This window comes from Vitis vinifera, chromosome 7 (genome assembly GCF_030704535.1).
Source record: "Vitis vinifera cultivar Pinot Noir 40024 chromosome 7, ASM3070453v1".
Classification (NCBI taxonomy): Eukaryota; Viridiplantae; Streptophyta; class Magnoliopsida; order Vitales; family Vitaceae; genus Vitis; species Vitis vinifera.
Window position 1 is genome coordinate 17,047,083 of NC_081811.1, and position 224,432 is coordinate 17,271,514.

The 224,432-nt window shown below is 34.1% G+C and overlaps 3 protein-coding genes and 1 pseudogene across 37 annotated transcripts; all 4 read left to right on the forward strand.

The window, feature by feature from the left end:
* The first annotated feature begins 2,334 nt into the window (after nt 1-2,334).
* Nucleotides 2,335-6,027, forward strand: LOC132254068 (disease resistance protein RPV1-like). 2 transcript variants are annotated; one of them, XM_059738104.1, is made up of 2 exons: nt 2,335-3,082; nt 5,266-6,027. In XM_059738104.1, the coding sequence occupies exons 1-2, from the start codon at nt 2,592-2,594 to the stop codon at nt 6,020-6,022; spliced, it is 1,248 nt and encodes a 415-aa protein (XP_059594087.1). In that variant the 5' UTR covers nt 2,335-2,591; the 3' UTR covers nt 6,023-6,027. The 2 variants fall into 2 exon arrangements, with proteins under 2 accessions (XP_059594087.1, XP_059594088.1); XM_059738105.1 differs by lacking the exon at nt 5,266-6,027 and having other exon boundaries at nt 2,353-3,198.
* Nucleotides 6,028-6,065: 38 nt separating this feature from the next.
* LOC104878102 (disease resistance protein RPV1) lies at nt 6,066-211,319 on the forward strand. 34 transcript variants are annotated; one of them, XR_009466069.1, is made up of 21 exons: nt 6,066-6,362; nt 6,496-6,804; nt 6,894-8,063; nt 8,142-8,768; nt 20,071-20,300; nt 20,389-20,505; nt 20,793-23,878; nt 23,997-24,040; nt 24,753-24,835; nt 25,818-25,889; nt 26,033-26,192; nt 26,877-26,926; nt 116,785-116,867; nt 118,007-118,078; nt 118,220-118,379; nt 119,066-119,115; nt 201,496-201,612; nt 201,958-202,040; nt 210,127-210,198; nt 210,346-210,505; nt 211,097-211,319. XR_009466069.1 is itself a non-coding variant. In XM_059738102.1 (5 exons), exons 1-4 carry the CDS (start codon nt 6,066-6,068, stop codon nt 8,745-8,747), a joined length of 2,382 nt encoding a protein of 793 aa, XP_059594085.1. In that variant the 3' UTR covers nt 8,748-8,768; nt 20,071-20,875. The 34 variants fall into 34 exon arrangements, 1 of the variants encoding a protein (XP_059594085.1); XR_009466070.1 differs by having other exon boundaries at nt 211,156-211,315; XR_009466073.1 differs by lacking the exons at nt 210,127-210,198; nt 210,346-210,505.
* LOC132254067 (pentatricopeptide repeat-containing protein At1g71420-like) lies at nt 61,017-63,323 on the forward strand. Its single transcript, XM_059738086.1, has 2 exons — nt 61,017-61,897; nt 61,992-63,323. Exons 1-2 carry the CDS (start codon nt 61,831-61,833, stop codon nt 62,954-62,956), a joined length of 1,032 nt encoding a protein of 343 aa, XP_059594069.1. The 5' UTR covers nt 61,017-61,830; the 3' UTR covers nt 62,957-63,323.
* On the forward strand, nt 63,700-139,464 carry LOC132254020 (pentatricopeptide repeat-containing protein At1g71420-like; annotated as a pseudogene).
* Nucleotides 211,320-224,432: the final 13,113 nt, after the last annotated feature.

Below are 224,432 nucleotides of genomic sequence, written 5' to 3' on the forward strand. Positions count from 1 at the left end.
ACAAAAAGAATTGAATGATCTTTAATGTGTTGACTTGTTGACTTTAAGATGCTAATCATTCTTTTCGTGAGTTTTAAATATTTATTCTATAGAATAAGTAATTTTATTTAACTTTTGTAAACACCTGTGTTATAAGAACTATGATATCAGTGTCTTCATCTTACCATATATGAAACTAATAAAATTGTAATTTTATTTCTATTTATTTTCAAAACAATTTATGATATAATGATATAATATCACATCACAAGAAAATTATAATACCATGAAAAACTTTCTAATTATTAAAGATAAAACTCATCTAAGATGTAACTCAAAATAAACAATAATCTCACATACCCCCATAAAACAATGTACAAGGGAAAAAGCCAAGAAAGAGGCCACCTATGTCAATCAACAAAATATTGTTCCTTCTTAGAATTTTCCAAGATGACAAAAAGTCAACCTAACTTTCACTTTTTCTTTTTACTAAAGAAAAGGCTCAAACATTGTCTTGTATCTTCCCCACAACAATGGTAGAATATTGATTGTTCATTGGATTTTGGAAAAAAAAAAATACCTGTTTTAAAATTATTTATTAAAATATGATAGTTTCAAAACTATTTCCAAATCTACAACATTTTTTAAGGCATCAATTGGAAGTCATCTTTTAGAAAGACAGCTTTGGGTTAAATATTGAAGTTTTCTTTTCAAAAAAATAACTTTAAAATTTATCTAAAATTATCTTTCTAAAATGTAATTTCTAATTAGATTATTGCAAACTATCATACATTTAAAAATATTTTTTTGAATTGTCATATTTAAAAAACATATTTTTAAAAATTACCATTTTTTTTAAATCCTGTTGTTCAGTGTTTTATTTGATGACATATGCACTCATTATAAGTTTAATTTATTGGACAATGGAGATGTGGAAACAACGGGTTAGACTATTCACTTTTTCAAATTTTATTTATTTATTTTAATCTTTCCTACGATGTATTAGCATCTTCAACTTCCCACCCATAAACTAAATAAGCTATGATCTTATTTATATTTATATTCAAAATAAATTTGTGATATGCTGATACCAATATGAGTAAACATTTGTACCATATTAATAAGAAAGTAATGATGTCCTAAAAACACTTTTATTAAAGATGAAACTCATATACAATATAATTTAAAATAAACAATAATTCTCGGCAAGCCCCATAAAACAATGCACATAGGAAAATGCCAAGAAAAGGACCAACAAAGGAACTTTTCCTTCTGAAGTGACAACCATCCCCATTCATTACTTTTTGACCCACAGGTGAATAAATAATTCAAATAAACAACTATTCTTTGCAAGCCCCGTCAAACAATGCACATGGGAAAATGCCAAAAAAATGGGCCACCCATGTTGGTCAACAAAGGAATCTTTCCTTGTTAAGTGACCACCCCTCATTCATTACTTTTTGGCCCACCGGTGAACAAATGATTCTCGTTACATCTTGTAAAAGGATTAACGACTAATTCTAAATAAATTTTTTTATACAAATAAATAATTAATATAATTTAGATTTTTTTTTTTTGGCCTCAGCCAATATATTTGGAGCTACTTAGATAACTAAAAAAAATTAGTGATATGATTTAATTTTTGTTAAGAAAAAAGAAACTTACTTTACCTTTTCAAACAAATACTCAATTAAAAAAATCATCAAATAATTAATACGTATTTTAAAATAATAAACATAACAATAATATTTTTAATATATGACTTTAATTTTTTTGCATAATGATTTTTTCAAAAAGAAATTTGAATTTATGTTACCATTTCCAAATAAATAAAATTTTGAAATCCACTTTGAGTATCAAATTAGATTTTAAATTTCAACTTGAAGTGTACGAGAATGATCTCCTATGGTATTACTACTTGGGATTTTGGCCAAGCTTTTTTGACTCAATGGGTGAATACCAAGTTGCTATAATATTAGAAAAACCCAAATTAAAGCTCAATTATCTATAACGTAATATATATTTGAGTCACTAAGATTTGACATATGTTTATTTTTTACACTTTAGTTGTTATACCAATTGGGAAAGAAAAAAAAATTAAAGACAAGACTAGTAAAAGGAAAAAAAAATGTACAAAATAACACTGAAAATTGCAAAAGCAAAAGTGCTGGTTGTTGAATACCAAATAAAAGAAAAATAAAAATAAAATGTAAAAGAATGAAGGAAAGCTTCAAGAATAGGCTTAATGATTGAGGTAGGGTCTTGGCTCATGTGAACCCCACCTTAAATCAAGGGTAAATGGATACAGCTAATGAGAAATAATTGAAAATGAAAAAAAGCATTCTCATGTGAATGAATGCCAAGGTAGAAGACAAGAGTGTGCATGAAAGCAAAAGGAAAAAGGTTGTTTTGTTAGACTTTAGAGTGCCCACTTTCTTTCCTAGAAATTTCTTGGTTCCTTCCTCAACTTCTAATTTTATGATTCCTTTTGATTAGAATTTGTCTTTTTCTCCAGTTTAAATACTTTACCTCTGTATGCAACACCTTTCACAGAGGCAAAATTCAGTTGAAGATTGTCTTATAGTTTTGACATACACACAGCTTGGTTGGCAATGGCTTCCACAAGCACTCAAATGGCGTCTGATTCTTCTCCTTCCAACCTTGGTTGGACTCATGAAGTGTTCTTGAGTTTTAGAGGGGAAGACACCCGTTACAATTTCACTGATCACTTATATAATGCTTTGGTTGAAAAACGCATTATAACTTTCAGAGATGACAAACTTAAGAGAGGAGAAAAAATTGCGCCAGAGCTTCTAAATGCTATTGAAAAATCAAGATCTTCCATTGTTGTTTTCTCAAAAACTTATGCTCATTCAACTTGGTGCCTAGACGAGCTTGCAAAGATCATGGAGTGCAGCCGGAAATATGGGCAAATAGTATTGCCAATTTTCTACCATGTGGATCCATCGGATGTACGTAAACAAACAGGGAGGTTTGGAGAAGCATTCACCAGGTATGAAGAAAATTGGAAGAACAAGGTACAAAGTTGGAAGGAGGCCTTGACTGAAGCAAGCAATATTTCTGGATGGCATGTAGATGATGGGTAATTTTAATATCTTCTTTTTAGCTTTTATTTATGAATTATGAGTAGCTTTCATTTATAAGTGCTTAAATTTGAGTCTCATAATTATAAATGGTTGCACTTGTTATGGGTTTGATTCAGCTACTACTTAAGGATGCTTTGTTTGCAAAACTTTTAAATTGCCCTAAATCTAAATTTAGGATGTTTTAAAGAATTATTGCTAATATTCAATTTGGAAAATAAAATATCAATAAATCTAAGGGTTATTTGATAAAAAGGGTCTTTAAAACCTCAATTTTTGGCCTCATATGGATGAAAATGCCCTCATTATTTTCTTGTAAAAATAATCATCTTTTTTAAAATCTATATGTAAATACTTGAAATGGTAACTAACATTTAAATTAAAAATGAGTTACTTTTCAAGAAAAAAACATGGGAAGAGCTAGATTCACAGTTTGAGAATTATTTCATTCATTTTAATCAAATATTTCTAAATTTAAATAGCTTACATACCAATTATATTTTTCTTAAATAGAATAATGCACGACTAATAATCTCGTGACACACATGCCTCATACTTGAATATTTCTCTAATTGTATAAAATAATAATAATAATAATTATCATTTATAACTTTATAATCGTAAAGAAGTCCATATGATTCCAAATATAAATATTTCATCAACAAATCGAAAAAGAAATTATCAAAAGTATATGGTTTAGGTTTAACCTTGAGTTCTTCTTCCTGTTCTATGTTTGTTTTTTCTTTTTCTTTTTCTTTTTTATGTTTCTTAGTATTTCATAATTTGATAAATAGGCATTCCTATACAAGATTTGAAATAAAATATAACACAACTTTTTAGAAATTAATTTAGAAGTAAAATCAATTTCTATAAAGTTAAACAAATTGTTGGATCTATATTAATTACGTAATTAATATCCACTATAGATTATTGAAAAACTTTGGGGTTTTCATAATTCTATCCAGAATAGTTCCATAAAAGATGTTAAATATCCAATTTAAAGAATTAAATGTAAAATCAAACATCTTTAATCAATTTATAATACAACATATTAATAACAAACAAATAAACAATTAAGGTCCAAAATAGTAAAGAGTTTGATAAATTTGGTAATGGAAACCTTGAATATTATTAAGGTAAAAAAAAGAATAATAAATATCCTAAAATTAAGGGAAACCAATATTATTTCCTAAAACTAAGATAATAAAATATTGTTAATATTTGATTGCTCTTAATTTATGAAAATATGGTCAGATTCCTATCTTGATTCTATATATCTATTTAATTATTTTCATTTTGTCATCCTTGATTCTATGCATTCTATCATTATTCCCATTTTGCCATTCTTGATTCTTAGCATATGCTTAATTATTTTCATCCTATCATTTTTAAGTCTATGCATCTAATAGTTGGATTTTTGTTTTGCAATAATTAAATCATAGAAGTTATGAAACTCAACCGTGTGGTCAATGGTGGAGTTAGAAGTTCATATTGAGGAGAGAGCGATATTTAAATTACAAAACTTTAAAATGAATAAATATTAACCTATTTTTGTATTTAAATTAAATCAATGTTAACATATTTTCATATTTTAAAAGGCTTGTATATATAACTTTTTAATGATAGGGTTAACTAAAATCATATAATATAACCAAATGTTATAACAAAATTTTAACAAAATCTAACTTACTAAATTATAGGCATGATTAGATAAAAATTCAAATAAACAAAATATTTTAAAATTCTAGTAAATTTTTAATTTTTTACAAAAGTAATTTTTATTAGAAAGTTAATTTGATAAATAAAAGTATAAGTTTCACTAATCTTTATAGTTGAAACAAAATATTAAAAAAGATTTTCAAACAAGTGTTTTATATAAAATTTTGGAAGCTCTTTCAAATAAAAATATTTTATAAAGATTTTATTTAAAATATAAGTGAATTAAAAGAAATTTAGGGTAATTTTAATAGACAGTTAACTAAGTCGAAGTATATATAGTTCATGTTTTGATTTTTCTTTTCATTGTCTTGCATACATGATTCTAAAAAAAAGTGCTTAAATATGTAAATGAAATTTCAGTTGTTATTAGGACACCAAAAATCATCAAATTACCTTGATGTTTCTTACCATTTATTGTTCATCTCACCATGTGTTCTTCTCTAACTTACTTCATAATTACTAGGTATGAATCAGAGTATATCAAGAATATTACTAGCACCATCGCCAATAGAATATCGAATTGTAAACCCTTGTTTGTTGGGGATAATTTAGTTGGAATGGATTCCCATTTTAAAAAAATAAGTTTGAAACTGAGTATGGAGTCAAATGATGTTCGCATGGTTGGGATATGTGGAATTAGTGGAATAGGTAAAACAACCATTGCTGGATATATATATAATCAAATTTCTTGGGGATTTGAATGTAGTAGCTTCCTTGAAAAAGTTGGAGAGACTTACAAAAATAAAGGTCCACTTCATTTGCAAAATATACTTCTTAATGATATCCTAGAGGGAGCAAATCAAAAGGTAAGCAATTCTCTCCAAGGAGCCAATGTGATAAAAAAAAGTCTTCCCCTTCGAAAGGCTCTTATTATTTTTGATGATGTTGATGATCTGGAACAAATAGAATCTTTAGTTGGAAATCGTGCTTGGTATGGTAAAGGAAGTAGAATCATCATCACAACTAGAGATAAACAATGCATAGCTAAGCTTAATGTGGATTACCTGTATGAGGTTGAAGAACTAAAGCACGATGAAGCACTTAAGCTCTTTAATCAAAATGCCTTTCAACCAGATCTTCCAAAAAAGGATTTTAAAATTCTCTCATATTGTGCGATAGATTATTGTCGAGGTCATCCATTAGCTTTGAAAGTTTTGGGTTCTTTTTTATATGGCAAGACAATAGGTCAATGGGAAAGTGAACTACACAAATTGGAATAAGAGCCTCAAGTGAAAATTCAAAATGTGCTTAAAATAAGCTTTGATGGATTATCCTTTACACAAAAGACGGTACTCCTTGACATCGCTTGTTTTTTTTCAAGGTGAAGATAGAGACTTTGCTTCAAAAATATGGGAAAGTTCTAAGTTGTATGGTGAAACAAATATAAGAGATCTATTGGATAAATGTCTTATAACTATTGCACACAATAGGATATATATTCATGGTTTGATCGAGAAAATGTGCAAGAAAATTGTTCAAGAACAACATCCTAAAGACCCTAGCAAATGGAGCAGACTATGGAATTCAGATGATATCTATTGTACATTTGAAAGTGAAGAGGTAAGAATCAACTATTTAAATTCAATAGCTTACTTAAGCTCTTTTGGGAGATAAAAGATTTAATAATATTTTTTCTTAATAAGTTAGGATTTTTACTATTTGTTTTCCCTGATTGTTCAATCTTGTTTTCCAGGGGATGGAAAATGTTGAAACCATTTCTCTAGACTTGTCTAGATCAAAAGAAAAATGGTTCACTACAAAAATATTTGCCCATCTGAAGAAAGTGTTTGCCAAGATGAAGAAACTTAGATTGCTCAAAGTCTATTATAGTCTTGGCGATGAGCATAAAATGTCTCTTCCTAAAGACTTTGAATTTCCTCCTAATTTAAACTATCTTCATTGGGAAGGTTTAGTGTCTTTGCCTTCAAATTTTCATGGAGAGAAGCTTGTTGCAATCAACTTGAAGTCTAGCAACATAAAAGAACTTTTGAAAGGGGAGAAGGTATAATCATTATTTAATTTCTTTTTTTTTTTATGCTAATTTTCAAGTTCATGGAAGGTTTTTATTTAAAAAAATTTCTTTTGCTATAGTGTCTTGCAGAATTGAAGTTCATTGATCTAAGTAACTCACAACAGCTCATCAAAATACCAAAATGGTCAAGGATGCCAAAATTGGAGATACTTAATCTTGGAGGTTGTGTAAACTTTTGCAAACTTCATTCATCTATTGGCAAATTTTTTGAGATGAAATTTTTGAGGGTGCTTAATTTTAGAGAGAATGGAATTAGAGAACTCCCAAGCAGCATTGGGTCCTTGACATCTCTTGAAGGTCTTGGGCTCTCAAAGTGTTCAAAGTTTGAGAAATTCCCTGATAATTTCTTTGTGAATATGAGACGTTTAAGCATACTTGTGTTATCTGATAGTGGTATTAAAGAACTCCCAACCAGTATTGAGTGCTTAGAGGCTCTTGAAGTGCTGTTGCTTGATAATTGCTCAAATTTTGAGAAGTTCCCTGATATCCAAAAGAATATGGAAAATCTAGGTAGGCTTGATCTAGATGGTAGTGGTATTAAAGAATTATCTTGCTTGATAGGTCATCTTCCCCGACTTCAATCCTTAAAATTGAGAAAATGCAAAAACTTGAGGAGTGTTCCAAGCGGCATTTTACAGTCGGAATCCCTGCGCATCTGCTATCTCGAAGATTGTTCAAATCTAGGGATCATGGAGGATATGGAACATTCAAAAGGCCTTTCTTTACTTGAATCAGCTATAACAGAGCTGCCATCATCAATTGAACGTCAAAAATGTGTGGCAAGGTTGATCTTGAGCAATTGTGAGAACCTTGAGACTCTTCCAAACAGCATTGGTATGGCGCGTGTTAGTGCACTTTTTGTTCATAACTGTCCAAAGCTCCACAAATTGCCCGACAATCTGAGAAGCATGCAGTTAAAAGAACTAAATGTAAGTGGTTGCAATCTGATGGCAGGAGCAATCCCCGATGATTTATGGTGCTTGTTCTCATTGGTAGATTTAAATGTGAGTGGAAACAACATTGATTGCATACCTGGTGGCATCATTCGTCTTTCTCGGTTGCGTTACCTTATCATGAATAACTGCTTGATGCTTAAAGAAATTCCAGAGCTTCCATCAAGTCTAAGACAGATAGAAGCATATGGTTGTCCACTCCTGGAAACTTTATCAAGTGATGCAAAGCATCCACTCTGGTCCTCTCTTCACAACTGCTTAAAATCACACATTCAGGTATGAATTTTACATATGCCACTTATTTTATTTTATTTTTTAATGAAGGCATGAAATTTAGATGCTATTTTTATACAGGATTTTGAATGCCCAACATACTGGAGGCAGTACTTCCATGTACAAGTTGTTATTCCAGGAAGTAGAGGAATACCAGAGTGGATAAGTCATAAGAGTATGGGAGATGAAATAACAATAGATCTCCCAAAGAATTGGTATGAAGATAACAACTTCTTGGGATTTGCTTTATTCTGTCATCATGTTCCAGTTGATGATGACGATGACGATGATGATGACGATGACGATGACGATGACGATCTCGATGGGGGTGGTATCCATCGATTGTTCATATCCAATGGTGATCAATTTGGACACGTGAGGACGACTGACCCTATTCTGGATTGTAGTCGAGACATGAATAGCACATTATTTGCAGATCCAGCATTGATGGTGGTCTATGTCCCTCAGATTGCCATTTCAAGTGAGTATCGATCCAATGGGTGGAACAAGTTTGAGGCTGGCTTTTCGTCCATTTTTATTGAGCCTAACGGCAAAGCAAGTGGCAAAGTGGAAAGTTGTGGGATCCATCTCATATATGACCATGGCCAAGATCACCCTCAACAGAGCCTTCAACTATTCAATGTCAAAAGAAGCCATGATGATACAGAGGATCACCCACATGTCTAGTTTCCAGCTCCCTCCGCCAAGGTACATCTTTTCTCTTTTTCATTTGCTTAAGGTTAAAATATTTATTAGAATTAGTGAAAAAGAAGTATCCAGACAACTTCTAATATTCATTTACTTAAGGTTAAATGACCTTTTCTTTTCTTTTTTTCCTTTTCAAACTTTGATTTTAACTATTTATTCATAACTACACCAAAATAAAAAACTTCCTTTTCAAAAAATATGTGAGTATTTATTCTGCCTTATCTTTAAAATAAATTATTGAATTTAGAACCACGAAACCATATTTAAATTTTAAAAGTTAAAAGTATCAAACTTAGGTAAGTATAGATACTAAATGGATTTTATAAAATATTTATTTATGTTATTTTTAATTTTATTTAATGCTTATAAATTAATTTTATTTAAACCCTAATATATATTATAAAAATAAATTCTTAAAAGTGATCTTTTTGTATTTTATAGTTGATATTTTAGTAAATATTTTTTGAGGTGGGATATCTTCCATTTGATTTTGAGATTTATTAAATGTTTAGATTTTAAAATTTCATTGAGTAGTTATTAATTTATAAATAGCTACATAATTATTTAAATTATATTCTATATAATTTCTGATAAAACAAAGGCTATGAATAATTAAGGAAAATACCCAAAAGGGGGGGTGAATTGGGTTTTTCAAAATCTTTTTCCACACAACAATATATGCACAAAATAAATAAAGGAAAGAGATAAAGGTAGAGAATTCAAACTCAGATTTATAGTGGTTCGGCACTCCCTTGCCTACGTCCACTCTCCTCAATCTCCTAACTGAGTGAGGGTTCCACTAACTTGAAGCTACAATCAAGCTTTCAATCGTCTTACACTTGGATTCCGGCTCCAATGGGCTCTTACACAATCTCTTCAAGATTTGAACCACTTGAAGGCTTTCACACTCAGTTTACACAAGGATGAAACTCTCAACCTAGCTTAAGGAAGGCTCAAGTACAAGAGAAAGCTAGGATGAATTGCAAGAGTGCACTAAGAATATGCAATTGATGGTTTAATGCACTAAGAAAGAGGATGTGAGCTTTTTTTTGATCAAGAACAGGTAGGTAGGCTTTTAATGCAATTGTTCTCTTGGTCATAAATGAATAGGAGCTTTCAATTTATAGGTTTCTAAGCTCGGGAGACAAAAACAGCAGAAAGTAGCCTCGACCGGACGAGCAAAGGGTCAACCGGATCACTAGCCGTTGGAGCATTTAATGCATAGCAGGTTACCGTTGCCTCGACCGGACCTCGACCGGACTTCGACCGGACCTCGACCGGACAAAGGGTGAGGCTCAACCGGGAAGAGGAAGCTACTGGGAGAGAGAGAAAGTTTTTGTGTCTCCCTCGACCGGACCTCGACCGGACAAGGAAAACCGGTCGACCGGTTCCCCAACCGGTTGAGCCGGTTGGCCATAGCCTCGACCGGATGAGCCTTTTGGCCCTGAAAACCTATCCTTTTTTATTTCTTTCTTTTCCAATACTTAGGCAAGGTCTTTAGTAGAGTTAATATGTCAATTTTGAGTTAATTTGCCTAAGGTATATTTGATAAAACTCGGGTTTTAAAGAAAATCAAGTTTTAAAGAATAAACCGAGTTTTCTAAGATGCATGAAAATGTATGAACATCCTAAGTGCACTCATGCTATCATCTTACATTCATTTCCTATGATCACAAGTCTTCCAAATGGTCTTTATCCCGTATTCGTTTGGTCCTTGAGATTATACCTGAGATTCTTAACAATTTAAAGCAATTAGTCACTTAACCACGGTTTGTTATCATCAAAACCTGATTAGGAGAACCCTTGGGCTAACAATCTCCCCCTTTTTGATGATGACAAACCTTGGTTATCTAGGAGACAGAGAAATCTCCCCCTCAAACCAACCATGGGATAATCAACACAAAATGTAGGAAATTTAAAGCGAGAAGACAGTGTAAGTCAATAACAGTGTCATATCATATCATATCATATATAAGCAAGAGCAAGAGTACATGAAAGCGTATGATATGCATGGAAATGAAAAAGTCTCCTAAGGTCCCTATCCTAACATATCTCCCCCTTTGGCAACATAAAAAAGAAACGAAGGGGGATCCCAAACAAAATCAAGGCTGAGGAGGTGGTGGTGGAAACACAGAACGGAGGTAAGCCATCATCTCCTCGTGCTGACTCTCCTGGCGGCTCTCAAGAAGCTCAATCCTCTGTGCAAGCTGCTCAAACTGAGAGGTGAAGCCGGCCTGATACTGATCGATGCGATCCTCCACGGAATAAAAGCGAGTATCATGAACAACAGCTAACTCCTCCATACGAGTCCCGAGAGAGCTAATCTGTGCCGACAAATCCATCCACGGTGGATGCTCAGGAGCATGAGGAGCCTGAGATGGTGGCTCGGTAAATGATGGCTCAGTCATCATAGGCTCTGAGAAGGTAGCCTCAACATGAATGCCCCCTGACTGATGTGGAGCCGGAATGTCAAGCTCTGGCCCGCTCTGCTCAAGGTCCCTCTGAGGATCCAACCCATCCTCCATCTCTCTAATCTCGTCCTCCTCCTCTACTCCGGGGTGTAGCTGATCATGTCCCCGGGCCTGTCGCTCGGCTTTCCTAACCCAGGAGCCGTCGGGGGCCTTCTCAAGCTTCATGCGCCCCAGAGAATGCTCATCATAAGTGTCATAGATGCTAGGTGCCTCAAACTCTGTCTCTCTACTCAAGTCTACCCCAGCATCCTTGAAGACACGAGTGAGGAAGCGGCCGTAGGGAAGCACTCGTGTGGTGCTCTCACAACAGGACATCATATGCCGCATCATCACATATCCTACATGTATCCGCCTCCCGGTGAGAAGTGAGTCGACAAGAAAAGCCTCATAGTAGGAGACCTCGTCCCGATGTCCACCCCGTGGTAATAGGATGGAGCAGATCATATGATGAAGGACTCTGCTAGGCACGGTCAGGCTATGTGCTGAAGGTTTGCCCATCCCATGGGCATCTGCAAGTCCGCACAGCCTCTGAATGGCCTCTCTAGGCTCGAACCCGGGGATAGTAGGCCATGCCTTGGCCTCATATACTCGAAGACCAACGGGAGGAACGTCAAGGATGCGACAAATGCTCTCCGGACTCAGCTCAATCTCAACTCCTCGGACAGTAGTCCTAATCGGCCCTCCAAGTCCATAGGTCATCCTGGAGTAGAATGCACGCACTAAGGTCGGAAAGATAGGCTCATAGACCGTCACAACTGGCAGCCATCCCATCCTGGTGAAGAGTCCCTCAAACCCGAGGCTCTGAAGTTGGAAGAAATTGATGTTTCTCCCTGGAACCACCTTTCTCTTGGCGAAATGCGTCTTGTACCTCTGATAATCCTCAACTGAGCCGAAGAGGGCGGTGTCATACCTCGCCTTTCGGCGAGCCTCGGTCTGCTCGGGCTGCTAAGAGGGCTCAGCAGGGCGCTTGCCCTGACCTCTGGAAGTACCCGTCTCCTTTCGAGGAGCCATCCAAAATCCAAAAATCGAGATATGTACTGAAGCGAGTAGGCAGAGAGAGAAGACTAACCCCAAGAAGCCCTCGGCGCGCGGGAAAGTAGAAGAAATCAGAAGATGGCGCGCAAACAGAGAGAACCCGTCAAGATCCGAAGTCCAAATCCGTCCAGAGATGAAACCCTAGCCTCAAATCTCGTCAAAGAACACTCCAAAACCTGAAATCGGTCCAAGGAATAGCCCAAACTGATCTCTGAAGGCGGGAAGATGAAGGGTCTTCGAGGAATGCCAGAGAATAGTGAAAAAAACTGACGCGCGGGGGCCTTTTAAACTCCCAGCCCCGACGAACCGGTCGACCGGTTGAGGAACCGATCGACCGCCTGGTCAACGGTCAACGGTTTCATTTTCCAATTTTTTTTGCGTATTCTTGTCTCGTGATCCTCCCCCTGCTCTTTTCAGTTGAAATCCCCAATTTTTGATGTCCAATGCCACGGGAATTTTGATTTTTGGTCAAAAATTGACCTATTTTCTAAGGGATTGCTATATGATGCGTATGAGATGAAATTTATGCAATCATAATGCATTTCCAACAAGAATTCATTATACAAACATCAGATCAAAGAGAAATAACCCCTAGTTGTCTTCTAATATCGGAAAATTGTTCTTCACTTAGAGGTTTTGTAAAAATATCGGCAAGTTGATCTTTTGTGCTTACAAATTCAAGTGTGATGTCACCCTTTTGTGCATGATCTCTAAGAAAATGATGTCTAATTTCTATATGCTTGGTCCTAGAGTGTTGCACGGGATTTTTTGAAATATTTATGGCACTAGTGTTATCACATTTGATAGGAACATGCTCAAAAGATAAGTTAAAATCACTAAGTGTTTGTTTCATCCAAAGGATTTGAGCACAACACAAACCGGCTGCTATGTATTCGGCTTCCGCCGTTGACAAGGCTACCGAATTTTGCTTTTTACTATGCCATGAGACAAGTGAGTGTCCTAAGAAATGACAAGTGCCACTAGTGCTCTTTCTTTCAACTCTACAACCGGCAAAATCGGCATCCGAGAACCCAATCAATTCAAAATTATCACCCTTAGGATACCACAAACCAATATTCATTGTCCCTTTCAAATATCTAAGAATTCTTTTAACGGCACTTAAGTGAGATTCTTTAGGACAAGATTGAAATCTAGCACACAAGCATACACTATACATGATATCGGGTCTACTAGCGGTCAAATAAAGCAAGGATCCTATCATGCCTCTATACATAGTTGAGTCAATAGATTTACCTTTTTCATCCATGTCAAGCTTGATGGATGAGCTCATTGGAGTTTTCATCACCTTGGCTTCTTCCATGTTGAACCTCTTGAGAAGATCCTTTATATACTTTGCTTGATTGATGAAGGTTCCTTCCTTTAGTTGCTTGATTTGAAGTCCAAGGAAGTAATTGAGTTCCCCCATCATGCTCATTTCAAACTCACTATGCATACACTTAGAGAAATCTTCACAAAGAGAGTCATTAGTAGCCCCAAAAATAATATCATCAACATATATTTGAACTAGAAGCATATCCTTTTCTTTGGTTTTAATGAAAAGAGTTGTGTCGATTTTTCCCATTTTAAAACCCTTTTTCAAGAGAAATTTACTTAGTCTTTCATACCAAGCTCTAGGTGCTTGTTTCAAACCATAAAGTGTCTTTTTAAGTTTAAAAACATGGTTTGGAAAGTTGAAGCTTTGAAAACCGGGTGGTTGTTCAACATATACTTCCTCATTTATGAAGCCATTTAGAAAAGCACTTTTCACATCCATTTGATATAGAATAAAGTCTTTGAAACATGCAAAAGCAAGCAACATTCTAATTGCTTCCAATCTAGCTACGGGGGCAAAAGTCTCTTCATAGTCTATTCCTTCTTCTTGATTATACCCTTGGGCCACCAATCTTGCCTTATTTCTTACTATGATGCCATTTTCATCCATTTTGTTTCTAAAGACCCATTTAGTTCCAATAACACTTTGATTTGAAGGTCTTGGTACTAGTTCCCATACTTCACTTCTTTCAAATTGATTTAATTCTTCTTGCATAGCAATCATCCAATTTTCATCAACTATAGCATCTTTTATGTTTTTAGGTTCAATTTGAGAGATGAATGCAAGATTATTACAAATATTTCTAAGGGATGATCTAGTTCTTACCCCACTTGATGGATTACCAATGATTTGATCTTGTGGATGGTTGATGACAAACTTCCAATCTTTTGGGAGGTCTTGGCTTGATTCTCCTTGCACTTGTTGAGGAGGAGGTAGTGCCAAAGGTGAATCTTCTTTCTTGGGATTCTCTCCACTTTCTTCTTGTTGTCTTTTGTCCTCAATTTGCAATTTTCCCATGGAGGTCTCCAATCCTAAATCATCATCAACACTTTCTCTTTCTTGAAGAGAATTGTTAGATTCATCAAAAATGACATGGATGGACTCTTCTACAACCATGGTTCTTTTGTTGAAAACTCTAAAAGCTTTACTTGAAGTTGAGTAGCCAAGAAAAATTCCAACATCGGATTTTGCATCAAATTTTCCAAGATTATCTTTGGTGTTTAATATAAAACATTTGCACCCAAAGACTTTGAAATAGCTAATGTTGGGTTTCTTGTTTTTCCAAAGCTCATAGGGAGTTTTCTTAAGAATAGGCCTCAACAATATTCTATTTAAAACATAGCAAGAAGTGTTTACCGCTTCGGCCCAAAAATACTTTGGCAAATTGTTTTCATTTAGCATGGTTCTAGCCATTTCTTGAAGAGTTCTATTTTTCCTTTCAACTACCCCATTTTGTTGAGGAGTTCTAGGAGCCGAAAAATTGTGATTGATACCATGCTTATTGCAATATTCCTCAAAGTCAAAATTCTCAAATTCTCTCCCATGATCACTTCTAATGCAAGTGATTGAAAAGCCTTTTTCATTTTGAACCTTGTTACAAAATTTTGAAAACTCATAAAAAGCTTCACTCTTTTGACTTAAAAACAAGACCCATGTGTATCTAGAGAAATCATCCACAATGACATAAGCATAAGATTTTCCTCCTAGACTAGGTGTCCTAGAAGGACCAAATAAATCCATGTGTAGCAATTCAAGAGGTCTAGATGTTGAGATGAAATTTTTGTTTTTAAAAGAGTTTTTGATTTGCTTTCCCATTTGACAAGCTTCACAAATTTTGTCTTTTTGAAAATTAATTTTGGGAAGGCCTCTAACGAGTTCATCTTTGTTGAGTTGGGAAATGAGGTCCATGTTAGCATGTCCCAACCTCCTATGCCACAACCAACTTTGATCATGCATGCTTGAAAAACATCTATCATGGCCATCATATTTTGAAATATTTATAGCATATACATTTTCACATCTATGGCCCATGAAGATGGTTCTGTCATTTTGAATATCCTTGATGATACAATGAGATGCTTCAAAAATTACTTTAAAACCTTTGTCACAAAGTTGACTAATGCTCAAAAGATTGTGTTTTAAACCATCTACTAATAAAACACTTTCAATAAGTGAGGATGTACCATTACCTATGTTACCTTGACCAATGATTCTTCCTTTTGCATTGTCTCCAAAGGTGACATATCCTCCTTTTCTCTTTGTAAGGAAGGCAAACTTGGATTCATCTCCGGTCATGTGTCTTGAGCACCCACTATCCAAGAACCACTTATCTTCCTTTGAGCCCTACAAAATAGAATTCAAGTTGATTTAGGTACCCATGTCTTCTTGGGTCCTTGAGGGTTAGTGACTTTGGATTTTTCAATCCAAACCTTTTTAACCTTAGCTTTTGAATTCTTTTGAGCACCATTTCTTAAGGGACATGTACTACTAATGTGCCCTCCTCTTCCACAAAAGTTACAAATAGTGGAAGGACATTCACTTGAGGATTCTTTTACAAAATAGTTTTTAAAATACTTTTGGTTCTTTGAAGATTTGAATCCTAGTCCTTGTTTGTCAAAAACACATTTTTGGCTTGCTAAGATCATTTCAAAGGACTTTTGTCCACAAGAGAAAATTGAAAGAGAGGAGGTCAACCATTCATTTTTCTTTTTCAAAATTTCATTTTCATTTCTTAAAATCTCATTCTCTTTTTCAAGATGAGTTTTTGAGATTTCATCAATTGAAAACTTTTATTTCACTTCCTCAAGTTCTTTTTCAAGTTCTTGAATTCTCTTTTTAAGAGAATTATTTTTCAAACTAAGTTTTTCAAAATCCTCATATAGTTCTTCAAAAATAACATGCATATCTTCATCACTAGAGTTAGAGTTTACCTCATCAAGATCATCTATTGCCATGAAGCACATGTTTGCCACTTCTTTTTCCTTTTCTTCCTCGGAAGATTCTTCACTCTCACTCCAAGTGGCCATCATTGCCTTCTTCATTCTTCTTTTGGCTTCAATTTTGTAGAGAGGACAATCATATTTAATGTGTCCCGGCTTTTTGCATTTGAAGCATATCAAATCTCCTTTCTCTTCCCATTTATCTTTGTCACCATGTGATGAGGATTCCCTTCTTGAATTTCTTCTAGAGGTAAACTTTTTCCCTCTAAACCTTTCACCTCTCATGTACTTGTTTAGCTTTCTTGTGATGAGAGCTAAATCATCATCTTCTTCACTTGGTTTTTCTTCTTCAACATCTTCTTCTTCCTTGGTTGTAGCCTTGAGAGCTATGCTTTTCTTCTTCTTGTCTTCACTCTCTTGTAGTTGCTTTGTCAAACTAATTTCATAGGTCATCAATGACCCTAAGAGTTCTTCCATAGGTAGCTTGGTCAAGTCTTTAGCTTCTTGAATAGCGGTGACCTTTGTATGCCACTTTGAGGGTAGAGACCTCAATATCTTCATCACCTTTTCGGATTCATTTATGACCCTTCCTAATGCTTCAAGGCCATTGACAATTTCAGTGAACCTAGTGATCATCTCAACAATAGTTTCAGTTTCTTTCATGGAAAACAATTCATAGTTATGGACAAGTATATTAATTTTTGACTCTTTCACTTGATTTGTTCCTTCATGAGTTATTTCAAGCAATCTCCAAATTTCCTTAGCAGATTTACATTGGCATATTCTATTGTATTCATTCCTATCCATAGCACATTGCAAAGTAAAGACGGCTTTTGCATTTAATTGAAAATTTCTTCTATCAAGCTCATTCCATTCTTTCTTGGGTTTTGGAACCAAAACTCCATCAACTAATTTAGTGGGAAAAGTTGGGCCATCTTCAATGACATCCCATACATCTAAATCAGTTGATTGTAAGAACCAAGTCATTCTAGCTTTCCAATAGGGATAGTCGGTTCCCGTAAAGAATGGAGCTCTATGTTTTGAAAAATTTTCAGTTTGAGATGAGCTTGATGGAATAGCCATTTTCCTCTTAGACGATTAAGTCTTAAGCAAGAGGTCTAGCTCTGATACCAATTGATAAAACAAAGGCTATGAATAATTAAGGAAAATACCCAAAAGGGGGGGGGGGGGTGAATTGGGTTTTTCAAAATCTTTTTCCACACAACAATATATGCACAAAATAAATAAAGGAAAGAGATAAAGGTAGAGAATTCAAACTCAGATTTATAGTGGTTCGGCACTCCCTTGCCTACGTCCACTCTCCTCAATCTCCTAACCGAGTGAGGGTTCCACTAGCTTGAAGCTACAATCAAGCTTTCAATCGTCTTACACTTGGATTCCGGCTCCAATGGGCTCTTACACAATCTCTTCAAGATTTGAACCACTTGAAGGCTTTCACACTCAGTTTACACAAGGATGAAACTCTCAACCTAGCTTAAGGAAGGCTCAAGTACAAGAGAAAGCTAGGATGAATTGCAAGAGTGCACTAAGAATATGCAATTGATGGTTTAATGCACTAAGAAAGAGGATGTGAGCTTTTTTTTGATCAAGAACAGGTAGGTAGGCTTTTAATGCAATTGTTCTCTTGGTCATAAATGAATAGGAGCTCTCAATTTATAGGTTTCTAAGCTCGGGAGACAAAAACAGCAGAAAGTAGCCTCGACCGGACGAGCAAAGGGTCGACCGGATCACTAGCCGTTGGAGCATTTAATGCATAGCAGGTTACCGTTGCCTCGACCGGACCTCGACCGGACAAAGGGTGAGGCTCGACCGGGAAGAGGAAGCTACTGGGAGAGAGAGAAAGTTTTTGTGTCTCCCTCGACCGGACCTCGACCGGACAAGGAAAACCGGTCGACCGGTTCCCCAACCGGTTGAGCCGGTTGGCCATAGCCTCGACCGGATGAGCCTTTTGGCCCTGAAAACCTATCCTTTTTGATTTCTTTCTTTTCCAATACTTAGGCAAGGTCTTTAGTAGAGTTAATATGTCAATTTTGAGTTAATTTGCCTAAGGTATATTTGATAAAACTCGGGTTTTAAAGAAAATCAAGTTTTAAAGAATAAACCGAGTTTTCTAAGATGCATGAAAATGTATGAACATCCTAAGTGCACTCATGCTATCATCTTACATTCATTTCCTATGATCACAAGTCTTCCAAATGGTCTTTATCCCGTATTCGTTTGGTCCTTGAGATTATACCTGAGATTCTTAACAATTTAAAGCAATTAGTCACTTAACCACGGTTTGTTATCATCAAAACCTGATTAGGAGAACCCTTGGGCTAACAATTTCTTTTATAAAATTTAATTTAATTTAAATATTTGATATTTTATTAAATAATTCTTTTAGGGGTGGTTGTTTTATAACTAAAGTTAAGCAACTAAGTTAATTAAAAATTTAAATATATATATATATATATATATAACTTGAAAGTTAAAGCAACACAAATAAGTATTTTAAAAATAATATTTTTATATATTTAAAATTTTAGATTCATGTTAACATAGTTTGATAAGAGATTAACAAGCTAAAACCATGTTAACGGGTTATTCTTCAACTTAACCCATTTATTAATGAGATTAAAGATTAAACGAATTGTATTGTGATAAAAAAAAAAAAAAAAGTTGTATTTATATCAAATCATTTTGATATGATTATTAAATGAGTTATATTTGAGTTGAATAAATTTTAATATTCTTAGGCTATATTTGGTTCCTAAAAAATTTGAAGGAAAACGTAGAGAAAAAAAACAAAGAAAAAAGTAAAAGGAAAAAAAAAGTGAAGAAAAAAAATAAATTAAAAGTTGATAAATTATTTATAACTAATTTAAAGATTAAATAATTTAAAAATACATATATTTCTAACTAGTTTTAATTATATTTTATTTTATTTTTATATTTTTGATAGTACAACCAAATATGTGGAAATCATTTTATTTTTTTAATATTTTTCGAGAACAAACATAACCTTAAAATAATTAAATGCTCCGAACACCCCTACAAATTTCTTGTTTTGCTACCATAAATTTTTATGGGAAAAAGAAGATTTTTGCAACAAATTTTATTTTTATTGTAAAAAAATACATTTTTTTAGAGATGAAATTTATATTTATGGCAAAATATTATATTTAACAATATCCAGGAAAAAAAAAATTATAAGATTTTGATATGAATTTTATCTTGAATTACATCATATTATAAGTTAAGCCTAATTTGAATTAATTTAATATTAATTTCACACTAAATAATTAAAGAAAAAAAAGGTGGTCACACCATATTATAATTTAAAAAAAAAAAAATTTTGAATTTTTTTTTTCCAAATTAGAGTCAACTTCCAAATATTGATGGGAAATTCTATATGAAATTTTGTTTAAGAACAATAAAATTAAAATAAATTTTAATTCTAAAATCATTCTGTTAATTTTGATTTTTTTTTTCACATTATTGAAATGATTTTTCTGCTTCAGGCTCTCAGCTAGGCGCTCCTCTCTCTCCCATCAACTTTGGTTTCGGTCTCTCCTCTCATCGTTGACGAATCACAAACCTCACCGGCGCAATGGGCAATGAAATATTCCTGTTGCCGAAAACGCTGATTGGTCGGAGATTAAAGCCCTAGATCAACCAGAATCTCACTGAAGAAACCTACAGAAAAAAGAGCATCCTTGAGACTGCGAAAACAAGTTCGAGAAGACATTTTGTTAGTTTTTTTTACCTTTATTTTGTTCAATTTCCTGTGATAATCTGCCTCTGTCACTGATTTTCAGTGTGAAATTTACGTTTTCTAGGTTTAGATGTTCTTCCTTAGCTTGATTGAGCACACGCTGCAATTGCGGCCTCATCTTCTGGACCTTCCAATCAATGAAGCCGTCAAAGGAGAGTTTGAAAGTCTCTTCTTAGACAAGGTCTGGAGATTGAGCATTATCTTTGCGTTTTTCATTTGTTATTGAGATTTCGAAGCATTTAAGTGACTGAGAAGAATGTCTTGTGACGATATGAGGTCTACTGATGGTGGTTTTGTCTGGTGCTTCTATACTTAATCTAAAATTTCGTCTTCACACATTATCTATCTTGTTCTTTGATGCAAGTGTATTTCTGAGAGAGTCTAATTATTATTTTTCCTTTTTATTGATGTTTGGTTTCACTCCTTAAACGGAAATGGAATGACTGTGGTTTCTTTCCTGGACTGCAGCCAAAATTGATGATTTTGAGCGGATTCGCCCACAAGAACTGAATGAACAAAATAGAGAAGCCTTAGTTGCTGAGAATAATCTGGTACTCAATCATCATGTTTCATCTTTTCTTTCTTTTTCTTAACTTTTATTCTCACTTCAGTTGGTAATTTTCATTCTGGTGGAACCCTGATAAACCATTGATAATACCAAAAAGTATAATTGAAATCCTGGGAAACTATGAATTAGTTTTTAATGATGGCAACAGAGGAGAGACAATGGGGAATTTTGTAGACTACATCTAGGTTTCAGGCATGAACTGCAGTTCTATGGGCTTGGTTCTACTTGTCCTGTACTAGAGTGAAGGTTCTATTTTTTTTTCCAATTACTGGATCAAATAGGACTTAAATAAGTGAAATTCGGGTGTGATAATGGAAGCAATATAGTTATTTGGTCTTTTCTTTCTTTCACTTCTGGGTCCCTGACAATGATATTCATTGATGCAAAAAATGAAGATCCTTCCAGTCAATGATATGGATCTTGCATTGCACAGTCTTGTCAACAAATATGACAAAATGTCTTTCTATTCTTGTGTTCAATATAATCTGGAAGAGACACATGTAAGTACTCCATATTATGTCTTCAAATTTCTGTGGCAATATCGCAGACAGTTTAGGTTGGTTTTTAGTTATACCACATCTATATGGTATTGAATTTGTTTTAATATAACAATTGTAAGTATATTTAGATGATTTTGAGTTGTTTGTGGATTTATCTGATGTATGTAGATACTATGCTTGTGTTCATGGTTGGTTTTTCTATTTGGACAGAGTAAAATTGCTCATGATTCAAGATTTAATTCTTAAAGTTGGAGAGTGCTTGGAGGCAAGAAGCTTATTCTTATTCTCTTCTTTCCTTTTTTAATTATTGTAAGGGTTCAATATTTCCTAGTGTTGTCTAATTGTCTCCTAGGTGACTTCTTTCCCTTTCTGTAGGCATTATTAAATATATATATAAGCAGTGATTTTAAATCTAAAACTTAATTATACTATTTGCCTTTTGAGTAGTTAGGATTAAGACTTCTTGAGTAAAAGAAGGAATCTCTCTACTGTACTCTTTCTTCCCCACTCTTCCTTCCCCTTTAGGACATTGCTTTGCAGAAGTAGCATTTGTTATCTCACTGACACTTGGTGTGAACCTGCTGCCTGCATAGCTTGCCTATATAGGCAATATATAGAGTGATTTATCACAACAGGTAGTTTCGTTTTATAGTGATTTCAAACACAATATATTTCTGAATTTTATTTTACCTGCTTCCTATTCCCATTTACTCTTCCTTATGAGGTATACACCATTTGTCTCAACTTAAAACATGGCCTTCCATTGATATACAATAGTTTGGTTCATTGCAGTTGGTCCATTGATATAAAGTGTACCACCTTGCTGTAAATCCAGGCAACCATCAAAATTTTTAGCCATGTAAATGAAAATTTTGTATATGATGGATAATTGCATCCTTACACCTTATTGTTTCAGTTCATTTATAACATAAAACTCGGGTATGGTCAATGAACTCACTTCATGAATTTTTGGTAATGCCCAAGCTCAAGCTTGAGTTTTAAGTCAATTATATAGAGACTGAAAAAGAACACTACTGCTTAAACCTTAAATTTGAGCTAGGAAAAGCATGAGCTTTAATTTTTGTTACATTGTAGACACTCCTAAAACTTGGTATTCTATTTCCAATGAAAAGAGACAAAAAGAGCACTACCATGCTGGAGCTTACTTTTTCTTAATAACTGGACTCACACACAAGCTGCTTTTTTCGCCCTAAATTCTGTATATTTAATTATCATGCAACAAGGCCAGAAATTACAAAGTAATTCCAACCATGGTTGTTTTTCCTTATTCATCTTCTCACATTTTCATTTTCGACCCAAAATAGCTAGAGATATTATTTTCTTTGATTGCTTTCTCTTATATCGGGTTCCAAATGGTATGAAAAAACTTCTAGGCTTGCAAATACTTCTCTAAAATCTAATTTATAGTACTATTGCTGACTTGCTTTTGAACTATTCTTTCCCCTTCATTTTCCAATATTATATATTCTCTCTCTCTCTCTCTCTTTTTTTTTTTTTCTTTTTGATAAGAACAAAACAACTCCTTCACAATATGAGCCAACTGATGTTCCATTTTCTTTCAAAAATGGTTCCCTTAACAGCCATGCAAATTTTCTGCATAAAATAGACGATTTTCTTCAATATTCATTAGAAAGGTGAACTCCGGTGAAGTTTACATATAAGGTGTGATCATATTATGAACTAATTCTCTTTTATCTTTATTTGCTATATTCTTATTGGCCTTCACTTTTAACTTCTGTTTATCTTTTTTTTCTTCTGGATTACAACCCCAAAAATCTGCCAACCTGCCTACAAAAGAAAAGAATTGTTTAGTGGAGCACATTGTGTGAAGTTCTATATTTGCTAATAAGTTTACTTCTTGTTCTTGTTCTGACTAGGTAAAAAGGGAAAAAGAAAAACAATTACTGAGGCAGTTTTTTGTGGAGATTCTGGACAAGTGCCTCACTCTAGAATGATTGATTTGCTTCCTAGCTTCTTGCAAAATTGCATTTCCTCTTTTGAAGTTGATGGTAGTTTATATCCTGCAACCTTTTATAGTTAAGGGCGAAGAACTATAATTGTTAGTAATAAAAAGATAACATGCAGAAACAGGAAAATCAGCTCAAACTAGCCCTACTAGCTCAAATCCCAGTCCTTAGCCCATTATTGACTCATATGATAGGCTTACATGATGTATCTACCTGCTACCTCAGACCTCAATGTTTGTTATACTAATGGGGTGCTTGTACTTAGACAAATGGAGTTGCTACTGTAGAAGCACGGTGGCTCAGACTGGTCTCAGAAACAACCCATCTCAGGATCAATTACCAAAGAGGAGGAAGAAGCAGTGGAGACCCTGTACACATTAGTAGGAATGTTCCCCAACAGTGATAAGACGGACAATAAGGGTGAATTGGTTGGCGAATCATCAGAATCAAAGCATTCAACTTTGCCAGAGGCGAGGGAGAGCCCTGCACCCACATTAGGTCTCTTCTTGATTTGCTATTGATTGCCTTGTTGAGTCTCTTCTTTTGTCTTTATTTGCTTTTTAAAATTTTTTGGGTTCTGGTTTGTTAAGATTTAATAGTTTGTCTGATTCTGCAGTTTCATACTACCAAAGACATACTGTCAAAGATAGTACAAAAATGGTATACATCTTTTCCTTGAACGGATTTTCCCATTTCATAATTTTTTTGGTCATTGCTTAGAATGCAGAACATAGCTCTTGCATCTACTTCTGCATATTAATATTCTCATCATGCCTTAATCTTTGATTTTTGGTTGGAAGATCTGGTATTATGGCCAGGCTTGTCATCAACAGGGTTGCTTGGGACAGCCATTCATGGCCCTTCCTTGCAGTAATTTGCTTCCCTTCTCTTTGCTTCTCTCTCTCTCTCTCTCTCTCTCTCACTCACTCACTCTCTCTCACTCTCTCATCCTTCATTCATATTGGTGTTTCAGTTCTTCAGCTAAAACTCAAGCTTGGCTAGATAATGCTACTGGCACTACAGGACCTAGATAATGCATTATCTTTGCGTTTTTCATTTGTTATTGAGATTTCAAAGCATTTAAGGGACTCAGAAAAATGTCTTGTGACGAAGGTTATTGTGAATTTGGGGCTATGCATCTCTGTGTATGATATGAGGTCTATTGATTGTGGTTTTGTCTTTCCTAGGGATGGTGCTTCTATACTTAATGTAAAATTTGGTTTTCATACATTATCTATCTTGTTCTTTGATACAAGTGTATTTCTGACAGAGTCTAATTATTTTTTTTCCTTTTATTTTTCCTTTTTATTGATGTTTGGTTTCACTCCTTAAATGGAAACGGAATGACTGTGATTTCTTTCCTGGACTGCAGCCAAAATTGATGATTTTGAGCGGCTTCGCCCAGAAGAACTGAATCAACAAAATATAGAAGCCTTAGTTGCTGAGAACAATCTGGTACTCAATCGTCATGTTTCATCTGTTCTTTCCTTTTCTTAACTTTTAAATGTCGCTTCAGTTGGTAATTTTCATTCTGGTGGAACCCTGATAAACCATTGATATTTTACCAAAAAATATAATTGAAATCGGGGGAAACCATGAATTAGTTTTTAATGGCAACAGAGGAGAGACAATGTGGAATTTTGTAGACTACATCTAGGTTTCAGGCATGGACTGCAGTTCTATGGGCTTGGTTCTACTTGTCCTGTACTAGAGTGAAGTTTCTATTTTTTAACAATTACTGGATCAAATAGGACTTGGATAAGTGAAATTTGGGTGTGATAATGGAAGCAGTATAGTTATTTAGTCTTTTCTTTCTTTCACTTCTGGGTCCCTGAGAATGATATTCATTGATGCAAAAAATGAAGATCCTTCCAGTTAATGATGTGGATCTTGCATTGCACAATTTTGTCAACAAAGATGACAAAATGTCTTTCTATTCTTGTGTTCAATATAATCTGGAAGAGACACATGTGAGTACTCCATATTATGTCTTCAAATTTCTGTGACAATATCACAGATAGTTTAGGTTGGTTTTTAGTTGTACCACATCTATATGGTATTGAATTTGTTTGAATATAACAATTGTAAGTATATTGTAGATGATTTTTAATTATTGTAAGGGTTCAATATTTCCTAGTGTTGTCTAATTGTCTCCTAGGTAGTTTCTTTCCCTTTCTGTGGGCATTACTAAGTATATAAGCAGTGATTTTAAATCTAAAAGTTAATTATATTACTTGCCTTTTTGAGTAGTTAGGATTAAGACTTCTTGAGAAAAAGAAGGAATCTCTCTACATGTACTCTTCCTTCCCCTTTAGGACATTGCTTTGCAGAAGTAGCATTTGGCATCTCACTGACACTTGGTGTGAACCCGTTGCCTGCATACCTTGCCTATATAGGAAATATATAATTTGATGGTAACTAAATATAACTATTGCAGGAGCGGGTCAAGGAAAGGTCAGTGCACTCCAAGGAAACCCCACAGTTCATGTCAGGTGCTCAGTCATTGGAGGTAATGCTTATTCTTCTAGTTTTCTTAGCAGAACAAGTGATCTCCATGTCTGGAATTTTTCCCCCTTTTTAACCAGTCATTCTTGTTCAATATTTATCCACTCTCTGCTTTCCAATCTTTTTTTTTTTTTCAATTTTTTGTAGAATATCACAAGTAAAGGTACTGCAGAAACTGGAAGTGCAGTTTCCTTTAGTGATGATGAAGACCTCAGCCAGTTATCTGGGTCAAAATCTACCACTAAGGGCAGAAGTAGTTCATCAGCAACTTTTAAGTACTCCCATGATGCTTCTGAACATGGTAAAGGTAAAACTTGTACATAACTTTTGGGGAAATCAAGCCTAACTTGAACTTGATTCCACCTTGCACCTATGCTTCTAGGAAAATTATTGATTTTGTGAATGGACTATGTTGAATTGTTCTACCGATGTTTGATGTTCTTCCTTTTTTATTTTGGAAAAAACTAAGCCATGATGTGTGTATTTGATGAATTAATTCAGCATATTTGGTTGACTGATTTGGTAAACCTTGCACTGGCCTAATTTATGTTCTCTATTTGAAAACTAAGAAAGTATCAAGAACTGGTATCAAACCCCTATTTCTTATCCCTTCTCAACTGAGACAAGTATCAATTTACTGGTGACCCTTTTCTTGAGACATTGGTGAAGGTACATCATGAAGCATTTCCCATAGTCACTCATTAGAATTGTAGTTCTGTTTCTGAATTGAGAAATGTGTTTGCGAAATACCCCAGTTTGCCTTATTTTTCTGGCTGTGTTGCCCAGAATATCACAAATGAATGGGCTAAAGGAGTGTTTAGTGATGCCGAAAAACAATAACACATCATATATATGTTATTGTTTCTTCTTTTTCTTCTTCTTCCTATTTTCTCTGGTTTTTATTTTTTCTTTAAGATTTTAGATTCTTACAGATGCATATTGCATAGAGAGGTGTTGGTGCAACCTTTGATTGAGATGCTTCATTATGCAGATGTACAGTTGAGGGAAATGCCATCCTTTGCATTGGGGAGATTGGCATAGGTTATACTCCTAGAATTCTTTTATTTCCTTTTCAAATTACAAGTGACAAATAATATTGATGGCATGAAATGCTTACTATATTATATCAATGAGTAGTCTGTTTCTTTCAAGTTATCTTTACAGGATTTATCACAACAAGTAGTTTTGTTTTAAAGTGATTTCAAACACAATATATTTCTGAATTTTATTTTACCTGCTTCCTATTCCTGTTTACTCTTCCTTTTGAGGTATACACCATTTGTCTCAACTTAAAACATGCCCTTCCATTGATATACAGTAGTTTGGTTCATTGCAGTTGGTCCATTGATATAAAGTGTACCACCTTGCTGTAAATCCAGGCAACCATCAAAATTTTTAGCCGTGAAAATGAAAATTTTGTATATGCTGTTCCATTTAAGATGGATAATTGCATCCTTACACCTTATAGTTTTGGTTCATTTATAACATAAAACTTGGGTATGGTCAATGAACTCACTTCATGAATTTTGGTAATGCCCAAGCTCAAGCTTGAGTTTCAAGTCAACTATATAGAGACTGAAAAAGAACACTACTGCTTAAACCTTAAATTTGAGCTATGAAAAGCGTGGGCTTTAATTTTTGTTGCATTGTAGACACTGATCAAATGACTGCCTAAAACTTGGTATTCTATTTCCAATGAAAAGAGACAAAAAGAGCACTACCATGCTGGAGCTTACTTTTTCTTTAAAACTGGACTCACACATAAGCTGCTTTTTTTCACCCAAAATTCTGCATATTTAATTATCTTGCAACAAGGCCAGAATTTATAAAGTAATTCCAACCTTGCTTGTTTTTCCTTGTTCATCTTCTCACATTTTCATTTTCGACCAAAATAGCTAGAGAGATGATTATTTTCTTTGATTGCTTTCTCTTATATCAGGTTCCAAACAGTATCAAAAACCTTCTAGGCTTGCAAATACTTCTCTAAAATCTAATTTATAGCACTATTGCTGACTTTGCTTTTGAACTATTCTTTCCCCTTCATTTTCCAATACTATATATTCTCTCTCTTTTTTTTTTCTTTTTTTTTTTCCCCTTTTTGATAAGAACAAAACAACTTCTTCACAATATGAGCCAACTGATGTACCATTTTCTTTCAAAAATGGTTCCCTTAACAGCCATGCAAATTTTCTGCGTAAAATAGACCATTTTCTTCAATATTGATTAGAAAGGTGAACTCCGGTGAAGTTTACATGTAAGGTGTGATCATATTATGAACTAATTTTCCTTTATCTTTATATGCTATCTTCTTATTGGCCTTCACTTTTAACTTCTGTTTATCTTTTTTTTCTTCTGGATTACCCCCAAAAATCTGCCAACCTGCCTACAAAAGAAAAGAATTGTTTAGTGGAGCAATTGTGTGAAGTTCTATATTTGCTAATAAGTTTACTTCTTGTTCTTGTTCTGACTAGGTAAAAAGGGAAAAAGAAAAACAATTACTGAGGCAGTTTTTTGTGGAGATTCTGGACAAGTGCCTCACTCTAGAATGATTGATTTGCTTCCTAGCTTCTTGCAAAATTGCATTTCCTCTGTTGAAGTTGATGGTAGTTTATATCCTGCAACCTTTTATAGTTAAGGGCGAAGAACTATAATTGTTAGTAATAAAAAGATAACATGCAGAAACAGGAAAATCAGCTCAAACTAGCCCTACTAGCTCAAACCCCAGTCCTTAGCTCATTGACTCATATGATAGGCTTACATAATGTATCTACCTGCTACCTCAGACCTCAATGTTTGTTATACTAATGGGATGCTTGTACTTAGACAAATGGAGTTGCTACTGTAGAAGCATGGTGACTCAGACTGGTCTCAGAAACAACCCATCTCAGGATCAATTACCAAAGAGGAGGAAGAAGCAGTGGAGACCCTGTACACATTGGTAGGAATGTTCCCCAACAGTGATAAGACGGACAATAAGGGTGAATTGGTTGGCGAATCATCAGAATCAAAGCATTCAACTTTGCCAGAGGCGAGGGAGAGCCCTGCACCCACATTAGGTCTCTTCTTGATTTGCTATTGATTGTCTTGTTGAGGCTCTTCTTTTGTCTTTATTTGCTTTTTTAAACTTTTTGGGTTCTGGTTTGTTAAGATTTAATAGTTTATCTGATTCTGCAGTTTCATACTACCAAAGACATACTGTCAAAGATAGTACAAAAATGGTATACATCTTTTCCTTGAACGGATTTTCCCATTTCATAATTTTTTTGGTCATTGCTTAGAATGCAGAACATAGCTCTTGCATCTACTTCTGCATATTAATATTCTCATCATGCCTTAATCTTTGATTTTTGGTTGGAAGATCTGGTATTATGGCCAGGCTTGTCATCAACAGGGTTGCTTGGGACAGCAATTCATGGCCCTTCCTTGCAGTAATTTGCTTCCCTTCTCTTTGCTTCTCTCTCTCTCTCTCTCTCTCTCTCTCTCATCCTTCATTCATATTCGTGTTTCAGTTCTTCTTCTAGAACTCAAGCTTGGCTAGATAATGCTACTGGCACTACATGACCTAGTTCATTTGGAAATGGTGTCTCAACCGAAAAGGTAACCACCACTTGCTACTCTAGCTGATGCTTAAAAGTTCTGCAATATGAGTATTCATTCCCTTGCAAGTTTTTATATATAATTTTTTTAAGCATTTGATTGAGTTTATGTTGTGTTATTGAGTATACAGGTTTCTAGAGTTACAGTGCATAAAAAGCAATCATGGAAAAGATGTGCAGCTCATATGTTCACATAAGTTGTCTTATTTGGGATTTAAAAAATTCAGAGAGAAAGGAAAGGATTTCAATGCAGCGTAACCAATTGAGAACAGATGAAGAATCAAAGGAAGTAGTTTCTCTGGCAGGCAACAATCCCAGTGGCCTGAGAAATGGATTGAATGGAGTTGTTTCTGCTAACAGCATAGGTGGTTCAGCCATGGAGAAGAATTCAATTGAAGCTAGAAAAGGTATTTTTCGACCGCAGGGGCTCCATCAAGATCAGCAGTGGGCTCCTGCATCTGGGACCTACACTTCTCTTTGTCTAAGTACAGTAGCAACTCCATTTGTCTAATGCTGGTGAGTAGTTCTATCTAAAATGTGTATATTTGGCTCCCAAATTTATAATTTTGTAGCAAATCCCATGAAAATTAACCATCAGAATCAACAAATCACTTGGTTGATTTTCTTATCAGCATGAACATGAATAGAGATTCTCTTATCAGTATGAACAGTTCTCTTTCACTTAGGTTCCAACAGTGAGCCATGGAAGATTGAGAAAAGAAGTCAAATTTACTGAGATGTTTTCTCTCAATTTGCAGGTTCTCCTGGAAATAATCTTACTCTAGTTGATCCCTGCCCTTATGAAAGGAACAATAGTCATGTGGATGCTCAATTGTATTTGATTTTGTTTGGTTGTGTTTTAAGATAGAATTTGATTGTATAAGGATAAGTGAATAAGGCATGTTCTAAGTTCAATGTTTAGGTTATGTTTTTTACAAATGAAAACTTGACCAATAATCTCTCAATATGTTTTTTTACAAAAGTTGTCTATCGTTTAGAAAGTTGGTGTTGAGTAAAAAAATGTTTCTATCAACCATTTCATTTGAAATGTTATTATTAAATTATTAGAAATGATATTTTATGGTTAAAAATAATTGTTCAAAGATTTGTAACAATAAACTCACCACAAATAATTTTTTGTGACAAAAAATCTTCTACAACAAAATATTCTTTTTTAATCACAAATTAATTGTTGTAGTGCATTAGATATAAAGTCCAATTTAGCCCTACTTTTGGTTAAAGTGTTTTTATTGAAATTTTCTTTTGTAGCATTTTGGTGAAAAATGTTTTTATGAAAATCTAGAAAATTGATTCTAATAGTGTTTTTAATGATACGTTGTATAAGTATAAAAACGATTTTAATAGTAATAAATTACTAAAAGGGACATTTATTATAAAAATGAAAATATTATAATAAACCAAAAAATTTTATTATAAAAATATATATAAATATTTATATCGTGAAAAAACTCAAAAAAAAAATATTTTTATGATTATAAGAAAATTTTTAAAAATATTTACAAAAGTTTGGATTAATAAATAAACATCAATCATCATATATCAATGTTTTTTTAAAAAATAAAACAAATTATGATTAAGGTGTTCGACAAATTCATTTTTGACTCAATAGTCGTTCGGCATAAAGCCATTAGGATCCGAATGGAGCTATTTAGATGATTTAATTTTTCATATCTTGTTATCCTTTTGTTCAACACTTGGGAATCAGAAGATAGTGGGAAAAAGCATTTTAAGAATATTTGAAAATTTTGAAGTGTTTTTTTAAAGAAAAATATTTCAAGTGTTTTTCTAAAACACACTTTCAAATGTTTTTAGGGTTATAAACACTTTTAAAAAACACTATCAATTGAGCTCATAGTCAAGTAATTTGAATAGGTGTTTTTTTTCTTTTTCTTTTTATGCTTTTATTTTAATATTGTTGTTTTTAATTATCTCAAAATTTTATGGAATTTGGAGATTCTGATCACTAGGCTATCTAAAATTAAAACTCTTTTTTTTTTTCTTTTATAAATATCTTAGTACCTATCCAAGGCTTTATATTTGGAATGGATTATTGAATTTAGAAAAAAATAGAACAAAAATGTATTTTCTAAGTTGTTAATGAGAAGGCATTATTCACTACCTTAAAAATATGAAAAGTTGTTAATGGTGATTACAATTCATAATTTTTCTATTTGAATCTTCCAAATTAAGTTTATGGCCACTTTTGCAAGAGAGAGACTCCTCTCTTACCTTTTATTTGTTAAGGGATATTATTCTGCTAAGGAAATTAATTATATTCCTTTATACCTTCCACCGTTATGTAAACTTTCCATGCAAATATCAGACTTGTAGATATTTATTTTCACACTGTTATGTATCTCCTTCCTGAAACATTGATACACACTCGATTAAACAAGAGTTTCATTCCCTGTACGGTCTATTCAAAAACCTTTCATGGTATCAGAGCATTCAGCTGCTCATTGTTTTTTTGGGGTTTTATATCAACATTTATTAGTGTATCCAATCTGTAAACCTAATACCATTAGTCAAACTATAGTTTTTGTGTTATCCAATATTAGCATAAATATGACTGAATGATTTTGCATTTCTAAAATTAATTCTCTTTATGATTGTTCCTTTGAAATGAAATTGTTTGATTTGATAAAAATCAAAATATGAGTAATACATATATTAAAAAATCAAAGTACAAACACAAGTATAGCCAGTTAAAATTGACAACTCTTATTCATTTTTTATGTTGATTTTTGATAACTTGGTGACCAAAAAGTTAAATAAGAGTGATCACAAAAGATGAATAAAAAATTAGAGAAATTTTTTATGAGTCATACACGGTTTTGAATCATTCGATGTATTTTCTTGTTTTTATATTAATAAAGATTCTTTTTGATACCTTTGTAGAAAGGTGTTATTTAACTCTCTTGTCCTCTTTGATTTATAAAACTCTACAATTATTTTATATTTTGTTTAGAGCTGATATTAAATAATATTAGTAGTTGAACTTTAATAAGCATAAATTTCTCCATCAAGATAAAGAAAAGTAATTAATATTTTACTATTAATATAGTGTTTTTTTTTACTTAATTCTAAATATAACTTTAATGTTTAATGGTTTTAAGTATTAGATTGTTTATTTTTTTAATATTTTATTTTTATTAAAAATTAAAAAATAAAACAAAAACCCACATGTTACTTTTTTCCATTTAAAAAAAGCCCAATATTTTAGTTTTTCTGTTTAGCAAAAAGTTTGCAATAAGTCATGAAAAAATAAAAAAAATAAACAACTTAAAAGTATAAAAACAAATTGCTTTAAGTAAAAAGTTGAAAAAACAAACGTCCTCTAAATTTCTTTTATGCTCTAATGACACCTTTAGAAAATGAACTTTTTAATTATGTTGATTGTATATGCCACAACAAAATTCAGCAACTTGTAAACTTTCAATGCATGAAAGGTAAAGAATAAATAAAAAATAATTGGGCATTAAGTTTTTAGACCTTTTTTTTTTCTTTTTTTTTTGTGATATCCTCTATATCATGGAAGAAAAACTAAGAAGCTACAAAGTACAAAAAAAAAAAAAAAAAAAATCTTAAATCTAAAAAATTTCATCACTTAAACCCTCCTTTTTCCACCATCTTTTTCACATTTTCTCAACAGCCCAATGGAGTTCTTCTTAGATTATGTTTGATTCTTGGAAAATACTAATGGAAGAAAAAAAATGCAAAGAAAAATGATTTTCTCATGATGAAAAATATAAGAGAAAATCAAATATAATTAAAAACTAGTTAGAAACTTATGTTATCAAATCACCCACGTTCCGCTGCCCTGAAGTGGTCCAACACTTGGCCACGTCCTTCATCATGTAGCTGCTGTTAAGGAGCACGTTTCTTTCAACTGCTCATCGTGTGGCAAATCAGAGAAACGTGACTTTGATGGGAAGCCACGTTTTCTTTGTATTTTAAATATCGGTCTTGGTCCCGAGCTCCTCTCTCATGCTGCTGAAAATCTTCAGAAACTACACCATCCATAAGGAGAGATAGAGTTTTGGAAACCAAAGACTTGCAACCCAACAATGGCTGGAGGTAAGTATGACATAAGTTACAAATTAAGATTGTTTATATGCATTATGAATTGCTTACATTTGGTATCAGAGCCTTGCAATCTTGCCTCTGCCTTGGTGTTAGTTGCTTAGATAATTGTTTCCTTTCTGGAAATAAAATCAAATAGAACAAGAAATTGGGTGAAATGGTTCAGCTTTTGTGGTTTACTTCCACCTACAGCCATGCCACCCATTCAACTACAACGTCTTTGATCTAGATTTTTTCTTCACCATAAAAACCCATTTCTTTCTCTATCTACATACATATATTATATATATATATTCACTGCATGCGCCATTTCGAGCCCCATTTAGAGCACCATTAAGCACCACTGCAGGTGCTATTCAAAGCGTCGCTGCAGGCACCATTTAAGGCGTTCCAAAAGAGCCATTTTCGGTGCTTTTGGGGCTGCAGTTTCAGCCACTACAGGCCCCACATTCAAGCGACATTAAAGCGCCGCTGCTGGTGCTGGTCAAAGGGGCTGCAAGTGCCATTTCCAAACGCCATTCAGGCGCCAATTCTGAGCATCATTCAGCCCCAATTCTGAGCGCCATTCAGGCACTCATTCCAGCATCATTCAGGCACTCATTTCAGTGCCATTCAAGCGCTGATCTTTGCCGCTGCAAGCCCCCGTTACGAGCGCCATTCAGGCGCTGTTCAAGCGCCGATGCAGGTGCCTGTTCCGAGTGCCATTCAGGCACCATTGCAAGCGCCATTCAGGAGCTGTTCAAGCGCCGATGCAGGTGCCTGTTCCGAGTGCCATTTAGGCACCACTGCAAGCGCCATTCAGGAGCTAGTCAAGCGCTGCTGCAGGCACCATTTTCGGGCGTTCTAGAAGCGCCATTTGAGGTGTTGTTTTGGTGCCGCGGATGATGCGGCTGCAGGAGACTAGGGTGGTTATGATGCCAACGTGCTGAATGTTGGAACACATAAATTAATAAATAAATAAAAACTAGAGAGATATTGGGTTTTTACTTTTGGACCCATTAGGCTTATTAGTGACCAATAAAATTATTAAAGGTCTTTGTGTATTGGGCCATGGGTTAAATCTGATAAATTATTTTATTGGTTTTGAATTAATTGTTTTTATATGGATTTAGGCACCCTTTCATAATATGAATTCCTTTTAAATTATTCTAAAATTATGTGTGATTTTTATACATGCAAATTAAATTATTTATTTTAATTTATATGTTTGTATGTGTAAAAATATAGCCTAATTGTTGACATTGTTGACTAAATTTAGTTAGATATATTAAGATTATATCATATAGTATGCATGCAATTGTTGACATTGTTGACTAAATTTAGTTAGATATATTAAGATTATATCATATAGTATGCATGCAATTGTTGCCTAAAATTTAGTTAGATATATTAAAATTATATCATATGATTTTAATGTCTAGTGAATCCATATGATTTTTTAAATAATTAAGGAATAGCCACAGCATCCTTAATTATATAAAAAATTATATATTAATAAGGATCGCATTATGGACATTAATTGTAATTAACTATATAAATATGATGTTTTACCCCACAGGGTTTTCATTATGTTTATATAATTAATTAGGATAAAATATTAAAATTAATTTTTTCTAATTTACCCACAGGAGTTAGGAAGAATTAATTTAATAAGTTTATCATAAAGATTATAGACAGAAAATATCAAACTATATTTAGAATAAATTTCATGATTTAATAAAATAGTTTGATAAAGTCTATCATAAAGATAATGAATCTTATTGAATTAAAGATTTAGCCCACAGGCAATTTTTAATAAAATTAGATTCAATTTTAAGCATGTTCTACATTGGTAAAGCATGAATTTATATTAAAGCCTCAAATTTTTAATAAGCTTCTAATCCTTTTGTGCAGTTTTACCTAGCATATCTGATATTCGTTGTGAGGTTCCCGAACTTAGAGGAGATAACTTTAAGATATGGAAGGAGAGAATTCTTCTTCAATTAGGGTGCATGGACATAGATTATGCTATAAGGAAAGATGAACCGCATAAGATCACAGATACCAGCACACCTGAACAAATTTTATTGTACGAACGCTGGGAGAAATCTAATCGCCTTAGCGTGATGTATATTAAGACAAAAATCAGTGCTGGTATACGTGGTTCAATCGAGCAACATGAGAATGTCTGTGAATTGCTAAAGGCTATTGACGAGCAATTCGTCACTTCAGATAAAGCCTTGGCAAGCACCCTAATTATGAAGTTCACATCCCTGAAGCTCACCGGTGTAAGAGGTGTGCGTGAACATATCATGGAGATGAGGGACATTGTGGCTCAATTGAAGAAACTCGAGGTAGAAATGTCTGAATCTTTCTTGGTGCACTTTATTCTTAACACTCTTCCACCTCAGTATGGACCTTTCAAAATCTCTTACAACACACATAAGGATAAGTGGTCTATCAATGAATTGATGACCATGTGTGTTCAAGAGGAAGGAAGGTTATTGATGGAACAAGGAGAAAGTGCCATGCTGGTGACGCAAAGGAAAGGAAAGAAAGGAAAATCTCAAGCTAGTCAGAAAGGGAAGAAACAAATTCCTCCCAAATCTGACATTAAGAAAGACGAAAAGTGTTTTTTCTGTAAAAAGAAAGGACACATGAAGAAGAAATGTCTGAAATTTCAGAATTGGCTTGAGAAGAAAGGTAACCCTACCTCATTTGTTTGCTATGAATCTAATATGGTTAATGTAAACACCAACACATGGTGGATTGATTCTGGATCTACAATCCACATTTCAAATTCCTTGCAGGGTATGCAAAACCTAAGGAAGCCAGTGACAAGTGAGCAATTCATCTTATCCGGAAACAAGATGGGCTCGCATGTGGAAGCAATAGGGATATGTTATTTAACTTTAAATAGTGGTTTTGTTTTAGAATTGCAAAAGACTTTTTATGTACCAAGTTTCTCACGAAACTTGATTTCAGTTTCTAGACTTGTACCGTTTGGATATTCCTTTCATTTTTCAGAAACATCTTTCAATTTGATTTATAAATCTGAATGTGTTGGGAATGGTATCTTGTCTGATGGTCTTTATTGTATATTCTTAAAAAATGATACCGCTCATAATTCATTGCATGTCCAAACTGGCATTAAGAGATGTGTTGTAAAAGAGGATTCCTCTACATTGTGGCACCGGAGATTAGGTCATATCTCCATAGATAGAATCAAAAGATTGGTGAATGATGGGGTACTTAGTACTCTAGATTTTATTGACTTTGAGACTTGTGTGGACTGCATTAAGGGTAAGCAGACCAATAAGTCAAAGAGAGGTGCTACTAGGAGTTCCACCATACTAGAGATCATACATACTGATATATGTAGTCTTGACATGGACTCTCATGGTCAGAAATACTTCATCTCTTTCATAGATGATTTCTCACGATACATGTATCTCTACATACTTCATAATAAAAATGAAGCTTTAGATGCCTTTAAAGTCTTCAAGGCAGAAGTAGAGAAACAATATGGTAAACAAATTAAGATTGTGAGATCAGATAGAGGTAGAGAATATTATGGTAGATACTTGGAAGATGGACAATCACCTGGGCCATTTGCGAAGTTTCTTCAAGAGCATGGGATTGTTGCCCAATACACCATGCCTGGTTCTCCAGACCAAAATGGTGTAGCAGAAAGAAGAAACCGAACTTTATTGGACATGGTGAGGAGTATGCTTAGCAGCTTAAAACTTCCTAAATTCTTGTGGACTGAAGCACTTAAGACAGCTGTGTATATATTAAACCGAGTTCCAACCAAGGCTGTCCCAAAGACGCCATTTGAGTTATTGAAAGGTTGGAAACCGAGTTTGCGACATATGCGCGTTTGGGGATGCTCGTCTGAAGTGAGAATTTATAATCCACAGGAGAAGAAACTGGACCCAAGGACTATTAGTGGGTATTTCATTGGATATGCTGAAAAGTCTAAGGGATACAGATTTTACTGTCCATCTCACAGCATTAGGATTGTGGAATCAAGAAATGCTAAATTTCTTGAATATGACTTGGTCAGTGGGAGCGATCAATTTAGGAACATAGTTTCTGATATTGATCATACAGAGTCTCAACCTTCCACTTCAAGCGATAGATTGTTTATTGTTCATAACACCCCTCAAGTACAAACGGGTGTTGAACGAACAATCGATGAAGTTCAACCAGTCATTGAAGTTCCACAAGTTGTTGACAACATTCCAGTAGACCAAGTTGATCAGGAGTTGCCTAACACTTCTGAACAACAAGTTGAACCTCATACTTCCTCGGAAGATATTGGTACAACCTTAAGAAGGTCTGCTCGAACTAAGAGGTCAGCAATTCCTAGTGATTATGTAGTGTATCTACAAGAATCTGACTATAATATAGGAGCCGAAAATGATCCCGAATCATTTTCACAAGCCATGAGTTGCAAAGAATCTGAATTGTGGTACAATGCCATGAAGGATGAGATGAGTTCCATGAAGTGCAACGATGTTTGGGACCTTGTTGAGTTGCCTAATGGTGTGAAAACCATTGGTTGTAAATGGGTTTTTAAGACAAAGAAAGACTCATTAGGCAACATTGAGAGATACAAGGCCAGACTTGTTGCAAAGGGGTTCACTCAGAAAGAAGGAATCGATTACACGGAAACCTTTTCTCCTGTATCTAAGAAAGATTCCTTGCGCATTATATTGGCATTAGTAGCCCACTTTGATTTAGAATTGCAACAAATGGATGTGAAAACTGCATTTCTTAATGGAGAGCTAGAGGAGGAGGTTTATATGAAACAACCTGAAGGATTCCCCTCTAGTGATGGTGAGCAATTGGTTTGTAAGCTTAAGAAATCCATATACGGTTTAAAACAAGCATCCCGCCAATGGTATTTAAAATTCCATAACATAATTTCTTCATTTGGTTTTGTTGAAAATGTTATGGATCAATGCATATACCTTAAGGTCAGTGGGAGTAAAGTTTGTTTTCTTGTTTTATACGTGGATGACATCTTACTTGCAACCAATGATAAGGGTTTACTTCATGAGGTGAAACAATTCCTCTCTAGAAATTTCGACATGAAGGATATGGGTGAGGCATCTTATGTCATTGGCATTAAGATCCATAGAGACAGATTTAAAGGTATCTTAGGTTTGTCTCAAGAAACCTATATCAATAAAGTTTTAGAGAGATTTCGGATGAAGAATTGTTCACCTAGTGTTTCTCCTATAGTGAAGGGTGATAGGTTCAATCTGAACCAATGCCCGAAAAACGATCTTGAGAGGGAACAAATGAAGAACATTCCATATGCTTCTGCAGTCGGAAGTTTGATGTATGCTCAGGTCTGCACAAGGCCTGACATTGCATTTGCTGTTGGAATGTTAAGACGATATCAGAGTAACCCAGGTATAGACCACTGGAAAGCTGCAAAGAAAGTGATGAGATATCTTCAAGGAACCAAAGATTACAAGCTTATGTACAGACGAACAAGCAATTTAGAGGTAGTTGGCTACTCAGATTCAGACTTTGTTGGCTGTGTTGATTCACGTAAATCAACATCTGGATACATTTTTATATTGGCCGGTGGAGCTATATCTTGGAGGAGCGTTAAGCAGACCATGACTGCTACTTCTACTATGGAAGCTGAGTTCATTTCTTGTTTTGAGGCTACTTCACATGGTGTATGGCTTAAGAGTTTCATTTCCGGGCTTAGAGTTATGGATTCAATATCTAGGCCATTGAGTATATATTGCGACAATTCAGCTGCAGTCTTTATGGCAAAGAACAATAAAAGTGGAAGTCGAAGCAAACACATCGACATTAAGTATCTAGCCATAAGAGAACGTGTTAAAGAAAAGAAAGTGGTTATTGAGCACATTAGCACTGAATTGATGATTGCTGATCCTTTGACTAAGGGCATGCCACCGTTGAAATTCAAGGATCATGTAATGAACATGGGACTTAGTTCCCTTATGTAGTTTTATTGTACAAACTCTTATTATGATGTTTTCTCATATTGATGTGCACCTTTATTTAATTTTGAGAAAATTCAACTTCATTGGACCAAGAATGAACATAGGGTTTATTCATTAAGCAATATTGCCACATAAAGTAAAATGTTAAGAAATGAATACATTGTAATACATGGAAGATAACACTCGTTATATAGAGGACTTATCGCCATGATTCATATATTTGTTACTTAATGCGGAAAAATGATGATCTAAGATAGGACATGAGGTTAAAAGTGTGGACCAAGTGGGAGAATGTTATCAAATCACCCACGTTCCGCTGCCCTGAAGTGGTCCAACATTTGGCCACGTCCTTCATCATGTAGCTGCTGTTAAGGAGCACGTTTCTTTCAACTGCTCATCGTGTGGCAAATCAGAGAAACGTGGCTTTGATGGGAAGCCACGTTTTCTTTGTATTTTAAATATCGGTCTTGGTCCCAAGCTCCTCTCTCATGCTGCTGAAAATCTTCAGAAACTACACCATCCATAAGGAGAGATAGAGTTTTGGAAACCAAAGACTTGCAACCCAACAATGGCTGGAGGTAAGTATGGCATAAGTTACAAATTAAGATTGTTTATATGCATTATGAATTGCTTACAACTTATGCATTTTAAAATTATTTAATCTTTATATTGATTAGTCAAAATAAGTAAAATGAGTTTGAATTAGCAAATAAAATAATTTATCAACTCTTAATCTATTTTTTATTTTTCTTTATTTTTTCTTTTGCTTTTTCTCTTCCTTGCATTTTCCCTAGTTTCGGGAACATCACATGTAGACCATTCATTTTTGGGTCTCATCTTGATTGCCACAACCACTACTTGTCTCCTTCTTCTTTTTATTCTTTCCTTATCTAACGCTTAATCATTCAATAAAGCCTATCAAGGACCAATGGAAGACAATGCAAATACCTTCACTAAAGGGTCTTTAATTTCTTTCCCATCATCATGTTATCCAAACAAACAAATGGAGTTGTCTTCGAACCTTTCTCTCAACTCTCATGGCAATTCTTTAGACTACATTTAGTTGATAGGAATATCATAAGATATCATATGGTATTGGATAGAAAATACATATTTTAAGGTATAATTTTTAATGAAATATGATATCTTTCGATATTAAATCCAATGTACAAGATATCTTAAAGTAGTATATCTAATGAGTTATGTTATATTATATTTATATTTAATTTATAAAATAAATAATAAAATAAAATAAACTAAATATATTTTTTGATGTTTAAAATAAAAATTATATTACATTCTAATATTTTTTTATTTGAAAAAAATATGAAAATTTTCTTACCTTTAGTAATATTCATGATTAAAAATTTAAACTTTATAAATAATTTTTTATATTATATTATTTAATATATATATATATATATATATATATATATATATTAAAAATACATATATTAATATTATTTTACAATATATTTTATAAATGATTTTTTAGTTTTTTTTAACCATAAAATTAATTTTATAATAAAAAAGTTTGATTTTGCAAAATAAGTAACATAAAAAAAAATAAAAATGATAAAAATAAATTTATGATATATATTACATTATATTTTAATTTAAGATTAAAATATTCTATATGGAAGGGATATAAAACGATGGTGGATAATATGTCTCATTACTCATTTTATTTCATATTGGATTGAATATAAAATAAAATAAGTAATAAAATCATTTATCCTATTCTATAACCAACCAAACATAACCTTAGTTAATCTTCCGCTAAAGAAGAAAGATTTCAACTTGATATATATGTCATGTTATCAACTGTTCCAAATGAAAGAAACTCCTTATCAATTGTCATTTGCATCACCAATTGATATGCAAAATCAACATTTAGGGCACATAAGTAAATACTTAATTTAGACTATGTTTGTTCCCCAAGGAAAGAAAAAAAAATGATAAAGAAAATGGTTTTCTCTTGTTTGGTTTCACTAATGGAAAATACAAAAGAAAAAAATAATAATCTAATATAATTAAAGTTAGTTAGAAATTTATGAATTTTAAAATTATTTGATATTTATATGATAAAGGAAAATAAATAAAATGAATTTAAAGAAAATAATAAAAATAATTTATTGATTTTAAATCTTTTTTTTTTTTTTTTAAATTTTCCTTCTACTCTTTTCTCTCTATTTTTTTTCCTCACATTTTCTCTCAAACTTTCCGGAACCAAACATAACCTCAAAATTCTGATTTTTTGAGTTTTATTCTAATTCAATTACTCAAAGTACATATATCTTAACACCTATTGTAATTTGTAATCGCAACATGCATATTCTTGCCTTTTCCCACATGAGACCCTTTGTTTTAAAGGGCCTGACTAGGATGAAAATATGTGGTTACAAATCTGTATATGTTGCTAAATCTTACTCTGCTACAGCTTGTGAAGATCTTATCAGAGCAAGCCACCTTATATATATATACTTTAAATTAACACTATTGATGGCCATGCATTGCTATCTTGATTTTCATGAGTTATTGGGGAATAGTTGAATTTCATAATGGTTAATTTCACAATAATTCCTATGTATAAAAAAACACGAAATAAAAGAATTTCTACCTAAAAAAACAAACACTCTCTAACATATATTATGTTAATTTATTTAATTTAATAAATTTGCCTTTTAAAATATTATGAATCGTAATTGGCAATTGAAAAGCCACCATAAAATAAAACAAATAAGGTAAAAATAGGTCTAATCTACATCTATTTCCTATTTAATTTATTATTATTTTAATCAATAAATACAAATATAAACTCAAATATATAATAATGGAATAATATTAAAATTATTTTTAAGTCTCTCAAATAGATGACTAATCATTATTAAAAATATTAATTTATTCCTATAGCTAATAAAGCATTTTTACGTATAAATATTAAATACGAAATCCAATTATGTATAAATCTTGCATAGAAAATACAACTATGCTTTATTGACAAATATTAATTTTTTTGGAGCCTTGTAGGACTTTAGTATCAATTTAATAATTCTATATAAATTAAAGTTCTATATTTATTTAAATGATCAAATTAATAAATATAATTAAACTATACATACAAAATTTTAAAAATTCAGTACATGCAAATTATTAAGTCGTTTTACCCATTCAAATTTATTTAGCTTTATGATGTAGACTTTTGTATGCATTTTTATTTTGTACTAAATTAAATAAATTTGAGAAATAGTTAATTAATTAAGTTCTTTTAAAATAAATAGGACAACATATTAAAAATTACTTAATTTAATTTGAGAAATTTGCTTTTAAAATGATGCAAATCTTAATTAGAAATTAAAAAGCCACCATAAATTAAAATAAATAAGGCAAATATATATATAAAATAAAATCATCCCACCCCATTAACCTCCTAAGACAAACATGTTATCCAAGGAATCCTAAAAAATCAACACTAAATATATATTTTTTTAAAATACAAATAGATCTTATTTGGAGAACATGTCAGAAAAGGAAGAAAGCATAAAGGACAATTCTAGTTCGAAGAAAACTCATAAGAAAGAATTATAGGGTCTATTTGGTAATTATTTTTCAAAATAGTTTTTGATTTTTTTTTTATATTTTATAGAACAAAAATTTGTTTGAAAGCTTGAAATATTTTTAACATATTTTTAATATTTTAAAATATGTTTTATTGTTTTAGAAATAATTTTTATATCTAGTGTTTTATTGATCATTCTATATGTTTGTAACAACCCTTATAAAATAAATGAAAACAATTGAAAACAACTAAAAGATGTTCCCTGAAAACATTCTATTTTTTATTCTTAAAACCACAAAAATAGAAAACGGTTTTTGATTATCAAATATATTTTCCTTTTTTTTTTAGAAAACACAAAATTGTTTTAAAAAATAGTTGTCAAACAAACCCATAAGCTTTTAGCTTGAGTAGCCTTTGAAAGGCTTAAATTTTGAATTTTAAATTTTCAATGTTCAAGTCTTGGGGTATTATTTAATATAGAAAGTAGTGTTTCATGAATTTTTACCTCTTTAATGCTATATATCTATATATATATATATATATATATATATATATATATATATATATATATATATAACATAACCATATGGAATATTAATCTTAGTTGCATACACAACATTGATATTTACTAAATATTGAAAATATTTTCTCTTTCCCTATCTTCATTTAGATGAATGTCTATGTAAAATACCATGTTTTTTTAGCACACAATCATGACCAATTCTCCAATTACCTGGAACAATATAGTACTATTTTTTTGTTGTTGTTGTTGTTTTTTTTTTTTTTTTTTTTTTTTTAACTTTTTTGCATCTTCATCATTTCTTGCAATGCATTTCTCAAAATTAATTTTGAAATAATTAAAATAAAATTTATTATTTTCCTTACAAGTAATTATTTTTCTTTCTAGGCTACTCAATTACCTTTCACTAAGAGCACACTTTTTTGTGGATTAGATGAAAAAATAGAATCTAGAAAGGGGCCTATCTTATTGTGTCCATACATCTTAGCCATATCACATTTTGTTTGATTAGTGAAAAATGCTAAGAAAAGAAAAAAGGAAAAAAAAAAGAAAAAAGATATAAACTTTTTCACCTAATTTGATTGTCCATGAAAAAGTTCAGGAAAAAAATTGAAAAATTAGGTGATTTGACTCACCCATATGTCTTTCTAGTTTTAGTGTTAGCAATACAAGTTGCAAAAGAATGTAGGAAGAGAGTTGTTTCATTCTTGTGGGAAGAGGTTTATACATCAAAATAATTTATTTCAATTTTGTTGTGTTGAATAAGAATAAGAAAACAGAAAGCAAGAACGTTCTCATGTTTTTATTCCCCTATTTTCATATTTAACATTTTCCATGTTTTCACATTTTTCATAATTTGTAATTAATTATACAAGATACAAGCAATAAGATTTGTGATAAATTAGAAACAAAGAATAATTATCGGTCATCACAAAAAAATAAAAAAATAAAAAAATGAAGATCAAAGACAAGCAAACTTACAAAGAAACACTCCAAAGGGTCAAAACAACTTATAAACTAGACATAAAAAAAGTTTAAATTTAATCAACATTCAAAGCTTGCATCAATTAATTATGCAAGCAGGTAAAACTCATGTTGTACTTGTTGGTACATGACTAATAATGTCTTATCCAGCTAGCCTCCTTTGAGTGAACGACGAGCGCACCTATAATAAGGAATGTCCAGATGGTTTTTTTGGGCACGTCTTTCTAAAGTTTAAGTTGTTAACCAAACTTTCATAAACTTTATGCGAAAATAATTATTTTTGAAAACAATTTTGGATACATAAAACAAATAAGTGGAAGTACTAAAATAATGATCATATTCTTACCTTGATCCATGAAGTGAGATTGAGTCACCTTGTGAATTGTATTGTCAAGGTCTTCAACTCACTACTCTCATATAGTGGATGGGTCACTTGTGTGGTGTATGTTGTTAAAAATTAAACAACAAGAAAAAAAAAGACATAAGAATGAGAGTGTGGCTTGGGACCTCAATTTATAATAAGTTGTACATCTCTTAGTCTTCCCATCAAAGACTATATGGGAGTTATACTCATTATTTACACCTATTATATACAAATTAATGCGTAATGGTGGGTTATGAACTTGAATGCATCCATATAATTGCATAGGTTATATCTTTCCATTTTCCTCCATTACTCATAAACATAATGTACAAATAAATTTCATAAAGATGGGGTTACAAAAATTGTAACACCACATTCATATGAGTTAAATTTTCTAACTCCCCATTTGTAATTTGAGTCTTCCATACATAAGACTCTTGGATGCCCAATCAATTGATTCGCCTACCTATCAATTGATACCCTTAAATAATATTCATATAAATATAATTATATATGGCCACACATTGTAGGAAAAAAAGCTAACAATCTCCCACTTGGCCTACATAATTATATTTGTAATAGATTAAAACATAATATGGTCATAACAATTTCTCAAAATAGGCATTCTTTACTTTAAGATTATGTTTCATGGAACCACTAACACCAAATCATTGAAATGATTGGATCACACAACGACCCAATATTCTTCAAGGATTATAGTACTAGCACCTCCATTAACATGAATCAATGACTTTTATGACATTAGCAACATTAAGGTGATAATGCTAATTCATTCACATAATCGTCCCATTAACTTTTAAACATCTAGATTGTGCACAAAAATGATGTATAAAAGTAACATAATAATCATCAATATATCATAATCAAGAACTTTATTCTCATTATAATGTGATCACATACATTACACTCTCAATCAATCTAAAATTGACAAACTTGCCACCAAGCCCATGCGCGCAACATAATCCATAAAAAGCTTAGGTGGAAGACCTTTTGTCAATGGATCTGCCAACATGAGTGTATTTTTAATATGTTCAATAGAGACAACTCCATTTTGAACTTTCTCCTTTACAACCAAGTACTTAATATCAATGTGCTTTGATCCTCCTGTAGTCTTATTATTTTTAAAGAATCGCACAGCAACACTACTATCACAATATATTCTCAATGGTCTCATTATCAAATCAATAACATGAAGCCCTGAGACAAAGTTTCTCAACCATATTGCATGACATGTGGCTTCATAACATGCTACATATTCTGCCTCCATTGTAGAAGAAGCTATCAATGATTGCTTATGACTCTTCCATGAAATAGGTCCATTTGATAACATAAAAATATACCCAAATGTAGACTTTCTGGTATCCTTACAACTAGCATAATCGGAATCAGAATAACCAATAATCTCTAGATTATCTGTTCTTTTGTATGTAAGCATGTAGTCCTTAGTCCCTTGCAAATAACGCAATACTTTCTTAACTGCTTTCCAATGATCAATACCTGGATTACTTTGGTATCGACCAAGCATGCCTACCACATAAGCTATGTCTGGTCGAGTGCAGACTTGAGCATACATGATACTCCCTACTGTAGAAGCATAAGGAATTTTGTCCATTTGTTTCTTTTCAAGATCATTTTTGGGACATTGAAGTTCACAAAATATGTCCCCTTTCACAATAGGAGCAACACTGCTAGAACAATTTTGCATGTTGAATCTTTTAAGAACTTTTTCAATATAGTTCTTTTGGGATAATGCTAATAATCCACGTGATCTATTTTGATGAATTTCAATTCCTATCACATAGGATGCTTCACCAAGATCTTTCATATCAAAATTCTTGGATAAAAATTGTTTGGTCTCCAAAATCATTCCCATATTGTTGCTAGCAAGCAACATATCATCAACATACAATACAATAATACAAATTTTGCTCCCACTGATCTTAAGGTATATACATTGATCCACTAGATTCTCTTTGAAACCAAAAGTGATGAGAATTTCATGGAACTTAAGATACCATTGTCTAGAAGCCTGCTTTAGACCATATATGGACTTTTTAAGTTTACATACCATATATGCCTTGTCTTTATCCTGAAAACCCTTAGGTTGATCCATATAAACCTCTTCATGCAAGTCACCATTCAAAAAGGCAGTTTTAACATCCATTTGATGTAACTCTAAGTCATAATGAGCTACTAAAGCCATGACTATTCTTAAGGAATCTTTCTTGGAAACAGGAGAAAATGTTTCCTTATAGTCGATTCCCTCTTTTTGAGTGTATCTTTTTGCAACTAACCTGGCCTTGTATCTTTCGACATTGCCCTTAGAATCATGTTTGGTTTTAAAAATCCATTTGCAACCAATAGTTTTAATTCCTTTAGGCAATTCTACAAGATCCCAAACTTCATTATCTTTCATTGATTTCAACTCTTCTTCCATAGCATAAAGCCATAGAGTTGAATTTTCACTATTGATGGCTTGATCTAAGAAGTAGGATCACTTTCCAAGCCAACATCATAATCACACTCATTAAGATAAACTTCATAGTCATTTGATATAATAGGTCTTTTCTCTCTTTGTGATCTATGTAAAGATACTTCTGTAGTAGGGACATTCTCATTTTCATTACAAGAAACCTCTTGAGTCACACCATATTCCATCATTGGTGTTGATACTTCATTAGAGGTTAACTTTTTAAGCTCAGTTCTCCCACTAAAATATTCATTTTCCAAAAACACAGCATGTCTAGTTTAAAAAATTTTAGGGCCCTGACCATGACAATAAAATCTAAAACCTTTTGATCTTTCAGGATAGCCAATGAAATTACAACTTATGGTTTTAGAATCTAATTTCTTTATTTGTGGGTTAAAAATTTTAGCTTCAGCTGGACATCCCCATACATGTAAATAATTCAAAGTCGGTTTCCTACCCACCCATAACTCATAAGGAGTTTTGGGTACAGCCTTACTAGGAACACAATTGAGAATGTGAACAACAGTTTTCAATGCTTCACGCCACAAAAATTCAGGCAAGGTTGAGTTACTCATCATACTTCTCACCATGTCAATTAGAGTACGATTTCGTCGCTCTGCTACACCATTTTGCTCTGGTGTTCCAGGCATTGTGTAGTTTGCAATGATACCATGCTCTCTTAAAAATAAGGCAAAAGCACTAAGATGTTGACCTGATTCGGTGAACCTACCATAATATTCACCATCTCTATCAGATCTTACACTTTTAATTCACTGATTGAGTTGATTTTCAACCTCAGCTTTATAAATCTCAAAAACATCTAATGCTTCAGATTTTTCACGAATAAGATACACATAAGAATACCTTGAAAAGTCATCAATAAAACTAATAAAGTACTTATGTCCATTGATAGTTGGAATTGAATAAGGTCCCCAAATGTCAGAATGAATACATTCTAACAATTTAGTAGCCCTTGAGGCACCCTTTTTCTTAACCTTAGTGTATTTTCCCTTTATGCATTCAACACAACTAGTAAAATCAGAAAAATCAAGTGAAGTCAAAATTTCATCTTTAATAAGACGTTCCATCCATTCTCTTGAAATGTGACCCAATCGCTTATGCCACAATATGGATGAATTTTCATTCACTCGATTTTGTTTTTTTAGAAAATTCATACACATGATAAGATAAAAGAGACTGTGAATATTTGCAATCTAAATTCAATGAATAAAGATTACCACGTAAAGTTCTAGAGCCAACCAAATAAGAATTATAGAACAAGGAAACTCCTTTATTTCCAAACTTTAATTCATAACCATAAGAATCAAGTCTTGGAACTGAAATTAGGTTTCTAGTAAAAACAGGAACATAAACTGTATCTACTAAATCCATAATGAAACCAGTATCCAAAATTAAACGAAGAGTGCCAATAGCCTCAATTTCCACTTATGTTCCATTTCCCAAAGTAATGGTTCGGTCCCTTTTACTTAGTCTCTTGCTTGTAAGGTATCCCTGCAATGAATTCGTTATATGAATGCTTGCACCAGTGTCAATCCACCAAGAGTTTGGTGGTATATCAACTCAATAAGATTCATAAGACACTAAGCATTGAGTTTTACCTTTCTTTTCCAACCAAGCCTTAAAGTCAGAACAATATCTTCTTTTATGACCTTTCTTGTGGCAAAAATGACATTGTATCTTATTTTCATCATTTTGCCCATTATGAGATACATCATTACCTTGCTTATTTTTCTTACCTTTACCTTTCTTGAAGGATTTTTTATTTGGACCAATGGTGAAGTGAGCCATATCGGGCTTTTACACTTTAAGCCTCTTTTCTTCTTGAACACACATGGCAGTTAGTTCACTCATTTTCCACTTATCCTTCTGAGTATTACAATTAATTTTGAAAGGACCAAATTATGAAGGAAGGGAAGTCATTATGAAGTGAACAAGAAAACCTTCAGAAATTGCCATGTCTATTCCTTTCAATTGAGAAGCCATGTCACTCATCTTCATGATGTGCTCATGTACACCACTATGACCATCATATTTCATTGTTATCATTTTGATCATAAGAGTACTTGCTAAGGACTTGGAAGTTCCTAAGAATTGTTCTTCAATTGATTTAATATAGGTCATTGCATTATCTGAATCCGGGATTGCTCCACGAATTGCAGAAGTGATTGAACCTTTCATAATCATTAGACTCATGCGATTAGAGCGCTCCCACTTTTCATATAAAGCCTTTTGTTCATTAGTACTTTCAGAAGTAGGCTTTGTGGGTGTAGGCTCTCTTAAGGCATAGTCCAAATCCATGCAACCAAGAACAATTCCAATTTGTTCCTTCCATTTTTTAAAATTTGCCCCACTTAATTGTTCAATACCAGACAAATACCTGTAATAGCAGTAGGATTCATTGTTGCAAAATAAAATTTAATTCAAAAGGAAAATTATTTTATATCATGACAATATTTAACACCACACTTTACAATAATCTAACTACAACAAAAATTAAGTTAGATATCACATTAATCATAAACATAAGAGATCATATCATAGTTCTTTCGTTGGACCGAACTACAATCACATAATCCAAAAGTATATTATTATAATCCCTCCGTTGGGTTGGATTATAATAATTTATAAATCATATAGATATGACATAATTATTAAAATAAAAGTATTGAAACGTAAAGAAGTTTAATACCATTGGGTAAAAACTTCATCAACCATTTATTATTAAACTCTTGTCATATAATCAAACATGGTGATGATCCTCCGTTGGGTTGATCAACACTTGTTTCATAAGTTGAACAACACACACATAACTAATTGTTTATGATCCAAAATTGGTTGGCTTTGATACCAATTGTTAACCAAACTTTCATAAACTTTATGCGGAAATAATTATTTTTGAAAACAATTTTGGATATATAAAACAAATAAATGGAAATACTAAAATAATGATCATATTCTTACCTGGATCCATGAAGTGAGATTGAGTCACCTTGTGAATTGTATTGTCAAGGTCTTCAACTTACTACTCTCATATAGTGGATGGGTCACTTGTGTGATGTATGTTGTTAAAAATTAAACAACAAGAAAGAAAAAGACAAAAGAATGAGAGTGCGGCTTGGGACCTCAATTTATAATAAGTTGTACATCTCTTAGTCTTCCCATCAAAGACTATATGGGAGTTATACTCATTATTTACACCCATTATGTACAAATTAATGGGTAATGGTGGGTTATGAACTTGAATGCATCCATATAATTGCATAGGTTATACCTTTCCATTTTTCTCCATTACTCATAAACATAATGTACAAATAAATTTCATAAAGATGGGGTTACAAAAATTGTAACACCACATTCATATGAGTTAAATTTTCTAACTCCCCATTTGTAATTTGAGTCTTCCATACATAAGACTCTTGGATGCCCAATCAATTGATTCACCTACCTATCAATTGATACCCTTAAATAATATTCATATAAATATAATTATATATGACCACACATTGTAGGAAAAAAAGCTAACATAAGTTAGTTTAGGGAAAAGACGGGAAAGAATTTTTTAGGAACTTGTTTCATGCTTTGATGTTTGATGGCTATTTATCTTAGCCAAGTTGTAATGTTTCCCTCATGTTTTAATTGCTTTTAAGGCTAGGATTTGGCCTATTGAATAACAACTTTTGGATTTTAAAGTCAGACATTTATGCTCTTGAATGGCCTCGATGTAATGGTACAACATTCAGTGTTTTAGCAATTAATGCCTACCAAATAGCTATGAATGGTGCCTAGATAGTATTTATCTGTCCAATTATTAAGATGGGAAAGGATCCATGCTGCACGGATAGGAATCATGCTAGATGGATGTGAGGATCCTACAATGCCTCTCAATTCTTTCAACAGGATTTGGCTAGGTTCCAGACAGTCAAATGGAAGAATTTTATTGTTGTCTCGAGGATATTTTAATTTTTTGGCTCCAAGAGGACATGTGTCCATCGCATAGGGTTCAAGGGGTCACATCATCATGACGGTTGACAAGTGGTGTGGCTTTTCAAATGCCTCGATGCAAGTATCCCTCTTTTCAACCTATTTAAGGGCACCTTTGGGATTTTAAACCTTCACATTTTTTGTTTAATTTTTTTAATATTGGTTTATTTATTTATTTTTTTCTTTTAACTACTCTTTGAACTTGTGCTCCTTTGAACATATAAAAATTATTTTTCATTAAGTATATGGCTTGTTCATAAAAGTTTATCACATGACATGATATTTAAAATAGCTTAAGTCAAATACATGAAGAAAGAAAGAAAAAAAAAGATTATATAATTTGATCATTTCATTATTGATCATTTCATTAGTCCTTTCGAAAGTGATTACAATTAAAACTTTTTTAATGTGTAATACAAGAAATTAATACTTTTAAGAAAAATCATAAAAAAAAAATTGTGATGGAAAATAAACTTAAAAAAGTATTTTGATAATATATTATAAAACAAAAAAATGACTTTTATTTAAATAATAATAATTTGAAACAAGCACTTGATGTTATTATATATATATATATATATATATATATATATAGCTTTTCTCACCATTCTCAAAATCATTTCCAAAGAGGATTTGTTTGGATTGCAAATACTTCTACTTTTATAATATTCTACAATTAAATTACAATAGGAAATCAATAATTATCAAAACAAACTTTTTAAAAATAATTTTGCTTTATAAAAATATTCATTTATTTAACTATTATTTAATTTAATTAAAAAACATATAAATAAGTGGAAAATAAAATATGGCAAATTTACGTGTAGTCATGTTTATTGTTTTTTAGTAAAATTTATTTTTATATGGTAATAATATGAATTTAATGATATATGTTTGTGTGGTATAGAAAAATGACACTTATATTTCAATCAATTTTATTTCATTACATCATATAGATGTTTTATTTTACAATATTCTAAAATTAAATTACATTAGGAAATCGTTAATTATTAAAACAAACATCTTTGTTTAATTAAATTAAAAAAAAAACATATAAGTGAGTGGAAAATTGAATATTTTAATTCTTATATAAATGTGTTTATATATATTTAATTTGAAAAGTTAGTTGTTTTATTTTTATATATGGTCAAATTAAAATTTCAAAATGGCTCTAAAATATGATATTGGTTGCGAACATGCAGAACCTATTGGTAGTAGTAGAAGAACCACCAAGTGTAAATATTGTAACAAAGTTATGTATAAAGGTATAACAAGATTAAAGCAACACAATGCACATATATCTAAACAAGTGGAATTATGTCCACATGTACCAATAGAAATGTCACAAATTGTTAGACAACATATGTCTAATGCTTCAAAAGAAAAAACACAATTAAAGAAAAAAAAAATGACTTTTGAGATCCTTAAATGAAGAAAATTTCTATGAAATTAATGAGGTTGATTTTGATGATAAAATTAAGAAAGTTGGTATGACTTATTTCGAAAGAAGATAGATGAAACAAGAAATGAAAGAAAGTCATCGAATTTTTTGAAGAAAGTAGACAAGAGTATTAAAAGTGCTAGTTCTTCATAGCCTTCAAGAGTTGGGATTAAGCATGGGCTGGTACATAGTTTCAGTGTAAGAGAGGGAGCTAGCATACCTCCAAAAGGAATTAATCCCTGCATGTTCCCATCAAAGCAAAAATCAATAAAAAGTTTGTTTTCTATTGAAGACGTGAAGAAAGTGGGTAAAGTCATTTCTAAATTCCTTCTCTTTAATGCAATACCTTTTAATGTAGTTGATAGCGAGCCTTACTATCAATCAATGATTGATATCATAGTAGAAGCAGGTCCAAGCATCAAGGGTCCCACAAGATACCAAATTGAAAATACATATTTTGAGGAGGTACTAAGGCTTGAGGTATATATAACCACAATGAAAGCTAAATGACCTACACATGGGTGCACAATCATGTATGATGTTGGAGTTTTAGGACTAGAAATCCTATTATCAACTTCATGATTTATTATGATAAAAGCATGATATATTATTCTTTAGTTGACACTACCAATATACCTAAGACAACAGACCACATCTTTTCCTTTATGGATAAATTTGTAGAAAAGGTTGGGAAGGAAAATGTTGTTCAAGTAGTCACTGATAATGAGGTAAGTTTTAAAGCAGTTAGTATGTTGTTGATGGAGAAGTGGAAACATTTGTTTTGATCTCCTTGTGCAACCCATTGTATTGATTTAAAGCTTGAAGAAATTGGAAGCATGAAGCATATTAAGGAGACATTAGATTAAGCAAAGATGATCATTGGATTTATTTATAATAACTTGAAATGAGTGAATTTGATGAAAATGTTCACCAAGGATAGAGATTTGTTAAGGCCAAGAATAACCTGATTTTCCACTAAATTCATTTCACTTGAGAGTCTTATACGTTATGAGGCTAATTTGAAGAGAATGTGCACAACAAATGAGTGGCGTGAATTCAATAAAGATAGGAATAGAAGAATTATAAGAGATAAGGTATCCAACCTTATCTTAACTAATCGATCTTGGAAGAAGGCAAGGGAAGTTCAAACCATTGTGAAACCTCTCATCAAAGTATTGAAGTTGGTTGATCAAGATAAAAAGCCCAAATTGTCAAGTATTTATGAAGCAATGGATAAAGCTAAATTATCTATCAAGGCATTGGTCAAACAATGGGAAAATTATTGGGAAGTTATTGATAGAAGGTAAGAAGGTCAATTGCACAAACATTTGCATGTTGCAAGTAATAAAAAAATTCTTTATATATTTTTTATTATTTTTTCAAGTACAAATTATTATAAACTGATCATTATTTAACTTATGTCAACATATTTTTTAAATTTAATATTCCAATATTCGAAATATTTCTCCAACCATCCATAAATTAAAGTTGGATTAAAGAAGGTTATCAAGAGATTAGAGCTAGATTTGGATAGACAAGTAAAAGTTATTAACGAAGTATAATTATAATTTGTAACCTTACATAATACATTTTGTATATGTAATGTTCATTTAAAAAAAAAATGTTAATGATGTAGGTGAAACTATTTGTTGAAAGCCAAGGAGAATTTGGAAGTGCATTTATAAAAAAAACAATAAACCAATCTCTTTGAGGTACTCAATACATTTACTTCTATTACAAATAAGAAATCATCATCATTTTTTGTTAAATATATCATGGTGATTAATAAGTATGCATTTCTTTATTATAGTTGAATGATGGAACAACTATGGTGACGAAGGTCCACATTTACAAAAAATTGCTATTAAAATTTTAAGCCAAACTTATTCTCCATTAGGTTGTGAAGGAAATTGGAGCACATAGTCATTGATTCACACATAGCTATGTAACTATTTGGCAATGACATAGTTGTATAAGTTAGTTTATGTGCACTATAATATGCGACTTTAGGCTAAGAATTTCATGCAAAAGCGAAACAATGAAGATTTATACAATCTAATTGATCTGAATCATATCTTTAATGATGATAATATATTATATGAGTGAATATAAGAAGGAGAGGAGTCTATTTTATCATCTGGTAATTTGGATTGGTTGGATAAAGCTCTCCCTCCTAATGAAGAAGGTGGAGAAACAATTCATGAAGATGATAGTGCCGCAAGTTGTAAAGTTAGTAGGCATATAAACAATACTACACAAGAACGAGATATTGATTCTCGTCATAAAGGTAAGGCTCCTAGAATAGTTTCTTCAAGTTCTAGTAGTGATGATGGTGACAAGGGAGACAATAAGGGTTGGTGGCACTAGTGGGGGCAATGGAGGAGGTGATGGCGTTGGTGGCGATTATGTTAGTCAATTAGATCCTAACATGTCATAGGCACAAGGAGATGAAAATTACTATGTCACATAAGATATAGATCATGAATATAGACCAAGGATATGGAACAACGAAAGCATTTGGAAAGATTAACTACATTTTCCCAACGATGATGTTATTTGAGTGGGCATGATCATCATAGGTCTGATTATCATCGTGTTGATGAGCACTTGCAGACTTTGGCTATAAGATTAAGGTCGTATTTTAGAGGAGTAGATGATAGATCTTGTCACAACTTTAGAGATTGTGATAACTCTTCCAGTACTTTTAGTAGAAATAATTTTGATGATTTCCAAGGATGCATTTGGAGGGATATTCAAATACTAGAACACGAGCTAATGATTCCTATGGATATGATCAATCTTCTAGTAGCAACACTATTGCTTATCAAGGTTTTGGATACAATCAATATGGTATTAATTCCGAACAGCCTCCAAAGCCATATTTTCCTGATTGATCATCAAGCCAATCATCTCACCTAACATATTCGAGTTATGAAAAATTCTTTCAATCATATCCTCACTACGAAAATTACCATCCTAATTTGTATACTCGTCAGAGGACTGATGATGATTTTTATCTCCCTCATCGTTCAATATGGAATTGATTATTATATTGTATATCTGTTAGTAAAAATGTTATTATAATTGAAATAAAATAATTTTCTATTATTAGCATTATCATAAATAACTTTCAACAGATATTTTTATAACTATTTAAATAATGTTAAATATGAGACAATTTTGTTTTATTTAATTGTACCATTTTAAGATAATTTACATAATATTTTTATAAATTTTAAAAAAATTTAATTAGTTTATTTACGTATCATCCAATACCAAGTCGATACATTGAGACTGATACGCCTCAAAACCCTTTGAGTCAGTGATCGATACTACGAGTTTGAACCATGGGGTTTCCTACTATCCAAATAGACTTAATTCTCCTTTTCTAGTACTTTCTGTGATTCAAATGGAACCTCTTGATGAATCTCTAAAAGGAAAAGGGACATTCATTTTTTCAAGTGGGGAAGACTTGCAAAAGTACAAGGGCTCTCATGGTGACCCTATGAGTCAAAAGAAAAAAAATTGTTTAAGTAGAAAAATTTTAAGTAGAATCTCATACTATCAAAATCATAAGCATTGTAAAATTTGCGAAGAACTACATATGATAAATAGAAAGAAGGTGCATATGATAAATAAAGATAAGGTATTATTTGAATTGTCTGTCTTTTTGTTTTAAAATGTGTGTTTGTTTTTCCTTTGGCCAAAACACTCTCATTATTTTTTACCTAAATCCTATGTACTAAGTCTTATTTTCTTTGCACCTTAATTTTATTTCTTTTGTATTCAACACATATTCCTTTGTCCTTTTATTTAATAATTCATATTTAAAAGATTTTGTTAAAATTTAATATTTTTTACTTAATAACTTAGATTGATTTAAGTTAAATTATTCTTAAATCATTAATTTAAAATTTATTATTTAATTTTGACTTTTTAAAAGCTAACTTAAAATTTTTCTAAATCATTAATGAACACATTTACCCACATAATTTTAATTAATATTTATCTTATTCTTAAGTTATTGCCTTAACATTTATTACTTACTTTTTACTTTAATTCCAAGTTTTTCTATAAAGTTAATTTAAATTTTTTCTAAATCATTAAATTAACATATTTACTCTCATTAATTTTAATTAATATTTATCTTTGCTAAATTTAACCAATATTTATGTTCATTAATTTTAAACAATAAACATTCATGTTAAAAACATTGTAGATGCATAAATGTCATAGAATTATAAATGTGAAAAAAAAAACCTTCACTAAAAATAGACAAATAGGAAAAAAGAGTAAAATTAAGAATAAATTATTTTTTTAAGTTATCATCTTAACTTATTTTAAACTTTAAATTATAAGATTGAGTTAATTTATCAAATATCTTTAATATACTTAATAACTTAAATTAAATCATTAAGTTATATTAAATCATCAAATCAGTTTCCCAAACACCATCATAGTCATACATTTGAAGGACTCAAATTTTGAGTGCGATATTGTACCTATTTGATAACAAAATATTTCCTTGGTTTTTTTTTTCCTTGGGTTTTTCTTTTCTTTTCTTTCCTTTCTTTTGTTTTTTATTTTTCGTGTTGGAAGTTAAAGGATCATTTTATGCTAATGATTTTTCATTTTCAGTACCTACACTGACATAAATGATGTTACATTGGGATCGTTGAATATAATTAAAAAAATGAATTGATGGTTTATTAATTTAGAGTGCATTTGATAGTGATTTTATGAAGTGTTTTTAACTTTTATAACACTTGGAAGATAAAAGTTTTCATGTGTTAAAAAAAACTAAAAACACTTTTCAAAATCAGTGTCAAATGCACTCTTAATATTTGATATTGGAGTATCGCAAGACATGTGGTAACCTTATTCAATCTACGTACCAAATATGGAATCAAATGAGATAATTCAGTATCATAGAATGGTACAAGCTTGAAAACTCAAGAAAGAGGCCTAGGACAGTAAGAAGTGCACCAAAAACCTTTTAAAAAAAATACTCATACCAAGATAATTCAACTAATATTTGATTTTCCAAATTTTCCCAAATCAAGACCCTAAATTGAGCCTTCTATAGTCCCTTAAAATGTTATCATTTTGCAGTATCTCTATGATTCTTTTCATGCAATGTAGAGCATTAATTCCACTACCATTCATCACAGTTCATCTATTTAGTATAACATAGTTTACATAACATAATATTATTCATACTTATACTCGACATCAAGTTGAGATAGTAGTTCAACCATTGGGATGGTTAGTAAACTGAAGTGATTAGGACAACATTTGTGCCATGTTTTATTTGGGAAATTATTTTTATTGTTCAAATTTCATATCAACCAATAATAATATGATTCAATCCCAAATGGAAAAAATAATTTTGAATTTGATCTCTCTCTCTTTCTCACACACACAAAAAGACAATTAATTTGGTCAATTCAAAAAATAAATATTTGAATGCCTTTACATCCATCAATCAATAGAATCACCTATTTTTTGAGAATATTACAAATGCAACCACACCAAAAAGGTGTATGAAACATTCTTATGAACACCTTCAAAGAGGGTAGAGAAGGTGCAAAAGGTTTGATTACAAACTTTGAAAAGACAATTCGAACTTCTTCAGATGAAGAGAAACTAAAAAAATTGCAAAAAAATTGATAAGACCATTGTTTTTTTTTTTTTTTTTTTTGTTTAGAAGATTGCAAATGTAAGCATAGTAAAAAGTGTGTGAGACATTCTTATGAACATCTATAAAGGGATAGAGACAGTACAAAAGGTTCAATTACAAACTTTGAGAAGCCAATTCAAGCTTATTTAGATGGGGAAAACAAAAAGAATCTCAAACTATTTTTTGCAAACATTAGCTCTTGTCAATCAAATAAAATCTTATGATGAAAACATTTCAAATCTCCAAGTTATGGAGAAAATTCTTTGAACCTTAACCATGCAATTTGAGTACAAGGTAACAACAATTGAAGAATTGAAAGACTTTAGTATCACAATGTTGAATGAATTAATAGGTTTCTTGCAAGCCTATAAATAACATTTAGATTAAAGGTCTCAAATTGAGGTGGAAGAAGTACTATGAAGCAAAATAACCCTTAGAAAAGAAAAAGAAGTCTCAAAATAATTTTAAATCAAGTAAAAAAAATGTTAGAATTGACAGAACAAAGGACAAGGAAATTCTAAATCAGGCCAAAAAGGTTAAAGAGGTAATACTTTAATTCAAACAAATAAAAAAATATCATATCCAATGTTATAATTGCAAAAAACTAGTAATTATAAATTAGAATATAGGGCTAAGAGACCAAATAAGAGGAGTTTTCAGGGTAATGCTATAAAAGGTAAAGGTGAAAAATCAGATATCTTGTCATCAACTTGTAACACTAGAAAGGATGAAAATAGAAGTACATGGTTTGTGGATACATATATACTATGATAATCATTCATGTGTTAGGAAAGAGTTGTATTCAAAGTAGGATGAGACTTTCAATTAAGAGGTAAAATTTGGGAATGACACAATAATACCAATTAAAAATAGAGGGAAGAATTCCATTAAATTGAATGATGGATCTCAAAATTTTCATCTATGATGTGTTATATGTTCTAAATTTTCATCAAAATCTATCAAGTATAGGGCAACTTTCAAAAAAAGGCATAATATGTGGATTTACAAAGGCATCTATACTATTAATGATGATAAAAAAAAATACTAATAGCAAAGGTACAAATGACTTAAAATCGTTTATTTCCGTTAAATATTAATTGTGAAAATTTACCATGCTTTGGTCTTATAATTAATGATAAAAATTGGTCATGACCCTCATGTTTTGGATAGTTAAATTTTAGAAGTTTAAAATTACTTGTTGTAAAGAAGATGGTTTTTGGGCTACCTTTTATTAATTCTCTAGATGAGGTTCGTCAAACGCATGTTTTGAGAAGGAAACATAGAGATCCTTTTTGTATAGGAAATCATGGAGAGCTAAAAAGTTTCTCTAGTTGATTCGTTCAAAATTATTTTTAGTGAGGGTTCTCTCAAATGGAGATCACATGTATTTTATAACTTTTATTGATGATTTTAGTAAGAATTCTTGGACTTATTTTCTAAAGCAAAAGACAGATGCATGTGAAAATTTCAAAATTTTTAAAGTTTATGTCAAAAAAACAAAATGGGCATATAATCAAAATCTTGAGAATAGATAGGGATATTGAATATGACAAATTTCTAAAAAAAATGTAATATTGAGAATCAATTAATTACAAGGTATTCTTTGTAACAAAATAGAATTGTAGAAAGAAAAAAATAGAACAATTATGAATATGGTGAGGTGCATGTTAAACATAAAACAATTGCTTAGAATATTTTGGGTCGAAACAATTTCTTGTGTATTTTATTTCTTGAATATATGCCCTAGTAAAAATGTCTATGTAAAAATCCTAGAAGAAACTTGGAGTCATAGAAAACTCAACATGGGTCATATAAAGGTATTTGATTGTATAACATATGCTAATATGTTTGATGCAATGCAAAAAAACTCGATGATGATTAAAAATGAGAAGTGTATTTTTATTGGTCATAGTCATGTAACAAACAATTATAAATTATACGATCTACAAGCCTAGAAGATTATTGTTAGTTGTGATGTGATTTGTGATAAAGATTTAGATCCAAATTTTCTTAAAAATAAAAGAAAAAAGTTTTAAAAAAAACTTATTTTACTCATATTTGTTTTTTTAATAATAACTCTATGAATTTACACTACATTTCTCACTTAATTCGATTTTCATTCAACAAAAAGCTATCCAAAATTTTTAAAAAATAAATTTAATTTATTTTGTGTGGTAAATTGGATTGAAAAAATTGTAGCAAATTAAAGATTGAAAAGAGAAAAAGGTAGAAAAAGGTGAATTTTCTACTGACATGAAATAAACAAAAATTATACTTTAATTAAAATAAAATTATCTTACTAAAAATTGATTTAAGTTTTAAAGGACTTGAATTAAAAAAGAAAAAGAAAAAAAAAGTATGAAGACATTTTTACAATACTTCTTATTTAAAAGCCTGTGGAGGTCTTGCAACAAATATTTCTTCCCTTCATTTCAAATAAAGATGTATTTATTTGGCTTGTTCAAATTCCCAACTCAATGGCTCTGTATGTACTGTGAATTTGTGATTCATTAGGTGCTGTTTGGGTTATTCGGGGATGTTTTTTCTGGTTTCTTCCTAGGCTTCAGCATGGCCGGCGTTTCCCTGAATTCTAAAGCCATCAATCTTCTCCACCACATTCGCCTTCTCTGCTCTCGAGGCCACCTCCAAGAAGCTCTCAAGCTCTGTACTTCATCACTCCCCCACCTCCACTCGTCCATTCCCATCACACATACGCCGCATTCTTCCACGCGTGCGCCCGCCGCAGTTATCTCCCCCAAGGCCAAGCTCTCCACCGCCACATGCTTTTACACAACCCTAAATCTGATTTCAACCTCTTCGTGACTAATCATGTTGTTAACGTGTATGTTAAATGTGGGTCATTGGACTTTGCCCACCAATTGTTTGATGAAATGCTGGAGAGGAATATTGTTTCCTGGACTGCTCTCGTTTATGGGTATGCCCAGCATGGTCGACCTGATGGGTGTTTTAGGGTCTTTAGGACATGTTAATTTGGCACCGGCCAATGGAGTTTGCGTTTGGCAGAGTGATTAGCGCTTGTGGTGGGGACGACGATTATAGACGGCAGTTAACGCGCTTGCGTTGAAGACTTCTTTTGATTTTTGTGTTTATGTGGGGAATGCTCTTATTATGATGTATTGCAGGAGTGTGTATAAGGCTTGGAGTGTGTATGAGGCAATGGGGTTTCGCAATTTGGTTTCTTGGAATTTTATGATTGCAGGGTTTCAAGTCTATGGATGTGAAAATCGAGCACTTGAGTTATTCTCACAGATGCACTTTGGTGGAATTATGCCACACTGGTCAGCATTTTTTCTTGCTTGTGTGGAATGGGTGATGGCTTTGAATGTTGATTTTAATTGCAGTGTCTTACTATAAAAATTGGGTTTATCTCAGAAATTGAAGTGGCCACTGCCTTGGTCAAGGCTTATTCTAGGCTAGGAGGAGAGGTCAGTGATTGTTATAGGATCTTCTTGGAATTGGATGGCCATCAAGATGTTGTTTCTTGGACTGCTATTATAGCAGTGTTTGCAGAACGGGACCCAGAAGAAGCCCTCCTCCTCTTTCGACAGTTCCTTCGACAGTGTTTGGCTCCAGATCATCATATGTTCTCCATTGTCTTAAAAACTTATGCTGGTCTTGCAACTGAGCGGCATGCATTGACTGTCCAGTCACATGTTCTAAAAGTTGGATTTGAGGAGGACACTGTGCTTGCAAATGCCTCGATTCATGCCTGTGCTAGGTGCGGCTCCATTGCATTGTCAAAGCAAGCTTTTGACAAAATGGGATCCCATGATATAGTTTATTGGAATTCAATGTTGAAGGCATATGCTATGCATGGGCAAGGTAAGGAGGTATTGCAGCTCTTTTCACGAATGGATGCCCAACCTGATGGCACCACCTTTGTTGTCCTCCTCTTAGCTTGTAGTTATGCTGGAATGGTGGAACAAGGAACTAAAATATTTGAGACAATGTCTAACAATCATGGTATTGCTCCTCAACCTGATCATTACACATGCATGGTTGATATTCTAGGTCGAGCTGGTCGAATTTCTGAGGTAAAGGAGCTTATAGTTAAAATGCTAATGGAGCCTGATCCAGTGGTCTGGAGTGCTTTGCTTGGTGGTTGTAGGAAACATGGTGAAACCAAGTTGGCCAAGTTAGCTGCAGTGAAAGTAAAGGAGTTGGATCCCAATAATTCATTAGGATACATATTGATGTCAAACATATTTTGTACAGATGGTCATTTTAATGAAGCAAGATTAATAAGCAGGGAGTCTGATCAAAAAAAAAAAAAGATTAATAAGCAGGGAGATGGAAGGGAAGACAGTAAGAAAGGAACCAGGTTTGAGTTGGATTGAGGTTGTAAATCTGTTACATGAGTTTGTCTCTAGAGGCCAACAACATCCCAGAAAGAGAGGCCATATGCGCCAGGCATGAATAGCTAGTTAGGGGATTGAAGGATTTGGGTTACGTGCCTCAAATAAGTTTGGCCTTGCATGAAATAGAAGATGAGCAGAAAGAGGAGCAACTGTATTACCTTAGTGAGAAGCTGGCTTTGGTTTTCGCTTTGATGAATGTAGATAGCATGTGTTGTAGTGGGAACATTATAAAGATTATGAAGAATATCTGAATTTGTGTAGATTGTCATAACTTTATGAAGTTGGCATCAGAACTTGTTGACATGGAGATTGTTGTGAGATATTCAAACCGTTTTCACCATTTTAAAGCGAAGGTGTGCTCTTGCAATGATTATTGGTGACAAACCACTATTACATAACATAGTGGAGATCATCAAGATTAATCCGTCCATTGCTTTGAAATGATTGGCAGTTAATATTAACTTCTAAGAATTTTCTTTATGGTAGCAACCCATTGGGTCCACCTGAGAGCATCAAGATGAAGCTATACACATATAGGAAAAATGAGAATGGCCTCTAGGTTAGGCCTCTCACTACCTTATCCACCAAGCCACTCTTTCTAGTGAATCTGTCCACTGGGTTGCAAAAATTACTTCCACATGGGTTGTCTATCTTAATGCAGTTCTAACTGAGCAACAGATTTCCTGCTTGATGCATTGGGCTTTCTCCCTTAGCCTCCTGGAATGGCTTCTCGTGCATGGCTTTCCCTATACTCTTCACCATTCCTAAACTTCTGGTCCCTGCTCTCTGTGTCCTTTGAAATAGAGGATTTTGCTCACTCAAGCATGACAAAGCCCAACAATAGTGCTATCAGTGTAGCCCCTCTGAATGCTGTTGGTAATTGGATCTCAGTTATAGGTACAGGGATTGAACTACTGGAAGAAATAATTAACACATCGGAAGGTGACAATGGAGGACCAAAAACTCAGTTGGCTGCAAATATCCGATCATCATCTCTCTAAGAGATTCTGTATCGGCTTTGGAAAAAGATACCCTTTCACTCACTAAGTTTTAGAAAGCAGACACTGGAAGAAAAGGATGATAAATCGGTGAGTCAACTGTGTGCTGAAAGGGTTGAGATTTGAGTGAAGACCAAATTGTCATGGTGTCAGATGGATATTCAGACTTGCAGGTATTGCAAACTAGAATTAAAGTTATTGAGAAGGCAATGGTTGAAATGGAAATCAGGAAAACTTAGACATCAACACCAAACTAGAGGCTGCAATGAGACAGATTGAAGAGTTGAAATCTAAAAGAAGTTATTGATGAGAAAAAAGTTCATATGAGACTCTATGCTTGATCAGATATTTGAATGTTCATCCTGTGGGATAAGCTAGCAAGAGAAAGACTGCTGAAGATGGTAATCAAATGCTTGAATTGCGGGAAACAACTGATGCAAATGGCATCATTGCTCTGAGAGTTGCTAAGGCACACATGTTCCTGTTGGATACCATCAAGTGTGGGATCCATCAACAAAACTACCCACTGGTTTTGTAAAGGAGCTGCCATCATCAAATGAACATTTGAAGGAGCTTGAATTTTTGAGTCTTGAGTCATTGTAAAAACCTGCCATCACTGCAAATATAATAATGGCTTAGGGGAAACCCATTTAGTAACATACCGTTTGGGATTAATCAATTTCATAAGCTGAGAATCCTTGACTAGTGTCACTGCAAGACCATTCTCTCAATTTCATAGCTTCCATTGAGTATACTAGGTTTGTTAAGTCCATCATATCTACTCGGCTTTTCTCCGTTCAAATGCTTCAAGTCAGAAATTCAGGTACGATATTTATGGGCCATGGACATTTTTATACAGACATGAGACCTACATGGTACTCAAATATCTGTAGGATCTGGAATGCTGGGTTAGCAATTTAAAAGAAATACTTGAACTTTTCTCTTTCGGACCAAGAATTAATATTTGAATACAGATATTGTTATTCAAATATCTGAGAATCATGTGTTGCTTGTGTGTGATTCTCATGTTAGTTATATACTTCTATTAGGAACTTTGTAACATGGCCATTGTGCTATCCTTATTGAAACCTTCTTTTTTTATGGTCTACCTAGGTGGAAGTCTTTAGAGATGATTGAGATGAAGTCAATATTATAATGCATCTCTAAAGAGAAATAAAGGCTACATATATACAAGTATGAGTTTTCAAAGACATATAGTGTTGTCTCAACTCATTAAGAGAAGCATGAACTTTTATACAAGGATATTAATTTTCTCCATATGGTGATGTGCACAAGGATATTTTCTCCTTAGTTGTTATGATTCTACCTTTTAAGATAGAAATTTTTGTATAATATCATTTCAAAATATGGGAATTGAATTTTGTTTTATATGACTATTTTCTCTACAAAAATTATTTTCTTCTAATGCTCCTTCATGTTTCTATTATTAAAAGATGAATAATTAAAACAAAACTTAGTGTCGTTCAGATATGTTTCTTATTTTTTGTTTTTATAAAGGAAGATAGTAATAACTTCTATAGAAAATAGTGAAGCTTTTAGACTCTTAGCTTAAAAATAAGTATTTTAAAGTATTAAAAAAATTTTACATCAATTTTTTAGAATTTTATTCATTATGTTAATAAATTAATAATAAAATATTTTAACTTAAAGAAGTGTTTTATTTTAAAAGAAGTAAAATTTTATAATAAAAAGGATTGTAATAATAAAAATCATTATTTTATAAAAAAAAAAGGATAAGAATCAAATACAAAAGTTATAAAAATTTATAAATTACTAATTGTATTTTGTTATAAGTGATTGGCTAAATCTATCTTCCTAAATGACATAAGTGATTTTTAAGTAGTTTATTTATCATTAAAGATCTCGTAAGTCAAATGACACTAAATATAACGTTAAAAAACTCTCTTGAATGAGGTAAAAAACCACGGAGAAAATTTCTTCCCTTTCAATCAAAAAGGGAATACATATCTTTGCTAGTTTCTTCACCCTGATAACTAGTGGAAACATATATCAATACTTAAGGTATAATCCATCAACACAAAAACAAGTAGAGAATGGAAGATGATACCATGGTAGTTTTCCTAAAAGGTTGATGGAAGGACCTTCATATTCACCTTAAAAAACTCCAATTTTCTCTATTCTTTCTCTCTTCTAGGATCTTTTACTTTCAAAATTTTAACATACATAAAAGAAACCCTAGATGCTCCTTATATTTGGGCTTAGAAAACACCCAAAAAGAATACCCTAATATATGGGCTTAGAGAACACCCAAAAAGCATAATATATGGGCTAAGAGAACACCCAAAAAGAATAGCCCAATCTATGGCCTATAAAAAAATTTGGGATCAACCTAAGCCAAGAGATACACAAAAATCAAGAATAAATGTAAATATCAAAAGAAAGAAAGATACCAATATCAAAGAAAAAGACTAAAAAAAACATATTATGTATAAGCTTTTGGTTTCTTAACATATTTTGAATTAAATCTTCGAAATAAAAAGTGACGAAAATTCATGGCTACTTATGGTGTTTGGTAAAGGAAAAACCAAAAAGGTCTTTGGTCTTACAAAACCGTATGGGACATACCACTTCATTTAATGAAAGAAACCAACTTGCAATAAAAAAAGAAAAAAAAAAAGTGTTTAAGACAAGGGAAAAGTAAGATTTATTTTCTTTTTTTTCTAAAAAAAAAAAGGAAAAATTCAGTTACTTTAAATACATGTTGTCTAAAGCACATGACTACTTATAGTGTTTGGTAAAAAAAAAAAAAAAAACTAGAAAGGCCTTTGGTCTTACAAAACAGTGTGGGACACACCACTTCATCTAATGAAAGAAAACAACTTGCAATGAAAAAGAAAAAAGAAAAAAAAATGTTTAATCAAATTGATTAGAAAAAAAGACAAGGAAAGACTATGACTTATCTTTTTTCTTTTTCCTTTTTTTAAAAAAAAAAATTATTCACTTTAAATACGTGTTATTTAAATCACATGACTATTTATGATGTTTGGTAAAAGAAAACCAAAAAAGTCATTGGTTTTACAAAATTGTGTGGACACACCACTTCATCTAATGAAATTAAGAAACCAACTTGCATTGAAAAAAGAAAAAAGAAAAAAAATGTTTAATAAAATTGATTAAAAAAAAGAGGAGAAGAGTGAGACTTAAATTTTTTTTTTTTTTAAAATAACAAAAAAAAATTATTTACTTTAAATACATGTTGTCTAAAACACATGACTACTCATGGTGTTTGGTAAGGGAAAAAACAAAAAGGTCTCTGGCCTTGCAAAACCATGTGGGACACCACTTTATCTAATGAAATCAAACAATTTACGATGGAAAAAGAAAAAGGAAAAAAGAAAGTGTTTAATCAAATTGATTAGAAAAAAGATAAGGAAAGGGTAAGACTTATCTTTTTTTCTTTTCTAAAAAAAAAAATTATTCACTTTAAATATATGTTATCTAAAACATATGACTACTTGTAGTTTTTGGTGGAGGAAAACCACAAAGGTCTTTGGTCTTACAAGATCATATGAGACATACCACTTTATCTAATGAAAGAAAACAACTTGCAATTAAAAAAAAAAAAAAGAAGTTTAATCATATTGACTAGATAAAAAGATAAGGGGAGAGTAAGACTTATCTTTTTCTTTAAAAATATATATATTCACTTTAAATACATGTTATCTAAAGTGATGAACCACATATATTAACCATTTCATAGGATTAGAAGAAATTGAAATAAAAATGCTTTCCTTATTTTATTTCAATAAAAAATAAAAAAATAAAAAACGTTTTCATTTAATAATTTGTGGCACTACTTTAATTATCTAAGATACAATTTTGAAGATGATAGGATGACTAGTTTATTCCTCATCCACTAATATCAATCTTTATAAAGTAGCTTGCAATAAATAGTAATATAGTTTCTTTTAAAAAATTTTTAAAAAAATAACTAATTGTCATTCTTGACTATTTGTGCATATAACTCTACATGATTAAAAGTAATAAAAAAATGTAAAACTATATTGTAGTTTTGTAGGATATCCTTGATTTTTTTGTAAGAGATAAAAAAAAAATATTACTACTAAGTAAAGCTTGATTTCTCTCTCCATATTATATAAATATAAAAAGAGTATGATTTCTCTCTCTATAAAACTCTTTTGAATCTTCCACTTTCGTCAATTATTGTATGCATTGTTGCTTAGACCCTATAGGTGACCTGAGAAGACTAAAAAAGTCTTTATCTTCTTTCAACAAACTTTGTGAGATCCTCTACCTAGTCACATAGAATTGATGAAAATATAAAAGTAAAAAAGAAATAATTAAGAAGAAGGATAATATTGTCCACCAATACGAGTCCTTCAATGTAAAGGTACATTTGAGGATTTAAACTTTGTTAATTTCTTAGCATTACCATTTTTTGAATGAAATTTCATGAAAATTTTATAGAAATTCCATGTTTCCTTATCCCTTTGACCTAAATTTCTTGAAAATTTTGTGGAAATTTCATGTTTCTTCTTGTGTCAAGATTAAAGTTTTCTATACCTTTTATTGGGTATAATATAATATATAAGTTTATTAGTTACATTCTACCTATTACCTTGAATTTAAGTTGTGGTACTCATTTTTTCCACTCCTTGAATTACTAATCATATAAATCCTTCACCAAGTAGTTAGCTAAATGTTCTTGCACAATTTTTCTAGAGGCCTCAATATATCAAGTAGAGAGATTTTGAATTTCCTAATATTAGTAAAGGAGGCATGTCTAGATGCTCTTTTAGTTTTGATCTTGGTATTAAAAAATAAGTATTTAAAAAAAGGAAAAGAATTTTTTTCATTAATAATTGTTTTATATAATTTTTTAAGAACCTATTTATATAAATTTTCTCTTGTGACCTTAGTTTTTGAATAATTTGACAATAAAAAGAGGGACTATGTAAATGGTAAACATCAATAAGAAATTACTTCCTATATTTTGTTTTGAATTTTAAGAATATATATATGAGAAGATTTCTTAGAAACCCAATCAACTTTTCATCAAAGACATCGTTATTGAGTGGGAAAATGAGAAAATGAAAAGCAAAAAGTAGAGAACAATCATGGAAAGACCTTGACTCCTAAAAAAAATAGAAGTAAAAGAAAAATGAGTGTCGATTTGTTGGTACTAAAGCCAACCACAAATGAAAAGGAATTGATATCAAAGGACAATATGCCAATTGTGAAAACACAAAAAAGTTTGAATGATCTTTAATGTGTTGACTTGTTGACTTTAAGATGCTAATGGTCCTTCTCATGAGTTTTAAACATTTATTCTATAGAATAAGTAATAATTTTATTTAACTCTTGGAAACACTTGTGTTATAAGAATTATGGTATTAGTGTCTTTATTTTACCATATAAGAAACTAAGAAAATTGTAATTTTATTTCTATTTATTTTCAAAACAATTTATGATATAATACGAGTAAAAATTTGTATAACATTTACAAGAAAATTATAATACCATGAAAAAATTTCTAATTATTAAAGATAAAAATCATCTAAGACATAACTCAAAATAAATAATAATCTCACATAGCCCCATAAAACAATGTACAAGGAAAAAATGCAAGAAAGAGGTCACTTATGTCAATCAACAAAGTATCGTTCCTTCTTAGAATTTTTCAAGATGACAAAAAGTCAACCTAACTCTCACTTTTTTTTTTTTTAATAAAGAAAAGACTCAAACATTTTCATGCATCTTCCTCACAACAATGGTAGAATACTGATTGTCCATTGGATTTTGGAAAAAAAAAAATACTTTTTTTAAAAATATGTATTAAAATCTGATAGATTCGAAACTATTTCCAAATCTACAACATTTTTTAAGACATCAATTGGAAGTCGTCTTTTAAAAAGACAACTTTAGGTTTGCTTTTCAAAAAATAACTTTAAAATTCATCTAAACTTATCTTTTTAAAATGCAATTTTTAATTAGATTATTCCAAACTATCCTATATTTAAAAATATTTTTTTTGAATTGTCATATTTAAAAAACATATTTTTTTTAAATTACTATTTTTTTAAATTTCGCTTCAGTGTTTTATTTGATGACATATGCACTTATTTATTTTTTCAATCTTTCCTACGAGGTATTAGTATCTTCAACTTTCCACCCAATAAACTAAATAATGTATCATCTTACTTATATTTATATTGAAAATAAATTTATGATATGTTGATGTGAATATGATAAGAAAATAATGATGTCATAAAAACTCTTTTATTAAAAATGAAACTCATATAAAATATAACTTAAAATAAACAATAATTCTCGGCAAGCCCCATAAAAACAATGTACACGGGAAAATGTCAAGAAAAGGGTCCCCTATGTTGGTCAATAAGCAATTTTTCCTTGTGAAGTGACCACCCCCATTCATTACTTTTTGACTTGGTGAATAAATGGTTCAAATAAACAATAATTCTCTGGAAGCCCCAAAATACAAGGGAGAATTGTATTTAGAGGTTGTTATATGGGCAGTATATGGTTTTGGAAACCCATATAACTGAAATATGAAATTTGTCTGGTAATGAGAAAAATATTATGTATTTCATGCACTATATACTATTTATATTTGTATTTTCGAAATTACCCCTCCATACCTCCCTATTAACAACCATCATCAGTCAAACCCATGGTCACACGCATCATGTTTCGCATTGCCCCTTGTTTCTTTCCTTCTTTAACCCACCCCACCTCATTTGTTTTTATTTTTTCTATTTTTATGTTTTATACTTTTAAGTTAAAAATAAAATAAAAAAAATTGGGGGAAAAAAAAGAACTGTCTTAAAATAAAATAATTAGAAGAAAAAATGAAAAGAGAAAAAAATAAAATTCTAAGAAATAAACTAAAAAGATAAAAAAAAAAATTCTAAGAAAGAGTCTAACACTAGGATTTATATATTATTATTTTTATAATTTTATTTTAATAAATATAGATATAAATATCTATGGAAAAAATAAATTATTTTTAATTAATTTATTTTTAAATTTCATTTAATTGGTTATTAAAAATAAATAAAAAAATTATAAATCGAGATGCAATAAGTATATCATCATTTATTTTATATCATTGAATATATTTGAATTAAATATATTATAATTTTAATATTAAATATATCTTCAAGTTGGAAATATTATTGCCATATGTTATAATATTATTGTCGAATAATATTTAATGTAGTTTAATAATTAATGTATACTTAGAAAATTCATATTTTTTACTCATATACGTGATATTATTGTTGAATATATCAATAAAACAATTTAAAAATGTTGATTACTACTTTTTATATCATTTTTAAAAAAATTTCTCCAAAATTTTGTCTCAACTATATTTTGTGTCAAAATATTTCTCGATATATCTATAAAATGGAGTTATCGATATATTCGTCAAAATTGATATTTTCATTATTGGTTAAATTTTATAATGATTTTATTTTCAATCATGCTACCTAGTTAAGATTATTTATTTATTTTCAATGGTAAATGATTTATTTTATTTATTATCATCTATATTATGAATATAATGAATTTAAATCGGTATAATATTAAGATCTATTATTAGATAAGATTTTATAATTTTATTTTTATTTAAAAAAAATCTAAAACGTTATCTAAGGGATTTCCTTTATTGTCAATTAAATTTGTCTTATCTATTAGATATATATATATATATATATATATATATATATATATATATATATATATATATTTGAAACTTATATGACTTATTATACAATTTTTTGAAATTCTTATGACCAAAATTTATGTGAAAAAATATGTTATAGTTTGAAGTTAGGCAATTTTTATTTTTACATTTTGTTGCAATAAAATCATGTAAAATAATTTATGGAGCGAAAGCTATGAAAATGAATAATAGATATCATTTACATATTTTTATAATAAAAAACATTAATATTTTGTATATCTAAGGTTGAAAGTTGTACATAACAATTTTTTACAATTATACAACTAAAAGCAATATAAAAAAATATTTCAAAATCTAAAGTTATGCAAATATTCCATTTGATTGTAATAAAAAATTTTATAATTAGAAGTTATGAGAAAATTATTACTTTTATATATATATATATATATATATATATATACCATAGACACCCAGGACAAGGTCATATGCAAATGAACAAATGAATTACGCCAGGGATTCAAAACAAAGAAGAGGGTTAGAAAATACAAAAGATATCCAACAAAGAAATTTAAAGAGAAGGAACCAAAAAACTTGTTAGTTCATCATAAGCTTAAAACCGACCATGTAGGCGGTACAAAATAAAAAACATAAACTTAAAAATAAAGCTTAATTAAAACCGACCATATAGGCGGTATCAGAACATAAAATAAAAAATAAAATGAAAAATAAAACTTAATTAAAAACCATCCATATAGGAGGTAATCAAAACATACTTGTATTATACATAAGGAGAAAATATCTTACAATGGATAAGGGAAGAAAGCTTGAAGAAAGCTTGAAGGCTTGAAGAGGTTACATGATGAGAGAGAGAGAGAAGAGAGAAGGAAGAGAGAGAAAGAAGAGAGAAGGGAGAGCTTCAGCTTAGGAGAGAAAAATGAAACGTAAAAATGAACCTGCTTACAAATGAGGCCCGAGCCTCCTTAAATAGGCAAAAAAGGAATCTTGAACAGTAACCATGAACAGTAGACCCGTGCTTGAATAGTGAATAGTGAACAGTAAAGGGAACTGTTGTAATATTGACTTTTGACCCGGAAGCTTGCTTTCGGCTGAGAAGACAGAAGACAGGCAGCTTGGAAGCTGAACCGTAGATACTTATGCTGAAAAGGCTTGCTGTAGACTTGTAGACTGAGAAGAGCATGCTGATCATGGGGGAATATAATCTGAACGATAATCCATTAAGAGCTGAGTATTTTGAATAGTAGATTTGAATGATATAGTATCAATCTTTTTGCTGCAGAATATCTGATGACGGGAATCCGCAGCAATGAGATGCCTCATGTTTTTAGGGTAGGCTTCAAAGTCTCTACTGATAACTCTAGCTCTCCAATGCTTAATTTGTTTAATAATAGGTTCGGCGCAAATCTCATTTTGCAATAAGGGAGTGGACAAAAGTGTAGGTCTTCTATTTTTAAAATGAAGATTAATATAATGCTGGGCTGGAAGAACATTGCCATTAGAAGTCCATTCAGGAGCTTTGCTGAAGAAAATGGCTTCTGCAAATTTCTTTTTTAACTTAAAGCCTTGGGTTAAGCTTAAGTTAATCTTTCTGCCAAAATTGCTCACTTGACTAGGATCTGAACAAATAAGCTGGTATACTAACCCGTACTCAAGAAGAGTTTCAGGAGTTAGGGTTATAACTTCTCCTTTGAAATCGAGGTTAATAGGCTGATAATGCTGAAGATCTATGCAGACTCTGCTGATGGTGAAATTTCTATTGCAGTTGCACAATTGCTTGTTATCATGCTGATGCAGAAGCGGCTCGCTAGTATTCCTGCAAATCTTTGAATCATCAAGTTCCATTTCCTTAATTAAATTTAGTCCTGGGACACTGAGACCAGGAATAGCTGAGAGATGGACATGCAGATCCTGAAGATATGCTGAAATGAAAACTTGTTTTTCTTCAGCACTGGACCTGGCTTTTTCACAAATTAGATGATAAACATCTGGCTTAAGAGTGGACAGGATCTCATTCCTTTGGTGAAACATTCTAAAGATAATGCACTCCTGCTCATCCTTACTTAATTTTTCATTCACCAGTGGGGTGAATGGGTTTTTCTCACCATTTTCCAGTGGGGAAAATGAGGCTTGAGCGTTTAACCTGAGCTTATGAAAGTCAACTGACTCAAGTTTTCTTTCAAGAGTCTCATACTTTCCCTGCCATTCAAAGATGCAATTGACATAATCAGACAAAGTGTTAGCATTATCAAAAGATGAATTTGTGGGTAAGGAATCTTCCACAAAAGGTAGAGATTCCGAGCTTGAGTCTATATCCATACTGGTGGATGGTGAAGTAATGTGATGATTGAAGTGGCTGGAAGAATCTGTTATTTCAAAATGGTCATAAAAAGGCGTGAAATTCTCAGAGAGAGCTGAATGGGAATCCTTAGAATTAATGGACCTAAGAGTTTGTTTGTCTTTCTTGGGGGCCATGTTTTTGTGAATCCTGCAAGTTCCATGAATTGAGTGATTAGGAATGAAACTTTCTCCTTTAATAAACTTAATTTGAAAACTAGGTTTTAAAATAATCCAATTAGTTAAATTATACTTGAAAGCTATATACTTAATAGTTTTCTCAGATGTGAAAACAACTTTTAAAATTCCTTGATTCAAAATATTAGTTTGAAATGTTGAAATGCATAAAGGAATGCTTAAAATGAGATTATGAATGAATTGGGTACCTAAGATCTTAGGTGGATCATTAATCCTTACAAGATTAATTTTTTGATCACAAGGAGTGATGCCTACAGTTGGATTAGCAAATTCAAAAAGAATTTCCTTATCAAAAAGCTTAGTTCTTATACCTTGGTTATCTACCCACAAGGGATAAATAGAGCTTAAGAAGGGTATTCCTAGAAGGGCTTTTTCCTTAAGGTTTTTAACAAGGATAAAGGTTTGCTTAATACAGATGTCATGGTTACGGATATGAACATCTGTTAACTTATACTTAATGGCAAGTCTTTCGCCATTTGCACCAGATAGAGACACACTAGTCTCTTCGCATAAAGGAATAGGTACCAGACTTTCTTGAAGACAATTTTGAGCTGCTCCTGAATCAATCAAAGCAATAATATCAAAGACAAATTTATCTTTGACTACTATAGTAAGGGAGATTTCCCACCTCTGGAAGATAACCCTACTTACAGTATTCAAAAAAGTATTTGTCTCATTATCATTAACATGAGAAGATTCTGGAATATCCGTATGGATTTCTTGGTTGCCAATTCTATTGATTTGATCTTGGAGATCAGAGAGACCTAGACTTATGAATTGTCTTAATTCCTTAATTTCCTTTTTATGCTGCTTAACTTCTTCATGAAGTTCCTTAATGCTGACATCCTTGGGAGACTGCTGGTCGAACCTGTTTAAAATATCGTTAAGGTTATAAGGATTAACAGTTTTCTTGGCTTCTACCTTAACAACAGATTTCTTAAAGACTTCATAAAGATTTTGCTTAGTTTTTTCATCTTCAACTTTTCTTAAAGTATCTAAGATGAATTCCTGATCTTGGCTTATGACATTTATGGTTTTAGGATGACAATTACAATTACCCTTAATACAAACATCTTGGTCACTAGAAGATTGGCTAGAAACATCGCCACTGCTATCTAGTCGGTTAATATCATCTTCATTATCTGAATCAGTCCTTGATTCAGAGTCTGAGTTTAACATAACTTTACAAAGCATATTTTTTAGGTCATCTGAGACACTTAAGTTATTAATCTTTTGCTTAACTCTACAATCTTTCTTAAAATGGCCAACTTTGCCACATTTAAAACACTTAATTGGCTTGACGTCTAAAGGAGTTTCTACCTTTTTCTGGGTATCTTTGTTAACCCTTCTTTGGACGTGCCTTGAATGCTTAGTATCATTCATCCTATAGTTATCATGGGTACCTCTCTTACTGTGGTAAAACTTATCTTTGCTAGGCTTCCTGCTAGGCTTTTGCTTAGAGGGAGGCATAGTTTCTTTTTGGTTGAAACCAAACTGGCTACAGAATGATCCAAATTCATTCTTGTAGATTTTTTGTTCATTCTTCATTTGTTGCTTAAGCTTAAAGTCATTGCACAACTTAATTCCTTCAGCTGTGACAATGCTTATAATCTCACCATAGGTTAGCTTATCATAAGGGATTTGACCGTTATACTGTTCCCTTATCTTGATCCTAATTCTCTCAGAGAAAAGCTTGGGTAATCCTGAGATGAATTTTTCTTTCCAAAAAGACTGGTTACAATCTGACCTTAGCATGACTTTGGTTAGGAAGACTTCCCTATACCACCTAAAATCATGAAGCTTGGGACACTTAAGGTTGGTTAAGAGATCTGCAGTTTTATCCTTAATTTTTGCAGGATCTCCAATGAAGTGCTTGGATATTGAGTAGATTAGAGTAGCCACTGCATCCTCAATATCTTGGCCATCTTCGTCCTTAACAACTTCATTACTCTCATTGATCCTATAGGCTTTAAGGATACTATTTCTATCATCAAAAGTGAGATAATTATCCCACCATCCCTTAAGCTGACCTGTAAACCCAGCAACAATGGTCTGAGCTACAGCATGATCTGGCAGTCTATTGTTTAATTTATAGGCTGTACTAACCATGGTCATCTCTTGAAGCTTAGTGAGTATGTTATACTCGGTCATACCGTCTATGTTCCATTCATAGATAGTACCACTGGTGTATGAGGCTTGAGTATACTGATTTCTTTCCTCAAACTGCATGTCAGGAAAAGTAGGCCTAGGATAGTAATTCCTAGTCTTAAAGGTTTCCAAGTTGTTAATAATTTGATTATGGGGTTCCTCAAACATCTTAATTAGTTCATCAGCTTCTTCTTCTGAACTAATATCACCTTTAACCATGTTGATTCTCTTATCAGGCTGATCAGTCAAAGGAGTAACAAGATTATCTTTAATCTTTTGATTAATCCTATCGACAAAAGCTTGGTTGACTTGGGGATTTTCTTGGAAATCCTTAGAGAATTCATATGGCTTATTTTCATTATTACTACTGGTAACCTTTATACGCTTAAAGGAATAATTTGGATATTCCTCTTGTTTGAAGAGTTCAAACCAGATCCAAAACTTAATATTTTTCTTTTCTTGTCTTAAGTAGGCATAAAATTCTTCTTGGTAAATGGTTCTAATGACCTTAGGGACAGTGCTAAAGAACCAATCATTTCTTTGCTTATTGACTTCAGAATAGAAGTCCTTTCTTAAGAGATCCTTGTTGATCTCAAAGTCCTCATCACTTAGGCTTATTGTGTTAATCATCTGAGAATAGGTAGGAGACATAACAGGGGACTCATCCTGTTGGGATTCCTGAGTAGACTCATTTTCTTCACTGTAAAATGGTCTAGCCACATTGGTGTAACTTCTGACACCTGTTAGCTTAACGTTCTTAGGATTTCCTGAGCTGGATCCTTCTTCTTCCCTAGTGGTTCTAACTGGGATGGAAGAGCTTGAAGCTCTAGAGGGTTCATAAACAGAAACTCTAGGGCTGCTGGAATGTCTGAAAGATTTGGAGAAGACCAGTTCTCCTCCTCCATCTGGATATTGAACTATTTGTTCAATACTTTCAGAACTGGGTCCTTGTTTTGGGTGTTCTTGGACTATCCTAGGATAGGTAGCAGTGTGCCTGGGAGCGCGAGCCCTGCCGGTTGAGCCGTTGTTAGCCGTGGATAGGTGTTTGTTAAGCTGTAAGAGGGTTGGGGTGACGTCTCATAAGGTTTGTCAATCTGCTATTAGGCTCTAGATCAAAAACCCTAAAATGAGTTCAATTTTCCGAACCATGTCTAGGAGATCCAGTGATTCTCAAGATACTGTTGTAAACAGTGAAGAGATCAATTATCCTAAGATCCAAAATGATTTAGATGATTGGAAATTACCCAAGGTGTCTAATCAAGAAATTTATAAGAAAGGAACCTTTAAGTTCTTCACAGATTATACCATTAAGACCTCTGAAATGACAGTCAGTTTAGAACAAGACGACCAAGTCATAAGACTTCTAGATAACAGATCCGTTGAAAAGCATAAGAAAGATGGCTATAATTTCATACACTTTGGTATGATTCAAGTAGCAGCTAAGCCTTTGACAAGATTAGGTTTAAACACCGCTATTGTCATGTGTTTAAGGGATAATAGGCATCTCGAATATCGAGATTCTATTATAGGCGCAGTCCAAGCTAGACTGAATGATGGCCCAGTTTATTTCCAGTGTTATCCTAACTTCACAGTTAGATTAAGAGATGCAGACATCTTAGATTCAGTTGTCCTGCATATTAAGACTCATGGCTTTAAGATCAAACCAGGAAACAGTCCTGTTTCTATCATAACCAGGTTTGCCTATAAGAGCATGAACACAAGCGTTGGATCTGGGGCTCTTTGCACCAGTCCTAAAGGTGAGACCACCTATTTTCACTCTGATATGCTAGATAAGTCGGATTTCATCATCCCCAAGAAGATCTTGTGGAAAGATGTTGATTTCCCTGAAAATTGGCATTTTGCTAATGCTGTTCCAGCTATAGCACAGCGTTCTGAAAGTATTGAACAAATAGTTCAATATCCAGATGGAGGAGGAGAACTGGTCTTCTCCAAATCTTTCAGACATTCCAGCAGCCCTAGAGTTTCTGTTTATGAACCCTCTAGAGCTTCAAGCTCTTCCATCCCAGTTAGAACCACTAGGGAAGAAGAAGGATCCAGCTCAGGAAATCCTAAGAACGTTAAGCTAACAGGTGTCAGAAGTTACACCAATGTGGCTAGACCATTTTACAGTGAAGAAAATGAGTCTACTCAGGAATCCCAACAGGATGAGTCCCCTGTTATGTCTCCTACCTATTCTCAGATGATTAACACAATAAGCCTAAGTGATGAGGACTTTGAGATCAACAAGGATCTCTTAAGAAAGGACTTCTATTCTGAAGTCAATAAGCAAAGAAATGATTGGTTCTTTAGCACTGTCCCTAAGGTCATTAGAACCATTTACCAAGAAGAATTCTATGCCTACTTAAGACAAGAAAAGAAAAATATTAAGTTTTGGATCTGGTTTGAACTCTTCAAACAAGAGGAATATCCAGATTATCCCTTTAAGCGTATAAAGGTTACCAGTAGTAATAATGAAAATAAGCCATATGAATTCTCTAAGGATTTCCAAGAAAATCCCCAAGTCAACCAAGCTTTTGTCGATAGGATTAATCAGAAGATTAAAGATAATCTTGTTACTCCTTTGACTGATCAGCCTGATAAGAGAATCAACATGGTTAAAGGTGATATTAGTTCAGAAGAAGAAGCTGATGAACTAATTAAGATGTTTGAGGAACCCCATAATCAAATTATTAACAACTTGGAAACCTTTAAGACTAGGAATTACTATCCTAGGCCTACTTTTCCTGACATGCAGTTTGAGGAAAGAAATCAGTATACTCAAGCTTCATACACCAGTGGTACTATCTATGAATGGAACATAGACGGTATGACCGAGTATAACATACTCACTAAGCTTCAAGAAATGACCATGGTTAGTACAGCCTATAAATTAAACAATAGACTGCCAGATCATGCTGTAGCTCAGACCATTGTTGCTGGGTTTACAGGTCAGCTTAAGGGATGGTGGGATAATTATCTCACTTTTGATGATAGAAATAGTATCCTTAAAGCCTATAGGATTAATGAGAGTAATGAAGTGGTTAAGGACGAAGATGGCCAAGATATTGAGGATGCAGTGGCTACTCTAATCTACTCAATATCCAAGCACTTCATTGGAGATCCTGCAAAAATTAAGGATAAAACTGCAGATCTCTTAACCAACCTTAAGTGTCCCAAGCTTCATGATTTTAGGTGGTATAAGGAAGTCTTCCTAACCAAAGTCATGCTAAGGTCTGATTGTAACCAGTCTTTTTGGAAAGAAAAATTCGTCTCAGGTTTACCCAAGCTTTTCACTGAGAGAATTAGGATCAAGATAAGGGAACAGTATAACGGTCAAATCCCTTATGATAAGCTAACCTATGGTGAGATTATAAGCATTGTCACAGGTGAAGGGATTAAGTTGTGCAATGACTTCAAGCTTAAGCAACAAATGAAGAATGAACAAAAAATCTACAAGAATGAATTTGGATCATTCTGTAGCCAGTTTGGTTTCAGCCAAAAAGAAACTATGCCTCCCTCTAAGCAAAAGCCAAGTAGGAAGCCTAGCAAAGATAAGTTTTACCACAGTAAGAGAGGTACCCATGATAACTATAGGATGAATGATACTAAGCATTCAAGACACGTCCAAAGAAGGGTCAACAAAGATACCCAGAAAAAGGTAGAAACTCCTTTAGACGTCAAGCCAATTATCTGTTTTAAATGTGGCAAAGTTGGCCATTATAAAAAAGATTGTAGAGTTAAGCAAAAGATTAACAACTTAAGTGTCTCAGATGACCTAAAAAATATGCTTTGTAAAGTAATGTTGAACTCAGACTCTGAATCAAGGACTGATTCAGATAATGAAGATGATATTAATCAACTAGATAGTAGTGGCGATGTTTCTAGCCAATCTTCTAGTAACCAAGATGTTTGTATTAAGGGTAATTGTAATTGTCGTCCTAAAACCATAAATGTCATAAGCCAAGATCAGGAATTCATCCTAGATACTTTAAGAAAAGTTGAAGATGAAAAAACTAAGCAAAACCTTTATGAAGTTTTTAAGAAATCTGTTGTTAAGGTAGAAGCCAAGAAGACTGTTAATCCTTATAACCTTAACGATATTTTAAACAGGTTCGACCAGCAGTCTCCCAAGGATGTCAGCATTAAGGAACTTCATGAAGAAGTTAAGCAGCATAAAAAGGAAATTAAGGAATTAAGACAATTCATAAGTCTAGGTCTTTCTGATCTCCAAGATCAAATCAATAGAATTGGCAACCAAGAAATCCATACAGATATTCCAGAATCTTCTCATGTTAATGATAATGAGACAAATACTTTTTTGAATACTGTAAGTAGGGTTATCTTCCAGAGGTGGGAAATCTCCCTTACTATAGTAGTCAAAGATAAATTTGTCTTTGATATTATTGCTTTGATTGATTCAGGAGCAGCTCAAAATTGTCTTCAAGAAAGTCTGGTACCTATTCCTTTATGCGAAGAGACTAGTGAGTCTCTATTTGGAGCCAATGGCCAAAGACTTGCCATTAAGTATAAGTTAACAGATGTTCATATCCGCAACCATGACATCTGTATTAAGCAAACCTTTATCCTTGTTAAGAACCTTAAAGAAAAAGCCCTTCTAGGAATACCCTTCTTAAGCTCTATTTATCCCTTGTGGGTAGATAACCAAGGTATAAGAACTAAGCTTTTTGATAAGGAAATTCTTTTTGAATTTGCTAATCCAATTGGATGCATCACCCCTCTTAACCAAGAAATTAACCTTGTTGGGTTAGATGTCCCAAGTAAGATAATAGGCAACCAGTTCATGCATAATGACATTTTAAGCATTCCTTTATGCATTTCAAAATTTCAAATTGGGATTTTGAATCAAGAATTTTTTAATCTTTTCAAAGATTTTGGAAAAATTAAATATAATTTAATTAAATGGTATATTATTTTAAAATCTAAGTTTCAAAGTTACTTTATTAAAGGAGATTATTTCAACCCTAATCAGCTATCTCGTGAATTTTGCAGGGTTCATGAGATCATGGCCCCTAAAAAGAATACCCAAGCTTCTAGCTCTCAAAAACCCCAATCCAGTCAAGCTAACCAATCTCCTTCTACCCATAAAATGCTTTGGAGTCAACAAGTTGAAGAGGAAGAAGCACAACTTTTGGCAAAGCTTCATTCTTTTAAACCTATGCATGAATCCAGCCATATGCCTAACAAAATGTTAACCTTATACTATGATCCTTCTGATCATTCTAAACCTATTAAGGCAACACAATATCCAGCTACCTCAGGGTCTCAGACCTTTAAGCAGGTTACTATGGCTAATCCCTCTCAAAAGGAATTAGCAACAAGCTCTTCTTTTTCAAGCAAACAAATTGTGGTGGCTGCCAACCCCACACCTCTTTCAACAAAATCAAGATATTGGCAAAATGATTTAAATCAATCTCTTTTAGTTATTGAAAGAGAATTTTTCTCTGAAAACCCCAGAGAGATTGCTGCAAAAGCATTTCAAGAAAATTTTCATTATCCCTCTGGTGATATTTTAAAAACAAGAGATTTTTATGAAGCAGTCCTTATAGAAACTGGTTCTGTTAAGATTAAGCATAACGCTGATAAATTCAGCAATATGGGCTTGGCATTCTCCACCTGCCATATCTATAAGATCCTTACAGTCAAGCAATGGGGCGGAAATCCTAATCTTTCAAGGGAATTTTCTGAACCATCTAAGCCAAGATTTTTTAATTATTGGGATTATCAGAGAGCATGGTTTAATGCTTTTCTGATCCAAAATAGGGACTTCCATCATTCATGGATGTTCTATTTTCCATCTAAGAATCAGCTTTCCTCTTTCCCATTTTGGTTCCACAGTTGGTGGACTTATTATGGTCCAACTATTAAGATTCTTCCTAAGCCCATTCTGGACGGCTTTGAGCTATTCAGAAGATCTTTTAATATTCCCAGAGAACTTTCAGCTTTTCCCCCTTTACTATTCTTTTTCAGCAACTTTGGCCTGGCTTGGATAGTCTAGTGGGACTATATTATTATTACAGACGAATCAGCAGCCTTTCCATCTCTGGGAAGGACTTTTAAAACTAAATGGTGGGATGCATTGAAAAATGATGCATCTACTGATGCAGTCAAGCAGTATTTCCTTAAGAACCCCTCACAAGTCTCAGCCAGTGATGATATGTCTCAGTTTCTCCTCAAAAAGCAGCAGTTACAAGCCATGCTCGCAGCAGCTAAGACCCCTCAAGAGTTTCAGAAAATCCTTGATGAAGGAAGCTCAAGCTTTTCCCAAGAAAATTCTTATGCAGAATCTGACGATTCGACAAGCTACCTTCCAGACAATGGTGACGACTGTGAAGGTATACTTCCACCAATAAGAAATTACAAAGCTTCATGATTCTCAGCCTGCAAGTTTATTCTCTTCAACAAGCCTTTCCAGCATCAAGCATGTGTCTACACAGTATAAAGCAGCTTGCCAGAAGTCTTCTCAGCAGAAAGAGGGTTTTCCGAGGGATTTCGGTATAAAAGTGATTCTTACTATTCACTATTCACTATTCACTATTCAAGCACGGGTCTACTGTTCATGGATACTATTCAAGATTCCTTTTTTGCCTATTTAAGGAGGCTCGGGCCTCATTTGTAAGCAGGTTCATTTTTACGTTTCATTTTTCTCTCCTAAGCTGAAGCTCTCCCTTCTCTCTTCTTTCTCTCTCTTCCTTCTCTCTTCTCTCTCTCTCATCATGTAACCTCTTCAAGCCTTCAAGCTTTCTTCAAGCTTTCTTCCCTTATCCATTGTAAGATATTTTCTCCTTATGTATAATACAAGTATGTTTTGATTACCTCCTATATGGATGGTTTTTAATTAAGTTTTATTTTTCATTTTATTTTTTATTTTATGTTCTGATACCGCCTATATGGTCGGTTTTAATTAAGCTTTATTTTTAAGTTTATGTTTTTTATTTTGTACCGCCTACATGGTCGGTTTTAAGCTTATGATGAACTAACAAGTTTTTTGGTTCCTTCTCTTTAAATTTCTTTGTTGGATATCTTTTGTATTTTCTAACCCTCTTCTTTGTTTTGAATCCCTGGCGTAATTCATTTGTTCATTTGCATATGACCTTGTCCTGGGTGTCTTTGGTATCAGAGCCATGTGGGAGGGAAGTTGGGTCCTTGTTTTGGGTGTTCTTGGACTATCCTAGGATAGGTAGCAGTGTGCCTGGGAGCGCGAGCCCTGCCGGTTGAGCCGTTGTTAGCCGTGGATAGGCGTTTGTTAGGCTGTAAGAGGGTTGGGGTGACGTCTCATAAGGTTTGTCAATCTGCTATTAGGCTCTAGATCAAAAACCCTAAAATGAGTTCAATTTTCCGAACCATGTCTAGGAGATCCAGTGATTCTCAAGATACTGTTGTAAACAGTGAAGAGATCAATTATCCTAAGATTCAAAATGATTTAGATGATTGGAAGTTACCCAAGGTGTCTAATCAAGAAATTTATAAGAAAGGAACCTTTAAGTTCTTCACAGATTATACCATTAAGACCTCTGAAATGACTGTCAGTTTAGAACAAGACGACCAAGTCATAAGACTTCTAGATAACAGATCCGTTGAAAAGCATAAGAAAGATGGCTATAATTTCATACACTTTGGTATGATTCAAGTAGCAGCTAAGCCTTTGACAAGATTAGGTTTAAACACCGCTATTGTCATGTGTTTAAGGGATAATAGGCATCTCGAATATCGAGATTCTATTATAGGCGCAGTCCAAGCTGGACTGAATGATGGCCCAGTTTATTTCCAGTGTTATCCTAACTTCACAGTTAGATTAAGAGATGCAGACATCTTAGATTCAGTTGTCCTGCATATTAAGACTCATGGCTTTAAGATTAAACCAGGAAACAGTCCTGTTTCTATCATAACCAGGTTTGCCTATAAGAGCATGAACACAAGCGTTGGATCTGGGGCTCTTTGCACCAGTCCTAAAGGTGAGACCACCTATTTTCACTCTGATATGCTAGATAAGTCGGATTTCATCATCCCCAAGAAGATCTTGTGGAAAGATGTTGATTTCCCTGAAAATTGGCATTTTGCTAATGCTGTTCCAGCTATAGCACAGCGTTCTGAAAGTATTGAACAAATAGTTCAATATCCAGATGGAGGAGGAGAACTGGTCTTCTCCAAATCTTTCAGACATTCCAGCAGCCCTAGAGTTTCTGTTTATGAACCCTCTAGAGCTTCAAGCTCTTCCATCCCAGTTAGAACCACTAGGGAAGAAGAAGGATCCAGCTCAGGAAATCCTAAGAACGTTAAGCTAACAGGTGTCAGAAGTTACACCAATGTGGCTAGACCATTTTACAGTGAAGAAAATGAGTCTACTCAGGAATCCCAACAGGATGAGTCCCCTGTTATGTCTCCTACCTATTCTCAGATGATTAACACAATAAGCCTAAGTGATGAGGACTTTGAGATCAACAAGGATCTCTTAAGAAAGGACTTCTATTCTGAAGTCAATAAGCAAAGAAATGATTGGTTCTTTAGCACTATCCCTAAGGTCATTAGAACCATTTACAAAGAAGAATTCTATGCCTACTTAAGACAAGAAAAGAAAAATATTAAGTTTTGGATCTGGTTTGAACTCTTCAAACAAGAGGAATATCTAGATTATCCCTTTAAGCGTATAAAGGTTACCAGTATTAATAATGAAAATAAGCCATATGAATTCTCTAAGGATTTCCAAGAAAATCCCCAAGTCAACCAAGCTTTTGTCGATAGGATTAATCAGAAGATTAAAGATAATCTTGTTACTCCTTTGACTGATCAGCCTGATAAGAGAATCAACATGGTTAAAGGTGATATTAGTTCAGAAGAAGAAGCTGATGAACTAATTAAGATGTTTGAGGAACCCCATAATCAAATTATTAACAACTTGGAAACCTTTAAGACTAGGAATTACTATCCTAGGCCTACTTTTCCTGACATGCAGTTTGAGGAAAGAAATCAGTATACTCAAGCCTCATACACCAGTGGTACTATCTATGAATGGAACATAGACGGTATGACCGAGTATAACATACTCACTAAGCTTCAAGAGATGACCATGGTTAGTACAGCCTATAAATTAAACAATAGACTGCCAGATCATGCTGTAGCTCAGACCATTGTTGTTGGGTTTACAGGTCAGCTTAAGGGATGGTGGGATAATTATCTCACTTTTGATGATAGAAATAGTATCCTTAAAGCCTATAGGATCAATGAGAGTAATGAAGTTGTTAAGGACGAAGATGGCCAAGATATTGAGGATGCAGTGGCTACTCTAATCTACTCAATATCCAAGCACTTCATTGGAGATCCTGCAAAAATTAAGGATAAAACTGCAGATCTCTTAACCAACCTTAAGTGTCCCAAGCTTCATGATTTTAGGTGGTATAGGGAAGTCTTCCTAACCAAAGTCATGCTAAGGTCAGATTGTAACCAGTCTTTTTGGAAAGAAAAATTCATCTCAGGATTACCCAAGCTTTTCTCTGAGAGAATTAGGATCAAGATAAGGGAACAGTATAACGGTCAAATCCCTTATGATAAGCTAACCTATGGTGAGATTATAAGCATTGTCACAGCTGAAGGAATTAAGTTGTGCAATGACTTTAAGCTTAAGCAACAAATGAAGAATGAACAAAAAATCTACAAGAATGAATTTGGATCATTCTGTAGCCAGTTTGGTTTCAACCAAAAAGAAACTATGCCTCCCTCTAAGCAAAAGCCAAGCAGGAAGCCTAGCAAAGATAAGTTTTACCACAGTAAGAGAGGTACCCATGATAACTATAGGATGAATGATACTAAGCATTCAAGGCACGTCCAAAGAAGGGTTAACAAAGATACCCAGAAAAAGGTAGAAACTCCTTTAGACGTCAAGCCAATTATTTGTTTTAAATGTGGCAAAGTTGGCCATTTTAAGAAAGATTGTAGAGTTAAGCAAAAGATTAATAACTTAAGTGTCTCAGATGACCTAAAAAATATGCTTTGTAAAGTTATGTTAAACTCAGACTCTGAATCAAGGACTGATTCAGATAATGAAGATGATATTAACCAACTAGATAGCAGTGGCGATGTTTCTAGCCAATCTTCTAGTGACCAAGATGTTTGTATTAAGGGTAATTGTAATTGTCATCCTAAAACCATAAATGTCATAAGCCAAGATCAGGAATTCATCTTAGATACTTTAAGAAAAGTTGAAGATGAAAAAACTAAGCAAAATCTTTATGAAGTCTTTAAGAAATCTGTTGTTAAGGTAGAAGCCAAGAAAACTGTTAATCCTTATAACCTTAACGATATCTTAAACAGGTTTGACCAGCAGTCTCCCAAGGATGTCAGCATTAAGGAACTTCATGAAGAAGTTAAGCAGCATAAAAAAGAGATTAAGGAATTAAGACAATTCATAAGTCTAGGTCTCTCTGATCTCCAAGATCAAATCAATAGAATTGGCAACCAAGAAATCCATACGGATATTCCAGAATCATCTCATATTAATGATAATAAGACAAATACTTTTTTGAATACTGTTAGTAGAGTTATCTTCCAGAGGTGGGAAATCTCCCTTACTATAGTAGTCAAAGATAAATTTGTCTTTGATATTATAGCCTTGATTGATTCAGGAGCAGCTGAAAATTGCCTTCAAGAAAGTCTGGTTCCTATTCCTTTATGCGAAGAGACTAGTGAGTCTCTATTTGGAGCCAATGGCCAAAGACTTGCCATTAAGTATAAGTTAACAGATGTTCATATCCGTAACCATGACATCTGTATTAAGCAAACCTTTATCCTTGTTAAGAACCTTAAGGAAAAAGCCCTTCTAGGAATACCCTTCTTAAGCTCTATTTATCCCTTATGGGTAGATAACCAAGGTATAAGAACTAAGCTTTTTGATAAGGAAATTCTTTTTGAATTTACTAATCCAATTGGATGCATCACCCCTCTTAACCAAGAAATTAACCTTGTTGGGTTAGATGTCCCTAGTAAGCTAATAGGCAGCCAATTCATGCATAATGACATTTTAAGCATTTCTTTATGGATTTCAAAATTTCAAATTGGGATTTTGAATCAAGAAATTTTATTAAAAATTATTTTCAAAGATTTTGAAAAAATTAAAAATATAACTTTTAAGTATGATTTAATTCACTGGTATATTATTTTAAAATCTAAGTTTCAAAGTTACTTTATTAAAGGAGATTATTTCAACCCTAATCAGCTATTTCATGAATTTTGCAGGGTTCATGAGATCATGGCCCCTAAAAAGAATACCCAAGCTTCTAGCTCTCAAAAATCCCAATCCAGTCAAGCTAACCAATCTCCTTCTACCCATAAAATGCTTTGGAGTCAACAAGTTGAAGAGGAAGAAGCACAACTTTTGGCAAAGCTTCATTCTTCTAAACCTATGCATGAATCCAGCCATATGCCTAACAAAATGTTAACCTTATACTATGATCATTCTGATCATTCTAAACCTATTAAGGCAACACAATATCCAGCTACCTCAGGGTCTCAGACCTTTAAGCAGGTTACTATGGCTAATCCCTCTCAAAAGGAATTAGCAACAAGCTCTTCTTTTTCAAGCAAACAAATTGTGGTGGCTGCCAACCCCACACCTCTTTCAACAAAATCAAGATATTGGCAAAATGATTTAAATCAATCTCTTTTAGTTATTGAAAGAGAATTTTTCTCTGAAAACCCCAGAGAGATTGCTGCAAAAGCATTTCAAGAAAATTTTCATTATCCCTCTGGTGATATTTTAAAAACAAGAGATTTTTATGAAGCAGTCCTTATAGAAACTGGTTCTGTTAAGATTAAGCATCACGCTGATAAATTCAGCAATATAGGCTTGGCATTCTCCACCTGCCATATCTATAAGATCCTTACAGTCAAGCAATGGGGAGGAAATCCTAATCTTTCAAGGGAATTTTCTGAACCATCTAAGCCAAGGTTTTTTAATTATTGGGATTATCAGAGAGCATGGTTTAATGCTTTTCTGATCCAGAATAGGGACTTCCATCATTCATGGATGTTCTATTTTCCATCTAAGAATCAGATTTCCTCTTTCCCATTTTGGTTCTATAGTTGGTGGACTTATTATGGTCCAAATATTAAGATTCTTCCTAAGCCCATTCTGGATGGCTTTGAGCTATTCAGAAGCTCTTTTAATATTCCCAGAGAACTTTCAGCTTTTCCCCCTTTACTATTCTTTTTCAGCAATTTTGGTCTGGCTTGGATAGTCCAGTGGGACTATATTATTATTACAGACGAATCAGCAGCCTTTCCGTCTCTGGGAAGGACTTTTAAAACTAAATGGTGGGATGCATTGAAAAATGATGCATCTACTGATGCAGTCAAGCAGTATTTCCTCAAGAACCCCTCACAAGTCTCAGCCAGTGATGATATGTCTCAGTTTCTCCTCAAAAAGCAGCAGTTACAAGCCATGTTCGCAGCAGCTAAGACCCCTCAAGAGTTTCAGAAAATCCTTGATGAAGGAAGCTCAAGCTTTTCCCAAGAAAATTCTTATGCAGAGTCTGACGATTCAACAAGCTACCTTCCAGACAATGGGGATGACTGTGAAGGAATCCTTCCTCCCATAAGAAGATCTAAGTGATCATCAGCCTTTTTGTCTTCCATCAAGAGTATTTTACAAGCTTTGCAGTTTCTGGTCCAAAAGCAGCAAGCATGTGTCTTTACAGTATAAAGCAGCTTGCCAGATGTCTTCTCAGCCGAAAAAGGGTGTTTCGGGGTTTTTTGGTATAAAAGTGAATCTTACTATTCACTATTCACTATTCAAGCACAGGTCTACTGTTCATGGTTACTGTTCAAGATTCCTTTTTTGCCTATTTAAGGAGGCTCGGGCCTCATTTGTAAGCAGGTTCATTTTTACGTTTCATTTTTCTCTCCTAAGCTGAAGCTCTCCCTTCTCTCTTCTTTCTCTCTCTTCCTTCTCTCTTCTCTCTCTCTCATCATGTAACCTCTTCAAGCCTTCAAGCTTTCTTCAAGCTTTCTTCCCTTATCCATTGTAAGATATTTTCTCCTTATGTATAATACAAGTATGTTTTGATTACCTCCTATATGGATGGTTTTTAATTAAGTTTTATTTTTCATTTTATTTTTCATTTTATGTTCTGATACCGCCTATATGGTCGGTTTTAATTAAGCTTTGTTTTTAAGTTTATGTTTTCATTTTATACCGCCTATATGGACGGTTTTAAGCTTATGATGAACTAACAAGTTTTTTGGTTCCTTCTCTTTAAATTTCTTTGTTGGATATCTTTTGTGATTTCTAACCCTCTTCTTTGTTTTGAATCACTGGGCGTAATTCATTTGTTCATTTGCATATGACCTTGTCCTGGGTGTCTATGGTAAAACCTTGGGTTAGGCCAAGAGCAATTTTTCTTCCAAACTGGGAAACTTGGTTGGGATCAGAACAGATGATTTGATGAACCAAACCATAGTCTAGAAGCTTTTCTGGAGTTAATAATAAATCTTCATCCTTGAATTTGATGCTGATTGGTGAATAGTATTGTAAGTCCAAGCAAACACGACTGATTGTGGACTATCCTAGGATAGGTAGCAGTGTGCCTGGGAGCGCGAGCCCTGCCGGTTGAGCCGTTGTTAGCCGTGGATAGGCGTTTGTTAGGCTGTAAGAGGGTTGGGGTGACGTCTCATAAGGTTTGTCAATCTGCTATTAGGCTCTAGATCAAAAACCCTAAAATGAGTTCAATTTTCCGAACCATGTCTAGGAGATCCAGTGATTCTCAAGATACTGTTGTAAACAGTGAAGAGATCAATTATCCTAAGATCCAAAATGATTTAGATGATTGGAAGTTACCCAAGGTGTCTAATCAAGAAATTTATAAGAAAGGAACCTTTAAGTTCTTCACAGATTATACCATTAAGACCTCTGAAATGACAGTCAGTTTAGAACAAGACGACCAAGTCATAAGACTTCTAGATAACAGATCCGTTGAAAAGCATAAGAAAGATGGCTATAATTTCATACACTTTGGTATGATTCAAGTAGCAGCTAAGCCTTTGACAAGATTAGGTTTAAACACCGCTATTGTCATGTGTTTAAGGGATAATAGGCATCTCGAATATCGAGATTCTATTATAGGCGCAGTCCAAGCTGGACTGAATGATGGCCCAGTTTATTTCCAGTGTTATCCTAACTTCACAGTTAGATTAAGAGATGCAGACATCTTAGATTCAGTTGTCCTGCATATTAAGACTCATGGCTTTAAGATCAAACCAGGAAACAGTCCTGTTTCTATCATAACCAGGTTTGCCTATAAGAGCATGAACACAAGCATTGGATCTGGGGCTCTTTGCACCAGTCCTAAAGGTGAGACCACCTATTTTCACTCTGATATGCTAGATAAGTCGGATTTCATCATCCCCAAGAAGATCTTGTGGAAAGATGTTGATTTCCCTGAAAATTGGCATTTTGCTAATGCTGTTCCAGCTATAGCACAGCGTTCTGAAAGTATTGAACAAATAGTTCAATATCCAGATGGAGGAAGAGAACTGGTCTTCTCCAAATCTTTCAGACATTCCAGCAGCCCTAGAGTTTCTGTTTATGAACCCTCTAGAGCTTCAAGCTCTTCCATCCCAGTTAGAACCACTAGGGAAGAAGAAGGATCAGAGTAAAATGGTCTAGCCACATTGGTGTAACTTCTGACACCAGTTAGCTTAACGTTCTTAGGATTTCCTGAGCTGAATCCTTCTTCTTCCCTAGTGGTTCTAGGTGTTCCTCTTTCAAGTTCTGCTTGTTTCTGAACATAAAAAGCTGAACAACTCCAAGGGGATTTAGACTTCCTTATCAACTTCTTATCCATGAGATCCTGGATTTCTTTTTCACAATAGCTTAACAAATCCTTGTTCATTTGGATTGGTCTTGCTTTAGTGGGAATATTTTTCTCACTAAAATCAGGCTCATAGGGTAATTCTACCTCATGCTGCTTCCTGTGCCAAAAAGCATTAGGAATGTTAGAACAGACTTCCTTAATAATCTTATTCTTAAGGCTTTCTATAGCATCTTGGGTTTTCTTAATCTTCAGTTGATCTTCTATTCTAACCAGAGCAATCTCTTGTTTTAAGAGATTAATATGATTTTTCTTAGCCTTAATCACCTGATCTTTTATGGTGTTTATACTTCTTTCTCCAGGAGGATTGGCAAATTCAAACAGAATTTCCTTATCTAAAAGTTTAGTCTTTATACCTTGATCATCTACCCACATAGGAAAGATGGAGCTTAAGAAAGGGACACCAAGGAGGACTTTCTCCTTGAGATCTTTAACAAGAATGAAGGTTTGCTTAATGCAAATGCCTTGGTTACAAATATGGGCATTAGAAAGCTTGTACTTGATAATAAGCTTTTTACCATTAGCACCAAAGAGGACTTGCCTGGTTTTCTCATAAAATTGGGTAGGTACAAGACCTTCTTGTAGGCAATTCAAAGCTGCACCTGAATCAATTAAAGCAATAATATCAAGGATAAATTTATTCTTAATTACTATAGTAAGGGAGACTTCCCACCTTTGGAAGATAACTTTACTAATAGTATTTAAGTATGTATTTATCTTATCACTATTGTCTTGTGAAGATTCAAGAACTTCTTCAAAGTCTTCCTTTCTAGTACTACTGTGGTAAAAACCTACCCTGTTGATATAATCCTGAGGGATAGGGATTTCTGAGCTTGTAGGTTGTCTTAGATTCTCAATATCCTTCTTATACTGCCCTATTTCTTCTTGAAGATCTTTAATAGTCAGGGCATTAAGGATAATCCTTTTTTCTTGTTTATCCTCATGATCCTTAAAAGGGTTTTGGATAGAAGGTTCTCTGGTTAGCCTAATTAGTCCATTATCCTTTGCTTTTGGACTAATATTCCTTTTAACCAGAAGGATTCTCCTATGGGAAGGTTGAGGTGTTTCAGGGATAACAAGATTATCTTTAACCTTTTGGCTTATTTTATCTATGAAAGCTTGATCAATTTGAGGATTTTCCTGGAATTTCTTAGATAATTCAAAAGGCTTAAACAAAGGCTTATTATCATTCTTAACAAAAGGCTTCTTAAGGTGATCCTGAATTTCAATAATCTCCTCAACTCTATTGACTTGATTTCCAAGGGTTATGAGAAACATATTAGTATAATTGATTTGTTCCATAATCCTTCTAATATCGGATGCACTAGCAGTTCCTTTATCCTCTGGCTTAGTCTTAAAAGGTGAAGCTGTGACTATGGTTCCATTAATATTCTTTTCTATCTTAGCTTCAGGAGGATGAATGGATTCTATAATAATGTTGTCACTGGTTTTCCATATCTTAGTTTTTGTAGAGGTGTTGTTGATATGCTTACATGGATAATCTGGATATTCCACTTGTTTGAAGAGTTCAAACCAAATCCAAAACTTAATATTCTTCTTTTCTTGTCTTAAGTAGGCATAGAATTCTTCTTGGTAAATGGTTCTAATGACCTTAGGGACAGTGCTAAAGAACCAATCATTTCTTTGCTTATTGACTTCAGAATAGAAGTCCTTTCTTAAGAGATCCTTGTTGATCTCAAAGTCCTCATCACTTAGGCTTATTGTGTTAATCATCTGAGAATAGGTAGGAGACATAACAGGGGACTCATCCTGTTGGGATTCCTGAGTAGACTCATTTTCTTCACTGTAAAATGGTCTAGCCACATTGGTGTAACTTCTGACACCTGTTAGCTTAACGTTCTTAGGATTTCCTGAGCTGGATCCTTCTTCTTCCCTAGTGGTTCTAACTGGGATGGAAGAGCTTGAAGCTCTAGAGGGTTCATAAACAGAAACTCTAGGGCTGCTGGAATGTCTGAAAGATTTGGAGAAGACCAGTTCTCCTCCTCCATCTGGATATTGAACTATTTGTTCAATACTTTCAGAACGCTGTGCTATAGCTGGAACAGCATTAGCAAAATGCCAATTTTCAGGGAAATCAACATCTTTCCACAAGATCTTCTTGGGGATGATGAAATCCGACTTATCTAGCATATCAGAGTGAAAATAGGTGGTCTCACCTTTAGGACTGGTGCAAAGAGCCCCAGATCCAACGCTTGTGTTCATGCTCTTATAGGCAAACCTGGTTATGATAGAAACAGGACTGTTTCCTGGTTTGATCTTAAAGCCATGAGTCTTAATATGCAGGACAACTGAATCTAAGATGTCTGCATCTCTTAATCTAACTGTGAAGTTAGGATAACACTGGAAATAAACTGGGCCATCATTCAGTCCAGCTTGGACTGCGCCTATAATAGAATCTCGATATTCGAGATGCCTATTATCCCTTAAACACATGACAATAGCGGTGTTTAAACCTAATCTTGTCAAAGGCTTAGCTGCTACTTGAATCATACCAAAGTGTATGAAATTATAGCCATCTTTCTTATGCTTTTCAACGGATCTGTTATCTAGAAGTCTTATGACTTGGTCGTCTTGTTCTAAACTGACTGTCATTTCAGAGGTCTTAATGGTATAATCTGTGAAGAACTTAAAGGTTCCTTTCTTATAAATTTCTTGATTAGACACCTTGGGTAACTTCCAATCATCTAAATCATTTTGATTGTGAAATTTCTGTTGCAGTTACAAATCATTTTCTTGATGCCTTGTTGGTACTGGAAAGGTTCTTCAATAATTTTGCAAAATTTTGAATCATCAACTTCCTTCAAAGACACCCAGGACAAGGTCATATGCAAATGAACAAATGAATTACGCCAGTGACTCAAAACAAAGAAGAGGGTTAGAAATCACAAAAGATATCCAACAAAGAAATTTAAAGAGAAGGAACCAAAAAACTTGTTAGTTCATCATAAGCTTAAAACCGTCCATGTAGGCGGTACAAAATAAAAACATAAACTTAAAAATAAAGCTTAATTAAAACCGACCATATAGGCGGTATCAGAACATAAAATAAAATGAAAAATAAAATGAAAAATAAAACTTAATTAAAAACCATCCATATAGGAGGTAATCAAAACATACTTGTATTATACATAAGGAGAAAATATCTTACAATGGATAAGGGAAGAAAGCTTGAAGAAAGCTTGAAGGCTTGAAGAGGTTACATGATGAGAGAGAGAGAAGAGAGAAGGAAGAGAGAGAAAGAAGAGAGAAGGGAGAGCTTCAGCTTAGGAGAGAAAAATGAAACGTAAAAATGAACCTAAAAATGAACCTGCTTACAAATGAGGCCCGAGCCTCCTTAAATAGGCAAAAAAGGAATCTTGAACAGTAGACCCGTGCTTGAATAGTGAATAGTGAACAGTAAAGGGAACTGTTGTAATATTGACTTTTGACCCGGAAGCTTGTTTTCGGCTGAGAAGACAGAAGACAGGCAGCTTGGAAGCTGAACCGTAGATACTTATGCTGAAAAGGCTTGCTGTAGACTTGTAGACTGAGAAGAGCATGCTGATCATGGGGGAATATAATCTGAACGATAATCCATTAAGAGCTGAGTATTTTGAATAGTAGATTTGAATGATATAGTATCAATCTTTTTGCTGCAGAATATCTGATGACGGGAATCCGCAGCAATGAGATGCCTCATGTTTTTAGGGTAGGCTTCAAAGTCTCTACTGATAACTCTAGCTCTCCAATGCTTAATTTGTTTAATAATAGGTTCGGCGCAAATCTCATTTTGCAATAAGGGAGTGGACAAAAGTGTAGGTCTTCTATTTTTAAAATGAAGATTAATATAATGCTGGGCTGGAAGAACATTGCCATTAGAAGTCCATTCAGGAGCTTTGCTGAAGAAAATGGCTTCTGCAAATTTCTTTTTTAACTTAAAGCCTTGGGTTAAGCTTAAGTTAATCTTTCTGCCAAAATTGCTCACTTGAGTAGGATCTGAACAAATAAGCTGGTATACTAACCCGTACTCAAGAAGAGTTTCAGGAGTTAGGGTTATAACTTCTCCTTTGAAATCGAGGTTAATAGGCTGATAATGCTGAAGATCTATGCAGACTCTGCTGATGGTGAAATTTCTATTGCAGTTGCACAATTGCTTGTTATCATGCTGATGCAGAAGCGGCTCGCTAGTATTCCTGCAAATCTTTGAATCATCAAGTTCCATTTCCTTAATTAAATTTAGTCCTGGGACACTGAGACCAGGAATAGCTGAGAGATGGACATGCAGATCCTGAAGATATGCTGAAATGAAAACTTGTTTTTCTTCAGCACTGGACCTGGCTTTTTCACAAATTAGATGATAAACATCTGGCTTAAGAGTGGACAGGATCTCATTCCTTTGGTGAAACATTCTAAAGATAATGCACTCCTGCTCATCCTTACTTAATTTTTCATTCACCAGTGGGGTGAATGGGTTTTTCTCACCATTTTCCAGTGGGGAAAATGAGGCTTGAGCGTTTAACCTGAGCTTATGAAAGTCAACTGACTCAAGTTTTCTTTCAAGAGTCTCATACTTTCCCTGCCATTCAAAGATGCAATTGACATAATCAGACAAAGTGTTAGCATTATCAAAAGATGAATTTGTGGGTAAGGAATCTTCCACAAAAGGTAGAGATTCCGAGCTTGAGTCTATATCCATACTGGTGGATGGTGAAGTAATGTGATGATTGAAGTGGCTGGAAGAATCTGTTATTTCAAAATGGTCATAAAAAGGCGTGAAATTCTCAGAGAGAGCTGAATGGGAATCCTTAGAATTAATGGACCTAAGAGTTTGTTTGTCTTTCTTGGGGGCCATGTTTTTGTGAATCCTGCAAGTTCCATGAATTGAGTGATTAGGAATGAAACTTTCTCCTTTAATAAACTTAATTTGAAAACTAGGTTTTAAAATAATCCAATTAGTTAAATTATACTTGAAAGCTATATACTTAATAGTTTTCTCAGATGTGAAAACAACTTTTAAAATTCCTTGATTCAAAATATTAGTTTGAAATGTTGAAATGCATAAAGGAATGCTTAAAATGAGATTATGAATGAATTGGGTACCTAAGATCTTAGGTGGATCATTAATCCTTACAAGATTAATTTTTTGATCACAAGGAGTGATGCCTACAGTTGGATTAGCAAATTCAAAAAGAATTTCCTTATCAAAAAGCTTAGTTCTTATACCTTGGTTATCTACCCACAAGGGATAAATAGAGCTTAAGAAGGGTATTCCTAGAAGGGCTTTTTCCTTAAGGTTTTTAACAAGGATAAAGGTTTGCTTAATACAGATGTCATGGTTACGGATATGAACATCTGTTAACTTATACTTAATGGCAAGTCTTTCGCCATTTGCACCAGATAGAGACACACTAGTCTCTTCGCATAAAGGAATAGGAATCAGACTTTCTTAAAGGCAATTTTCAGCTGCTCCTGAATCAATCAAGGCAATAATATCAAAGACAAATTTATCTTTGACTACTATAGTAAGGGAGATTTCCCACCTCTGGAAGATAACCCTACTTACAGTATTCAAAAAAGTATTTGTCTCATTATCATTAACATGAGACGATTCTGGAATATCCGTATGGATTTCTTGGTTTCCTATTCTATTGATTTGATCTTGGAGATCAGAGAGACCTAGACTTATGAATTGTCTTAATTCCTTAATCTCCTTCTTATGCTGCTTAACTTCTTCATGAAGTTCCTTAATGCTGACATCCTTGGGAGACTGCTGGTCAAACCTGTTTAAGATATCGTTAAGGTTATAAGGATTGACGGTTTTCTTGGCTTCTACCTTAACAACAGATTTCTTAAAAACTTCATAAAGATTTTGCTTAGTTTTTTCATCTTCAACTTTTCTTAAAGTATCTAGGATGAATTCTTGATCTTGGCTTATGACATTTATGGTTTTAGGACGACAATTACAATTACCCTTAATACAAACATCTTGGTCACTAGAAGATTGGCTAGAAACATCGCCACTGCTATCTAGTTGATTAATATCATCTTCATTATCTGAATCAGTCCTTGATTCAGAGTCTGAATTTAACATTACTTTACAAAGCATATTTTTTAGGTCATCTGAGACACTTAAGTTGTTAATCTTTTGCTTAACTCTACAATCTTTTTTATAATGGCCAACTTTGCCACATTTAAAACAGATAATTGGCTTGACATCTAAAGGAGTTTCTACCTTTTTCTGGGTATCTTTGTTGACCCTTCTTTGGACGTGCCTTGAATGCTTAGTATCATTCATCCTATAGTTGTCATGGGTACCTCTCTTACTGTGGTAAAACTTATCTTTGCTAGGCTTCCTGCTTGACTTTTGCTTAGAGGGAGGCACAGTTTCTTTTTGGCTGAAACCAAACTGGCTACAGAATGATCCAAATTCATTCTTGTAGATTTTTTGTTCATTCTTCATTTGTTGCTTAAGCTTGAAGTCATTGCACAACTTAATCCCTTCACCTGTGACAATGCTTATAATCTCACCATAGGTTAGCTTATCATAAGGGATTTGACCGTTATACTGTTCCCTTATCTTGATCCTAATTCTCTCAGAGAAAAGCTTGGGTAAACCTGAGATGAATTTTTCTTTCCAAAAAGACTGGTTACAATCTGATCTTAGCATGACTTTGGTTAGGAAGACTTCCCTATACCACCTAAAATCATGAAGCTTGGGACACTTAAGGTTGGTTAAGAGATCTGCAGTTTTATCCTTAATTTTTGCAGGATCTCCAATGAAGTGCTTGGATATTGAGTAGATCAGAGTAGCTACTGCATCCTCAATATCTTGGCCATCTTCGTCCTTAACCACTTCATTACTCTCATTAATCCTATAGGCTTTAAGGATACTATTTTTATCATCAAAAGTGAGATAATTATCCCACCAACCCTTAAGTTGACCTGTAAACCCAGCAACAATGGTCTGAGCTACAGCATGATCTGGCAGTCTATTGTTTAATTTATAGGCTGTACTTACCATGGTCATTTCTTGAAGCTTAGTGAGTATGTTATACTCGGTCATACCGTCTATGTTCCATTCATAGATAGTACCACTGGTGTATGAGGCTTGAGTATACTGATTTCTTTCCTCAAATTGCATGTCAGGAAAAGTAGGCCTAGGATAGTAATTCCTAGTCTTAAAGGTTTCCAAGTTGTTAATAATTTGATTATGGGGTTCCTCAAACATCTTAATTAGTTCATCAGCTTCTTCTTCTGAACTAATATCACCTTTAACCATGTTGATTCTCTTATCAGGCTGAACAGTCAAAGGAGTAACAAGATTATCCTTAATCTTCTGATTAATCCTATCGACAAAAGCTTGGTTGACTTGGGGATTTTCTTGGAAATCCTTAGAGAATACATATGGCTTATTTTCATTATTACTACTGGTAATCTTTATACGCTTAAAGGGATAATCTGGATATTCCTCTTGTTTAAAGAGTTCAAACCAGATCCAAAACTTAATGTTTTTCTTTTCTTGTCTTAAATAGGAATAAAATTCCTCTTGGTGAATGGTTCTAATGACTTTAGGAACAGTGCTAAAGAACCAATCATTCTTTTCCTTATTGACTTCAGAATAGAAGTCCTTTCTTAAGAGATCCTTGTTGATCTCAAAGTCTTCATCACTTAGGCTTATAGTGTTAATCATCTGGGAATAGGTAGGAGACATAACAGGGGACTCATCCTGTTGGGATTCCTGAGTAGACTCATTTTCTTCACTGTAAAATGGTCTAGCCACATTGGTGTAACTTCTGACACCTGTTAGCTTAACGTTCTTAGGTTTTCCTGAGCTGGATCCTTCTTCTTCCCTAGTGGTTCTAACTGGGATGGAAGAGCTTGAAGCTCTAGAGGGTTCATAAACAGAAACTCTAGGGCTGCTGGAATGTCTGAAAGATTTGGAGAAGACCAGTTCTCCTCCTCCATCTGGATATTGAACTATTTGTTCAATACTTTCAGAACGCTGTGCTATGGCTGGAACAGCATTAGCAAAATGCCAATTTTCAGGGAAATCAACATCTTTCCACAAGATCTTCTTGGGGATGATGAAATCCGACTTATCTAGCATATCAGAGTGAAAATAGGTGGTCTCACCTTTAGGACTGGTGCAAAGAGCCCCAGATCCAACGCTTGTGTTCATGCTCTTATAGGCAAACCTGGTTATGATAGAAACAGGACTGTTTCCTGGTTTGATCTTAAAGCCATGAGTCTTAATATGCAGGACAACTGAATCTAAGATGTCTGCATCTCTTAATCTAACTGTGAAGTTAGGATAACACTAGAAATAAACTGGGCCATCATTCAGTCCAGCTTGGACTGCGCCTATAATAGAATCTCTATATTCGAGATGCCTATTATCCCTTAAACACATGACAATAGCGGTGTTTAAACCTAATCTTGTCAAAGGCTTAGCTGCTACTTGAATCATACCAAAGTGTATGAAATTATAGCCATCTTTCTTATGCTTTTCAACGGATCTGTTATCTAGAAGTCTTATGACTTGGTCGTCTTGTTCTAAACTGACTGTCATTTCAGAGGTCTTAATGGTATAATCTGTGAAGAACTTAAAGGTTCCTTTCTTATAAATTTCTTGATTAGACACCTTGGGTAACTTCCAATCATCTAAATCATTTTGAATCTTAGGATAATTGATCTCTTCACTGTTTACAACAGTATCTTGAGAATCACTGGATCTCCTAGACATGGTTCGGAAAATTGAACTCATTTTAGGGTTTTTGATCTAGAGCCTAATAGCAGATTGACAAACCTTATGAGACGTCACCCCAACCCTCTTACAGCCTAACAAACGCCTATCCACGGCTAACAACGGCTCAACCGGCAGGGCTCGCGCTCCCAGGCACACTGCTACCTATCCTAGGATAGTCCAAGAACACCCAAAACAAGGACCCAACTTCCCTCACACATGGCTCTGATACCAAAGACACCCAGGACAAGGTCATTATATATATATGCATATCTAGTAATTATTAGTTTTGTGCTTATAATACAAAGTAGATTTATTTTAAAATATTTTGTCTCATATATTGTATGATATATACATAACGGACGATGGTAATATAGCTCAAGTAAATTTGATTGCAAACTCTTAAAGAAATAAAATTTGATTGGATATGTTGTGCAAGATACTAACGTTGAGTAAGAGAATAGTTGATGATGACCAGATATTTATGTCAAGCATTTGGTAAGTCACTTTTTTTCTCTTCTTTGTTTCTATGGCTAAGTGATTTAATGAAATCCTAATCCTTGAGCTAAAACTTAAAACTTCTTGTCTTAATTGTTCTATGTCCCTATGGACCCCGCATTTTCTCGATGTGTTCCCACTCGATGGCGAAACTCGCTTTTTATTTTGTTTGGTGAAAATTCAATTTTTAGAAAAAGACTTGGAGTCGCCACTTATTTTTGTTTTATTTTTAAAGGGAAAAATAAAATAAGAAAGAAAAACCATAAGTGTGACTCCTGAAGGAAAAAACGAGTCTGTGAAAAACTGAGTCTGAGTCCGGAGGTCAGGTTACTCATTGGGAAGGTACGGTGGTGAGCCGTAGCGCCCCTCTAAGCCCGTATATGTACGACCTCTACTAAACGAATTGAGGAAATTGTGGCAATTAATTAATTAATTATGGATACCCAGAAAAATAATCAATATACAAGTCATGGTGAAAATTAGTATACACAAAAACGATGATGAAATCTAATTACAAAAATACATAAAATAAATAATAAGAGGATTATGCAAAATGATTTATTGAATTAAATAAATAAAAGATATTTAAAAAAAGTTTTAAAGAAATTTCAAAGGATTCTATTAAAAATGATTTTGAATTAGTGATTTCCATTTATTTACTTATAAAAAAGAATCAATTTATTTTCTCAATTTCAGTTGTGTTCAATTTTCTAAAAAGCTATTTACACTTATTGTATCAAAAGAATTTATTACAAAATTTCAATTTGGGCACAAAAATTATTTTTACTTGCTTTTATTAGAAAATAATGAATTTTTACAATTTTATTTACAAAAAGTATTTAGATTCATTTTCATTTAAAAGAGAGATTTTTATAAATGATTTAAAATGACACAACTTTATTTGCAAAAGAAATTTTAATTAAAAGGAAAAACAAAGATTTAAATTCTCTATTTCTGAAAAACACTTTTAATCTCGTTTTAATTAAGGAAAAAAAGAATTCGTTTAAAAAAATATTTTTAGACAATTTTACTAAAAATTAATTTTTGGGACAACTTTATTTACAAAACAATTTTTGGGCAATTTTTATTAAACAATGAAATTTTTTAACAATGTCATTAAAAACAATTTTTCGAATTCTATTAAAAACAATTTTTTTTGGATTTTTCTAAATGCATTTTTCTGAATTTTCATAAATAGATAAAAAAATAATAATAATAAAATAAAAAAACTTTCTTTTATTAAAAAGGATATTTTGAAATTAGTATGTTATTAGAACATATTTACTGAATTCTTCCTCTCATTTAAACAAAATTTCTAATTTGTTCGATGTTCAATTCTGTACACACTCAATAAATATAAACGAACAAATATTTACAAGAGTTAATTAAAATAAAACCAAATAAAAGTGGTAAATAAAATATGTACCCAAATAAACTTACAACAAGCTCCACGTGTCATCAATTCGTACTTAGCCAACAAGATTGCAGAATCGGTCCATGCAAAAATAAAAAACAACGCAAATGTAAATATCCAAAGATGTATAAAATCTCAAACAAATATTCAAACCCAAATCCCAATTTCAAATTAGTCCCATAAATTTTGTCAATTTAAAATGAGCCCAAATTACTATAGGTCTTAACCCATAACATCCAAATTAATAACCAAAAATACAAACACAATCAACCAAACCTAAAATTAGATAAATTAAAATAAATTCTACTAGGCCTAAACTTAATATTTTATAATCTAAGCCTAGTTTAATATACACCACAATTGTCCTATGTCCAAATTAAACAATTTAAATTGGTCAAGCCCATATCAAATATTCAAATAATCCAACAAATCTCACCCACATTATGGGCCCCAAAATCCACATCAATTAACAAACCCACATAAAAAAAAAACACATGGTCAAGAGAAATAATATTTCAAGCCCAATCCAATAAGCCCAAACAAATAACAATTTAACAATATGCCCAAGTCCAAATAAACAAAATGCAATTGATACAATCTAAATATCCTCAAATTAATCACCAAATACAATATGCCCACAAACCCAAATTAACAAATTTCAAATTAATTCACTAACAATAAATAAAATCAAATTATGTATTAATCTACCAACAACAAATTAACCCCAAATTTCATATTAATTCAACAATCCAAATTTCATAAACAACAATTACTACTAAAATAAATTAAAATAACAACAATAACAATAACAATAATAATAATAACAATAACAATAATAATAACAATAATAATAATAACAATAATAATAATAATAATAATAATAATAATAATAATAATAATAACAATAACGGGAACGGATGAGATGGGAAGGGGATCGCCGGCCGGCGAGGCTTGCTAGCGGCGACCATCGGTGATCTTGCCGACCAACAGTGGATGACTTTTTGGGAAACACAAATGAAATAAAATAAACTAAAATAAAAATAAATAAATAAATAAAATGGAAAAGAAATAGGAAGCCGGCTGTTGGACGTTTTCTTTTGTTTTTTTTTTTTTTTGGTGGAGAAAAGGCTAAGAAATGGGGGTTTCGGCTGAGTGTGGTGTTTAGGGGAAGAGAGAAAAAAAAAAAAAAAAAAGGAGTTGTCGGTGTAGCTGTGTGGAGGTAGCCCAGCAAAGAGAAGGCGGGGGAAATTGAGGGATGGAAAAAAAATGAAAATGGGGGAAGGGAAGAAGGATGGGGGAGTCGGCCAGTAAGGAGAAGAAATCAAGAAAAAAAATGGGAAGAAAAGGAATCCGAGCGCCGGCCGTCTTGGGAGTTGGGTTGAAGAGTTGCCTAGAGTGGGGTGAGTCGAGCGGGAAGGGAAAAGAAAAATTGGGGAGAAAAATCCGGGGCTGCTCCTTGCGTGTCCTCTCATGAGAAAATCAGAAAAAGAAAAAAAGAAAGAGGGGCGGAAGAATGGGGGGGGGGGGGGGGGTCGGCCAATCTTGGGAAATGGAGGGAGAGAAGAAATCAATAAAAAAAAAAAAAAAAAAAGCCATGATGAAGAGTGGAAATGGAGGCCTTTTGGACATGGGAGAGTATGGGGGTGGGTGAGGGTAGGTGGAGGAAGGGAAAAGAGAGGAGAGAGGAGAGAGAAGAAAGAAAGAAAATAATAATAAATAATAAATATACATATATATGTATATATTTATATATAATATAATATAATATAATAATAGCAAATAAAATAAATAAATAAAAATAAAAATAAAATAATTTACAAAATAAAAACGAAAAATTGAAGGGTGAGTGGGCCGAAAATAATACATGTAATCGGGATTTAAAATTGGGCTCAAAATTAATGTTAAAAATAAAATTGGAACAAATTTTAGGGTCTATAGTCCCATTCTTTTGCGAATCATCTTATAAGTGGTAGAATTCACGTAAAGAACGAACAATCAAAATTAGTCTTAGATAGAGATAATAAAAGTCACAGAAGAATGAATGAGCAATCAAAATTAATTATCAAATTGTGGCTATTCATTTTGCTAAACCAAAACTTTTGTTAAATTAACCCTTTCATTTCACAAGTAAAAAATCATGATATATATATATATCTTAAAGTCCTTAATCATGTCATGCTTTGAGTATGCTGAGGAGCATGGTTTAAGTTTCATTGATATGAATCATGTGTTGCTTGTTTGTGATTTTCATGTTAGTTATATACTTCTATTAGGAACTTTGTAACATGGCGATTGTGCTATCCTTATTGAAACCTTCTTTTTTATGGTCTATCTCTAGGTGAAAGTCTTTAGAGACGATTGAGATGAAGTCAATATTATAATGCATATCTAAAGAGAAATAGAGGCTACACATCTACAAGTATGAGTTTTCAAAGACATATAGTGTGGTCTCAACTCATTAAGAGAAGCATGAACTTTTATACAAGGATATTAATATTCTCTACATGGTGATGTGCACAAGGATATTTTCTCCTTAGTTGTTATGATTCTACCTTTTAAGATAGAAATTTTTGTATAATATCATTTCAAAATATGGGAATTGAATTTTGTTTTATATGACTATTTTCTCTACAAAAATTATTTTCTTCTAATGCTCCTTCATGTTTCTATTATTAAAAGATGAATAATTAAAACAAAACTTAGTGTCGTTCAGATATATTTCTTATTTTTTTTTTTATAAAGGAAGATAGTAATGACTTCTATATAAAATAGTGAAGCTTTTAGACTCTTAGCTTAAAAATGAGTATTTTAAAATATTAAAAAAATTTACGTAAATTTTTTAGAATTTTATTCATTATGTTAATAAATTAATAATAAAATATTTTAACTTAAAGAAGTGTTTTATTTTAAAAGAAGTAAAATTTTATAATAAAAAGGAATGTAATAAAAAAATCATTATTTTATAAAAAAGGATAAGAATCAAATACAAAAGTTATAAAAATTTATAATTTACTAATTGTATTTTGTTATAAGTGATTGGCTAAATCTCTCTTCCTAAATGACATAAGTGGTTTTTAAGTAGTTTATTTATCATTAAAGATCTCGTAAGTCAAATGAGACCAAATATAACGTTAAAAAACTCTCTTGAATGAGGTAAAAAACCACGGAGAAAATTTCTTCCCTTTCAATCAAAGTGGGAATACATATCTTTGATAGTTTCTTCACCTTGATAACTAGTAGAAACATATATCAATACTTGAGGTAGAATCCATCAACACAAAAACAAGTAGAGAATGGAATATGATACCATGGTAGTTTTCCTAGAAGGTTGATGGAAGAACCTTCATATTCACCTTTAAAAAAACTCTTATTTTCTCTCTTCTTTCTCTCTTCTAGGATCTTCCACTTTCAAATTTTTAACATACATAAAAGAAACCCTAGATGCTCCTTATATTTGGGCTTAGAAAACACCCAAAAAGAATACCCTAATATATGGGCTTAGAGAACACCCCAAAAGCCTAATATATGGGCTAAGAGAACACCCAAAAAGAATAGCCCAATCTATGGCCTATAAAAAAAATTTGGGATCAACCTAAGCCAAGAGATACACAAAAATCAAGAATAAATGTAAATATCAAAAGAAAGAAAGATGCCAATATCAAAGAAAAAGACTAAAAAAACATATTATGTATAAGCTTTTGGTTTCTTAACATATTTTGAATTAAATCTTCGAAATAAAGAGTGACAAAAATTCATGGCTACTTATGGTGTTTGGTAAAGGAAAAACCAAAAAGGTCTTTGGTCTTACACAACCATATGGGATATACCACTTCATTTAATGAAAGAAACCAACTTGCAATAAAAAAAGAAAAAAAAAAGGTGTTTAAGACAAGGGAAAAGTAAGATTTATTTATTTTTTTTTCTAAAAAAAAAAGGAAAAATTCAGTTACTTTAAATACATGTTATCTAAAGCACATGACTACTTATAGTGTTTGGTAAAAAAAAAAAAAAGCTAGAAAAGCCTTTGGTCTTACAAAACTGTGTGGGACACACCACTTCATCTAATGAAAGAAAACAACTTCCAATGAAAAAGAAAAAAAAAATGTTTAATCAAATTGATTAGAAAAAAAGACAAGGAAAGACTATGACTTATCTTTTTTCTTTTTCCTTTTTTTTTTTTAAAAAAATTATTCCCTTTAAATACGTGTTATTTAAAGTACATGACTATTTATGATGTTTGGTAAAGGAAAACCAAAAAGGTCATTGGTTTTACAAAATTGTGTGGACACACCAATTCATCTAATGAAATTAAAAAACCAACTTGCATTGAAAAAAGAAAAAAGAAAAAAAAAATGTTTAATCAAATTGATTAGAAAAAAGACGAGAAGAGTGAGACTTAAAATTTTTTTATTATTTTTAAAATAACAGAAAAAAAAAATCATTTACTTTAAATACATGTTGTCTAAAACACATGGCTACTCATGGTGTTTGGTAAGGGAAAAAATAAAAATGTCTTTGGCCTTGCAAAACCGTGTGGGACACCACTTTATCTAATGAAATCAAACAATTTACGATGGAAAAAGAAAAAGGAAAAAAGAAAGTGTTTAATCAAATTGATTAGAAAAAAAGATAAGGAAAGGGTAAGACTTATCTTTTTTTCTTTTCTAAAAAAAAAATGTATTCACTTTAAATACATGTTATCTAAAGCATATGACTACTTGTAGTTTTTGGTGGAGGAAAACCACAAAGGTCTTTGGTCTTACAAGATCATATGAGACATACCACTTTATCTAATGAAAGAAAACAACTTGCAATTAAAAAAAAAATGAAGTTTAACCATATTGACTAGATAAAAAGATAAGGGGAGAGTAAGACTTATCTTTTTCTTTAAAAATATATATATTCACTTTAAATACATGTTATCTAAAGTGATGAACCACATATACTAACCATTTCATAGGATTAGAAGAAATTGAAATAAAAATGCTTTCCTTATTTTATTTCACAAAAAAATAAAAAAATAAAAAACGTTTTCATTTAATAATTTGTGGCACTACTTTAATTATCTAAGATACAATTTTGAAGATGATAGGATGACTAGTTTATTCCTCATCCACTAATATCAATCTTTATAAAGTAGCTTGCAATAAATAGTAATATAATTTCTTTTAAATTTTTTTAAAAAATATAACTAATTGTCATTCTTGACTATTTGTGCATATAACTCTACATGATTAAAAGTAATAAAAAATGTAAAACTATATTGTAGTTTTGTAGGATATCCTTGATTTTTTTGTAAGAGATAAAAAAAAAATATTACTACTAAGTAAAGCTTGATTTCTCTCTCTATATTATATAAATATAAAAAGAGTATGATTTCTCTCTCTATAAAACTCTTTTGAATCTTCCACTTTCATCAACTATTGTATGCATTGTTGCTTGGACCCTATGGGTAACCTGAGAAGACTAAAAAAGTCTTTATCTTCTTTCAACAAACTTTGTGAGATCCTCTACCTAGTCACATAGAATTGATGAAAATATAAAAGTAAAAAAGAAATAATTAAGAAGAAGGATAATATTGTCCACCCATATGAGTCCTTCAATGTAAAGGTACATTTGAGGATTTAAACTTTGTTAATTTTTTAGCATTACCATTTTTTGAATGAAATTTCATGAAAATTTTATAGAAATTCCATGTTTCCTTATCCCTTTTACCTAAATTTCTTGAAAATTTTGTGGAAATTTCATGTTTCTTCTTGTGTCAAGATTAAAGTTTTCTATACCTTTTATTGGGTATAATATAATATATAAATTTATTAATTACATTCTACCTATTACCTTGAATTTAAGTTGTAGTACTCATTTTTTCACTCCTTGAATTACTAATCATATAAATCCTTCACCAAGTAGTTAGCTAAATGTTCTTTCATAATTTTCTAGAGGCCTCAATATATCAAGTAGAGAGATTTTGAATTTCCTAATATTAGTAAAGGAGGCATGTCTAGATGCTCTTTTAGTTTTGATCTTGGTATTAAAATATAAGTATTTTAAAAAAGGAAAAGAATTTTTTTCATTAATAATTGTTTTATATAATTTTTTAAGAACCTATTTATATAAATTTTCTCTTGTGACCTTAGTTTTTTAATAATTTGACAATAAAAAGAGGGACTATGTAAATGGTAAACATCAATAAGAAATTACTTCCTATATTTTGTTTTGAATTTTAAGAATATATATATATATAAGAAGGTTTCTTAGTAACCCAATCAACTTTTCATCAAAGACACTGTTATTGAGTGGGAAAATGAGAAAATGAAAATCAAAAAGTAGAGAACAATCATGGAAAGACCTTGACTCCTAAAAAAAAAGAAGTAAAAGAAATATGAGTGTCGGTTTGTTGGTACTAAAGCCAACCACAAATGAAAAGGAATTGATATCAAAGGACAATATGCCAAATGTGAAAACACAAAAAAAATTGAATGATCTTTAATGTGTTGACTTGTTGACTTTAAGATGCTAATGGTCCTTTTGAGTTTTAAATATTTATTCTATAGAATAAGTAACAATTTTATTTAACTCTTGGAAACACTTGTGTTATAAGAATTATGATATTAGTGTCTTCATTTTACCATATAAGAAACTAAGAAAATTGTAATTTTATTTCTATTTATTTTCAAAACAATTTATGATATAATATGAGTAAAAATTTGTATAACATCCACAAGAAAATTATAATACCATGAAAAAAATCTAATTATTAAAGATAAAACTCATCTAAGACATAACTCAAAATAAACAATAATCTCACATAGCCCCGTAAAACAATGTACAAGGGAAAAAGGCAAGAAATATGCCACCTATGTCAATCAACAAAGTATCGTTCCTTCTTAGAATTTTCCAAGATAACAAAAAGTCAACCTAACTCTCACTTTTTTTTTTAATAAAGAAAAGACTCAAACATTGTCATGCATCTTCCTCACAACAATGGTAGAATTCTAATTGTCCATTGGATTTTGGAAAAAAAAAACCATTTTTTAAAATATGTATTAAAATCTAATAGTTTCGAAACTATTTCCAAATCTACAACATTTTTTAAGACATCAATTGGAAGTCATCTTTTAAAAAGACAACTTTAGGTTAAATATTGAAGTTTGATTTTCAAAAAATAACTTTAAAATTCATCTAAACTTATCTTTTTAAAATACAATTTTTAATTAGATTATTCCAAACTATCCTACATTTAAAAATATTTTTTTTTGAATTGTCATATTTAAAAAACATATTTTTTAAAATTACTATTTTTTTTTTAATCTCGCTTCAGTGTTTTATTTGATGACATATACACTTATTTATTTTTTCAATCTTTCCTATTAGGTATTAGTATCTTCAACTTCCCACCCAAGAAACTAAATAAGGTATAATCTTATTTATATTTATATTCAAAATAAATTTATGATATGCTGATGTGAATATGATAAGAAAATAATGATGTCATAAAAAACTCTTTTATTAAAAATGAAACTCATATAAAATATAACTTAAAATAAATAATAATTCTCGACAAGCCCCATAAAACAATGCACACGGGAAAAGGCCAAGAAAAGGGTCACCTATGTGGGTCAATAAAGCAATTTTTCCTTGCGAAGTGACCACCCTCATTCATTACTTTTTGACTTGGTGAATAAATGATTCAAATAAACAATAATTCTCTGCAAGCCCCAAAATACAATGCACAATGGAAAATGCCAAGAAAAGGGCCTCCTATGTTGGTCAACAAGGGAATCTTTCCTTGTGAAGTGACCACCCATTTATTACTTTTTGACCCATTGGTAAACAAATGATTCTTGTTACATCTCATAAAAGGATTAACAACTAATTTTAAATAATTTTTTTATACAAATAAATAATTAATATTAGTTAGTTTAATTTTTTCTTTTTATCATGGCCAATATATTTTGAGCTACTTAAATAACTAACAAAATTTAGTGATATGATTTAATTTTTGTTAAGAAAAAAAGAAGCTTACTTTAACTTTTCAAACAAATACTCGATTAAAAAAATCATCAAATAATTAATATGTATTTTAAAATAACAAACATAACAATAATATTTTTAATATATGGCTTTAATTTTTATGCATAATGATTTTTTTAAATAGAAATTTAAATTTATGTTACCATTTCCAAATAAATAAAATTTTGAAATTCACTCCGAGTATCAAATTAGATTTTAAATTTCAACTTGAAGTGTATGAGAAAAAATATACAAAATAACACGAAAAATTGCAAAAGCAAAAGTATTCTGTCATCATGTTCCAGTTGATGATATATGCAAGAAATTATATGTTCGTATTTTTGCATTTGATACTCTTCGATTGTTGATATCCGATGGTGATCAATTTGGACACGTGGAGACGATGCAGTTTATTCTGAATTGTAGTCTAGACATGAAGAATAACACATTAATTATTTGCAGATGCAGCATTGATGGTGGTCTATTTCCCTCAGATTGCCATTTCAAGTGAGTATCGATCCAATAGGTGGAACATGTTTAAGGCTGGCTTTTCGTCCCGTTTTGGGCCTGACGTCAAAGCAAGTTGCAAAGTGAAAAGTTATGGGATCAATCTCATCTATGTGCAAGATCATCCTCAACAGAGCCTTCAACTATTCAATGTTAAAAAAAGCCATGATGATACAGAGGATCACCCACATGTCTAGTTTCCAGCTCCTTCCGCCAAGGTACATCTTCTCTCTTTTTCATTTACTCAAGGTTAAAATATTTATTAGAATTCATGAAAAAGAAGTATCCCGACAACTAATATTGTTCATTGTTTGGGAAGTTGAATGTGGTATTAGATATGTGTTGAGATATTAGGAATGCTTTCCTTATATCATTCTTTCCTTATATCATTTAGTGTTGAGATATTAGGAATGTTTAGATATTAGAAAAGTTGAGATATTATGAATATTGAGATATTAGGAAAGTTGAGATATTAGGATATTAGTTGTTATTTCCTTAGATCATTTTTTCCTTGTATCATTCTTTCCCATTCTTAGAATGACGATTACCCTCTATATATACTCTGTACATGAAAGAATGAATGAAAAAACTACCATTTATCAATTTGAAGATGGTATCAGAGCCATGGAACTGGAATCCTGGATATTTTGTCGCTATGGTAGTTCGACAGCGATCAACCATCCTAAGACAAGCCCTAATATTGATAAGTTCACTGCAATAAGACTGGTCCCACCAGTCTGGATATCCCACAATTTCAAAGCAACGACTCTTGGTATGACCAGGAAAACAATGAGGAACCGAGGGTTTGAACCACGGACCTTTAGATCCTGTTTAGGCTATCAACACTTTGTTATTAATGATAATAATCGTGATCAACGGAAGAAGGATTCCAAGAAAACCTCGACTGCAACTGTTGCCGAAATAAAAATAGAGGCTAATGTTGCTGAGAAAGCCTCTGCATTGGTAGCCGCTACTGATTATGGTGGTAAGTTTTTAAATACTTTTACACCTGTTATTAATAGTGCATAGATAATTGATTCTGGTGCTACAGATCATATGACTTTTGATTCTAGATAGGTTTCACCCCTTAGACCTTCCTCACAAAAAATTGTTTCCATAGCCAATGGTAACATAACCCCAGTCATTAGGGAAGGATCCTTAACTCTTACTGATACTTTGAATTTGGATTCTGTTTTAGTTGTTCCATCTTTAGATTACAATCTTTTGTCAGTTTCTCAAATCACTACAGCCTTATCTTGTATGGTCATTTTTTGGCCTAAATTTTGTGTGATTAAGAACATCCAACAAGACAAACGATTGGTTGTGGTATTAAGCGGGGAAAACTCTATTACTTGGACTTGCAGTCAAATGATTCAAACAAGTTGCAACAAGCCTTGATGGTAGATGGATCTGAGGGGGAGAAGAAAAAGTCAGAAATTTGGTTGTGGCATCGACGTCTGGGACATGCTTCCTTTGGTTATTTAAAAAAATTGTTTCCTAGTTTGTTTGCAAAGAGTGATATTTCTGGTTTCCGTTGTGATATTTGTGAATTGGCTAAAAGCCATCGTGCTTCGTTTCCGTTAATTTTGAATAAAAGTCCGTTTCCTTTTATGGTTATACATTCTGATGTTTGGGGCCCATCCAAAGTCCCAACTTTGAGTGGCTCACGTTGGTTTGTTACTTTTATTTATGATTGTACCAGAATGACATGGTTATGCTTGATGAAGACCAAAGATGAAGTGAACTTGTTGTTTCAAAAATTTCATAAAATGATTGAAACTCAGTACAATGCAAAAGTTCGGGTTTTGCGTAGTGATAATGGTGGAGAATATCAAAGTTCTGATCTTCAAAAGTATTTGAAAGGACATTGCATCATTCATCAGACTACTTGTTCCAATACACCCCAGTAAAATGGAGTCTCTGAAGGAAAAAATCGGCACTTGTTAGAGGTTGTTCGTGCTTCCTTGATAGCAGCAAAAACACCGATATATTATTGGGGAGAAGCAATCACATCTACCGCATACTTGATCAATCGGGTACCTTCTAGCTCAATTAACTTTCAAACATCTCTCCAAGCTCTTACTAATGTCGTAGTTGCCCCAACCGTCCCAAATCTACCTCCTCGTGTTTTTGGTTGCGTGGCATTTGTACATCTACACAAGCACCAACGCACCAAGTTAACTTCTCATGCATTGCAATGTGTGTTTGTTGGATATGCATTGCACAAAAAGGGATATCGATGTTACCATCCTCCAACTCGACAAATGTATATTACAATGGATGTGGTGTTTCATGAAGATTCGATGTATTTTTCATCTGAGTCTGAACTTCAGGGGGAGTACCATAAGGAAATTCAGACTCTCCATTATGATTATCATATCTCTGAGGAAGATGAATCTGGACAATCTGAACTAGTGAACCAGGAAGTGGGTGAGTTGGATATGAGTGGTCAACAATTTGGGTCCGAAGATGTCTTCACTGAAATACCAAACCAATCGTCGTCTGTTAAGGGTGTTCTTAATTTGGAACCTGATCCATTCATGAAACGGTTACCACACCGTCATAATAGAGGTATTCCTAAACCCACATATGAACCTGAATTGTCTACCAAAGTCAAATATCCCATGAGCAACTATGTGTCTAATCATCGTTTGTCTGAATCAAATAAGTCATTTGTAAATCAATTATCTACTGTAGTTATTCCTAATAGTGTGCAGGAAGCCTTAGCTGATCCAAGGTGGAAAGCAGCCATGAATGAAGAGATGAAATCATTGTAGAAGAATGAAACATGGGAACTCGTAGAATGTCCACCAGGAAAGAAGCCAGTTGGGTGTCGTTGGATCTATACTGTGAAGTACAAGGCAGATGGTAGTACTAAATGATTTAAAGCAAGACTGGTAGCAAAAGGGTACACTCAAACTTATGGAATTGACTACACAGAGACATTTACACCTGTAGCTAAGATTAACACAGTTCGAGTATTACTGTCTTTAGCTGCAAACCTAGATTGACCATTACAACAATTTGATGTGAAAAATGCCTTTCTACATGGCAAGTTATCTGAAGAAGTATATATGGATCTTCCACTAGGATGCATGGTGTCAGAAAAGCAATGTCAAAAGGTGTGCAAATTGAAAAATTCATTGTATGGGTTGAAGCAATCCTCGAGAGCATGGTTTGGAAGGTTCACAAAGTCAATGAGAGCTTTTGACTATCATCAAAGTAATTCAAATCACACTTTGTTCCTGAAAAAGCAACATGGTAAGATTATGACACTCATCGTATATATGAATGACATGGTAGTTACAGGAAATGATCCTAAAGAAAGAAAAGCTCTGCAAAATTATCTATCTAGAGAATTTGAAATGAAAGATCTAGGTCATCTGAAATACTTTCTTGGGATTGAAGTTTCTCGATCAAATGAAGGAATTTTTCTGTCTAAAAGAAAGTATGCCTTAGATCTTTTACAAGAGACTGGAATGTCGGGATGTCAACCTGTTAATACACCAATAGAAGAAGGTCTGAAATTGTGTGTTGAGCCTAATCAAGTATCAACCGATAAGGGAAGATACCAGAGACTTGTGGAAAGATTAATGTACTTAGCTCATACAAGACCAGATCTTGCTTATGCATTGAGTGTAGTGAGTCAATACATGCATAATCCTGGAGAGCAACATATGAATACAGTCATGCGTATTTTGAGGTATTTGAAGAATGTTCCTAGGAAGGGAGTTTTTTTCACTAAAAATGTTGATCATCAGAGTATAGAAGTATATACTGATGCTGATTGGGCCGATGCAGTGGATGATAGGCGATCTACATCTGGTTACTTTACCTTCGTAGGTGGTAATCTTGTGACATGGAAAAGTAAGAAGCAGAATGTCGTCGCTCGTTCAAGTGCAGAAGCGGAATTTAGAGGTATGGCTCTAGGACTTTGTGAGACATTATGGCTAAGACTCCTCTTACAGGATTTAGGTTACCTATCTAGGCAACCAATCCGATTGTTTTGTGACAATAAAGCTACATGTGACATTGCTCATAATCCAGTACAACATGATCGTACAAAGCATGTCGAGGTGGATAGATTCTTCATTAAGGAAAAGTTGGATGATAAGATTGTGGAATTGCCTAAGATTCGATCAGAAGATCAAATGATCGATATCCTTGCCAAAGTTGTCTCAAGTCAAGTGTTCTCAAAATTTTTAGACAAGTTGGGCATGTGTGACATCTATGCACCAACTTGAGGGGGAGTGTTGAGATATTAGGAATGCTTTCCTTATATCATTCTTTCCTTATATCATTTAGTGTCGAGATATTAGGAATGTTTAGATATTAGGAAAGTTGAGATATTATGAATATTGAGATATTAGGAATATTGAGATATTAGGAAAGTTGAGATATTAGGATATTAGTTGTTATTTCCTTATATCATTCTTTCCTTGTATCATTCTTTCCCATTCTTAGAATGACGATTACCCTCTATATATACTCTATACCTGAACGACTGAAAGAATGAATAAAAAAACTACCATTTATCAATTTGAAGAATATGTTCAAGCTTTGATTTTAACTGTTAATTCTTAACTATACCAAAACAAAAAAAAAATTCATTTTTAAAAGAGATATGAGTATTTATTTTGACTTATCTTTGAAATAAATTATTGAATTTAGAACCCCGAAACCATATTCAAATTTTAAAAGTTAAAAGAATCCAACTTAGATAAGTATAGATACTAAATGGATTTTATAAAATATTTTTTTTATTTTTAATTTTATTTAATGCTTATAAATTAATTTTACTTAAACCCTAATATATATTATAAAAATAAATTCTTAAAAGTGGTCTTTCTGTATTTTGTAGTTGATATTTTGGTATATATTTTTTGAGGTGAGATATCTTCCATTTGATTTTGAGATTTATTAAATGTTTAGATTTTAAAATTTCATTGAGTAGTTACTAATTTATAAATAGCTACATAATTATTTAAATTATATTCTATATAAATTTTTTAAAACATTTTATATTTTATTAAATAATTCTTTTAGGGGTAGTTGTTTTATAACTAAAATTAAGCAACTAAGTTAATTAAAAATTAATATATCTATATATATATATATATATATGTTAAAAAAAGTATTTTAAAAATAATATTTTTATATATTTAAAATTTTAGATATGTTATAATCATGTTATCGTAGTTTGATAGGAGATTAACAAGTTGGAATCATGTTAACGGGTTTTTCTTCGACTTTAATTTTGATATGATTATTAAATGAATTACATTTGAGTGGAAAAAATTTTAATATCTTATGTTATGTTTGGTTCCGAAAAATTTGAGGGAAAATGTAGGAAAAAATAACAAAGAAAAAAGTATAAAGAAAGAAAAAGTGAAGAAAAATAAAAAATAAATTAAAAGTTGATAAATTATTTTTATCTGTTATTTCCAACTCATTTTACTTATTATAATTCATTGATATAAAGATTAAATAATTTAAAAATATATAAATTTCTAATTAGTTTTAATCAAATTTAATTTTCTTGGATATTTTTTATACGACAATCAAACACGAGAAAATCATTTTTTTTTCTTTTCCTAATATTTTTGCGAACCAAACATAACCTTAAAATTATTAAATATTTGGAACAACACAGTAACAAATTTCATGTTTTGCTACCATAAATTTTTATGGGAAAAAAGAAGATTTTTGAATTAATTCAAATTAATTTCACACTAAATAATTAAAAGAAAAAAAAAGTCTTAAGCATGCCAGGAGACAAATATTTAAATATATATATATATTGAATTTTTTTTCCAGATTAGAGTCAAATTTTGTTAATTTTGTTTAAGAACAATAAAATTAAAATAAATTTTAATTCTAAAATCATTCTGTTAATTTTGATTTTATTTTTATTTTTATTTCACGTTATTGAAATGATTTTTCTGTTTCAGGCTTTCAGCTAAGCTCTCCTCTCTCCCATCAACTTTGGTTTCGGTCTCTCCTCTCACCGTTGGCGAATCACAAACCTCACCGGCGCAACGGGCAATGAAATATTCCTATTGCCGAAAACGCTGATCGGTCGGAGATTAAAGCCCTAGATCAACCAGAATCTCACTGAAGAACCCTACCGAAAAAAGAGCATCCTTGAGACTGCGAAAACAAGTTCGAGAAGACATTTTGTTAGTTTTTTTTACTTTATTTTGTTTAATTTCCTGTGAAATGCATATACAAGTGCATTTCAGACAGAGTCTATTTTTTTTTTCCTTTTATTTTTCCTTTTTATTGATGTTTGGTTTCACTCCTTAAATGGAAATGGAATGACTGTGGTTTCTTTCCTGGACTGCAGCCAAAATTGATTATTTTGAGCGGCTTCGCCCAGAAGAACTGTATCAACAAAATATAGAAGCCTTAGTTGCTGAGAACAATCTGGTACTCAATCGTCATGTTTCATCTTTTCTTTCCTTTTCTTAACTTTTAAATGTCACTTCAGTTGGTAATTTTCATTCTGGTGGAACCCTGATAAACCATTGATATTTTACCAAAAAATATAATTGAAATCGGGGGAAACCATGAATTAGTTTTTAATGGCAACAGAGGAGAGACAATGTGGAATTTTGTAGACTACATCTAGGTTTCAGGCATGGACTGCAGTTCTATGGGCTTGGTTCTACTTGTCCTCTACTAGAGTGAAGTTTGTATTTTTTAACAATTACTGGATCAAATAGGACTTGGATAAGTGAAATTTGGGTGTGATAATGGAAGCAGTATAGTTGTTTAGTCTTTTCTTTCTTTCACTTCTGGGGCCATACTTAGCGTGTAGATCTGGAAGGACGGATTCGAGTTCTGAGAATGATTTCCGAAGCCATAGAAAGTTTCCAATGAATGGAACTGTAATGGGTCCCGGAGGGAGCCTGTTTTTTGGGAAGACAAGATCATAGAGAGCCTTGAGAAGAGCCGCAACACAGAGGGAGACGATGATGAAGAACCACTTCTCCATATCCTAAAATCAGAATGGTCTTCTGCAGAGGTGCGGAAAATCATATATAGCTATATATATAAACATATATGGCATATATACCATCTAGATAAACATCTGATTAGGGTTTTCCCGATCATATTGACATAAAAATCTTATTAGAATAAATAAAATTTTTATTTATGGTATGTTTCCATCTTTATAAATTTATATTTGCCCATATATTCCAAATAATTTCCTATCTTATCTTTATAAAGTCTTTTCTTTCTTTCTTTCTTTCCAATATTTCCTAGTGTTGTCTAATTGTCTCCTAGGTGGTTTCTTTCCCTTTCTGTGGGCATTACTAAGTATATAAGCAGTGATTTTAAATCTAAAAGTTAATTATATTATTTGCCTTTTGAGTAGTTAGGATTAAGACTTCTTGAGTAAAAGAAGGAATCTCTCTACATGTACTCTTCCTTCCCCTTTAGGACATTGCTTTGCAGAAGTAGCATTTGGCATCTCACTGACACTTGGTGTGAACCCGCTGCCTGCATACCTTGCCTATATAGGAAATATATAATTTGATGGTAACTAAATATAACTATTGCAGGAGCGGATCAAGGAAAGGTCAGTGCACTCCAAGGAAACCCCACAGTTCATGTCAGGTGCTCAGTCATTGGAGGTAATGCTTATTCTTCTAGTTTTCTTAGCAGAACAAGTGATCTCCATGTCTGGATTTTTCCCCCTTTTTAACCTGTCATTCTTGTTCAATATTTATCCACTCTCTGCTTTCCAATCTTTTTTTTTTTTCAATTTTTTGTAGAATATCACAAGTAAAGGTACTGCAGAAACTGGAAGTGCAGTTTCCTTTAGTGATGATGAAGACCTCAGCCAGTTATCTGGGTCAAAATCTACCACTAAGGGCAGAAGTAGTTCATCAGCAACTTTTAAGTACTCCCATGATGCTTCTGAACATGGTAAAGGTAAAACTTGTACATAACTTTTGGGGAAATCAAGCCTAACTTGAACTTGATTCCACCTTGCACCTATGCTTCTAGGAAAATTATTGATTTTGTGAATGGACTATGTTGAATTGTTCTACCGATGTTTGATGTTCTTCCTTTTTTATTTTGGAAAAAACTAAGCCATGATGTGTGTATTTGATGAATTAATTCAGCATATTTGGTTGACTGATTTGGTAAACCTTGCACTGGCCTAATTTATGTTCTCTATTTGAAAACTAAGAAAGTATCAAGAACTGGTATCAAACCCCTATTTCTTATCCCTTCTGAATTGAGACAAGTATCAATTTTTACTGGTGACCCTTTTCTTGAGACATTGGTGAAGGTACATCATGAAGCATTTCCCATAGTCACTCATTAGAATTGTAGTTCTGTTTCTGAATTGAGAAATGTGTTTGCGAAATACCCCAGTTTGCCTTATTTTTCTGGCTGTGTTGCCCAGAATATCACAAATGAATGGGCTAAAGGAGTGTTTAGTGATGCCGAAAAACAATAACACATCATATATATGTTATTGTTTCTTCTTTTTCTTCTTCTTCCTATTTTCTCTGGTTTTTATTTTTTCTTTAAGATTTTAGATTCTTACAGATGCATATTGCATAGAGAGGTGTTGGTGCAACCTTTGATTGAGATGCTTCATTATGCAGATGTACAGTTGAGGGAAATGTCATCCTTTGCATTGGGGAGATTGGCATAGGTTATACTCCTAGCATTCTTTTATTTCCTTTTCAAATTACATTTGACAAATAATATTGATGGCATGAAATGCTTACTATATTATATCAATGAGTAGTCTGTTTCTTTCAAGTTATCTTTACAGGATTTATCACAACAAGTAGTTTTGTTTTAAAGTGATTTCAAACACAATATATTCCTGAATTTTATCAAATCAAACAATTTCATTTCAAACACAATATATTAGCATAAATATGACTGAATGATTTTGCATTTCTAAAATTAATTCTCTTTATGATTGTTCCTTTGAAATGAAATTGTTTGATTTGATAAAAATCAAAATATGAGTAATACATATATTAAAAAATCAAAGTACGAACACAAGTATAGTCAGCTAAAATTGACAACTCTTATTCATTTTTTATGTTGATTTTTGAATGAAGTATTTATAACTTGGTGACCAAAAAGTTAAATAAGAGTGATCACAAAAGATGAATAAAAAATTAGAGAAATTTTTTATGAGTCATACACGGTTTTGAATCATTCGATGTATTTTCTTGTTTTTATATTAATAAAGATTCTTTTTGATACCTTTGTAGAAAGGTGTTATTTAACTCTCTTGTCCTCTTTGATTTATAAAACTACAATTATTTTATATTTTGTTTAGAGCTTATATTAAATAATATTAGTAGTTGAACTTTAATAAGCATAAATTTCTCCATCAAGATAAAGAAAAGTAATTAATATTTTACTATTAATGTAGTGTTTTTTTTTTACTTAATTCTAAATAGAATTTTAATGTTTAATGGTTTTAAGTATTAGATTGTTTATTTTTTTAATATTTTATTTTTATTAAACATTAAAAAATAAAACAAAAACCCACATGTTACTTTTTTCCATTTAAAAAAAGCCCAATATTTTAGTTTTTCTGTTTAGCAAAAAGTTTGCAATAAGTCGTGAAAAAGTAGAAAAATAAATAACTTAAAAGTGTAAAAGCAAATTGCTTTAAGTAAAAAGTTGAAAAAACAAACGTCCTCTAAATTTCTTTTATGCTCTAATGACACCTTTAGAAAATGAACTTTTTTAATTATGTTGATTGTATATGCCACAACAAAATTCAGCAACTTGTAAACTTTCAATGCATGAAAGCTCAAGAATAAATAAAAAATAATTGGGCATTAAGTTTTTAGACCTTTTTTTTTTTTTTTTTGTGATATCCTCTATATCATGGAAGAAAAACTAAGAAGCTACAAAGTACAAAAAAAAAAAAAAAAAATCTTAAATCTAAAAAATTTCATCACTTAAACCCTCCTTTTTCCACCATCTTTTTCACATTTTCTCAACAGCCCAATGGAGTTCTTCTTAGATTATGTTTGATTCTTGGAAAATACTAATGGAAGAAAAAAATGTAAAGAAAAATGATTTTCTCATGATGAAAAATATAAGAGAAAATCATATATAATTAAAACTAGTTAGAAACTTATGCATTTTAAAATTATTTAATCTTTATATTGATTAGTCAAAATAAGTAAAATGAGTTTGAATTAGCAAATAAAATAATTTATTAATTTTTAATCTATTTTTTATTTTTCTTTATTTTTCCTTTTGCTTTTTCTCTTCCTTGCATTTTCCCTAGGGAACATCACATGTAGACCATTCATTTTTGGGTCTCATCTTGATTGCCACAACCACTACTTGTCTCCTTCTTCTTTTTCTTCTTTCCTTATCTAACGCTTGATCATTCAATAAAGCCTATCAAGGACCAATGGAAGACAATGCAAATACCTTCACTAAAGGGTCTTTAATTTCTTTCCCATCATCATGTTATCCAAAGTCCAAACAAACAAATGGAGTTGTCTTCGAACCTTCCTCTCAACTCTCATGGCAATTCTTTAGACTACATTTAGTTGATAGGAATACCATAAGATATCATATGGTATTAGATAGAAAATACATATTTAAGGTATAATTTTTAATGAAATATGATATCTTTTGATATTAAATCCAATGTACAAGATATCTTAAAGTAGTATATCTAATGAGTTATGTTATATTATATTTATATTTAATTTATAAAATAAATAATAAAATAAAATAAACTAAATATATTTTTCAATGTTTAAAATAAAAATTATATTACATTCTAATATTTTTTATTTAAAAAAAATATGAAAATTTTCTTACCTTTAGTAATATTCATGATTAAAAATTTAAACTTTATAAATAATTTTTTATATTATATTATTTAATATATATATATTAAATAATACATATATTAATATTATTTTACAATATATTTTATAAATGATTTTTTAGTTTTTTTTAACCATAAAATTAATTTTATAATAAAAAAGTTTGATTTTGCAAAATAAGTAACATAAAAAAAAAATAAAAATGATAAAAATAAATTTATGATATATATTACATTATATTTTAATTTAGGATTAAAATATTCTATATGGAAGGGATATAAAACGATGGTGGATAATATGTCTCATTACTCATTTTATTTCATATTTGATTGAATATAAAATAAAATAAGTAATAAAATCATTTATCCTATTCCATAACCAACCAAACATAACCTTAGTTAATCTTCCGCTAAAGAAGAAAGATTTCAACTTGATATATATGTCATGTTATCAACTGTTCCCAAATGAAAGAAACTCCTTATCAATTGTCCTTTGCATCACCAATTGATATGCAAAATCAACATTTAGGGCACATAAGTAAATACTTAATTTAGACTATATTTGTTCCCTGAGGAAAGAAAAAAAAATGATAAAGAAAATAGTTTTCTCATGTTTGGTTTCACTAATGGAAAATACAAAAGAAAAAAATAATAATATAATATAATTAAAGTTGTTAGAAATTTATGGATTTTAAAATTATTTTATATTTATATAATAGAAGAAAATAAATAAAATGAATTTAAAGAAAAAAACAAAAATAATTTATTGATTTTAAATCTCTTTTTTTATTTTCCTTCCACTTTTCTTCTTTATTTTCTGTTCCTCACATTTTCTCTCAAACTCTCTATGAACCAAACATAACCTCAAAATTACGATTTTTTGAGTTTTATTTTAATTCAATTACTCAAAGTACATATATCTTAACACCTATTGTAATTTGTAATCGCAACATGCATATTCTTGCCTTTTCCCACATGAGACCCTTTGTTTTAAAGGGCCTGACTAGGATGAAAATATGTGGTTACAAATCTATATATGTTGCTAAATCTTACTCTGCTACAGCTTGTGAAGATCTTATCATAGCAAGCCACCTTATATATATACTTTAAATTAACACTATCGATGGCCATGCATTGCTATCTTGATTTTCATGAGTTATTGGGGAATAGTTGAATTTCATAATGGTTAATTTCACAACAATTCCTATGTATAAAAAAACACGAAATAAAAGAATTTCTACCTAAAAAAACAAACACTCTCTAACATGAATCATAATTTAAACTATGTATAAAAAGATTAGTTAATTTAATAAAATTGCCTTTTAAAATATTATGAATGTAATTGGCAATTGAAAAGCCACCATAAAATAAAACAAATAAGGTAAAAATAGGTCTAATTTACATCTATTTCCTATTTAATTTGCTATTATTTTAATCAATAAATACAAATATAAACTCAAATATATAATAATCGAGCAATATTAAAATTATTTTTATGTCTCTCAAATAGATGACTAATCATTATTAAAAATATTAATTTATTGCTATAGCTAATAAAGCATTTTTACATATAAATATTAAATACGAAATCCAATTATGTATAAATCTTGAATAGAAAATACAACTATGCATTATTGACAAATATTAATTTTTTTGGAGCCTTGTAGGACTTTAATATTAATTTAAAAATTCTATATAAATTAAAGTTCTATATCTATTTAAATTATCGAATTAATAAATATAATTAAACTATACATACAAAATTTCAAAAATTCAGTACATGCAAATTATTTAGTTGTTTTACCCATTCAAATTTATTTAGCTTTATGATGTAGAATTTTGTATGCATTTTTATTTTGTACTAAATTAAATAAATTTGAGAAATAGTTAATTAATTAATTTCTTTTAAAATAAATATGACAACATATTAAAAATTACTTAATTTAATTTGAGAAATTTGCTTTTAAAACGATGTGAATCTTAATTAGAAATTAAAAAGCCACCATAAATTAAAATAAATAAGGCAAATATATATATAAAATAAAATCATCCCACCCCAATTCTTATCATTAACCTCCTAAGACAAACATGTTATCCAAGGAATCCTAAAAAATCAACACTAAATATATATTTTTTTTAAATACAAATAGGTCTTCTTTGGAGAACATATCAGAAAAGGAAGAAAGCATAAAGGACAATTCTAGTTCGAAGAAAACTCATAAGAAAGAATTATAGGGCCTATTTGGTAATTATTTTTCAAAATAGTTTTTGAATTTTTTTTTTATATTTTATAGAACAAAAATTTGTTTGAAAGCTTGAAATATTTTTAACATATTTTTAATATTTTTAAATATGTTTTAAAAATAATTTTTATATCTAGTGTTTTATTGATCATTCTATATGTTCCCTGAAAACATTCTATTTTTTATTCTTAAAACCACAAAAATAGAAAACGGTTTTTGATTATCAAATATATTTTCCTTTCTTTTTTTAGAAAACACAAAATTGTTTTAAAAAATAGTTGTCAAACAAACCCATAAGCTTTTAGCTTGAGTAGCCTTTGAAAGGCTTAAATTTTGAATTTTAAATTTTCAATGTTCAAGTCTTGGGGTATTATTTAATATAGAAAGTAGTGTTTCATGAATTTTTACCTCTTTAATGCAATATATATATATATATATATATATATATATATATATATATATATATAACATAACCATATGGAATATTAATCTTAGTTGCATACACAACATTGATATTTACTAAATATTGAAAATATTTTCTCTTTCCCTATCTTCATTTAGATGAATGTCTATGTAAAATACCATGTTTTTTGAGCACACAATCATGACTAGTTCTCCAATTACCTGGAACAATACAGTACTATTTTTGTTGTTGTTGTTGTTTTTTTTTTTTTTTTTAACTTTTTTGCATCTTCATCATTTCTTGCAATGCATTTCTCAAAATTAATTTTGAAATAATTAAAATAAAATTTATTATTTTCCTTACAAGTAATTATTTTTCTTTCTAGGCTACTCAATTACCTTTCACTGGGAGCACACTTTTTTGTGGATTAGATGAAAAGATAGAATCTAGAAAGGGGCCTATCTTATTGTGTTCATACATCTTAACCATATCACATTTTGTTTGATTACTGAAAAATGCTAAGAAAAGAAAAAAAAAAGGAAAAAAAAAAAAGAAAAAAGATATAAACTTTTTCATCTAATTTGATTGTCCATGAAAAAGTTCAGGAAAAAAATTGAAAAATTAGGTGATTTGACTCACCCATATGTCTTTCTAGTTTTAGTGTTGGCAATACAAGTTGCAAAGGAATGTAGGAAGAGAGTTGTTTCATTCTTGTGGGAAGACGTTTATACATCAAAATATTTTATTTCAATTTTGTTGTGTTGAATAAGAATAAGAAGAAAGAAAGCAAGAACGTTCTCATGTTTTTATTCCCCTATTTTCATATTTAACATTTTCCATGTTTTCACATTTTCCCATAATTTGTAATTAATTATACAAGATACAAGCAATAAGATTTGTGATAAATTAGAAACAAAGAATAATTATCGGTCATCACAAAAAAAAAAAAAATGAAGATCAAAGACAAGCAAACTTACAAAGAAATGCTCCAAAGGGTCAAAACAACTTATAAACTAGACATAAAAAAGTTTAAATTTAATCAACATTCAAAGCTTGCATCAATTAATTATGCAAGCAAGGAAAACTCATGTTGTACTTGTTGGTACATGACTAATAATGTCTTATCCAGCTAGCCTCCTTTGAGTGAACGACGAGCGCACCTATAATAAGGAATGTCCAGATGGTTTTTTTGGGCACGTCTTTCTAAAGTTTAAGTTATTAACCAAACTTTCATAAACTTTATGCGAAAATAATTATTTTTGAAAACAATTTTGGATACATAAAACAGATAAATGGAAGTACTAAAATAATGATCATATTCTTACCTTGATCCATGAAGTGAGATTGAGTCACCTTGTGAATTGTATTGTCAAGGCCTTCAATTCACTACTCTCATATAGTGGATGGGTCACTTGTGTGGTGTATGTTGTTAAAAATTAAGCAACAAGAAAGAAAAAGATATAAGAATGAGAGTGTGACTTGGGACCTCAATTTATAATAAGTTGTACATCTCTTAGTCTTCCCATCAAAGACTATATGGGAGTTATACTCATTATTTGCACCCATTATGTACAAATTAATGGGTAATGGTGGGTTATGAACTTGAATGCATCCATATAATTGCATAGGTTATACATTTCCATTTTCCTCCATTACTCATAAACATAATGTACAAATAAATTTCATAAAGATGGGGTTACAAAAATTATAACACCACATTCATATGAGTTAAATTTTCTAACTCCCCATTTGTAATTTGAGTCTTCCATACATAAGACTCTTGGATGCCCAATCAATTGATTCACCTACCTATCAATTGATACCCTTAAATAATATTCATATAAATATAATTATATATGACCACACATTATAGGAAAAAAAGCTAACATAAGTTAGTTTAGGGAAGAGACGGGAAAGAATTTTTTAGGAACTTGTTTCATGCTTTGATGTTTGATGGCTATTTATCTTAGCCAAGTTGTAACGTTTCCCTCATGTTTTAATTGCTTTTAATGTTAAGATTTGGCCTATTGAATAACAACTTCTGGATTTTAAAGTCAGACATTTATGCTCTTGAATGGCCTCGATGTAATGGTACAACATTCAGTGTTTTAGTAATTAATGCCTACCAAATAGCTATGAATGGTGCCTAGATAGTATTTATCTGTCCAATTATTAAGATGGGAAAGGATCCATACTACACGGATAGGAATCATGCTAGATGGATGTGAGGATCCTACAATGCCTCTCAATTCTTTCAACACGATTTGGCTAGGTTCCAGACGGTCAAGGGGAAGAATTTTATTGTCGTCTTGAGGAGATTTTAATTTTTTGGCGCCAAGAGGACATGTGTCCATCGCATAGGGTTCAAGGGGTCACATCATCATGACGGTTGACAGGTGGTGTGGCTTTTCAAATGCCTCGATGCAAGTATCCCTCTTTTCAACCTATTTAAGGGCACCTTTGGGATTTTAAACCTTCACATTTTTTGTTTAATTTTTTTAATATTGGTTTATTTATTTTTTGTTTTTCTTTTAACTACTCTTTGAACTTGTGCTCCTTTGAACATATAAAAATTATTTTTCATTAAGTATATGGCTTGTTTATAAAAGTTTATCACATGACATGATATTTAAAATAGCTTAAGTCAAATACATGAAGAAAGAAAGAAAAAAAAAGATTATATAATTTGATCATTTCATTATTGATCATTTCATTAGTCCTTTCGAAAGTGATTACAATTAAAACTTTTTTAATGTGTAATACAAGAAGTTAATACTTTTAAGAAAAATCATAAAAAAAAAAAAATTGTGATGGAAGATAAACTTAAAAAAAGTCTTTTGATAATATATTATAAAACAAAAAAATGACTTTTATTTAAATAATAATAATTTGAAACAAGCACTTGATGTTATTATATATATATATATATATATATATATATATATATATATGTATATAGCTTTTCTCACCATTCTCAAAATCATTTCCAAAGAGGATTTGTTTGGATTGCAAATACTTCTACTTTTATAATATTCTACAATTAAATTACAATAGGAAATCAATAATTATCAAAACAAACTTTTTAAAAAGAATTTTGTTTTATAAAAATATTCATTTATTTAACTTTTATTTAATTTAATTAAAAAACATATAAATAAGTGGAAAATAAAATATGGCAAATTTACGTGTGGTCATGTTTATTGTTTTTTAGTAAAATTTATTTTTATATGATAATAATATGAATTTAATGATATATGTTTGTGTGGTATAGAAAAATGACACTTATATTTCAATCAATTTTATTTCATTACAACATATAGATGTTTTATTTTACAATATTCTAAAATTAAATTACATTAGGAAATCGTTAATTATTAAAACAAACATCTTTGTTTAATTAAATTATAAAAAAAACATATAAGTGAGTGGAAAATTGAATATTTTAATTCTTATATAAATGTGTTTATATATATTTAATTTGAAAAGTTAGTTGTTTTATTTTTATATATGGTCAAATTAAAATTTCAAAATGGCTCTAAAATATGATATTGGTTGCGAACATGCAGAACCTATTGGTAGTAGTAGAAGAACCACCAAGTGTAAATATTGTAACAAAGTTATGTATAAAGGTATAACAAGATTAAAGCAACACATTGCACATATATCTAAACAAGTGGAATTATGTCCACATGTACCGATAGAAATGTCACAAATTGTTAGACAACATATGTCTAATGCTTCAAAAGAAAAAACATAATTAAAGAAAAAAAAATGACTTTTGAGATCCTTAAATGAAGAAAATTTCTATGAAATTAATGAGGTTGATTTTGATGATAAAATTAAGAAAGTTGGTATGACTTATTTCAAAAGAAGACAGATGAAACAAGAAATGAAAGAAAGTCATCGAATTTTTTGAAGAAGGTAGACAAGAGTATTAAAAGTGCTAGTTCTTCATAGCCTTCAAGAGTTGGGATTAAGCATGGGCTGGTCACATAGTTTCAGTGTAAGAGAAGAAGCTAGCGTACCTCCAAAAGGAATTAATCCCTGCATGTTCCCATCAAAGCAAAAATCAATAAAAAGCTTATTTTCTATTGAAGACGTGAAGAAAGTGGGTAAAGTCATTTCTAAATTCCTTCTCTTTAATGCAATACCTTTTAATGTAGTTGATAGCGGGCCTTACTATCAATCAATGATTGATATCATAGTAGAAGCAGGTCCAAGCATCAAGGGTCCCACAAGATACCAAATTGGAAATACATATTTTGAGGAGAAGGTACTAAGGCTTGAGGTATATATAACAACAATGAAAGCTAAATGACCTACACATGGGTGCACAATCATGTATGATGGTTGGAGTTTTAGGACTAGAAATCCTATTATCAATTTCATGATTTATTATGATAAAAGCATGATATATTATTCTTTAGTTGACACTACCAATATATCTAAGACAACATACCACATCTTTTCCTTTATGGATAAATTTGTAGAAAAGGTTGGGGAGGAAAATGTTGTTCAAGTAGTCACTGATAATGAGGTAAGTTTTAAAGCAGTTAGTATGTTGTTGATGGAGAAGTGGAAACATTTGTTTTGATCTCCTTGTGCAACCCATTGTATTGATTTAAAGCTTGAAGAAATTGGAAGCATGAAGCATATTAAGGAGACATTAGATTAAGCAAAGATGATCATTGGATTTATTTATAATAACTTGAAATGAGTGAATTTGATGAAAATGTTCACCAAGGATAGAGATTTGTTAAGGCCAAGAATAACCTAATTTTCCACTAAATTCATTTCACTTGAGAGTCTTATACGTTATGAGGCTAATTTGAAGAGAATGTGCACAACAAATGAGTGGCGTGAATTCAATAAAGATAGGAATAGAAGAAGTATAAGAGATAAGGTATCCAACCTTATCTTAACTAATCAATTTTGGAAGAAGGCAAGGGAAGTTCAAACCATTGTGAAACCTCTCATCAAAGTATTGAAGTTGGTTGATCAAGATAAAAAGCCCAAATTGTTAAGTATTTATGAAGCAATGGATAAAGCTAAATTATCTATCAAGGCATTGGTCAAACAATGGGAAAATTATTGGGAAGTTATTGATAAAAGGTAAGAAGGTCAATTACACAAACATTTGCATGTTGCAAGTAATAAAAAAATTCCTTATATATTTTTTATTATTTTTTCAAGTACAAATTATTATAAACTGATCATTATTTAACTTATGGAAACAAATTTTTTAAATTTGATATTCCAATATTTGAAATATTTCTCCAACCATCCATAAATTAAAGTTGGATTAAAGAAGGTTATCAAGAGATTAGAGCTAGATTTGGATAGACAAGTAAAAGTTATTAACGAAGTATAATTATAATTTGTGACCTTACATAATACATTTTGTATATGTAATGTTCATATAAAAAAAAATGTTAATGATGTAGGTGAAACTATTTGTTGAAAGCCAAGGAGAATTTGGAAGTGCATTTATAAAAAAAAACAATAAACCAATCTCTTTGAGGTACTCAATACATTTACTTCTATTACAAATAAGAAATCATCATCATTTTTTGTTAAATATATCATGGTGATTAATAAGTATGCATTTCTTTATTATAGTTGAATGATGGAACAACTATGGTGACGAAGGTCCACATTTACAAAAAATTGCTATTAAAATTTTAAGTCAAACTTATTCTCCATTAGGTTGTGAAAGAAATTGGAGCACATAGTCATTGATTCACACATAGCTATGCAACTATTTGACAATGACATAGTTGCATAAGTTAGTTTATGTGCACTATAATATGTGACTTTAGGCTAAGAATTTCATGTAAAAGCGAAACAATGAAGATTTATACAATCTAATTGATCTGAATCATATCTTTAATGATGATAATATATTATATGAGTGAATATAAGAAGGAGAGGAGTCTATTTTATCATCTGGTAATTTGGATTGGTTGGATAAAGCTCTCCCTCCTAATGAAGAAGGTGGAGAAACAATTCATGAAGATGATAGTGCCACAAGTTGTAAAGTTAGTAGGCATATAAACAATACTACACAAGAACGAGATATTGATTCTCGTCGTAAAGGTAAGGCTCCTAGAATAGTTTCTTCAAGTTCTAGTAGTGATGATGGTGACAATGGAGGTAGTAAGGGGTAGTGGCACTAGTGGGGGTAATGGAGGAGGTGATGGCGTTGGTGGCGATTATGTTAGTCAATTAGATCCTAACATGTCATGGGCACAAGGAGATGAAAATTACTATGTCACATAAGATATAGACCATGAATATAGACCAAGGATATGGAACAACGAAAGCATTTGGAAAGACTAACTACATTTTCCCAACGATGATGTTATTTGAGTGGCCATGATCATCATAGGTCTGATTATCATCGTGTTGATGAGCACTTGCAGACTTTGGCTATAAGATTAAGGTCGTATTTTAGAGGAGTAGATGATAGATATTGTCACAACTTTAGAGATTGTGATAACTCTTCCAGTACTTTTAGTAGAAATAATTTTGATCGATTTCCAAGGATGCATTTGGAGGGATATTCAAATACTAGAACACAAGCTAGTGATTCCTATGGATATAATCAATCTTCTAGTAGCAACACTATTGCTTATCAAGGTTTTGGATACTATCAATATGGTATTAATTCTGAACAGTCTCCAAAGCCATATTTTCCTGATTATAGATCATCAAGCCAATCATCTCACCTAACATATTCGAGTTATGAAAAATTCTTTCAACCATATCCTCACTACGAAAATTACCATCCTAATTTGTATACTCGTCGAAGGACTGATGATGATTTTTATCTCCCTCATCGTTCAATATGGAATTGATTATTATATTGTATATCTGTTAGTAAAAATGTTATTATATTTGAAATAAAATAATTTTCTATTATTAACATTATCATAAATAACTTTCAACAGATACTTTTATAACTATTTAAATAATGTTAAATGTGAGACAATTTTTTTTATTTAATTGTACCATTTTAAGATAATTTACATAATATTTTTATAAATTTTTAAAAAATTTAATTAGTTTATTTACGTATCATCCAATACCAAGTCGATACATTGAGACTGATACGCCTCAAAACCCTTTTGAGTCAGTGATCGATACTATGACTTTGAACCATGGGGTTTCCTACTATCCAAATAGACTTAATTCTCCTTTTCTAGTACTTTCTGTGATTCAAATGGAACCTCTTGATGAATCTCTAAAAGAAAAAGGGACATTCATTTTTCAAGTGGGGAAGACTTGCAAAAGTACAAGGGCTCTCATGGTGACCCTATGAGCCAAAAGGAAAAAAATTGTTTAAGTAGAATCTCATACTATCAAAATCATAAGCATTGTAAAATTTGCGAAGAACTAGATATGATAAATAGAAAGAAGGTGCATATGATAAATAAAGATAAGGTATTATTTGAATTGTCTGCCTTTTTGTTTTAAAATGTGTGTTTGTTTTTCCTCTAGCCAAAACACTCTCATTATTTTGTAACTAAATCCTATGTACTAAGTCTTATTTTCTTTGCACCTTAATTTTATTTCTTTTGTATTCAACACATATTCCTTTGTCCTTTATTTAATAATTCATATTTAAAAGATTTTGTTAAAATTTAATATTTTTTACTGAATAACTTAGATTGATTTAAGTTAAATTATTCTTAAATCATTAATTTAAAATTTATTATTTAATTTTGACTTTTTAAAAGCTAACTTAAAATTTTTCTAAATCATTAATGAACACATTTACCCACATAATTTTAATTAATATTTATCTTATTCTTAAGTTATTGCCTTAACATTTATTACTTACTTTTTACTTTAATTCCAAGTTTTTCTATAAAGTTAATTTAAATTTTTTCTAAATCATTAAATTAACATATTTACTCTCATTAATTTTAATTAATATTTATCTTTGCTAAATTTAACCAATATTTATGTTCATTAATTTTAAACAATAAACATTCATGTTAAAAACATTGTAGATGCATAAATGTCATAGAATTATAAATGTGAAAAAAAAAACCTTCACTAAAAATAGACAAATAGGAAAAAAGAGTAAAATTAAGAATAAATTATTTTTTTAAGTTATCATCTTAACTTATTTTAAACTTTAAATTATAAGATTGAGTTAATTTATCAAATATCTTTAATATACTTAATAACTTAAATTAAATCATTAAGTTATATTAAATCATCAAATCAGTTTCCCAAACACCATCATAGTCATACATTTGAAGGACTCAAATTTTGAGTGCGATATTGTACCTATTTGATAACAAAATATTTCCTTGGTTTTTTTTTTCCTTGGGTTTTTCTTTTCTTTTCTTTCCTTTCTTTTGTTTTTTATTTTTCATGTTGGAAGTTGAAGGATCATTTTATGCTAATGATTTTTCATTTTCAGTACCTACACTGACATAAATGATGTTACATTGGGATCGTTGAATATAATTAAAAAATGAATTGATGGTTTATTAATGTAGAGTGCATTTGATAGTGATTTTATGAAATGTTTTTAACTTTTATAACACTTGAAAGATAAAAGTTTTCATGTGTTAAAAAAAACTAAAAACACTTTTCAAAATCAGTGTCAAATGCACTCTTAATATTTGATATTGGAGTATCGCAAGACATGTGGTAACCTTATTCAATCTACGTACCAAATATGGAATCAAATGAGATAATTCAGTATCATAGAATGGTACAAGCTTGAAAACTCAAGAAAGAGGCCTAGGACAGTAAGAAGTGCACCAAAAACCTTTTAAAAAAAATACTCATACCAAGATAATTCAACTAATATTTGATTTTCCAAATTTTCCCAAATCAAGACCCTAAATTGAGCCTTCTATAGTCCCTTAAAATGTTATCATTTTGCAGTATCTCTATGATTCTTTTCATGCAATGTAGAGCATTAATTCCACTACCATTCATCACAGTTCATCTATTTAGTATAACATAGTTTACATAACATAATATTATTCATACTTATACTCGACATCAAGTTGAGATAGTAGTTCAACCATTGGGATGGTTAGTAAACTGAAGTGATTAGGACAACATTTGTGCCATGTTTTATTTGGGAAATTATTTTTATTGTTCAAATTTCATATCAACCAATAATAATATGATTCAATCCCAAATGGAAAAAATAATTTTGAATTTGATCTCTCTCTCTTTCTCACACACACAAAAAGACAATTAATTTGGTGAATTCAAAAAATAAATATTTGAATGCCTTTACATCCATCCATCAATCAATAGAATCACCTATTTTTTGAGAATATTACAAATGCAACCACACCAAAAAGGTGTATGAAACATTCTTATGAACACCTTCAAAGAGGGTAGAGAAGGTGCAAAAGGTTTGATTACAAACTTTGAAAAGACAATTCGAACTTCTTCAGATGAAGAGAAACTAAAAAAATTGCAAAAAAATTGATAAGACCATTGTTTTTTTTTTTTTTTTTTTTGTTTAGAAGATTGCAAATGTAAGCATAGTAAAAGGTGTGTGAGACATTCTTATGAACATCTATAAAGGGATAGAGACAGTACAAAAGGTTCAATTACAAACTTTGAGAAGCCAATTCAAGCTTATTTAGATGGGGAAAACAAAAAGAATCTCAAACTATTTTTTGCAAACATTAGCTCTTGTCAATCAAATAAAATCTTATGATGAAAACATTTCAAATCTCCAAGTTATGGAGAAAATTCTTTGAACCTTAACCATGCAATTTGAGTACAAGGTAACAACAATTGAAGAATTGAAAGACTTTAGTATCACAATGTTGAATGAATTAATAGGTTTCTTGCAAGCCTATAAATAACATTTAGATTAAAGGTCTCAAATTGAGGTGGAAGAAGTACTATGAAGCAAAATAACCCTTAGAAAAGAAAAAGAAGTCTCAAAATAATTTTAAATCAAGTAAAAAAAATGTTAGAATTGACAGAACAAAGGACAAGCAAATTCTAAATCAGGCCAAAAAGGTTAAAGAGGTAATACTTTAATTCAAACAAATAAAAAAATATCATATCCAATGTTATAATTGCAAAAAACTAGTAATTATAAATTAGAATATAGGGCTAAGAGACCAAATAAGAGGAGTTTTCAGGGTAATGCTATAAAAAGTAAAGGTGAAAAATCAGATATCTTGTCATCAACTTGTAACACTGGAAAGGATGAAAATAGAAGTACATGGTTTGTGGATACATACTATGATAATCATTCATGTGTTAGGAAAGAGTTGTATTCAAAGTAGGATGAGACTTTCAATTAAGAGGTAAAATTTGGGAATGACACAATAATACCAATTAAAAATAGAGGGAAGAATTCCATTAAATTGAATGATGGATCTCAAAATTTTCATCTATGATGTGTTATATGTTCTAAATTTTCATCAAAATCTATCAAGTATAGGGCAACTTTCAAAAAAAGGCATAATATGTGGATTTACAAAGGCATCTATACTATTAATGATGATAAAAAAAAATACTAATAGCAAAGGTACAAATGACTTAAAATCGTTTATTTCCGTTAAATATTAATTGTGAAAATTTACCATGCTTTGGTCTTATAATTAATGATAAAAATTGGTCATGACCCTCATGTTTTGGATAGTTAAATTTTAGAAGTTTAAAATTACTTGTTGTAAAGAAGATGGTTTTTGGGCTACCTTTTATTAATTCTCCAGATGAGGTTCGTCAAACGCATGTTTTGAGAAGGAAACGTAGAGATCCTTTTTGTATAGGAAATCATGGAGAGCTAAAAAGTTTCTCTAGTTGATTCATTCAAATTTATTTTTAGTGAAGGTTCTCTCAAATGGAGATCACATGTATTTTATAACTTTTATTGATGATTTTAGTAAGAATTCTTGGACTTATTTTCTAAAGCAAAAGATAGATGCATGTGAAAATTTCAAAATTTTTAAAGTTTATGTCAAAAAAACAAAATGGGCATATAATCAAAATCTTGAGAATAGATAGGGATATTGAATATGACAAATTTCTAAAAAAATGTAATATTGAGAATCAATTAATTACAAGATATTCTCTGTAACAAATAGAATTGTAGAAAGAAAAAAATAGAACAATTATGAATATGGTGAGGTGCATGTTAAATATAAAACAATTGCTTAAGAATATTTTGGGTCGAAACAATTTCTTGTGCATTTTATTTCTTGAATATATGCCCTAGTAAAAATGTCTATGTAAAAATCCCAGTAGAAACTTGGAGTCATAGAAAACTCAACATAGGTCATATAAAGGTATTTGATTGTATAACATATGCTAATATGTTTGATGCAATGCAAAAAAACTCGATGATAATTAAAAATGAGAAGTGTATTTTTATTGGTCATAGTCATGTAACAAACAACTATAAATTATACAATCTACAAGCCTAGAAGATTATTGTTAGTTGTGATGTGATTTGTGATAAAGATTTAGGTCCAAATTTTCTTAAAAATAAAAGAAAAAAGTAAAAAAAAAAAAAAAAAACTTATTTTACTCATATTTGTTTTTTTAATAATAACTCTATGAATTCACACTCCATTTCTCACTTAATTCGATTTTCATTCAACAAAAAGCTATCCAAAATTTTAAAAAAATAAATTTAATTTATTTTGTGTGGTAAATTGGATTGAAAAAATTGTAGCAAATTAAAGATTGAAAAGAGAAAAAAGTAGAAAAACTTGAATTTTCTACTGACATTAAATAAACAAAAATTATATTTTAATTAAAATAAAATTATCTTACTAAAAATTGATTTAAGTTTTAAAGGACTTAAATTATAAAAGAAAAAAAGAAAAAAAAAGTATTAAGGCATTTTTACAGTACTTCTTATTTAAAAGCCTGTGGAGGTCTTGCAACAAATATTTCTTCCCTTTATTTCAAATAAAGTTGTATTTATTTGGCTTGTTCAAATTCCCAACTCATTGGCTCTGTATGTACTGTGAATTTGTAATTCATTAGGTGCTGTTTGGGTTATTCGGGGATGTTTTTTCTGGTTTCTTCCTAGGCTTCAGCATGGCCGGCGTTTCCCTGAATTCTAAAGCCATCAATCTTCTCCACCACATTCGCCTTCTCTGCTCTCGAGGCCACCTCCAAGAAGCTCTCAAGCTCTTTACTCCATCACTCCCTCACCTCCACTCGTCCATTCCCATCACACATACGCCGCATTCTTCCACGCGTGCGCCCGCCGCAGTTATCTCCCCCAAGGCCAAGCTCTCCACCGCCACATGCTTTTACACAACCCTAAATCTGATTTCAACCTCTTCATGACTAATCATGTTGTTAACCTGTATGTTAATGTGGGTCATTGGACTTTGCCCACCAATTGTTTGATGAAATGCTGGAGAGGAATATTGTTTCCTGGACTGCTCTCGTTTATGGGTATGCCCAGCATGGTCGACCTGATGGGTGTTCTAGGGTCTTTAGGACATGTTAATTTGGCATCGGCCAATGGAGTTTGCGTTTGGCAGAGTGATTAGCGCTTGTTGTGGGGACGACGATTATAGACGGCAGTTAACGCGCTTGCGTTGAAGACTACTTTTGATTCTTGTGTTTATGTGGGGAATGCTCTTATTATGATGTATTGCAGGAGTGTGTATAAGGCTTGGAGTGTGTACGAGGCAATGGGGTTTCGCAATTTGGTTTCTTGGAATTTTATGATTGCAGGGTTTCAAGTCTATGGATGTGAAAATCGAGCACTTGAGTTATTCTCACAGATGCACTTTGGTGGAATTATGCCACACTGGTCAGCATTTTTTCTTGCTCGTGTGGAATGGGTGATGGTTTTGAATGTTGATTTTAATTGCAGTGTCTTACTATAAAAATTGGGTTTATCTCAGAAATTGAAGTGGCCACTGCCTTGGTCAAGGCTTATTCTAGGCTAGGAGGAGAGGTCAGTGATTGTTATAGGATCTTCTTGGAATTGGATGGCCATCAAGATGTTGTTTCTTGGACTGCTATTATAGCAGTGTTTGCAGAACGGGACCCAGAAGAAGCCCTCCTCCTCTTTCGACAGTTCCTTCGACAGTGTTTGGCTCCAGATCATCATATGTTCTCCATTGTCTTAAAAACTTATGCTGGTCTTGCAACTGAGCGGCATGCATTGACTGTCCAGTCACATGTTCTAAAAGTTGGATTTGAGGAGGACACTGTGCTTGCAAATGCCTTGATTCATGCCTGTGCTAGGTGCGGCTCCATTGCATTGTCAAAGCAAGCTTTTGACAAAATGGGATCCCATGATATAGTTTATTGGAATTCAATGTTGAAGGCATATGCTATGCATGGGCAAGGTAAGGAGGTATTGCAGCTCTTTTCATGAATGGATGCCCAACCTGATGGCACCACCTTTGTTGTCCTCCTCTTAGCTTGTAGTTATGCTGGAATGGTGGAAGAAGGAACTAAAATATTTGAGACAATGTCTAACAATCATGGTATTGCTCCTCAACCTGATCATTACACATGCATGGTTGATATTCTAGGTCGAGCTGGTCGAATTTCTGAGGTAAAGGAGCTTATAGTTAAAATGCTAATGGAGCCTGATCCAGTGGTCTGGAGTGCTTTGCTTGGTGGTTGTAGGAAACATGGTGAAACCAAGTTGGCCAAGTTAGCTGCAGTGAAAGTAAAGGAGTTGGATCCCAATAATTCATTAGGATACATATTGATGTCAAACATATTTTGTACAGATGGTCATTTTAATGAAGCAAGATTAATAAGCAGGGAGATGGAAGGGAAGACAGTAAGAAAGGAACCAGGTTTGAGTTGGATTGAGGTTGTAAATCTGTTACATGAGTTTGTCTCTAGAGGCCAACAACATCCAGAAAGAGAGGCCATATGCGCCAGGCATGAATAGCTAGTTAGGGGATTGAAGGATTTGGGTTACGTGCCTCAAATAAGTTTGGCCCTGCATGAAATAGTAGATGAGCAGAAAGAGGAGCAACTGTATTACCTTAGTGAGAAGCTGGCTTTGGTTTTCGCTTTGATGAATGTAGATAGCATGTGTTGTAGTGGGAACATTATAAAGATTATGAAGAATATCTGAATTTGTGTAGATTGTCATAACTTTATGAAGTTGGCATCAGAACTTGTTGATATGGAGATTGTTGTGAGATATTCAAACCGTTTTCACCATTTTAAAGCGAAGGTGTGCTCTTGCAATGATTATTGGTGACAAACCACTATTACATAACATAGTGGAGATCATCAAGATTAATCCATCCATTGCTTTGAAATGATTGGCAGTTAATATTAACTTTCTAAGAATTTTCTTTATGGTAGCAACCCATTGGGTCCACCTGAGAGCATCAAGATGAAGCTACACACATATAGGAAAAATGAGAATGGCCTCTAGGTTAGGCCTCTCACTACCTTATCCACCAAGCCACTCTTTCTAGTGAATCTGTCCACTGGGTTGCAAAAATTACTTCCACATGGGTTGTCTATCTTAATGCAGTTCTAACTGAGCAACAGATGTCCTGCTTGATGCATTGGGCTTTCTCCCTTAGCCTCCTGGAATGGCTTCTCGTGCATGGCTTTCCCTATACTCTTCACCATTCCTAAACTTCTGGTCCCTGCTCTCTGTGTCCTTTGAAATAGAGGATTTTGCTCACTCAAGCATGACAAAGCCCAACAATAGTGCTATCAGTGTAGCCCCTCTGAATGCTGTTGGTAATTGGATCTCAGTTATAGGTACAGGGATTGAACTACTGGAAGAAATGATTAACACATCGGAAGGTGACAATGGAGGACCAAAAACTCAGTTGGCTGCAAATATCCGATCATCATCTCTCTAAGAGATTCTGTATCGGCTTTGGAAAAAGATACCCTTTCACTCACTAAGTTTTAGAAAGCAGACACTGGAAGAAAAGGACGATAAATCGGTGAGTCAACTGTGTGCTGAAAGGGGTAGAGATTTGAGTGAAGATCAAATTGTCATGGTGTCAGATGGATATTCAGACTTGCAGGTATTGCAAACTAGAATTAAAGTTATTGAGAAGGCAATGGTTGAAATGGAAATCAGGAAAACTTAGACATCAACACCAAACTAGAGGCTGCAATGAGACAGATTGAAGAGTTGAAATCTAAAAGAAGTTATTGATGAGAAAAAAGTTCATATGAGACTCTATGCTTGATCAGATATTTGAATGTTCATCCTGTGGGATAAGCTAGCAGGAGAAAGACTGCTGAAGATGGTAATCAAATGCTTGAATTGCGGGAAACAACTGATGCAAATGGCATCATTGCTCTGAGAGTTGCTAAGGCACACATGTTCCTGTTGGATACCATCAAGTGTGGGATCCATCAACAAAACTACCCACTGGTTTTGTAAAGGAGCTGCCATCATCAAATGAACATTTGAAGGAGCTTGAATTTTTGAGTCTTGAGTCATTGTAAAAACCTGCCATCACTGCAAATATAATAATGGCTTAGGGGAAACCCATTTAGTAACATACCGTTTGGGATTAATCAATTTCATAAGCTGAGAATCCTTGACTAGTGTCACTGCAAGACCATTCTCTCAATTTCATAGCTTCCATTGAGTATACTAGGTTTGTTAAGTCCATCATATCTACTCGGCTTTTCTCCGTTCAAATGCTTCAAGTCAGAAATTCAGGTACGATATTTATGGGCCATGGACATTTTTATACAGACATGAGACCTACATGGTACTCAAATATCTGTAGGATCTGGAATGCTGGGTTAGCAATTTAAAAGAAATACTTGAACTTTTCTCTTTCGGACCAAGAATTAATATTGTTATTCCTGGAAGTACTGGAATTCCAAAGTGGATAAGGCACCAGAAAAAGGGAATAAGGGTGACCATAGATCAGCTGTTGGAATTACCAATATTCATGTTGACATAATCTGTGACCACACAGAAGGTATCAAGCTCAACCCTCCTCCAATGGTATGGATATTAATGATAATGGTCTCAAGAAGCATATGCCCATGTAATTGGATCTTCTTTGGAATTTTGTTGACTGGATATGTTGTGCAAGATACTAACGTCAAGTAAGAGAATAGTTGATGATGACCAGATATTGGCGTCAAGCATTTGGTAAGTCACCTTTTTTCTCTTCTTTGTTTCTATGGCTAAGTGATTTAATGAAATCCTAATCCTTGAGCTAAAACTTAAAACTTCTCTTCTTAATTGTTCTATTTCCCATTCTTTTTTGAATCATCTTATAAGTGGTAGAATTCATGTAAAGAACGAACAATCAAAATTAATCTTAGATAGAGATAATAAGAGTCACGGAAGAATGAATGAGCAATCAAAATTAATTATCAAATTGTGGCTATTCATTTTGCTAAACCAAAACTTTTGTTAAATTAACCCTTTCATTTCACAAGTAAAAAAATCATGATATATGTATATCTTAAAGTCCTTAATCATATCATGCTTTGAGTATGCTGAGGAGCATGGTTTGAGTTTCATTGATATGAATCATGTGTTGCTTGTGTGTGATTCTCATGTTAGTTATATACTTCTATTAGGAACTTTGTAACATAGCCATTGTGCTATCCTTATTGAAACCTTCCTTTTTTATGGTCTACCTAGGTGGAAGTCTTTAGAGATGATTGAGATGAAGTCAATATTATAATGCATCTCTAAAGAGAAATAAAGGCTACATATATACAAGTATGAGTTTTCAAAGACATATAGTGTTGTCTCAACTCATTAAGAGAAGCATGAACTTTTATACAAGGATATTAATTTTCTCCATATGGTGATGTGCACAAGGATATTTTCTCCTTAGTTGTTATGATTCTACCTTTTAAGATAGAAATTTTTGTATAATATCATTTCAAAATATGGGAATTGAATTTTGTTTTATATGACTATTTTCTCTACAAAAATTATTTTCTTCTAATGCTCCTTCATGTTTCTATTATTAAAAGATGAATAATTAAAACAAAACTTAGTGTCGTTCAGATATATTTCTTATTTTTTGTTTTTATAAAGGAAGATAGTAATAACTTCTATACAAAATAGTGAAGCTTTTAGACTCTTAGCTTAAAAATGAGTATTTTAAAGTATTAAAAAAATTTTACATCAATTTTTTAGAATTTTATTCATTATGTTAATAAATTAATAATAAAATATTTTAACTTAAAGAAGTGTTTTATTTTAAAAGAAGTAAAATTTTATAATAAAAAGGATTGTAATAATAAAAATCATTATTTTATTAAAAAAAAAAAGGATAAGAATTAAATACAAAAGTTATAAAAATTTATAATTTACTAATTGTATTTTGTTATAAGTGATTGGCTAAATCTATCTTCCTAAATGACATAAGTGATTTTTAAGTAGTTTATTTATCATTAAAGATCTCATAAGTCAAATGACACTAAATATAACGTTAAAAAACTCTCTTGAATGAGGTAAAAAACCACGGAGAAAATTTCTTCCCTTTCAATCAAAAAGGGAATACATATCTTTGCCAGTTTCTTCACCCTGATAACTAGTGGAAACATATATCAATACTTGAGGTATAATCCATCAACACAAAAACAAGTAGAGAATGGAAGATGATACCATGGTAGTTTTCCTAAAAGGTTGATGGAAGGACCTTCATATTCACCTTTAAAAACTCCTATTTTTTCTATTCTTTCTCTCTTCTAGGATCTTCTACTTTCAAAATTTTAACATACATAAAAGAAACCCTAGATGCTCCTTATATTTGGGCTTAGAAAACACCCAAAAAGAATACCCTAATATATGGGCTTAGAGAACACCCCAAAAGCATAATATATGGGGTAAGAGAACAACCAAAAAGAATAGCCCAATCTATGGCCTATAAAAAAATTTGGGATCAACATAAGCCAAGAGATACACAAAAATCAAGAATAAATGTAAATATCAAAAGAAAGAAAGATACCAATATCAAAAGAAAGAAAGATACCAATATCAAAGAAAAAGACTAAAAAAAACATATTATGTATAAGCTGTTGGTTTCTTAACATATTTTGAATTAAATCTTCGAAATAAAGAGTGACAAAAATTCATGGCTACTTATGGTGTTTGGTAAAGGAAAAACCAAAAAGGTCTTTGGTCTTACAAAACCGTATGGGACATACCACTTCATTTAATGAAAGAAACCAACTTGCAATAAAAAAAAGAAAAAAAAAATGTTTAAGACAAGGGAAAAGTAAGATTTATTTTCTTTTTTTTTTTTCTAAAAAAAAGGGGAAAAATTCAATTACTTTAAATACATGTTATCTAAAGCACATGACTACTTATAGTGTTTGGTGTAAAAAATAAAAATAAAAATTAGAAAGGCCTTTTTGGTCTTACAAAACCGTGTGGGACACACCACTTCATCTAATGAAAGAAAACAACTTCCAATGAAAAAGAAAAAAGAAAAAAAAAATGTTTAATCAAATTGATTAGAAAAAAAGACAAGGAAAGACTATGACTTATCTTTTTTCTTTTTTCCTTTTTTTTAAAAAAAATAATTATTCACTGTAAATACGTGTTATTTAAAGCACATGACTATTTATGATGTTTGGTAAAGGAAAACCAAAAAGGTCATTGGTTTTACAAAATTGTGTGGACACACCACTTCATCTAATGAAATTAAGAAACCAACTTGCATTGAAAAAAGAAAAAAGAAAAAAAATGTTTAATCAAATTTAAAATAACAAAAAAAAATTATTTACTTTAAATACATGTTGTCTAAAACACATGGCTACTCATGGTGTTTGGTAAGGGAAAAAACAAAAAGGTCTTTGGCCTTGCAAAACCATGTGGGACACCACTTTATCTAATGAAATCAAACAATTTACGATAGAAAAAGAAAAAGGGAAAAAGAAAGTGTTTAATCAAATTGATTAGAAAAAATATAAGGAAAGGATAAGACTTATCTTTTTTTCTTTTCTAAAAAAAAAAAATTATTCACTTTAAATATATGTTATCTAAAGCATATGACTACTTGTAGTTTTTGGTGGAGGAAAACCACAAAGGTCTTTGGTCTTACAAGATCATATGAGACATACCATTTTATCTAATGAAAGAAAACAACTTGCAATTCAAAAAAAAAATGAAGTTTAATCATATTGACTAGATAAAAAGATAAGGGGAGAGTAAGACTTATCTTTTTCTTTAAAAATATATATATATTCACTTTAAATACATGTTATCTAAAGTGATGAACCACATATACTAACCATTTCATAGGATTAGAAGAAATTGAAATAAAAATGCTTTCCTTATTTTATTTCACAAAAAAATAAAAAAATAAAAAACGTTTTCATTTAATAATTTGTAGCACTGCTTTAATTATCTAAGATACAATTTTGAAGATGATAGGATGACTAGTTTATTCCTCATCCACTAATATCAATCTTTATAAAGTAGCTTGCAATAAATAGTAATATAATTTCTTTTAATTTTTTTTAAAAAATATAACTAATTGTCATTCTTGACTATTTGTGCATATAACTCTACATGATTAAAAGTAATAGAAAAATGTAAAACTATATTGTAGTTTTGTAGGATATCCTTGATTTTTTTGTAAGAGATAAAAAAAAAATATTACTACTAAGTAAAGCTTGATTTCTCTCTCCATATTATATAAATATAAAAAGAGTATGATTTCTCTCTGTATAAAACTCTTTTGAATCTTCCACTTTCATCAACTATTGTATGCATTGTTGCTTGGACCCTATGGGTAACCTGAGAAGACTAAAAAAGTCTTTATCTTCTTTCAACAAACTTTGTGAGATCCTCTACTTAGTCACATAGAATTGATGAAAATATAAAAGTAAAAAAGAAATAATTAAGAAGAAGGATAATATTGTCCACCAATATGAGTCCTTCAATGTAAAGGTACATTTGAGGATTTAAACTTTGTTAATTTCTTAGCATTACCATTTTTTGAATGAAATTTCATGAAAATTTTATAGAAATTCCATGTTTCCTTATCCCTTTGACCTAAATTTCTTGAAAATTTTGTGGAAATTTCATGTTTCTTCTTGTGTCAAGATTAAAGTTTTCTATACCTTTTATTGGGTATAATATAATATATAAATTTATTAGTTACATTCTACCTATTACCTTGAATTTAAGTTGTGGTACTCATTTTTTTCACTCCTTGAATTACTAATCATATAAATCCTTCACCAAGTAGTTAGCTAAATGTTCTTTCATAATTTTCTAGAGGCCTCAATATATCAAGTAGAGAGATTTTGAATTTCCTAATATTAGTAAAGGAGGCATGTCTAGATGCTCTTTTAGTTTTGATCTTGGTATTAAAAAATAAGTATTTTAAAAAAGGAAAATAATTTTTTTCATTAATAATTGTTTTATATAATTTTTTAAGAACTTGTTTATATAAATTTTCTCTTGTGACCTTAGTTTTTTAATAATTTGACAATAAAAAGAGGGACTATGTAAATGGTAAACATCAATAAGAAATTACTTCCTATATTTTGTTTTGAATTTTAAGAATATATATATATATATATATATATATATATATATATATATATGAGAAGGTGTCTTAGAAACCCAATCAACTTTTCATCAAAGACATTGTTATTGAGTGGGAAAATGAGAAAATGAAAAGCAAAAAGTAGAGAACAATCATGGAAAGACCTTGACTCCTAAAAAAAAATAGAAGTAAAAGAAAAATGAGTGTCGATTTGTTGGTACTAAAGCCAACCACAAATGAAAAGGAATTGATATCAAAGGACAATATGCCAACTGTGAAAACACAAAAAAGATGGAATGATCTTTAATGTGTTGACTTGTTGACTTTAAGATGCTAATGGTCCTTCTCATGAGTTTTAAATATTTATTCTATAGAATAAGTAATAGTTTTATTTAACTCTTGGAAACACTTGTGTTATAAGAATTATGGTATTAGTGTCTTCATTTTACCATATAAGAAACTAAGAAAATTGTAATTTTATTTCTATTTATTTTCAAAACAATTTATGATATAATATGAGTAAAAATTTGTATAACATTTACAAGAAAATTATAATACCATGAAATTTCTAATTATTAAAGATAAAAATCATCTAAGACATAACTCAAAATAAACAATAATCTCACATAGCCCCATAAAATAATGTACAAGGAAAAAAGGCAAGAAAGAGGTCACTTATGTCAATCAACAAAGTATCGTTCCTTCTTAGAATTTTCCAAGATGACAAAAAGTCAACCTAACTCTCATTTTTTTCTTTTTTTTTTTTAATAAAGAAAAGACTCAGAAATTGTCATGCATCTTTCTCACAACAATGGTAAAATACTAATTGTCCATTGGATTTTGGAAAAAAAAATACCATTTTTTTAAAATATTTATTAAAATCTGATAGATTCGAAACTACTTCCAAATCTACAACATTTTTTAAGACATCAATTGGAAGTCGTCTTTTAAAAAGATAACTTTACGTTAAATATTGAAGTTTGCTTTTCAAAAAATAACTTTAAAATTCATCTAAACTTATCTTTTTAAAATGCAATTTTTAATTAGATTATTCCAAACTATCCTATATTTAAAAATATTTTTTTTTTGAATTGTCATATTTAAAAAACATATTTTTAAAAATTACTATTTTTTTTAAATATCGCTTTAGTGTTTTATTTGATGACATATGCAGTTATTTATTTTTTTCAATCTTTCCTACGAGGTATTAGTATCTTCAACTTCCCACCCAAGAAACTAAATAATGTATCATCTTACTTATATTTATATTGAAAATAAATTTATGATATGTTGATGTGAATATGATAAGAAAATAATGATGTCATAAAAACTCTTTTATTAAAAATGAAACTCATATAAAATATAACTTAAAATAAACAATAATTCTCGACAAGCCCCATAAAAACAATGCACACGGAAAATGCCAAGAAAAGGGTCACCTATGTTGGTCAATAAGCAATTTTTCCTTGTGAAGTGACCACCCCCATTCATTACTTTTTGACTTGGTGAATAAATGATTCAAATAAACAATAATTCTCTGGAAGCCCCAAAATACAAGGGAGAATTGTGTTTAAAGGTTGTTATATGGGAAGTATATGGTTTTGGAAACCCATATAACTGAAATATGATATTTGCCTGGTAATGAGAAAAATATTATATATTTCATGCACTATATACTGTTTATATTTGTATTTTCGAAATTACCCCCTCCATACCTCCCTGTCAGTAACCATCACCAGTCAAACCCATGGTCACATGCAACATGTTTCACATTGCCCCTTGTTTCTTTCCTTCCTTAACCCATCCCACCTCATTTGTTTTTATTTTTTCTATTTTTCTGTTTTATACTTTTAAGTTTAAAAATAAAATAAAAAAATTGGGGAAAAAAATAACTGTCTTAAAATAAAATAATTAGAAGAAAAAACGAAAAGAGAAAAAAATAAAATTCTAAGAAATAAACTAAAAAGATAAAAAAAAAAATTATAAGAAAGAGTTTGGCACTAGGATTTATATATTATTATTTTTATAATTTAATTTTAGTAAATATAGATATAAATATCTATGGAAAAAATAAATTATTTTTAATTAATTTATTTTTAAATTTCATTTAATTGGTTGTTAAAAATAAATAAAAAATTATAAATCGAGATGCAATAAGTATATCATCATTTATTTTATATCATTGAATATATTTGAATTAAATATATTATAATTTTAATATTAAATATATCTTCAAGTTGGAAATATTATTACCATATGTTATAATATTATTGTCGAATAATATTTAATGTAGTTTAATAATTAATGTACGTATACTTAGAAAATTCATATTATTTACACATATACGTGATATTATTGTTGAATATATCAATAAAACAATTTAAAAATGTTGATTACTACTTTTTATATCATTTTAAAAAAAATTTCTCCAAAATTTTGTCTCAACTATATTTTGTGTCAAAATATTTCTCGATATATCTATAAAATGGAGTTATCGATATATTCATCAAAATCGATATTTTCATTATTAGTTAAATTTTATAATGATTTTATTTTCAATCATGCTACCTAGTTAAGATTATTTATTTATTTTCAATGGTAAATGATTTATTTTATTTATTATCATCTATATTATGAATATAATGAATTTAAATCGGTATAATATTAAGATCTATTATTAGATAAGATTTTATAATTTTATTTTTATTTTAAAAAAATCTAAAACATTATCTAAGGGATTTCCTTTATTGTCAATTAAATTTGTCTTATCTATTATATATATATATATATATATTTGAAACTTATATGACTTATTATACAATTTTTTGAAATTCTTATGACCAAAATTTATGTGAAAAAATATGTTATAGTTTGAAGTTAGGCAATTTTTATTTTTACATTTTGTTGCAATAAAATCATGTAAAATAATTTATGGAGTGAAAGCTATGAAAATGAATAATAGATATCATTTACATATTTTTATAATAAAAAACATTAATATTTTGTATATCTAAGGTCAAAAGTTGTACATAACAATTTTTTACAATTATACAGCTAAAAGCAATATAAAAAAATATTTCAAAAATCTAAAGTTATGCAAATATTCCATTTGATTGTAATAAAAAATTTTATAATTAGAAGTTATGAGAAAATTATTACTTTTATATATATATATATATATATATATATATATATATGCATATCTGGTAATTATTAGTTTTGTGCTTATAATATAAAGTAGATTTATTTTAAAATATTTGTCTCATATATTGTATGATATATGCATAAGGGACGATGGTAATATAGCTCAAGTAAATTTGATTGCAAACTCTTAAAGAAATAAAATTTGACTGGATATGTTGTGCAAGATACTAACATCAAGTAAGAGAATAGTTGATGATGACCAGATATTTATGTCAAGCATTTGGTAAGTCACTTTTTTTCTCTTCTTTGTTTCTATGGCTAAGTGATTTAATGAAATCCTAATCCTTGAGCTAAAACTTAAAACTTCTTGTCTTAATTGTTCTATGTCCCATTCTTTTGCGAATCATCTTATTAGTGGTAGAATTCATGTAAAGAACGAACAATCAAAATTAGTCTTAGATAGAGATAATAAGAGTCATGGAAGAATGAATGAGCAATCAAAATTAATTATCAAATTGTGGCTATTCATTTTGCTAAACCAAAACTTTTGTTAAATTAACCCTTTCATTTCACAAGTAAAAAATCATGATATATGTATATCTTAAAGTCCTTAATCATGTCATGCTTTGAGTATGCTGAGGAGCATGGTTTAAGTTTCATTGATATGAATCATGTGTTGCTTGTTTGTGATTCTCATGTTAGTTATATACTTCTATTAGGAACTTTGTAACATGGCCATTGTGCTATCCTTATTGAAACCTTCTTTTTTATGGTCTATCTCTAGGTGGAAGTCTTTAGAGATGATTGAGATGAAGTCAATATTATAATGCATCTCTAAAGAGAAATAGAGGCTACATATCTACAAGTATGAGTTTTCAAAGACATATAGTGTGGTCTCAACTCATTAAGAGAAGCATGAACTTTTATACAAGGATATTAATATTCTCTACATGGTGATGTGCACAAGGATATTTTTTCATTAGTTGTTATGATTCTACCTTTTAAGATGGAAATTTTTGTATAATATCATTTCAAAATATGGGAATTGAATTTTGTTTTATATGACTATTTTCTCTACAAAAATTATTTTCTTCTAATTCTCCTTCATGTTTCTATTATTAAAAGATGAATAATTAAAACAAAACTTAGTGTCGTTCAAATATATTTCTTATTTTTTGTTTTTATAAAGGAAGATGGTAATAACTTCTATATAAAATAGTGAAGCTTTTAGACTCTTAGCTTAAAAATGAGTATTTTAAAGTATTAAAAAAATTTTACGTAAATTTTTTAGAATTTTATTCATTATGTTAATAAATTAATAATAAAATATTTTAACTTAAAGAAGTGTTTTATTTTAAAAGAAGTAAAATTTTATAATAAAAAGGATTGTAATAAAAAAATCATTATTTTATAAAAAAGGATAAGAATCAAATACAAAAGTTATAAAAAATTTATAATTTACTAATTGTATTTTGTTATAAGTGATTGGCTAAATCTCTCTTCCTAAATGACATAAGCGGTTTTTAAGTAGTTTATTTATCATTAAAGATCTCGTAAGTCAAATGAGACCAAATATAACGTTAAAAAACTCTCTTGAATGAGGTAAAAAACCACGAAGAAAATTTCTTCCCTTTCAATCAAAATGGGAATACATATCTTTGCTAGTTTCTTCACCCTGATAACTAGTGGAAACATATATCAATACTTGAGGTAGAATCCATCAACACAAAAACAAGTAGAGAATGGAAGATGATACCATGGTAGTTTTCCTAAAAGGTTGATGGAAGAACCTTCATATTCACCTTAAAAAAAACTCGTATTTTCTCTCTTCTAGGATCTTCTACTTTCAAATTTTTAACATACATAAAAGAAACCCTAGATGCTCCTTATATTTGGGCTTAGAAAACACCCAAAAAGAATACCCTAATATATGGGCTAAGAGAACACCCAAAAAGAATAGCCCAATCTATGGCCTAGAAAAAAATTTGGGATCAACCTAAGCCAAGAGATACACAAAAATCAAGAATAAATGTAAATATCAAAAGAAAGAAAGATACCAATATCAAATAAAAAGACTAAAAAAACATATATATTATGTATAAGCTTTTGGTTTCTTAACATATTTTGAATTAAATCTTCGAAATAAAGAGTGACAAAAATTCATGGCTACTTATGGTGTTTAGTAAATGAAAAACCAAAAAGGTCTTTGGTCTTACAAAACCATATGGGACATACCACTTCATTTAATGAAAGAAACCAACTTGCAATAAAAAAAATAAAAAAAAAGTGTTTAAGACAAGGGAAAAGTAAGATTTATTTTCTTTTTTTTTTTTCTAAAAAAAAAGGGAAAAATTCAGTTACTTTAAATACATGTTATCTAAAGCACATGACTACTTATAGTGTTTGGTAAAAATAAAAATAAAACTAGAAAGGCCTTTGGTCTTACAAAACCGTGGGACACACCACTTCATCTAATGAAAGAAAACAACTTGCAATGAAAAAGAAAAAAGAAAAAAAATGTTTAATCAAATTGATTAGAAAAAAAGACAAGGAAAGAGTATGACTTATCTTTTTTCTTTTTCCTTTTTTTTTAAAAAAAAATTATTCACTTTAAATACATGTTATTTAAAGCACATGACTATTTATGATGTTTGGTAAAGGAAAACCAAAAAGGTCATTGGTTTTACAAAATTGTGTGGACACACCACTTCATCTAATGAAATTAAGAAACCAACTTGCATTGAAAAAAGAAAAAAGAAAAAAAAATGTTTAATCAAATTGATTAGAAAAAAAAAAACGAGAAGAGTGAGACTTAATTTTTTTTTTTTTTAAAATAACAAAAAAAATTATTTACTTTAAATACATGTTGTCTAAAACACATGGCTACTCATGGTGTTTGGTAAGGGGAAAAATAAAAATGTCTTTGGCCTTGCAAAACCGTGTGGGACACCACTTTATCTAATGAAATCAAACAATTTACGATGGAAAAAGAAAAAAGAAAAAAGAAAGTGTTTAATCAAATTGATTAGAAAAAAAGATAAGGAAAGGGTAAGACTTATCTTTTTTTCTTTTCTAAAAAAAAAATTATTCACTTTAAATACATGTTATCTAAAGCATATGACTACTTGTAGTTTTTGGTGGAGGAAAACCACAGAGGTCTTTGGTCTTATAAGATCATATGAGACATACCACTTTATCTAATAAAAGAAAACAACTTGCAATTAAAAAAAAAATGAAGTTTAATCATATTGACTAGATAAAAAGATAAGGGGAGAGTAAGACTTATCTTTTTCTTTAGAAATATATATATTCACTTTAAATACATGTTATCTAAAGTGATGAACCACATATACTAACCATTTCATAGGATTAGAAGAAATTGAAATAGAAATGCTTTCCTTATTTTATTTCACAAAAAAATAAAAAAATAAAAACCGTTTTCATTTAAGAATTTGTGGCACTACTTTAATTATCTAAGATACAATTTTGAAGATGATAGGATGACTAGTTTATTCCTCATCCACTAATATCAATCTTTATAAAGTAGCTTGCAATAAATAGTAATATAATTTCTTTTAAATTTTTTTTAAAAATATAACTAATTGCCATTCTTGACTATTTGTGCATATAACTCTACATGATTAAAAGTAATAAAAAAATGTAAAACTATATTGTAGTTTTGTAGGATATCCTTGATTTTTTGTAAGAGATTAAAAAAAAAATAATTACTACTAAGTAAAGCTTGATTTCTCTCTCCATATTATATAAATATAAAAAGAGTATGATTTCTCTCTCTATAAAACTCTTTTGAATCTTCCACTTTCGCCAATTATTGTATGCATTGTTGCTTGGACCCTAGGGGTGACATGAGAAGACCAAAAAAGTCTTTATCTTCTTTCAACAAACTTTGTGAGATCCTCTACCTAGTCACATAGAATTGATGAAAATATAAAAGTAAAAAAGAAATAATTAAGAAGAAGGATAATATTGTCCACTAATATGAGTCCTTCAATGTAAAGGTACATTTGAGGATTTAAACTTTGTTAATTTCTTAGCATTACCATTTTTTGAATGAAATTTCATGAAAATTTTATAGAAATTTCATGTTTCCTTATCCCTTTGACCTAAATTTCTTGAAAATTTTGTGGAAATTTCATGTTTCTTCTTTTGTCAAGATTAAAGTTTTCTATACCTTTTATTGGGTATAATATAATATATAAGTTTATTAGTTACATTCTACCTATTACCTTGAATTTAAGTTGCGGTACTCATTTTTTCCACTCCTTGAATTACTAATCATATAAATCCTTCACCAAGTAGTTAGCTAAATGTTCTTTCATAATTTTCTAGAGGCCTCAATATATCAAGTAGAGAGATTTTGAATTTCCTAATATTAGTAAAGGAGGCATGTCTAGATGCTCTTTTAGTTTTGATCTCGATATTAAAAAATAAGTATTTTAAAAAAGGAAAAGAATTTTTTTCATTAATAATTGTTTTATATAATTTTTTAAGAACTTATTTATATAAATTTTCTCTTGTGACCTTAGTTTTTGAATAATTTGACAATAAAAAGAGGGACTATGTAAATGGTAAACATCAATAAGAAATTACTTTCTATATTTTGTTTTGAATTTTAAGAATATATATATATATATATATATATATATATATGAGAAGGTTTCTTAGAAACCCAATCAAATTTTCATCAAAGACATTGTTATTGAGTGGGAAAATGAGAAAATGAAAAGCAAAAAGTAGAGAACAATCATGGAAAGACCTTGACTCCTAAAAAAAATAGAAGTAAAAGAAAAATGAGTGTCGGTTTGTTGGTACTAAAGCCAACCACAAATGAAAAGGAATTGATATCAAAGGACAATATGCCAACTGTGAAAACACAAAAAAGATTGAATGATCTTTAATGTGTTGACTTGTTGACTTTAAGATGCTAATGGTCCTTCTCATGAGTTTTAAATATTTATTCTATAGAATAAGTAATAATTTTATTTAACTTTTGGAAACACTTGTGTTATAAGAATTATGGTATTAGTGTCTTCATTTTACCATATAAGAAACTAAGAAAATTGTAATTTTATTTCTATTTATTTTCAAAACAATTTATGATATAATATGAGTAAAAATTTGTATAACATCCACAAGAAAATTATAATACCATGAAAAAATTTCTAATTATTAAAGATAAAACTCATCTGAGACATAACTCAAACTAAACAAAAATCTCACATAGCCCCTGTAGACCCCTATTGTGGTGAGGGCCCGAGGAGAGTTGATATTTCTTTTTCATTTTCATGGCATTTTTTGAAGTATGGGGGGACCCCTCTCTATGCATGGATCCCAGCTGCATTGGACGTGTAGCAGCAGGAGGGTGATGGCTGGCCATGAAGGTGGTTGAAGAGGCCATGCTTGCTGATCGGTGAACAGGAGGGCAGGTAGTGGCTTGCGAAGCAAAGGGGGTATCCTGATGAGGTTTTAGGAGGTCACAGAGAGGAAAAAAAAGGGTCGACGAAAGGAGTTTTTGTAGAGGGGATAGAGGTTTTTTTTCATGGAAGCGGAGAGAGGATTTTAAGTTCTAGCGGGGGAAGGGGAGCGGATGAGCGCATTCAGATGAAGGTTGCAGAGATGTTTTAGGAGTGAAGGTTTCTGAGAGATATTTTAAAGTGGAGGGAGTTTGCAGCTCGGGGATAACCAAGGGATCTCGCTCCAAAAGAATCACTCAGGTTTGATCAATTTGCACCTTGGATTCTCCACTTTTATCTCGTTTTGTTTCCTTTTCAATCATACCTTGCCTCATTTATGATATTTGGATGTTTGTCTTAACCATTTAATGTATTAAACTTGCTCCTCATTTCTTGTATGGGTTGGTCTCTGTTTTTTTTTTTTTTTTTTCCTGTTTGAGTTGCATGTTGGCTACTATATTCATTCGCACGTTAAGACCATTCAAGCCTCCCCACCGGTTTTTTCAAACTTCTTGATTCCCATAAAAATGGAGTGGGATTTGATGTACAATGACACCGTACAGGAGATGCATACCAACAAAGATACCATCTGGTGATTTAAGAACGATACTTATTCATTGGCTCGTGAAGTAGCCTCCCCAAAGAATCTCATTCCAGTCGCATGGCCATCTTAGTGCACACACGACCATTTCTCACCCCTCTCCAGCTATGGGAACCATGCAAACCCGATTATCTTTCTTATACCCATCTCTCGTCAACCCCTCACCAACCAGTCCACTAATTCTCATCCCCATCCTTCAAACCCATTTTCCATGCCCATTACACCCATTCCCCTCACTTTAGCATGGCCATGCATAGCCGCCACCTTTCATACCCATCTCCTCAATCTCACTGCTCACTTCTTCGCATCCATTACCATGCCCACTTAGGATGCTGAAGAACTTGGTCTCTGGTGCCAAGAGAGGCTTCTCTAACGTCATCGATGGTAGTTCCTGTAGGGACCCCTCCCCTTGATGACACGTGACACACATTTCCTGATGACACGTGGCACGCATTCTCATCCAGATTACCCTCATCCAGATTTCCCCAAGAGTACACGTGGCGCGCCTCTCCTATCCAGACTCCCTCAAGGAGAGGCACACGACACTCACAAACATAACATCCGGACGACCACCACAACGCATCCGGACGACCGACATATACTATCCGGATATGTTTGTTCGGATCATTGACTGAAGTAAGCAAGTCTTGCATGTCATCATAACAGCCTGCCATGGCCCACGTTCTGCCACCTGCAGAGTGAAAGGACAAGAATGAAGTGACGGCAAGTCACTTCCCACGATCTCTGACAGTCGCAGCACCCCCCACCTAGTGTCATCATGACAAGCCAAAATATCTTCCTACCATTAAAGAGGGAAACAGTGCTTCTGGTATTATATATATGAACCTTCACACAAAGACGAGGGTAAGCTTGCTATACTTAGTAAAAGGCCAACTGATTTATCTCTCTTACCATGGCTGACAAAACCATCGGAGGGTGCATCCGGACACCCTGTCCGGACGCTTTTTGCAGGTACGATTGAATTAAGAATCTATATTGGTTGAGATCGTGCGTCCATCCATTTGGCAACTACGTGGATCACCAGGGACACGAGACCTCAACATTGGCGCCGTCTGTGGGAAAATATCACTGATTCAGTCACCAGCAAAGATGGCCACACCTTCCCAAAGCCGTTCATCTGGTAGGGGAGAGGAAGATAATTTTGAATGGCGCCGAGCCATCGAAAGAAGACAGTTGGCAAGCGAATGACAACTGAAAGCTCTCCTCCAGGAGACAAAAAGATTAAGAGAAGAAAACGCGGTACTACGCATCCAGACTTCAACATCGAGGTCTCCCCGTCGTCAGCATTCAAGAGGCCAGGTAGCAAACTCAAGGCCTGAACCAGAGTCAATATACCCTGGGACAGCAGGAGCCATCCCAGAAACATGCAACATGAGGCCACATGAGCCACACACACCCATGCCTCGAGCTCCCCGTGAGGAAAGCTCGGATTCTACTCATTTTTCAGCAAAAAGGCAACGCGATAGAAAATCCCAGTTGTCAAATTCAATGCGCGCGAGACTAGGCCCACAAGAGCCTGGGAGACCAAGGCCACCAGTAGCCACAACCTGGGCAGCGCACCCTGACCCTATGGTCACCCCCATGGTGCAGAACGTGCTCCCGCACCGTGACCCTATGGTCACCTCTATGGTGCGGAACGTTCACCCGCACCTAGCGGTACGACAAGTTGGGAGAAACCTCCCAAACGAGCCACCCATTGGCTCCATTAGAAAAAGGTTGGACGACATGCTCTCCACGCCTTTCTGCTCTCATATTATTCATTACGAGCCCCCAAGGGGATTCCTCGTGCCAAAATTCTCCACATACGATGGGTTCAACGACCCCTTCGACCATATCATGCATTATCGACAGCTCATGACGCTCGATATTGGCAACGACGTGCTGCTGTGCAAAGTATTCCCCGCCAGCCTACAAGGGCAGGCCCTCTCATGGTTTCATCGCCTACCTCCCAACTCTGTTAACAATTTCAGGGACCTGTCCGAAGCCTTCGTGGGACAATACTTGTGCTCCGCTCGACATAAGCAGAACATCAGCACTCTGCAAAACATAAAAATGCAAGATAACGAATCCTTAAGGGAGTTCGTGAAGCTGTTTGGTCAAGCCGTACTTCAGGTAGAGGCTTACAGCATGGATGTTGTCCTGCAAATCTTCAAGCGAAGCATCTGTCCAAGCACCCCATTTTTCGAACCGCTCGCTAAAAAACCTCCAACAACGATGGATGACTTGTTCAGACGTGCAAACAAATACTCAATGCTCGAAGATAACGTACGAGCAGCCACCCAGCAAGTCCTGGTTGTTGGACAGGCATCTAGAAGTGGCACGGAAAGAAGTGCCAAACTTCCGGACCGGCCAAGGCCGTTCGATCGAAGGCAGGAAGGGTCAAGTCACCCGGAAAGGCCGCCCCTCACACCTCTTTCCATATCATATGAGAAACTTCTCCCTATGATCCAAGGCTTGTCTGACTTCAGGTGGCCTAGACCCCTCGGAACGGACCCATCCAAAAGAGATCATAGCAAGAGATGTGCCTTCCACAAGGAACATGGTCACACAACAGAAACATGCAGGTGCCTCCATTATTTGGTCGAAAGGCTCATCAAGGCAGGACATTTAAAGCAATACCTCCGCTCAGATGCCGGAGGTAGAGACGCTTCCCACAAAATCACAACTCTGAAGCCCCCAGGGCCCCAGCCGCCCCCAAAGCCGTTATAAACTATATTAACGGAGACCCATCTGACGAGGAGTATGACTCCAAACAGAAGAGACAAAAGTTGTTGCGGGCCGCATCGGTATGCGAGCATATCAATTCCATCCAGCCTGGGTTAACTGGGGGGGGCCTCGCCCCATAGATGGGACAATCATTTTCCCACCAGTAGACCCCACCCGGATATTGCAGCCACATTGCGACGCCCTCATCCTGTCCCTAGAGATAGGAGACTTCGACATGAGACGCATCCTGGTTGACCCGGGTAGCTCGGTCGATCTTGTACAAGCATCGGTCGTTAGCCACATGGGACACAGTCTCACAGGCCTCGAAAACCCTGAACGAATCCTATCCGGATTCAACGGGTCATCAACTACTTCCTTGGGAGACATTGTACTGCCGGTCCAAGCTGGCCCAGTCACTCTCAACATACAATTTTCAGTGGTACAAGATTTATCACCCTTCAATGTCATCTCAGGGCGCACATGGCTACATTACATGAAAACCATCCCCTCTACATATCATCAAATGGTAAGTTTCCTTACCAAGGATGGGTAAATTGACCTATATGGCAGCCAATTAGCCGCTCGCCAATGCTACCAGATAGCACGAGAAATAGGGACCAGCCAAGAGGTTGCATCCCTCCCAGAGTCCAGCCATGCTTGTGACCAATAGCAATTATTGGGTCCGGTGGACAAAGATCCCTCGGCAGCAAATCCCTTGCAAGCAATCCAAATTTCAGAAGAAGGTACTCACCTTACGAATATCAGTTCCCTCCTGACACCAGAAGAGACCCGGAACAGGCAGAACGCCCTCAGACAAAACCATGACATCTTCGCATGGGCACATTCTGATATGAAGGGAATTCATCCCTCCATTACCTCTCATAGGCTTAACATCTTGCCAACAGCCAGACCCATCCAGCAGAGGGTGAGACGTTTTCACCCGGACAGACAGAAAATTACCTAGGATGAGATAGACAAGTTGTTGGAAGTTGGATTCATCAGAGAAGTCGATTACCCGGACTGGTTGGCAATGTAATGGTGGTACCCAAAAAAAAAGGCAAATGACGAGTGTGCGTTGACTATACCAACCTCAATAATGCATGCCCAAAAGACAGTTTTCCTTTGCCACGGATAGATCAAATTGTGGACTCCACTGCTGAGCAAGGGATGCTATCTTTCTTGGACGCCTTCTCCGGATATCACCAAATCCCCATGTCCCCGGTTGACGAAGAAAAAACAGCATTCATAACTCCACACAGTCTCTATTGCTACAAGGTCATGCCGTTCGGACTCAAAAACGTTGGCGCCACTTATCAGAGACTGATGACAAAGATCTTCAAACCGCTGATAGGCCACACAGTAGAGGTATATATAGATGATATCGTGGTTAAAAGAAAAACCCGAGAGGAACATGTCCTCCACTTGCAAGAAGTTTTTCACCTCTTGAGGAAGTATGGCATGAAGCTGAATCCTTCTAAATGCGCCTTTGGCGTAAGTGCTGGCAAATTCCTGGGATTTATGGTCAGCCAGAGAGGGATAGAGGTTAGCCCGGATCAAGTCAAGGCAGTCATGGAAACACCTTCCCCCATGAGCAAGAAGGAGTTACAACGCCTTACTGTAGACCCTCAATTTTGTCCCTTTAGCACATGTCTTTAAAATTCGTTTTCAATGCTCCATAATAGTTCCTTGGTGGCCCATGGCTACTCATACGACTTACCTTTTTCTAAGTCACCTCGGAGACTTTGGTTGAGAGATTATTTGATCTCTTATTGTGACCCTTGGCAGCCCTAACTTAGACTTAGGTTTTTCTTATTTTTTTTTAGGATAGCTTTTAGATACACTTGGCCCATTAGGCACCGCTCTAGGCCCACTTAGGCACACTTAGGTCCACTTAGGCACTTAAGCCCATTAGGTCCACCTTGGCCCACTTAGTCTCACCTTAGGCCCGTTCAAGCACACTAGGCCTACTAAGACTTTTATTTTGTTTTATTTTATTTTATTTATTTATTTATTTTGTTTACTTGTTTAGTTATTGATTCAATTATTTACTTTAAAAAAATTTCATGTTTTTGCAAGGAAACTTACCATTGGAGTTTAAGGAATGTGAGACCCTCCTCGGAAGGTTTTGGAGGGGAATTCGAAATTGGGAAGATTGCTTTTGAATTGGAAGATTTAAAAAAAGAAAAAGGAAAAAAAGAAGAAGAGAAGAAAGGAAATAGGAGAATTTTCCTTTTTAGGAACAGATTTAGGCCTTTGGGGGGTGATATATATATGCAAGAAAAGAAATTCTGAAAGGGGATTTTTTTCTGAAAATTTTTCAGGGAGAAGAACAGAGGGAGCGGAAAAGAACGATTGCAGCCAAGACCACCCAGGTATGTTTTGCGACTATTTACCTATGCTTTATCTTATTCCATTCTTGAGGATCCTTTGACGGTTCTAGGTGTTTATTTTGCTGATTGGTGTGGACGGAAAGGGCCACAAATTGCTGTGTTGAAATTAAATCTTTGTTTGTTTGGTATGTTCTTCATTCTGTTAATGTCATTAATCCCATCTGAAAATAAATTGCATACATGTCCATCTTCGGACTGGATGGTAGAAATCACTCCTTGTTTTTATTCAAATCTTATTCTGAATCACTCCCCTATTCTGAGCTAATAGATTGAAATGTGAAATTGTGACTTTTGTTGGTCATCCTTCTCCTCTTTCTATACGTTTTTGTTGTTTTCTTCTATTTTTGGCTCGTACCTCAACAAGCTCCACTCCCCAGTCTTCAAGATTTGTTCTTTGTTTCGGAACTAAAAATTAAAAATCATGGAAAAAAGGACACTCTTCTTTTTCTGCATTTGGATGAGCATAATGTGGCGCTCAAAATCATGGACTTCTCTAAGCCTTCTGGTACTGTTGTTGTGATCCTAAAATCTAGAAGTCAAATATAACCTGGGTTTTTCACCTTCAGTAACAGTTCTACAGAAGCAAGGAAAAAGTTGACAGCGTTGGTTCAAAAATTTTGGGGATTATGGAAAAAGATGAGAAATAATGAGGAGATGCAACTGGGGTTGAGATTCTGGATCCGTAAGGAAAAATGTCATGGGGAATGGTTGCGAGCAATGAGTTTTTGGGAAATTCTGATTATGGCATTTTGTGGTGTTGTTTGAGATTCTTTTGACTACTTTTGATGCAGATTTTGGCGCCAGTTTTGAGAATAACGAGAGAAGGCAGTGGTACAGACTAAAAAAAAATGGATCAATAATTAGAAAATCCCCAGTTTATATAGTGGTGTTGTTCAAAAACATGTTGTTGCCGTAAAACAGGGGAGAAATCTATGGATTTGACGAAGGTCAGTCAAGTGAGGGTTCAATGATGTACCTTCACAACAACATGAAGGTATTGCAATAATTTACTATTCAAGTGTGAACCAGAAGGCTTGTTAACTAAATTCTTTAATTCAACAATCCATCTCTATGAAAATGAGACGACTGAAAGTATTGCATTCTGCACATGACAACTCAGTGTCATACTTATGCATTGGCAATTATGATGCTGCCTTCACAACCAAGTACCTGGGAGTGTGTATAGTCTCTGAGATTGGTCAGGTCTCATCTTACTGCAATTCTGATGAGAAAGTTAGTTCATATTCTTCAATGGAGATGAGTTGCTGGTCCAATGACAATACTGATGATATTCTGTACTATTGTAGTGGTAAGGGGGGACTTTGAATCAGAATAGAGGTGGCTCTAGATATTCCCTTCCTCCTTTTGTTGGTGGACAGATGTACATCAATGGACCAGAACAATTGTGTAGTCCTTACATTCAGCAGCAATTACACGAGAGTTCATCTATTGGTTATTACTAGATGAGCTTCTTGCGTATCCTGTAGTAATGAGAATGGTGATAAAAGAAGGGTCCATAATCCTAAGTTAAACAACAAATCAGTTAATCTGAAATTCATCGATCATCATTGCATTGACGAAAATCTAGATGCCTCGAAGATAGATCGTAGTAATTGTTCGGGCCTTGAGCACCTTCTCATGAATTATGGTTTTCGGGATGAGAAGAGGATACAAACAGGTTTCTCATCATTACCAGATTCGACTTTACCGCTGGTGAAATATCCTGTTGCATTTAATAATTATCCAATGTCACCTTTAGCCAAAATAGAGCAGCAGCCTTTGCAGACAGTTGTGAAGAGTAATGAACGGACTTTGAATGGTAAATCAGTTTTCCCAACAAGGGATATGAGTAGCAGCAATGGGGTCATGCAATTTTAGATGAATGACGCTGAATTCGGAATCCAAATGCTGAAGTTACCATACTTCGTAAACAGTAGTAGGTTGTTCATCGTATAATAAAGACTTGTGCACCAATTCAGAACAAGCTGGCTGAGCTGTGGTCTTTGTTCGATCTTGTCTTCCCTGGGAAGTTGGAAGTGTTGCTTGTATTTGAAGCAAAATTTGCAATTCCCATATATGCTGATGGTTATGCCAATACTTCTCCATTCCGAGCATCCATTGTCTATAGGTGTGCAGTAGTCTTACGTGAAAGCTGATGTGAATCCTCAGCTTCCAAACAAGACTGAACATGTCCTATTTTGCAGCCACTTACCTTGATTTGAGGTGTTGAAGTGTCCTTAATTCAAGCACTTCAAGCATAATGTTCTCAACTATTCACTGCTAGCGGAATGCTAAATGAAATCACTGCAATTGAGAGGAAGCAGAACATTCTGATCTATTTTCTTCTTTTTTTAGTATTGAAGTGTTGCTGGAAGATTCACTCATTTGGATCACGAATATCCAACTCTTGAAATCTTCAAGGTGGATCAAAGAAGAAGAATGTTGGAAAAATGGATTACAACTTCATTTTATGAACTCCAATTTCAGAAACATGGTTATGGATGTCAATCTGATTCCATTTATGGTGTTCGTCCTGAGAGCAGTTTGGGGTATTTATTCATGGTGTCAGGAATGTTATACGTACACATCGGCGTGAAGGCTCTGAAATTACAGGTAGCTTAGAAGGGATTCATACTTGAACAGAATATTTGGCGGAACACGAATCAGCCGCTGGAGACCCCCTGCCATTGGAGTCATTATTAAAAAGAAAGATGAAAAATAGTGATCCTAATATTCTCCTTGCCATAATATGATTGGATTCCCATAATCTCGTTTTGCCATCAATAAACTGCTCTTACAGTTAACAAGGCTCATGCTTCACTTGTGGTTCCTATTAATACCATAGAAAATGGTCCAATTGACAGACACGGTTCTCCAAAGCAGGTATTTCGCTTCAAAATAGCACCATATGCCACCACCTAGTAATGAACAGTTCGTCACTTCATCAGTAATGTTTGAAAAGCTTGCATCAGAGTCAAGACATCCACCGTACAGATTACCAGATGACTAGTACAAATTGAGGAACTAAATGTAAAAAGGAACAACCCATCTTTAAGAGATGGCTTCCTAGGATGGAGAACCTTCTGCATATGCGCTTGGGATCCCTAGTTGTTTCAAATCACTTCCAGGTTATGACTTCAAAAATCTTCTAAATTTCAATTCTATTCATGGCCTCCATAGTTCATGAGCTACTTTGCAATCTAGAAGGAATGGTGACAATGGATGTAGTACTCAGCTGTTTCCTACAAAGTAGTTAAATTATGGTAAAATCTCAACCTTGCTATTTTCTGCAAAGCAGGAAGCCGAATTGAACGGACAGTATCGTCCAGTTGGTGAGCCAGTCGCGAAGCCTCGGGTTGCCGTCCAAACTTCTGGTGAGGCTGTTTATGTGGATGACATCCCCTCTCCAAAAAATTGCCTACATGGGGCTTTCATTTATGATACAAAGCCTCTAGCTTGAGTAGATGATACCAAACTTAACCCCAAATAAGCGGCAGTTGGAGTCAGTGCACTTATTTCTTTTATAGATATCCTAGGAGAGAACATAGGCCGTAAAGCTATGTTTGGTACTGAACCTTTATCTACAGATGGTTTTACCTGATGTGCTGGAAGCCTTCAACCGATTGTTAGATGACAACAGAGAACTTTGCGTGCCTAAATTACGAGAAATAATACCAGCACACCCAGATTTTATGTTTTTTGCCACTCAAAATCCCCCTACTTTCTATGGAGGACATAAAATGCTTTCTCGAGCATTTCGTAACCATTTTGTGGAGATTCATGTTGATGAGATCCCAGAAGACAAGTTGAGCACAATATTAGATAAGTGGTGCAAAATCTCTGAAAGCTATGCTAAGAAAATGGTTGAAGTTATGAAGGAGTTAGAGTTGTCTCGGCAAAATAGCAAAGTGTTTGCTGGAAAACATGGATTTATAATTTCTAGAGACTTGTTTCGGTGGGCTGATCATTTCAGGACTTTTAGGAATTCATATGAAGATTTGGCCAGAGATGATTATTATCTTTTGACAGAAAGACTCAGAGATGAGGGTGAGAAAAAGGTTGTTCTGACTATTTTAGAGAAACATCTCCGGGTTAAACTTGTCAGAGATAACTTCTACTATCAGAAACTTGGTGCAGGAAACAATGTTTTCAGTTCAGGCAAACACGCATGAGCTTCTGAAAGTCTTGGAGATATTATCTAGACAAAAGTATGCGGAGGTTGTACTTTCTTGTTGAGCTCTGCTACAGATTGCGTGAGCCCATTCTTCTTATTGGTGAAACTGGTGATGGGAAGACTACAATTTGTCAGTTATTGAGTGTTGTTTTGGGGTTAAAATTACACATTTTGAATTGCCACCAGTACACAGAAACATCTAATTTTCTTGGGGGCTTCTACCCTATTCGAGAGAGATCAAGATTGATTTCGGAATTCAAGTTTCTAATTGAAGAATTGATAAAGTTAAAGGCTTTGTTGTGAATTCCCCATTGAGACTCTCCTCGCTCTCTCTTTGTACTGCCTTTACTTTCATCTCCATAATTCACATAACAGTTGGAGAGTCTCTGTGCTGCAGCTGATTTAACCTCTTAGAGGCATTTTGTTTCTCACTGATGTATTCGGTTCAAGATTGTGGCCCATATCAGAAATACAGATCGAATGCTATCATTAAAGATGAAAATCAAGTTCAATGCAAACTGTTTAAGACAAAAAGTGGTCTTCGTGTATGTCAGAAGTCAAGTATGATATCCAAGCATTCTTGTTCTCGCATTAGAATTTCTCAGCAAACAGCAGAATTTGAATCATGTATTCAAAGTTGTCAGGATGTTTCTTCAAGCAATGAAGTCTCCACTTAGGATACTGAAAGTAATGAAGCAGTCATTGACCAGCAATAATTGTTAGATGCCAAAAATCTTCAGTTTCAGATGGAGTTGTCATCTTTAGTTGATTCCATAACTACAGAGAATACGGAATATGCCACAGTCCCCTATTCATCAAACTTAGAGACAATTTTCTCACCTGTTCTTGAACCTGTTGACGTTTACAATGAACTAAATATTCTCAACAGCACAGGGAGCTTCAATAAACCTAATTTGGCACAGTTAATAGCTAATGACAGTGATGATAACAGCAGAAGCTCGCTTAACTATCAAACTTGCAATGTAATAGATTTTTATATTTTTGATGTGATTGTTGCAGACCTGCCCATTGATAGAAACTCCATCTCAAAACCTTCAAACTCATCCACTACAGACCAGAATGTGAAAGAAATCGTTCGAAGCTGGCATTGGCATTGGATGAACACACTCGGAGATAAATTTGAGAGCTGCCCAGATTTCTGGGCAGTCCAATCTCGAAGATCTGAAAAAGAATTTCACTTCTGAATGGGAAAAGGGAGAAGAGAGTATGAAGCAAACTTCGATTTCCTTTGAGCCAGAGGATAGAAAAGATAAATTCAGATCAAGGCAAGTGTTGAAAGAGTGGGTTGAAAATGGTAAGAAAGTGGAAGCTGTCCAGCCAGCTACATTAGAAAGGGAAGAGGAATTTAAGAAAATATATGAAAGCTGGGACGATCTAGAGGTCTTTGAGTTTCATTATGGTTCTCATCATCCTAGTGCTGGAATTGCCCCATCCTATCTGCTGCGCCTGCCACCATTCAGTGCAAAGAACCAAAAATCACAGGGTGGTCAGTTTGACCATGCTGATCGCCTTTTCAATCATGGTTAAGTGCAGTTGGGAAGGGCAACACATAAGATGCGAATGAACTAATTCCAGAATTCTTCTATATGCCAGAGTTCTTGGAAAGTTGTTTCAATCTTGACCTGGGAGAAAAACAATCAAGGAAAAAGGTTGGTGAAGTTGTGTTACTTTCCTGGGCCAAAGGCAGTGCCAGAAAGTTTGTCAGGAAGCATGGTCTTCAATCTTTAGTCAAATCATGCACAAGTTCTTCGTATAGCAGAAAGGAGAAGCTAAACCCTCTAAGGCGGAATCCCTCACATGCCAGACATACCACGAGCTTGTTGTTTTAATTTATGACTCAGTTGAAGTTGTTAATCAGCTTGAACCACAATAGCGGTGGGGGTCCTTGAGAGATGTTGATCCAGTCGAATTAGAGCTATAGTTGAATCTGCTTGTGAGAAGCTTGTCACCTGTCAAAGTAGACCTCTAGAATTCTAATAAGTCTCTGTTTCCATACCAGCATTTCAGCCTCAAAAGTAGTCCCAAACTCCACTCCATCACGGCAACCTTACTACACACACCTTCTCCCCTACTTGCTTCTTTGATTGAGAATTCACTGTTTTAAATTGAATTTTAGAACCATTGTTCAACTAAACATTCTCGACTTTGAAAAATCCATCTTTAGATCCTTCTCTAGACAATAAAATCCAAATTTCAACACCCCTTTGCTGCCATTTTCCTTCCGACACACGTTTTCACTATTTTATTTGATTTTCAACTGATTTTCTTGATTTTCCCAAGCATGAACAAACTCCATAATTCCAAGTCATGGAATTTATGGAATCAATTCATGCAAAATTAATTAGGGCTTTGGTGGGGGCCCGACATTCATGATATTCTCATCAACATTGTTTGCTTGATATTTGATTGATTGTGCTTCCTCTTTGTGGTATTGAGATTATTTCGCACCTGTTACTAAGCAAACTTTGTTTCCCATAGAGGAGTATTAGCTTGCTATCCAGGTACACTCTTCCTGCCCTCAAACTCAAAAATTCTATAAATGTGTATGTTATCATGAGCCATGTCCATGTTTGATGTCATGATTGATTGCCTTGATGCTTGTTTGATCATCTTTGATAAAAATGCATATTATGCGTCGTATTTTCAAACTAACCTTTGATGTCTTGTGATGGCGCTTGAGAAGTCGTTCAGGTACGCACTTTGACTCTCTCTTATAATCAGATTTTCTTGTTAAACATGCCATTTTTTGTAATCACCTTAGTCTACCTAGGTATCCTCAATTAATCAATTAATTGCCACATCCCCCCCAACTTAGTTAATAGAGACCTCTTTCGGGCTTAGAGGGGTGCTACCTCCCAGAGGTACCTTCCCAATAAGTAACCTGATCCCCGTACTTAGACTCGGGTTTTTCAAAGACATGTTTTTTCCAAAAATTATGGAGTCATTTTTTAGGGTTTTATTTATTGTTTTATTTTCCCCTTAAAAAAAATAAAATAAGTGGTGACTCCAACTTTTTTTTCAAAAATCAAATTTTCACAAATAAAAAGCAAGTCTCGCCGATCGAGTGGGGACACGCGTGAAAAATGCGGGTCCACACTCACAGGCAAACTCGTCGCGCTAGGGCGTTTTATAGCCCGCTTCACTGATGAAATTCGACCTTTCTTCTTGACAATACGAAAAGCTGGAGCAAACAGATGGACAGACAGCTGTCAAAACGCTTTTGAAAAAATTAAACACTGCCTTATACAGCCGCCCATCCTGAGCAGCCCCATCCCTAAAGAAAAATTGTACATGTATCTGGCTGTATCGGAGTGGGCGATCAGCGCTGTTCTGTTCCGCTGCCCCTCACCCAAGGAGCAGAAACCTATCTACTACGTCAGCAGAGCGTTGGCGGACGTAGAAACCAGGTATTCAAAAATGGAGCTAACAGCCTTAGCCCTTCGGAGTGCCGCCCAGAAGCTCCGCCCCTATTTTCAAGCCCACCCGGTGGTCGTGCTAACTGACCAACCCCTTCGCAACATTCTACACAAGCCAGACTTAACCGGAAGAATGCTTCAATGGGCCATAGAATTAAGCGAATTTGGAATCGAGTTTCAACCCATATTATCCATGAAAGGCCAAGTGATGGCTGACTTCGTGCTGGAATACTCCCGAAAGCCTATCCAGCGCAAGGAACCAAGCGAAGAAGAATGGTGGACTTTGCGAGTCGATGGAGCCTCACGATCATCAGGGTCCGGAGTCGGGCTTCTACTACAGTCCCCAACAGGGGAACATCTGGAGCAAGCCATCCGGCTGGGATTCCCCGCCTCCAACAATGAAGCAGAATATGAGGTCATCTTATCCGGATTAGATCTCGCTCTGGCTCTATCCTTCTCCAAACTCCGGGTCTATAGTGATTCGCAACTCGTGGTAAGACACTTCCAAAAGGAATACGAGGCCAAGGACGTGCGCATGGCGCGATATCTGACTAAAGTAAGGGACACCTTACAACGATTCACCGAGTGGACAATCGAAAAAATCAGACGAACTGAAAATGGACGTGCTGACGCCCTAGCAGGCATAGCTACCTCCCTCCCCATCAAAGAAGCCATACTGTTGCCTATACATGTGCAAGCCCACCCTTCCGTCGCAGAAACCTCCACTTGCAACACCATCGAGGTAAGCCAACCAGACAGCCAAGAATGGACGAGCGATATTATACAATACCTCCGGACAGGCACTCTGCCCGAGGATCCCAAGTAGGCACACAAGATCCGGGTGCAAGCCGCCCGTTTCACCCTGATTGGGGGGCACTTGTACAAAAGGTCTTTTACAGGTCCCTACCTTCGATGCCTAAGTCATTCAGAGGCCCTGTATGTATTAGCTGAATTGCACGAAGGAGTATGTGGAACTCATTCTGGAGGACGATCTCTGGCGCATAGGGCCCATTCGCAAGGATATTATTGGCCCACGATGAAAAAGGATGCGGCAGCCTATGTCAAAAAATGTGACAAATGTCAAAGACATGCCCCCATTCCACATATGCCATCGGACACATTGAAACCAATTTCAGGCCCCTGGCCCTGCGCACAGTGGGGCATGGACATAGTGGGACCCCTCCCAGCCGCTCCCGCCCAGAAGAAATTCCTACTCGTCTCCACAGATTACTTCAGTAAATGGGTGGAAGCTGAAGCATATGCTAGCATCAAAGACAAAGATGTCACCAAATTCGTATGGAAAAACATCATTTGCCGCTTTGGAATCCCCTAAATCATTATAGCCGACAACGGTCCACAGTTTGATAGCATCGCATTCCGGAATTTTTGTTCAGAACTAAACATCTGGAATTCATACTCCACACCGCGTTATCCTCAAAGTAACGCGCAAGTAGAGGCCACAAACAAAACTCTAATCACTGCCTTAAAGAAAAGGCTCGAGCAAGCCAAAGAAAAATGGGTGGAGGAGTTACCCGGCGTCCTGTGGGCTTATCGAACCACACCCGGACGTCCGACAGGAAATACTCCTTTCGTCCTCGCATACGGTATGGACGCAATCATTCCTACTGAAATAGGGCTACCCACTATCCGGACTGAGGCAAGAAGACAGGACGATGCAAATGCAGAATTAGGAAGAAACTTGGACTGGGCAGACGAAGTAAGGGAAACTGCATCCATCCGGATGGCAGACTATCAACAAAGGGCATCCGCTCATTACAATCGCAAAGTAGGCCCAGAAGCTTCAAAAATGGTACGCTGGTCCTTAGAAAAGTTTTTGAAAATACTGCTGAGACAGGAGCAGAAAAATTTCAAGCCAACTGGGAAGGCCCCTACGTAGTATCTAAGACAAATGAAAATGGAGCCTATCATCTACAAAAGCTAGATGGAACCCCATTGCTTCGACCATGGAATGTATCAATCTAAAGCAGTATTACCAATGAAAGAAAGAGACAAGTACAAATTGAGTAAATATGTTTTATTAATAATTGTGAAGCTGTATACAGAGAGTTCTCCGGACTACAAGATACAAAGAGAAAATAGCAGTAAAAAATTATAAAAAGAAAAACTCTCATTGAGCAGGCTTGCCGCGCAGCTTCTCCTCCTCACTCGGGGGAATTGAAGGGACGTCCCGCTTGATACCATGTTTCTTCATACAGCAACGATAGCCGAAGAAGTACATTTCATCTACTTGCTTCTGGTAGTCCGCTTCAAGTTCCTCCCTTTCTGCAGCAAACTCACCCTCCAACTCTTCTTTTTGCGCTGATAAACGCAGCTACAAATCCTCTCTCTGCTTTTTCTCGATAGATACCTCCGTCCAGAGTTGCCTCACCTCCCCCCTCAAAAGGGCCATCTCGTCTTCCGCCTCATGCAGGCGGGCGTCCACAGATTCCTTCCGGCTCTTTGCCTCAGCAAGCTTACCCAGAGAGCCTCGTTGTCCTCTCGAGCAGCGGATAAACTGGCTTCGGCCTGCTCCAGTCTCAAGCGCAGCTCCTCTTCACTATTTCTGCGCTAAGAGGCGAAGGCCTTCATATAATCAATGGTCCGTAGCAGGTCAGAAAACAGGTCATGTTGTTGGGCCATGCCGCGAAGACCGCTCACCAACTGTAGAAAAACACACAAACAAAAAGAACAAAGTTACAAACCATGCTACAAACACATCAGTATCGCGAGAAAAAATCAAGAAAGCAAACTATACCATTTCCACCGCTTCGAACATTTTTGCTGAAGGCATAGCAACATCTGAGCCGGGTGGAATCCGTTTCAATTTCTCTTCCAACTCCGCGTAGCTGAAAGAGCTAGCAGAGATGCAAACCGCATCATCAACGGGACTCCCCCTGATAAGCATTAGAAAGTGACTCCTCCTCCGGGTTTGGGCCCCCCTCATTTTCGGCCGGCTGGGTCGCTCCGGGTGAACCCCCATCCGGGACCAGTACTGGGGCGGCTAGGTTCTCTTCTGCCATCTCCGTCTCACTGCCCTCCGGATGATCCTCCTGGACGGACGAGCATCCGACTTCGATGGTTTCTAGAAAACGATCCTGAAGCCGCCCGATGAGGCCAGACTTCAAGTCACGCGCCGGACGCGACCTCCTTGTAGCTGACCCCTTCACCGGTACGAGGGCAAGGGGGCTTGGCCCGCAAGGAGGCAAACCCTGACTTTCTGCCCCCATTTCTTCCGTTGGGGGTGCCGAAAGAGCCGATACGGCAGCACAAGAAGCCCCGGCTGCATCCGCATCTGGATAGGGAGAGTCGGGCTGATTTATTGAAGTCGCCTCCTCAGCCAGAAGAGCCAGTCGTCCAACCGCTGACAGTGAAGGCCCCGAGTGGTTTAGACCCGCAAGACGTCCGAAGCCGCTTGAAATAGAGGGCGGGACGGGGTGTTCCGGCTCTCTTATTGTTACTTCCTTCACATAAGTTGAAGGGGGAATTACAAACTCCTTCGGAGGAGTTGGAAGTTTTATTTCTTTCCCCTTATTAAGAACCAGCTTCTTCTTGTTTTTCTTTTTCGCTGGGGCGCCAGCAGGAAGAGAGGATGCGGAGCATTTTTTACCAGGAGCCTTCCGCAAAGTTCCCTCTTTCCTCCTCCTCTCCCGATCGTCAAGGAGTGCTTGGTGTTTCTGAGCGTCGGCCTTTTGCACCTCCTTGTAGAAAGGGAGGTCTTTTAGAACGTAATGCTCCCCAGGCACTACCTTATTGGGTAGCTTACTTGGGAGAATATTGATGACGTACGCTTGGGGCTCCCGGACAACGGCTAGCAAGTTCCGCGCAATGAGCAGCGTCTCATAATGCCTCTCAGCGGCAGTAATCTCAAATAACTTGTTCAGTCGAGCGAACGACGCTTTTTCTACCCACCCGACTACGCGACCCCTCTTGTCCGGACCTGCATTATCAGCAACCAAAGATATTAAGCCATCTGATAACCCCAGCAAGAAGAACAACAAGACAAATATCGGACAAACCCCGCAAGCTGACTTACCCGGAAGCACCAACGAGCGGTTTGGGGAAAATGGCCTCTCCGGATGCTCCAGTAGCCCCGCCCAGGCACCCCGGACCAGCACATGTCCCTTGGCTCCTCCCTTCGTCGAATCCGACAGCTCAGTCACCAGTTGAAGAGAGGGCAGGTGGGCAGCCATGCTAAAAATGTCATTTTTACCCTTCTTCAGGGAGTAGACGAAAAGAACCTCCAGCAGCGAGAGGTCTAGGTTGAACAACATGCTTAGAATGTTGCATCCCATCAGCACCCGGACCATATTGGGGTGGATGTAAGCTGGAGGAATCTGAGTGAAGTGAAGGAATTCCTTGAACAGCGACGGGAGGGGGAACCAGAGCCCAGCGTTGAATTGCTCATTTGTAAAAAATATGGCATTGTCCTCAGATTTCTCAATCGTCATGACCTCTCCGTCTATAAGTTCCACGAGCACGCCATTTGGGATGCAGAAGCGCTCACGAAACTCCTTTACACTCAGCTTATCCACAGATTTCTCGGCATGAGCATCGTCGGACGAGCCAGATGAGGTAGCTTCCTTGTTTGCAGACATTTTTTAGCCTGAGCCTGAAGTGGAATCTGCATGGAAGAAGTACCAACAGTCAAAACACGGCAAATCGGCCCCACAACCCTAACAACAGAAACTCTCAGAAAAACCTCACATCACTAGCATACCCATCCCAAACCCTTGACTCTACCCCAAAGGAAAACCTCCAACCCACAAAAAGTTCAGGGGGGCAACAGAAATCCTAAACACACCCAGAAAAACAGTCAAAAAAAAAAAAAAAAAAAAGCCTCGAAAAAACCCTAGAAACCAAATACCAACTCTCAGTCGCAAGCAACTTGCCCAAGCAAGCTAGAAACAACCAACAAAGACAAAACGCAACAAGGAAAAGACAAACGCACGTACCGAGTGTAGAACTGGAAAAATAGGGTTGAAAACCGCAAAGCAAGCACCGTTACGACACGAATATTTCCGGCAGAAAACCCTAGAGCTTCACTCGAAAACGAAAATACGCAGAAGGTAGAAGAAGAAGCACTAACAGAAAAAACGCAGTAAGAAAAATGAAAGAGGAAGGCACAATCTGCTATTTATAGGGCGACAGCCCCTCGGTATACCAAACGCCCAGCTACGCCATCATTGAAACGACACGCTGCTTGGAAATACCCAGAGACGACGACTCATCATAAATGCTATTCGCCCCCGCTCGCCACGTGGCCCAATGAAAGCAAAAAGTAACCTCACTTTCAAAAACAATTATTTTTTTAACCCGCCCATTCTGCTCAGGCAAAATAGGCAAGTTAAAAAGGGGGGCATTGTAGGGACCCCTCCCCCTGATGACACGTGGCACACATTTCCTGATGACATGTGGCACGCATTCTCATTCGGATTACCCTCATCCGGATTTCCCCAAGAGTACACGTGGCGCGCCTCTCCTATCCAGACTCCCTCAAGGAGAGGCACACGACACTCACAAACATAACATCCGGACGACCGCCACAACGCATCCGGACGACCGACATATACTATCCGGATATGTTTGTCCGGATCATTGACTGAAGTAAGCAAGTCTTGCACGTCATCACAACAGCCTGCCATGGCCCACGTTCCGCCACCTACAGAGTGAAAGGACAAGAATGAAGTGACGACAAGTCACTTCCCACGATCTCTGACAGTCGCAGCGCCCCCCACGATCTCTGTCAGCCGCCCATAGGGTGATGATGGCCCTGCCACCACCTAGTGTCATCGTGACAAGCCAAAATATCTCCCTACCATTAAAGAGGGAAACAGTGCTTCTGGTATTATATATATGAACCTTCACACAAAGACGAGGGTAAGCTTGCTATACTTAGTAAAAGGCCAACTGATTTATCTCTCTTACCATGGCTGAAAAAACCATCGGAGGGTGCGTCCGGACACCCTATCCGAACGCCTTTTGTAGGTACGATTGAATCAAGAATCTATATTGGTTGAGATCGTGTGTCCATCCATTTGGCAACTACGTGGATCACCAGGGACGCGAGGCCTCAACAGTTCCGGAAAATGGGTCTTCTTCGGGGGTGGTGGATCCAAGACTGATTTGGCCAAAGGTGATGGTCTGCTCTCTCCCAGAAGTGGAAATGGTGGTAGGAAGCGTCTCTAAAACCCTGTAAAAACCCTCGTACCGTTGTCTCGCTCAGTTAGCTGAATCAATGGCGGCATTAGAGTTTCTCCTCTCTCATGCTCGTTGCCATTGCACCACCAGAGCTAGAGCTTCACTTCTAGGGTTTCACAGATCTCTCTGTTCACCATCGTCATCATCATCAAACACAGACCTCATGCCCGCTCGCGCCCCAATCACCTGCACCGCCAGTGACTCACCCAACCGCGCTAGGAACTCGGCCATTAACGCTGCCCTCTCAGATGACAAGAGGTCCATCGCCCCGTCGTCCCTGTCATCTCCATCGGCGCTGCTCATGTTAGGGACCCCTCGAGCCTCGTAGCCCTCCATCACCTCCATCTCGCCTCTCATCCCATCGGCGACAACGGCCTTCTCTAGGAGAAGTTGCCCAGGCGAGGGGAGGAGGGGGTAGGCGGTGAGGGAAATGGGTGCCTTGGGCTTACCCATGATGGCATTGGATTTGGGCTTGAGTTGGAGCTCCAGGACCAAGTCTGTGATGAAGATGGGTGCCTTGAGCTTGCCCATGGTAAGGATATTGGGCTTGAGTAGGAGCCTAGGCCCAAGCATGTTGATGAAGGGTCTCATGCTCCCCATACCAGCCACCCTCATGGCCCAAGTCCATGTTGAGTTATTCCATTTGGCTACTTCATTTCTAAATAAGTTTTAAACCTCTAATCTTAATAATTTATTAATTTATTCATTCATTTTTATTTTTTATCTTATTTTATTTTTACCAATTTAGTTAGCTCAATTTAAAGACAATTAAAAGACAAATTATTAAGGTTGAATATCCTTTTCAAAACTTAAAATAATTCGTATCTTATCTTCCCTTCTTTAGTTATGTCTAATCACCATATATGAAAATTTTTATATAATTAACTTATGTTGGTCTCGATGAATTTACTACATTCTAAACTTTAAATCCTATTTTCAAAACTTAGGTCCTTAAGTAATTTTTCAAAAATCCAATGTCCTAATTTAATTCTCAATCCTAAAAATTCCACTATTCGTCTAAATGTTATTTTCGTTAATTAGAATTATTATCTCATATTTATTTATTTATTTAAAGTCCAATCTTTCAAAAATCCAATGTCCTAATTTAATTTCCAATCTCCAAATTTCCACTGTCCAATTTTATTCGTTTAAAAATCATGTTTGTTAATTATTATTATTATTTCGTATGTATTTATTTATCCTCTTTTTTAAAAAAAAATCTCATTCATTAAAGTCTAATCCTTCAAAAATCCAATGCCCTAATTTAAATTTTCAATTCTAAAAATTCCACTATTCGTCTAAATGTTACTTTTCGTTAATTAGAATTATTATCCCATATTTATTCATTTATTTAAAGCCCAATCCTTCAAAAATCCCATGTCATAATTTAATTCTTTTCAATCCTAAAAATTCTACAATTCATTTAAATGTTATTTTCATCAATTAGAATTATTATCCCATACTTATCTATTTATTTAAAGTCCAATCCTTCAAAAATCTCATGTCCTAATTTAATTTTCAATCCTAAAAATTCCATTATTCGTCTAAATGTTATTTTCGTTAATTAGAATTATTATCCCATATTTATTTATTTATTTATTTATTTAAGGTCCAATTCTTCAAAAATTCAACGTCCTAATTTAATTTTCAATCTTAAAAATTCCACTACTCATTTTCTATTCGTTTAAAATATTATTTCCGTTAAATAGCATTATTATTCCATATTTATTTATTTATTCTAATCATTAAAGTTTAATTCTTCAGAACCCGACTTCCAAATCAAATTTCCAATCTCAAAAGCTCCACTGTTCATATACCGCTGTTTAATGATTGTTCTTGTTATTAATGTTATCCCATCCATTTATTTATTCAGTTATACATATACCAAAGATCTCATTTCTAAATAAATTCTTAAGTTTTCAATCTCTAAATTCACATCTCCAATCTCTAAAATTCCATCTTTCGCAATTATTTACCAAATCTTTATCATTTCACCATCGTTATTATTCCATTCATTTACTTATTCACTCATCCACTTATCCACTCATTTAAAATCCCGAACTCTCAAATCATTTTCAAAATTCCAATCTCGTTCAAATTCAATTTCTGAAATTCTCATTCTCACATTCAATCTCTAAAAGTCTGATCTTCAAATAAACTCTAAAACTCCAATTTTCCAGTAATCTTCGAGATTCCAATTTTTCAATTAAATTTCAAAAATCCAATTTTCTCTCAAATAGTTTTAATTCCGCTCTGGTTTTCAAACGATCTTCTACTCCTCTTGATTTCAATAAGCATGAATAAATTTTTCATAATTCCATAATAATGGAATCTGTGACATTAAGTCATGCAAAATAAACAGGCTTTGGTGGGGGCCCAATATGGGTGACTTTATGATTGATTGATTGATTATTATACATGATTGATTTATCCTACTCTCTGACATGCATGAGATTATTCCTAAATTGTGCACTAACCCTCTCTATTGATAGCGCATGGTGGCTCGTTGCCCAGGTATGTACCCATTTTCCCTCTAATCGTTGTCTATGCATGTCCCAATTCTCACATGTGCATGATTTATTCTGGGTATTCATTGATTTACTCATCCATTGCCATGATTGCTTCAATTTTATTAGTATAGACCCGACTTAGGGACTTAGAGGGGTGCTACGGTTTTTGCCGTACCTTCCCGATAAGTAACCAGACCCCCGAACCCGATCCGATTTTTTGTAGATCACCTTTTCCAAAATAAGGAGTCACACTTAGGGTTTTCTTTCTTATTTTGTTTACCCTTTTAAAAATAAAACAAAAATAAGTGGCGACTCCAAGTCATTTTTCTTAATCAATAAAATCATTTTTCAAAATAAAAATCGAGCTCGCCATTGAGTGGGAAACGCATGAGCCGAAATACGGGGTCCACAACCCCGTAAAACAATGTACAGGGGAAAAAGGCAAGAAATATGCCACCTATATCAATCAACAAAGTATCGTTCCTTCTTAGAATTTTCCAAGATGACAAAAAGTCAACCTAACTCTCACTTTTTTTTTTTAATAAAGAAAAGACTCAAACATTGTCATGCATCTTCCTCACAACAATGGTAGAATTCTAATTGTCCATTGGATTTTGGGAAAAAAAACCATTTTTTAAAATATGTATTAAAATCTGATATTTTTTAAATTATTTCCAAATCTACAACATTTTTTAAGACATCAATTGGAAGTCATCTTTTAAAAAGACAACTTTAGGTTAAATATTGAAGTTTGCTTTTCAAAAAATAACTTTAAAATTCATCTAAACTTATCTTTTTAAAATACAATTTTTAATTAGATTATTCCAAACTATCCTACATTTAAAAGATATTTTTTTTGAATTGTCATATTTAAAAAACATATTTTTTAAAATTACTATTTTTTTTAATCTCAAATCAGTGTTTTATTTGATGACATATGCACTTATTTATTTTTTCAATCTTTCCTATTAGGTATTAGTATCTTCAACTTCCCACCCAAGAAACTAAATAAGGTATAATCTTATTTATATTTATATTCAAAATAAATTTATGATATGCTGATGTGAATATGATAAGAAAATAATGATGTCATAAAAAACTCTTTTATTAAAAATGAAACTCATATAAAATATAACTTAAAAATGAATATGATAAGATAATACCTGCTTGAAGTAGCTTCAGCACTTCAACTCGCACCACCTCTTGCAAATGAGGATTCAATCTTCTTTGAGGTTGATGAATTGATTTAGCTTCTTCCTCCATGTATATATGATGTGTACAAACCAAAGGACTAATGCCTTTCAAGTCAGATATTTGCCATCCTATTGCTTTCTTACATCTCGTGAGAACTTCAAGTAGACACTTCTCCTGGGGACTAGTAAGAGATGAAGATATAACAACAGGGCATTGTTGATTCTTTTCCAGGTATGTGTATTTCAACTCCATGGGCAGAGGCTTCAAATTGAGCTTTGGGGTCTCTTCTTTATCAACTTTTTGTGCCTCCTCTTTATTGAACAGAGGCAAAATCTCTTCTTTCCTCCTCCAACCTTGTAGAGTGACAAGCACATCAGAGGGTTCAGGTAACCCTTCTTCAAGATCCCCAAGACTTTCATTCAACTTATCTTGCATATTCTGATTACAGTGCTCCTCCACTAGAGTGTCAATAATACATACCTCTTCTAGACCTTCTTCTTCTTCCGGAGTGATTTGCTTTTTAGACATATAAAAGATATTGAGCTCAAGTGTCATGTTGCCAAAAGTAAGTTGCATAAGTCCATTCCTACAATTGATGATTGCATTTGAGGTAGCAAGGAATGACCTTCCAAGGATGATAGGAACAAAATTTGCTTCCTTGACAATGGGGTCCGTATCAAGAACAACAAAATCTACTGGATAGTAGAAATTATCAACTTGAACTAAGACATCTTCAATTACCCCCCTTGGAATTTTCACTGATTTATCTGCTAGAGATAGAGTGATTGAAGTTGGCTTTAATTCATCAAGCCCCAATTGCTTGTAGACAGAGTATGGTAGCAAATTCACACTTGCTCCCAAGTCTAACAAAGCTTTCTCCACTACCTTTCCTCCTATCATGACTGAAATGGTAGGGCACCCCGGATCATTGTACTTCAAAGGAGATTTGCATTGTATGATAGCACTTACTTGCTCAGTCAAGAAGGCTTTCTTGTTCACATTCAACCCTCTTTTGATAGTACATAAATCCTTTAGGAATTTTGCATATGTTGGAACTTGTTTAATCATATCCAGCAATGGAATATTGACTTTCACTTGTCTCAACACTTCAAGAATCTCTGATGCATTTTTAATCCCCTTTTTCCCATGCAAAGCTTGAGGAAAAGGAGGAGAGGCGTGCTTCTTCAACATTTCTTCTTTAATAAGCATTTTCTCCAGATTTGCATTCAGTATTGGATCATGGTCCTCTTTCTTTTCACTGGTATCTTCCTTCTTTCCTTTGATTTCCTCCCTCTTCTTTGTCTCTTCTTCTTCTTCTTCTTCCACATATGGCTTGGGTGTTGGTAACTCAACCTTTTTACCACTCCTTAGTGTGATCAAGGCTTTAACATCTCTCACCTGTGAAGATTCTCCTTCATGAGTTTCCACTTCATGGATACTCTTGGGGTTTTGGTGAGGTTGAGAAGGAAATCTACCCTTCTCTTGCACTGTGTTCAAGTTAGTGAGCCTTGAGATTGAGTACTGAAGATTATCTATCTTTTGAGATAAGTCATTTTGCATCCCATCCATCCTTTTATTCAATGTATTCTCTACACTGTCAATTCTTTGACTGAGTTGAGCATTGATGGCTTTTTGGTCTCCAACAAAATCTCCCACAACCTTGCTGAGATTTACTATTGCTTGTTCAAGGCTTGAAGCTTGTTAAGATGGCTGAGCTAACTGTTGGTACTGAGGTGTTCTTGGCTTCCATGAGAAATTTGGATGATTCCTCCAACTTGAGTTGTAGGTGTTTCCATACGGAGCATTGGTATTGGGCCTGAATTGTCCAATAACATTTGCTTGATCCCCAAACATATCCTTTACAGTTGGAATTGTAGGGCACTCCTCCACCAAATGTTCATAGGATTGACAAATAGGACACGGCTGCTGTATTTGCACTGGTGTTTCAGCAACAGCTTGCACTTCATGCATCTTTTTTAGTTCTAACTCCTCCAATCTTCTTGTCATAGCTGCAAACTTTGCTTTCATATCAACATCTTCATTCAAAGTGTACATCCCAACCTTAGTATTAGAAGCATTCGGTTGAGATTTCATCTTTCCCACTTCTCCTTTGTTTGGTTCATCCCATCCTCTTGAAACTTCAGCCACATAGCTCAAGAAATCCATAGCTTCCTCCAGATTCTTACTCATGAAATCTCCTCCACACATTGTCTCAAGGAGTTGCTTCATTGAGGAAGACATCCCATCATAGAAATAGCTCACCAATAGCCATGTATCAAAACCATGGTGAGGACAAGCATTAATGGCTTCCATGTATATTTCCCAACACTCATAGAATTTCTCATTCTCCTTAGCTGAGAAGTTTGAGATTTGCCTTTTCAAGCCATTTGTTCTGTGAGTAGGAAAAAACTTCTTGAGGAATTCAGCTTGTAAATCAGTCCAAGTACGAATACTCCTTGGCCTTAAAGAATTAAGCCAAATCTTGGCCTTAAAGAATTAAGCCAAATCTTGGCCTTAAAGAATTAAGCCAAATCTTGGCCTTATCCTTTAAAGTGAAAGGAAATAACTTAAGCCTCATCAAGTCGATTGAAGCTCCTCCTTCTTGGAATGTATTACAAACTTCTTCAAATTCCTTGATATGTGCATAGGGATTCTCACTTTCCATCCCATGGAAAGTTGGTAGAAGTGGAACAATATGCGGTCTGATCACTAGCTGCTCTGTAAGGGGCACTATACATGATGGTGCACTCATACGAGGTGGATGCATGCGGTCCCTCATTGATCTGAAAGCATTGGGATTGTCCTGGTGACCATGGTGACTATGCTGATCTTCAGGCGTAGCTTCCATGATTTTCAAACTCAATTCCAATTCCTTGTTATGAGGTGTATCACGTTTGACAAGCCTTCCTCCACTATCTCGTACCCAATTTGGCATACACAACTAGTATCAACTGTAACCAAAACAAAAACAAAAGAAAACAGGACTACAAAAAGATTAAAATGAACTAAAACTTAAATAAAAGATATGTTAAAGTGTGAACAAGTAAAAGAAAAGAGCGAAAGAGTTAATAAAATGAAAGAAAAATTACCAAACTTGTGATGAAAATCACAAGTACTCTGAAATTATATCACTGTGAAGTTGGCACCTTCCCTGGCAACGGCGCCATTTGATTCTCGTAATTCCCAGCTGGTGTACCTTGATTTTGGTCCCCTGATGGGAGTAATCAACAAAATTTATAACCTATATCACCATGCACTAGGATAGCATAAGCTAGTATAGCATAGTGGCTCTAGGATCGTTCATTGGGAAGGGTTTTCAACTTACAACTGATACCAATTCAAAGTTGAATTGGTGCTTTTTCATTTCAAGATTAGTTTCAAAAGAAAACATAAACTTTGGTTGAAAAAGGTTTGGTTTCAATCTAACTAAAAAGAAAGTAATGGGAATTACTTTATAAAGAAAAACATTCCTTGGAGGTTCAGGTTCACAGGGGAGGTTTCTCATGCAAAAACAGAGCTTCGGTCACTTGGTTCATTTCCTCGCATTAGAGAATTAACATATAGTCAATTCTCTAATCGGTGTTGTACAGATGCATCCCTTAAATGGATTTCAGCTTTAATTCCCTCTCACTGATGCAACTTGCAATGGCTCGTGCCTCTCACCTAGCATTTGCCATTCAAGGTGATCATTAACCTTGGACTTCCCTTCTCAAGCTCGCAAGAGATAACTAATGGATGCCTCCTTAGAGTCCAAAAGCTTATCAAGTGTTGGCAATTCTAGAAAATCCTACCTTCAGGCCACCTCCCAAAAGCTCGCAAGAGGTAAACTAGTGCATCTCCATGGACGGAGATCACTTGCCTTACCAAGTGTTGGCTCAGGTGAATTGAAGGCGTTTTAAGTTAACTAAAAACATAGAAATCATAAACGGGTTACACTTTCTCTTCATTAACAGCTGAAACAACAAAACTACCAATTCTTGCATTCGGCCCTTTTCCCGGCTACCTTAGCTCCAAGAAACAAAAAGACTAGCCACCCATCCTCTGAAGAAACATCTTCAGAGCTTGTTTGGCTAGTGAATGAAAAATACAATCAAAGTGAGAAGGTAAGGCAGAGCAAAGCTCTGTATTTTACTTCCTTTCAAAATATACAAAAAGTTGATTCTCTGAGAACAAGCTCCCGAGATTGATAAAATGAAAATTACAAAACAATATATAGGAGGTTGTTTACTCTTGTGTTCTTGCTTAACAACTAAGGAATCTTATAATTGGTGGATTACAAGGAGAGAATTGGGATTTAGACATCAAATATCTGAAGCAAAATATCAAAAAGAGTCGGTCGCAAATATCTGGAAGCACTCAGGAGAATTTCGCAGGCGCACAAAAATGGCTGCGAAATTTCGCAGACAAACAGGATGGCTGCGAAATCATTTCGCAGCCAAATGCTGATTTCGTAGCCCTGCGAAATTGGCCTTCAGCTTGGAGTGATCTGCTTCCAATGGCTCTAACTTCTTCATTTCAACTCCAATTCGTGAACCATTTGAAGCATTGGATTGTTGACTTCCTGATCTTCGAAACGACATATAGCATGTATAAATTGGACTTCAGGAAGTTCTCCAAAAGTGGCTGAAATGATTGTCATCAAGAATGTTTCATGGTAGATATTTTCTTTACTTCCCCTCCTTGCATTCCGGATTGCTTAGGCAAAGGACTTTAAAGCTTCAAAGCTTTGGCTCTTTATGTTTCTGAGCTTTCCATTGCTTTGCCATGGATTCCAAATAACTCTCTTCAAACTTGGATTGCTTTGGTGATCAAATTACTAACAAAAACACCAAAACTTACACAAAGTGATTAGAAGTGATTGCAAAGGTCCTTAATATGTTAATTGGGTTAAAAGGTAACAACTACTACTCAAAAGTGTTTAAAAGAGTTAATTACAAGCTATCAAATAGCCCTTTTTGAGTAGTAATCAGTATTACTACTTGGGATTTTGACCAAGCTTTTTTTACTCATAATTGGTGAATCCCAAGTTGCTATAATATTAGAAAAACCCAAATTAAAGCTCAATCATCTCTACTATAATATTTGAGTCACTGAGATTTGACATATGTTTAGCTGTTATACCAATTAGGAAAGAAAAAGAAATTAAAGAAAAGACAGTACAAGGGAAAAAAATATACAAAATAACACGAAAAATTGCAAAAGCAAGAGTATTCTGTCATCATGTTCCAGTTGATGATATATGCAAGAAATTATATGTTTGTATTTTTGCATTTGATACTCTTCGATTGTTGATATCCGATGGTGATTAATTTGGACACGTGGAGACGATACAGTTTATTCCGAATTGTAGTCTAGACATGAAGAATAACACATTATTTGCAGATGCATGATTACTACCAAAAAGTGCTATTTTGTAGACCTAATTATAATGGTTTTAAGCACCTTTGAGTAGTAATCATATTCATTTAACCCAATTAATTCATTAAGGTCCTTAGTAATTGGTTTTAACCATTTTGTGGCAAGTTTACATGTTTTTATCAGCTTATGAATCAATTCAAGCATGCCAAATGATGGAGGAGCTACTTGGACAAGTTATGGAAAAGATTTTGGAAGCTCAAATTCATGAAGAACCGAGCTTTGGAGCTCCATATCTCTTTGCCAAAGTAGTTCAAAGTATGCAAGGAAAGAACAATGGAAAAGAGAAAAGCAAGCAAAGTGAAGAGAAGCAAAGAGGACAGCAGCTGCAGTCTTCTTTCGCACTTTTGGAGCACTTCCCGGAGTCCATTTTTTACATACTATATACCATTTCAAAGCTCTGGAAGTCAAGAATCCAACGCTTCAAACTGTACATGATTTGGATTTGAAATGAGGAAGATATGGCATTCAGAAGCCAACTGCTCCAGGTTATGCGAAATTCGCATAACACCTTCAAAATTCGCATAACCCATGCGTGTTGCGAATTTTCCTCTGTTTTTGCCGACTCCACTTTAGATATTTTCCTTTGTATTTTGTGATGTAATTTCCTTTCTTATCCTTGTAACTAACCAATCACAAGCTTTTGCTTTTGTAAAGACTATATAAGGGGTGGAAATGACCTCTTGGAATATATAGAGAATAGATATTACGTTTAACACTTAGAGAATAGATACAGAGCTCTCTCGTTTCTCCTGTTCTTTCCCATTTCTATTTTCTTGGAAGCCAAACAGCCTCTGAGGGCTTTTCCTCAGAGGATGATTGGCTAAAACTTTTAGTTTCTCAAAGTATGGATGTTATGTGATGACTTGGATGCAATCCCATGGAAATTTCTCGCACCCGGAAGGTAAGGTAGTCGTTTTTCATTAAAGGTTCATTAATGCAAAGTTTGGTTTTTATTTCCTTTGGACAACTTCCAACGGCCAATACTTGATAAGCTTTTGGATTTCTATCCATTAGTTATCTCCTACGAGCTATTGGAAGGTGAGGTTTTCAATTTCAAGTTTTGCATTAATCCGTTAGAACCAATTTCAATGGCCATTGAAAGGTGAGTTTATCACTTGGAATGACTTTGAGTTGCCAATATTTGGTAAGCTTTTGGCTATAGACCATTAGTTATCTCTTACGAGCCATTCAAAGGAAGTCTAAGGTGAATAACCATTGATGAAATTCACTACCATCTGTTTTGCCATTTTAAAGGATTAAAACTTGATTTGCTAAATCCATACCGGTTCAGGAAGCAAACATCACCATAGTTGCAACCCCAACTCGAGGAGCCTATCCTGAGATTTCCAATTTGCATAAGAGCCAGAGCATAGCTATCCTATCTTTGAGAAACTTGTTTTTACACCCTTTCATTTTAGTCTTTAATGTTAGCTTAGATTAGTTTAAATCTTTCTAAAACATTTACATCTTCTTTTAAAGCTAACATCCATAAGAAAATCACCTATTTTCCTAATTTGAATATCGCTTGTGTTTGCGAAAACCCTTCCCAGTGAACGATCCTAGAACCACTATGTTATAGTAGCTTGGCTACTTTAGTAATAGTATTTAAGGGATAAATTTTGTTGATACGCCTTTAAAGCTAAGCTACCATGAGTCGAATCAATGCAGCATTGAGGGTGGTCTATTTCCCTCAGATTTCCATTTCAAGTGAGTATTGATCCAATAGGTGGAACAAGTTTAAGGCTGGCTTTTCGTCCCGTTTTGGGCCTGACGTCAAAGCAAGTTGCAAAGTGAAAAGTTGTGGGATCCATCTCATCTATGTGCAAGATCATCCTCAACAGAGCCTTCAACTATTCAATGTCAAAAAATGCCATGATGATACAGAGGATCACCCACATGTCTAGTTTCCAGCTCCCTCCGCCAAGGTACATCTTCTCTCTTTTTCATTTACTCAAGGTTAAAATATTTATTAGAATTAGTGAAAAAGAAGTATCTCGATGACTAATATTGTTATTTGTTTAGGAAGTTGAATGTGGTATTAGATATGTGTGGACCCCGCATTTCGGCTCAATGCGTTTCCCACGCGATGGCGAGCTCGATTTTTGATTTTGAAAAATGATTTAATTGGTTAAAAATAAAATGACTTGGAGTCGCCACTTATTTTTGTCTTATTTTTAAAAGGGTAAACAAAATAAGAAAGAAAAACCCTAAGTGTGACTCCTTATTTGGAAAAGGTGGTCTACGAAAAATCGGATCAGGTTCGGGGGTCAGGTTACTTATCAGGAAGGTACGGTAAGGAACCCTTCTAAGTCCCTAAAAAACGGGTTTCTACTAATAAAATGAAGCTAACGTGGCAATTGATGAGGAGATCAATGAATACCCGGAACTATCATGCACATATGAGGATCAAAGCATGCATATAGAAATACCAGAATGAGAAAAGATGCGTACCTAAGCGACGAACCACAAGGCGCTATCAAAAAGGAAGGTTAGTGCTCAATTAAGAAACAATAGCATACATATCAAAGAGCAGGATAAATCAATTATGTATGATAATCAAGTCAATCAGTCAGTCAATCAATCGATCAGTCACATATGTGGGGCCCCCACCAAAGCCCGTTTATTTTTACATGAATTAATTCCATAAATTCTATCATTTGGAGAAGGTGGAACGTCGGCCGGACAGAATTCCGGATGCGAGACATCCGGAAGGGAATGTTGGCGGAGAAGAATTCCGGATGCGAGACACCCGGGTGGAATGTCGGCGGAGAAGAATTCCGGATGCGAGACATCCGGATGGAATGCCGGCGGAGAAGAATTCCGGATGCGAGACATCCGGGTGGAATGAGTGAGAATTTTCGTCCGGGTGGAATGAGCGATGCCACACATCGCAAGGGGGACCGTCTGCATGTGCAAGAGAGAGAGAGAGCCACGTGGCATTTTTAGGGAGGACCCCATAGGTAGGTGAAGGTTTAGATAGAGAAACAGGCTTGGTGGGTTGTATGGATATGGAGGCTTGGGTGAGTGGTTTTAATGGGTATGTGAAGGAGTGAAGGATAGCAACAAGAAGAAGAACATGAAGACTTTAACCAGTATATCGGACCCATTTCATCGTTTCATCTAGGGGTCCAACATCCAGTGAGTTACGATGGAAAATACTCGTCAGAATAGAGCATAAAACACAGCAAACTCTTCCAATATTTAATTAGTTATCACCAAAACAGAACAACCCAACAAGCAGAAATGAAAAATCACTGACAATCAGACCTGGACAGTATGAAAAAAAATGGAAAATATACAGAAAAAAAACAAATGGTCATACCTGGGAATCTCTCTTCTCAGCTCCGTGTCCTGGACTCTTCCCAGTAACTCTACGCTCCTCTGTTCTTAGCTTCCTACTGTAGTTCAACCCATACTCTTTCCCTCAAAACTCTCAGAAAAATTCCTTCCTCCTCTACAATGCTGTCATCTCCCCCTTTTTCAGAAAACCCCCTCTGTTTCCGGGATTTTCCTTTTCAACGATCTCTACCGCAGCCACCTTTCTTGCACCCCTCCTTCTGCAGCCACCTTTCCTTCTCTCTCATCCGCGCCCCTTGACGGCCTGTGGGACCCCCTTCCAGAAAGTTCCTCCAAGTGTCAAAGTCCTACTACAACTTCAAAAAGTGAGGTGGATTCCTTATGGCCACCAAGGATGTGACACGTGGCCCACTGGGATAGTGACACCTGGCTAAAAATGTGATCTGCAAAAACAAATAGAGAAAAAGTGACCCATGCCTAAATGGGGGTCTACAAATATGCCCCTCTTCGGTAGAGCTCATGAGTGTAAGGAATATGAACACTGGAATGAAAAGAAGAGTGTGAATAATGAGGGGAACGAAGTGAACTCTACCGAAGAACAAATGAGACCCCCACAGGGATGTTAGTTAAACACGACTCAAAAGGCTAACAGACGATCACAAAGGCTCTGATCCTAAAAGAAAGATGATGTCTCAAATGCCTTTGAAGTCGTACTAAGGACTCAGGCTCCCTCTAAGATGTCTCCAAAAGTGACTTAAAAGACCAGATCAAACATGAGTAACGGTCGAACCACTTTGGAGAATGGAAAAGACTACGTCCAAAGGAGACTACCCGATCTGAGCTACATGAAAAGGAAAAATGTAGGGTGCCTAACAACACGATCAAGGTATGTGTCGTGAACTCAAGGGACTGTGTCATGTGCAAATGAACAGGAATCTGGACAAGCAATGATGAATAAGCGATAAGCACAGGGTGACTGGGTGAGGTAAGTAAGGGTGAATGCCAAAATCAGGAGAATCAAATGCGCAATGCCAACGAATACAAATGTCGGGGGTCGTGACCCTGGATGATACGACCAAGGAGAAATGACTCTGAATGCCAACAGGGAGAAAAAAAAAATGTGGTGACTCAAAATGCATGAATGGGTATGTACAATGGCTCTGAAAGCCAAACTAAAGAAAAGATGATAGCGGCACTGGATGCCAAATAGAACAATGGCTCTAAACGCTGACACTAAGGAAAGAAACAACTCAAGATGCCTGAAAGGGTATGTGCCCCATGGCTCTGGACATCGGAAAGAGTGACGCAGTGGCTCTAAACGCCAAAACCAAGAATACGACTCTGAACGTCAATATGGGAAATGGTGATGGCTCTGAACGCCGAACTGAAAACACGGTGATGGCTCTAAATGCCGAAACTAAAAAGTGATGATGGCTCTGAACGCCGAAACGAAGAATACGACTCTGAATGTCAAACTGGAAACCAATGATGGTTCTGTACGCCGAACTGAAAACACGGTGATGGCTCTGAACACCGAAACTAAAAAGTGATGATGGCTCTGAACGCCAAAACTGAGAAGTGATGATGATGACTCTGAACGTAAAACTGAGAAGTGATAACGACTTTGAATGCTGAAACCGAGGATGCGACTCTAAATGTCGATCTGAAAACCGATGATGGCTCTGAACGCCGAAGCTAAGAAGTGATGATGATGACTCTGAACGTCAAACTGAGAAGCGATAACGACTCTGAACGCCAAAACCGAGGATGCGACTCTGAATGTCGATCTAAAAACCGATGATGGCCCTGAACGCCGAACTGAAAACACGGTGATGGCTCTGAACGCCGAAACTAAAAAGTGATGATGGCTCTGAACGCCGAAGTTGAGAAGTGATGATGATGACTCTGAACGTCAAACTGAGAAGTGATAACGACTCTGAACGCCGAAACCGAGGATGCGACTCTGAATGTCGATCTGAAAACTGATGATGGCTCTGAACGCCGAACTGAAAACACGGTGATGGCTTTGAACGCCGAAACTAAAAAGTGATGATGGCTCTGAACGCCGAAACCAAGGATGCGACTCTGAATGTCGATTTGAAAACCGATGATGGCTCTGAACGCCGAACTAAAAACACAGTGATGGCTCTGAACGCCGAAACTAAAAAGTGATGATGGCTCTGAACGCCGAAGCTGAGAAGTGATGATGATGACTCTGAACGTCAAACTGAGAAGCGATAACGACTCTGAACGCCAAAACCGAGGATGCGACTCTGAATGTCGATCTAAAAACCGATGATGGCCCTGAACGCCGAACTAAAAACACGGTGATGGCTCTGAACGCCGAAACTAAAAAGTGATGATGGCTCTGAATGTCGAAGCTGAGAAGTGATGATGATGACTCTGAATGTCAAACTGAGAAGTGATGATGATGACTCTGAATGTCAAACTGAGAAGTGATAACGACTTTGAACGCCGAAACCGAGGATGCGACTCTGAATGTCGATCCGAAAACCGATGATGGCTCTGAACGCCGAACTGAAAACACGGTGATGGCTTTGAACGCCGAAACTAAAAAGTGATGATGGCTCTGAACGCCGAAACCGATGATGCAACTCTGAATGTCGATCTAAAAACCGATGATGGCTCTGAACGTCGAAACTAAAAAGTGATGATGGCTCTGAACGCCGAAGCTGAGAAGTGATGATGATGACTCTGAACGCCAAACTGAGAAGTGATAACGACTCTGAACGCCGAAACCGAGGATGCGACTCTGAATGTCGTAAAACGCGAATGAATGGTGGCTTTGAACGCCGAATTCGCAAGGAGACGATGAGGGGGAAATATACCCCAGTGTGGCATGCCGCTGCAAATCTCAATCCGCTGGAAATGGCTGAAAGGGACTCTACGAGTCTCGAACGATGCTCCACTGAGAGCTCATCTCGATGAAGAGCTCAGGAATAATGGTCAGTGAGGCGAATACCATATATCTGGGCCGAGTGATGGAAACTGTAATGGATATGTGAGAGAACGATCGCCTCCACAGCTAAATAAGGGAAATATGCCCCAGTATGGCATCAGATGTACCCGATCTGTCCTGATAACCCAAGAATAACACCAATAGGAGGCGTAACAGATCTGATATGTACCCCACTGAAATGATGATGCAGGAAATTTAGGCACCTAAGATAACTCCATCCAGGAATCACGACTATATCAAAGAGTATGAATCTAGCTGAATGACTCAAGAGAGGCTCCTCAGAGTATCAGAACAAAATGAAATCAAACATCAACCTGGCGTGTATCTCATAACCGTGGATGATCATGTAAACCAGTGGGGATCTATAAATCTCGATCAAGATGGGTAATATGCCCCAATGTGGCATCGAGAATGTAACATGTCGAAAAATCAGATGAGCTCAAATCATCTATGCCTGCAACTGAATCAAACTCACATATCGAAGGGGCGTCCCTCGGAAGGAAGCATGACGACATCTAAGCATCTAAAAGCACGAGCCTGGCTAGATGGCTCTCGATAGGCTCCACTAAGGAATCATCGTGAGGATAGCAAATATATCGTCATCTCTGCATACATCTCGCAAACAAGGATAAGCATGCAAACCCGTGAGGATCTGTAAAGTCATATCTGAAATAGGAATGTGCTCTAGTATGGCATCGAATACGTGACAGATCAGAAAATGGCAGGTGTCATCAAATCACCCTTCGTCAAATGCATGATCCCGATAATCCCAACACAACTGAAATGAATCTAACCATCAGAAAGGTGTCTTCCAGAAGAAAAAGCATGATAATATCCAAATGGCAACCGAATCTCAAACACCTGTCCAAGCAGAGGCTATTGAAGACGATATCTGATCTCATGGCCTCATGGTGGTCTTAAGACACGAGACGTAACGTAGGCTAGGGTGATAAGGTGATCGAAACGAAGGGAAACTAAGCTCAAATACCCGATGATCAAAATCCATGCCCTCATGTATGAAATGCAGCAAGTATAGTGAATCCCATGAGCCATGGACCTGAGGATGCCTAACGTGAATATGATGTCGATAAGGAGACAAATGAAGCAAAATGAACTGATAGTGATATGTGTAATGATGATGTGAAGTGAGTATCAAACCCGAGATGGGTTGCTGAAAGGGGAGAATAAGATGTGAAGAGAATGAGATGAATCACAAGCGACGATAAAAACGACAGCGGAATAGTGAATATGTGAAGAAAGGTGGTGATCGACTCAGATCAAACATCAATAATGAATATAATGATGGAAAGGACAATGACTCGGAGTCCTTAAGAGAAGGTCACTCATCTCTCTCACAAGTAGATATGACAAAGCAATACAAATAACATGGGATCTTAGAGAGCTCACATACGAACTCCCAAGAACGAACATACTCGATAAAAATGACCCCCAAACATCAATATACATACTCAATGATCGAGAACACTATGGGCATACACACATGCGCTTATTATTATTATTTTTTTTTTTTCTTTTTTTTTTTACATATATACACATACGCGTACCATGAACATGATCAAATGAACCCCAAAGATGATATCAATAACAAATGGACACACTCCTAAGTGCTAAGGCAACAAACAAACTCTCTCTGACGAGATGACCTTCTCAAACTAAGGATCTTTAAACTAGTGTTCGAGAGATAGATGGTGGAAATGATGTGACTATCCTCCATGTGATGAACTGAGGGGGATCACCACTCAGGGTGAAGAGAATGATGCAAATGAGTGGTAGATAGGATAAACAAGATGAGACGAATAACACAACCAATGAGGTGAGATGAAAATGCAGTGATGCAAACATATAGGGAATATAATGAGGAGAATGCACCCCTAGGTCCAAGGCTCATGCGACTCCTAAACAATGATGCATGCATACACTAAAGGGCCCCCAACCCGGTGAGAAAGTGTGAGTAAGGCAATCAAGAAAGAAAGACTATAATGCGCGTGCGAGGCTCAATGGGCTAGCAATAGTATATATATATCAGAAGGGGGATAAAGGGATATAGCTAACCGAAATGATGGCCACCCATCCTGCGACCATGGACTCAAACATAGTACCTCTTTAGCTTATCCACATTGGTCGGCTCTGAGAACTGGTTTCCATCTAAATCCATCAGCCATGCAGCACCCTCTGGAGTCAACTCCCTGATGAAATAAGGTCCGCTCCAACTAGGTCTGAACTTCCCTCTTGGATCCCTGATCAACCCTCTGATGACTCTCAAGACTAAGTCACCTATATGTAGTGGTCTAGGCTTGACCCGCTTTTTGAAAGCGCGGGCCATCTTCCTCTGATATGCACGAACGTGGTCCGCTGCTCTCAATCTCCTCTCATCTAGGAGATTGTGCTGATCAAATCGTCTGTATCACTCTATCGGCAGAAGCACGGTCCAAACATAACAACAACATTCCATCAGGTGATCGTCTGTATAGCGTCTCGCCACAAATCACAAATCGGGCGCCTAACTGTCTCAATGCTCTCCTATCCTTGGCCGTAGCGGCCTCAAGATATACGCCAAGTCTCAAAAAATGATATATATCATGGTACCATGGCAAACCATCATCAGGCTCTACATCATCAATCAAACAACAATAAGTAGGAGCATATCTCGACTCGATCAACAGAGGTCGAACAGTGGCATCAGCAGGAATATCAATCATGGAAGCTAGAGTAGCTAAAGCATCAACAAACTGGTTCTGCACTTTAGGCAGATGTGTGTATCTCAAATCATCAAATCTCATGACCAGTAGCTCCAAATACGCATGATAAGGCCTAAGCTTCGCATCTCTAGTCTTCCACTCGCCCTGAACCTATCTCAATACCAAATTGGAGTCACCAAACACCTCCATCTGTCCAATCCCGAGCTCGAGGGTTGTCTCTAATCCCAATATACATGCCTCATACTCAACAATGTTGTTCGTGGCCGGATGTCGATCCGAGAATGCCAAACGAACAGATCTGGGAATGTGATCACCAAGAGGGGATATCAGCAAGACGCCTATCCCATATCCAGAATGGTTGGCCGCACCATCGAAGTACATGCGCCAACCTGACAGACTAGTCACAACTGCGACATCCTCGTCTGGAAAATCATTGTCAATAGCTCAGGCATCAGAAACTGGTAATGAGGCTAGGTGATCTGCTACAATGCTCCCTCTGACGGACTTCTGAGTGACATAATAGATGTCAAACTCAGTCAAAAGTACCAACCATCTCATGAGGCGACTGACCAGAGCAGGTCTATCAAACAAATATCTTAAAGGATCTAGACGGGATATCAAATGCATGGAATACTCAGTCATGTAATGTCTCAATCGGCGAGTGACCCAAACCAATGCCAAGCAATAGTGCTCAATCATGACATATCTCGTCTCATAGTCAAGCATCCTCTTACTCAGATAGTAAATGGCTCGGTCTTTGCCCGAATCATCGAGCTGAGCTAACATGCATCCCAAAGCTACGTCTGAGACTGATAAGTATAGGAGTAGAGGGCGGCCCGGTGTAGGAGGCGCTAAGACTGGAGGCGACAACAAGTACTCCCTGATCCTCTCGAATGCGCGCTGACACTGATCATCCCAAACAGTAGGTTGACTCCTTCTCAAGAGTCGGAAAAGGGGCTCACAGATGTCTGTCAATCTGGAGATGAATCTGCTAATGTACTGAAGTCTACCCAAGAAGCCTCTGACCTCCCTCTCTGTCATCGGTGCAGGTATGTCAATGATGGCTCTGATCTTATCCGGATCTACCTCTATGCCTCTCTCACTGACCATATACCCCAAGAGTTTCCCAGAAGCCACTCCGAAAGTGCACTTCTTGGGATTCAGTCTCAACCTGAACTGTCGAATCCTCTCAAAGAACCTCTCCAGAGCTGCTAAATGATATGATCTACCTCGGGATTTCACTATCATGTTGTCTACATAAACCTCGACATCCCGATGCATCATGTCATGGAAGAGGGTGGTCGCTGCCCTCTGATAGGTGGCTCCCGCGTTCTTCAATCCGAATGGCATGACTCTATAGCAATAAGTGCCCCACTTGGTAATGAAAGACGTCTTCTCCATGTCCTCTGAAGCCATCAAGATCTGACTGTACCCGGAAAATCTGTCCATAAAGGACAACATCGAATGACCTGTCGTACTGTCAACTAGCATGTCGATGTGTGGAAGAGGAAAATCATCCTTAGGACTGGCCTTGTTAAGATCTCGGAAATCAACACAGACTCTCACCTTGCCGTCCTTTTTGGGAACAAGGACGACATTGGCCAGCCACTTAGGGTACTCGACCACTAACAAAAATCCTACACTGAGCTGCTTCTGGATCTCCTCCTTCATTTGCAAGCTCAACGAGGATGCAATCGTCTCAACTTCTGCTTAACCGGTCTGGCATGGGGCAGAAGTGGCAAACGATGTTGGACGATAGATGGATCAAGGCCCGGCATGTCCTCATAGGACCATGCAAAGACGTCCAAGTATGCTCTGAGCAACTGGATGAGGCTGTCCTTCTCATCTACAGATAGATCTGACCCGATCCTCAACTCCCTAGGCTGATCTGCGGTGCCGAAATCAACAATCTCTGTGTCCCCTACAGCAGGTGAAACCCTCTGATCAACAGGATCCGAATCGGAAACAGAAGATGAGTCATCATCTAAGTCATGCTGTGCAATCTCATCATCAATATCAAGAATCTGTGATGTGGGTGAAGATGGTGCAGACAAGATAATATCACGAGAGACAGGCAAATACTCAAAAGTGCTCAAATCCATAGATGAAGAGTCGGAAACATAGTCAGGACGGGAGACAAATCCCGATAAAACATCAAATGAAAGAGGTGAGTCCACAAAGTCGGACACTCCCTTAACAAGGCTAACAGGGTCGTCAATCAAATCAACAACAGCTATAGCATCCTCAACAATCTCCGGAGCAGGGGCAGTCTGGATCTCCTCAGCGATCTCGATGAAGAACACCCCGAAAAGATCGAATGGTGAAGTGAGCCCAGGATGAACTCTCTCCTCGATACGGCTCAGGCTCATCGCGAGCATCTCATCGATATACTCGTCATGTGGCACGGCTCCGTCCACTATGTCGTTGTCCTCGGCAAACGCCCCATGATCATCGATCTCATCAGGGAAACAAAACGTCATAAGGCTCGTGCAATCCGAAGAGGAAGGAGTAATCAACACAGAAATCGAAGGACCAGGGGCTTCATCTCTCAATCGTAACTGCTGGACAAGGCGCTGAAGCTCGGCCTCCTAGGTGGTGCTAAGTCCTCCGATGATCCCGTCATATGGTGAGTGCGGCTCCGATGCCCTCATAAAGTAATCTGCTAGGCTCCTGGTGTACGGACGCATAGGATGATAGAAAGGAGTATGAGCCAGTCGAGCCCTCACCCTCTCCTTGAGCAATCGCGCCATATAGAGATAGTCGGCCTCAGTGGGGATGAACCCGAGTCCGAACGGTACGTCGTGATCAGGGATGGCTATGAACTCGCTAGGCCCGTGCTGACGACGCCCTAATCCCATGCCCGGAAGATAAGACATGCTCCGCATAATATCGAGCACCACCGTACTGTTGTGCTGATCGAAGGACATGGCTACGAAATCCTGGCAGAAATCCTCTATCTCCACGATCTGCACCTCATCGAAGGTGAATCCAGTCAGAAAAAGATCGTCATCAGCGTAACTAATCTCGAGCATAGGCTCGGTAGTAATGAACATGTCCCCCATAGCCAGCACCACGACGACCTGACCATCGTGAATAAACTTCACCTTCTGATGAAGGAAAGAAGGAATGGCCCCGGCTTTGTGGATCCATGGTCGGCCTAGAAGCATGTTAAAGGATGTAGGAATCCTCAAAACCTGAAACACGGCGATAAAAGTGGTCGGACCGATCAGCAACTCGATCTCCAATGTGCCCATTACCTCCCTCCGAGTACTGTCATATGCGCGAACGGTCTGAGTGGAGGGACCGAAATCAGAAGGAACGTATCCAAGGGCGATGGCAGTGGCAAGAGGACATACGTTCAGGGCTGAGCCATTGTCCAAAAGGACAGATGGGACTCGACGGCCTGAACAACCGACAGATATGTAAAGCGGACGAGTGTGGTCCGAGCCCTCCGGTGGCAAATCGTCGTCCGAGAATACGATACATGTGGCTCGGCCAGCCGTCATCATGTGAATCAAACCCTCAGGAGTGGTGGTAGTCTCAACTCTGATCTGGCTCAGGGCTCTAATTAATGTATCTCGATGAGTGCTCGAAGATGCCAACAAACTCCAAATGGAGATACGAGCCTGAGTGCTCTGTAGTTGCCTCAAAATCTCATCATCCTCTGCTCTGACCTCCTCGGAAACAGATGTACCCTCGACTGGCCTAGCTGCCGTGGGAGGTGGCTGTCGCATCACTCTACTTCCTCGGAGGATATACTGGACATCCGGAGTCTGAGAAATATCAATATGTGGAGCCTAAATCTCCTCAACATCCGGGATCAGAATGTACGGCGTCCGAACGCTATAGCGTGTGAATGTCAGAGGCTCATAAGTGGTAGCCTGTACAGATGCTACCTCAGGAACTAATCAGAAAGGAGTGAGCATCTGTGGCTCTAGGGTTACCCCACTCGTCTCTTAAATCTCAGCTGGCATGATAGGCTCTGGGTCTTAATCATCCCAACTCAACATATGGACATGATCGTCAGTCTCATCAAAGTCCAAGAAATGAATACCACCGGCTGGGGGGAGGAACTGCGTGCGTGGTATGGGTCGGTAACGGGTTGTGGTCACACTCGGCTGACCCAAGTGTACCAAACCCTAGTCTATCAGATTCTGAATAGTGTGCCTCAGAGCAGTGCATCGATCAGTCTCATGTCCAGGCCCCTGATGCTAAGCACAATGCAGATCCATCCTGAACTGCGGCGGAATAGGCTGAGGTGGTGGTCGAGGGGTGAGAGCAGTCAATAAACCAGCCTCTGTGAGCTTCCGAAGAGCCTGGCTCAACGGCATGCCTATCTGCGAGAACTGCCTCTGCGTCCTCAAAGCAAACGGAGCAGAAGTCTGCTAGGCTCCAGGTCGGGGATAAGGTGCCGCAAGTCTCGCGGTGAACTGAGCAGCGTAGCATGGCTTCCCTATGGCTGTGTAGGAAACCGCGAGTCTCTCAATGCCCTGAGTGGCATAAGAAGGTAAAACCAATGTCTGTGGCATGTATGTCTGATCATAAGCCGAACGAGGTGCCCGTGGCCTGTGCTGATGAGATGCATAGGAAGAATGAGGCTCGGAAAACCGTGGGATCGACTGATGGCGCCTGAGAGGCCTCTAACTGGAAGAACCGATGGCGCTCACATCTGCTGACCTCGGTCCTACAAAGGGCTTCTTCCCCTTAATATCACTAGGGGAAGAATCTGTACATAATCCTCTCGAGATGCCGTCCTCGACATCGTATAAAGCCATAACCAATGACCCAAAATCTGCGAACGGTACCCCGACCACGTGTCTGGCGATCCTGGGTTGTAAACTCCTCAAGACCATCTGTATCTGATCTCTCTCTGAACGTCTGTCAATAATCTCGGCAATCTTCCCGCGCCAGCGGGAAATGAATGAAGAAATTGACTCGTCCGATCTCTGCCTAAGAGCCTCTAACTCTCTCCTCAATACATCCACGACAGTGTTAAATGAAAACTGTCGTAGGAACTCCCGAGCCAAGTCATCCCATGTCCGACGTCGTGAAGACTCCAAAGAAGCGAACCATCGCTGGGCTGCCCCACTCAGAGATAGCGGGAATAGAGTAATCATCTGAGACTCGTCCAAACCATGAGCCCTCATCACGGTTTATATAAAGTCTAAGGTGGAGGCGCGGACAACCAATGCCTGTATATCTCTCGATGTCTGGCATCCTGAACTTAGCCGGCAAACTGGCTACCGACATACCCTCAAAATCATCCCAAACAACTGATCCATCTAACACTCTCATCTGCCTCATACACTGCTTGAGGTGGTCCATACATGCATGAGTGTCATCAGCGACAGTGGTCTGGACAACAGTGGGCGAAGCGATCTCAGAATGCCCGTGTAATACATATGGTGATGTCTGAGGCACTGAAGGAACAGGTAGGGGTGGTGGAGGTGGATGTGAGTCATACAGTGTCTCATCTTGAACTGCTGGTGGTCTACCTTGCTAACCACCTATCTCCTGCCTGAGGCTAGCCAAAGCCTCCTGGATAGAAGTCATGGCGGTAGTGAACTGATCCATAGTAACAACCTGCTGATCCATACTCTGTCTCTCTGAATACCGGACTAATCTCCCTTCAACTCTGACCCAAGAAGGTGTATCCAGACTATGAACGAAATCCGATCCTGACTAGATGAGAAGCGGAATGTGGATACGGTATAAGAAAAGTATGAAAGGAATGATAATCTGAACTGAAACGAGCAATGCATCCAAGACGAAGGCGGACTGTCCGACCGTACTCAAAACTCGCACTGATCTCTATGCACTCTCAATTGGAGACTAAAAGAGGGAGCGTCAAATCCAAAATGTGACCACAGAGGCGCCAAAGGCCCTCACATGCACCCACGTGTAGGGATGGAGTCCTAATCGAAAGATCTATGGCTCAACCTATGAGGTGAAGGTGGCTCTAAATGGATGTGGATGGACTTTAAAAGATCCCTAGCAGAAGCGATCATACCCTCCAGCGGTATGCAACCCTCTACACACATCCGAAAAGACGGGGCGCTTCCATGCAGGGTGGTAATCACTTCCACGCATGCACTACCTCGACATCCCAGGGGGTTTCCTATGGTGAAACCTCTCAAACTCTCAATGCTCAAAAGCCAACTAGAGTGCACAGTGAACGATGTGGGTGCATCCGATAACCCTAAGAAGCTAAAACAAGAAAGAAAACATACTGGCTACACAAATATCCATGAAACCTAGCTCTGGGCTATATAGGTCTTCAATGATCGGACTCCAATCGACATCAAAGTGTTGCTCTCCTTCAAAATGCTCCCGTGCATCGATATAGCCCGTTGCTAGACCCTACTCCTAATCTCCGGCTCGGTCAGAGAGCAAGCGCACAGAAAGTCTCACACTTGCAATAGTGAGAACCGGGATGAAAGGAATGACCGAAACCAAGAGAGTTGGAGGTAAGGGGATATATATGCGGCCCACAGAGACAGGCGACATGCAATCATGCAGAAGGAGGGCAGTCATGCAACATGCAATCAAGCAGAGTATAGGATATATCAATCATGTCCACACAAAAGCTATGAGGATCAAGACGAATAGTGATACAAACATCATGCTCAAAGACGATCAAAATAATATATAAGTCAGAGAATCAACATGTCAGCCGAGTGATATACAGAGGTGAGTGTATGCATGTGAAGTGATCAGAAAAATCAGGCCAAAATCAGAATCAATACACTAAGCAATGCAATAAGATCAATGATCAATAATCCAACATGTCAACGTCTCAAACGAATATATCAATGAAACACAGAAGAAATCATGGCATTGGAATCCTCAATCAAGATAAATCAGTCAACATAATCAGTATGTCAGAATCCCAAATGAATACAACGCCCAAGCATGTATAAAAAAATCCTCAATGCGCGATCAAGAGATGAACATCCACTGATCATCTAATCGAATGCCACGTTTGCTTCACTCTAAGTTCAAGCTTGACCCTCTAAATTTTCCCCAGCGAAGTCGCCATTTTGTGGACCCCGCATTTCGGCTCAATGCGTTTCTCACGCGATGGCGAGCTCGATTTTTAATTTTGAAAAATGATTTAATTGGTTAAAAAAAAATGACTTGGAGTCGCCACTTATTTTTGTTTTATTTTTAAAAGGGTAAACAAAATAAGAAAGAAAAACCCTAAGTGTGACTCCTTATTTGGAAAAGGTGGTCTACGAAAAACCGGATCAGGTTCGGGGGTCAGGTTACTTATCAGGAAGGTACGGTAAGGAACCGTAGCACCCTTCTAAGTCCCTAAAAAACGGGTCTCTACTAATAAAATGAAGCTAACGTGGCAATTGATGAGGAGATCAATGAATACCCGGAACTATCATGCACATATGAGGATCAAAACATGCACATAGAAATACCAGAATGAGAAAAAATGCGTACCTAAGTGACGAACCACAAGGCGCTATCAAGAAGGAAGGTTAGTGCTCAATTAAGAAACAATAGCATACATATCAAAGAGCAGGATAAATCAATTATGTATGATAATCAAGTCAATCAGTCAGTTAATCAATCGATCAGTCACATATGTGGGGCCCCCACCAAAGCTCGTTTATTTTTGCATGAATTAATTCCATAAATTCCATCATTTGGAATTACAGAATTTAACTTTTGCTTATTTCAAAACAATTTAAAATCATGGAAGTTATGAAGGTTGCATGCCAGAAAGAAAAATGGCATCAAAATTTTATTAATAATGGGATCTTGGGCACCTCAAGAAAATGCTCTAAGGATGAAGAAAAAGGTGGAACATCTGTCGGACATAATTCCGGATGTGAGATATCCAGAGAAGGTTGAACGTCAGCCGAACAGAATTCCGGATGTGAGACATCCGGAAAAGGTGGAACGTCGGCCGGACAGAATTCCGGATACGAGACATCCAAATGGGAATGTCGGCGGAGAAGAATTCCGGATGCGAGACACCCAGGTGGAATGTCGGCGGAGAAGAATTCCGAATGCGAGACACCCGGATGGAATGCCGACGGAGAAGAATTCCGGATGCGAGACATCCGGATGGAATGTCGACGGAGAAGAATTCCGGATGCGAGACATCCGGATGGAATGCCGGCGGAGAAGAATTCCGGATGCGAGACATCCGGGTGGAATGAGTGAGAATTTCCGTCCGGGTGGAATGAGCGATGCCACGCGTCGCAAGGGGGACCGTCTGCATGCGCAAGGGAGAGAGAGAGCCACGTGGCATTTTTAGGGAGGATCCCATAGGTAGGTGAAGGTTTAGAGAGAGAAACGGGCTTGGTGGGTTGTATGGATATGGAGGCTTGGGTGAGTGGTTTTAATGGGTATGTGAAAGAGTGAAGGATAGCAACAAGAAGAAGAACATGAAGACTTTAACCAGCATATCGGACCCATTTCATCGTTTCATCCAAGGGTCCAACATCCAGTGAGTTACGATGGAAAATACTCGTCAGAATAGAGCATAAAACACAGCAAACTCTTCCAATATTTAATCAGTTATCACCAAAACAGAACAACCCAACAAGCAGAAATGAAAAATCATTGACAATCAGACCTGGACAGTATGAAAAAAAATGGAAAATATACAGAAAAAAAACAAATGGTCATACCTAGGAATCTCCCTTCTCAGCTCCGTGTCCTGGACTCTTCCCAGTAACTCTACGTTCCTCTGTTCTTAGCTTCCTACTGTAGCTCAACCCATACTCTTTCCCTCAAAACTCTCAGAAAAACTCCTTCCTCCTCTACAATGCTGTCCTCTCCCCCTTTTTCGAAAAACCCCCTCTGTTTCCGGGATTTGCCTTTTCAACGATCTCTACCGCAGCCACCTTTCCTACACCCTTCCTTCTGCAGCCACCTTTCCTTCTCTCTCATCCGTGCCCCTTGACGGCCTGCGGGACCCCCTTCCAGAAAGTTCCTCCACGTGTCAAAGTCCTACTGCAGCTTCAAAAAGCGAAGTGGATTCCTTATGGCCACCAAGGATGTGACACGTGGCTCGCTGGGATAGTGACACCTGGCTAAAAATGTGATCTGCAAAAACAAATAGAGAAAAAGTGACCCATGCCTAAATGGCGGTCTACAATATGTTCAAGCTTTGATTTTAACTGTTTATTCTTAACTATACCAAAATAAAAAATTTCATTTTTAAAAGAGATGTGAGTATTTATTCTGACATATCTTTGAAATAAATTATTGAATTTAGAACCCCGAAACCATATTCAAATTTTAAAAGTTAAAATTATCTAACTTAGATAAGTATAGATACTAAATGGATTTTATAAAATATTTTTTTATTTTATTTAATGCTTATAAATTAATTTTACTTAAACCCTAATATATGTTATAAAAATAAATTCTTAAAAGTGGTCTTTTTGTATTTTGTAGTTGATATGTTGGTATATATTTTTTGAGGTGAGATATCTTCCATTTGATTTTGAGATTTATTAAATGTTTAGATTTTAAAATTTCATTGAGTAGTTACTAATTTATAAATAGCTACATAATTATTTAAATTATATTCTATATAATTTTTTTTAAACATTTTATATTTTATTAAATTATTCTTTTAGGGGTGGTTGTTTTATAACTAAAATTAAGCAACTAAGTTAATTAAAAATTAATATATATATATATATGTTAAAAAAAGTATTTTAAAAATAATATTTTTATATATTTAAAATTTTAGATATGTTATAATCATGTTATCGTAATTTGATAGGAGATTAACAAACTAGAATCATGTTAACGGGTTTTTCTTCTACTTTAATTTTGATATGATTATTAAATGAATTACATTTGAGTGGAATAAATTTTAATATCTTAGGTTATGTTTGGTTCGAAAAATTTGAGGAAAAATGTAGGAAAAAAAAAAGAAGAAAAAGTATAAAGAAAGAAAAAGTGAAGAAAAATAAAAAATAAATTAAAAGTTGATAAATTATTTTTATTTATTATTTCCAACTCATTTTACTTATTTTAATTCATTGATATAAAGATTAAATAATTTAAAAATATATAAGTTTTTAATTAGTTTTAATCATATTTAATTTTCTTGGATATTTTTTATAAAACAATCAAATATGAGAAAATCATTTTTCTTTTCAATTTTTTTCTTTTTCTATTATTTTTGCGAACCAAACGTAACCTTAAAATTATTAAATATTTAGAACAACACGGTAACAAATTTCATGTTTTGCTACCATAAATTTTTATGGGAAAAAAGAAGATTTTTGAATTAATTCAAATTAATTTCACACTAAATAATTAAAAGAAAAAAAAAAGTCTTAAGCATGCCGGAGACAAATATTTAAATATATATATATATATACATATATTGAATTTTTTTTTCCAGATTAGAGTCAAATTTTGTTAATTTTGTTTAAGAACAATAAAATTAAAATAAATTTTAATTCTAAAATCATTCTGTTAATTTTGATTTTATTTTTATTTTTATTTCACGTTATTGAAATGATTTTTCTGTTTCAGGCTTTGAGCTAAGCTCTCCTCTCTCCCATCAACTTTGGTTTCGGTCTCTCCTCTCACCGTTGGCGAATCACAAACCTCACCGGCATAACGGGCAATGAAATATTCCTATTGCTGAAAACGCTGATCGGTCGGAGATTAAAGCCCTAGATCAACCAGAATCTCACTGAAGAACCCTACCGAAAAAAGAGCATCCTTGAGACTGCGAGAACAAGTTCGAGAAGACATTTTGTTAATTTTTTTTACTTTATTTTGTTTAATTTCCTGTGATAATCTGCCTCTGTCACTGATTTTCAGTTTGAAATTGACGTTTTCTAGGTTTAGATGTTCTTCCTTAGCTTGATTGAGCACACAGTGCAATTGCGGCCTCATCTTCTGGACCTTCCCCTCAATGAAGCCGTCAAAGGAGAGTTTGAAAGTCTCTTCTTAGACAAGGTCTGGAGATTGAGCATTATCTTTGCGTTTTTAATTTGTTATTGAGATTTCAAAGCATTTAAGGGACAGAAAGTCTTGTGACGAAGATTATTGTGAATTTGGGGCTATGTATCTCTGTGTATGATATGAGGTCTACTGATGGTGGTTTTGTCTTTCCTAGGGATGGTGTGCTTCTGTTCTTAATCAAAAATTTGGTTTTCATACATTATCTATCTTGTTCTTTGATACAAGTGCATTTCCGACAGTCTTTTTTTTTTTTTTCCTTTTATTTTTCCTTTTTATTGATGTTTGGTTTCACTCCTTAAATGGAAATGGAATGACTGTGGTTTCTTTACTGGACTGCAGCCAAAATTGATGATTTTGAGCGGCTTCGCCCAGAAGAACTGAATCAACAAAATATAGAAGCCTTAGTTGCTGAGAACAATCTGGTACTCAATCGTCATGTTTCATCTTTTCTTTCCTTTTCTTAACTTTTATATGTCACTTCAGTTGGTAATTTTCATTCTGGTGGAACCCTGATAAACCATTGATATTTTACCAAAAAATATAATCGAAATCGGGGGAAACCATGAATTAGTTTTTAATGGCAACAGAGGAGAGACAATGGGGAATTTTGTAGACTACATCTAGGTTTCAGGCATGAACTGCAGTTCTATGGGCTTGGTTCTACTTGTCCTGTACTAGAGTGAAGGTTCTATTTTTTTTCCAATTACTGGATCAAATAGGACTTAAATAAGTGAAATTCGGGTGTGATAATGGAAGCAGTATAAAAGTGTACTGCAGACAACCAGATTAGAGAAAACAAGAAAAACAGAGCTCCCTACATGGCTCTTTTTGTACATATCAGCTTCCCGATTTGTTGATCTAAACTTTTAAGAAATTGAACACTCCAAAACTCTTGAGGGACCTGCAATTTTCATTCAGAAAGAACTATCTATCCCTGAATCCCCCTTTACCATAAGATTGAAGGTACTGTACTCTTTGGCATCTTTTAGCTTTCTAGTTCAGGACTTTGATTGCTCACTGAAAATGAGGTGCCTTAAAGAAAGCTCAACTATACCACTTCTTTTATTCCATATGAGGTTGCTAATCTCCATCTTTCCCACGTATTTACATGAGAGGCAAACCTATCTCTGATCAAACCAAATAATCCTAGAGGGACTCCAGAAAGCTCCTTAGTGATTGACCTTCAAAGATCCTCATGCGCTAAAAAAATCCTGGAATTCCTCTTATGAGAACTCCCACTGGCATCCAAAAAGTCATGAGAAAGTGTATGCTCTCCCATAGGTTAACCATCAATCACCTCCTGTCCTAAAAAATCCTGGATTCCTCTCAAGCCAAATGACCATGAAGCTTGCTAGGATAACACCCTCTGCCCCATGGCACACACAAAGCCCCTCCTCGAGGACTGTTGCCAAACCCTTGGAAAGATGTAATCAAGGTCAAAAAGGGATCAGCTAAAAAAGTTGAATCTTGAGGGGAAAATTGTTGTTCCTGGATTGGCAGAGGAAGTTGCAGGAAGATGTTGAAGGTCTTGGTTGAGAGGAAGACCTTCTTGATTAGGTTGGAAGGCGAGCAAGGAGGCGAATGGTGTTCGATAACAGAGATAAGTAGAGGCTCTGTTTTTGCATTAGGTTTTGAAAAGGAAGCAGTTGGGTGGTTGGTTGATTACTTGACGAAAGCCTTAGCATTGAAGAGTCATATGGGTTTCAACAAAAAATTCAGGGGAAAATGCAGGGTGCATCTGATGGAAGTTGACTTCAACAACCATGGAAGGTTCATAAGGATCTCGGAGTTTGCTACCAACAGAAAGCCTTCCGTTCTGATCATTCCTGAGGGCGACAAGGGCAGAGGTTGGGAGAATATCAAAAAAGCGTTATCTTCATTGTTGGTGGTCCCCTATCCGAATGTAATAGAAAAAGGAAGGAATATAAGAGGGGAAAGCTGGCCTCACAATAACGTGGGATCGATGCACAGATCATATGCGAAGGTAGTCAGTGATGAAGGACTAAGAGGAGGTGGTCTAGTTCCAATTGGGAGATGGGCGCGAGCTGTGGTATGTGAAAGCAAGTTTGACAGGGAGAATTGGGCTGAGGTTGGAAGATCAGTGGCGAGAAGCTTAGGGAAGAAAGGCGTTGTAACGATTATACCCATTTCAGCTGGAAATGGTGTATTCTTCGTTGAAACAATCGAGGAAGCCATTTTTCTCCATGATTTGAGGAAGTTAAGGGTTGGGGAAAGGAACATCATCCAGTTGCGAAGATGGTCGCCGAAGGAAAATGCGGAAATAGACGAGAAGTTTAGAGAAGGCTGGATCGAATTACGGGGGCTGCCATTTCACCTATGGTCGGAGGTACACCTGAAGAAGATTGTGGAGCAATGGGGGACGGTAAATGAAATCGATTGGCGCACGTTGAAGATGTTCGATCTCAGCAGGGCGAGGTTAAAGATCGCAATGAAGGATAAGGCAATCCTTCCAGCTCTGTTAGAAGTGACTGATGGGGATTGGGTGTTTACAGTCGTCGTCGTAGTGGTCGGAGATGAAGAAAGAAGGAGAGGTAGCGAAAAAGGTGAGCCGACTCGGGTGGCTGTCGCTTCTCACTCGGGGACAGGTGGAGGAAGACGAGGGGAGAGTGGAAGATCAACGGCGGGGGGGAGATATCGTGTCGGGGAAGACAGCAGACAAAGGAAGGAGGGAGAAAGGGGTAAGGCTGTGCTTACCTCAGCCGACAAACGTGACAAGGGCTACCAGCTCCCGTCGCAGTCTCGTTTGAATTCAAATAAGTCAACAGATGGGCTAGACGGGATCGAAGAAGTAGGAGGAGATTGGGCCGAAGAAGACGTGGCTATCACCGATGTGGGCTGTCGGGCCTGTGAGAGGAAGGCCTAGTCGCTGGCAAAGCCTGGTCTAAGAGCAGATATAACAGGCTGCAAGCTTAAAGGCCCGCTGGGGTTGGGCCTAAGCCCAGAAGAGATTACCCCATTTGAGACTGTGGCGTCGTTACACAAGGAAGAAGACTCATTTCTGCAAACGAAAAGGGGAAATTAGATCCTGGACTCCTCGAGGTCCAGACGAGTAGGCTAGCGAAGAAGAAGGTGTTGCACGGTTCAAGGAAGCTGTGTTCAACCTTCTTTCCCCCAAGCTCAGAGCACCGACGGGGAATCCGGTGTAGCAGCGAGCCCATTTCGCGCCGAAAGACCAAGGTGGACAGCGAAGAGGACTCAAAGGCAGAAGATTCAGGTGCCGAATCTCAGGCGAACAGAGGTTTAAGTGCAAGCTCTCTTTTTTCTCCTCGATTTCCAAGGCTTCGCAAGAAGAATTTAGGGGAAAGGGCTTCGTCGCCGAGAAAGGAAGGGGATCTGAACAATGCTTCATCTGACGAAAATATGGAAGGATTTTTGGGCCGAGTGGGGTCTGATCCTCGTGGCTCAGCAGTCATGGTTATGCCTTCTTCGCCAGAAACCAGAGGTAAAGGGTCTAACATATTGGGGAATTGTGGTTCGATGGTTGCGGAATTTCTGGAGGTAACGCCTTCACCTTTTCAGTCTACCCAGCAATATATTCCCTCTTCTAGTGGCTTCACTAATTCCCTCATGAACCCTTCCGTCCCCATTCTGAGTCCTTCTACCCCCATGCTTCCCGTTTCAGTTTCTCAATCTCCGTCTCCTATGGAAAACCGAGTAAATTCCGAATTTTTTTTCAAAAAAGTCAACGATGCTTTCGAAGGTCAAATTCCTGTTGATATCCCTAATTTAGAAATGGAGGTGATCTAGCCTGCTTGTCCCTACCAGATGTTTGAGAGTGTCAACCCTCTCTCAGCTGATATAAGATCACCTATCAAGGAATCCAGTAAGGCTGCAGTTAACCTGGGAGGTATTGCGGGCTCTCCTCCGGGCGAGTTCCAAATAGAAGGACTGTCCCCTAAGGAAAATGGCAAAAGTACGTGAGGTTTTAAAGTCTCTGGATATCAAGGTATATTCCAGGAGGAAGAGCAGATGCTCCACAGGATTGTGAGACCAATTGGATTTGGTTCGGAGATCAGGGTCAAAGAGTTTCATATGAAGATAATCAGTTGGAATACTAGGGGTTTGGGTTCAAAGAATAAGAGAAGGGTGGTTAAGGATTTTCTGAGATCAGAAAAGCCGGATGTAGTGATGATTCAGGAAACAAAAAAGGAGGAGTGTGATAGAAGGTTTGTGGGTAGTGTTTGGATAGCCAAAAATAAGGATTGGGCAGCCCTTCCGGCGAGTGGGGCTTCGGGTGGGATTTTGATCATATGGGACTCTAAAAAATTGCGTAGGGAGGAGGTAGTGTTAGACTCTTTTTCAGTCTCAATCAAGTTCGCGATGGACGGATGCGAATCATTGTGGCTATCTGCAGTTTATGGCCCAAACAACTCAGCTCTCAGGAAGGATTTTTGGGTGGAGCTTTCAGACATTGTTGGGCTCTCTTATTCGCGTTGGTGTGTGGGTGGCGACTTTAATGTCATAAGGAGAAGTTCAGAAAAATTGGGAGGTTCAAGATTAACCCCAAGCATGAAGAATTTTGATGACTTCATAAGAGATTGCGAATTGATATATTCACCTTTAAGGAGCGCATCATATACTTGGTCAAACATGCAAGATAATCCAGTATGCAAGAGATTAAATTGCTTCCTGTACTCAAATGAGTGGGAACAAGTATTTCCTCAAAGTCTTCAAGGAGTACTGCCAAGATGGACTTCGGATCATTGGCCGATTGTTTTGGAAACCAATCCATTCAAGTGGGGACCAACGCCGTTCAGGTTTGAGAATATGTGGTTGCAACATCCTAGTTTTAAGGAGAATTTTGGAAGTTGGTGGAGAGAGTTTCAAGGAAACAGGTGGGAAGGGCACAAGTTCATGAGGAAATTACAGTTTGTTAAAGCCAAATTGAAAGAGTGGAATAAGGCTTCTGTTGGAGAGCTAAGTAAAAGGAAAAAAGATATATTATCGGTTTTAGCTAACTTTGATTCCTTGGAGCAAGAAGGGGGCCTATCCTATGAACTTTTAGTCCAAAGAGCTTTAAGAAAAGGGGAGCTAGAGGAGTTGATTTTGAGAGAAGAAATACATTGGAGACAAAAAGATAGGGTGAAATGGGTAAAAGAAGGGGATTGTAACTCAAATTTTTTTCATAAGGTGGCCAATGGCAGGCGAAATAGGAAATTTATCAAGGAGTTGGAGAATGAAAGTGGCCTAATGTTGAATAATCCAAAGAGTATAAAAGAGGAGATCTTAAGGTATTTCGAAAAGCTTTACGCGAGTCCTTCTAGAGAACTGTGGAGAGTGGAAGGCTTAGATTGGTCCCCTATTTCTGATGAGAGTGCGTCTAGGTTGGAATCCCCCTTTACTGAAGAAGAGATTTTTAAGGCCATTTTTCAGATGGATAGAGATAAGGCTCCGGGGGCGGATGGTTTTACCATTGCAGTGTTTCAAGATTGTTGGGAAGTGATAAAGGAGGATCTAGTGAGAGTGTTTGCAGAATTTCATAGGAGCGGAATTATCAATCAGAGCACCAACGCTTCCTTTATAGTTTTGTTACCCAAAAAAAGCATGTCAAGGAGAATCTCAGACTTTAGACCTATTAGCTTGATCACTAGTCTCTATAAGATAATAGCCAAAGTGTTAGCAGGGCGTCTAAGAGGGGTACTTCACGAGACCATTCATTCCACTCAAGGAGCCTTCGTTCAAGGGAGACAAATTTTGGATGCAGTTCTCATAGCCAACGAGATAGTGGATGAGAAAAGAAGATTAGGGGAGGAAGGAGTTGTATTCAAAATTGACTTTGAAAAGGCCTATGACCATGTGAGTTGGGATTTTTTGGATCATGTGTTGGAGATGAAAGGGTTTAGTCTTAGATGGAGGAAATGGATGAGAGGTTGCTTGTCCTCGGTTTCTTATGCAGTCCTAGTGAACGGTAATGCGAAAGGGTGGGTAAAGGCATCTAGAGGTTTAAGACAAGGCGACCCTTTATCACCTTTTTTGTTCACTATAGTGGCAGATGTATTGAGTAGGATGTTATTGAAAGCTGAGGAAAGAAACGTCTTGGAGGGTTTCAGGGTGGGTAGGAATAGAACAAGGGTATCCCATTTACAATTTGCAGATGATACCATTTTCTTTTCCAGTACTCGAGAAGAGGATATGATGACGCTTAAGAATGTTCTGCTAGTGTTTGGGCATATTTCCGGTTTGAAAGTTAATCTTGACAAAAGCAATATCTATGGCATTAATCTTGAACAGAATCACCTTTCTAGGCTGGTCGAGATGCTTGACTGCAAGGCTTCTGGGTGGCCTATACTTTACCTGAGTCTTCCTCTGGGAGGGAATCCTAAGGCGTGTGGCTTTTGGGATCCTGTGATTGAGAGGATATCAAGGAGATTAGATGGGTGGCAGAAGGCGTATTTATCTTTTGGAGGCAGGATAACCCTCATTCAATCTTGTCTCACCCATATGCCATGTTACTTTCTCTCCTTGTTTAAGATTCCTGCCTCAGTGGCAGCAAAAATTGAGAGAATGCAAAGAGATTTTTTATGGTCAGGCGTAGGGGAAGGCAAAAGAGACCATTTGGTTAATTGGGACGTAGTGTGTAAGCCGAAGTCGAGAGGGGGATTGGGTTTTGGAAAGATTTCTATAAGGAATGTCGCTCTTTTAGGGAAGTGGTTGTGGAGATATCCTAGGGAGGGTTCAGCTCTGTGGCATCAGGTTATCTTAAGCATTTATGGATCACACTCCAATGGCTGGGATGTCAACAATATTGTTAGATGGTCTCATCGTTGTCCTTGGAAGGCCATTGCACTAGTCTTCCAAGAGTTTTCCAAGTTTACTCGGTTTGTGGTAGGTGATGGGGATAGAATTCGGTTCTGGGATGACTTGTGGTGGGGGGATCAACCTTTGGGAGTCCAATATCCAAGATTACTTAGCATAATCACGGATAAAAATGCTCCTATTTCATCAATTCTTGGATATTCCCGTCCTTTCTCTTGGAATTTCAATTTTCGCCGAAATCTTACTGATTCTGAGATAGAAGATTTAGAAGGCCTTATGCGGTCTCTTGATCGTCTATACATATCTCCTTCGGTTCCAGATAAGAGATCCTGGTCCTTATCTCCTTCAGGTCTTTTCACAGTCAAATCTTTCTTTGTGGCCTTATCCCAATATTCTGAGTCGCCTCCAGTTTTCCCTACTAAGTTTGTCTGGAATTCTTAAGTCCCTTTCAAAGTCAAGTCCTTTGTCTAGTCGATGGCTCACAAGAAGGTTAATACTAATGACTTGCTACAATTGAGAAGACCCCACAAAGCACTTAGTCCCGACATATGTAAGTTGTGCATGAAGCATGGAGAAACAGTAGATCACCTTTTCCTCCATTGCTCTTTGACCATGGGGTTGTGGCACAGATTATTTCAATTAGCAAAGATGGATTGGGTTTCCCCGAGCATCTCTGACATGTTCTCTACTAATTTTAATGGTTTCGGATCTTCTAAGAGAGGGATTGTTTTATGGCAAAGACGCGTGCATCGCGTTAATGTGGGTGGTGTGGCGAGAAAGAAATGCAAGGATTTTTGAGGATAAAGCAAAGAATTCAGGGTATCTTTAGGATTCTATTCGTTTTCTGGCTTCTCTTTGGGCTTTTTGTTCTAAGGTTTTTAAGGGGATACCTCTCAACGTGTTACAACTTGATTGGTTAGCGGTGTGTAAATAGAGCGTTTGCTTATTCTCTCTTTGTATTTCTTATATTTGATTACTTGTAGTCTTGTTTCTCTTTGGTGGGAGGATTCCTCATCCTTCTAATTGTACCTTCTTTTTATCAATATATTCCGTTGTCGTTTCCTATCAAAAAAAATAATGGAAGCAGTATAGTTATTTAGTCTTTTCTTTCTTTCACTTCTGGGTCCCTGAGAATGATATTCATTGATGCAAAAAATGAAGATCCTTCCAGTTAATGATGTGGATCTTGCATTGCACAATTTTGTCTACAAAGATGACAAAATGTCTTTCTATTCTCGTGTTCAATATAATCTGGAAGAGACACATGTGAGTACTCCATATTATGTCTTCAAATTTCTGTGACAATATCACAGATAGTTTAGGTTGGTTTTTAGTTGTACCACATCTATATGGTATTGAATTTGTTTGAATTTAACAATTGTAAGTATATTGTAGATGGTTTTTAATTATTGTAAGGGTTCAATATTTCCTAGTGTTGTCTAATTGTCTCCTAGGTGGTTTCTTTCCCTTTCTGTGGGCATTACTAAGTATATAAGCAGTGATTTTAAATCTAAAAGTTAATTATATTATTTGCCTCTTGAGTAGTTAGGATTAAGACTTCTTGAGAAAAAGAAGGAATCTCTCTACATGTACTCGTCCTTCCCTTTAGGACATTGCTTTGCAGAAGTAGCATTTGGCATCTCACGGACACTTGGTGTGAACCCGCTGCCTGCATACCTTGCCTATATAGGAAATATATAATTTGATGGTAACTAAATATAACTATTGCAGGAGCAGGTCAAGGAAAGCTCAGTGCACTCCAAGGAAACCCCACAGTTTATGTCAGGTGCTCAGTCATTGGAGGTAATGCTTATTCTTCTAGTTTTCTTAGCAGAACAAGTGATCTCCATGTCTGGATTTTTTCCCCCTTTTTTTACCTGTCATTCTTGTTCAATATTTATCCACTCTCTGCTTTCCAATCTTTTTTTTTTTTTTTTCAATTTTTTGTAGAATATCACAAGTAAAGGTACTGCAGAAACTCGAAGTGCAGTTTCCTTTAGTGATGATGAAGACCTCAGCCAGTTATCTGGGTCAAAATCTACCACTAGGGGCAGAAGTAGTTCATCAGCAACTTTTAAGTCCTCCCATAATGCTTCTGAACATGGTAAAGGTAAAACTTGTACATAACTTTTGGGGAAATCAAACCTAACTTGAACTTGATTCCACCTTGCACCTATGCTTCTAGGAAAATTATTGATTTTGTGAATGGACTATGTTGAATTGTTCTACCGATGTTTGATGTTCTTCCTTTTTTATTTTGGAAAAAACTAAGCCATGATGTGTGTATTTGATGAATTAATTCAGCATATTTGGTTGACTGATTTGGTAAACCTTGCACTGGCCTAATTTATGTTCTCTATTTGAAAACTAAGAAAGTATCAAGAACTGGTATCAAACCCCTATTTCTTATCCCTTCTCAACTGAGACAAGTATCAATTTACTGGTGACCCTTTTCTTGAGACATTGGCATAGTCACTCATTAGAATTGTAGTTCTGTTTCTGAATTGAGAAATGTGTTTGCAAAATACCCCAGTTTGCCTTATTTTTCTGGTTGTGTTGCCCAGAATATCACAAATGAATGGGCTAAAGGAGTGTTTAGTGATGCCGAAAAACATTAACACATCATATATATGTTATTGTTTCTTCTTTTTCCTATTTTCTCTGGTTTTTATTTTTTCTTTAAGATTTTAGATTCTTACAGGTGCATATTGCATAGAGAGGTGTTGGTGCGACCTTTGATTGAGATGCTTCATTATGCAGATGTACAGTTGAGGGAAATGTCATCCTTTGCATTGGGGAGATTGGAATAGGTTATACTCCTAGAATTCTTTTATTTCCTTTTCAAATTACAATTGACAAATAATATTGATGGCATGAAATGCTTACTATATTATATCAATGAGTAGTCTGTTTCTTTCAAGTAATCTTTACAGGATTTATCACAACAAGTAGTTTTGTTTTGGAGTGATTTCAAACCTGCTTCCTATTTTACCTGCAGATATATTTCTGAATATTATTTTACCTGCTTCCTATTCCCGTTTACTCTTCCTTATGAGGTATATTTTTCACCCTAAATTCTGCATATTTAACTATCCTGCAACAAGGCCAGAAATTATGAAGTAATTCCAACCTTGCTTGTTTTTCCTTATTCTATCTTTCTCACATTTTCATTTTCGACCCAAAATAGCTAGAGAGATGATCATTTTCTTTGATCGCTTTCTCTTATATCGGGTTCCAAACAGTATGAAAAAAACTTCTAGGCTTGCAAATACTTCTCTAAAATCTAATTTATAGTCCTATTGCTGACTTCGCTTTTCAACTATTCTTTCCCCTTCATTTTCCAATACTATATAATATCTCTTTTTTTTTTTTTTTTTTTTTTTATAAGAACAAAACAACTCCTTCACAATATGAGAACTGATTTACCATTTCTTTCAAAAATGGTTCCCTGAACAGCCATGCTAATTTTCTGCGGAAAATAGACCATTTTCTTCAATGTTTAGTTCATGTTTTTGGCAAGTGAATAGTTGACTATACAAAAGGTTTCTATTGTTTAGAAAGTTGTTTAGAAAGTTGTTGATGTGTAAAAAATTGTTTCCATCAACCAGTTTGTTTGAAATGTTAATATTAAATCAAAATGAAATGATATTTAAAGTTGAAACAAGGGAGATGAATTAAAGGTGAAACACGTGATATGCATAATATTAAATCATTAATTTTTTTTGTAATAAAGTATATTTCATCAAAAAATTATATATCATGGTAAAAGAGGGATCTTTCATCATGAATTTTTTTATGGCAAAAAAAATGATATTTTATCATGATTATTTTTATGAAAAATGATATACCGTCACAAATTTTATTTAGTGAAAGTGGCATGTTGCCACAAATTTTATTTTGTGGAAAAATTATTTATTTTGTTAAAAAATTATATTTTAAAAGTAATTGCTTCAAGACTTATTGCAACAAACTCACCATAAATAATTTTTGTGACAAAAGCTTCTACCACAAAATATTCTTTTTTAATCAAAAATTAATTTATGAAAAAAGCTCATAATTATTATAGTGCAATATGGAGTTGAATATGATGTTAGATATATAGTCAAGTAATTTGAATAGGGTTTTTTTTTTTTTTTTTTGCTTTTATTTTAATATTGTATTTTTTAATTATCCCAAAATCTTATGGAATTTGGAGATCCCGATCATTATGCCTATCTAAAATTAAAACTCTTTTTTTTTTTCTCATTTTTTTCTTTTATAAATATCTTAGTACCTATCCAAGGCTTTATATTTAGAATGAATTATTGAATTTAGAATCTAGATCCTTATGTTAAAAATTGTATTTTATTTTTGCTTTCAATGCTAGGATCTAGAGCCTAGGAAAAAATTCATGCACCTAACTTGATTTTAGGATAGGGAACAAAGTGATTTAGGATTTCTACATTTATTCTTAATTTTATTATATAAAGACTTTTCCCAAATAATAATAAAAACTCTTATGAAAGTTGGACACTACTGTGCATCAAAACCAAGTTAATTTGCATGGACGAAGACTTAAACACTTGAGTATAGAATGCAATTCAACAAAAGTTAAGGACTTCTTATGAAAGTTTAAATTGTGTCTTTCACGTTATTGCCCTTGGAATATTTTTAGCGTCTTTTTTTATATAATCCCCTTTATTCATCTTTACAAAATTTGGATTTAATTAATTCATTTTTCAAAAAAGTTCTTAAGAGAATTTTTTGGGATAAAATAATAAATAAGACATATAATTGGTCATATAATTATGGTTACATGGATGCTTTTTATGAAACATCCTTAACTAAAGGTATAATAGGATTAATAGAACTATATATATATATATATATATATATAGAGAGAGAGAGAGAGAGAGAGAGAGAGAGAGAAGTGATGTTCAAATAAAAAACTTTTCTTGTAACACAAGGTGTTCTTTGATACTAAATGAAAAGATGGCAAGATAACAAAACAGTGTTAAAAAAAAAAAAGTGGAAGAGAGGCACTCTAAAACAAGAAAAATTCCTACCAAAATATTTCTTTGGAAAAAATAAAAATCAAAGAGAGAAGGTCAAAGGCCTAGAAGGGTAACTTCAAGTCTTAGACAAACGCATGTACGTGTTGTGTCTTGAAATTAGGACATTTGTAGACATAAAAAAATTGTTGGATTAATTGATTATCAAAATTGTGACTATTTAGCTCAATAAAATTTGAGATTGACAAGTGATTAGTTATACGCATTAAACACATGACATGCATGCAATTTAAAAAGTGACATGTTGTGAAATCTGGAAAGCTACAAAATCAAGTCTTGCAAAATAAAATAATTAAAGTCAAAAGGGAATTAGAATCTAGTTGGTAAATTTCCAAAATTAAGAAAACAAATCTTTCAATTAAAATCAAAAGAGAATTAAAAATAAATATTCTCTAGCAAATTTCTTAAATAAAGAAGACAAGTTACTAAAATCAAAGTTCTAAATTCTTTGAATTAAGCACTTAGGGATTTCAAATTTAATTTTTTAATTTTACTTATAAATAATAGCAATTTTCTTTAATAGAGAGAATCGAAAAAAGAACTTCATAAGGGAAAGAGGTTCATAGGAAGAAAAAAAAAACTTCATAGGACATCCCTGCAAGTCCAAGAGAAAAGTTATTCATGAACAAGTTGTGTTAGGCCCTTGATTGATCTTCAAGTTTAAGAAAATACTTACATCATCATCAATTTGATTTTGATCAAAATGACCAAATTAGAGAAAAACATCCTTTTATAAAGAATATTACCATAGATATTGTACTTTACAAGTATTTCAATACAAAAAAATTTAAATGGATATTTTTAATTTCTTGAAGTTTTGCTTATTTTGTAGGACTTTAAAAATTTGTGCGTACGAAACCTATTAATGAAATAAATTCATTATTCTCCATGTTTCAATTTTTTTTCTCTTGTGGTTTTATTTCTTCCTTTATTTTACAACATTATTAATTTTAATTCTATTTTTTTATTTTTCTTTCACTTTTTTATTTTTATTTTTAATCTCTAATTTTTTTTTCCCAATAAACCAACACAAAATTTTTTTCTAAAAACCAAATATAAGAAAAGTAAAATACAATGTATTAAAGACTATACTTGACCAATTTAACTGTGGAACCAAGGATAAAATTTTCAATTTTGAAGGATACATCAGTAACTTAATTTTACGGATGTATCAGAATTTATCATGAAATATCGATGGTATTTTAACATAAAATATTAGTAAAGAAAAAAATTAATCAAAATTAGTGAAAATGTTGAAAAACTCTAAAAAAAAATCATCATAATAATATAAGAAGTAATAATACATATATTGTGATTGATATATGAAGAAATTGATATATAAATAATATAATTTATGATATTTTATAATAATGAATAATATTTGAAAATGCTAGATGGGTCGGCTGATTTAGGGGATTGAGCAAAAATAGAGAGTAGACTAAGACATTTTTTGGGGCGAGGGGGGGGGGGGGGGGGGGGGGGGGCGATGACCAAACAAAGAGAGAGAGTTGCAGCAGTGGAGGAAGAAGAAAAACCAACTGGAGGGGGGGAGGGGGGATGTTTTTTGGGAGAAAACAGAGGAATGAGAGGAGACATCTTGAGGGGAAAAAATGAGTTCAGAGACTGTTTTGGAGTGAGAAGAGAGCTTGAGGAAGAAGAAAACCAGCTGAGCAGGGGAGTGGAATAGAGGTTTTCGGCAGGTGTGTTATCAATGCAATTAAAAAGTGGAATCAACAAATTTTTCCTCTTTCAAGAGGTTAGTTTATTTATCATTAAAGATCTCATAAGTCAAATGACATTAAATGTAACGTTAAAAAACTCTCTTGAAGGAGATAAAAAACCATGAAGAGAATTTCTTCCATTTCAATCAAAGTTGGAAGACAAATCTTTGCAAGTTTCTTCACCCTTGAGGTGGGAATCCATCAACACAAAAACAAGAAGAGAATGAAAAATTATACCATGGGAGTTTTCCTAAAAGGTTGATGGAAGAACCTTCATATTCACCCTAAAAAAACTCCTATTTTCTATTTTCTATTTTCTATTTTCTCTCTTCTAGGATCTTCTACTTTCAAATTTTTAGCATACACAAAGAAACCCTAGATACTCCTTATATTTGGGCTTAAAAAACACCCAAAAAGAATACCCTAATATATGGGCTTAGAGAACACCCCAAAAGCCTAATATATGGGCTAAGAGAACACCCAAAAAGAATAGCCCAAGATATGGCCTAGAAAATTTTTTTGGGATCAACCTAAGCCAAGAGATACACAAAAATCAAGGATAAATGTAAATATCGAAAAAAAGAAAGATACCAATATCAAAGAAAAAGACAAAAGAACATATTATGTATATAAGCTTTTGGTTTCTTAACATATTTTGAATTAAATCTTGGAAATAAAGAGTGACAAATATTCATGGCTACTTATGGTGTTTGGTAAAGGAAAAACCAAAAAGGTCTTTGGTCTTACAAAACTGTGTGGGACATACACTTCATTTAATAAAAGAAACCAACATGCAATGAAAAAAGAAAAAAAGAAAAACAAAAAAAGTGTTCAATCAAATTGATTAGAAAAAAAGACAAGGAAAGAGTGAGGTTTATTATTATTATTAAAAAAGAAAAATCCATTCACTTTAAATACATGATATCTAAAGCACATGACTACTTCTAGGTTATGTTTGGTTCTCGGAAAGTACTAAGGAAAGAAAAAAAAATCTAAGGAAAATAGTTTTCTCATGTTTAGTTTCACCATAATTTTTTTTAAAAGAAAATTAAATATAATTAAAATTAGTTAAAAATTTATACATTTTAAAATTATTTAATCTTTATATAATAGGGGAAACTAAATGAAATGAGTTCGAAAAAACATATAAAAATAATTTATTGATTTTGAATCTATTTTTTATTTTATTTCATTTTTTCTTTCTTTCCATTTTTTCTTTTTATTTTCTTTCCTGACATTTTCTCTCAAATTTTATGGGAACCAAACATAGTCATAGTGTTTGGTAAAGGAAAAACTAGAAAGGTCTTTGGTCTTACAAATCTGTGTGGGACACACCAGTTCATCTAATGAAAGAAAACAACTTGCAATGGAAAAAAAAATGGTTAATCAAACTGACTAGAAAAAAAAAAAAAAACAAGGGAAGAGCAAGATTTATCTTTTTTTTTTTTTTTAAGAAAAAATATTCACTTTAAATACATGTTAATATAAAGCACATGGTTACTTATGGTGTTTGGAAAATGAAAAACCAGAAAGATCCTTGGTCTTACAAAACCATATGGGACACACCACTTTATCTAATGAAAAAAAACAACTTGCAATAGGAGAAAAAATGTTTAATCAAATTGATTAGAAAAAAACAAGAGAAAAGTATGACTTATCTTTTTTATTTTCTAAAAAAAATTATTAACTTTAAATACATGTTATTTAAAGCACGTGACTATTTATGATGTTTGGTAAAGAAAAAACCAAAAAGGTCCTTAGTTTTACAATATCGGGTGGGACATCCCACTTCATCTAAGGAAAGAAACCAACTTGCAATGGAAAAAGAAAAAGGAAAAAAAATGTTTAACCAAATTGATTAGAAAAAAGACAAGAGAGAGTGAGAGTCATCTTTTTTTAAAATAACAAAAAAAAATATTCATTTTAAATATATGTTGTCTAAAACACATGGTAACTTATGGTGTTTGGTAAGGGAAAAACCAAAAAGGTCTTTGGCTTTACAAAACTGTGTGGGACATACCACTTTATCTAATGAAATAAAACAATTTGCAATGTGAAAAAAAAGAAAATGTTTAATCAAATTGATTAGAAAAAATAAAAGGGAAGAGTAAGATTTATCATTTTTTTCTTTTTTTGTAAAAGGAATTTATTCATTTTAAATACATGTTATCTAAAGCAATGAACCACATATACTAACTATTTAATAGGATTAGAAGAAATTGAAATAAAAATATTTTTCTTATTTTATTTCATAAAATAATAGAAAGAAAACATTTTCATTTAATAATTGTGGCACTAATTTAATTATCTAAGATACAATTTTGAAGATGATAGGATGACTAGTTTCTTCGCCATCCACTAATATCAATCTTTATAAATTAGTTTACAATAAATAGTGATATAATTTCTTTTTAATTTTTTTTGAAAAATATAATTAATTGTCATTCTTGACTATTTGTGCATATAGACTCTACATGATTAAAAGTAATAAAAGATGTAAAAGTATGCTATAGTTTTGTAGGATATCCTTTTTTTTTTTTTTGTAATAGATAAAAAAAAATTACTTAATTTCTCTCTCCATATTATATAAACATAAAAAGGGTATAATTTCTCACTCTATAAAACTCTTTTGAATCTTTCACTATCATCAATTATTGTATGCATTATTGCTTGAATCCTATGGGTAACTTGAGAAGACTGAGAAAGTCTTTATTTTCTTTCAACAAACTTTGTGAGATCCTAGTCACATAGTATTGATGAAAAGACAAAAGTAAAAAAAGAAATAATTAAGAAGGATAATATTGTCTGCCAATATGAGTCTTTCAATGTAAAAGCACATTTGAGGATTTAAACCTTGTTAATTTCTTAGCATTACCACTTTTTGAATGAAATTTCATGAAAATTTTATAGAAACTCAATGTTTCCTTATCCCTTTAAGCTAAATTTCTTGAAAATTTTGTGGAAATTTCATGTTTCTTCTTGTATCAAGATTAAAGTTTTATTTACCTTTTGTTGGGTATGATATAATATATAAGTAAGGGTCTCCAACGGGCGGGCCGGGCCGTAAATAGGAGGCCCGCGGCCCAGCTCGGGCCGGGCCATGGAAAAATGTTAGGCCCGCGGCCCGGCCTATGAGCCCGCGGGCTGGGGGGCGGGCTGGGCCGGCGGGCCGAGCCTTGGGCTTTTTTAAATAAGCCAAAATGGCTTTAGAAAGGAAGGGAGAGGGGGGGGATTTGAACCCCTCCCCTCATGCTTTAATATAAAGGCTCTAACCAACTGAGCCACATTTCTTTTGTGTTAATTAAATGAGTTAGTTATATATATATAAAATAAAGTATATTATTTTTTTTAAAAAAAATTAAAGGCTCTAACGGTCATGTGACCGTTGGAGCTCCTGCCCAGCTCCCAACTGCCATGTGACCGTTGGGCAACGGTCACATGGCCAATTTTTTTTTTTTTTTTTTTCTAAAACCTTCCTATAAATACATCTTCTCCCTTTTCATTTTTTCATCAAATTTTCTCTATTTCTCTCTCTATTTCTCTCACATTCTACAATATTTCAAATTCTTTTATTTTTTCCTCAAATTATACAATATTGTTGGTGGTGCAAAACAAGTATTGGTGGCTCCAAGAGTTCAAATTTGCTAGGAATTTCTGCATCGGTTCTCTAATTGAGTAATATACTTCACCCCTACTACTTTATTTTTTTGTTACATTTTTTTTTATATTTATTACTTTATTATTTTTGGCATAATATTTTATCAATAATTATAATATGACAAGTGCTTCTTCTTCATCTAGTCCATGTGATGAAATATCATCAAACAAAAAATTTACTTCAAATATATGGAATTTTTTTTATAGAGTAGAAATAATTTTAGAAAATAATAAAAAAGAAATAAAAGCAAAATTTAAAATTTGTAATAAATTTCTTACTGGTGGCTCAAATGCAGGCACAAGTCATTTAAAAAGACATCACGAAAATTGTAAAACTAAAAATAATGTAGATATTAGAAATTATATGCAATTAGGTAAAAATGAAAGTGGAAATTTAAAAACATTTTCTTATGATGAATCTAACTGTCGTGAAGAAATGATTGATTATATAATAAGAGCAGAACAACCTTTCAACATGATGGAAACTCATGATTTTGTAGGAACAATTCAACGAGGTATTAATCCTCAATTTAAAGGTTGGTCTGGAAATATAGTTAAAAGAGATATTATGAAAAAATTTTATACACAAAAAGAAATTTTAAAATTTTTTTTTGCAAATTTTGAAGGAAATATTTGTTTAACATCTGATATTTGGACATCTTTAACTCACACTGGTTTTTTATGTATAACTGCTCACTACATTGATAATGAATGGAAATTAAATAAAAGAATAATTTCATTTAAATTAATAAATGCTCCACATAGTGGTAAAAATATAGCATCTTTAATAAATGATGAAATTATAGATTTAGGCATTCGTGATAAAATATTGACAATAACATTAGATAATGCTGCTAATAATGATACAACAATACATAGACTAAAACGATATTGGCAAGTAAAAGAAGATCATGCTAAAATATTTCATGTGCGTTGTTGTGCACATATTTTAAATTTAATTGTAAAGGATGGATTAAAAAATGTTGATGATACATTGGAAAAAATTAGAGGCATTGCATATAGTATTAATAGTTCTCAAGCAAAACATTAATTATTTTTTGATTGTTGCAAAATGTTAAATATGAAAAGAAAAAATATAAATTTGGATATGACCATTAGATGGAATTCCACATATAAACTTTTACAAAATATTACAAAATATAGAAAAGTAGTCGAATTATATGAAATACAATTACTTAACAATGATTGTGAAGCAAATATTTATGCATTAAGTGATTATGATTGGCATGTTGCAAATCTTTTAAGAGATCTTTTTGAAATTTTTTATACTTCAACAAACATTTTTTGTGGTGTATATTATCCAACTTCAAATCGAGTTATTATGCAAATAACTAATATTTTTATTGTACTTCAAAAATATTTAAGTTTTGAAATATTTAATGATACAATATTTGCAATGATAGAAAAATTTAGAAAATATTGGGGGGAAATACCTTTAATTTTTTATATTGTTTTAATTGTGGACCCTAGATTGAAATTTGAAGCTTTGGATGAATGGTTAACAATTATTTATTTTAATGACCAAATAAAAATTGAAGAAATTAAAAATGAAATAAATTCATTATTACATAATTTATATAACTATTATAAAGAAAAATATGGTAATGATATTAATACTAATAAATTACCACCTACATCTACAAACTCCTCATCTTTTTATAAAGGAGCTCTAGAAATGTTGAAAAGTCGAAAAAAGACAACAAATAGTTCTCCAAATAATACATCTGATTTAGATAAATATCTTAATACTGATATAATTCCATTTGAAGATCAAGAAGATTTTGATATTTTAATATGGTGGAAATCACATCAACACAAATATCCTGTGCTTTCTATAATTGCTCGTGATGTACTAACAGTTCCTGTGAGTACAGTTGCATCAGAAGCTGCTTTTAGTGCAGGTGGAAGAGTTATTAGTAAAAAACGATGCAACTTAGCGCCAGACGTTATTGAAGCAGGGATATGTGTAAAAGATTGGGAAATAGCAGATAAAAGGATGTACGATTCCATTCGAGAAACAGAGATGCTTGCCGATATGGAATCTTTAAAACTATCAAGATCTTCATGGATGCATGATAGTTTGCCATCACCGCCAGAAAATAATGACTAAATGTATATTATATTTTTATTTTTATTTTTTGTGGTTGAAAAATACAGATGATTGACAAATAAATAGGTGACAACCTAGTTGGGATGTATTTATTTTGTAGTGATGTAAACTTTTCCCACATTTTTAAATGTAATTATACATTCAATGAATAAAATTTTGAAATGAATATTTTTTTTAATACTTTTTATTTTTGTATTTTTTTTTTAAAGGGGCGGGCCTACGGGCCGGACCGGGCCTAAATTTAGGCCCGTGGCCTGGCCCGCCCATAAACGGGCTCGGGCCCGCGGGCCGCGGGCTTTTTGGAGACCCTTATATATAAGTTTATTTGTAGTGACATTCTACCTACTACCTTGAATTTAAGTCATGGTACTCATTTTTTCCACTCCTCGAATTACTAATCATATAAATCCTTCACCAAGTAGTTAGTTAAATGTTCTTTCACAATTTTCTAGAGAGACCTCAATATATCAAGTAGAAAGATTTTGAATTTCATAATACTAGTAAAGCAGACATGTCTGGATGCTCTTTTCGTTTTTGATCTTGTATTGGTATTAAAAAATAAGTATTTTAAAAAAGGAAAAAAAATTCATTAATAATTGTTTTATATAGTTTTTTAAGAACTTATTTATATAAATTTTCTCTTGTGACCTTAGTTTTTGAATAATTTGAGAGTAGAAAGAGGGACTATGTAAATGGTAAACATCAATAAGAAATTACTCCTTGTATTTTGTTTTGAATTTTGAGAACATATATATGAGAAGGTTACTTGGAAACCCAAGCAAATTTTCATCAAAGACATTTTTATTGAGTGGGAAAATTGGAAAATGGAAAAGTAAAAAGTAGAGAACAATCATGGAAAGACCTTGACTCCTAAAAAAATAAAAGAAAAATGAGTGTCGGTTTGTTGGTACTAAAGCCAACCACAAATGAAAAGAAATTAATATCAAAGGACAATATGCCAACTGCAAAAACACAAAAAGGATTGAATGATCTTTAATGTGTTGACTTGTTGACTTTAAGATGCTAATCATCATTTTCGTGAGTTTTAAATATTTATTCTATAGAATAAATAATTTTATTTAACTTTTGCAAACACCTGTGTTATAAGAACTATGGTATCAGTGTCTTCATCTTACCATATACGAAACTAATAAAATTGTAATTTTATTTCTATTTATTTTCAAAACAATTTATGATATAATGATATAATATCACATCCACAAGAAAATTATAATACCATGAAAAACTTTCTAATTATTAAAGATAAAACTCATCTAAGATGTAACTCAAAATAAACAATAATCTCACATACCCCTATAAAACAATGTACAAGGGAAAAACCCAAGAAAGAGGCCACCTATGCCAATCAACAAAATATTGTTCCTTCTTAGAATTTTCCAAGATGACAAAAAGTCAACCTAACTCTCACTTTTTCTTTTTACTAAAGAAAAGGTTCAAAAATTGTCTTGCATCTTCCTCACAACAATAGTAGAATATTGATTGTTCATTGGATATTGGAAAAAAAATACCATTTTCTAAAATATTTATTAAAATTTGATAGTTTCAAAACTATTTCCAAATCTACAACATTTTTCAAGACATCAATTGAAAGTCATCTTTTAGAAAGACAACTTTGGGTTAAATATTAAAGTTTGCTTTTCAAAAAATAACTTTAAAATTCATCTAAAATTATATTTTTAAAATGTAATTTCTAATTAAATTATTGCAAACTATCGTAAATTTAAAAATATTTTTTTGAATTTTTTTATTTTAAAAACATATTTTTAAAAATTACCATTTTTTTAAATCCAGTTGTTCAGTATTTTATTTGATGACATATGCACTCATTATAAGTTTAATTTATTGGACAATGGAGATGTGGAAACAACGAGTTATACTATTCTCTTTTTCAAATTTTATTTATTTATTTTAATATTTCCTACGAGGTATTGGTATCTTCAACTTCACACCCATAAACTAAATAAGCTATCATTTTATTTATATTTATATTCAAAATAAATTTATGATATGCTGATATCGATATGAATAAACATTTGTACCATATTAATAAGAAAGTAATGATGTCATAAATATAATTTAAAATAAACAATAATTCTCGGCAAGCCCTATAAAACAATGCACACGGGAAAATGCCAAGAAAAGGGTCACCTATGTTGGTCAACAAAGGAACTTTTCCTTATGAAGTGACCACCATCCTCATTCATTACTTTTTGACCCATTGGTGAATAAATGATTCAAATAAACAATAATTCTTTGTAAGCCCCGTCAAACAATGCACATAGAAAAATGCCAAAAAAAGGGCGACAAGCCCCATAAAACAATGCACACGGGAAAATGCCAAGAAAAGGGCCACCTATATTGTCAAACAATGCACATGGGAAAATACCAAAAAAAGGGCTGACAAGCCCCATAAAACAATACACATGGGAAAATGCCAAGAAAAGGGCCACCTATATCGTCAAACAATGCACATGGGAAAATACCAAAAAAAGGGCTGACAAGCCCCATAAAACAATACACAAGGGAAAATGCCAAAAAAAGGGCCGACATGCCCCATAAAACAATGCACACAGGAAAATGCCAAGAAAAGGGTCACCTATGTTGATCAACAAAGGAACTTTTCCTTATGAAGTGACCACCATCCCCATTCATTACTTTTTGACCCATTGGTGAATAAATAATTCAAATAAACAATAATTCTTTGCAAACCCCGTCAAACAATGCATATGAGAAAATGCCAAAAAATGGGCCACCCATGTTGGTCAACAAAAGAATCTTTCCTTGTGAAGTGACCACCCCTCATTCATTACTTTTTGGCCCATTGGTGAACAAATGATTCTTGTTACATCTCGTAAAAGGATTAATGACTAATTCTAAATAAATTTTTTTATACAAATAAATAATAATACAATTTAGATATATATATATATATATATATATATATATATATATATATATTTGCCTCAGCCAATATATTTGGAGCTACTTAGATAACTAAAAAAAATTAGTGATATGATTTAATTTTTGTTAAGAAAAAAGAAGCTTACTTTACCTTTTCAAACAAATACTCAATTAAAAAAATCATCAAATAATTAATATGTATTTTAAAATAATAAACATAACAATAATATTTTTAATATATGGCTTTAATTTTATGCATAATGATTTTTTAAAATAGAAATTTGAATTTATGTTACCATTTCCAAATAAATAAAATTTTGAAATCCACTTTGAGTATCAAATTAGATTTTAAATTTCAACTTGAAGTGTACGAGAATGATCTCCTATGGTATTACTACTTGGGATTTTCGCCAAGCTTTTTTGACTCAATGGGTGAATACCAAGTTGCTATAATATTAGAAAAACCCAAATTAAAGCTCAATTATCTATAACGTAATATATTTGAGTCACTAAGGTTTGACATATGTTTATTTTTTACACTTTAGTTGTTATACC

Excerpts from the sequence above, each read along its gene's own strand:
- LOC132254068 (XM_059738104.1), top strand. The coding sequence starts at position 2,592 with ATGGCTTCCACAAGCACTCAAATGGCGTCTGATTCTTCTCCTTCCAAC. Across the intron at positions 3,083-5,265 it reads GGATGGCATGTAGATGATGG|GTATGAATCAGAGTATATCA; the intron begins GTAATTTTAATA and ends CATAATTACTAG.
- LOC104878102 (XM_059738102.1), top strand. The coding sequence starts at position 6,066 with ATGGATTATCCTTTACACAAAAGACGGTACTCCTTGACATCGCTTGTT. Across the intron at positions 6,363-6,495 it reads GTACATTTGAAAGTGAAGAG|GGGATGGAAAATGTTGAAAC; the intron begins GTAAGAATCAAC and ends CTTGTTTTCCAG. Across the intron at positions 6,805-6,893 it reads AACTTTTGAAAGGGGAGAAG|TGTCTTGCAGAATTGAAGTT; the intron begins GTATAATCATTA and ends CTTTTGCTATAG.
- LOC132254067 (XM_059738086.1), top strand. The coding sequence starts at position 61,831 with ATGGATGTGAAAATCGAGCACTTGAGTTATTCTCACAGATGCACTTTG. Across the intron at positions 61,898-61,991 it reads GGTGGAATTATGCCACACTG|AAATTGAAGTGGCCACTGCC; the intron begins GTCAGCATTTTT and ends GGTTTATCTCAG.